Below are 265,096 nucleotides of genomic sequence, written 5' to 3' on the forward strand. Positions count from 1 at the left end.
TAAATAGAGAAATGTGAACAATGGATATGGATACGGCGACTAATTGTGTAATTGATAAAGTATTGATAATAGACTGTATATGTACAATATTATTTGCTTAAGATATATACAAGTAAATAGTTATAAAAAGGGATATATTTATTTAGTACAATATTAAAAGTTGTGAAAAGAGTTAAAACAGTTTTTCAAAAAGACATAAAAACATGAGGAAGTAAGAAGAGGACAAATATAGCTATATGCAAGGCATGCCCAAACTATGGCCCTCCAGCTGTTGTGAAACTACACATCCCAGCATGCTTTGCAATAGTTTTAGCATTCTATAATAGCAAAATTGTGGCAAGGCATGATGGGACTTGTAGTTTCACAACAGCTGGAGAGCCATAGTTTGGACATTCCTGCTATATGCTTATCTTTTGTGGTAGGCAGGAGGCAGTGTGTATATAAAGAGAAGGAAAACCCCAAACCGCACTATCACACTATCATGTAGTGAGAGCAGCACCTTAGGTGAGTATCCTCTGTTAGGCAGGAGATAGAGTTCAGAGCAAGGGGGGATCAGCGAGGGCGCTGATGTCATATGTCCTCAAATTGACAACCAAATAACATCTAAAAAGAAATCATTTAAAAAAGTTACAATCTTTTAAAAAATTTATTTGTTAAAATTCAACATACAGTATAACAGCTTCAGCGTCCTTGCATGTAGACAAAAGTCCGTCAGAACTCATATGAATGGACAGCCGTGAGTACATCATTAAGATGATGGGAGATGCGATGAAGACGAGGGAGGAGGAGACGGAGGGCGCCAGAGCGCCAGGTTCATCAGGGATGTGGCCCCCGGTATGGCAACGCAGAGCGCCTAGTGTCCCAGGCGCCACCACAGCTGCTCCTCCAATGCCGCTGTGACACCATCCCAGCCAGCAAAAACCCTGGCCCACTAAAACCCCGGCCGCTGCTACTATACTCAGACCCCAGAACCTCGGCCCGCACAGCAGAGGGCTCCTGACCTGTGGGCCTGGCCAAAAATGACCTCCAGTGGTGGAAGAGCCCAGTTGCCCCCAGCACCAGGGTGAACCTAACAGCACCTCCCCTCCCCCCCCAGAGAAGCCTCAAGCAGTAGGTATGGCTGCAGTACTGGGGAACAACAGAGGTGGACCTTGACCCATAGACAGCCTAACTACGGCCGTAGGCCTCACTGACTCTCCACCCCCCGCACACTGGCTCTCCCTCCAAACATGGCTTTAACCAGGGCCCCTGACATGCTGCCCCCCCACCCCACAGCAGGACCGCATCAGGATCCATATGTGCTGACTGACTCCGGTGGGTGCTGTAGGGGAGAACCATTTGGCCCATCTAGTCTGCCCCTTTTTTTATCCTGGGTTAAGGAGGGGAAGGATTGTCACAGGCTCTTTAATGAAAGTAATGTATCGGTTATTTTCAAAGAAACCAACATAGGACCTAATTAGGCACTAGTAAGGCTAGAGTGCTTGGTTGGTGGTGCTCCCAAAATAGTTCAGCAATGAAGCTAACAGATAAACAGGGGGATGTCCGGAGAGGACAAAAGGGCAAAACAGTAAGGGTTTTTGGGGCACACTTGTAAAGATATAAGTAATGGTTATATTGAGAGAATTTAAAATCTAACTTTTATTACACAATTCTAAAATAGAGAGACGTCACTCAAATTAAGTACATATGTGCATAGGTAAATTATCTGGACAATTTAAATAGTCTATTCATTAAATCACAGGCGAAAATGATTTATACACGGAATCCACCTTCAACGCTATATATTTACACCAATTTGGCTTTGACTACCCTGTGTCTTATAGATCAATAGGGACAAATCCCATGTGATTCGACAGGATATGTTCAAGCGTTGTTCTTGTATCCACTCATGAGTCTTAGGTCCTTATTCTGGTTGGTGCGGTAATATCCGCGTGCGTTCGTGCCGCCGATGTTTTGTGTCTGCGCATGTGCAGAGGCGTCTCTGCGCATGTACGATCGGAATGCACGGCCACATTCAGCATGAAATGTGAACACTACGAACAGGGGGTGGAGAGGGGTGTGAAGGGCTGTTTGGGCTCATTACCATATGTTTACACCCCGCGTTTCATGGGCGTTCCCATGCAAACGCTGGGCGTACGTATGGTAATGCGGTCGTGACGCACGTGTAGGGGGCGGACATATGACATTGCCGGATGTCAGCTGCCCGCCCAGATCTCTGCTTTTGCACGGAGAAATGCCCGTGTGGTGTGAGGTTGCGGGAGCTGCCTGGCCAGCCTGATGAGGTCCTTTATTGTTATTGAATCATTATTATTATTATTATTATTATTATCTTTATCATTATTTTTCAGTAAAAATGACAGTTCTTGTTAACACATGTCGTCATAACTCTCTCAGATGTATGATATGGCTGGTGTGAATGTGTTCCTAAAACACCGCCACTATCCACGCCAGCCCCAAGCGTGGCAAGCGGAAGTGGAATGCGTCCTCCGACCCCACTATACACGTCGGCGTGGAGTTGATTTTATATAGCCCGAAGCGTGGTGAGTGCAGCGAGAGGACGTGGATTACTTTACATGTATTCCGCGTGCCCTCGCGGGGCTCACTGCGCTCGCCACGCTTCGCGCTTGCCACATTATATAAAGTCAACTCCACGCCGACGTGGTTAGTGGGGGTATGAAAAGGACAGAGGACGCGTTCCGCTGCCGCTCGCCACGCTTCGCGCTTGCCACATTATATAAAGGTTGTGCAGCAGTGGCTGGGATTCAAAAGGCCACCTGTCCCCACTCGTTGGTGGTGTAGCGGTAGCCTGGAAGCTGCTAGCCGCAGCTCAGCCCTGCTGTAACGCTGCACTTCCGGGTTTGTGAGTTTTCACAGAGGGATCTCGCGAGAGTACATAGTATGCAGGATGTCACTGCTGTACACCTGACGACGGGGCGGTTATCTCCCCAAACGTTGTAATAAATCTCACTTGTTTATCTGAAATTCTGGAGTGCTGTGCATTGGGGTATCCTTCAATCTACAACCCCACACCTGTTGAGAGTATGTATATATATATATCAGAGTTGCCTACTCTCCCGCATTCTGCGGGAGTCTCCCGATTTTTAGCAGAGCCTCCCGGTGCCCCGCAAACCTTTAGCTTTCTCCCGTTTTTTGCGGGTCCCAGCGCGAAAACCAGGACTGCGCATGCGCGAGTGCCGGAAATTGTGATGTCGGGCTGGCCCTAGCACATTTACAGACAGCAGAACTCTATCCCACGTCACAGCCTGCTGCTGCTGCTGCCGCCCGGCCAGTGTATGACATGGCAGGGTGACAGCTGCCCCTGGACCTATCTGCTTTCAGCTTAGAGCGGGCAGCCAATTGCATCATGCTGCTTTCTCTATTCCCTTCACAAGTAGCCCAGGGAACCTCTGCACACGCCCTGCAGCTCCGGGAGTCCGTGACTGCACATGGAAGAGGAGAATGCTCAGCCCCCACCATCCTCGGCTTGTTTATCTGTCTGGCCAGCCCCACTCCCTGCCCATATACACTCACACACACACACACACACACACACACACACACAGTATACTGGATTTATATATATATCATACCTCCCAACTTTTGAAGTCCCGAAAAGGGGGCGTGGCCTCAATAAAAGGGGGTGTGGCCTCACGGGGTGACGCGGGCTCCGGCCACGCCCTCGTTTTCGCCACTCGTCGGCGCTGCCGTAATCAGTACCGGGACGGGGGACATCGGCCGTAAATCGGGAATGTCCCGCCGAATCCGGGACGGTTGGGAGGTATGTATATATATATATATATGTATATATATATATATATATATATATATAATGGATGGGGGTGATAATCATATATGTGTGTATAATGGATGTTGTAGGGGGGTGATAGGATTATACATATAATGGATGTGGGGGGGGGGGGTGATAGGCATATATGTGTATACAGATGGGGGTGATTTACATACAATATGAATGCTGCGCTCGAATGGTAAAAATACTACCATCGAAACAAAAACATTGATCATTGATGGTAGTGAAACATCGAAATGCAAAGTCCATCCATACTACAATCTCCCTGAAACTAGTTTTCAAAAGTAGGCATGTATGAGATATATATATATATGTATACACATTTTTCTTTATTAAAATCTCCTTGTGTCTGTAGAAGTATTATGTGTCACATTGCACTAGTTAGAATACTTTAGCTTTTGTCCTATCTGTAATCCTGCTACACTGGTTTATGGCTTGCTGTGCTCTGCCATGTTATTACAGGTTTGGAACATCTGGGCACCCGTAGTTGTAGTACAGAGAGGACTGCAGAACTACAGGATGACATCAAAGAGGCGGTGTCACGTGACCAGGAAGTCCCCCTGGTGTCTGCAGACGGAGCTGGCCGGACTCCATTCCGAATACACACATCACAGGCTGAGGTATATAATCTGTGTATTACTGTATTTCCTGTGTGACCTCTGCACCCTGCACTCACCAAGCACATTGCACTGTATGGGAACTGCCTTAGGTCCTGAGGGAAATGGCTGCTGCCCTGGTAACGTGACGCTGACCCCTCATGGTGTAACATTGTTATTGCCCTGATGACTACACTTGCTGGTTACACAGGTCCGTGCAGTGCGGCCTCTTCCTGTATTCAGGTCTCTGGGTGCCAGGTCTGTGGTGTATACACTGGAGGAAGGCAGCCCCGGCGGCTGGGTCATTTGTACAGAGTGCCAGTCCCCTATGGCAGCTATAGAGATACATTATATATACATATTTATATATAGTACAGAAGGGGCAGGTACCTGACCTGGTAGTGGTATACGGCCAATCCCCTATGACAGCTATAGAGATACATTATATATACATATTTATATATAGAACAGAAGGGGCAGGTACCTGACCTGGTAGTGGTATACGGCCAATCCCCTATGACAGCTATAGAGAGATACATCATATATACATATTTATATATAGTACAGAAGGGGCAGGTACCTGACCTGGTAGTGGTATACGACCAATCCCCTATGACAGCTATAGAGATACATTATATATACATATTTATATATAGAACAGAAGGGGCAGGTACCTGACCTGGTAGTGGTATACGACCAATCCCCTATGACAGCTATAGAGAGATACATTATATATACATATTTATATATAGAACAGAAGGGGCAGGTACCTGACCTGGTAGTGGTATACGGCCAGTCCCCTATGACAGCTATAGAGATACATTATATATACATATTTATATATAGAACAGAAGGGGCAGGTACCTGACCTGGTAGTGGTATACGGCCAGTCCCCTATGCCAGCTATAGAGATACATTATATATACATATTTATATATAGAACAGAAGGGGCAGGTACCTGACCTGGTAGCGGTATACGGCCAATCCCCTATGACAGCTATAGAGATACATTATATATACATATTTATATATAGAACAGAAGGGGCAGGTACCTGACCTGGTAGTGGTATACGGCCAATCCCCTATGACAGCTATAGAGAGATACATCATATATACATATTTATATATAGTACAGAAGGGGCAGGTACCTGACCTGGTAGTGGTATACGACCAATCCCCTATGACAGCTATAGAGATACATTATATATACATATTTATATATAGAACAGAAGGGGCAGGTACCTGACCTGGTAGTGGTATACGACCAATCCCCTATGACAGCTATAGAGAGATACATTATATATACATATTTATATATAGAACAGAAGGGGCAGGTACCTGACCTGGTAGTGGTATACGGCCAATCCCCTATGACAGCTATAGAGATACATTATATATACATATTTATATATAGAACAGAAGGGGCAGGTACCTGACCTGGTAGTGGTATACGGCCAGTCCCCTATGACAGCTATAGAGATACATTATATATACATATTTATATATAGAACAGAAGGGGCAGGTACCTGACCTGGTAGTGGTATACGGCCAATCCCCTATGACAGCTATAGAGATACATTATATATACATATTTATATATAGAACAGAAGGGGCAGGTACCTGACCTGGTAGCGGTATACGGCCAATCCCCTATGACAGCTATAGAGAGATACATCATATATACATATTTATATATAGTACAGAAGGGGCAGGTACCTGACCTGGTAGTGGTATACGACCAATCCCCTATGACAGCTATAGAGATACATTATATATACATATTTATATATAGAACAGAAGGGGCAGGTACCTGACCTGGTAGTGGTATACGACCAATCCCCTATGACAGCTATAGAGAGATACATTATATATACATATTTATATATAGAACAGAAGGGGCAGGTACCTGACCTGGTAGTGGTATACGGCCAATCCCCTATGACAGCTATAGAGATACATTATATATACATATTTATATATAGAACAGAAGGGGCAGGTACCTGACCTGGTAGTGGTATACGGCCAGTCCCCTATGACAGCTATAGAGATACATTATATATACATATTTATATATAGAACAGAAGGGGCAGGTACCTGACCTGGTAGTGGTATACGACCAATCCCCTATGACAGCTATAGAGATACATTATATATACATATTTATATATAGAACAGAAGGGGCAGGTACCTGACCTGGTAGCGGTATACGGCCAATCCCCTATGACAGCTATAGAGATACATTATATATACATATTTATATATAGAACAGAAGGGGCAGGTACCTGACCTGGTAGTGGTATACGGCCAATCCCCTATGACAGCTATAGAGAGATACATTATATATACATATTTATATATAGAACAGAAGGGGCAGGTACCTGACCTGGTAGCGGTATACGGCCAATCCCCTATGACAGCTATAGAGAGACATTATATATACATATTTATATATAGAACAGAAGGGGCAGGTACCTGACCTGGTAGTGGTATACGGCCAATCCCCTATGACAGCTATAGAGAGACATTATATATACATATTTATATATAGAACAGAAGGGGCAGGTACCTGACCTGGTAGTGGTGTACGGCCAATCCCCTATGACAGCTATAGAGATACATTATTTATACATATTTATATATAGAACAAAAGGGGCAGGTACCTGACCTGGTAGTGGTATACGGCCAGTCCCATTTGACAGCTATAGAGAGAGATACATTATATATACATATATATATATAGAACAGAAGGGGCAGGTACCTGACCTGGTAGTGGTATACGGCTAATCCCCTATGACAGCTATAGAGAGATACATTATATATACATATTTATATATAGTACAGAAGGAGCAGGTACCTGACCTGGTAGTGGTATACGACCAATCCCCTATGACAGCTATAGAGAGATACGTTATATATACATATTTATATATAGTACAGAAGGAGCAGGTACCTGACCTGGTAGTGGTATACGACCAATCCCCTATGACAGCTATAGAGAGATACGTTATATATACATAGTTATATATAGAACAGAAGGAGCAGGTACCTGACCTGGTAGTGGTATACGGCCAATCCCCTATGACAGCTATAGAGATACATTATATATACATATTTATATATAGAACAGAAGGGGCAGGTACCTGACCTGGTAGTGGTATACGGCCAATCCCCTATGACAGCTATAGAGATACATTATATATACATATTTATATATAGAACAGAAGGAACAGGTACCTGACCTGGTAGTGGTATACGGCCAATCCCCTATGACAGCTATAGAGATACATTATATATACATAGTTATATATAGAACAGAAGGGGCAGGTACCTGACCTGGTAGTGGTATACGGCCAATCCCCTATGACAGCTATAGAGATACATTATTTATACATATTTATATATAGAACAAAAGGGGCAGGTACCTGACCTAGTAGTGGTATACGGCCAGTCCCATATGACAGCTATAGAGAGAGATACATTATATATACATATTTATATATAGAACAGAAGGGGCAGGTACCTGACCTGGTAGTGGTATACGGCTAATCCCCTATGACAGCTATAGAGAGATACATTATATATACATATTTATATATAGAACAGAAGGGGCAGGTACCTGACCTGGTAGCGGTATACGGCCAATCCCCTATGACAGCTATAGAGATACATTATATATACATATTTATATATAGAACAGAAGAGGCAGGTACCTAACCTGGTAGTGGTATACGGCCAATCCCCTATGACAGCTATAGAGATACATTATATATACATATTTATATATAGAACAGAAGGAACAGGTACCTGACCTGGTAGTGGTATACGGCCAATCCCCTATGACAGCTATAGAGATACATTATTTATACATATTTATATATAGAACAAAAGGGGCAGGTACCTGACCTGGTAGTGGTATACGGCCAGTCCCCTATGACAGCTATAGAGAGAGATACATTATATATACATATTTATATATAGAACAGAAGGGGCAGGTACCTGACCTGGTAGTGGTATACGGCCAATCCCCTATGACAGCTATAGAGAGATAGATTATATATACATATTTATATATAGAACAGAAGGGGCAGGTACCTGACCTGGTAGTGGTATACGGCCAATCCCCTATGACAGCTATAGAGATACATTATATATACATATTTATATATAGAACAGAAGGGGCAGGTACCTGACCTGGTAGTGGTATACGGCCAATCTCCTATGACAGCTATAGAGATACATTATATATACCTATTTTTATATAGAACAGAAGGGGCAGGTACCTGACCTGGTAGTGGTATACGACCAATCCCCTATGACAGCTATAGAGAGATACATTATATATACATATTTATATATAGTACAGAAGGGGCAGGTACCTGACCTGGTAGTGGTATACGGCCAATCCCCTATGACAGCTATAGAGATACATTATATATACATATTTATATATAGAACAGAAGGTGCAGGTACCTGACCTGGTAGTGGTATACAGCCAATCCCCTATGACAGCTATAGAAATACATTATATATGCATTGTTATATATAGAACAGAAAGGGCAGGTATCTGACCTGGTAGTGGTATACGGCCAATCCCCTATGACAGCTATAGAGATACATTATATATACATATTTATATATAGAACAAAAGGGGCAGGTACCTGACCTGGTAGTGGTATACGGCCAGTCCCCTATGACAGCTATAGAGATACATTATATATACATATTTATATATAGAACAGAAGGGGCAGGTACCTGACCTGGTAGTGGTATAAGGCCAAACCCCTATGACAGCTATAGAGATACATTATATATACATATTTATATATAGAACAGAAGGGGCAGGTACCTGACCTGGTAGTGGTATACGGCCAATCCCCTATGACAGCTATAGAGATACATTATATATGCATTGTTATATATAGAACAGAAGGAGCAGGTACCTGGCCTGGTAGTGGTATATGGCCAGTCCCCTATGACCGCTATAGAGAGATACATTAAATATACATATTTGTATATAGAACAGAAGGGGCAGGTACCTGACCTGGTAGTGGTATAAGGCCAAACCCCTATGACAGCTATAGAGATACATTATATATACATATTTATATATAGAACAGAAGGGGCAGGTACCTGACCTGGTAGTGGTATACGGCCAATCCCCTATGACAGCTATAGAGATACATTATATATACATATTTATATATAGAACAGAAGGAACAGGTACCTGACCTGGTAGTGGTATATGGCCAATCCCCTATGACAGTATCCTAAAACAAGATCCCCTATTAGTCAATATCCTACCCGAGAAACCTGCTTTCATTTTTTGGAGGAACCGAACACTTAGAGACAGACTAGCCCCTCAAAACTGAAATTACCAAAAAAGAGACATGGGTGAAAACGCACCCCAGAAGTATTTCACAAATGTGGGGGTACAAGATGCATAACATGTACTCACATTACCCATAAGTCTAATACACAAAATAACCGACAAAGAAAACGCAACACACCAAATAACAGCCGTATAACATGTAAGACGGAAATCACTATTTGCAGGCTTACTTGCCCTTGTGGGCTGAGATACATTGGCAGAACTTCCAGAAAACAAAAAATTGATTTTTAGAACATCGCAGTAAAATCCTGAAACAGATGTTTACCCATAGTGTCTCTAGACACTGTTCGGAGAAACACGCAGGGAATCCAAAAGATCTAACTGTTATAGGATTAGAACATATACCAAAAACAGCCAGGGGCGGGGACGGTTTCAAAAAGTTGTGCAAACAAGAAGTACTAAGGATGTTTCTAATGCAATCAATACATCCTGATGGACTGAATTAAACATTATTATATAAATAGATAATGAGATAAGACCAATCCTTTCCTTCTCCTCCTCTTCCTCCTCCTCTCTTTTTTTCTCTTTTTTTTTTTTTTATATCCCCTACATTTCAAATAATTTTGTTTCTTACCCTTCTACAGCAATAGATGTTATATTTAAAGCTAGTGGTTATAGTGATCTATACATCTTTAGCATACTCCATACCATAGAATGCATCATTTACATGAAAAGATCAAATCAATATACTAAAGATGAAGATATATATATATTCTTGGGTAGCTCGGCACTGCTGCTGAATGAAATGAATGTCCGTGGTGCCTTCCCTCAATAAGATACAAATACGGGACCTTACTGAGCCGGGTCAGGGACTCCAATAAGGTGGAGTGCCGCCCACCTTATTGGAGTCCCTGACCCGGCTCAGTATGGTCCCATATTTGAATATATATATATATATATATATATAAAATGGTGTCTTGGTTGTTCTGTTGTTTACATGTAATGAATCTATACACGACAATTAGGTGAAAAAAGCGTAATTAGCGCCCCAGCAGCTAGATCGCATCCACTCCAACTGGAGGGTCCTCACAACCCTCCACCAACAAAACACCAAACAAAATGAGTGGGACTTATCCAGCGCTTGGGTATGTCAACTTCCAGGGGGTGTCCTCATTCCAACAGCAATGAGCATGGAATAAAAGAAGAGCTTAAATAGTGAAGCCCGTTAAAACATACATTTAATGACAATAAATAAAAATAAATAAAACACACACATGTGTGAATGAGATGAACAATACAAAGGTTAATTCAAGTATATAATCCACTCTGTGGCTAATATTCTGGCAGGACCCACAATCATAAAGACACTCTGTTCCAATCCGCAAAACAGCCGGGTATGCAATGCAATTACCTCTGGTATTGGAACTGACATGCAAGACAGTTCAAATGCGCATGAATTAAGAGCTGTCCAGATAACAGTGTCCAGTTAGTGTAGTCCTCCTCCCATCGCCACGCCAGCAGCAGACCTAGGTCTGCTGCTGGCGTGGCGATGGGAGGAGGACTACACTAACTGGACACTGTTATCTGGACAGCTCTTAATTCATGCGCATTTGAACTGTCTTGCATGTCAGTTCCAATACCAGAGGTAATTGCATTGCATACCCGGCTGTTTTGCGGATTGGAACAGAGTGTCTTTATGATTGTGGGTCCTGCCAGAATATTAGCCACAGAGTGGATTATATACTTGAATTAACCTTTGTATTGTTCATCTCATTCACACATGTGTGTGTTTTATTTATTTTTATTTATTGTCATTAAATGTATGTTTTAACGGGCTTCACTATTTAAGCTCTTCTTTTATTCCATGCTCATTGCTGTTGGAATGAGGACACCCCCTGGAAGTTGACATACCCAAGCGCTGGATAAGTCCCACTCATTTTGTTTGGTACATGTAATGAATATTTATAATTATGTGGCAGAAATATGTCGGACTATGTAAAACTATACATGAGTTTCATATACCAGAAAATAACAATTATGACGTTAGTGCGTTCCACGAACTATGAGGCTTGTCTAATTGCTTAAATAGAAATGTAAAGTTACCACAGATTAATTTCTGTACCACGTGTGCGAGATAATGCTAATTACAAAGGTATATAAACACCACCACTGACCAGATCAAATCACCTTTAGAATAGTAGCAAGCAGCTGCGAAACGCATAAGATGTCATTTGTGTGTGTGTGTGATCATATTGCAACCCGAAAATATTGGGTGTCCTGGGGGGTGTTTGGGGTCCTTGTGTATTTTCGGGAAAACATACAGTATATAAATGGAATTGATGGATTGGCAATATTAAGAAATTCATGTTTATGTCATCGATTTGTAAGTGCAAATGATTAATTAAAATGTCCTTTATTATAAGGTTATCTGCACTACATTCTCTTCTCGCTGTCTCCCTCTACATATATGGATTAAATCCGTGGGAAAAGGGAGATTTTTATATTTCCAGATTTGGCTTCATCAGCTGCTGTTTGCCAGTTGGAATTTACATTCATGCTTCATTATATGTCTACAGATTGTAAGTGCAATCTTTAAATAAAACTTATCTCTTTTAAAAAAGACCATTTGCACTATGGGTGACATTTAATAGGTGCGTTTTTGGCGATAATTAGGCAACAAAATGGCGTTATCGCATTTTTTTCTAAATCCCCAATTTAATAGGGTGCGCTAAGTCCCGGAAATCGCACATTTTGTGCGATATCTCGCACTTTCTCACTTGCCGGTAAAAAGTCACATTTTTATCGCATCCAGATGTTTTCCCATTCTAAAGTATACAAATCGCTTATTTAATGGCATGCGCAAACGGAATTCACATTTTTGAGGTGGTTAAAAATCATACTTTTTTCAGACCAGGTTCTGATGGGTGAATTGGCCCAGAAGCAACTTTGGTCAAGTGCAGAAATGGTTAATTTTCTCACAGGTGTCCTCATTTCTATTCATAAACTGACCCTACATATACCCCAACATCATTAAGGACACCTGTGAGGGTTTGAGATATGGAGATTGTGCTGAGTGATGTGGAGTTGGCTCTTTGTGATTTTGACCATTTGGATGAGCTGCGCAGGAGGAGGGAGGAAGCTGCGCACCAGATCCAGGTACCCCGAGTACTTTGTGCTTCACGTAAGTATCGTGCTAGGCTGTACCTGGACTCCCTCTCTGATCAACAGGTTGTGGGGATGTTTCGGCTGAACCGCAATAACCTGTTGGACTTATATGAGCAGGTGAGAGATGATTTGGACCCTTACGGGGGTGCCAACTATGCAGTGTCTGGGCTGCATAAATTAATGTGTGCCCTCTACTTCTTGGCCACCGGCTCCAATCAGTCTGTGACCTCATGGTCATTGGGGGTCTCACAAGCCACTTTCTCTAAGCATTTCACTCAAGTGTTAATTGCTTGCAAAAAGTTGTGGTGCACATACATCAGATTCCCACGTTGTGAGTCCGAGTGGCAGGACCTTAAGGGGGCTTTCTATTGAAAGAGTGATAACGACCTTCAACTTTATTCAGACACCACAGGACCAAATGCTGACATGTCAGGAGAACATTGGAAGTGTTCTAACTTTTTATTGGCATTTTTCATATTTATACCATACGATACAGGCATCCCCTCCCTTCAGAGGAGGGGATATTAGAAAAAAACATACATATTTAAATATAATAAACCCTTTAGGAGGGTTTAAAATCCAAATATTGGTTCATCGTGCTCGTGTGTCCCGTCTCTTTCGTCATAATAGGAGTAAACTTCTAAGAATGGGAGTAATTCTTCCAGGAATCTAAATTACGTTATATTCTCTTCAGTAACTGCCCAATAACATGGGTTCCATTAAAATCTATTCCCTTATACGGAAATGTATATTCTACTTCCAGATGTATATATGATCGCTCATTGCCATGGAATGTCCTTCAGCAGTTTTCTCGTGTCTGGCCCTAGTCACGAGACTACATCAACATCTGGTTATTATTTATGTTAATTGAGATTTCTAGCAAAATCTGAAACTTAGAATATACATTGGTTGTTAAGTGTTTCAGGTCTTGGAAGATGGGACCAACATATTGTTTAATGCCTTGTAACTTATAGTTCTTGTGATACCTTGTAAATGGCAGGAATCTTCTTATATAACTAATATAATCTTTACTAAGATAATCTCCATCACTATCGGCTCTCCTTATTTCCAAACGTGCTGGGAGCCATAGATTGCACCCACATTGGGCTTCGGGCACCGCACGTGATGGGACACATCTACGTCACTAGGCGTGGGTGGCACTCTCTGAACGTGCAGGTGGTATGTGATGCTACCCTGAAAATTCTCAGTGTGGTTGCAGGATACCCAGGGAACTGAAATGACGCCTATATTCTGCGGGCACTCAGCCCTCTGGGACCGATTCCAGGAACAACAAATGCCGGAGGGCTGTCTACTTGGTAAGTACATTTTCCTATATACAAATGTTTGTTCTTTATGTATAGTGTTATAATGTGTAAATTAAGGTACTAAGAAATGACTTCACTCCTGTGGAGTGTCCCAATAATGGCATGTATTCAATGCTTTTTGCGAGTCAGGCTCACTGTTCACTTGTGCATGTCACCGTGACCTCGCTGAAGCACTCACCACTTTTAATCATCTCCTCCTTTCTGTCTGTCTCCTTATTCAACGCTTCTGCAGCTCACCATCCCTTTTTGCGAACTCTGCATAATTATGCGAGGGGAAAAGGGTGAGCTGTAGCAGGAGAGATCAGGTTTCTCCTGCTCTCCACGTGAGGTGTGCAGACTTGACTTGTGTTTGAGCAGGGTGTTCGGGGGATCTGTGGATCTTGGCTTCTGAACAGGTTTAAGGTTAGTGTTTTGTGCAGTGTTTTTATTACAACACATGGCTGTGTGACAATTTTAATTGGGTTTGTGGCTGCAGACTGGTGCTGTGTATTTTGTCCTCATTTATTCTTATTATTGTGTTGTGCTTTGGCCGTGGTTTCAGTGCCCTGGGTTTTTATTTTATTTATTTTGTAATTGTTAGCGTTTTTAAATGCCTTTTTGGGGGCTTTGGTTTAGTTTTTTTTTTAATACACCCCTAAATTGTGGTTTTATGTTAGGGGGGGTGGTCTCCCTGAGCTTCCCTGCCTTGGTTTAACTAGGAGCATTACTGATTACTGATTACTAGGAGCATTACTAATAACTAGGAGCATTACTGATTTCTTATTGGATACCATTAAAATAACTTATTAAATTCCAAATAAATTAATATAGAAGTACAGCATTATGGCACTTGCAATAAATACATTAGAGTACATTTTTTTAAATTTATAAGCCATAAAAAACAAAATAAATAACTTTAACAAAGATAGTCCTACAGTTCACCTAAAAAAGATGCCGAGGGAAAAATGGAGAACTGCTGTAAAAAAAGAAACCAGCAGGGCTCGCAATTTGTGCATTGAATACACTTTTGGAGAGAGACACTAAAATCCCCATTAAACAGAAATGGGGAGAAGTGCAGGGTGAACTGAGTTAGCTTCGCAAAATATTTTTGGAGAAGCAACAGAGCTGAATACAGGGAAGCACAAAATAGGAGAGAAAAGTTCACCACTCTCCAAAAAACATGCACACTCACCGTTATTTACGGTGACATAGGAGCATTGAATACATGCCAGTGTGTAAACTATACCCACAACTACATTAAATCCTCATTACCATTACAATATGCAGTCAGTCTGGCTAAAATCTGCCTACGCCTGTTGTTACAACCACTAATTACCAGCAGTAAGTGTTCCCTGGACTAATGTGCCTGTTGTTTTACATCTGAAGTGGCACTGTAGTGTGTACTCCCCCCTGATATGTGCAATATATAGGTGGAAGCTGTCCCTCTCCTTTACCAGTTTTTTATGCATATTGCTGTTGTCCCACTTCCTCATGTAACACCAATGCACATATGTTACCATATACTGCACTGACCTTATCTTTTTTGTAAAGGTGATGCAGGATAACGGTGTCTTCCATGGCCCATGACACCTCTGCATTCCCCGGAAGGCCCTGCACAGCACCGCTATAATGAAGCACACGTTGCCACTCTCAATGTTGTGGAACGCACCTTTGGGGTGCTGAAAAGTCGTTTCAGGTGTTTGGACAGATCATCAGGAATACTGCTTTACCACCCTGCAAAAGTAGTGATGATCGTCCAGGCTTGCTGCATGTTACACAACATTGCCCTCTCCCACCCAACTTATGTGGAGGATGACAATGCAGCAGTCATGCAGGAAGCTAAAACTACCACACCTACGGTAGTGCGGGGTTCGCAGAGGGGGGATCTGATGCCTAGGGAGATCATCAGGCGCTACTTCTCAGGTAATTACATGTGTACACTATCCTACCATGTACCTTTGGTGTAAGTGTGCTCACATACCATAAACCATTTCCCATACATTATCACCAATATTTAGGGGAGTAGTCAGAGGCCTATGGCAGAAGCTGCTTAACCTGAGGGATCCCTTGCTGAATACATGGTAAGTACATTATTACAATGTTGTATACCAAATGAAGTTATTACCAAACCCACAACATCAATTTACACCCATACCTGCACAGTATCATATTGCATTACAGCATTTAAATGTAATCAAATGTACATTAGGATATAAGAAACCACAGACACATTTGTAACCTATAGTAAATACAATTTTTACTAATGTAATTGAAAAAATAGTCTCCTTTTACTGGACCAAACATTTTGCATGGCAAAAATGATTAAAGATACAAGTGCTCAATAACAACAATATACATCTTGAACATAATCACTGATGTTTTGGATGCCTGAGCACGTGCACAACCCCCCTTTGCCCCTGACCACCCCTGGTTCGCACACTCCTACGTGGGGGTGAAGTGGGTGAGCCGCTCACTGGTGTCCTGGAGACACTACTAACAGTAGATGTGGGTGAGCCACTCACTGGTGGACTGGAGACACTACTAACAGTAGATGCGGGTGAGCCACTCACTGGTGGACTGGAGACACTACTAACAGTAGATGTGGGTGAGCCACTCACTGGTGTCCTGGAGACACTACTAACAGTAGATGTGGGTGAGCCACTCACTGGTGGACTGGAGACACTACTAACAGTAGATGCGGGTGAGCCACTCACTGGTGGACTGGAATCACTACTAACAGTAGATGCGGGTGAGCCACTCACTGGTGTCCTGGAGACACTACTACCAGTAGATGCGGGTGAGCCACTCACTGGTGGACTGGAGACACTACTAACAGTAGATGTGGGTGAGCCACTCACTGGTGTCCTGGAGACACTACTAACAGTAGATGTGGGTGAGCCACTCACTGGTGTCCTGGAGACACTACTAACAGTAGATGTGGGTGAGCCACTCACTGGTGTCCTGGAGACACTACTAACAGTAGATGCGGGTGAGCCACTCACTGGTGTCCTGGAGACACTACTAACAGTAGATGCGGGTGAGCCACTCACTGGTGTCCTGGAGACTCTACTAACAGTAGATGTAGCTGCCCCTAATAAATTCAGCTCCATATTATTGATCTGTCCCCACATAGCAATTAATGCATTGGTCTGTGCAGCTAAAGCTTGTGTTTGCCCTTGGACACTTTCACTGATGCTGCCAATTTTACTATTATGTTCACGTAGGGCCTGATACGTGTGTCCAGGGTGGTAGCCATCCTGACTTGTGTGCCCACAGCAACACTGACACTGCTGGTCAATTTTTGAACTTGTTGAAATAAGTTTCTAATGTAGCCTTGATCATTGCCAATTTGATGGATTTGCATGGACATAAATTCAGTTTGCTTACTTTTAAATGTGTGCAGTGAATGAGCAATCTGTTCAGGGGTAGATGGTGTGTGGGGTGATTGGGTGGTTGGGTGTCACCACAGTTGTTGCCTTTTCAGTCCGTGATGTTGCGCTGGCTTCTTCATCGGGTGAAAATGACTCGACGGGCTGGAGTATTATCTCCATATCTTCTTCCATCATTTCCAATGATTTTGTGGGTTGCTGCCCTAGTTGTGATGATCCTGTGGAAATGGAAAAACCATAACAGTGCAGTATATGTGTCCTTATATGTTACTAAGGTGTATTGTTGGTTATGTCACATAACAATGGGTATTGTGTACTTACACATGTACCCCGTGACTTTATATAATGATAACATTGATAATAAGAGTGATGGCTGGTTCTCATTACATTCATTTCTGTGGGTATGTAGCAGCAGGAGATGAATGTAATGTAGGCTATTGTGCATGTAACATGGGTGTGTGTACTGTATGTGTAATGTTGTTACATTCTTTTTGATTACCTGCAGCCTCTGCATCAGGACCCATTTGCCTGGATCGCTTTGGTGTGGTAGCACTTCGGGATGGATGATCTGCAAAGGAAATGATGGATAGCCGTTAGATACCTTGCATGGTCAGCATTTATTACCGGCATGAATGTTTTTCATTAAAATAACCCCTGAGACACACATGGGTGATGGTGACCAATCATTTTTGAACATTAATTTGCTATTTCTCTTTGGTCCAGTCCGGTGACACCGCTAACCTTGGGATGTAGGAGGGTCCGCAGGAGCCAAGGCACCTATAGCTGAAGCTTTTCCTCTGGCTGCAGGCTCCTCCCCTTCTGCATCCCCAGCATGCGCCAGTTCGTTTTAGGTGCCCACAGGGAGTGGGTGCTTGGCTGACAGGCTGCTGCTGCTGCAGCCGTCTTTTTTATTCTGTTTTTTTTTTTTGCACTAGATCAGCGGTTCTCAAACTGTGGGTCCTGACCCCAAAGTGGGTCCCGACCTTCTCAGCATGGGGTCGCGACTCCATATTGCTGACCATCAGGCTGATGACTTTTCTAATCTCAGTCAGTGGTTCAAGGAGTCGGAAAAGTCTGTTGAATGGCCTGTTACTTCAGACTCCTCACCTCATTTTGTGGCTCCCCAATACTGCCATGCATGTGCTGTCTGCTGACTACACATTTGATGTGATGACCTTCTGCAGTAACTTGCTGGGGTCCTGTTATTATTTTCATCGTCTGATGGGGTCCCAGAGTGAAATAGTTTGAGGACCCCTGCACTAGATAGTTAGGATTTTATTAATAATAGTGTTAGTGCAGGTTTTTTACCAGTGTGTTGCTTCTATTAGAAGCAAAACACACTTAGAGCGCAGCAGAGGCTGACAGAAGCGTCAGCGCTTAACCCCAACATTTCTGGGGTTTGCCTGAGCCCCGGGAGCGCTCCGGATCCGGCTCCTTGCAGAAGGGGATCGTGGGGGAAAGACCTCCTGCGATGGCTGCCGCCATCTTGGAAGGGCTTACAGCCTGAAATCCCTCCGGGGAGGTGAAGGCTGTCACAGGTGTCTGGCGGTGCCGGACAACTCCAAGTGATCCCAGCAGAGGGGAGGCAGGAGGTGAGGAGACTTTATTGGGGGAGTGGCTAAAGGGGGTTTGGGCGCCAATTCAGGCTTCCCACCCTGCTGAAGCAGGGACTTGGTCCCTTCCAACTTCTGTGCGGGCGCCATTTTCTCTCTCCGCAGAGTGAGTGAAGCTGGCTTAGCCTGTTGCTGCACAAGAAGTTGAAGTCTCCTGGAAGCGCTATCCCCCGCTGACGCTGAGAAGTTGCTGACAGCACAGACAGCTAAGTGCAACAGGATATACTGTTTTTGTACATTGCCTGACATTTTGCACCGTGAGTTAACCCCTTGAGTGGTACGCCCGGAGATTTTCCGGGCTCAGCTGCGCTGCCGCAGCGGGCTGACCCAGAAAATCTCCGGGCATACCACTAATATACAATATGTGCGTGCCAGTGGTGTCCAAGTGTGCACCACTGGCGCAGCACCTCTAGAGCCCACCCCCCGCAACAAACCTGCAGTCCCCCAACTTTGCTCCGGTGATCCCCTGACCCGCCCGCCAGCTGCCCGTCACTCATTTTACACTGAAGTTGGCGGCAGGCTCGGGGGGGACTCGGGAGCGCTTAGGCACCCGAGTCCTCCCGAGCCGCCGTGAACATCCCCCAGCCTGCCGCCAACGTCACTGCTTAATGTGACAGGCAGCCGGCTAAGGCAGCGGGGGCAGCAGCGGGGGCAGCAGCGGCATACTAACGCCCGAGCAAAGGTGAGGGAGGGGGGCTTCCAAATTCCTGTGGTGGGTTTTGCTGGGGCAGGACAAACCTGCCCTGGTAGGTTTGTCCTGCCCCAGCAAAACCCACCACTCAAGGGGTTAATCATGACTGACACGGGTGATGAGGCTGTTGCTGTAAGGGGGGGGGGGGGGCGCAGGACATGTCTTTTAACTGCAATTTTTGCGGGGTGAAATTTTCATGTGAACAGATGGTCCAAGTGGAACCTTGCCCGGCCTGTGCCGGGCACTACACAGGCCCATGGGGCTGAGCAAGAGCCAGCGTGGGCTGCAGCCTTGGGGAGGTCTATGAAAGTCCCCTCCACTGGCGCCTAAATAAGAAAGGTACATCCCTCCTATTAGGATTATGATCCTCTTCTCCGAATAGGGGGATATGTCAGCATACACATGTATTAAATACCGTACGCCCCTCTTAGTGGGGTCACGGTCCTCTTCTCTGCCTCAATGACAAGATTCAGTGTCCACCACATAAACGAGTAGTCCCTCCTCTCTCTGTAATCTCACTCAAAGAGTATGGTGGTGGTTACCGGTTCCCAAAAGAAGAATATAGTGTAATACAGTTTTAATGCAATCAAACAAACATAAAACAGACAGTGAGCAAAAACGGATGAGATGGCCTGTTACCCATAATGGAGGAATATGGAGTCAATCCAGTCCTGAGACAGATAGTGGATCCGGATCTCACCACCTGGCACCAAAGATGATCAGGTACATGTCCAAAACGAGTCCACAGTGCACAGTCCAAGAGCGCTTTCGACCTCCACTGAGGTCTTTTTCAAGAAGGATATAACGAAGTCCTCTCCTAATGGGTATAAATACACGGGTGTGCCAATCATATTGTCCCATAATCATGACTGACATCACCCCGATCCAATACAAATAAACAGTAGGTGGGGCCTCCTAATTTCTAACATGGGCCTTTAGCAGGTGGTATCCACATTCTGCGCCAGGCATCAGCCCTGGAACCTGCAGTCCGGCGTCTGACGTCACTTCCGGTCCGCGGCTTGCATCACTTCCTGTCCGCGGCCCCAAAACTTCAGCGACAATGTGGTTCCCGAGGTAGATGGGTTCCGGTCTCCTCTTGTGTTGTCCTCAATATGCTCCAGGCACCGGAACACGCGGTCCGGCGTCTGACATCACTTCCGGTCCATGGATAGTGTCATTTCCGGTCCGCGGCACCCGACTCCCTGCGGCCATGTAGTTCCCGGCTAAACTGGTTCCGGTCCCCTCTTAAATACTTTATAGGATCATCGCTGCCATATTTGCTGCGGTCATAGCTGCCTTATTTACCGCAGTCATCATAGAAGTGGCTCCCGGACACATTATGCCATGGATGCCATGACGGTTCAGTGGCAGGTTCATCTGCTATATATCTTCCTTTCGTTTCCAATGATACCGAGGGTGTTGAAACGAGTGAGGTCTCAGCAGGTGAAAATCATTCTGATAGCACCGAACTGGCCCAAGAGGTCGTGGTTCTCGGACATTCTGAGGTTTTCAGCAGAGTCTTGGCCTCTGCCTCTAAGACCTGCTAAGACAAGGACCGTTTCTTCACCAGGACCTTGCTCGGCTCAGTTTGACGGCCTGGTGTATGAGACCGCCTTATTAAAAAAGAAAGGTCTCTCTGATGTGGTGATTCAGACTATGCTTAGGGCTGGGAAGCCAGTCTCCGCTGCAAATTATCACAGAGTTTGGAAGATTTACATCAGGTGGTGTGAGCGCCAGAAAGTACACACCTCCAGATTCAAGGTAACCAGGTTATTGGAGTTCTTACAGGATGGCTTTTCATCGGGACTGAGTTAACAGTCTTTGAAAGTACAGCTTTCTGCTTTATCTATCTTTTTCCAGAAAAGGATAGCTTTTCTGCCTGAGGGTCAGACCTTTTTACAGGGTGTTACCAGGCTAAAACCACCATAAAGACAACCAGTCCAGTGGACCCATGGGACTTATCTTTAGTTCTGTTTGTACTTCAGAGTCATCCTTTTGAACCTTTAAGGTCAGCTGACCTTAAGTATGTGTCTTAGAAACTGGCGTTTTTGTTAGCCATTGCTTCGGCAAGGCGTGTTTCGGAGTTAGGAGCATTGTCCTGTAAATCTCTGCATTTAGTTTTTCATGAGGATAGGGCTGTGCTTCGAACAGTACCTAAGTGTTTCCTCATTTCATTTGAACCAGGAGATTGTGCTCCCGGTATTTTCCCCTCCTTGAAGGGGCCAAACAAAGGGACAAATTAAGTAAGTTGGACGTAGTTCGCGCCTTGCGAATTTACGTGGACAGGGTGAAGGATTTCCGCAAAACAGATCTTTTGTTGGTTCTTTATGATATGCATAAGAGAAGTTGGCCTGCTTCTAAGCAGACCATTGCCAGGTGGCTTAGGTCAGTGATTGCCTTTGTTTATACCAAGGTGGGTAGACCTGTTCCTTCTCGGATTAATTCACATACCACCAGGTCAGTAGCTTCCCGTTTGGGCTGTGCATCATGGGGCTACAGCGGAGCAGTTGTGCAGGGCTGGCACTTGGTCCTCTGTTCACACCTTTACCAAATTTTAGTTCGCGTCGGAGGAGAGCTTCATTCCGACGGGCAGTAATGGGAACTGGCAGTCTGAGCGTACCCTCCCATAGTACCGGCTCGTGAACGTCCCAAGGTTAGCTGTGTCACCGGACTGGACGAATAAGAAAAGGGGATTTTTGTAAGAACTTTTCTCTGAGTCCAGACCGGTGACACAGCGATCCCTCCCCTACGCTCAGTAAGTCATGCCGTGCATGTGTGTCATGTTATGGTAAGATGATTGTGCATATAAGATGTTGGGCATTGTACTGAGTTGTGTATCCTAGTGTGTTTTTTAAGATTGAACTGGAGCATGCTGGGGATGCAGAAGGGGAGGAGCCTGCAGCCAGAGGAAAAGCTTCAGCTATAGGTGCCTTGGCTCCTGCGGACCCTCCTACATCCCAAGGTTAGCTGTGTCACCAGACTGGACTCAGAGAAAGGGGTTTGAACTGTAAGTTCTTCCAAAAATCCCCTTATTTTATTTCATATTATTTTCAAATATAATAAACATTGTTTATGACTGAAAAAAAATGCCAGGAATTCCGCTGTAGGCATTTCAGCTATGACAACATGGCACCTATGTTTGGGCCCACAGCCATGTAAACCTGTAGCAAAAAATGATATACATTTGTTCTAAACCAGCAGGTGTGAAACTAAATGGCCCAGCATCACCAACCATTTCAATCTGTGACCATGACTTTTACCTAGGTTACCCTTGCTGGGATATGTAGTTCCACAGCAGCACTATTGTTATGCTAACATCACAAGAGAGCATTACAGTTATAAAACATTGCAATGGATGATGTAAATTCAATGTGGGCACACTTACCAGCTCGGGGTGGCGTTGGTGGCCTATCTGTGCCTGCCACATGGAGCCCAGGAAGGACCTCTGGTGGGATGATATGAAGTGTGGGACACAGGTTTGGGGCTTCCTCCTCCAGTCCGGGCAACCTCTTTCACCTCAGTGTCCATTTTGGTCTTTAGTTGCCTTTTAATATCATTAAATCTTTTCTTCACATTTCTCACTGTGCGTTTGTGGCTGCTGACTGCATTCAAGGCCCCTGCAATGAAGTCCCACATGGCCCTCTTCCGCTGTGCAGTGGTTTGGTGGTTATGTTTGCCTAGCAGCCGGTCATATACAGGGATCATAGCCCGGACTAGTGTGACATTTTCCTCATATGAGAACCGCACCTTCTGGCCACTTTGGGTGCGTCCACTTTCTGCCTCCTCCTCCAGCTCCTCTGTGGCCATGTCCCCCTCCTCCTCCAGGGCAGTCTCACCTTCCTCCTCCTCACCTCCACCTTCCTCCACCTCACCTCCACCTTCCTCCACCTCACCTCCACCTTCCTCCACCTCAGCCCACTTGACCTCTGAGATGTGGCCCTGCAGGTCCTCCTCTGACTGTTTGGTGAACAGGTCCTGTGTTAGTGGATGGGATTGGGATGCAAGAGGGTCCTCCACCTCCTCCTGCTTTGGCATCTCCTCCGGTGTCCGGCCTGGCCCAGGCCTTGCTGTGGCCATGGTGCCTGCCACACTGCTGCCTCTCCCTCTCAATGTGCTGGTTTTCAGCATGCCTCCGCTGCCTCTCCCCCTGGCACTGCTGCTGCCTGTGAGTGGCCCACTGCTCCCTCTGCCACCTGCACTCACTGACTCTCCTCTCCCAGACATCTCTCCTCTCCATACTCCTTACTCCCTTTCAAAGGTCAAAATGGCGCCTGTGCCCTGTGTATAGGGGGTGTGATGCATAATGTAGGGGACTTAGGTGGGCCAATAGGTTAGGGGTTATTTGGCATGCGGAGGCAGTGTTCTAATTGCCACTCCGGTTGGCCCTAAACTTGCACATGACTGTCGGGTTAAAATGCACATTTATGTGTCATAAAATCACATCGCATCTCTTCACACTTTTGCCCGCATTTTCGCATCCCATTAAATATGCCGTTTACAAGGGAAAAATGTGATTTAAAAAAGTGCGATGTGATGCGATATGGTGTGATTTGTAAAAAGTGCAAAAAAATCACATTCCATTAAATGTCACCCACTGTCTTTTCCATCTCTCTCCATACACATGGTTAATTCCATGGGAGAAGGGAGTGTATTTTATTTTTTCAGGATTAAGGCCCAATCATCAGGATTGAAGTATTGAAGGACTTTTATTTGGTGATATCCATTTAATTTATTGTCACTGGGATTACACTTTTTTATTATTAATGAGCGCTTTGGGCGAAATGTAATAGGGTGTGATTTGTTAGACATGTGCGATTTTTGGTCAAAAACGGCCGAAATCGCACATTTTCCGAAAATCGCACATTTAATAGGTTGAAAATCGCGGTAAAAAATCGCACTTTTTACCGCGAAATCGCACTTTTCTAAGTGCGATTTTTAGTCACATTTCAATTCGCATCCAGATGTTTTCCCATTATAAAGTATACAACTCGCAAATGTAATAGGGTGCGATTTTTGGTCAATGTTACCAAAAATCGCAAAAAAAATAGACCAGGTTCTGACAGGCGATTTTGACAGAACCATGCACAGATCATTGAGATCTGTGCATGGTTCTGTTAATAAAAATGTGTAAAAGTGTTTTTCTAAAAAAAAAATGGCGTGGGGTCCCCCCTCCTAAGCATAACCAGCCCCGGGCTCATTGAGCCGGACCTGGTTCCAAAAATACGGGGGGACAAAAAGCATAGGGGTCCCCCGTATTTCTGAAACCAGCCCCGGACTCTTGGACCGGTCCTGGTTCCAAAAATACGGGGGACAAAAAATCTGGGGGTCCCCCGTATTTTGAAACCAGCACCGGGCTCCAACAGCCCGCGGTGTCATGCCACAGCCGGGGGACACTTTTTATACAAGGTCCCCCGGCCAAAACATGAGCACCGTGGCTGGTCAGCCTTGGACGGGGTACCTGGAGGAGTGGGGACCCCCCCAATAAAGGGGTCCCCCCCCCCCCAGGCTTCACCCGTCCAGGGCTGAAGCCCGGGGCTGTCACCGGCGTCCGTGGCCAGTGGACGCCGGCCTGATAGGGTTAAATTCATCATACATATCATTACATTGCTTTTTACCGGCGAACTACAAGTGCCAGCAGACCTCCCCCGCATGCTGGGACTTGGAGAACCACAAGTCCCAGCATGCAGGGCATTAATGGGCCCGCTGGGACTTGTAGTCCACCTGTAAAAAGAATGTTTATAAAAAACACACACACAGAGAAGTACAAGTTTATTACACACACACACACCTCAATTTTACACAGCGTTACTTACCATTCCTGGATCCAGCGCTGGTCTGGCTGCTTTACAGCCGGCTCCCCCCGAACTGACAGGCAGCGGGGAGAAGCGGCTGTCTCCGTCGCTTCTAACAGCCTCTGTAGCGCTGTCCGAGTGCTACAGAGGCTGAGAGCGTGATTGGCTGAGCTACAGTATGCGTCTCCATGGAGACGCATAGCTCAGCCAATCAGGACTGAGCTATGCGTCTCCATGGAGACGCATACTGTAGCTCAGCCAATCACGCTCTCAGCCTCTGTAGCACTCGGACAGCGCTACAGAGGCTGTTAGAAGCGACGGAGACAGCCGCTTCTCCCCGCTGCCTGTCAGTTCGGGGGGAGCCGGCTGTAAAGCAGCCAGACCAGCGCTGGATCCAGGAATGGTAAGTAACGCTGTGTAAAATTGAGGTGTGTGTGTGTGTAATAAACTTGTACTTCTCTGTGTGTGTGTTTTTTATAAACATTCTTTTTACAGGTGGACTACAAGTCCCAGCGGGCCCATTAATGCCCTGCATGCTGGGACTTGTGGTTCTCCAAGTCCCAGCATGCGGGGGAGGTCTGCTGGCACTTGTAGTTCGCCGGTAAAAAGCAATGTAATGATATGTATGATGAATTTAACCCTATCAGGCCGGCGTCCACTGGCCACGGACGCCGGTGACAGCCCCGGGCTTCAGCCCTGGACGGGTGAAGCCTGGGGGGGGGGGACCCCTTTATTGGGGGGGTCCCCACTCCTCCAGGTACCCCGTCCAAGGCTGACCAGCCACGGTGCTCATGTTTTGGCCGGGGGACCTTGTATAAAAAGTGTCCCCCGGCTGTGGCATGACACCGCGGGCTGTTGGAGCCCGGTGCTGGTTTCAAAATACGGGGGACCCCCAGATTTTTTGTCCCCCGTATTTTTGGAACCAGGACCGGTCCAAGAGTCCGGGGCTGGTTTCAGAAATACGGGGGACCCCTATGCTTTTTGTTCCCCCGTATTTTTGGAACCAGGTCCGGCTCAATGAGCCCGGGGCTGGTTATGCTTAGGAGGGGGGACCCCACGCCGTTTTTTTTTTTACTTTTTTTTTTTTTGCACAAAAGCGCATTTATAAAAATGCGCACATTTTCATGACTGAAAATGCGCACATTTTCATGACTAAAAATCGCGGCAAATCGCGGCAAATCGCATTTTTTTGCCGCTAATTCGCATCTCATTACATATGCGAATTCGCGGCAAAAAACGCGATTTTTAAAGGTGCGATTTGGTGCGATTTTTTTTTAGTCTAAAAAATCGCACCCTATTACATTTCGCCCTTTGTGTCTATTTTCACTATTTTTTTGTATATGTTCATATTGTGAGTATAATTGGATGTTTACTCTTTTGATTACACAAGACCTTTGCTGCACTTTCATTTAGTCTGATTTTTTTTTCAGAGTTGTGTAGGAGAGCAGTGTGTGCATGGCGAGTAGTGTAGGAGAGCAGTGTGTGCATGGCGAGTAGTGTAGGAGAGCAGTGTGTACTTGGGAGTAGTGTAGGAGAGCAGTGTGTACTTGGGAGTAGTGTAGGAGAGCTGTGTGTGCATTGCGAGTAGTGTAGGAGAGCAGTGTGTGCATGGCGAGTAGTGTAGGAGAGCAGTGTGTGCATGGCGAGTAGTGTAGGAGAGCAGTGTGTACTTGGGAGTAGTGTAGGAGAGCAGTGTGTGCATGGTGAGTAGTGTAGGAGAGCAGTGTGTGCAGGGGGAGTAGTGTAGGAGAGCAGTGTGTGCAGGGGGAGTAGTGTAGGAGAGCAGTGTGTACTTGGGAGTAGTGTAGGAGAGCAGTGTGTGCATGGTGAGTAGTGTAGGAGAGCAGTGTGTGCATGGTGAGTAGTGTAGGAGACCAGTGTGTACTTGGGAGTAGTGTAGGAGACCAGTGTGTACTTGGGAGTAGTGTAGGAGCGCAGTGTGTACTTGGGAGTAGTGTAGGAGCGCAGTGTGTACTTGGGAGTAGTGTAGGAGAACAGTGTGTGCATGGTGAGTAGTGTAGGAGACCAGTGTGTACTTGGGAGTAGTGTAGGAGCGCAGTGTGTACTTGGGAGTAGTGTAGGAGAGCAGTGAGAGCCGTGTGTAGTTAGGAGTAATGTAGGAGAGCAGTGTGTGCATGGCGAGTAGTGTAGGAGAGCAGTGTGTGCATGGCTAGTAGTGTAGGAGAGCAGTGTGGGAGAGCAGTGAGAGCAGTGTGTGCATGGTGAGTAGTGTAGGAAAGCAGTGTGTGCATGGTGAGTAGTGTAGGAGACCAGTGTGTACTTGGGAGTAGTGTAGGAGAGCAGTGCGTGCATGGTGAGTAGTGTAGGAGACCAGTGTGTACTTGGGAGTAGTGTAGGAGAGCAGTGTGTACTTGGGAGTAGTGTAGGAGAGCAGTGTGTACTTGGGAGTAGTGTAGGAGAGCAGTGAGAGCAGTGTGTGCTTGGGAGTAGTGTAGGAGTGCAGTGTGTGCATGGCTAGTAGTGTAGGAGAGCAGTGTATACTTGGGAGTAGAGTAGGAGAGCAGTGAGAGCAGTATGGGAGAGCAGTGTGTGCATGGTGAGTAGTGTAGGAAAGCAGTGTGTGCATGGTGAGTAGTGTAGGAGAGTAGTGTGTGCAGGGGGAGTAGTGCAGGAGACCAGTGTGTACTTGGGAGTAGTGTAGGAGAGCAGTGCGTGCATGGTGAGTAGTGTAGGAGACCAGTGTGTACTTGGGAGTAGTGTAGGAGAGCAGTGTGTACTTGGGAGTAGTGTAGGAGAACAGTGTGTGCATGGCGAGTAGTGAAGAGAGAGCAGTGTGTACTTGGGAGTAGTGTAGGAGAGCAGTGAGAGCAGTGTGTGCTTGGGAGTAGTGTAGGAGAAAACAAAATAGCATCACACTGAGCGATCCCACACAAATACTTTCACTACTCCTTACATCAATGTTTTCTGTATTAGGAGGGGTTCGTTGAAAGTCCTGGAGGTAATTCTGAAATAACTCAGAAAAAAAGAGACATAGTGCAGATAGTAGGATCACCATGAAGAATTATAATTTTGATATCCCACTCACATAATAGATAATTTTATATAGGCAGAATAGGGACACTACGGTCCTGCATAGATCACTCTGACCCGATAGTGATGTGAAGGTTCAAAAGGTACCTAAAACAGGAAGTATATATAGTGCAACACTGTATAGGTAAAATAACAGGTTAGTTACAGGTTTACACTCACATTAAGAAATTAAAAACAAGCATGTAACACCACAGCTGGTGTAATATTGGATAGGTGAATATCAGCCAAGGATAATACTTGCTGCAAGCTTAATCTTGGGGGTGCCGGCTCCTCCAAGACAGCAGATGGATTACACAGCACAGTGAACTTCTGAGGAAGGACCCCCATAGGCCCAAACACCCCCTTACTGGACACCGTGGAAGACACTCCGGATCCTACTGTGCTGCGGTGACAAATAGGGGGTAGTCAGCCCCCTACTAGACAAAGAAAATGGAGGGGGTACACTGTGCTAAACAATACATGTATCAACAAATTACTAATATTAGAAGTGCCAATTGGGTAAAAATATAACAGATTATTTATTAAAAAACATATAACATTCCATATTATAAAAAGGGGGCATTTGGTAAAAAAATTGAGGAATAGTTCAATTGTGTCCAGTTCATACGGTACCGTATTTGTAGAGTCCACAAATTAGTGGCTCCGTTCCTATAGCATCTCCTAGTTACCAATGGTAGTGTATTATCCAATATGTCCATACAGTCCCGCGGTAGGTATTTGGTGGAAGTAGCACTCTCCCATATGTGATTGCTTTGTGTGTACACCGTATAGCGATGGTGATGCATGCACTGTCTATCCTGCTTATCCTACATTAGCTGCACAGATTGCTCAGCAAACATCACAGGTGCATCGCTTGTGTGCCACCATGTGTGCTGAGCGATCTGTGCTTTAGCACCTCACTCAGCATGGAGGCAGCGTCGCCCCGTGTGTACACCATATGGTGATGCATGCACTGTCTATCCTGCTTATCCTACATTAGCTGCACAGATTGCTCAGCAAACATCACAGGTGCATCGCTTGTGTGCCGACGTGTGCTGAGCGATCTGTGCTTTAGCACCTCACTCAGCATGGAGGCAGCGTCACCCCGTGTCTACACCATATAGCGATGGTGATGCATGCACTGTCTATCCTGCTTATCCTACATTAGATGCACAGATTGCTCAGCACACATCACAGATGCATTGCTTGTGTGCCGCCATGTGTGCTGAGCGATCTGTGCTTTAGCACCTCACTCAGCATGGAGGCAGCGTCGCCCCGTGTGTACACCATATGGTGATGCATGCACTGTCTATCCTGCTTATCCTACATTAGCTGCACAGATTGCTCAGCAAACATCACAGGTGCATCGCTTGTGTGCCACCATGTGTGCTGAGCGATCTGTGCTTTAGCACCTCAGTTAGCATGGAGGCAGCGTCGCCCCGTGTGTACACCCTATAGCGATGGTGATGCATGCACTGTCTATCTGCTTATCCTACATTAGATGCACAGATTGCTCAGCACACATCATGGGTGCATCGCTTGTGTGCCACCATGTGTGCTGAGCGATCTGTGCTTTAGCACCTCAGTTAGCATGGAGGCAGCGTCGCCCCGTGTGTACACCCTATAGCGATGGTGATGCATGCACTGTCTATCCTGCAGATCCTACATTAGATGCACAGATTGCTCAGCACACATCACGGGTGCATCACTTGTGTGCTGAGCGATCTGTGCTTTAGCACCTCACTCAGCATGGAGGCAGCGTCACCCCGTGTGTCCTGGGCTTTTGTTGATCATCCAGCTACTTTGGTACAACATTGTGGCCTAAAAAGTAATGGTATGAGTTGTGAGGTGATCAGACTAGATGGGAAATGAGTGGAAATAAATGTCATTGTTGTAATAATACTGTAGGAACAAAAAACATTCTGTAATTTTTTATGGTTTCCATTATAAAAATAAAAAAAAGAACCAAAACACAAAACCTGGGAGAGTGGTTTTGGCAAAACCAATCCAGAGCCAAAGCACTAAACCCTTAAAATGTCCGGGTGCACACTCCTAACTGGTATCTGCTGTAGTAAGGTAGCGAGATCTGTGCTGTGCATCTGACAGCAAATAGTCCCAGCCATTTGGCAACATACAGAAATATAAAACAATGGACCACGATTGATATGTGATCTATATAGAAATGTTCCTTACACAATATAACCCTGACATCACACTTGTACTGCAGCATGTTAATCTTTTACATTTTACCTGTCTTACAGGACGATTGTACAACATCTTCTTATATTTTGAGTCCAAATCCTGCTCAAGGGGACGTTGTTCTCTGATCCAGCCAACTAAAGTCATCATTTCTTCTTACACCTGGAGGATTAAAGTGACTTTATTTTGCGGATAGAGGAAACATTCAACCATTAATTTTTCTTATCTTGTACATGATGAGCCTCACAGGAGAGAAACCACATGTGTGCTCTGAGTGTGACAAAGGCTTTACATATAAATCACATCTTCTCATACATCAGAGAAGTCACACAGGAGAAAAGCCATATAAATGTTCGGAATGCAGCAAATGTTTTTCCCATAAGTCAGTTCTTGTCCTACATCAGAGGAGTCACACAGGAGAGAAGCCATATAAATGTTCTGAATGCAGCAAATGTTTTTCCAATAAGTCACATCTTGTCCGACATCAGAGGAGTCACACAGGAGAGAAACCATATAAATGTTCTGAATGCAGCAAATGTTTTTCCCAGAAGTCACAGCTTGTCCGACATCAGAGGATTCACACAGGAGAGAAGCCATATACATGTTCTGAGTGCAGCAAATGTTTTTCAGAGAAGTCACAGCTTGTCGTACATCAGAGGAGTCACACAGGAGAGAAACCATATAAATGTTCTGAATGCAGTAAATTTTTTTCACAGGAGTCAAATCTTGTCCAACATCAGAGGAGACACACAGGGGAGAAACCATATAAATGCTCTGAATGCAGCAAATGTTTTTCCGATACGTCCCATCTTGTCGTACATCAGAGGAGTCACACAGGAGAGAAGCCATATAAATGTTCTGAATGCAGCAAATGTTTTTCCCAGAATTCAAATCTTGTAAAACATCAGTCGTCACACAGGAGAGAAACCATATAAATGTACTTAATGCAGCAAATATTTTCCCATAGGCTACAGCTTGTTGTACATCAAATGAGAGAAATGACAAGGCTGAGTCACATACCACACCACCTCCTACATATGACAGCACCGTGTACACCATGAAGTATACTACATAGCATGCACTGGCTTGGTGGGTATATAAGGTGTGTGAAAGGCCACTTGCAGACATCACTCATTGTATGATGTGTAAAATGTGATGTTTACCAACATTCAGGCCAAGGGTGTCAGTATTTGTGATCAGAGCAGATGGGGAATTGATCACGTGCTGCTGTGGTGACTGTTTATCATTACTGGACAAATGGGAGCGCTGTGCTTAACTGATGTGGAAACTGATAATCACCATGGCCCTTATTCTGATTGAGTCGGACGGCTGGTGTCGATGGTTGGTGTTTGTGCATATGCAGAGGTATTTCTGCGCATGTGCGAATGCCACGCACGTCCGAATATGACTTGAATTTTGTACAGAAAACAATCGGTCGGAACAATCCGAGCAGGGGGTGGAGAGGGGCGTGAGGGGCTGTTTGGGCTCATTACCATATGCATACGCCCCGTGTTTCATGGGCGTTCCCATGAAAACACTGGGCATACGTATGGTAATCTGGCCGTGACGCACGTGTTGGGGGAGGACAGCTGACATAGCCGGATGCCAGCTGCCCACCAATATCCCTGCTTTCACACGGAGAAATGTCCAAGTGGTCTACAGCACTCAGAGCTGTTTGACCGCTCTGTCCTTCATTCGCTGGTCGGCGACCATCGGAAGATGGGGGAGGTTTCCACAGATGGGGGAGTTCACATGTTAAATCCACTCGTCCGTTCGCTCGGCGTCTTAATGCATTCGTGTGTGCGATCCATACGGTAGGTGGGGCTGAGAACGCTCGCTGGCCGTCCGAAAATACGCATCCATTCGAGTCAACTAGAATAAGGGCCCATGTGTCATTGATGTATGAGGTGAATCTTGGTTACGAATGTGCTTCAAGGCCAACAGACACGCTACAGTGGAGCAGCTCACCCGCAAAATGAGCCATGGGGCTACCAGATGTAAAATAATAATTTAGTGAACACTTCTGCATTTCGGGCTCTAAAGCAAATAGATGGTCCCTGCACCTATGTAAGAAAAGATGCTTTGTTAAAAAAATAAATGTTTTATTTGCTGGATTCGGTATGGAATCCCGGGGTTCAAAATCCCGACGCTGGAATCCCGACCGCCGAAATCCTTACAAGGGGGAAACTTGGAGCGCCCCCTTGCGGGCTCGCTACGCTCGGCACGCTAATTTATTCTCCCTCTATGGGTGTCGTGGACACCCACGGAGGGAGAAAGTTTCAGGATTTCGGCGGTCGGGATTCTGAACGCCGGGATTCCGACCGCCAGGAAATTGACTACATCCCTTATTTGCTCAGCAGTATTAGAATTAGACCTCCGCTGATTGGGAAAGCGTTGCCTTCTATGGTCTGTCATGATTTCTGCCTCCGCCCACTCACCTTGACCCGATGTCTGTCCCTGCCTGCATCACTAAAAGAGACAGTCGGGCAGAGCATTGGGAAACCTGCCAGAGCAGTTACATCCCAGTCCTGCTTTTATCCCCATTATGCCCCTCATTCACCTTCTATTTTAAGCACAATTGCCGCTTTCCTTCCGCGTTTTTCAGCCAATCAGCCTTCCCGCTGCTGCCGCTCAGTCACTTCGCTCCTGCCTGTGTACAGATGCCGCTCAATCCTTGAGGTACGTGGTGATGTCACATGCGCAATGCATCCCTGGGACTGCTGATACCAGCAGAGGCTTCAGCGTTACCAGGGCTGCTAGGGGCCAGGGCTAAATCTTTAACAGCAGCATCCATTTCATGCAGGGGGGGGGGGCGGAGATGGAAGCATTGTAGTTTAGCACAGGGACTGAACAAAATGGGGATTTAGCCGGGGTTTATTTCCAGGTTAGGGATTATTTTGGACCGTTGTGCAGAAATAAGGGTAGGGATTATTATCGGGGTTGGTCTTCTTGTTGGGGAAACATGGTCGTACAAAACAGAGCTGTGTATCCAGTACAGAATTCCTGCAGCTCCTCTGAGTAAGGGGTTTCCTTCTGTGACTGGCTGATGTATGAGTTCTGGATATTTCTATAGTCACCCTGCACACTGCCCTGTATCACCCTACAGGGCCCTGCCAAGTCCTCAGTGACAGTAGGTGAGATCACACGTCTATAAACACCTCCGCAATCTACATTGTATTACACAGTGACACAGCATATTAATGTTTTCCTAAGGTGGAGATTGCCTTTTATTGTCAGCAAATACAAGACTGCAATCATTTATACTGCTGACAGCTATAGTGAACTTTTTATAAAACATGAGTTTCTGAGCACTGGACAAGGGGCACAAAAATCTTTTAAAGTGGACACACTACGTTATATTCCACATGTATTCTTAATGAATTATTCTTTGCTTGTAATATATTGATCTATTGTATTGTTGTTACTTGTTTTTTAGGTGGCCGCCTAGAATGTTTTTATAAAATTTTATTTGTTGCATTAAATATGATGATACATATTAATCATTATAAATAAGCATTTGTGTAAGTGTGTTTATCCGCGGTGCCTCGATTTTTTAAACAAACAAAATTAGCGCAGCTTTCCAATTCTTTGTGGTTTTGCAATCTTTTCTGTCCTCTGTCACCTGGGCATGTAATATGTATGTCCAGATACAGGCCAGTTGTTGTGTACATACACTTGTGCACTTACAGAGCTGCAGCTGAGTTTTATTTAATATTAATATAAAAAAACTATTTTTATTATTTATATATAATTTTGATATATTTGTATTCAGCGCCCAATTTTTGACACTATAATATAGTGTCTGTACCTTTTATATATATCTGTAATCAAGGTGAACACCCCGTGCATCTGACACCCGTCCTGCTCCCGCCGGTGCATCGAAGCACCCGGAGTGTACAGAGGGTGGAACCTTCAGATGTGTGCCAGCACTATAGTTAATGGGGAAAAAAAACAAGACCTATGAGGATCATCAGGGGAACCACATACAAACATAAATGAGCAGAGAGGTGAGCATACTGCACAGAGGTCATGCAGATAGAAGTAAAAACAAAAAACACAGACTAAAGCAGTTAGGTGCTGACAGCCAAGCGACTAGATGGAGAGTCACACCCGCTGATGTCTGTTCCCAGTACTAGAGCAGGAAGTGCCGGGCAGCTGGCGGCTTACATTGGCTGAACGGGCTGGGCGGCTGGCGGCTTCACGTAGTCCATCTGGGGGCAGCTTCTGCATTGATGTCAGATGTGTTTTATAGGCTAGAGGGGATTGCCTCCCCCTGTATCTGTGCCTAGTACCTGTCTTTTATTGTATACCTAAAATACATAAAGGCCCGTTTCACCCACTGGTAGACCTACAAACGGTGGATAATTGTCACCTACATATATTCAGAAATAACACTCTGTGTTTTATTCAATCTCACTGTTATAAACCTGGGCGCCCTGTGCCACTGCGCATATATACTTATAGATCAACAAACACTAACATAATAAAACTAGACTTATATTGTACCATCACCTCGGTGTGCACACACTATCCAACCTATAAATCTTTTGGTTGGTCTACACACTCATAAACAGTTTATTATGTTATGAAAACTACTGTTATCTCTCCTTATCTGTTACTTATTCAGAGTCCACTCATCGGTGGTAATCAAAGGGCAAAAGTGCCGACAGTAGTAACTAAGAGCTGTCAGGATTCTGAGACACGGAGCTTAGACACTGAACCTCCCTCTCTGCTGTATTTATACATGAGAGGAACCAGTAAGTGTTAGTGGCTCGTCTTGTACACTCTACTTTTTATTTTACTAAACAATATAGATCTTTTTGGTCAGCAGAAGAACAATTGATATAGTGTATCTAAAGCTGTGTACACATGCTTAGATTTTTCCCTGTTTTCGATTCGATTTTGCTTATAGAAGCAAAATCAAATCCACATCGAATGGTTTTTAGGACACTTTCGATCTGCATTCGATTCGATGCGCGCTCCCATTTTCTCACAATCGAATAGAAAAATTTACTGTGCAGCCAAGAAAATCTCGAATTCGATCCAGTAAATCAAATGAGTACATTGTGCCTACATTGTGAAATCGAAATCAAATCGAATGCTAAAGTACAGATCTAATGCCAATTCGAATAGGATGATCTAATGCCAGATCTAATAGAAAATCGAATCTAACATCGAATCTAAAGCAAATCTAAGTGTGTGTATAGGGCTTTACACCTAGCATACCAGACTGCATGGACATCTCAACTTGTCTGAACCCATATTGTTCAAATTTAAAATAAAAATTTTTTCGCCAACACGGTTATTTTACCAGATTTATGCCCCACACATTTCAGTAGAGCGTATGAAATGGTAGTGCAATAGTCTAAACACTGTATGTCTTTCTATGTTATATGTGATGTATGTATTTTTATCCAATTTGAATAAAATATTTTAAATTCATAATTGATTTAGAAAGCAGTGCCCCAGCAAAAAAAGAGTTTATTTTCTTCTACTTCTTCATATTTAACCTAAACTCTATGGGAGCACCACCAGATATGTTATATCACTTATGATAAATATATATAGCATGGATAGGGTTTCCATAGCAACATGGACACACCCTCTGTCTCTTAAGAATTCTGGTCAATTGTAATTGTTTTCGATTGCTTGTGCACAGTAACAATCCCCCTTTTTCTGTATAGACCTACAAATGGGCCAGACTCATGGTTTCCACCAAACCGCCACAGGACATAGACGTACAAGCGTCTCACAGGCTCACGTGAGTGTCTCCACGTGTGCACGTCCCCATTCTGATCCAGCATGGAGGATGACGCTGCAGCAATCCCTGCCTGTCATGTCTCCCTGTCAGCTCCAGTCTACTGTGGCTTCCACATCACCACCATTATCATAGGCTACAACCATGTACTGTACAAACACTGTTTCCCGCCTTCCTTGGACATAGGAGCAGCTATGTCCATTCCTGCCACCTGTTTGTTTCAGCCAATCCTGTTACCACTGTTAATGACATCACAGGCTCTAGCCTATCACTTTGCGGAAGGTTCTATAAGTATACTGTTGAGACCTGGGAAATTGCCAGTTCAATGATGTCTACAGCCCAGCTGCTACCAGTGCATCTGATGTGGAAAAGCTTGCTTGCATAGACTCTGTTTAATTACATCCAGCTACCAGTGCTGCTGGTATTAACCTGTCATCCACTTGTCAAGTCAAGCCTGAGAACATCTGAATCCATACCTTGGATTGCTAATCACCCTCCTTCCTGCCATCCAATCTTTGCAAGGCAGGAGGAATACATATCCTAGCAATGTCCAATCCAGGCGCCTGTTACCTGATGTTCCTGTTTACCTAGTTCCTGGCTCCTGTGTTAGCTTCCAGCTGGTATCCATCATCTGCCGCTGCCCGATATCTAAGCCGCATCCAGTAACCGGCTTTGTTCAGCTTTCTGGCTGCATCTGCTGATTTGATTCTGCCTAACATTCTTAGCGCTCACTTTGTTTTACACATATAGGTATGAATTTGCTTTTTCTATAATCTGTGTGCAGTAGCGATATAGGATACTATTGTTGCAACCACACGTTTAGTGATAAGCTGGTGCGGAGCTGCTATAGATTTACTGCTAGATAGCAACGGTATCAATACCTATGATTCTTTGTGTATCAGCATTCTGCTATAGCTCTGGCACAGCCACATACTAAATGTAAAACAGTTGCATAAAATACTGCAGATAGAAACTATTTGTGCATGAAAAGGTGTGGCGTAATTTTGTTATAAATCTGTTGCTAGACAGTGACGGTAACAAGACCTATAATTGGTCATCTATTAGTGTGCTGACGCTACTTTAGCTGTACAGCACATGTCCAAAAATGATTGAACATCACTGATACAGAAATTATATGTGCATGCTATCGTATAGTAGAAACCTGTTATAGACCTTTTTCCAGACAGTGACTGTATTAAATGCTTATAATTGCTTATTTACCATCACCCTGTTACTACTTTATTACAGCCACACAGCAAATATTCATTAAGTGCCGAACATCATTGGCATATTAATTATGTGTGTATTCCTTTGTGCATATATTCTCTGACTGTCTCATTGTTCATACATCTGTGAAGACAGTGCAACTAACTAATGTGTTAGTGGGCTGCAATAGATTGAACTTTATATCCTCAATTTGAGCGTTCATTTTTATAAATCTGCTGCCATATAGTTAGCCAGACATCCCCTCTCTTTTTTGTCTGCTGCCAGCTATTAAGTTCCATCAGCTTGTGTCATAAAATTTACCTTAGCCTCCTCTTTTCCAAACCTTCCCCCCCCCCCTCCTCATCCTAATTTTCCTTTTCCGTGCTAAGAGAGACTTTCTGGTGGCGAATTTCATCCCTGCAATGCTTTAGTATCAGGGATGACCTAACACCACTCACAGAAGTGTCCTCTTCACACCTGCTACATTTTCCATCAGTGTATCTAACTCTTCTCTCACCCCCCTTCCGCTCATGTTTATGAAGAAGGTGGGCAGCAGAAAGATTAGACTCTAATTCACTGTACATTGCTTTTCCCATCCCTGCAAGGATACCTGCGCTAGTTACCATATTGAGATGGTTTCTATAACACACGGCTAACTACCATCTGGGGATACTATATGTGACTTTTTATATTATACTTTCTAATTTAAATATATATAAAAAAAGTATTTACAGATAAATCACATATCCTGGGTCTGTCATCAGCCAACCTATTATAGGTTTAAAAAAAATTTTTTCTTAAAAATTAAAAAATTAGAACTTGCATAATTTATGCTAAATGTTTATGTAAAATAACACCACCAATTGCCACTGATCTTGATACGAATTTATTAAAGTGTATCAGTGGCTCTCTTTTTTGTTCACATGAAAATATGCAAAATATTTAAATTGTTGTCTAACTCTACATAGCTAATTTTGCTTCATATTATTTAATAGAGTTATCACTATTTTAGAATAATTGGAATTAAAAGTTAATTTTTAACTCATTCACTATACATTTTTTTCTCAATAAATTAAAAGTGTGCCTCCAAAAAGGAATCCCTGTCTGCAAACGGTTGTCCACTTCTTGTGGATTATCGTTTCTTTTCTTTTTAAGTATACTGGTACTTGATTCCTGGAGGCACCTCCAACGTCATAATTGTTGTATGTCATCAAATTTACAATCTCTCTAGTTGGTTCTTTATATACATTTGACCCCATTTTTTTGTCCTGTGCATGATACCACCCCTACTTGATTCTGCCTAACTTCCCAGCTGCTCATCAGACCCTGCTCGGTGTCCCAGCAGCTCACCGAAAGCTTCTTGGCTGCTAATCTGCAGCTGTTCGGCTTCCTTGCCACACCCAGTAGACAGATACTGCTCAGCTTCCTGGCTGCTCACCGGACACTGCCCAGCTCCTCAACCTCATCTGCTGCTGCACAGTGTCTGTCGGATCCGGACATTTAGTCACTATACATTACCACAAGCCCTGAGTAGGTTGCAATCAGCTATCCTGTCACTGACGGCTACTTCTCCATTGATCAGCTCCCAGTGACCTTGCCAACCAGTCATTTCCAGTTAACCAGACGCTATTCAGCTCCCAGAGTCTCCGCTGATCTGCCACCATCTTGTCACAGTACCTGCCTGCTAAGCAGCTATTATTTAGTTATTTGCCAAGAAGGCAATTCCAGTTTCTATTACTAGGTCCAAGGACTATTATTATTTAGTTGATTGATTCTCTCCTGGCACATATAAGTACCAGTTGAGCTTCGCCCTCCGCCCAGAAGGCATTCCTTGGTTGTTCAAGATATATTTATTTTGGCTTTCCTGGATTCTGCCACCGGCTGTATATTCCAGCATCCGGTCCTGGTCATCCAATCTCCAGGTATCCAGCTTCCGTGGCTGTTTGTCCAGAGCCTGCAAACAGTCTGTAATAATTTATGTTACCACCTCACTGCATACGTACAGGACTTTCCAGTAACCTCCACTGTCCACTACTGTCACAAATGGGTCCACAAAGCCCTCGGGCAAGACAGGTTACACTCAGTTCCAACTGAGTCCTATTGATATCTGCTAAGTCGTCTGTCCACTCTCACAAGATCGATTGGCAAACATTGATCTACAAACATCGCTCTACAAACATCGATCCCCAAACATCCACTACTGCACATCAGTACTATAGATATCTATCATCAATCACTAATTTTGATCCCCAACATAGATTGACAGCATCGATTACATCAATTTGTTTATTATTGATTGCATCATCTTACTGTATTCATCATTGCAGCAGTCTACACCAGTTTCTCATCAAGTTCCAGCTTCTATCTCAGACATCTTTCTGAGTGTCATCGCTGATACCAACCACCATCGATGTTCTACATTTCTGTCTCCTCAGATACTCACATTTATCCTCTCAGAGTATTTGAGTGGTCCGGCGCCATAAAAAAGCAGCTCTTGTCAACTTAGGCAATTTGTAGAATATAAAAGAGCGCTATATGAAGTTATATATGAATAAGATGAAAAGTGGTACCTGTAAAGAAAATAGTGGTTAAAAATAATGTTTACACCCTTTTTGGAGTGTGTATGGGACCGGTACTTCTTACCCTATATCTCCCTATGTTGCTTTGTTTGTGGAGAGCTGGGATTCGGTCTATACTTCTAGTGATGCCTTCATCTGTCTCGTTGGTAAAAACTCTGATTGCGGCACACCGGAAGGAATGCAAACCAGAAGTGAATAGAAGTTGTCAGCGGCCACCTGAACTTTTTGGTATAAATTCCACTCGCCATGCTTGGAGGGAGAAGAATGATGAGTGGCATCCCAAAAACACCAGGCCCACTGTAAAGCATGGGGGTGGAAACACCACACTTTTGGGCTGCTTTTCTGCAAAGAAGACAGGACAACTGATTCTAAGGAACTACGGAGTGGCTCTGTTAGAAGCATTGCAAGGCCCTGGAGTGGCCTAGCTAGTCTCCAGACCTCAACCCAATAGAAAATCTGTGTAGGGAGATGAAAGTCCATGTTGCCCAGAGACAGCCCCAAAACATCAAAGATCTAGAAAAGATCTGCATGGAAGAGTGGGCCAAAATACCTGCTACAGTGTGTGCAAACCTAAAAACTGCAGGAATCATTTGACTTCTTTAATTGCCAACTGAATTTATATTACAAAGTATTGAGTTTACCTTTTTTGATTGTCCAAATATTTTTTTCCTGCAAGAATATACAAATAAATTGTTTAAAAATCATACAATGTGTTTTTTTCCCCATATTCTGTCCCTCATAGTTGAAATGTACCTATGATGGAAATGACAGACCTCTCTTATCTTTTTAAATAGGTCAACTTGCACAATCGGTGGCTGTCCAAATACTTTTTCGCCCCACTGTATTAAGGTGGCCCTTAGCAATAGGTCATTTTACGAAAGTTCAAATTTTGCTGACAACTACTAGGCGACCCTCGAACACCTTGAAGTTGGAAGATAATATACTCAACGTTTAATTCCGTTCAAAAGCGGTATACTCTTCCCTATCTCAACCATTTTGCTTTTTCTACTTAGAAAATTATATGGACACATCTAGGTTACCCCAGCAATTGGTTAAAAGTGTTCTGAATCAAGTTAATTTGAAAAAGTACTGAAATAACATGAACAATGTAAGAATGTGAATTTTGTGAATGTGTGGTGTAAAATGGGTGTGGTGTAAAAAAGCTGTACTATTCTATGTGTGTCTATTTATTGCAACTTTTTTGTACAGGTGAACTACAAGTCTAAGGGGGCCTATTAATGCTATGCATGCTCCGCAGAAGGGGATGCCCACTGAAACTACAGGGATGAAGATTCAGGGGAAATTTGAGGAAGAATGACTTCACAGAAAGAGTAGTAGATAAGTGGAATAGCCTCCCATCAGAGGTGGTAGAGGCAAATACAGTAGTACAATTTAAACATGATTGAGATAGGCATAGTGATATCCTTATAAAAAAAAAATAAGAATTTAATATGGTTTGAGGTAACATGTTTAAAAAAGGGGCAGACTAGATGGGCCAAGTGGTTCTTATCTGCCGTCATATTCTATGTTTATTAGTTCTCCTGTTAAAAGCAATGTTTTTTTATTTCTAATTATCACACTTTAATTTTCAGCCCAGTCCCAACAGCCCAAGGGGGCCGGGGACAGCCCTGGGCTTCACGTCTGGATTGGTGAAGCCTGGGGGAACCCTTTAATGGGTGGCCCCCACTCCTCAGGTACCCCATCCAGGGCTGATCAGCCACGGTCATTATGTTTTGGCTGGGGGACTTTGTATAAAAGTTGTCCCTGGGCTGTGGAAAATTACATGCGTGATTTGATGTGATTTTGAACCTGTTCAAAAAATCACACCCCAATACATTTCACCCCATATTTGGTAACAAAATAAGTATACAAAGCACATAGTATTATAAAAATGGAGAGGTTATAAAAATGGTTTTCCAACATTGTCAGGGCTACCAACACAACAGTGAAAGATCTATATCATAATGCCACAACAAAATGAACGAGTAAGCTCAATTTATTACAAATACAATAACTTTTATCTCCAAATATGGATGAAAGTGAAAAATAGGTTTTTGCCCTATTCCTGCACAGTGGCATCACTAGGAGGGTGCAGGAGGTGCATCACCCTTCCGTGGGTTGACATTAAAAAGAGCTGCACCACAAACCCACCTACAGTGTTCACACACTCCTGCAGGCAGTGAACACTCACTGCCGCTACCCACATCTGCATTCTCTCGCCGGCATTGTCCACACCCGCTCACCCCTTACACCAACCAATGTTTAAACCCCTCCTCCAACTGCCAATGTCCACACTCGCCCCCTCCCCCTGCCACCGTTCGCACACGCATACTCACTCTGCCAACAGGAGGAGATGGACCTATCACCACATATGGGGAGGACCAGGAGATGGTGAGGACAAGCTCTTCTAGGCTGGGACCCTCAGACTGCTGCAGGTACTACGTGGGCAGGGGACACTTACTGTGTGTAATATAGGGGCAAGGGCAGTGACTTCAGTTGTGGGTTTCCCCCGCACCCGGATGTCCCACTTCAATTCGCATATCCCTGCCGGCAGCATCCACTCACTCCCACCGACTGCATTCACACAATCCTGCCAACAGTGTCCGCTCACCTCGGCCTGCCGTGTCTGCACCCTCCCTTGCTGTCCAATCCCCCATGCCCCCTCATCCACACACTCCCTACCACCTGCCAATGTCTACACCTGCACACCCGTAACCCCCTGCAGCCATCTGCTCCTGCACACCCCCACCTCCGCAGTCGCCCAGTGCTTCTGCGCACCGCTGCCAGGTATTAGTCGCCCCGCTCTTCTCTGAGACTACCAGCTCATGTGGAATCAGCCCAAGCAGTGAGTCCTACTGGGGACCTTAATGTATAAGCGGTACCACAGGGGTATTATATGTATAAGTGGCACCATGGGTGTATTATGTATATGCGGCTAAACTGGGGCATTATATGTATATATGCGGCACCACAGGGATATTAATACATAGGTAGCACCATGGGGCATTGTGTATAATAGGCACCATGGGGGCATTATATGTATAAGAAGCACCATAAGGCTTTATATGTATAAGAGGCAACATAGGGGCATTGTATGTACAGTATAAGTGGAACTACAGGGGGCATTATGTGTATAAGCTGGGCTACACAGGGGATGCAGTTGAAATCCCGACCGCCGAAATCCCGGCACTTTGTTCCTTTGTGGGTGTCCATGACACCTATAGAGGGAGAATAAATTAGTGTGCCGAGCGTAGCAAGGCACCGGGCCCGCTGCGTGGCGAGCCCGCAAGGGATTTCAGGATTCTGACCCCCGGGATTTCATATCAATCCCCTATAAGGTCTTTTCCTGCAAGACCAAGGGTGACATTCTATGTAGCGGTAAAAACCACATGATTTTTACCGCACCTAATCGCACTTTTGAAAATCGCAAGATTGGGCCGTTTTTCACATATTTAATGAGATGCGAAAAACGGCCCAAATAGTGCGAATAGGTGCGATTTGATGCGATTTCTTCAGTCCTGAAAATGTGCGATTTTCAAGTCTGAAAATCGCACATTTGCAGGAAATCGCAATTTAAAAAAGAAAAAAAAAACAACTGCGCGTGGTCCCCCGCCAGAGCATAACCAGCCCCGGGCTCATTGAGCCGGTGCTGGTGACATAAAATCACGGTCCCCGACAAATAGGGGTCCCCTTGATTTAATGAAACCAACACCAGGCTCAAGATCCGGCGCTGGTTCCCAAAATACTGGGGACAAAATGACTAGGGGTCCCCCGCATTTCAAGAACCAGCACCAGACCCAGCCAGCAGGGTAATGCCACAGCCGGGGGACACTTATTATATAAGGTCCCGCGGCCAAAGCATTATCCCCCTGGCTGGTCAGCATGGGCAGGGGTCCTGGGGAAGTGGGGACCCCCCCAAAGAAGGTGTCCCCCCTCCAGGACTTACCAGCCCATGCTGAAAGTCCGGGGCTGTCCCCGATGCCCCTGGGCGGTGGGCATTGGGCTGATGAAAAGTGTAAAAAAAGAATAAAAACTATTGTCTTATACTGTAGAACTATGAGTCCCAGCAAGCCTTCCCCGCATGCTGGGACTTGGAGAACCACAAGTCCCAGCATGCGGGGCATTAAAGGGCCCGCTGGCACTTGTAGTTGCACAGTACAAGAAATAGTTAAATAAAATACACACTGACACCCAGAAAAATAAACGTTTAATACATCCACAGCCCACACATACTGATACTTACCTACCTTGAGCCCGTGAGTCGGTCCCTGGATCCGGGGTCCTGGCTCCAGGGCTGAAGAGTCCGGTTCCGGGGCCTTGGTCCTGGTTCCGGGGCTGGTCCGTGGTCCAGGGCTCCTGGGCTGAAGAGTCCGGTTCCGGCGCCTTGGTCCTGGTTCCGGGGCTCCAGGGCTGAAGAGTCCGGTTCCGAGGCCTTGGTCCTGGTTCCGGGGCTCCTGGGCTGAAGAGTTCGGTTCCGGGGCCTTGGTCCTGGTTCGGGGTCCGGGGCTCCTGGGCTGAAGATTCCGGGGTCCTGGATCCGTAGTAATCCGAAGGGGTACCTGAGGAAGGAAATCCTACTCACCTGGTCCCCGGCGACGACCCCGGCATCTTCAGCTCCAGACACGCTGCTCCCGGCTGGTACCCGCTCACTGACTGGAGAGACGCAGAGATTTTCATCTTCCGTGCCTCTCCTCAGACTGATTCTATTGGCCGCCTAGTGGCCAATCAGGAGCCGACTTTCTTGGATGAAAATGTCAAACTTTTATGGTCAATGAGATTACAGTTGTCCGATTGAGCTAAAATTTGGCGTGGATGTTTTTGGGGAAATTAAAACAAAATCGGGGGTGGGTGCTAACATTTTAGAAACTCAAAAAATAAGGGCCACCCTAATATATATACATGGTACTTCCTCATCTTTGCGGCTACAGGTTACGCTAGGTAGGTTAGTCGCTACGTGAATAGTGATTGTCCCCTCGCGGCTCACCGTATGCAGCGTAAGTAAGTAAGCAGTGGCCACAAAGATGAGGACTTACCATATATATATATATATATATATATATATATATATATATATATATATACACACACACACACAAGGACCCCATGGTGGGGAGGGGGGAGAACGGCACTCAGCAGGACTTGATACTCAAATGAAGGTCACAACTACAGGAATGTAGATCAACGTTTCGGTCTCATCAAAACCTTTTTCAAGATCAACTGTAATACACAATAAACATACCTTATATCCCCTGGCTGCTGGCTGGGCGTCCCGGGCGCACCTCCGCCGTCCACCATCATCTGCGCCGCCCGCTTCCTCTCTGCATTCCAGCCTTATGGTGATGAGGTCATCTGACCTGTGACCTGCGGCTTCACCGCTCCATTGGACGAGCGGTGGGTTGCCTGGGTAACCGTAGCTGACCGCTGAAAACAAAAATAAAAACACCCACAGTGTAAATCGAAAAGCAGCACATGTCCAAAAAAGCATCAGCACTGGATGAATATAATAAATCAAAGCAATAAATCCTAAGGATGTGATATGAAACATGCTCAGTCACATTCGCATGCTTAATAACAGTAAGTGCATATGCGCAACAGGGTTACAACATGCGATGGGGGAAATGTGTGTCTCCCGGATGCCATGCTGTCTAGATCAATAAAAATACATGAACGTGAATCAGACACTGTAAAGAAAGAAGATCAATTGTTTTACAGAAAACATGTCCTGGGCAGATACTCATTAAGACCATCTGGGGATACTGTGGGCTATCTATAAATCCATGGCGCTTCATGTTGCAGCAAGATCTTTGATCTATCACCCCCTCTGAGTCCTTTATACCGAAGTGTGGCCAAACCATGACCAAATTCACGGAATAGATGGAGAATAGATGGGTGGCGCCACTTGTTTGTCCTTAGTAAATATCCCCAAATTACCAATATTCCCTCATCTTATATAGGGTGCAGTGGCATAACTATAGCTCTGCAGCCCCCACGGTCGCGGGGAGGCGCAGAGAAAGTGTGGGCACCGGGGGGTCTGCGGGGCTATAGTTACCCGCTGCTGTCTGACAGTACCTGGCCTGCCGTCATGGTCCCGTCTCTCCCGGCACCGGCTCCTGCTGCTATAAAGAAAAGTGGCACTTAGAAAATGGCTGCCCCCATACTGCAGACAGTTTTTGAGGATGCTAGAGGAGGCGGCAGGGGGGCGCACAGTAGGTAGTTATGCCACTGATGGTGTCAGCCAATCCTTAAGTGCAAAGTAGTGGTAAGGTACTTTGAATAGAGAAATGTGAACAATGGATATGGATACGGCGACTAATTGTGTAATTGATAAAGTATTGATAATAGACTGGATATGGAAAATATTATTTGCTTAAGATATATACAAGTAAATAGTTATAAAAAGGGATATATTTATTTAGTACAATATTAAAAGTTGTGAAAAGAGTTATTTTAAAAAAAACAGTTTTTCAAAAAGACATAAAAACATGAGGAAGTAAGAAGAGGACAAATATAGCTATATGCAAGGCATGTCCAAACTATGGCCCTCCAGCTGTTGTGAAACTACACATCCCAGCATGCTTTGCAATAGTTTTAGCATTCTATAATAGCAAAATAGTGGCAAGGCATGATGGGACTTGTAGTTTCACAACAGCTGGAGGTCCATAGTTTGGACATTCCTGCTATATGCTTATCTTTTGTGGTAGGCAGGAGGCAGTGTGTATATAAAGAGAAGGAAAACCCCAAACCGCACTATCACACTATCCTGTAGCGAGAGCAGCACCTTAGGTGAGTATCCTCTGTTAGGCAGGACCCAGAGAGATAGAGTTCAGAGCAAGGGGGGATCAGCGAGGGCGCTGATGTCATATGTCCTCAAATTGACAACCAAATAACATCTAAAAAGAAATCATTTAAAAAGTTACATTCTTTTAAAAAATGTATTTGTTAACCCCTTCATGACAGAGCCAGTTTGTGCCTTCATGACAGAGCCCTTTTTTTCAAATCTGACATGTCTCACTTAAGTGGGGATAACTTTTTTTTGCTTTTACTTATCCCAGTGATTTTGAGATTGTTTTCTCGTGACACATTGTACTTCAAGTTAGTGGTAAATTTGGGTCGATACAGTCTGTGTTTTTTTGTGAAAAATACCAAAATATCGTGAAAAAATGGAAAATTTAGCAATATGCAAAATGTCACATTTTCTGCTTGTGAGACAAATAATCATACCACTCAAAATAGTTAATAACTAACAAAGACCATATGTCTACTTTATGTTGCAATCATTATTTCAACTTCCTTTTAATTTTTTTGGACACTAGGAGGCTTCAAATATGACTAGCAAATTCTCAAATTTTCAAGAAAATTTCAAACACTGATTTTTTTAGGGACCAGTTCAGTTCTGATGTGACTTTGAGGGACTTGTATGTGAGACACCCCCATAAATGATGCCATTTCAAAAACTGCACCCCTCACAGTATTCAAAACAGCATTTTGGAAGTTTGTTAACCCTTTAGGTGTTTCACAGGAATTAAAACAAAGTGTAGGTGAAATTTCAAAATTTCATTTTTTTTTCGGATTTTCAATTTTAATACATTTTTCTAAGGAACACAGTACATTTTACTAGAGAAATATGACTAAAAATTGATTCCCCCAATTCTTTGGTTTTCATAAATATCCTATATGTGGCCCTAGTGTGCACGGTGACCAAACCACAGGCTTCATAATAGAAGGAGCACCTACTTGATTTTGGAGACTCCTTTTTATGAGATTATTTTTTAGGCACCATGTAGGTTTCTAGGCACCATAAGATGCTAAAAGTTAGGAACCCCCCCACAAGTGACCCCATTTTGCAAACTACACCCCTCAGGGAATTCATCTAGGGGTATAGTGTACATTTCAAACCCCCAGGGGTTTCACCAATTGTGGTACAACTGGGCAGTGAAAATGAAAAAAAATAATTTTTCATTTTCACAGCTCAGTTGTATCAAAATTGGTGAAACCCCGGGGGGTTTGAAATGTACTCTATACCCCTAGATGAATTCCCTGAGGGGTGTAGTTTGCAAAATGGGGTCACTTGTGGGGGGGTTCCACTGTATGGGTGTTTCGGGGGTCATTCAACCAGAATCTGTGCTGCAAAATCCAAAAATCACTCCTTCCCTTCTGAGTCCTGCCATGCACCCAACTGGTATTTTTTGGTCACATGTGAGGCATTGCCGTACCCGGGAGAAATTGGGGCACAGATTTTGGGGTGCTTTGTCTCCTTCATTCCTTGTGAAAATGAAAAATTTTGAGCCAGATCTGCATTTTTGTGTAAAAAAATTTAATTTTTTACACAAAAATGCAGTTCTGGCTCAAAATTTTTAATTTTCACAAGGAATGAAGGAGACAAAGCACCCCAAAATCTGTGCCCCAATTTCTCCCGGGTACGGCAATGCCTCACATGTGACCAAAAAATACCAGTTGGGTGCATGGCAGGACTCAGAAGGGAAGGAGTGATTTTTGGTGGTGGAATGAATGGCGGGTGCTATGTCGCATTAGCAAGACCCCCGAAGCACCAATACAGTGGAACCCCCCACAAGTGACCCCATTTTGGTCACCAGCTTTGGGAGGGGGGCTGGCGCTGCGGCTGGCGGGGGGGTGGGAGGGGTGCTGGCGCTGCGGCAGCCGGGTGGGTGGGAGGGAGGGGGGCTGCCGGGTGGGAGGGGGGGGGGCTGGCGATCGTTGGTGATCGGTGCGGTATACGCACACACACACACACATATATATATATATATATGTGTGTATATATATATATATATATATATATATACATATATATACACACACATATATATATATATATATATATATATATATATATATATGTGTGTGTATATATATATATATATATACACACATTTGCACATTATTTTTTATTTTATTTTATTTTTCACTTTTCCAGCAGCAGCATGATGCTGCTGCTGCTGCTGCTGCTGCGGGGGGGAGGGGGGAGGAGGGGAGCGCAGCGTGCGCTCCGGACGTAGCGGTGGAGCCGCTGGAGCTGCTGCTGCTGCCGGGTGAGTGCCCGGCGGGTGGGAGGGGGGTGCTGCCGCTCGGTGGTGATCGGTGCTGCACCGATCACCACCGTTTTCTGTGTTACCGAGCGGCTTAGCCGCCGGTAACACAGGAAACGCTGTGATTGACTGTTCAGATTTGAACAGCCAATCACAGCGATCGCCGACCGGGGGGGGCACCCCTGCCCCCCCTGGGCGACGAGGGGGGATGTCTGCTGTCAGGGACAGCAGACATCTCCTAACTGTCACCGCGTCTATAGACGCAGTGACAGTTAGAATCCATGACGTACATGTACGTCAAATGTCGGGAAGTACTTCCCGACCATGACGTACATGTACGTCAAATGTCGTGAAGGGGTTAAAATTCAACATACAGTATAACAGCTTCAGCGTCCTTGCATGTAGACAAAAGTCAGTCAGAACTCATATGAATGGACAGCCGTGGGTACATCATTAAGATGATGGGAGATGCGATGAAGACGAGGGAGGAGTAGACGGAGGGCGCCAGAGCGCCAGGTTCATCAGGGATGTGGCCCCTGGTATGGCAACGCAGAGCGCCTAGTGTCCCAGGCGCCACCACAGCTGCTCCTCCAATGCCGCTGTGACACCATCCCAGCCAGCAAAAACCCTGGCCCACTAAAACCCCGGCCGCTGCTACTATACTCAGACCCCAGAACCTCGGCCCGCACAGCAGAGGGCTCCTGACCTGTGGGCCTGGCCAAAAATGACCTCCAGTGGTGGAAGAGCCCAGTTGCCCCCAGCACCAGGGTGAACCTAACAGCACCTCCCCTCCCCCCCCCCAGAGAAGCCTCAAGCAGTAGGTACGGCTGCAGTACTGGGGAACAACAGAGGTGGACCTTGACCCATAGACGGCCTAACTACGGCCGTAGGCCTCACTTACTCTCCACCCCCCGCACACTGGCTCTACCTCCAAACATGGCTTTAACCAGGGCCCCTGACATGCTGCCCCCCCACCCCACAGCAGGACCGCATCAGGATCCATATGTGCTGACTGACTCCGGTGGGTGCTGTAGGGGAGAACCATTTGGCCCATCTAGTCTGCCCCTTTTTTTATCCTGGGTTAAGGAGGGGAAGGATTGTCACAGGCTCTTTAATGAAAGTAATGTATCGGTTATTTTCAAAGAAACCAACATAGGACCTAATTAGGCACTAGTACCGCTAGAGTGCTTGGTTGGTGGTGCTCCCAAAATAGTTCAGCAATGAAGCTAACAGATAAACAGGGGGATGTCCGGAGAGGACAAAAGGGCAAAACAGTAAGGGTTTTTGGGGCACACTTGTAAAGATATAAGTAATGGTTATATTGAGAGAATTTAAAATCTAACTTTTATTACACAATTCTAAAATAGAGAGACGTCACTCAAATTAAGTGCATATGTGCATAGGTAAATTATCTGGACAATTTAAATAGTCTATTCATTAAATCACAGGCGAAAATGATTTATACACGTAATCCACCTTCAATTATATATATTTACACCAATTTGGCTTTGACTACCCTGTGTCTTATAGATCAATAGGGACAAATCCCATGTGATTCGACAGGATATGTTCAAGCGTTGTTCTTGTATCCACTCATGAGTCTTAGGTCCTTATTCTGGTTGGTGCGGTAATATCCGCGTGCGTTCGTGCCGCCGATGTTTTGTGTCTGCGCATGTGCAGAGGCGTCTCTGCGCATGTGCGAACGGAACGCACGGCCACATTCCGCATGAAATGTGTACACTACGAACAGGGGGTGGAGAGGGGTGTGAAGGGCTGTTTGGGCTCATTACCATATGTTTATACCCCGCGTTTCATGGGCGTTCCCATGCAAACGCTGGGCGTACGTATGGTAATGCGGCCGTGACGCACGTGTAGGGGGCAGACATATGACATCGCCGGATGTCAGCTGCCCGCCCAGATCCCTGCTTTTGCACTGAGAAATGCCCGTGTGGTCTGAGGTTGCGGGAGCTGCCTGGCCACTCGGTCCTGCATTCGATGGTCTGCGACCATCGAATGATGGGGGAGGTTCCCTGAGATGGAGGAGGCGTATTCATGAGAAATACACGTGCGGTCCGTTCGGACAGCTTCTTACTGCGTACGGACGGAGTTGGCGATCCGTATGGAAGGCGGGGTTTAGGACGCACGGTGCTGGCCGCATATTCGGATCCGGCCGCACCGATCAGAATAAGGGCCTTAATTATGACTTAATAATAATTACACTTGTTTAAGATATAGGCCCTTATTCTGATCGGTGCGGCCGGATCCGAATATGCGGCCAGCACCGTGTGTCCTAAACCCCGCCTTCCATACGGATCGCCAACTCCGTCCGTACGTGGTAAGAAGCTGTCCGAACGGACCGCACGTGTATTTCTCATGAATACACCTCCTCCATCTCAGGGAACCTCCCCCATCATTCGATGGTCGCAGACCGAGTGGCCAGGCAGCTCCCGCAACCTCAGACCACACGGGCATTTCTCCGTGCAAAAGCAGGGATCTGGGCGGGCAGCTGACATCCGGCAATGTCATATGTCCGCCCCCTACACGTGCGTCACGACCGCATTACCATACGTACGCCCAGCGTTTGCATGGGAACGCCCATGAAACGTGGGGTGTAAACATATGGTAATGAGCCCAAACAGCCCTTCACACCCCTCTCCACCCCCTGTTCGTAGTGTACACATTTCATGCGGAATGTGGCCGTGCGTTCCGTTCGCACATGCGCAGAGACGCCTCTGCACATGCGCAGACACAAAACATCGGCGGCACGAACGCACGCGGATATTACCGCACCAACCAGAATAAGGACCATAGATAGTTCTAGAAATAAAGGGTAGAGCATGGGAAGACCCCTCATAAGGCACCCTGTGCTTCTGCTGTCTTGGTATGAATACGGCACCGAATATTCCCAGACCGTCTCCCAACTGGTACTGATCCGGCCCTTCACTGCTTAGCTGCTGAGTGCAGAAAGGGATTAGGCGGCACAGTGATGTATGGCCGTATAACCTGAAAGATGAGAGAGCACGGACTGGTTGATGAGGTCCAGTGTCACTTCTGCTTTCCACTGGAAGGATTCACATCAGACCCTGTTACCATTAGGCATTGCAGGGAAAGTGCGACCCTCCAGGGATGAGAGAGTGATAGGAAATATGATAGAATGGAGTTGGAAGGATATGGTTAATGCATGAATCAGGCCCTTCTGCTATCCAGCATCATATATACGATATTGGATGAGGGATGAGAGTGATAGGTACTTATGAGTTATCTGGGCGCCCGATTTTTTGATTGTATGCCTTAAGTTAAGGCATACAATCAGATGCGATGCGATGCGATATCGCATCGCATCGCATCGCATGCGACCATCGGATGCGATGACCCGATTTTTCCATGGGAATCAATGTTAAAATGGACTGAGTCCATTTTAACATGGAATTCAATGGGAAAAAGGGGTCCATTTCATACCCCTACTATCCAAGTGGGCATGGAGTTGGATATAAACCCGTGGCGAGCGTAGCGAGCCACCGCGCCCGAAGCGTGGCGAGCGAACGGTATTCTATGTCCCCTCGCGGGGCTCGCTACGCTCGCCACGCTTCGCGCTCGGTGGCTCGCTACGCTCGCCACGGGTTTATATCCAACTCCATGCCCACTTGGATAGTAGGGGTATGAAATGGACCCCTTTTCCCCATTGAATTCCATGTTAAAATGGACTCAGTCCATTTTAACATTGATTCCTATGGAAAAATCGGGGCATCGCATCGCATCGCATCCGATGGTCGCATGCGATGCGATGCGATGTGCCCGATCCGACCCGATTTAGAAATCGGGCGCCCGGATAACTCATAAGTACCGAGTGATAACCTGTTACCGCTCCCCATAGAAAAAAAGAGATATATGCATGAAAGAAGGGGGGGGGGGGGAGAAGAGTATGTGTACCCCCTATTTGCGATTAACCAAGTCACATTAACACCAGTAAGTTAGTACTGTGCATTATTGGAGACGTGGGGGTTAAAAGATGCTGAATTGCTCTCTTGATGGCAGAGTAATGAGATGCTCCTGGAGCAATATCCTTTAGAACCACAATAAGTGGATTTCAGACAGACAGTGTGTTTAAACATATACAGATTATTTCAACATAAAAGCTGTGATATGTTTCTGATGATATAATTTGTATCAAGGCATCCAATAAATTGTATCAAATCATCCAATAAATTGCATCAATGTACTGCTAAAGGAGCAGCCAATGGATTGTATCCAGATGAGCAGTGATTTTAGGCATAGGAGTACGAATAAACAGCTAAATAGGGTTTCTGGATAAACACTGCTATGAGAAGGCAAGGTGACTGCTATCTGAGGCAGCCAATAAATTGTATCCATATACTGCTAGGTGAACAGCCAGACATCGAAATCCAGATATCACAATTGCTTCCAAAATAAATAATTTGTTTTGAGGATTACACACTGGATTTTATAATTTGTGCCTGTCACACTAAGTTTTCACATGTGTGCCCATATATTGCAGCAGAGAATAATGGGTTTGTACAAGATATATACTAAAGAACAAGATGATATCAAAGGCAGCCAATGAATTGCATACATATATTGTTGACAAAATAGCCAATAGATTGAAATGTAGGTATTGCTGACACAGAAAATGAGGTAACACAATAAATCCTTGTAGGTAGTACAAAATTTACGACTGTGGATTGCAAAGGATAGGCAATAAATGTCAATAATAGTATCTGTCCTAACAGAGTGCAGCAGTAAATAGTTAGATTAAGAGATGGCATGTATATACCAAAGTGGAATTACTACGTGTGTGGGAGCAGGGTGACTGCTCCGTACCCGGCAAAAAATATCTGTACCCAACCGGGACTAGCCCGACGGCCACCTGATCTTTTTTTCAATATTTGCCGTTAATGGAGATAGGAAGCGGCTTCGTGGGGTGGTAGGTAGAGTGCCCGGAGCGGCGCGGGAAGCAAGGGAAAGAGGACCCCTTTGCTGGCCGTGATGTTCTAGCCGCGATGTTGCTGCCGCAAGTGGCAGTTTGAAGTCAGAGAGACCCGCCGGCGCAATCAGCTGGCCAGTGACGTGGTGGTCAACATGAGGAGGTGGACCCTGTCCTTGGACACGTGTTTCGCCGTAGAGAGGGTTGTTCACCGTGACGTCGCACTTTCCCTGCAATGCCTAATGGTAATATGGTCTGAATCCTTCCAGTGGAAAGCAGAAGTGACACTGGACCTCATCAACCAGTCTGTTCTCTCTCATATTTCAGGTTATACTGCCATACATCACTGTGCCGCCTAATCCCTTTCCACACTCAGCAGCTAAGCAGTGAAGGGCCGGATCAGTACCAGTTGGGAGACGGTCTGGGAATACTCTGTGCCGTATTCATACCAAGACAGCAGAAGCACAGGGTGCCTTATGAGGGGTCTTCCCATGCTCTACCCTTTATTTCTAAAACTATCTATATCTTAAACAAGTGGAATTATTATTAAGTCATAATTAAGACTCGTGAGTGGATACAAGAACAACGCTTGAACATATCCTGGAATCACATGGGATTTGTCCCTATTGATCTATAAGACACAGGGTAGTCAAAGCCAAATTGGTGTAAATACAGGTTGAGTATCCCCTATCCGAAATGCTCGGGACCACGAGCATTCCGGATAGGGGAATATTCCGGTTTTTGGAATAAATTGTTTTAGCCATACTTACCTGTCCCCTGATGGTGTCCGGTGGTCCCTCGGCGTCCACGCAGTCCCCGGGCGTCCACAGCAGGCCTCCAGCATCTTCTCTGGGTCTCCAGCGGTCCCAGGAATGCATTGCGCGAGTGTGCGCGCGCGCACCGGTGACGTCACCGGCGCGCGCACACTCGCGCAATGTATTCCTGGGACCGCTGGAGACCCTGGAGAAGATGCCGGAGGCCTGCTGTGGACGCCCTGGGACTTGGTAAGTATGAAAAGAGGGTTAGGGGGGGTAAAAAAAAAAAATTCCAATGATTCCAAAAACAACGGTTTTTGAAATAATTCGGATAAGAGATATACGGATACGGGATACTCAACCTGTATATAGCTTTGAAGGTGGATTCCGTGTATAAATCATTTTTGCCTGTGATTTAATGAATAGACTATTTAAATTGTCCAGATAATTTACCTATGCACATATGTACTTAATTTGAGTGACGTCTCTCTATTTTAGAATTGTGTAATAAAAGTTAGATTTTAAATTCTCTCAATATACCCATTACTTATATCTTTACAAGTGTGCCCCAAAAACCCTTACTGTTTTGCCCTTTTGTCCTCTCCGGACATCCCCCTGTTTACCTTTTTATCCTTCAGGTAATCTCAACCCTTTTTAATCCTTATTTCTTTGTAAGGATATTCATATTCTTGTAATCTGTATGGCTCCCCTTCCTACTAGATTGTAAGATCCTCGCAGCAGGGCCCTCTTCCCTCCTGTTGTCAAAGCCCTCTTCTCTTCACATTTCCCTCACAGCTCTCATATACTCATGTCATGATCCGGGTATTGAAGCAAGCTCTCTTACCGGCTAAGTGTCTGCGCAGGCTCAGCTTGCAGTTCAAGTCCCGATACAGCCGGCATCCTGGGTGCTGTGTGCCTTCCTCTCAGTCATTCTCCGATCCTCTCAGCACTGCTGAGTCTGCGCCTGCGCGGCGCACCACTTCCCTCACCTGCAGAGACAGTGTCCAGTACTCAGCAATCTCCCTGTCTGCCACCATTGCTCCCGGCCACAAGCATGGCAACTACAAACAGTCTTTCCTGTCTTAGCCTGACATGGGGGCTGCCATGTTTTCCCAGTCACATGTCTTTCTTGTCCAATCCTGCTTGAAGTGATCTCCCTGTCATACCTGCCCGGCCAATCCTGGCCAAGCAGTGGGTATAAGTATGCTGGTAGCGCTCACTCCAATGCTAGTGCTTCAGTTGTCATTTCCTTATGCAAGTGTTGCCAGTTGGTGTTTGTCTCTCCCTGCTGCAGCGTGACTCTCCAGGTGCCTCCAGTTCCTGAGCCTGTTCAGGTTTACTATCTCCTGTGACCATCCAGGTTTACCATCTCCTGTGATTCTGTGTCCACTGCCAGACTCACCTGCTGGTTCCAGCCTAGCTCCAGGATTCCAATCCTGATCCGATGTTCCGTCATCATCCGATGTTCCGCCATCGATCCTCATCCGATGTTCCATCATCATCCGATGTTCCGTCATCATCCGATGTTCCATCATCAATCCTAGTTCCTATATTCCGGATTCCTTCTCTTCATCCGTCATCCAACTCCATATATCTTTTCGAGTCATCTCAAGTCCGATGTTCCACCATCGAGTCATTATCTCACATATACAGTAACGTATTGCATTACCTGTTCCTGTGTAATATTGTTCAGAGACTTCCACCTTGCAAACGTTACTGCCTGTCATTTTACAACCTTCCTGCATTATAATAAACCGGTTGTCTTTTACCACTAACTCTCTCCTGCTTCACGCAAGGTATATGCGCAGGGGTCTTCCGCAGCCTCCCCGATTCCAGTATTGGTCCCGGCTCCCACCAGAGGTCTTCGTCTCTGCGACTCAGACCATTGGGACGAAATGTAATAGGGTGCGATTATTTTTCGGGGGGATTTTTTTCGCGAAAACTGCCATTTTCGGGCATTTCCCAAAAATCGCATATTTTATAGGGTGCGATTCGCACATTTTGAAGTGGCGATTTTTAGTCAAACTTCAATTCGCATCCAGATGTTTTCCCATTGGAAAGCATCTAACTCGCACATGTAATAGGGTGCGATTTTTGGTAAAGGTTACCAAAAATGGCCAAAAAATTAGACCAGGTTCTGACTGCCGAATTTGACAGAACCATGCACAGATCATTGTGAACTGTGCATGGTTCTGTCCCAAAAAAAAATGGTTAAAAAAAATGGTGTGGGGTCCCTCCTCCTGAGCATAACCAGCCCCGGGCTCAAAGAGCCAGTCCTGGTTTCATTAAATCACAGGAAGAAACAAATTGGGGTTCCCTGGATTTTATAAAACCAGCACAAGGCTCAAGGGCCGGTCCTGGTTCCCAAAATACGTTGGACAAAATGACTAGGGGTCCCCCGCATTTCAAGAACCATCACCGGGCCCAACCAGCCAGCAGGGTAATGCCACAGCCGGGGGGAGACTTTTGGTACTCTTTACCTAGAAGGGCGCCCACGATTTTGATCATGGGCATCGCAAGTAAAAAAATTGCGTCGGTCGCATCGCATGCGACCAAAAAATTGCATGCCGGGAGAGGCGGCGGTACACGTCCTCCGACCTTTTCATACTCCCACTATCCACGTCGCGTGGAGTTGAGAATACATAGTGTGGCGAGCGCAGCGAGCCACCGAGCTCGAAGCGTGGCGTTTTGACGCGGATACCTTCACATGTATACGCGTCCCTACATGGGCTTCACAGGTATCCGCGTCCGCTCGCCACACTATCTATTCTCAAGTCCACGCCGACGTGGATAGAGGGGGTATGAAAAGGTCGGAGGACGCGTACCGCTGTGCTCGCCACGCTTCGGGTTCACGTTGATCGTGGGGTGGCGTTAACAATTGGGGGGGGGCCCAGGGTGGCTATTTGGGGTCTGTGGGCCATTTAACATTGTTCCCTATGTAAAATCGCGGTAATCGCGTCGGTCGCATCGCATGCGATTTTTTGGCCGCATGCGATGCGACCGACGCCATTTACATTTTAATATGGTTTTCTATGTAAAATCGCGGGCATCGCATCGGTCGCATCGCATGCCATTATAATGGCATACGATGTACATGCGATGCCCACGATGGGCGCCCTTCTAGGTAAAGAGTACCAGACTTTTTATACAAGTCCCCCCGGGAAAGTATACAATTCCCCCCGGCCAAAGCATTCACCCCCTGACCGGTCAGCATGGGCAGGGGTCCTGGGGGAGCTAATTGTGAGAGTTAATTTATGCCTGGGCCCAGAAGCTGACCTCAATCCAGTTTTGCCAGGAGGAGCTGGATATGTCGAAAAAGACTGCCGTCTTATATAACAGATGGATGAGAGAGGCCTGCACGTTTGCCCTACTGTTGCAGCTGCAGCGGCAGATTGACGGGCCCAGGAAAATCGTGGAGGTCGACGATGCCCCCCTGCCAGGGGGGCCCGGGTCCGGACACGCACTAAAAAAAAATATATTTATTGGGGCTGCGGGTGCGTCGGGAGGACTAGGACCTGTCCGCCCATGTGTCCGGCCACCCACCCGTCAGCTGCGGCTGCCCCTGCCTGTCCTTCCCCTGCACACAGAGAGACAGACGCTAGAAGTCATAGTTCACCTCTAGCGTCTGACAGGAAGCACAGCTCTGCACTTCCTGGTAACGCTGCTGGGCTGTGCTTCCTGTCAGAGACGCTGGAAGTGAAAAATGACTTCTAGCGTCTGTCTCTCTGTGCGCAGGGGAAGGCAGGGTAAGGCAGGGGCAGCAGCAGCTGACGGGCGGGTGGCCGGGCACATATTAACCCCTTGGTAACGAGCTAGAACCCCTGGCAATGGAAATAAACCCCCCTTGCCCCTTGGCAACGAGCAAGAACCACTGGCAAAAAATATTAAACCCTGGGCAACATTTAATAACCCCTTGGCAATGAGCAAGTACCCCTGGCAATGGACATTAACCCCCCTTGGCAACGAGCAAGAACCCCTGGCAATGGACATTAACCCCCCCCCCCCCCCCTTGGCAATGAGCATTAACCCCTGGGAACAAATATAAACCTGTTGGCAACAAGCAATAACCCCTGGCAATGCATATTAATCCCTTGGCAACGAGCAAGAACCCCTGGCAACAGACATTTACCCCCCCCCCCCCCCCCCCCTTGGCAATGAGCAAGAACCCCTGGCAACGGACATGAACTCCCCTTGACAACAAGCAATAACCCCTGGCAATGCATATTAACCCCTTGGCAACGGACATTAACCACCTTGGCAACAAGCAGGTAATTTATAATTTATTAGAAGCCTTACTGTGGGGGGGCAACGTGGTGTGGCATAGTCAGTGTGTATCAATTTTTGTGTGACATCCCATTTTTTTGGGACGGTCCTGTGGGAAATAGACACTGCATGCGTCTAATCAGGCAGGGAGGCTGAGGGCATGGCCAGCAGTTCACACAGCACTGGCCATGCCCTCACAGAAACAAAACGGAGCCCAAAAATTTTTGACGCGTGCCTCTGGCACGCACATATTTTCCTTTCTCCACTGCCGTAGTTGGGAGGTATGCATTAGGTGTGAGGGGTATTGCAATGTGTGGCATAATGTGTCAGGGGCATTACAGTGTGCAGCATAGTATCAGGCATTGCGGTGTGCTGCATCATGTTTCAGAGAAATGGCGGTGTGCGGCATAATGTATCGGGCATTACAGTGTGCAGCATATTGCGCTGGGGCATTATGGTGTGCGGCATAGTATCAGGGGAATTGTTCAAATGTTAGTAGCTCTTGGGGACATTTTTTAAGGTTGGAGACCACTGGACTAGGAGAGCCGGCATGGGGTTAGCTGTGTCTGTGCAGCGGCGGCCACACACCAACTCACGCCTGCGCATGCGCAGTCTAATGCCGGTCAGCGTCTGAGCACTCGCTCAGACACTGCCCGGCTGTTCTTAACCCGGCTTGCGGCCTGCGCAGCGTGATTCGATCATAGGTCACGCTGCGCAGGCTACAGCGCTGACCACCAGCGCCGGAACCTGCTTGCCGCTGGGCCTCCCACATCATACCCGACGCCGGAACCTGCTCGCCGCCGGGCCTCCCACGTCCTCCCACATCATACCCTACGCCGGAACCTGCTCGCCGCCGGGCCTCCCACGTCGCACCTGTCTACTGACGCCTTCCCCCCTCCGCTGCTCAGAAAAAGTAAGTCAGTGTGGGGGCACAGGGGGCAATTTTCTTTTTGGGATGCCAATCCCAGGATCCTGGGATTGAGCATTTTTCAATCCCAGTGATATTGGTGCATAAGATTTCTGTTGCCATCCCTTACATAGAAATGACCTTCTAGACCTAATTTGTCTCCGTCTGGCCCTTCGACACCACCGTCTCTGTCCCTGCATCCCCACCATTCCTCTCACTGTCCCTGAATTTTGCCTCAATCTGTGTGGCATAATGTGAATTTTGTGTCATTCCATGTGACATAATGTGAATTTTAAGATATTCCATGTAAATTTTGGCTCATTCTGTGTAGCATAATGTGTAAGGGGCAAGTATAAGGAGTCTACCTTTGCGTTGCATAAAGGGTATATGCAGAGGCGTAACTAGAACTCTATGGGCCCCATAGCAAAATTCTAAAAGGGGCCCCCCACCCCCAGTGACAAAGTCGGGGAGAGAAAGGAGAGTGAGCATTGGGAAAAGAGGAATAGTGTTAAGGCAGAAAGGGGCAGATTTATTAAGCTTGGAGAAGAGATAAACTGGAGATAAAGCGGAGAAAAGGTAAAAGGAGATAAAGCACCAGCCAATCAACTGTGTTTGAAAAAGACAGTTGGGAGTTGATTGGCTGGTGCTTTATCTCCTTTTACATTTTCTCCACTTTATCTCCAGTTTATCTCTTCTCCAAGCTTAATAAATCTGCCCCAAAGAGAGGGAGGGCCAGCGATGGTGATAGAGAAAGAGGAGGGACAGCGTTGGGGAGAGAAAGAGAAGAAGGGACATCAAGAATGGGGAGAGAGAGGAGGGATAGCGAAGGGAGAGGGTGACAGCAATGGGGAGAGTAGATGACAGCGATGTGAAGAGAGAGGTGGAAGAGCAATGGGGCGACAGCGATGGGGAGAGAGACAGACAGCAAGGCATAGAGACATAAAATATATAATTGTGCAATACTATAATGACACATCTTTAAGCTGTTATGTGCCCCAAAATGGTGGACCATAACACCAGCAGAGCTTTATGTGACAAGCCGCTGTGGCGGTGTCACACATTAGTAGAGAAGTTCCCCAGCTGGCAACTTACTTTGAATTTTAAGCCATCCCCGGCGCCGCGGGTCAACTAGGGAGAGAAGTGTTGTGTCAGCAACAATAAATGCAGGGGCAGCCGCGGGTCCTAGCGATATCCCACGTGGTCTGCAGCAGTACATACAACTAAACTCCCAGGCTCTCCCGAACTAGACAGCAGCGGTGAGATCGCGGAGGCTGCAGCAGTCAGTGTGGCGGGCGGGTCCCATAGAGGAGCCTCACATGGTCAGCCGCATATTACCTCCCTGGCTACATTTGTTCTCTCTGGAGATTTACTGCAGCGGTGAGGTCCAGAAGGTTTCAGGTACCGATGCAATGGCTAGTGAGGCCGTGGACAGCGTCAGGATGTGCGCATGACCAGCAATCAATGTTAGAAGCCCCATCCACTGGCTGCAGGGACATGTCCTGCAGTCAGTGCAGTCAGAGAACGGGCTTGCCTCCTAGACTGACTGACTCTTCCACGGCGCCACTTTCTGCTGCTCTGGTGTGACACTGGTGCAGGGGGAGCAGCGGGCCCTTGGGGAAGCTCGGGCCCCATAGCAGCTGCACCCCCTGCACCTTCGGTAGTTACGCCACTGGGTATATGGTGTGGTACACACCCCTATATCCTTTAATGGCCACACTTCTTTTTTGTAGCTCGTCACTCCAGGGGGCCCCGTGACGCTGTTGTACCGGGGCCCAGGATTTCTCTTGGCAGCCCTGATTACCATGCACAAGTTAACCATAGGTACAATTTTGTAGATCTTACAACAGGCGTGCATACGCAAAATATCGAGCACATGTGGGGCGCGTGCAAGTGGCACAACAAGCGTCAGAGGGGTACGGCATGCCACATGTTGAAGTTGTACCTCCAATAATTTATTTGGAGGCAAACATTGGGTGCGGAGAACCCTTTTGAAAGAGCCCTGTTCGTACTGACCTTCCTTCCTAAAGAGGACTGATGTTTTAATTATTATCTTTTTATTGTTAATTATTATTCGTGATTTATTATATTATATTTTATCTTTCTTATCTTTATTGTTATTGAATCATTATTATTAATATTATCTTTTATCATTACTTTTCATATATTTCAGTAAAAATGACAGTTCTTGTTAACACTTGTCGTCATTACTCTCTCAGATGTATGATATGGCTGGTGTGAATGTATTCCTAAAACACCGCCACTATCCACGCCAACCCCAAGCGTGGCGAGCGGAAGTGGAATGCGTCCTCCGACCTTTTTCATACCCCCACTATCCCCGTCGGCGTGGAGTTGATTTTATATAGCCCGAAGCGTGGTGAGCGCAGTGAGGGGACGTGGGTTACTTTACATGTATTCCGCGTGCGCTCGCCACGCTTCGCGCTTGCCACATTATATAAAGTCAACTCCACGCCGACGTGGTTAGTGGGGGTATGAAAAGGTCAGAGGACGCGTTCCGCTGCCGCTCGCCACGCTTCGGGGTGGCGTGGATAGTTGGTGTGACGCAAAAAAATGCCAGAGGTGCATTACATGGCATAGTAAGCACCTATCACATCACATGGCATGTGTGCTTATACAATCAAATATCGCATCACGTTTGGTGCCATGCGATATTTAATTGTATAAGCACTCCTGTGCACTTAACATGGACATCGCATCGCACAACACTATGTATACGGTACGCGATGCGATTTTCCTACGCAGAATAGCCCACTAAGCTATGCGCCGTTCTAGGAAACGAGTACCATAAAAGAACAAAACAAGTACCATAAAAATTTGACAGGGTCTATTCAAATTCATGAGTAAACTATTAATCAAAGTGTGTCTATGATCTGCGGCGGACCGTTTGCATAAGTTTACCCTTCTTTTGTGATGCAGGCCATGGTTCCTTGTTGCCTCCCTGGGACCATAGATGGAATGAAGTCCATTGGTGATGCAGTGGTGTCAGGAAATACACGGCCTCCTGTCCCCGCTCATTGGTGGTGTAGCCGTGTCCGGGATGCTGGCAGCCGCAGCTAGTTCCTGCTGTGGCTCCGCACTTCTGGGTCTGAATTCAGTTGGTTGTGCAGCGGTGGCTGGGATTCAAAAGGCCACCTGTCCCCACTTGTTGGTGGTGTAGCGATAGCCTGGAAGCTGCTAGCCGCAGCTCGGCCCTGCTGTAACGCTGCACTTCCGGGTTTGTGAGTTTTCACAGAGGGATCTCGCGAGAGTACATAGTATGCAGGATATCACTGCTGTACACCTGACGACGGGGAGGTTATCTCCCCAAAACGTTGTAATAAATCTCACTTGTTTATCTGAAATTCTGGAGTGCTGTGCATTGGGGTATCCTTCAATCTACACCCCCACACCTGTTGAGAGTATGTATGTGTATATATATATATATATATATATATTTCCTCTACCTCCCCATGGCAGCCACATATGGGTTTTCCTCCAATTAGGTCGATATCTGGAAAGGGAACACAACAGCCAAAAAAACTCCCATAGACACGGCCCCCTATATAAGGCCCGCCCCTTCAGTGCTCTGTGTCTTTTTTTCCCTTTCCGGGTAGATGGAAGGTTTACCCTGTGAAGAGCCTTCTCTGCTGCCTAGTGCAGTTAGGAGTTGGGCAAGGAATATGGATCTCCCGCTACCTAGTGTAGTGGGGAGATGAAGCTAGGCGCCCGCTGCTGTGTGCAGTTAGGGATATGCGTGTACCTTGGTACGTTCCCCCTCCAGCAGCGTTGGTGTCAGGGATCAGCAGGAGCCGGGACCAGTTCGCGCGAGGGAGCCGGCGCGTACAAGCACTGTCGATGGTCGCGGCGTCTGACGTCTGTGGCGGCGGCGTGGGACGCACGTACGGCGGCGTCTGACGTCAGCAGAGAGTCGCGGTGCAGAGTGATGACGCGGGATACCCAGCGCGGGAAGCCGGCAACTGGTTGCTACTTAAGGAAGTCGCTGGTATGGAGACAGCGCCGGGTACATCGCTGCTATCAGGAGGGGGATTACGCAGGACCAGGTGACTGAAGCTTAGTCGGTCCGTGTTGCCAGCTGGCCAGGTAAGGCCCTAGGAGGCAGCAGCGCTGCTGGGGCACTGGCTTACCTCCTCCATTCTTACATGGAATGATAGTCCATTGTCTCTTTTCCTCTGTATTAGAGTGTGCAGTGATCACTATAGAGGAGGAGAAAAAACAAACTCCTAAGGCAGGGTAAGCCAGGGAATATTTTTTTCTTTGAATATTTTTCATATTTTTCATATTTTTTCTTGTTGTTCTCATACTGAATGTTATTGAGATTAGGATTCAGGTTTGTCTCCGTACTTTTCAGAGAGACAAGTAAAGAAAAAGTGGAGACAAAGATGAAGCATAAAAAACTGCATACAGCGAAATGTTCAGTTTGCGACAAAGTATTACATGACAAGACAATTGGATCAGTATGTGACAAATGTAAAGGGGTGCAGTTTCTAGCACCAGAACAAATGAATGACCTGGTGTCTATGCTTAGATCAGCATTAGCTGATACCTTTGTATCAAAGGGTGATTTAGAAAAAATGTCTAAGAAGAGACCCAGAGAACCCCCGTCAGAAGATTCAGATGGTTCTGAACAGGCGGAAGGCATAGCTGCAGGGGATGAAATAGAGGAAGGTGAACTTCCCTCCGACAAAGCCAAACTGGAATTTAACCCAGATTTATTGAATAATCTATTGGGACTGATCAATAAGTCCTTAGAGATAGAGGACCCTCAGGAAGAGGGGAAGTTACAAGATCTTCTGTTTAAAGATAAGAAGAAAAAATTTAAAACATTTCCTTTGTCCAAACCATTGAAAGACATTGTGGAGGAGGAATGGAATAGTCCGGATAAAAAGGTGGCTGTTCCCTTAAGGATTATGAAAATGTACCCATTTGAAGATCAGCAAGTTAAAAAATAGGAACTAGTACCTAAGGTTGACGCAGCTATTGCCTGTATTTCCAGAAAAACCACTCTTCCATTGGAAGACGTGAATGTGTTTAGAGACTCAATGGAAAGAAAACTAGAAATGTGCCTACGGAAACAATATATGACCTCTGGGGCGGCCATAAAAGCTTCTTCTGCGGTGGCAGTGACCTCCAGGGTCTTAAGGTCATGGTGTCAGGACCTAGAGTCTGACTTACTAGACGGGATTAAGAGATCAGAGCTACTTAAAGTAATCCAGAATATGCAGGTGGCTATAGAATTTATATGTGACGCTTCCCTGGACAATGTGCGCTTGGCAGCGAGGAGCAATGCAGCAACAATTGTCGCCAGGAGAGCTCTCTGGTTGAAACCATGGGTGGCAGATGCCCAATCCAAAAATAAGTTGGTGTCACTGCCCTTTCAGGGTGAATACTTATTTGGAAAGAATTTAGACGATATAATATCAAAAACTTCAGGAGGGAAATCAGCATGGCTCCCTCAGGAAAAGTCTGCAAAGAGGCCGTTTGTCAGACAACAGAAGTTTCAGACAACGGATTTCAAAGAGGCAAGGGCATACAGGCCAGGAAGGGGGTACAGAAGACCCTGGTTTAGTAATAGAGGTTCCTTTCGTGGCCAAAGAGGCAAGGAAGGAAGATTTGGATTTAGAAACATGTCACAATGACGTCAGGCTAAAGGTCGGGGGCAGACTAAGAGAATTTCATCATGTCTGGGACCGATCGGTAGAGGACAAGTGGGTGAGAGAAGTTATCTCATCCGGTTACAAAATAGAGTTTATAAAGACACCAGGATCCTGGAAGGAGGAGTCGCCAATTCCGAAAGATCCAGAAGAGAGGAAGGCACTGTTGGAAAGCCTCCAAAATATGATAGAACAAGGTGTCGTGGTGGTAGTACCACAAGACCAAGAGAACAAAGGATGGCAGTCCAGGTTTTTTGTGGTGAGGAAAGCCACGGGGGGCTTCAGAACAATACTGGATTTAAGAAGACTAAATACCTTTGTGAAAACGCAGAGATTCAAGATGGAGTCAGTGCGCACAATACTCCCAGACATAAAAGAGAATTCATTTCTGACAACTATAGATCTGAAGGATGCTTATTTGCACATTCCGATAAATCATCTGCATCAGAAGTATCTAAGGTTTCGCCTAAAAGGCGTAACTTATCAGTTCACAGCCTTACCCTTCGGCCTCTGTACTTCACCAAGAACTTTTACAAAGGTGCTAATAGTGCTGATAGCAAATCTAAGAAAGGAAGGTATTCCAGTTTGGGCATACCTAGACGACTTACTTGTCATGGCGAGGTCTGCAGAGCAGTCAAGAGAATATACAAACAGAGTGATGAGCTACCTACAGGAGCACGGCTGGATCGTGAATCAAAAGAAAAGCCAACTCGAACCAGACAACACAGTGAAGTATCTGGGGTTTATAATAGATTCGGTCAGTATGACAGTACGTCTAACTGAGAAACGAGATTGCAGGTTTTCTGAAGAGAAAAGTAGTACGCACAGGAGACTGTGTAAGGATACTGGGGCTTATGTCAGCCGCATTAGAAGCCATAAATTGGGCAAGGTTTCATATACGGGCCTTTCAGAATTGTCTGTTAGCACAATGGGACGGAGACGGGAAGAATCTGTCACAAAGAGTGCGAATATCAAAGAAGGCAAAAGAAGATCTGCGCTGGTGGATGAATCAAAGAAGAATATCAAAAGGAAGATCATTCGCAAGAAGCGAGCAGGTTACTGTCACAACCGATGCCAGCCAATCAGGTTGGGGAGCGATTTGCCAAGGACAAGCAACACAAGGACAATGGAACAAGATCTACAGCCAGTTACACTACAACCTAAGAGAAATGTACGCAGTTTATCTAGCATATCAAAGTTTCAGAGACAGGCTATACAAAAAGGAGGTAATAATCAGATCAGACAACAAATCAGTGGTAGCCTATATCTGCAAGCAAGGAGGAACAAGGAGTCGAAGTATGATGAAGGCTGTAGAAGAGCTGCTTCAATGGGCAGAACTACACGTAAAGAGCATCACGGCAGAGTTCATAGCAGGAGAACAAAATCAGGCAGCAGACGCATTGAGCAGAAGGGCAGTAAAAGCCGGAGAATGGGAGCTGTCACAGGAAGTCTTTCAACTCATAGTACAAAGATGGGGATGGCCAGTTATAGATCTCATGGCCACAAGAGCCAATGCCAAAGTACCCATCTTCATGTCGAGGCATTGGGAGCCAGGAGCAAGTCAGGTGGATGCTCTGACGGCACAGTGGGACACAGGCCTGGCGTACGTGTTCCCTCCATTCCCGATAATATCAAGATTGCTCAACAAGATACAAAGGGAGAAGACAACGGTGATAGCAGTATTACCTTTCTGGCCGAGGAGATCGTGGTTTCAGAAAAGAATAAGAATGTCGGTAGAGGTACCCTAAAGGATTCCGGACAGAGAAGACCTGTTACGACAGGGGAACTACACGAGGCCACAACCAGACAACTGGGGTCTGACGGCATGGCTACTGAGACCAGAACACTGGTAGAAAAAGGTTTCTCTCAGAAGGTAATAAACACGCTACTTAAGGCCCGGAAGATTAATACATCAACTACATACTATAAGATATGGAAAACTTATATTCAGTTCTGCGAGGCAGGGCATAGGAACCCTAGGTCTATACCCACAGTCCTGGACTTTTTGCAGGCTGGATTAGAGAAAAAGCTGTCAGCCAGCTCATTAAGAGTTCAGATCTCGGCACTAGGAGCGATGCTAGATACAAAAATATCTGAAGATAAGTATGTAAGGAGATTCGTTCAGGCATTAAGAAGGATCAGGCCACAGTTTCATAACCCTATGGCCCCATGGGACTTAAACTTAGTATTGAATGTGCTAACGGAAGAGCCATTTGAGCCGCTGCAGGAAATATCTATCAAGAAATTAACAATGAAAGCTGCTTTTCTAGTGGCAATTACATCTGCCAGAAGAGTATCGGAGCTGCAGGCGCTTTGGGCAGAGGAACCATTTCTTAAATTCTTCGAGGACAAGGTGGTGTTGAGGACTAACCCTAATTTCCTTCCGAAAGTAGTGTCCCAATTTCATATCAACCAAGAAATAGTGCTACCAGCATTCTGTGCTAATCCAGCAAATGAGAAGGAAAGGAGACTCCATACCCTTGATGTGAAGAGAGCATTAATAATTTATCTCCAAAGAGTGGAAGGCTGGAGGAAGTCAAAGAGACTTTTTTTAGTAACGGAAGGAAAAAATAAGGGCTTAGGTGCATCAAAGGCTACACTGGCAAGGTGGCTTAAAGAATGCATAGCAGAAGCTTATAAGATAAGAAAAATGGAGGTGCCAAAAGGTATTAAGGCCCATTCGACAAGAGCTGTGGCTGCATCGTGGGCAGAAAAAGGGGGCAGCTTCAATAGAGGAGCTTTGTAAAGCAGCATGTTGGGCCTCGGCTCATACGTTCTCAAAACAGAGTGGATGTAGGAGCCTCCAGTGATGCGAAACTGGGCAGGAAGATCCTTAGTGCAGTGATATAAAAAAAAAAAGGAAAGAAAGGAGAATAAGGGGGTGAAGATAACCTCGTATCCTTTTAAGTACTAATTATTATTTCTTTAAATTGTCCCTCCCTACTGTATTACTGCTATGGTATTACCCATATGTGGCTGCCATGGGGAGGTAGAGGAAAGTACGGATTATTACCTGTTAGTACGCTTTCCTCTACTCCACCATGGCAGCAGTTTCCCACCCTTAATATGATTTAGAAAATGTATTGGGAAGCTATATAATTGAGACACAGAGCACTGAAGGGGCGGGCCTTATATAGGGGGCCGTGTCTAGGGGAGTTTTTTTGGCTGTTGTGTTCCCTTTCCAGATATCTACCTAATTGGAGGAAAACCCATATGTGGCTGCTATGGTGGAGTAGAGGAAAGCGTACTAACAGGTAATAATCCGTACTAATTCAGAGTTGCCTACTCTCCCGCATTCTGCGGGAGTCTCCCGATTTTTAGCAGAGCCTCCCGGTGCCCCGCAAACCTTTAGCTTTCTCCCATTTTTTGCGGGTCCCAGCGCGAAAACCAGGACTGCGCATGCGCGAGTGCCGCAAATTGTGATGTTGGGCTGGCCCTAGCACATTTACAGACAGCAGAACTCTATCCCACGTCACAGCCTGCTGCTGCTGCTGCCGCCCGGCCAGTGTATGACATGGCAGGGTGACAGCTGCCCCTGGACCTATCTGCTTTCAGCTTAGAGCGGGCAGCCAATTGCAAGGCATCATGCTGCTTTCCCTATTCCCTTCACAAGTAGCCCGGGGAACCTCTGCACACGCCCTGCAGCTCCGTGAGTCCGTGACTGCACATGGAAGAGGAGAATGCTCAGCCCCCACCATCCTCGGCTTGTTTATCTGTCTGGCCAGCCCCACTCCCTGCCCATATACACACACCCACAGTATACTGGATATATATATATATATATATATATATATATATATAATGGATGGGGGTGATAATCATATATGTGTGTATAATGGATGTTGTAGGGGGGTGATAGGATTATACGTATAATGGATGGGGGGGGGGTGATACATATGTGTATACAGATGGGGGTGATTTACATACAATATGAATGCTGCGCTCGAATGGTAAAAATACTACCATCGAAACAAAAACATTGATCATTGATGGTAGTGAAACATCGGAATGCAAAGTCCATCCATACTACAATCTCCCTGAAACTAGTTTTCAAAAGTAGGCATGTATGAGATATATATATATACATACCCTCCAACATTTGAAGGGCAGAATTCGGTACACATCCAGAAAGGGGGCATGGCCAATGATAAAGTGGGCGTGGCCACTCCCTTTCCGAATGTGTACTGGCCATTTTTTAAATAAACACGTAGCAATCATATATATATATATATATATATATATATATATATATATACGCCCACTCACTGTGTGCCGCCGATACGCGCTCCCCACTTGCTGCAACCCGCAGCGTCCCGTCAGCTGCAGATAAAGTGGGAGCCGATGTATGGAGCCGGGGCAGGTGTATGGAGCTGCAAAGCCAGCACAAGGAGCAGCAGGCCCAGCAGTGTCTACCCTCTCCCCACAGACACTGGAAGGACCTCTCTCGCGGCCTAATAGTGTGACCGCATTGGTGCCTGGGAGATGTAGTCCAGTCAGTCACTCAAGCACAGCCGCTTGCTTAATGACATCGGTGAACTGGACTCAATTTCCCACAGTGCCGCGCAATGTGGCATGGCGGAAAGCAATAACTGATGTGCCTGAGAAGTTGGAACAATACCTGCCGGGGCATGGATCACTGAAAATCGGTACATTGGTACACTTTGTATTTTGCCGGTACAGACCGTTAAAAAACGGTACTGTACCGGCAAAATCGGTACAGTTGGAGGGTATGCATATATATATATATATATATATATATATATATATATATATATATATATACATACCCTCCAACATTTGAGGGGCAGAAATCGGTACACATTTAGGAAGGGGCGTGGCCACATGTAAAGTGGGCGTGACCATGGGCAAAAAGGGCGTGGCCACATCCCGTTTCTGAATGTGTAATGGACAGTTTCCCCACATTATTCTTGTGGTCCGAGACAGGGCGAAATAACAGTGGCCCTGGGGGGCATATGGCAGTGACCCTGCCCCCTGGCCGAGCACCTGATGAAGCTGATGGGCTGCTGGCATAAATAATGTATTAAATATACTGATTTAATATGCCAGCAGCCCACTACTAAGCCACCATGTCACATGAGCTGCAGACAAACGTCTGCAGCTCATGTGACATGGTGGCTTAGTAATGCATACCCTCCAATGTTTCAGTCTCAAAAAATGGTAATTGGGGAATTGGGGGAGATATGGTGCTGTGCTGGTGGCAGGCCTATAACAGGGGGTAGGACAGAGCACTGTATTGGCAGCAGGTGTGTGTCCCCCTCAGCATATGTGTGGCGGCAGGGTGCCTTCTCCCCAGCAGCAAAAGATCTCAGGCATCAAATAGAGACGTACTGTGTCTCTATATGATCCCACTGGCCGCCACCTGCTCCTACCTGGCACAGATAGGAGGTTGCACGCCGTCCTTCTGGTCAGGGTGTTCAGCTTCTCCAAGCTGCCGGATTGTGCGCAAGGAGTTTTAACTTCTGTGTTCTGACTGACTGCCCGGCCGCTGAGCGCTCCCCTCACCTCCCAGGAGATGCTGTTGCGCCAAGCGCATGCGCCAGCATCTCCAGGAGGCTTTACATTTATATATGCTGACAGCCCGAGTGCGAGGGTCCGCGGCTGCTGTGTGACGTCATGACGCGACGCACACAATGCAGCCCGCTAAGCACCCCTGGGAACGGGAGATAAACTGGTTTCTAATGGGCACAAATACATTTTCTATGTACCGCCAAGCTTCAACGATAATTAACGCCAGTCAAGCCAAAGCGGAGCCATCTGACCCTGAAAAACGGTACAATCGGTACACTTTCTTTTAGCCGGTACAGACCGTTAAAAAACGGTACTGTACCGGCTAAATCGGTACAGTTGGAGGGTATGTATATATATATATATATATATATATATATATATATATATATATGTATACACATTTTCTTTATTGAAAACTCCTTGTGTCTGTAGATGTATTACTTGTCACATTGCACTAGTTAGAATATTTTAGCTTTTGTCCTATCTGTAATGCTGCTACACTGGTTTATGGATTGCTGCGCTCTGCCATGTTATTACAGGTTTGGAACATCTGGGCACCCGTAGTTGTAGTACAGAGAGGACTCCAGAACTACAGGATGACGTCAGAGAGGCGGTGTCACGTGACCAGGAAGTCCCCCTGGTATCTGCAGACGGAGCTGGCCGGACTCTATTCCGAATACACACATCACAGGCTGAGGTATATAATCTGTGTATTATTGTATTTCCTGTGTGACCTCTGCACCCTGCACTCACCAAGCACATTGCACTGTATGGGAACTGCCTTAGGTCCTGCGGGAAATGGCTGCTGCCCTGGTAACGTGACGCTGACCCCTCATGGTGTAACATTGTTATTGCCCTGATGACTACACTTGCTGGTTACACAAATCCGTGCAGTGCGGCCTCTTCCTGTATTCAGGTCTCTGGGTGCCAGGTCTGTGGTGTATACACTGGAGGAAGGCAGCCCCGGCGGCTGGGTCATTTGTACAGAGTGCCAGTCCCCTATGCCAGCTATAGAGATACATCAGGGTTGCCGACTTTAAGATTCTCCTCTCCCGGAGAAGCCCGGAGTGGAGAGTTTTAGCAGCCGCTCAGGGGGCGGGGCTTACAAGTGACATCACTAAGCCCCGCCCCCATGCTGTTACAGCAGCACATTCATGGATCTCCGTGGAGGGGGCGGGGCTAAAATGACGCGATTTTGCCGTTTTAGCTCCGCCCCCTCCTCTGAGACCCGAGGATTGCGGCATTTTAATGCCGCGATGCGGGGGTCCCCCCCTGAATCCGGGAGGGTTGCCCACCCTTCCGGGGGCCGGGAGGGGGTACCCGATTTTCGGGAGACTCCCGGAAATTCCGGGAGGGTCGGCAACCCTGAGATACATTATATATATATACATATTTATATATAGAACAGAAGGGGCAGGTACCTGACCTGGTAGTGGTATACGGCCAATCCCCTATGACAGCTATAGTGATACATTATATATACATGTTTATATATAGTACAGAAGGGGCAGGTACCTGACCTGGTAGTGGTATACGGCCAATCCCCTATGACCGCTTTAGAGATACATTATATATACATGTTTATATATAGTACAGAAGGGGCAGGTACCTGACCTGGTAGTGGTATACGGCCAATCCCCTATGACAGCTATAGAGATATATTATATATACATATTTATATATAGAACAGAAGGGGCAGGTACCTGACCTGGTAGTGGTATACGGCCAATCCCCTATGACAGCTATAGAGAGATACATTATATATACATATTTATATATAGAACAGAAGGGGCAGGTACCTGACCTGGTAGTGGTATACGGCCAATCCCCTATGACAGCTATAGAGATACATTATATATACATATTTATATATAGAACAGAAGGGGCAGGTACCTGACCTGGTAGTGGTATACGGCCAATCCCCTATGACAGCTATAGAGAGACACATTATATATACATAGTTATATATAGAACAGAAGGGGCAGGTACCTGACCTGGTAGTGGTATACGGCCAATCCCCTATGACAGCTATAGAGATACATTATATATACATATTTATATATAGAACAGAAGGGGCAGGTACCTGACCTGGTAGTGGTATACGGCCAATCCCCTATGACAGCTATAGAGATACATTATATATACATATTTATATATAGAACAGAAGGAGCAGGTACCTGACCTGGTAGTGGTATAAGGCCAATCCCCTATGGCAGCTATAGAGATACATTATATATACATATTTATATATAGAACAGAAGGGGCAGGTACCTGACCTGGTAGTGGTATATGGCCAATCCCCTATGCCAGCTATAGAGAGACACATTATATATACATATTTATATATAGAACAGAAGGAGCAGGTACCTGACCTGGTAGTGGTATACGGCCAATCCCCTATGACAGCTATAGAGAGATACATTATATATACATATTTATATATAGAACAGAAGGAACAGGTACCTGACCTGGTATTGGTATACGGCCAATCCCCTATGACAGCTATAGATACATTATATATACATATTTATATATAGAACAGAAGGGGCAGGTACCTGACCTGGTAGTGGTATACGGCCAATGCCCTGTGACAGCTATAGAGATACATTATATATACATATTTATATATAGAACAGAAGGGGCAGGTACCTGATCTGGTAGTGGTATACGGCCACTCCCCTGTGACAGCTATAGAGAGATACATCATATATACATATTTATATATAGAACAGAAGGGGCAGGTACCTGACCTGGTAGTGGTATAGGGCCAATCCCCTATGACAGCTATAGAGATACATTATATATACATATTTATATATAGAACAGAAGAGGCAGGTACCTGACCTGGTAGTGGTATACGGCCAGTCCCCTATGACCGCTATAGAGAGATACATTATATATACATATTTATATATAGTACAGAAGGGGCAGGTACCTGACCTGGTAGTGGTATACGACCAATCCCCTATGACAGCTATAGAGATACATTATATATACATATTTATATATAGAACAGAAGGGGCGGGTACCTGACCTGGTAGTGATATACGGCCAATCCTCTATGACAGCTATAGAGAGATACATTATATATACATAGTTATATATAGAACAGAAGGGGCGGGTACCTGACCTGGTAGCGGTATACGACCAATCCCCTATGACAGCTATAGAGAGATACATTATATATACATATTTATATATAGTACAGAAGGGGCAGGTACCTGACCTGGTAGCGGTATACGGCCAGTCCCCTATGACAGCTATAGAGAGATACATTATATATACATATTTATATATAGAACAGAAGGAGCAGGTACCTGACCTGGTAGTGGTATACGGCCAATCCCCTATGACCGCTTTAGAGATACATTATATATACATAGTTATATATAGTACAGAAGGGGCAGGTACCTGACCTGGTAGTGGTATACGGCCAATCCCCTATGACAGCTATAGTGATACATTATATATACATATTTATATATAGTACAGAAGGGGCAGGTACCTGACCTGGTAGTGGTATAGGGCCAATCCCCTATGACAGCTATAGAGATACATTATATATACATATTTATATATAGAACAGAAGGGGCAGGTACCTGATCTGGTAGTGGTATACGGCCAATCCCCTGTGACAGCTATAGAGAGATACATTATATATACATATTTATATATAGTACAGAAGGAGCAGGTACCTGACCTGGTAGTGGTATACGGCCAATCCCCTATGACAGCTATAGAGATACATTATATATACATATTTATATATAGAACAGAAGGGGCAGGTACCTGACCTGGTAGTGGTATACGGCCAATGCCCTGTGACAGCTATAGAGATACATTATATATACATATTTATATATAGAACAGAAGGGGCAGGTACCTGACCTGGTAGTGGTATACGGCCAATCCCCTATGACAGCTATAGAGATACATTATATATACATATTTATATATAGAACAGAAGGGGCAGGTACCTGACCTGGTAGTGGTATACGGCCAATCCCCTATGACAGCTATAGAGAGATACATTATATATACATATTTATATATAGTACAGAAGGGGCAGGTACCTGACCTGGTAGTGGTATACGACCAATCCCCTATGACAGCTATAGAGATACATTATATATACATATTTATATATAGAACAGAAGGGGCGGGTACCTGACCTGGTAGTGGTATACGGCCAATCCTCTATGACAGCTATAGAGAGATACATTATATATACATAGTTATATATAGAACAGAAGGGGCGGATACCTGACCTGGTAGCGGTATACGACCAATCCCCTATGACAGCTATAGAGAGATACATTATATATACATATTTATATATAGTACAGAAGGGGCAGGTACCTGACCTGGTAGCGGTATACGGCCAGTCCCCTATGACAGCTATAGAGAGATACATTATATATACATATTTATATATAGAACAGAAGGAGCAGGTACCTGACCTGGTAGTGGTATACGGCCAATCCCCTATGACATCTATAGTGATACATTATATATACATATTTATATATAGTACAGAAGGGGCAGGTACCTGATCTGGTAGTGGTATACGGCCAATCCCCTGAGACAGCTATAGAGAGATACATTATATATACATATTTATATATAGAACAGAAGGGGCAGGTACCTGACCTGGTAGTGGTATACGGCCAATGCCCTGTGACAGCTATAGAGATACATTATATATACATATTTATATATAGAACAGAAGGGGCAGGTACCTGACCTGGTAGTGGTATACGGCCAATCCCCTATGACAGCTATAGAGATACATTATATATACATATTTATATATAGAACAGAAGGGGCAGGTACCTGACCTGGTAGTGGTATACGGCCAATCCCCTATGACAGCTATAGAGATACATTATATATATATATAGTTATATATAGAACAGAAGGGGCAGGTACCTGACCTGGTAGTGGTATACGGCCAATCCCCTATGACAGCTATAGAGATACATTATATATACATATTTATATATAGAACAGAAGGGGCAGGTACCTGACCTGGTAGTGATATACGGCCAATCCCCTATGACAGCTATAGAGATACATTATATATACATATTTATATATAGTACAGAAGGGGCAGGTACCTGACCTGGTAGTGGTATACGGCCAATCCCCTATGACAGCTATAGAGATACATTATATATACATATTTATATATAGAACAGAAGGGGCAGGTATCTGACCTGGTAGTGGTATACGGCCAATCCCCTATGACAGCTATAGAGAGATACATTATATATACATATTTATATATAGAACAGAAGGGGCAGGTACCTGACCTGGTAGTGGTAAACGGCCAATCCCCTATGACAGCTATAGAGATACATTATATATACATATTTATATATAGTACAGAAGGGGCAGGTACCTGACCTGGTAGTGGCATACGGCCAATCCCCTATGACAGCTATAGAGATGCATTATATATACATATTTATATATAGAACAGAAGGGGCAGGTACCTGACCTGGTAGTGGTATACGGCCAATCCCCTATGACAGCTATAGAGATGCATTATATATACATATTTATATATAGAACAGAAGGGGCAGATACCTGACCTGGTAGTGGTATACGGCCAATCCCCTATGACAGCTATAGAGATACATTATATATACATATTTATATATAGAACAGAAGGAACAGGTACCTGACCTGGTAGTGGTATACGGCCAATCCCCTATGACAGCTATAGAGATACATTATATATACATATTTATATATAGAACAGAAGGAACAGGTACCTGACCTGGTAGTGGTATACGGCCAATCCCCTATGACAGCTATAGAGATACATTATTTATACAAATTTATACATAGAACAAAAGGGGCCAGTCCCCTATGACAGCTATAGAGAGAGATACATTATATATACATATTTATACAGTATATAGAACAGAAGGGGCAGGTACCTGACCTGGTAGTGGTATACGGCCAATCCCCGATGACAGCTATAGAGAGATACATTATATATACATATTTATATATAGAACAGAAGGGGCAGGTACCTGACCTGGTAGCGGTATACGGCCAATCCCCTATGACAGCTATAGAGATACATTATATATACATATTTATATATAGAACAGAAGGTGCAGGTACCTGACCTGGTAGTGGTATATGGCCAATCCCCTATGACAGTATCCTAAAACAAGATCCCCTATTAGTCAATATCCTACCCGAGAAACCTGCTTTCATTTTTTGGAGGAACCGAACACTTAGAGACAGACTAGCCCCTCAAAACTGAAATTACCAAAAAAGAGACATGGGTGAAAACGCACCCCAGAAGTATTTCACAAATGTGGGGGTACAAGATGCATAACATGTACTCATATTACCCATAAGTCTAATACACAAAATAACCGACAATGAAAACGCAACACACCAAATAACAGCCGTATAACATGTAAGACGGAAATCACTATTTGCAGGCTTACTTGCCCTTGTGGGCTGAGATACATTGGCAGAACTTCCAGAAAACAAAAATTTGATTTTTAGAACATCGCAGTAAAATCCTGAAACAGATGTTTACCCATAGTGTCTCTAGACACTGTTCGGAGAAACACGCAGGGAATCCAAAAGATCTAACTGTTATAGGATTAGAACATATACCAAAACCAGCCAGGGGCGGGGACGGTTTCAAAAAGTTGTGCAAACAAGAAGTACTAAGGATGTTTCTAATGCAATCAATACATCCTGATGGACTGAATTAAACATTATTATATAAATAGATAATGAGATAAGACTAATCCTTTCCTTCTCCTCCTCTTCCTCCTCCTCTCTTTTTTTCTCTTTTTTTTTTATATCCCCTACATCTCAAATAATTTTGTTTCTTACCCTTCTACAGCAATAGATGTTATATATAAAGCTAGTGGTTATAGTGATCTATACATCTTTAGCATACTCCATACCATAAAATGCATCATTTACATGAAAAGATCAAATCAATATACTAAAAATGAAGATATATATATATATATATATATATATATATATATATACTGTGTGTGTATATATATATATATATATATATATATATATATAATGATGAATATTTATAATTATGTGGCAAAAAATATGTCGGACTATGTAAAACTATACATGGGTTTCATATACCAGAAAAAAACAATTATGACGTTAGTGCGTTCCACGAACTATGAGGCTTGTCTAATTGTTTAAATAGAAATGTAAGGTTACCACAGATTAATTTCTGTACCACGTGTGCGAGATAATGCTAATTACAAAGGTATATAAACACCACAACTGACTAGATCAAATCACCTTTAGAATAGTAGCAAGCAGCTGCGAAACGCATAAGTTGTCATTTGTGTGTGTGATCATATTGCAACCCGAAAATATCGGGCGTCCTGGGGGGTGTTTGGGGTCCTTGTGTATTTTCGGGAAAACATACAGTATATACATGGAATTGATGGATTGGCAATATTAAGAAATTCATGTTTTATGTCATCGATTTGTAAGTGCAAATGATTAATTAAAATGTCCTTTATTATAAGGTTATCTGCTCTACATTCTCTTCTCGCTGTCTCCCTCTACATATATGGATTAAATCCGTGGGAAAAGGGAGATTTTTATCTCTTATATATTTGGCTACATCTGTCACTCAAAGTGTGTCTGGAGCTGTAACGCTGGGTTGTGGACTTCCAACTTAATTTACGATTGTCATCACCTGTTTTAAACAGGGTAATTGATAAGAAAGGTGTTTAAGCACAGGTGATGGTAATCCATAAATTAAGAAGAAAGTCCAGAAACAGAGCAATGTGTCCCTCCTGGAGAGGGTCATGTTGGGAGGTATGCACCTCCCTCTCCCCCCCCCCCCCATTCACAGCATCCCCACGATTAAATGGCACATGCAAAACACTGGCACGGCTATGGTCGACAATGAAAAAGGTTGACAAGATTTATTTTTCACTTTTTCAATGTTTTCATATTCATTCTCATGTGTCAACATGGACACCAATGAAGTGCCACACTTATGTCAACAATTACATGTGTTGATTTTTTCTTGTGGCGATTCGCGGCACCCCCGCGCCCCCCCGTGATTTGCAGCACCCCCCCCCCCCCCCCGCAATTCGCGGCACCCCCGGTGACTCCCACAATTCGCTACACCCACACCCCCCCCGCGACCCCCCCTCCCGCAATTCACGGCATCCACCCACGAACCCTCCTCCCGTGATTCGCGGACACCCCTCACCTCCTCCCTCCCCCCCCCACCCCCGCACGCGATTCACGGCAACACCAGGATTAAATGGCACATGCAAAACACTGGCACGGCTATGGTCGACAATGAAAAAGGTTGACATGAGTTTTTGAAGATTTATTTTTCTTTTTTTTAATGTTTTCATATTCATTCTCATGTGTCGACATGGACACCGATGAAGTGCCACACTTATGTCAACATTCACATGTGTTGAACTTTCTGTGTTGATTTTTTCTTGTGGCGATTCGCGGCACCCCCCGCGACCCCCCTCCCGCGATTTGCAGCACCCCCCCCCGCAATTCGCGGCACCCCCGGTGACTCCCGCGATTCGCGACCCCACCCCGTGACACCCCCCCTCCTGCGATTCGCGGCACCCCGCGACCCCCCCTCCCACGATTCGCGCCAACCCCCCGGGCCCCCCCTCCCGCGATTCCCCACCCCTGACCCCCCTCCTGTCATTGCGGCAACCCCCCCGCCCCCCGCGACCCACCCTCTCGCGATTCACTGCAACCCCCCGCGCCCCCCCCCCCACAATTCGCGGCACCCACACCCCCCCCGCAACCCCCCCCCCCCGCAATTCACGGCATTCACCCACGACCCCTCCTCCCGTGATTCGCGGACACCCCTCACCTCCTCCCTCCCCACCCCCGCGCGCGATTCACGGCAACCCCAGGATTAAATGGCACATGCAAAACACTGGCACGGCTATGGTCGACAGTGAAAAAGGTTGACATGAGTTTTTGAAGATTTATTTTTCTTTTTTGGAATGTTTTCATATTCATTCTCATGTGTCGACATGGACACCGATGAAGTGCCACACTTATGTCAACATTTACATGTGTTGAACTTTCTGTGTTGATTTTTTCGTATAGCAATTTTTTTCCAGTGACAACTATGAACTATGTGCATGTCAACCTACACATCATCAAACAATTCTTTGTATAATATATAACACCTGTTCTGTTTTACTGTAGGTGTTTTAAGTCAGACCTTTTACTGCTACTATTACTGTTTATGTAAATGCATTCTGAATGACAGCAACATCCTACCATCCTTCTACAAGAATATAGAACCAACTAGGTGATTCATCGCGCCCCGTGCCCCCCCCTCCCACAATTCAAGGACCCCCCGCGCACCCCCCTCCCGCGATTTGCAACCCCCCTCGCACAATTCACGCCCCCTCCCACGCTTTGCGGACCCCACCCTCTCCCGCGATTCGCCGACAACTGCGCCCCCCCTCCCTTGATTTACGGCACCCCCCGCACCCCTCCCACAATTCACGGCACCCCTAAGCCCCTCTTTAGTCCCCCGTATACTCACACACCCCTATCACTACCCAGCTTCCTGCTCTCCTGAACCGTAACTTCCACCACTGGGGAGTCGCTGACGCTGTTTTGCCCACATGCCCCTATCATGCCTCATAGCCCAGCCTCCTGCTCTCATGCACCCAAACTCTCACCCAGTAGGAGGAGACACTGACTAAGGGCCACCATCCTGTACTGCCACGATGGACCCTCACCCACTGGCAGAAGCTGCACAGTATCTCCCACCTTCTTTAGTCCCCCTTATGCCCACACACCCCTATCACTACCCAGCCTCCTGTTTGCCTGTGTCGTGACCTCCGCCAGTGGGGAGCCGCTGACTCAGAAACACCCTACTACTGTATACTATTGCACACCCACATAAACAACACGCACACACCCCCCACACACACCCACAAATGTCACTGTACCCTCCACACTATCAATGTACATCTTACTCTGTAACTGCTTTTTAATTAAACAAAACAATACACACCCCCTTCCACATCATATGCTCTCTATTTAACACATTTCACCTATAACTCAAGTTGCAATACAGGCATCTTTCATACAATTCTAACCATATTTCTCATATACAAATGTTCACAAATTAAGGGGGCGCAGCCCCTTACGACGGTGTGAAGAGCGCCCGTAGGGCGCGATGAATCACCTAGTATTTCCAGATTTGGCTTCATCAGAAGCTGTTTGCCAGTTGGAATTTACATTCATGCTTCATTATATGTCTACAGATTGTAAGTGCAATCTTTAAATAAAACTTATCTCTTTTAAAAAAGACCATTTGCACTATGGGTGACATTTAATAGGTGCGTTTTTGGCGATAATTAGGCAACAAAATGGCGTTATCGCATTTTTTTCTAAATCGCCAATTTAATAGGGTGCGCTAAGTCCCGGAAATCGCACATTTTGTGCGATATCTCGCACTTTCTCACTTGCCGGTAAAAAGTCACATTTTTATCGCATCCAGATGTTTTCCCATTCTAAAGTATACAAATCGCTTATTTAATGGCATGCGCAAACGGAATTCACATTTTTGAGGTGTTTAAAAATCGTACTTTTTTCAGACCAGGTTCTGATGGGTGAATTGGCCCATAAGCAACTTTGGTCAAGTGCAGAAATGGTTAATTTTCTCACAGGTGTCCTCATTTCTATTCATAAACTGACCCTACATATACCACAACATCATTAAGGACACCTGTGAGGGTTTGAGAGATGGAGATTGTGCAGAGTGATGTGGAGTTGGCTCTTTGTGATTTTGACCATTTGGATGAGCTGCGCAGGAGGAGGGAGGAAGCTGCGCACCAGATCCAGGTACCCCGAGTACTTTGTGCTTCACGTAAGTATCGTGCTAGGCTGTACCTGGACTCCCTCTCTGATCAACAGGTTGTGGGGATGTTTCGGCTGAACCGCAATAACCTGTTGGACTTATATGAGCAGGTGAGAGATGATTTGGACCCTTACGGGGGTGCCAACTATGCAGTGTCTGGGCTGCAGAAATTAATGTGTACCCTCTACTTCTTGGCCACAGGCTCCAATCAGTCTGTGACCTCATGGTCATTGTGGGTCTCACAAGCCACTTTCTCTAAGCATTTCACTCAAGTGTTAATTGCTTTCAAAAAGTTGTGGTGCACATCAGATTCCCACGTTGTGAGTCCGAGTGGCAGGACCTTAAGGGGGCTTTCTATTGAAAGAGTGATAACGACCTTCAACTTTATTCAGACACCACAGGACCAAATGCTGACATGTCAGGAGAACATTGGAAGTGTTCTAACTTTTTATTGGCATTTTTCATATTTATACCATACGATACAGGCATCCCCTCCCTTCAGAGGAGGGGATATTAGAAAAAAACATACATATTTAAATATAATAAACCCTTTAGGAGGGTTTAAAATCCAAATATTGGTTCATCGTGCTCGTGTGTCCCGTCTCTTTCGTCATAATAGGAGTGAACTTCTAAGAATGGGAGTAATTCTTCCAGGAGTCTAAATTACGTTATATTCTCTTCAGTAACTGCCCAATAACATGGGTTCCATTAAAATCTATTCCCTTATACGGAAATGTATATTCTACTTCCAGATGTATATATGATCGCTCATTGCCATGGAATGTCCTTCAGCAGTTTTCTCGTGTCTGGCCCTAGTCACGAGACTACATCAACATCTGGTTTTTATTTATGTTAATTGAGATTTCTAGCAAAATCTGAAACTTAGAATATACATTGGTTCTTGTTAAGTGTTTCAGGTCTTGGAAGATGGGACCAACATATTGTTTAATGCCTTGTAACTTATAGTTCTTGTGATACCTTGTAAATGGCAGGAATCTTCTTATATAACTAATATAATCTTTACTAAGATAATCTCCATCACGATCGGCTCTCCTTATTTCCAAACGTGCTGGGAGCCATAGATTGCACCCACATTGGGCTTCGGGCACCGCACGTGAGGGGACACATCTACGTCACTAGGCGTGGGTGGCACTCTCTGAACGTGCAGGTGGTATGTGATGCTACCCTGAAAATTCTCAGTGTGGTTGCAGGATACCCAGGGAACTGAAATGACGCCTATATTCTGCGGGCACTCAGCCCTCTGGGACCGATTCCAGGAACAACAAATGCCGGAGGGCTGTCTACTTGGTAAGTACATTTTGCTATATACAAATGTTTGTTCTTTATGTATAGTGTTATAATGTGTAAATTAAGGTACTAAGAAATGACTTCACTCCTGTGAAGTGTCCCAATAGTGTGTAAACTATACCCACAACTACATTAAATCCTCATTACCATTACAATATGCAGTAAGTCTGGCTAAAATCTGCCTACGCCTGTTGTTACAACCACTAATTACCAGCAGTAAGTGTTCCCTGGACTAATGTGCCTGTTGTTTTACATCTGAAGTGGCACTGTAGTGTGTACTCCCCCCTGATATGTGCAATATATAGGTGGAAGCTGTCCCTCTCCTTTACCAGTTTTTTATGCATATTGCTGTTGTCCCACTTCCTCATGTAACACCAATGCACATATGTTACCATATACTGCACTGACCTCATCTTTTCTGTAAAGGTGATGCAGGATATGGGTGTCTTCCATGGCCCATGACACCTCTGCATTCCCCGGAAGGCCCTGCACAGCACCGCTATAATGAAGCACACGTTGCCACTCTCAATGTTGTGGAACGCACCTTCGGGGTGCTGAAAAGTCGTTTCAGGTGTTTGGACAGATCATCAGGAATACTGCTTTACCACCCTGCAAAAGTAGTGATGATCGTCCAGGCTTGCTGCATGTTACACAACATTGCCCTCTCCCATCCAACTTATGTGGAGGATGACAATGCAGCAGTCATGCAGGAAGCTGAAACTACCACACCTACGGTAGTGTGGGGTACGCAGAGGGGGGATCTGATGCGTAGGGAGATCATCAGGCGCTACTTCTCAGGTAATTACATGTGTACACTATCCTACCATGTACCTTTGGTGTAAGTGTGCTCACATACCATAAACCATTTCCCATACATTATCACCAATATTTAGGGGAGTAGTCAGAGGCCTATGGCAGAAGCTGCTTAACATGAGGGATCCCTTGCTGAATACATGGTAAGTACATTATTACAATGTTGTATACCAAATGAAGTTATTACCAAACCCACAACATCAATTTACACCCATACCTGCACAGTATCATATTGCATTACAGCATTTAAGTGTAATCAAATGTACATTAGGATATAAGAAACCACAGACACATTTGTAACCTATAGTAAATACAATTTTTACTAATGTAATTGAAAAAATAGGCTCCTTTTACTGGGCCAAACATTTTGCATGGCAAAAATGATTAAAGATACAAGTGCTCAATAACAACAATATACATCTTGAACATAATCACTGATGTTTTGGATGCCTGAGCACGTGCACAACCCCCCTTTGCCCCTGACCACCCCTGGTTCGCACACTCCTACGTGGGGGTGAAGTGGGTGAGCCGCTCACTGGTGTCCTGGAGACACTACTAACCGTAGATGTGGGTGAGCCACTCACTGGTGGACTGGAGACACTACTAACAGTAGATGCGGGTGAGCCACTCACTGGTGGACTGGAATCACTACTAACAGTAGATGCGGGTGAGCCACTCACTGGTGTCCTGGAGACACTACTACCAGTAGATGCGGGTGAGCCACTCACTGGTGGACTGGAGACACTACTAACAGTAGATGTGGGTGAGCCACTCACTGGTGTCCTGGAGACACTACTAACAGTAGATGTGGGTGAGCCACTCACTGGTGTCCTGGAGACACTACTAACAGTAGATGTGGGTGAGCCACTCACTGGTGTCCTGGAGACACTACTAACAGTAGATGCGGGTGAGCCACTCACTGGTGTCCTGGAGACACTACTAACAGTAGATGCGGGTGAGCCACACACTGGTGTCCTGGAGACTCTACTAACAGTAGATGTAGCTGCCCCTAATAAATTCAGCTCCATATTATTGATCTGTCCCCACATAGCAATTAATGCATTGGTCTGTGCAGCTATAGCTTGTGTTTGCCCTTGGACACTTTCACTGATGCTGCCAATTTTACTATTATGTTCACGTAGGGCCTGATACGTGTGTCCAGGGTGGTAGCCATCCTGACTTGTGTGCCCACAGCAACACTGACACTGCTGGTCAATTTTTGAACTTGTTGAAATAAGTTTCTAATGTAGCCTTGATCATTGCCAATTTGATGGCTTTGCATGGACATAAATTCAGTTTGCTTACTTTTAAATGTGTGCAGTGAATGAGCAATCTGTTCAGGGGTAGATGGTGTGTGGGGTGATTGGGTGGTTGGGTGTCACCACAGTTGTTGCCTTTTCAGTCCGTGATGTTGCGCTGGCTTCTTCATCGGGTGAAAATGACTCGACGGGCTGGAGTATTATCTCCATATCTTCTTCCATCATTTCCAATGATTTTGTGGGTTGCTGCCCTAGTTGTGATGATCCTGTGGAAATGGAAAAACCATAACAGTGCAGTATATGTGTCCTTATATGTTACTAAGGTGTATTGTTGGTTATGTCACATAACAATGGGTATTGTGTACTTACACATGTACCCCGTGACTTTATATAATGATAACATTGATAATAAGAGTGATGGCTGGTTCTCATTACATTCATTTCTGTGGGTATGTAGCAGCAGGAGATGAATGTAATGTAGGCTATTGTGCATGTAACATGGGTGTGTGTACTGTATGTGTAATGTTGTTACATTCTTTTTGATTACCTGCAGCCTCTGCTTCAGGACCCATTTGCCTGGATCGCTTTGGTGTGGTAGCACTTCGGGATGGATGATCTGCAAAGGAAATGATGGATAGCCGTTAGATACCTTGCATGGTCAGCATTTATTACCGGCATGAATGTTTTTGATTAAAATAACCCCTGAGACACACATGGGTGATGGTGACCAATCATTTTTGAACATTAATTTGCTATTTCTCTTTGGTCCAGTCCGGTGACACCGCTAACCTTGGGATGTAGGAGGGTCCGCAGGAGCCAAGGCACCTATAGCTGAAGCTTTTCCTCTGGCTGCAGGCTCCTCCCCTTCTGCATCCCCAGCATGCGCCAGTTCGTTTTAGGTGCCCACAGGGAGTGGGTGCTTGGCTGACAGGCTGCTGCTGCAGCCGGCTTTTTTATTCTGTTTTTTTTTTTGCACTAGATCAGCGGTTCTCAAACTGTGGGTCCTGACCCCAAAGTGGGTCCCGACCTTCTCAGCATGGGGTCGCGACTCCATATTGCTGACCATCAGGCTGATGACTTTTCTAATCTCAGTCAGTGGTTCAAGGAGTCGGAAAAGTCTGTTGAATGGCCTCTTACTTCAGACTCCTCACCTCATTTTGTGGCTCCCCAATACTGCCATGAATGTGCTGTCTGCTGACTACACATTTGATGTGATGACCTTCTGCAGTAACTTGCTGGGGTCCTGTTATTATTTTCATCGTCTGATGGGGTCCCAGAGTGAAATAGTTTGAGGACCCCTGCACTAGATAGTTAGGATTTTATTATTTTATTAATAATAGTGTTAGTGCAGGTTTTTTACCAGTGTGTTGCTTCTATTAGAAGCAAAACACACTTAGAGCGCAGCAGAGGCTGACAGAAGCGTCAGCGCTTAACCCCAACATTTCTGGGGTTTGCCTGGGCCCCGGGAGCGCTCCGGATCCGGCTCCTTGCAGAAGGGGATCGTGGGGGAAGGACCTCCTGCGATGGCTGCCGCCATCTTGGAAGGGCTTACAGCCTGAAATCCCTCCGGGGAGGTGAAGGCTGTCACAGGTGTCTGGCGGTGCCGGACAACTCCAAGTGATCCCGGCAGAGGGGAGGCACGAGGAGGTGAGGAGACTTTATTGGGGGAGTGGCTAAAGGGGGTTTGGGCGCCAATTCAGGCTTCCCACCCTGCTGAAGCAGGGACTTGGTCCCTTCCAGCTTCTGTGCGGGCGCCATTTTCTCTCTCCGCAGAGTGAGTGAAGCTGGCTTAGCCTGTTGCTGCACAAGAAGTTGAAGTCTCCTGGAAGCGCTATCCCCCGCTGACGCTGAGAAGTTGCTGACAGCACAGACAGCTAAGTGCAACAGGATATACTGTTTTTGTACATTGCCTGACATTTTGCACCGTGAGTTAACCCCTTGAGTGGTACGCCCGGAGATTTTCCGGGCTCAGCTGCGCTGCCGCAGCGGGCTGACCCAGAAAATCTCCGGGCATACCACTAATATACAATATGTGCGTGCCAGTGGTGTCCAAGTGTGCACCACTGGCGCAGCACCTCTAGAGCCCACCCCCCGCAACAAACCTGCAGTCCCCCACATCACCTTTGCTCCGGTGATCCCCTGACCCGCCCGCCAGCTGCCCGTCACTCATTTTACACTGAAGTTGGCGGCAGGCTCGGGGGGGACTCGGGAGCGCTTAGGCACCCGAGTCCTCCCGAGCCGCCGTGAACATCCCCCAGCCTGCCGCCAACGTCACTGCTTAATGTGACAGGCAGCCGGCTAAGGCAGCGGGGGCAGCAGCGGCATACTAACGCCCGAGCAAAGGTGAGGGAGGGGGGCTTCCAAATTCCTGTGGTGGGTTTTGCTGGGGCAGGACAAACCTGCCCTGGTAGGTTTGTCCTGCCCCAGCAAAACCCACCACTCAAGGGGTTAATCATGACTGACACGGGTGATGAGGCTGTTGCTGTAAGGGGGGGGGGGGCGCAGGACATGTCTTTTAACTGCAATTTTTGCGGGGTGAAATTTTCATGTGAACAGATGGTCCAAGTGGAACCTTGCCCGGCCTGTGCCGGGCACTACACAGGCCCATGGGGCTGAGCAAGAGCCAGCGTGGGCTGCAGCCTTGGGGAGGTCTATGAAAGTCCCCTCCACTGGCGCCTAAATAAGAAAGGTACATCCCTCCTATTAGGATTATGATCCTCTTCTCCGAATAGGGGAATATGTCAGCATACACATGTATTCAATACCGTACGCCCCTCTTAGTGGGGTCACGGTCCTCTTCTCTGCCTCAATGACAAGATTCAGTGTCCACCACATAAACGAGTAGTCCCTCCTCTCTCTGTAATCTCACTCAAAGAGTATGGTGGTGGTTACCGGTTCCCAAAAGAAGAATATAGTGTAATACAGTTTTAATGCAATCAAACAAACATAAAACAGACAGTGAGCAAAAACGGATGAGATGGCCTGTTACCCATAATGGAGGAATATGGAGTCAATCCAGTCCTGAGACAGATAGTGGATCCGGATCTCACCACCTGGCACCAAAGATGATCAGGTACATGTCCAAAACGAGTCCACAGTGCACAGTCCAAGAGCGCTTTCGACCTCCACTGAGGTCTTTTTCAAGAAGGATATAACGAAGTCCTCTCCTAATGGGTATAAATACACGGGTGTGCCAATCATATTGTCCCATAATCATGACTGACATCACCCCGATCCAATACAAATAAACAGTAGGTGGGGCCTCCTAATTTCTAACATGGGCCTTTAGCAGGTGGTATCCACATTCTGCGCCAGGCATCAGCCCTGGAACCTGCAGTCCGGCGTCTGACGTCACTTCCGGTCCGCGGCTTGCATCACTTCCTGTCCGCGGCCCCAAAACTTCAGCGACAATGTGGTTCCCGAGGTAGATGGGTTCCGGTCTCCTCTTGTGTTGTCCTCAATATGCTCCAGGCACCGGAACACGCGGTCCGGCGTCTGACATCACTTCCGGTCCATGGATAGTGTCATTTCCGGTCCGCGGCACCCGACTCCCTGCGGCCATGTAGTTCCGGCTAAACTGGTTCCGGTCCCCTCTTAAATACTTTATAGGATCATCGCTGCCATATTTGCTGCGGTCATAGCTGCCTTATTTACCGCAGTCATCATAGAAGTGGCTCCCGGACACATTATGCCATGGATGCCATGACGGTTCAGTGGCAGGTTCATCTGCTATATATCTTCCTTTCGTTTCCAATGATACCGAGGGTGTTGAAACGAGTGAGGTCTCAGCAGGTGAAAATCATTCTGATAGCACCGAACTGGCCCAAGAGGTCGTGGTTCTCGGACATTCTGAGGTTTTCAGCAGAGTCTTGGCCTCTGCCTCTAAGACCTGCTAAGACAAGGACCGTTTCTTCACCAGGACCTTGCTCGGCTCAGTTTGACGGCCTGGCGTATGAGACCGCCTTATTAAAAAAGAAAGGTCTCTCTGATGTGGTGATTCAGACTATGCTTAGGGCTGGGAAGCCAGTCTCCGCTGCAAATTATCACAGAGTTTGGAAGATTTACATCAGGTGGTGTGAGCGCCAGAAAGTACACACCTCCAGATTCAAGGTAACCAGGTTATTGGAGTTCTTACAGGATGGCTTTTCATCGGGACTGAGTTAACAGTCTTTGAAAGTACAGCTTTCTGCTTTATCTATCTTTTTCCAGAAAAGGATAGCTTTTCTGCCTGAGGGTCAGACCTTTTTACAGGGTGTTACCAGGCTAAAACCACCATAAAGACAACCAGTGGACCCATGGGACTTATCTTTAGTTCTGTCTGTACTTCAGAGTCCTCCTTTTGAACCTTTAAGGTCAGCTGACCTTAAGTATGTGTCTTAGAAACTGGCGTTTTTGTTAGCCATTGCTTCGGCAAGGCGTGTTTCGGAGTTAGGAGCATTGTCCTGTAAATCTCTGCATTTAGTTTTTCATGAGGATAGGGCTGTGCTTCGAACAGTACCTAAGTGTTTCCTCATTTCATTTGAACCAGGAGATTGTGCTCCCGGTATTTTCCCCTCCTTGAAGGGGCCAAACAAAGGGACAAATTAAGTAAGTTGGACGTAGTTCGCGCCTTGCGAATTTACGTGGACAGGGTGAAGGATTTCCGCAAAACAGATCTTTTGTTGGTTCTTTATGATATGCATAAGAGAAGTTGGCCTGCTTCTAAGCAGACCATTGCCAGGTGGCTTAGGTCAGTGATTGCCTTTGTTTATACCAAGGTGGGTAGACCTGTTCCTTCTCGGATTAATTCACATACCACCAGGTCAGTAGCTTCCCGTTTGGGCTGTGCGTCATGGGGCTACAGCGGAGCAGTTGTGCAGGGCTGGCACTTGGTCCTCTGTTCACACCTTTACCAAATTTTAGTTCGCTTTGGAGGAGAGCTTCATTCCGACGGGCAGTAATGGGAACTGGCAGTCTGAGCGTACCCTCCCATAGTACCGGCTCGTGAACGTCCCAAGGTTAGCTGTGTCACCGGACTGGACGAATAAGAAAAGGGGATTTTTGTAAGAACTTTTCTCTGAGTCCAGACCGGTGACACAGCGATCCCTCCCCTACGCTCAGTAAGTCATGCCGTGCATGTGTGTCATGTTATGGTAAGATGATTGTGCATATAAGATGTTGGGCATTGTACTGAGTTGTGTATCCTAGTGTGTTTTTTAAGATTGAACTGGAGCATGCTGGGGATGCAGAAGGGGAGGAGCCTGCAGCCTGAGGAAAAGCTTCAGCTATAGGTGCCTTGGCTCCTGCGGACCCTCCTACATCCCAAGGTTAGCTGTGTCACCAGACTGGACTCAGAGAAAGGGGTTTGAACTGTAAGTTCTTCCAAAAATCCCCTTATTTTATTTCATATTATTTTCAAATATAATAAACATTGTTTATGACTGAAAAAAAATGCCAGGAATTCTGCTGTATGGAGGCGCTTCAGCTATGACAACATGGCACCTATGTTTGGGCCCACAGCCATGTAAACCTGTAGCAAAAAATGATATACATTTGTCCTAAACCAGCAGGTGTGGAACTACATGGCCCAGCATCACCAACCATTTCAATCTGTGACCATGACTTTTACCTAGGTTACCCTTGCTGGGATATGTAGTTCCACAGCAGCACTATTGTTATGCTAACATCACAAGAGAGCATTACAGTTATAAAACATTGCAATGGATGATGTACATTCAATGTGGGCACACTTATCAGCTCTGGGTGGCGTTGGTGGCCTATCTGTGCCTGCCACATGGAGCCCAGGAAGGACCTCTGGTGGGATGATATGAAGTGTGGGACACAGGTGTGGGGCTTCCTCCTCCAGTCCGGGCAGCCTCTTTCACCTCAGTGTCCATTTTGGTCTTTAGTTGCCTTTTAATATGATTACATCTTTTCTTCACATTTCTCACTGTGCGTTTGTGGCTGCTGACTGCATTCAAGGCCCCTGCAATGGAGTCCCACATGGCCCTCTTCCACTGTGCAGTGGTTTGGTGGTTATGTTTGCCTAGCAGCCGGTCATATACAGGGATCATAGCCCGGACTAGTGTGGCATTTTCCTCATATGAGAACCGCACCTTCTGGCCACTTTGGGTGCGTCCACTTTCTGCTTCCTCCTCCAGCTCCTCTGTGGCCATGTCCCCCTCCTCCTCCAGGGCAGTCTCACCCTCCTCCTCACCTCCATCTTCCTCCACCTCAGGCCAGTCGACCTCAGATGTGGCCCTGCAGCTCCTCCTCTGACTGTGTGGTGAACAGGTCCTGTGTTAGTGGATGGGATTGGGATGCAAGAGGGTCCTCCACCTCCTCCTGCTGTGGCATCTCCTCCGGTGTCTGGCCTGGCCCAGGCCTTGCTGTGGCCATGGTGCCTGCCAATATGGCCAATTTCTCATTGTATATGGGCCCATAATGTGTAAAAATTAATGCCCCCCCATTGTGAGCGTCACCCCACGATTGACGCCAACCCAAAGTGTGGCGAGCGTAGCGTGCCTGCGAGGGGCGGCGGTGCGCGTCCTCCGATCTTTTCATACCCTTACTATCCATGTCGGCGTGGATCTGAGAATATAAAGTGTGGCGAGCGCAGCGAGCCACCGAGCCCGAAGTGTGGCGAGCGCACGCGTATACCTGTGAAGTTATACGCGTCCCCTCGCGGGGCTCGCTGCGCTCGCCACACTTTATATTCTCAACTCCATGCCGACGTGGATAGCAGGGGTATGAAAAGGTCGGAGGACGCGTACCGCCGCCCCTCGCGGGCTCGCTGTGCTTGCCTTGCTTCTGGTTGGTGTCAATCGTGGGGTGCCGTTGAGGGGGAAAAAATTGGGGTCTGGGGACTATTTTACATTGAATCCAATGTAAAATAGGGACCCTATTCACATTTGAATCAATGTAAAAATCGGAAAAATCGCGTTGGTCGCATCGCATGCGATTTGGTCGCATGCGATGCGACCGACGCGATTTTTCCGACACAATCAACCCCGATCAAGATCGGGGTGGCCGTGCTAGGAAACAAGTACCTACACTTTTTTATTATTAATGAGCGCTTTGTGTCTATATTGTCACTATATTTTTGTATATGTTCATATTGTGAGTATAATTGGATGTTTACTCTTTTGATTACAGAAGATCTTTGCTGCACTTTCATTTAGTCTTAATTTTTTTTCAGAGTTGTGTAGGAGAGCAGTGTGTGCATGGTGAGTAGTGTAGGAGAGCAGTGTGTGCAGGGGGAGTAGTGTAGGAGAGCAGTGTGTGCAAAGCCAGTAGTGTAGGAGAGCAGTGTGTGCAAAGCTAGTAGTGTAGGGGAGCAATGTGTGCAAAGCCAGTAGTGTAGGGGAGCAGTGTGTGCATGGCAAGTAGTGTAGGGGAGCAGTGTGTGTGTGCTTAGGTGTAGTGTAGGAGAGCAGTGTGTGCATGGTGAGTAGTGTAGGAGAGCAGTGTATAGTTGGGAGTAGTGTAGGATAGCAGTGTGTGCAGGGTGAGTAGTGTAGAGGAGCAGTGTGTTATAAAGCCAGTAGTGTAGGGGAGCAGTGTGTGCATGGTGAGAAGTGTAGGGGAGCAGTGTGTGCATGGCAAGTAGTGTAGGGGAGCAGTGTGTGCTTGGGTGTAGTGTAGGAGAGCAGGGTGAGTAGTGTAGAGGAGCAGTGTGTGCATGGTGAGTATTGTAGGAGAGCAGTGTGTGCAGGACAAGTAGTTTAAGGGCTAGTTCACACTGTCCGGCACCTGCCGGACGGTGAAATCCCGCACGGCTTAACAGCCGTGCCGTCCCTGCAGTATGTAATGGACAGCTATGTGTCCATTCACACGGGACGGTCACGGCACGGCTGCCGGGTAGCAGCCGGATCTTACCACTGCTGTGTCCGGCTGCCATGCCATGGCCATCCCGTCCTCACAGGTCAGTGTGTGCTGAGGGCGATGGGGGCCTTTCACACACACTGGTCATTTGGTGTCCGGTTTTAGCTCTCCACCACCACCAAACTGACGTCACTTCAATTTCTACCCTCAAATTTACACAGCACTGGCTCACAGAGCCGGTGCATGTGAAATAGACAACTGTCAGGCAAAAAGCCGGACAAAGTGGGTGACATTCTATGCTATGCGCTAAATGCGCATGTTTAATTCGCACACCATATCGCCGCAAATCGCCTATTTTCAAATCAGCGCATCCAGAGCAGAGATGTTACTCCGTCGGCGTCTATATTCAGAATGATTTCTGGCAAATCAGGAGCCGACTTTCTCGGCTCCTGATTGACCGAGAAATCATTCTGTGCAGAGACGCCGAGGGAGTAACATCTCAGCGCCGGACCAAGTCCTTGAAGCCGGGTACCAGTCGGGAGCAGCGCTGTCACCGGAGGTCGCCGCCGGGGAGCAGGTGAGTTGGATTTTCCTCCTTAGGTACCCCTCTGGACTACCACGGATCCCGGATTCTTCACGCCAGGAGCCCCGGAACCCCAGGACCAGCCCCGGAACCAGGACCAAGGCCCCGGAACCGGACTCTTCTGCCCTGGAGCCCCGGAGGACGAATCCAGGATCCAGGGACCGACCTACGGGCTCAAGGTAGGTAAGTATCAGTGTGTTTTGTGTGTATTAAAGTTTTATTTCACAGGGTGTCAGTGTGATTTTGTGCACTATTTTTTACACTGCAGAACTACAAGTGCCAGCGGGCACTTTAATGCCCCGCATGCTGGGACTTGTGGTTCCCCAAGTCCCAGCATGCGGGGTAGGCTTGCTGGGACTGATAGTTCGCCAGTGTAAAACAATAGTTTACATTCTTTTTTTTACACAAAGCATCAGCTCCATGTCCACAGCCCAGGGGCATGGAGGACAGCCCCGGACTATCAGCATGGGCTGGTAAGTCCTGGAGGGGGGGGTCCCCACTTCCCCAGGACCCCTGCCCATGCTGACCAGCCAGGGGGTTAATGCTTTGGCCGGGGGGACTTGTATAAAAAGTCTCCCCCCGGCTGTGGCATTACCCTGCTGGCTGGTTGTGTCCGGTGCTGGTTCTTAAAATACGGGGGACCCCTAGTCACTTTGTCCCCCGTATTTTGGGAACCAGCGCCGGACCTTGAGTCTGGTGCTGGTTTCATAAAATCAAGGGGACCCCTATTTGTCGGGGACCCTGATTTTATGTCACCAGCACCGGCTCAGTGAGCCCGGGGCTGGTTACACTCGGGCGGGGGACCCCGCGCTCTTTTTTTTTATTATTTAACCATTTATTTTATTTTTTACAGCAGAACCCTGCACGGAACATTGCGATCTGTGCAGGGTTCTGCCTAATTCGCCTAACAGACCCAGGTCTGAAATAAGTGCGATAATTAGTCACTTAAATAATGCGATGTGCAAATGCGCATAGCATTAAATAAGCGACTTGTATACTTTTCTGTGCGCAAACATCTGGATGCGATAAAAATGCGAATTAATCTCGCATTTTTATTCACCAGACCTTTACGCACAAAATATGCGATTTCAGCCCCTGTGCGCATCCCATTAAATCGGCGATTTAATGGGAAAATGCGATAGCGCCATTTTGTGGTCTAATTACCGCAAAATCGCGCTAATCGCAGAGCATAGAATGTCACCCAGTGTGTCCGGCTTTTTGCCGTCCGGTCAAAACCGTAGTGTGTGAAACTAGCCTAAGGGAGCAGTGTGTCCTGGATGAGAAGTGTAGGATAGCAGGATGAGTAGTGTAGGAGAGCAGTGTGTGCAGGCCATGTAGTTTAAGATAACAGTTTGTGCCTGGTGAGTAGTGTAGGAGAGCAGTATGTGCATTGCAAGTAGTGTAGGAGAGCAGTGAGAGCGGTGTGTACTTGGGAGTAGTTTAGGAGAGCAGTGTGTGCTTGGGAGAAGTGTAAAAGAGCAGTGTGTGCAGAGAGAGCAGTATAGTAGAACAGTTTGTGCAGGGGGAGTAGTGTAGAGGAGCAGTGTGTGCTTGGGAGTAGTGTAGGAGAACAGTTTGTGCAGGGCGATTAGTGTAGGAGAGCAGTGTGCCCTTAGGAGTAGTGTAGGACAGCAGTGAGTTCAAGGCAAGTAGTGTAAGAGAGCAGTATGTGCATGGTGAGTAGCGTAGGAGAGCAGTATGTGCATGGTGAGTAGTGTAGGAGAGCAGTGTGTGCAGGGGGAGTAGTGTAGGAGAGCAGTTTGTGCATGGCATGTAGTATAGGAGAGCAGTGTTGGAGAACAGTGTGTGCACGGTGAGTGGTATAGGAGAGCAGTGTGTACAGAGAGAGTAGCGTAGGAGAACAGTTTGTGCAGGGGGAGTAGTGTAGGGGAGCTCTTTGTGCATGGTGAGTAGTGTAGGAGAGCAGTGAGTGCAGGGCGATTAGTGTAAGAGAGCAGTGAGTGCAGGGGGAGTAGTGAAGGAGAGCAGTGAGTGCAGGGGGAGTAGTGAAGGAGAGCAGTGTGTGCAGAGAGAGTAGTGTAGGAGAACAGTGTTTGCATGGCGAGTTGTGTAGGAGAGCAGTGTGTACATGGTGAGTAGTGTAGGAGAGCAGTGTGTGCATGGCGAGTAGTGTAAGAGCAGTGTTTACTTGCGAGTAGTGTAGGAGAGCAGTGAGTGCAGGGCTAGTTGTATAGGAGAGCAGTGAGTGCTTTGGAGTAGTGTAGGAGAGCAGTGAGTGCAGGGCGAGTAGTGTAGCAGAGCAGTGTGTGCAGGAGGAGTAGTGTAGGAGAGCAGTTTGTGCATGGCATGTAGTATAGGAGAGCAGTGTTGGAGACCAGTGTGTGCACGGTGAGTGGTATAGGAGAGCAGTGTGTACAGAGAGAGTAGCGTAGTGTGCCCTTAGGAGTAGTGTAGGACAGCAGTGAGTTCAAGGCAAGTAGTGTAAGAGAGCAGTATGTGCATGGTGAGTAGTGTAGAAGAGCAATATGTGCATGGTGAGTAGTGTAGGAGAGCAGTGTGTGCAGGGGAAGTAGTGTAGGAGAGCAGTTTGTGCATGGCATGTAGTATAGGAGAGCAGTGTTGGAGAACAGTGTGTGCACAGTGAGTGGTATAGGAGAGCAGTGTGTACAGAGAGAGTAGCGTAGGAGAACAGTTTGTGCAGGGGGAGTAGTGTAGGGGAGCTCTTTGTGCATGGTGAGTAGTGTAGGAGAGCAGTGAGTGCAGGGCGATTAGTGTAAGAGAGCAGTGAGTGCAGGGGGAGTAGTGAAGGAGAGCAGTGAGTGCAGGGGGAGTAGTGAAGGAGAGCAGTGTGTGCAGAGAGAGTAGTGTAGGAGAACAGTGTTAGCATGGCGAGTTGTGTAGGAGAGCAGTGCGTACATGGTGAGTAGTGTAGGAGAGCAGTGAGTGCAGGGCTAGTTGTATAGGAGAGCAGTGAGTGCTTTGTAGTAGTGTAGGAGAGCAGTGAGTGCAGGGCGAGTAGTGTAGCAGAGCAGTGTGTGCAGGAGGAGTAGAGTAGGAGAGCAGTGTGTGCATGGCGAGTAGTGTAATAGAGCAGTGTGTGCATGGCATGTAGTGTAGGAGAGCAGTATGTGCATGGTGAGTAGTGTAGGAGAGCAGTGTGTGCATGACGAGTAGTGTAGTAGAGCAATGTGTGCTAGGAAGTAGTGTAAGAGAGCATTGTTTGCCGAGAAGGTTGTTCAAATATAAATATGTGGACATATATGTTCATTCAGCAACTCTTAACTATATCCATGCTTATGTTACCTTATTCTCTGCAATGTCATTCAGGACATATCATTAATCATTGAAAAGTTATTAATATATTATATAGCTGTGCAAACTGCAGAATGCTACACTTGCTGAATGACTTATCATACAGAGTATAAGACCTTCCCTTTGCCTCTAACATAGGCAGGTGTGTGTCTCATGCAGCAGCCATTTTGTCTCATGATGGGTATTCAGAGTTGATGACTTTTGTGCAAATTCTTAATCCTATTGTTTACCAAACGACCGCGGACACGCAAGGCAACAAAGTGAGGAAAATAGCGAATGGGTCTAATTTGATTGACAGACCGCCACCATTTGTCAGTGGTACCTGTCCGGTTTCTTGTAGTGTCATGAATAATGCAGGCATGCCCAAATGTTTTCAGGGAGCGTCTGTGATATTAGCTCTGGCCTCCATCAGCCGGATTCTGTTGCTCAGATGTGGTAGAATCAGACTTGATGGTGAGTGAATGAGAGGAAAGACTCCCAGATACAGTCTCTCTCTCTCTCCTGATGTACAGGGCTAGCCCCGTATGTGTCCTGCACCAGACTCATGGCTCCCTGCTAGTTACACATGTCCTGCAGCAGTCAGCCCTCATCTGAGGTAAGACACTAGCGCTGCAGCCCCTGTCACTCCTCACAGATACAGTCTCTCTCCTGAAGTACAGGGCTAGCCCAGTATGTGTCCTGCTCTAGACTCATGGCTCCCTGCTAGTTACACATGTCCTGCAGCAGTCAGCCCTCATCTGAGGTAAGACACTAGTGCTGCAGCCCCTGTCACTCCTCACAGATACAGTCTCTCTCCCTCCTGATGTACAGGGCTAGCCCCGTATGTGATTGCTTTGTGTGTACACCATATAGCGATGGTGATACATGCACTGTCCATCCTGCTTATCCTACATTAGATGCACAGATTGCTCAGCACACATCACATGTGCATCGCTTGTGTGCCGCCATGTGTGCTGAGCGATCCATGCTTTATTGTTATGTAATTATTTATATAATTTTTTATGTTTCTATTATTTAAAAAAGAAATAGAGATCCAAAACACAAAACCTGGGAGGGTGGTTTTGGCAAAACCAATCCAGAGCCAAAGCACTAAACCCATAAAATGTCCGGGTGCACACTCCTAACTGGCATCTGCTGTAGTAAGGTAGCGAGATCTGTGCTGTGCATCTGACAGCAAATAGTCCCAGCCATTTGGCAGCATACACAAATATAAAACAATGGTCCACGACTGATATGTGTTCTATATAGAAATGTTCCTTACACAATATAACCCTGACATCACACTTGTACTACAGTATGTTGACCTTTTACATTTTAACTGTCTTACAGGACGATTGTACAACATCTTATATTTTGGGTCCAAATCCTGCTCAAGGGGACATTGTTCTCTGATCCAGCCAACTAAAGTCATCATTTCTTCTTACACCTGGACGATTAAAGTGACTTTATTTTGCGGATAGAAGAAACATTCAACAATTAATTTTTTTTATCTCGTACATAATGAACCTCACAGGAGAGAAACCACATGTGTGCTCTGAGTGTGACAAAGGCTTTACATGTAAATCACTGCTTCTCAGACATCAGAGGAGTCACACAGGAGAGAAACCATATGTGTGCTCTGAGTGTGACAAAGGCTTTACATATAAATCAGAGCTTGTCAGACATCACAGGAGTCACACAGGAGAGAAGCCATATAAATGTTCTGAATGCAGCAAATGTTTTTCCCTGAAGTCAGAGCTTGTCAGTCATCAGAGGAGTCACACAGGGGAGAAGCCATATAAATGTTCTGAGTGCAGCAAATGTTTTCCAAAGAAGTCAACGCTTGTCCGACATCAGAGGAGTCACACAGGGGAGAAGCCATATAAATGTTCTGAGTGCAGCAAATGTTTTCCCCAGAAGTCACAGCTTGTCCGACATCAGAGGATTCACACAGGAGAGAAACCATATAAATGTTCTGAATGCAGCAAATGTTTTCCCCAGAAGTCACAGCTTGTCATACATCTGAGGAGTCACACAGGAGAGAGGCCATATAAATGTCCTGAATGCAGCAAATGTTTTCCCCAGAAGTCACAGCTTGTCCTACATCTGAGGAGTCACACAGGAGAGAGGCCATATAAATGTCCTGAATGCAGCAAATGTTTTCCCCAGAAGTCACATCTTGTTCAACATCAGAGGAGTCACACAGGAGAGAAACCATATAAATGTTCTGAATGCAGGAAATGTTTTCTCCAGAAGTCACATCTTGTTCAACATCAGAGGAGTCACACAGGAGAGAAACCATATAAATGTTCTGAATGCAGCAAATGTTTTCCCCTGCAGTCACATCTTGTTCGACATCAGAGGAGTCACACAGGAGAGAAACCATATAAATGTTCTGAATGCAGCAAATGTTTTCCCTATAAGTCAAATCTTGTCCTACATCAGAGGAGTCACACAGGAGAGAAGCCATATAAATGTTCTGAATGCAGCAAATGTTTTCCCCAGAAGTCACAGCTTGTCCTACATCAGAAGAGTCACACAGGAGAGAAACCATATAAATGTTCAGAGTGTAGCAAATGTTTTTCCCATAATGCACATCTTGTTGTACATCAGAGGAGTCACACAGGAGAGAAGCCATATAAATGTTCTGAATGCAGCAAATGTTTTTCCATGAAGTCACATCTTGTCCAACATCAGAGGAATCACACAGGAGAGAAACCATATAAATGTTCTGAATGCAGCAAATGTTTTTCCATGAAGTCACATCTTGTCCGACATCAGAGGAGTCACACAGGAGAGAAACCATTTACATGTTCCGAGTGCAGCAAATGTTTTTCCCATAAGTCAGAGCTTGTCCTACATCAGAGGAGTCACACAGGAGAGAAACCATATAAATGTTCTGAATGCAGCAAATGTTTTTCCATGAAGTCACATCTTGTCCGACATCAGGTGAATCACACAGGAGAGAGACCATATAAATGTTCCGAGTGCAGCAAATGTTTTCCCCAGAAGTCAGAGCTTGTTGTACATCAGAGGAGTCACACAGGAGAGAAGCCATATAAATGTTCTGAATGCAGCAAATGTTTTCCCCAGAAGTCACAGCTTGTCCAACATCAGAGGATTCACACAGGAGAGAAACCATATAAATGTTCTGAATGCAGCAAATGTTTTCCCCAGAAGTCACAGCTTGTCCGACATCAGAGGAATCACACAGGAGAGAAACCATATAAATTTACTTAATGCACCAAATATTTTCCCATAGGCTACATCTTGTTATACATCAAATGAGAGAAATGACAAGGCTGAGTCACATAATTATGGCCACCTCCTACATGTGACAGCACCGTGTACACCGTGAAGTATACTACATAGCATGCACTGGCTTGGTGGGTATATAAGGTGTGTGAAAGGCCACTTGCAGACATCACTCATTGTATGATGTGCAAAATGTGATGTTTACCAACATTCAGGCCAAGGGTGTCAGTATTTGTGAACAGAGCAGATGGTGAATTGATCACGTGCTGCTGTGGTGACTGTTTATCATTACTGGACAAATGGGACCGCTGTGCTTAACTCATGTGGAAACTGATAATCACCATGTGCCATTGATGTATGAGGTGAATCTTGGTTACGAAGGTGCTTCAGGGCCTACAGACGCGCTACAGTGGAGCAGCTCACCCGCAAAATGAGCCATGTGGCTACCAGATGTAAAATGACAATTTAGTGAACACTTCTGCATTTCGGGCTCTGAAGCAAATGGATGGTCCCTGCACCTATGCAAGCAAAGATGCATTGTTAAAAAAATAATTATTTGCTCAGCAGTATTAGAATTAGACCCACGCTGATTGGGAAAGGGTTGCCTTCTATGGTCAGTCATGATTTCTGCCTCCACCCACTCACTTTGACCCGATGTCTGTCGCTTCCCGCATCACTAAAAGAGACAGTCGGGCAGAGCATTGGGAAACCTGGCAGAGTCAGAGCAGTTACATCCATCCGCGCTGTGGCTATTTCAAATGATGCGCCGGTTAAGGACTAGAAAGCCAAATGGAGCTTGCGGCCTGGCAACCTAACAGGAGACACCACTGCCTGATTGGCTGCCAGGCCACGGACTCCAATTTGTTCAAGCAAGAAACACCTGGCATTGAGCAAGTAAACCCTACCAATGAGCAAGTAGGTAAGCTGCACTTATGTGGTATAATATGTAATGAGCATTACTGTGTGTGGCATATTGTGTTATGGGCATTATGATGTGTGGAATAATGTGTAATGGGCATTACGGTCTGCATAATCCCCTGTCCCACAAATCCATGCCCTAAATGTTTGCTGCGAGTCTTTGGTGTGCACTGTTCCATTTTTTTAGAGGTGTTGGATTGTTTTGCAATGTGGGGCATAAGTTGAATTAGGGATGGTATTATGTGGCCCACATTATTCTATTTATAGGTGTGTGGGATAGGCCATAAAATTATAGCTTTCAGGGAGACGCCAAACACTTCAGCACCCACCGTGGCTTTGACATATGGGGGGGGGGGGGGGTGGAGAGAGGTGAGGGATAGAGGTGGGTGAAGAAAGTTCCACCACCTCTGCAGGACCTCTTCAAGGACTGGGTTTATATAAATTAGTCCTGTTAGAGTCAGGAGTGGTCTTAGGGGCACTTTCTTCCTGGGACAGGTTCTCTATTAGGAACTAGAGCTGCAGTAAAACTACAAACAGTGGTGATGGGGCTGCTGGTAGTGAGCTCTGTAATATACAGCTGTCCTGCTGGTGCCGGTACTGAGCTCTGTAATATACAGCTGTTCTGCTGGTGCCGGTACTGAGCTCTGCAATATACACAATGGGCAATATTAGGCGCTGTATCTTCCTGTTTCTTTCTTTTCGCAGTATATTAAATCTCTGCGTCCTGATGTTCAGGATAGGACACTGTCAACTGACCTGTAATCAGTGCCCTATATGCACATCAGGGTTTCTTTGATTTTCACAAGATATCTGCAGGCCATCAATTCCACACTCCCACACTCTGACTACTAATAGGATAGAACTCACCAAGGGTCAAAGCCCTATGTTCATCAAAAGGTTTCTTGAAAAAGGGCTAGTAATAGCCTGAAGCGCGTTGGTGGGAGGAGGTGGATCACCTGGAGTGCTTCTGCAAAGTTTTGCTGTTTGTCATCTTCGGCTGTGGGAAACTCTCTATCCGGATAGGAGAGCAACCCATTTAAACTTGCAAAGAGCCAGGCGTATCCCCCCATTTTTGGACTTTTTAGCGTATTTTATTGGAGTGTTGGTGCATGCAATAAAGTGTATAACTTTACCAACTGGATTGGACATCGGTGATTCCTGGGGTGCACGGAACCTGTTCCAAAAGAAACCTTTTGATGAACATAGGGCTTTGACCCTTGGTGAGTTCTATCCTATTAGTAGTCAGAGTGTGGGAGTGTGGAATTGATGGCCTGCAGATATCTTGTGAAAATCAAAGAAACCCTGATGTGCATATAGGGCACTGATTACAGGTCAGTTGACAGTGTCCTATCCTGAACATCAGGACGCAGAGATTGAATATACTGCGAAAAGAAAGAAACCGGAAGATACAGCGCCTAAGATTGCCCATTGTGTTTGCTATATTTTGTTCAAGATCTCAGGAGTCTTGGGGTGAATCTGGGGCTGCAGTATCTGGAGCGCGGTCATTATTCTATAATTTTGTTACTCTGCAATATACATCTGTTCTGCTGCTGCTGGTACTGGGCTCTGTAATATACAGCTGTACTGCTGGTGCCAGTACTGAGCTATGTAATATACAGCTGTCGGTACTTGTTTCCTATCTGGGCGCCCAGGTTTTCTACGTACGGCACCGTAATGAAATCTGATCGCATCGCATCGTACACATACACGATATTGAACGATGCGATGCGATGCGATTTGATTTCCCATAGGAAACAATGTGAAATGGCTCAATTTAGCCAAATTATCATAGGAACAATAGTAAATGGGCCAAAAACACCCCTGAACATTGAAATGTCCCCCCAAAAGTAGTTGACGCCACCCCGCCATCAACGTGAACCCGAAGCGTGGCGAGCGCCGGCGGTACGCGTCCTCCGAACTTTTCATGCCCTACTATCCACTAGGGCGTGGAGTGAGAATAGAATAGTGTGGCGAGCGCAGCGAGCCCCGCGAGGGGACGCGGATACCTTCACAGTTATACGCGTCCCCTCGCGGGCTTCCCAGGTGTCCATGGCGACGCGGACACCTGGGAAGCCCGCGAAGGGACGCGTTTACCTGTGAAGGTATCCGCGTCCCCTCGCGGGGCTCGCTGCGCTCGCCACGCTTCGGGCTCGGTGGCTCGCTGCGCTCGCCACACTATTCTATTCTCACTCCACGCCCTAGTGGATAGTAGGGCATGAAAAGGTCGGAGGACGCGTACCGCCGCCCCTCGCGGGCTCGCTGCGCTCGCCACGCTTCGGGTTCACGTTGATGGCGGGGTGGCGTCAACTACTTTTGGGGGGACATTCCACTGCTCTGTGGGTTTTTTGGGGGTTTCTGGCCCATTTACCATTCTTCCCTATGCTGATTTGGGTAAATTGATCCATTTAACATTGTTTCCTAGTGGAAATCAAATCGGATCGCATCGCATCGTTCAATATCGTGTATGTGTACGATGAGATGCGATCAGATTTCTCTACGGAGAATAGCATGGTGCGCAATTAACTTAGCAGGCGCCCAGATAGGAAACAAGTACCCAGCTGTCCTGCTGGTGCCGGTACTGAGCTCTATAATATACAGCTGTACTGCTGGTGCCAGTACTGAGCTCTGTAATATACAGCTGTCCTGCTGGTGCCGGTACTGAGCTCTATAATATACAGCTGTACTGCTGGTGCCGGTACTGGTAGCGGTATTGAGCTCTGTAATATACAGCTCTTCTGCTGGTGATGGTACTGAGCCCTGTAATATACAGCTGTTCTGCTTGTGCCAGTACTGAGCTTGGTAATATACAGCTGTTCTGCTGCTGGAACTGGTGCCAGTATGAAGCTCCATATTATACAGCTGTTCTGCTCGTACCTGTACTGAGCTCTGTAATATACAGCTGTTCTGCTGGTGCCTCTACTGAGCTCTGTAATATATATAGCTGTACTGCTGGTTCCGGTACTGAGCTCTGTAATGTACAGCTGTTCTGCGGGTGCGGTACTGAGCTCTGTAATATACAGCTGTTCTGCTGGTGGGTGCCGGTACTGAGCTCTTATAATATACAGCTGTTCTGCTCACGCTGGTACTAATCTGTGTAATATACATCTGTTCTGGTGATGTCGGTACTGAGCTGTGTAATATACAGCTGTTCTGCTGGTGCCGGTACTTAGCTCTATAATATACAGCTGGTCTGCTGGTGGCAGTACTGAGCTCTGTAATATACAGCTGTTCTGCTGGTGCCGGTACTAAACTCTCTAATATACAGCTGTTCTGCTGGTGCTGGTGCTGGTACTGAGCGCTGTAATATACAGCTGTTCTGCTGGTGCCGGTTCTGAGCTCTGTAATATACAGCTGTACTGATGATGCTGGTACTGAGCTCTGTAATATACAGCTGTTATGCTGGTGCTGGTACTGAGCTCTGTAATATACAGCTGTTCTACTGATGCCGGTACTGAGCTCTGTAATATACAGCTGTACTGCTGGTGCCAGTACTGAGCTCTTTAATATACAGCTGTTCTACTGGTGCCGGTACTGAGCTGTGTAATATACAGCTGTTCTGTTGGTGCCAGTAATGAGCCCTGTGATATACAGCTGTTCTGCTGGTGCCAGTACTGAGCTCTGTAATATACAGCTGTTCTGCTGGTGCCAATACAATGCTCTGTAATATACAGCTGTTCTGCTGGTGCCGGTACTGAGCTCTGTAATATACAGCTGTTCTGCTGGTGCCGGTACTGAGCTCTGTAATATTCAGCTGTTCTGCTGGTGCCAGTACTGAGCTCTGTAATATACAGCTGTTCTGCTGGTACTGAGCTCTGCAATATACAGCTGGTCTGCTTGTGCCAGTACTGAGCTCTGCAATATACATCTGTTCTGCTGGTGCCGGTACTGAGCTCTGTAATATACAGCTGTTGCTTTACTGAGCTCTGTAACATACTGCAGAGGCGGGTTGTGGGTACTGTTGTCCAGGGCCCTGGGCTTTGGAAGGTCCAGCAAACACCCCCCCACCCTCCTCAACTCTCTCTGCTGTGCTGCCTATTTTTTCAATGCAGAATGCCAGCCGCCAGTTAAAATGCTACACTGGCTTTTGAGCGACTCAGAGCTTGTTTACCATTAGCCCAGTAATGGGGAACCTTTGGCCCTCCAGCTGTTGTTGAACTACACATCCCAGCATGCCCTTCTACTCTTTTGCTATTTGGTAATGCTAAAACTGTTACAGGGCATGCTGGGTTCAACAACATCTGGAGTGCCGAAGGTTCCCCATCTCTGCGTTAGCCAATCAGAGCAGCTGCCGGTACACAAGCTCTTTTCTCTTTCAATGGTCCTGGTGACACAGCTCAACACTGGGATGTAGGAGGGTCCGAAGGAGCCATGCACCTATCCTAAAGCTTTAGAGGGTAGGCTCCTCCCCTACTGCATCCCGGACTCTTCAGTTCGTGTTAGGTGCCCACTGGAGTGGGTGCTATTCTAAAGGGCTGCGGGAGCAGCCGAAGAATTAGAGTAGTTAGGGTTTTTTATTATTTTATTAACTTTTCACTCTAGCTAGGTAGGCACAGTGTGAGGATTCTCATTAGTGAATCCCCACACTGCTAGCGCAGCAGGAGCTGACAGAAGCGCGTCCTGTCAGCTCGCTGTGCACAGGGGAGACGCTGTCTGGCCTCCCTGTGCAGCGCTTACAGCTTCTTTTAAGAAGCTGCCTGGGCTCCGGAGCGCTCTGAAACCGGCTTCACGCTAAGTGGGGATCATGGGGGACAGGCGCTCCATGATGGCGGCGGCCATTTTCTGCGGAGCTTACACACTGAGCTCCTATTATGAGAGGACAGCAGTGTGTTACAGGCATGTTCCAAGTGGTCCCCAGCCGAGGGGGAGATACTGGAACTAGGAGATCCTACTAAGGGAGCGGCTGTCTGGGGGTGGTTGGCGCCAAAAGTCACGGACCCCGCAGCAGCAGGGACTTGGTCTCTTCCCTCACTCTGTTTTGGCGCCATTCGGAACGCTTGCAGCGGAGCTGAGCTGGCTGACAGATCCTGACAGAGTGTTTGGATTTCCTGGGCATCATTTCCCCGCATCTGAAACCGACAGACAGATAAGTGGCTGGGTGCATTGACTCTGTATAAACGCTGTTGTACATTGAATGCACTGTGTGGTTACTTTACATCATGTCTGAGCAACAAGCTGTGGTTTTGGGGGAGGGAGCCCTTAATGCATTGAGCGCTTGTAATGTATGTACACAAAAATTTGTACTTAAGCAGATGGCCAAGGGGGGTTTGTGTATTGCTTGCGCTGCTGTGAGACCCATGGGGAGTGAACCCCAGAGGGTAGAGCAAATTGAACCCGCGTGGGCTAGTGCCCTGGGCAGGTCTGTTAACGCTTTAGTGCAATTGCTGGACAGAGTGATGTCTTGGTAGATTCTAAGAGACCTATGCCATCATCTCAGCAGTCCTCTGGCTCCTTGCCTCTGACCCAGGCAGACCCTGCTTTCCTACAGGTGATGCAGGATACTGCAAAGGGGATCAACAGGTTTAGTGACTTGCTAGACAAGATTGATGTTGATGCTGTGGGGACCCCTAAAAGGTCTTACTCGGTGCCTTTAATGGTGGATGAAGAGGAGGGAGCATATGCAGACATTCCCTGGGAGCAGGGTGATGATTCTGAAGATTCCTCAGCCGCAGGGGTGGAGGATTTGATTACTGCTGTTAAACAGGCTTTAAAATTGTCTGTGGAGGATAAGACTCCTGCTAAAGGTGTATTTAAACGGCAGCGTAAGGAAGCTGTTACCTTCCCTTCAGATGAAGGTTTACAGGATTTGTTGGAAGGGGCTTGGAAAGCGCCCGATAAAAGGCTGCAGATGCCTAAGAGATTCTTAAGTCTGTACCTGAGTCTCATGCGGAGCTTTGGGAAAAAGTTCCAGTGGTTGATGCTTCTGTGGCACGTACTGTATTACCAGTGCAAGGGGGGGGCAGCTTTTAAGGATCCTGTGGACAAAAAGCTGGAGGGTAACCTCAAAGCTATATTTGAAGGGGTGGGATACACCCTACGTCCCCTGATTGCTTCAGCCTGGGTCTCTAAGGCCATGATTGAGTGGGCAAATGATTTGTGCACGATTTTACATGCTGACCCTTGTGTGTTGCTGCTGGCGGAGAAGCTTAAAGCAGCCACAGAGTATGTGCTAGAAGCTGAGGAGGAGGCTCTCAAAATAGCTACTAGAGTTTCCACAGTGTCTATCAATGCCAGGAGAGTGCTCTGGCTTAAGGCTTGGGAGGCAGATAATGAGTCTAAGAAGGCCTTAGAAGCATTAGCTTTTAAAGGAAAGCTGTTATTTGGCTCTGAGCTGGAAGAGATTATTAAGCAGTCCACAGGTGGCAAGAGTACGTTCCTGCCTGCCCCCGCAGCCAAGCAGACGTCAAGATTTTCTGCTTTTAGGCCGTCCTTTCAGCCCTCCCCTAGAGGAGGTGCGTCCTTTCGAGGACAGTCATTTAGGGGAAAGTTTCAGTCCTCCAGGGGTAAAGCCCCAAAGTCAAAATTTGGTTCCTTTCATAAGAAACCTAACACCAAAGGAGAGGACAAACCCTCCGCATGACTGCCAGGGGATTTGCCCGGCGGTGGTCAGGGTGGAGGGGCGTCTGTCACAGTTCAGGGACGCATGGACATTGCTAGACCAGGATTCCTGGGTATTAGACATTATAGCCCAGGGTGGGGGGGGTGGTGCAAATATGAGTGGGCAGGGCCAACCCGTATTGCACAGTTATTCTGGCGCTGTTGAAAAAAGTATTAAATATGGTACATACAAGCTAATGTGTATTCACCATATATATATGGTTTAATGTTACTAATCCACTGCTGCTGCAGATGGTTTTATATGAGTTCACTAGAGCTCATATGAAGATGCAAGACAGAAAAAATGGGGTTTTAAAACCACTTTGCGCTGCTAGTGGATATATTGTGTAGAAATACCACCGGACAGAATGATACTGGACACACTGTTCAATATATGAATTGTTTATAGAAAAAATATATCAGAAATACATAAAATACACCAACAATTTGTACAATAATATACAGTAATAAAAATACCTATATGGCCATATATGGGTCACGTTTGCAAACTTTAAAAATGAAAACTCCAGAAAAAAGTCTCCGCCCCTTGAGACGAAACGCGCCAACGTCACTGGTCACGTCACGTCTGCAAACCTCCGTGATTCCCTTCCCCATCGCCTACTACACGAGCTGGTCTGCCGCGGTCTGTGAAAACATCTGATCCACCGTCATCTGGCAGCAGCGAGTGACTTCAAGTTAGCGGTCGAGGTCTTCCTCCCGCCATTCGGCTCCTACTCCAGCCGCTCACACCGTGATACCTCCGTCAGTCATTGGACTCCGGGTAGAGCTCCACCAACCTTATAGCTCCCCACTCCATCTCGACATTGTGGCCGGGTTGAGCCTGCAACCATCGGAAGCTCCCCGCCATATACACCCCCTTAATTCCATCTACGGAGGGTGAGATATTCATTACCTGCTATCAGTGTCATTTATGACATCATACTTATTCATACTAACCCGCTATTTGAGCTTTATCTGACTGAGCTACATCTGACTGTGCTGCTGGCTTATTTGCCTCAATCCCTTTCCACCCCTCTCCCTCCCCCTCCTGCTTATGCATTCAACTGCCACCAATGACTGCAACTAATCCTTAATATCAATGTACTCCGGAGTTTTCATTTTTAAAGTTTGCAAACGTGACCCATATATGGCCATATAGGTATTTTTATTACTGTATATTATTGTACAAATTGTTGGTGTATTTTATGTATTTCTGATATATTTTTTTCTATAAACAATTCATATATTGAACAGTGTGTCCAGTATCATTCTGTCCGGTGGTATTTCTACACAATATATCCACTAGCAGCGCAAAGTGGTTTTAAAACCCCATTTTTTCCATTATAGCCCAGGGTTACAGAATTCCCTTCAAAGGTCTTCCTCCGAGAAGATGTATTCCCACAACACTACCAAAGGAGGCTCGGCTCCGTATAGCCCTCTTGGGAGCGGCTCACTCTCTGTTAGAGAAGGGGGTGGTTATCCCGGTTCCCAGAGCGGAGTGGAAAAGAGGCTTTTATTCCACTCTTGTGCCCAAACCAGACGGGTCTTTCAGACCAATTCTGAATTTAAAGTCTCTGAATGTCCATTTGTGGGTAGACCATTTCAAAATGGAGTCTCAACGGTCAGTGCTACTAAGCCTGGACCAGGGAGAATTTTTGGCGTCCATGGATGTCCAGGACGCGTTCCTTCATGTCCCTATACACCCAGAACATCAGGCTCTGTTGAGGTTTGCGATAGGAGACCTGCACTTGCAATTCCAGGCGTTGCCCTTTGGACTGGCCACAGCACCAAGGGTATTCACCAAAATAATGTCTGTAATGGTGGCTGTGCTTCGGCTGAGGGGAATCATGGTGATACCATATTTGGACGACCTGCTGTTCAAAGCGGAGTCAGCAGACATGTTGCAGAGTCATTTGGCAGAAGCCATCAGTTTTTTGCAGGCTCACGGCTGGCTTTTAAACTTGCAAATGTCTCAGTTGGTGCCGTCACAGAGACTCCAATTCCTGGCAGTGGTTCTGGATACCCACTTACATCGGGTATTTTTACCAGAGGCAAAGGCCAGGGATCTGGCTGCCTTGGTCCAGGAGATTCTCGGCTCTCGGAGCACATCAGTATGAAGGTGCCTCAAGTTGCTGGGGAAGATGGTGGCGTCTTTCGAGACGTTGCAGTTTGCCAGGTTCCACTCTCGGGTGTTCCAGTGGAACATTTTGACGACTTGGTCAGGAAACACGCAGACCATGAAGTCAGAACAGATAGTGCTGTCTTCGGAAACTCGATCCTCCCTGAAATGGTGGACAGAGGTGGATTCCCTTCAGTGGGGTCGGTCCCTGCAGTCCTGGAGCTGACTGGTAGTCACTACCAACGCCAGTCTCAGGGGCTGGGGGGCAGTAGTCTTGGACTTGCGTCTGCAGGGCTTGTGGACTCCAGAGGAGTCTGCCTTACCGATCAGCATCTTGGAACTGAGAGCTGTGTGGAAAGTGATTTCTCTGGCGGGAGACAGGTTACAGAGGCTCCCTTTAAGGATTTAGGATGACAACCCCACAGCTGTGGCGTATCTGAATCACCAGGGAGGCACACGCAGCAAACTGGTTATGTGGGAGGGGTCCAGAATCCTCTTGTGGGCGGAACAGAATGTTCCAGCATTATCAGCTATATTCATACCAGGAGTGGAGAATATAGAGGCCGACTTCCTGAGCAGGGAGGAGCTGATGGAAGGGGAATGGAGCCTGAACTCACAGGTGTTTCACCAGATTACACGGAGGTGGGGAACCCCGGATGTGGACCTGATGGCATCCAGGTTCAACCATCAGGTACCCAGGTTTTATGCCAGAACGAGGGACCCACTGGCAGAAGCAGTGGATGCCATGACTATCTCCTGGGAGGGGAATCTCCTTTATGTCTTTCCACCATTTCCAATGCTGGCAAGGGTGTTGAAAAAGATACAGGCCCAGGCAAGCCCAGTGATCTTAGTGGCCCCAGATTGGCCAAGGAGGTCCTGGTACTCGAGGCTTCAGAGATTGTCTGTGGACTCGTGGCGTCTACCTCTGAGGTCAGACCTGCTAAAACAAGGACCGTTCAACCATCTGGATTCAGCTCGATTAATTTTGACGGCCTGGCTGTTGAAACCGCCATTTTGAGGAATAAAGGATTCTCAGAGGCGGTGGTTAACACAATGATAAAAGCCAGAAAGTCAGTGTCTTCAGCGAATTATTATAGGGTCTGGAAGACCTATATTCGATGGTGTGAAAGACAGAAGTCACACACATCACGCTTTAGATTGGCAAAAATGTTGGAATTTTTGCAGGATGGCTTTTCCTCCGGGTTAAGCCTTCAATCACTAAAAGTACAGATCTCGGCCTTGTCTATTTACTTCCAAAGAAGGATTGCATTATTACCGGAAAAACAGACCTTCCTGCAGGGGGTGTCTCGGTTGAAACCTCCCTACAAACAACCAGTAGCACCATGGGATTTATCTCTGGTGTTGGAGTGCCTTCAAAAGGCGCCTTTTGAACCATTAAGGTCGGCTGACCTTAAATTCCTTACGTGGAAACTGGTATTTTTGTTGGCAGTGGCGTCAGCAAAGAGAGTATCGGAGTTGGGAGCATTATCATGCAAGTCTCCCTTCCTTATATTTCACGATGATAGGGCTGTCCTTCGGACGGTACCCCAATTTTTACCGAAAGTAGTCTCTGCTTTCCATCTAAATCAGGAGATAGTTCTGCCTGTGTTCCAACCCCCAGAGGGTTCGAGGAAAAGGGACAGATTGAGAAATTTGGATGTTGTGCGCGCCTTGCGCATTTATGTGGACAGAGTTAAGAGTGTCAGAAAGACTGATACTTTGCTAGTTTTGTATGACATACACAAAATTGGTTGGCCTGCTTCTAAGCAGACCATTGCTAGGTGGTTGCGCTCTGTTATAGCGTTTGCATATACTAAAGTTGGTAGGCCTGTACCGGCCAGGATTAATGCGCATACCACCAGGTTGGTTGCCACCTCTTGGGCGGTTCGACATGGGGCAACAGCTGAGCAGGTTTGCAGGGCTGCAACTTGGTCATCTGTTCATACCTTTGCCAAATTCTATAGGTTTCATGAGTTCGCGTCGGAGGACGCATCATTCGGGCGAGCAGTAATGAGAGCTGCAGACCTGAGCGTACTCACCCAAAGGACCGGCTCTGGAACGTCCCAGTGTTGAGCTGTGTCACCAGGACCATTGAAAGAGAAAAAGGGATTTTTGTAAGAACTTACCGTTCGAATCCCTTTCTCTGATAATGGTCCTGGTGACACAGCGATCCCTCCCTTACGCTCAGTAAGTATGCCAGGTTCATGATGTTTCATGTTATATGGTTAAAAGTTATTTTTGGAAAATGTGCATATAATATGTGCAGGCGTTTGTATTGAGTTAATGTATTCCAGTGGCTTTGAAAGATTGAACTGAAGTCCGGGATGCAGTAGGGGAGGAGCCTAACCTCTAAAGCTTTAGGATAGGTGCCTGGCTCCTTCGGACCCTCCTACATCCCAGTGTTGAGCTGTGTCACCAGGACCATATCAGAGAAAGGGATTCGAACGGTAAGTTCTTACAAAAATCCCTTTATTGGCTCACCAGCCGGTGCGGCATTTTAATTGGCCATGGCATCAGCCAACCGGTAACAAACACCTGTGGTGGAGGGAAGGTGCAGCATGGCCCTCCTGGGCTCCTGGGATATGATAGTAATAGACTGTGCTGGACACTCTGGTCCTCATTCTGATACTTTCGGTCCCATATGCATTTGCACGGGGGACAGATGGTTGTGCTCTGTGCAGGGCTTCTGTACCGTGATGCTCACACAGAGGCGGGTGTGGTGGCAGCACTCCGACATGAGAAGGCCCAGTGTTCGTTCCCTTACAAATGCTGGGCATTCCCACTGACTTATATTTGTGAGTCCTGGAGAAATCATTCAATGGTCAGGTCCATCAAAGGATTTCTCCAGCAGTGGGCACATGTGAGGGGAGGTGTGTTCATAACACATCCCCTTGCATAGTTGTGAGGGGATACGGCGGTGCGGCACAGCAACTGCTCGGTAAGCTGTGAGCTTCGTATCTTACCGAGCAGATCAGAATGAGGCCTCTGTTTTTTAGTTGCAATACCGAACGCACATCGGAATCGCAAGCCTTCGTAACACTGGGTGATTTTGGCTAACCTTCCTTACAATTTTGGCTATGGCCCTTATTCAGATCTGATCGCAGTACAAATTTGTTCTCAAAATGGGCAAAACCACATGCACTGCTGGTGGGGCAGATGTAACATGTGCAGAGAGAGTTCAATTTGGGTAGGGTGTGTTGAAACTGAAATCTAAATTGCAGTGTAAAAATAATGGAGCCTGCACAGAAACAAAATAACTCACATAAATCTAACTCTCTGCCATGTTACATCTGCCCCACCTGCAGTGCACATGGCTTTGCCCATATTGAGAACAAATTTGTACTGCGATCAGATCTGAATAAGGGAGTGAAGAAAGTATATGTGACTGAAGGTTTGCGCTTTAGCAGCTTTGAATGATCAGGGGACTCAACGGACACCTGCAGCCCCAAGCGAAATGGAAAAAAGGGGTTATGAGTCACCCGAAAGTTCAAAGCGCCATAATAAACAAAATGGTGAAAATATGAAAAAATGTGCTCAAAATGGAGGAAAAGTACTTCCCCTTCTAGATATCCATATCCTCCAGGGTATAAATGAGTCCAGAACACAGATTTTTAAGGAAGATGGACCCAATTTTGGGACCAGCACTCCCTGAGAAACCAATACACATTTAGAGCAAAATATGTTTATTGAAAGTTAATTAAGCATAGTAAACAAAGTTGCGGTACAGCAAGATGATACCATCAACAACATCATGTAATGTAACAGAGTGTCGCAGGAGAGGGGACATATAGAAACGAAGGGGGAGAAAGGGAATTAGTGAGTGAAGGTAAGGGTTAGATAGGAGGGGGGGGGGGGGGCAGATCCGATACATATCAGCAAGTACAATTAAATCACATACAGAGAAGATAATATACATATATTTTGTTTTGGGTGTAGATGTGCCAGAACCTGGGGACATAGTAACTTAAACAGAGTATAGCTAAGGCAGTGTGGAGGGGATAGACTCTAGTGCCGTCCCGTATGAGGGAGAGTCTTTAAAGGTTAGCCACATAGCCCTGGTATCTCTGAAGGAGTCGTATTCATCTGCAGCAGAAGACACGATAATCTCCATATACATATCTATTCTATGGAACCACTCTTTGGTTGTTGGGGGAGAGGAGGATCTCCAACGTACCGGAATAACTGCCTTTGCTGCGTTGTTTAAACGGCATAAAAGGGATTTTTTATATCTTGGGATAGAACCAGACGAATAGTGGAACAGCCAGAACAGGGGGCTTGAAGGAACCGCTTCACCCAGTATCTTTGTGGACATAGAGATTACACTGTTCCAGTACGGTTGTATTGAGGGACAGTCCCACCAAATATGGAGGGGGTTTCCGGGGCCCAAGGAACAGCGCCAACAAATATTGGGTATACCTAGTCCCATCTTAGATATAGTATCTGGACATCTGTACCACCGCGACAGTAATTTATATTGTGTTTCTACTACCAGTATGCTGGGGGAACAAGCGTGGGAAAGTTGGAGGATTTTTTCCCATTTGGCATCTGTTAGGTCAGTCTTCAGGTCCTCATTCCACCTTTTAGAGTAGCAGGGGAGATCATGACTAGCGTCTTCTAAGAGGAGGTTATAGATCTTGGATATAGGGCGGGAAGGTGTCTCTGCAGACGAGCACAAGTGTTCAAAGGGAGTTAAAGTGGGGGACCGAGAGGCAATGGGATCTAATGACGACATAAAATGGCGGGCTTGTAGGTAACGCCAAAAATCACTTGCCGGTAAATTCCATTTTCTGCGCAAGTCCTCAAAAGAAATCACCCCCCCTCCACTCACCAGCTGTCCCATGCGGAAAAGACCTGCTCTAAACCACGGCCTAAATGTATTAGGCTCTAAACTCGGGGGGAAGAGTTTATCATATAGGAAAGCCATGTAAGGGGATGAGAGTGAGGAGATAGACGGAGAATTACGAACTGCCTTCCAGCATGTCAGGGTTGGGCCTATAGTGGGGTGAGATGAGCTGGGGAGGTGAAGGAGCCATGGGATAACATTAATGGGGAAGGGTAATGAGTGGTTTTCTATTTGAACCCATTGTTTAACGGTGTGCAATCTGGACCAATCTAGTATTCTACTCAGCATGCAGGCCTGGTAGTACCCACGGACATTTGGAAGACGGACACCGCCTGCCTTTTTCTGTCTCTGTAATAGGGATAATTTCAATCGGGGTCTCTTACCACCCCATATAAAGTCTCTAATCGAGGTCTGAACATCTCTGAACCATTTGGGGGGATTTTAATTGGCAGGGTCTGGAGAAGATAGAGAATTTTAGGGAGGGAGTTCATTTTAATTATGCCTATTCTGCCGAACCAGGAAAACGGTTTTGATTTCCAGGCCTGAAGATCTGATCGTAGTTTGATAAGGAGGGGCGTGAAATTGAGGTCAAATATTCTCGAGAGGTCGCTGGAGAGAGTAACCCCTAAATATTTAAGATGAGAAGTATGCCAGGCAAAGGGGAATGCGGACTTGAGTCCTAGCATAACAGCAGGTGGGGCAGAGATGTTCAAGGCCACCGATTTACTAAAGTTTATTTTGAAGTTGGATAGGTCGCTAAAGGATCTAAACTCTTCCATCAGGCTGGGGAGGGAGATTACAGGGTTCGTAATTGTGGCAAGAAGATCGTCCGCGAACAATGCAAGTTTATATTCGTGCCCAGAGAGAGAGATCCCACTTATATTCGTGTTCAACCTAATTGCCCTGGCCAGAGCCTCTATACATAAAATAAAAATTAAGGGGGACAGTGGGCATCCTTGTCGAGTACCATTATTAATAGTAAATGAGTCTGATAGCGAGCCGTTAATCCTTACTCTAGCAGAAGGGGAGGTGTATAGTGCTAAGATGCACTGTAGGCATATTGGACCTAGTCCCAGGTGCTTAAGTACACTCTTCATAAAACCCCAGTCAACTCTGTCAAACGCCTTCTCGGCATCTGTAGATAGGAGAATTCCGGAGGTATCAGTAGAGGAGAGATGGTGTATCAGACTAATTATCTTCGAGGTGTTATCTTTGGCCTCACGACCGGGAACGAATCCCACCTGGTCACTGTGAATAATGGATGGCAAGAAGTGCTTTAGTCTATTTGCTAGAAGTTTTGCATAAAGCTTCACATCGATATTAAGAAGGGAGATAGGGCGATAACTAGGGCATAATGAAGGATCCTTATCACCCTTCGGGATGACCGTGATGTGTGCCTCTAGGGATTGGGATGAGAAAGGGTGGTCGTTTGAGACTGTGTTGCAGGCCCGTAAGAGTATAGGGGGATTAATTTGTCTTTAAAAGCTTTGTAATATGAGATGGAAAACCCATCTGGGCCTGGACTTTTTCCAGAGGGGGAAGTTTTAATCGCCTCTTCCAACTCTGTGGCAGAGAATGGCCTCTCGAGATTATCTCTGATCTCATCTGTCAATACAGGGAACCCAATTTTTGTTAGGTATGATTCTATATGGCTTTGTTTTTCCTTAACGTTCTCGAAGGCTGTTGATGCAGGCAAGTTATATAAGGAGGAGTAATAAGCGCAGAATGTCGATGCAATTGACTCTGTGTCATGTACTGTTCGCCCTTGAGTATCCTTAATGGATGAGATGAAGGAAAGGGCTCTCTGGGTGCGTAGTGCTCTTGCAAGCATTTTACCTGGCTTGTTCCCCCAGCGATAAAATCGATTGCGACATTTTCTGTACGTCAGTTTTACTTTGACCAATAGTAATTTATTAAGAGCTGATCTGGCGGCAGTGAGTTCCATAAATGCAGCGGAGGAAAGGGAGGCTTTATGTGTGGATTCTAAGAGTTTAATTTTTTGGAGGAGGTCATCAATCTGGCCCTGCCTTTGTTTTATCAGGAACGATCCCAGTTGGATACATTTCCCACGTATAACGCACTTATGGGTCTCCCAGATCGTCAAAGCAGAGACGTCAGGGGTTACATTGTGATCTATATACAGATCTAGCGTGTCTTCCAATTGAGATTTGCAATAGGAATCAGAGAGGAAAGACTCGTTGAATCGCCAAGTGTGGTGTTTTGGAGTCGTGGTCCCTAAAGAGATATCTAGGAGAACGGGGGCATGGTCGGACCAGGTGATGGGGCCGATGGAAGTGTCTTGGACCATATGTAGATGGCTATGGCCTAGAAGGAAGTAATCTAATCTGGAGTAAGATTTATGTGTAACCGAGTAATATGTATAGTCTCGGTCGGTGGGGTGGCCTATTCGCCAAACATTGGACAGCTGGTGAGTGTGGAGCAAGCGTCTTATCCCCTTAGATCGGGAACCCAAAGTGGTGGTTGGGGGCGGGGTAACATCCTGGAGGGGGTCTAAGGCCCAGTTGAAGTCACCTCCTATCACTAAGATCCCCTGCTTAAGCGAACTAATTGTGTCTAAGACCCTCCCAAGAAAGGCCGCCTGACCCTGGTTCGGGGCATATACATTGACAATCGTAAACATTGTATTATAGACAGAGCAAAGAAGTAACAGGCATCTTCCCTCCTCCAATATATGTACTTGTACATCAGAAACTGGTACGTGTTTAGCAAATAAAATTGCAACACCTTTGGATTTAGAGTGTGGGTAGTTGCAATAGTACGTAGTGGGGAAGTAGTGATTACTGAGACGGGGGGTTGATTCGGCCTGGCGAAAGTGGGTCTCCTGAACTAGGACTATGTCTGCTCTTTCCCTATGAAAGGAATGAAGAGCCTGGGTTCTTTTTTCAGGGATATTGAGGCCCCTTGCATTAATAGATATAATACGTAAATTTACTGCCATCTGGTCGCATAAAAGAGAGTCGGATCAGAAAGATAGACGTGGAAGGGTAAGAGGGAAGGGAGATAGAGCGGGATGGGAGTGGGGGGAGAGAGAAGGGGAAAGAGGAGGAAGGACAAGACATCAGAATAGGAGAGAGAAGTATAGCTTAACCATAAACATCTGGTAAAAACTACAAACACATAACCGCATCCGGACATAAGGAGGGCCATAATGGCTTCCATGTCACGGAAGGAAAACATTTAGCGGTAGGGGGAAACTAGGGGGCCGTGACTCCGCCAAGCCACCTGGAGGGTCTCAGATGATGGTGGAAAAGAGGACAATCAACTGGTTCCTACCTAAGCAAAAAAAAGGAAGGGAAAAGGAACAGATCCTAGCAAGAAAAAAAAGAAAGAAATGTATATACATATACGCATATACACGTACACACAGATATATAACAGTCACATTTAAGTAGGATGAGTGCACTATAAAAATAACAAGTAGTATCTAAATGGGTAGTAGAGGCAAATAGTTATGTGCGCACAGGAAGTGCCAATTTTTAGCAATAATAATTACCACCCACTGTCCCGTCAAGTAGGATCTTGTGTTTGAGGAGATGATGATGATCCTCTGGATTTTTTCGAGTAGTTGACTTGATGCCATCTCCCTCTTTTGGAAGTGTTGGAAGGAAGAGCATTCGGCAGGTGGAAGGCTTGCCAATCAGGGAGAGAGATGTTGTCTAGGCCCAGACTGGAGCAGAAGTTTGGCAGGTCAGCAGGAGAGCGCAGAGACAGTAGGTTGCCGGCATTTGTGACTTGAAGAGAAAACGGAAAGCCCCACCTATATTTGATATTTGATTTTCGTAGAGCATCTGTTAGAGGTTTTAGCAATCTTCTTTGTTGAAGTGTACGCCACGAGAGATCTTGATAAATCTGCACTCGAGTTCCATTGAACTCGACCGCCTCCAGTTGGCGTACTTTTTGAAGTAGTTCTTCTTTTTGGGAAAAATAGTGAAAACGGCATATCACATCCCTTGGGGAGTCAGATGCTGGGCCCTTAGGTTTGAGGGCTCTGTGGGCTCGGTCAAATTCAATAGGTGTTTCGGGGTCTAGACCCAGTATTTCTCCAAATATCTTGTTGAGGGCATCTATGATTCCAGATGGAGGAACAGATTCCGGAAGACCTCTCACTCTGACATTATTTCTACGCCCTCGATTGTCCAAATCTTCCAGTCTCTCTTGCATCGTTTTCAGGTCAGCGGCCTGTTGTGAAAGTGCCTCCTTAATAGAAGTGAGTTGGTCGGAATCATTTTCTCTTTCCTTCTCCAAAGAAGCAATTCTTGTCCCCATAAGGGTGACATCGGCTTGTACTGTAGCAATCTGAGATTGGAACGAATCTTGGAGGTGGGATTCAAGCGCTTGTAGGTCTTGTTTGGAAGGGAGCGTTCGAACATGTGATAATACTTCTCCAATTTCGCTTCTTAGTTGCGACATTTGAGCTTGGAGATCTTTAGCGGGAGGAGCTTGGGCCATCTCGGGAGGATCAGCCAAGGTTGTTTCAGTGGGGGAAGCAGATAGCCGGTCTGTGACTTGAGAGGTGGAAAGATAGGACCGAAGATTGGTTTGTGAGGCGTTAGGTGTCGAGCGGGAGTCTTTACCCTGTGTACTCTTCCTGCCTCTGCCCATTAGATGTGTGTGAAATTTCCAGACTGGGTCATCTCGTTAGGTAGGACCATTAGGCGGTGTGTAGACGGAGGTCACATTCCCCTATATCATGGGCCTGGCATTAGGGATAGGTCATGATTACATAGTGGTGCCACTAGTAGGGGTCTTTTATATGAGGTTATGTTGCTAGAGGCGTTTCAGAGAATCTTTGGATCGGAGGGAAAGGTCCCAGTAAAATGCACAGTAGGGTTGGGTACCGGAGAGGTAGGATTGGTGTACTGTGATGGAATGTCTGGGGGACAGACAATAGAGCAGGTATATTACATACACTGTGTGTACGCCTTTATTGGTAGAAAAGTACCGTCCCAGGGCAACCCCAGGTAGCAGGGGACAGGATGGGAGTAATAGTTAGTGTTGCTAGGGTTAGGGAGCCTGGGGGATGCTTCTGTGTAGCACAATCAGATTTTGCTGGGATTGCCTCTACCAAGATGGCCGCCGCGGCCTGTCAGGCCTGGTTAATGCGCTGTGAAGTGGCTGAATAAACTCCCCTGGGCAGGTCCCCTAGCAAGGGGAAGGTCACCTGGAGGTCTGGGCAGCGTTGGCAACACCAGATGATCCGTCTGTGGCCCTTGGGATGGCTGTCCGGTGGTCCGGGAACGGGTGCCCCACGCCCGGGCTCCAGCAGAAATCGAGGTCCCGGCTTGGTGCCGGCAGTAGGCCGCAACCTGCAGGGACGTGGATCTCCGTCCCCCGGCTCCGCAGCTGCTACCCCAGGCGCTGGAGGAGGTCAGCGGGTTGTTAAGACAGGGTAGGGGCTGTTTGGCGGGTGTTGAGGGTGATTTTGGGGTGGCAGAGGGTTGATTTTGTGGGAGCGCTGTGAGGTGAGCATCTTCCCTCGGTCCCGGCCAGGCCACGCCCCCCCAATACACATTTATAGGAAGGCCCCAAATTTAAAGTCAAAGTTAGTGTCCAGTGCGTACATGACAGGTGAAAAAAACGACAGGGTTTCCACAGGTGTGGGTGCTGCCTGAGTTGTAGAAGCATTAAATCCAATGGAATAACAAAATATAATAATATTAATATAAATGGACAAGAGGTCGTGATAAAAGACATCATAACGTGCCACACAAAAAATGTAATTTATGCCATACAATGCAGTTGTGAAAAATATTACATAGGAAGGACTTCACGACCACTGAAGGTACGAGTCAGTGAACACTTGAAAAACATTTAAAACGGTTTCGAAACGCATGCATTATCCTCTCACTTTAAATTAATACATAATTGCTCCAGCTGTTTTATAAGATTATTCCTGGGATTGAAGGTTATAAAGGAAAATGGGAGACATGGTAATACGGCAAAAATGCTGGCAAAGGAGGAGATGAAATTTATACATGGACTCAAAACCCTTGTCCCTTCGGGATTAAACAAGGATTTCGAGCTCAAGTGGTTCCTGTGAGGATTTTTGTTTGTTCTGTTTTTCTGTCACTAATTATATTTTTCCGTCTTTTAGAATAAAACAATCAAGCAAGAAGTTTTTCTTAAAATATATGCATGCCATCTCATTGTGAGTGATGTCACCTACATCTGGTCCCGGATGGGTGAACGTCTCCGTTGGAACGTGTTAATATCTGTATATATATGATTTGTGATTGTAAAAATATTGTAAAGCTGATTTGGAGTGTTTATTTAACAACTTTTAATATGCAAATTAGTGTAATACTGAAGGATATTACAAACTGTATATACTGTAGTAAATGTATTATTAATTATGTACAATTATTTGCATTCCCCTTTTTTGTGAAGCGATTTGTTTGCTTCAAGGAATACATGCTGCTGCTGACACGCAGCATGCGTTCCAATTCAGTCCCACCATAACATCATGCACAGTGCGTTTCATTCTCCAGGCTTTGTACAAGAAACCATTAAGTTGCTCTATCACAGAGGATCTAGGCACCACAGCATCACGCTCTGTGCACCTGTGCGCCATATAGAAAGGGCGGTGACACGCATAATGCGTTCCATTCCCCGGGATTTGCACCGGACATCAAGAAGTCTTACATTTTCAGAGGATCTGGACATTTCAAAAGGTGCGCCTCACTGTTCGCCAGTAGATAATGCACTGCGTGTGATCTGCGCATTCTATCCCTTTTTTTTACACTCATATTCAACCCGTTATTATCACTTCCGGGTATCGGTGGAACGCAAGGCGTTCCACTGCGGCGCCATCCTTTCCCCCAAACACTGACAGCATGATTTTAGCGTGTCAGTACTCACAAAAATTCACCTTTTTATATGTTGATCCCTTTAGTTCGATTACTAGTAGCAAACATCCCGCTATTGTTAGTAATATGTGTAATTTTGAATGTTGTATTATGTAATGAATATTCAGGATGTGATGTCACTTCCGGTATTTTTGATTGGAGCACCACCACATAAATATCGAGAAGCCTGCTACAGTCCCCATGTCTTGAAAAAGGCTCCAAGTGAGCCGAAACGCGTTGACCAGGGGACTGTTTTTTTCTTGCATCCTGAAGCCCACCAGAACCACGGAGGTAACTTTTGGATTCCAACACCATTCACTCTGTCCGGACTTTACCATCTACTGCTGTGAGTGTGTTGTGGTTTCTTTCCGTTTCATCCTGGTTTCTGGGGCTCAGTTTTCCTCTGTTTTAAATTTTATGTTTTTAGAAAGTTTTTTACAGTGGTCTTTATTGTAAATGTCTGTTGAAAAAAAATGTTTTAGCCCAACTATGGGTTTTGTGTAATAAATAACCTTTTTATACACCTACTCTCCAATTTTTTTTGGACTACCAAATGTACCCCATATTTGAGGACTAAAGGACTAAAGAATCCTTAAAGTAAAAGATACCCAGATGTGCATGGTTCCTGCTTCTGACACCGTGAGTGTGGTACGCCATCTATGTGTGTTGTTGATCCTTAAAGATACCTTTATGAGTGTTTCCACATTCATTTGGATGTGAGTAAAGGGTACGCCATAGACCTTTTTCTGGTCCCACATTCTTTCGGTCAAGTAAAGATACCTTTATAAGAGTTATCCCCTCCTATCGAGAGTGAGTAGGGGTACGCTCTCTCCACATAAATATTCAATATAAAGATACCTTTATGATCTTGTAACACCATACATGCATGTGAGTAGAGGTACGCCCCTGTAGGATCTTTACTACCATACGGAAAAGAAACCTTTATATGTTTTAGTTGCACCTTTTTCGTGTGAGTGGGGTACGCCATTTGATGTACAGATAAAGAACAAGAAAGAATAATAACAGGATTACTAGTGTGACTTTATTATTTATATTTTTGTTATTTCTTATATCTCCCTCCATCGGGAAACACAACTGGATACGGAACTCTTTCAAACATCTCTCTCTGAGACATTCCTTAAAAACCTGTGTTCTGGACTCATTTATACCCTGGAGGATGTGGATATCTAGAAGGGGAAGTACTTTTCCTCCATTTTGAGCAAATTTTTTCCACATTTTCACCGTTTTGTTTATTATAGTGCTTTGAACTTTCAGATCTGAATAAGGGCCCATATGTCAAAAAAGTAGGGTGTGGCTTCGGGGGAAGTGGCATTGCCACGTATTAGTACCAAGTCACATTACAACACACACACTACACCAGGTAAAGCCCCTTAGACACACTACACCAGGATTACACATTATGCCACGCACTGTAATGGCTATTACACCGAAATGCTTATTACACATTATACCACACACCATAATACCTTTAAATTTTATGCCACATAACTGCTGCTTTCCTACATGCTCTTTGACAGGAGTTACAGGCTCATTGCCAGACATTGCATGCTTATTGCCAGGGGTTTCTTTCTAGATGCCAGGAGTTACATGCTCATTGCCAAGGGTTACATGGGGTATGGGTCATAGGTTTCACAAGAGGAAGTTCGACCACTGAAGGTTGACATGCATCAAAGTTGACATGGGATAGATCGACACAGGCATTAGGTCGACATGCACAAGGTCCACAGTCAAAAGGTTGACATGGGGTTTTTCACTATTTTGTCCCGTAAGTTGACACAGTCGACATGGACATTAAAAAGTGCATCACATTGCCTCGCTTTGCTCGGCACAATATTTGGTACTTGTGTATTTTGACGGCGCCCACGAAATTCGGCCGCAAATCGCATGGAAAAATCGGATGGGATTTTGCGGCCGATTTTCGACCGATTTCTCACTTTTTCCGGCCGATTTGCATGCTGTTCCATCATTGCACACCCCCGATTTCCATCGTAGTGCATTGCATTCAATATAGTGGCATGTGAAGCGATTCGATTTGTAATTGTACAATCACCCTGATGGGTACTTACAATGTTAAATGCACCATCATTGTTAACGCTACCCCCACTATCAACGCCAACCCGAAGTGTGGCAAGCGGTGGCGGTACGCGTCCTCCGACCTTTTCATACCCCCACTATCCACATCGGCGTGGAGTTGATTTTAGATAGTGTGGCGAGCGCACGCGTAATACATGTAAAGTAATCCGCGTCCCCTCGCGGGGCTCGCTACGCTCACCACGCTTCGGGCTCGGTGGCTCGCTGCGCTCGCCACTCTATCTAAAATCAAGTCCACGCCGACGTGGATAGTGGGGGTATGAAAAGGTCGGAGGACGCGTACCGCTGCCCCTCGCGGGATCGCTGCGCTCGCCACGCTTCGGGTTGGCGTTGATAGTGGGGGTGGCGTTAACAATGGGAATGCATTTAACATTGCAAATCGCATGCCACTTGCTGGCATGCGTTGCTATGCGATATTTAATTGTACAATCAGGGGCATTTTCCCGAAAATCACATCGCATACCATCGCATAGTACCTGGGGGTGTGCAAGGATTGAATAACATGCAAATCAGCAGGAAATGGCTGAAAATCGGACGCAAAATCGCATCGCAGATCAAATCGGCCAAAAATCGGACGCAAATCGGCCAATAAATCGGATGCGATATCGGATGCGATTTACATGAAATCGGGCGCTGTTGTAATACACAAGTACCCAATATTTAATTTTCCCACCATGCCCTCGTGGATGGTAGGACATGTAATACCGCCTGTCGGCTCAAAAAAAGTGAAAAACCCCATGTCGACCTAATGACCTTGTCGACCTAATCCGATGCTGACCTTGTTGACAGTCATGTCAACCTTCATGCAGTGGTTGAACTAATGACTCTACCTTCTTCTTGTCGACCTAGTTGACCGTATACCATTACATGCTCATTGCCACAAGGAAAGTTACAGGCTGGTTGGCAGGTGGAGTTACATGCTCGTTGCCCAGGGAGAATATATGCATATTGCCAGGGGAGCTCGTTGCCCAGGGACTGTCACATGCTCATTGTCTGGGGGTGTGCACTGTGTGAAAGAGCTCAAAGAATCTGCATTTCCAAGTAGCACTGGTCGCTCCCCTGTCAGATGTTAGAGGTTCTGGAGCACCTCTAGCATCTGTCTCCAACCAGACGGCAGCCATCTTTGGAGGGGTGCAGGGCCTCTGTATGCGGACAGTGACCCTGAGCTGCTGCTGCCCACTGGTCCCACTCGGCAGCTCCTGTTCTGCTGATGCTGTGGCTACACCGTGTTTCCCCGATAATAAGACAATGTAGTAATTTTTTTTTGTTCCAAAAAACAACATAGGGCTTATTTTAATTAACATTGATAGAGTGAATCTTACTAAATACTATATTGTCTATATAAGCTGAAGATTCCTTGGTACTTGTGTATTATAGCGGCGCCCCCGATGTGCATCGTACGATGAACGCATCGCATCGCATGCCATGTACCGGATGGCATGCGATGTGATGCGACGCGATTTTTACCCCCTATTCGATGAAAAATCGTATAAGCACCCTAAAGGGTGCTTTTGAGCACCTTAATGGGTGCTTACAATGTTAAATGCACCCCCACAACACCCCCCCCCACTATAAACGTGAACCCGAAGCGTGGCGAGCGCAGCGTGCCCGCGAGGGGCGGCGGTACGCGTCCTGTGACCTTTTAATACCCCCACTATCCACGTCGGCGTGGAGTTGAGAATAGAATAGTGTGGCGAGCGCACGCGGATACCTTCACAGGTAATCGCGTCCCTTCGCGGGCTTCACAGGTATCCACGTCCCCTCGCGGGGCTCGCTGCGCTCGCCACGCTTCGGGCTCGATGGCTCGCTGCGCTCGCCACACTATTCTATTCTCAACTCCACGCCGACGTGGATAGTGGGGGTATTAAAAGGTCGCAGGACGCGTACCGCCGCCCCTCGCGGGCACGCTGCGCTCGCCACGCTTTGGATTCACGTTTATAGTGGGGGGGTGGCGTGGGGGTGCATTTAACATTGTAAGCACCCATTAGGGTGCTTATACAATGTTTAATCGCATTGCATCGCATCGTATGGCATTGTATGCCATGTACAATGGCATACAATTTGAAAATTGTATGCCATCGCACACTATCGAACGAAATCGCGTCACATCGCATACCATCGCATGCGTTATGGTATGCGATGCGATGGGCGCCGCCAAAATACACAAGTACCGATTCCTTTAAGTACAAAGTATTAAGGATTATGTGTTATAAGAATTAGAACAAATGTATGGTTCTATCCTCAAGGAGTTGAAACAGTTAATATGAATGTATGTTCTCTATAAGTCTCTATATTTGCTAAGAACACCAATTAATATAGATTCAAACCAGATGTGGAGTACAAGCCACGACTACAGAACCACATTCCAATAGATACATTGGGGGAGAAGAATATACATTCCCTTATAAGGCAAGGTTTCTAGAAGGATCCATACATTCTATGGGAGTTGACTGCAATAGTTAGCGTAATATAGAAACTACTCCCAGTCTATAGAGGTTCACTCCTATTATGATGTAAGAGATACCACGTTTTCCTACGGTTCCTCCGTTTCCCTACGTTGAACCAAAGTTTTAATTGTTAACCCCACCTTAGGGGTGTGTTGTATATGAATATGTATGTTTTTTGTAATAAGCCCTCCTTTATGGGAGTGGGGGAACAGTATTTTATAGCATAAATATGAGGACTGTAAGCACAATAAAGAACACATTTTTTACTTCTTCTCGGCGGTCAGCGTAACTTCTGGTCTGGTGATGTTTGAGTACTGAAAACTGCTGGGGCTCAAATTACCATCCATCAACATTGATGACCATTATGCTCCCCCAGTCCTGCTTTTATCCCCATCATGCCCCTCAGTCCTGCTTTTATCCTCATCATGCCCCTCAGTCCTGCTTTTATCCCTATCAGGCCCTCAGTCCTGCTTTTATCCCCATCATGCCCATCAGTCCAGATTTTATCCCCATCATGCCCATCAGTCCAGCTTTTAACCCCATCATGCCCATCAGTCCTGCTTTTATCCCCATCATGCCCATCAGTCCTGCTTTTATCCCTATCATGCCCCTCAGTCCTGCTTTTATCCCTATCATGCCCCTCAGTCCTGCTTTTCCCTATCATGCCCATCAGTCCTGCTTTTATCACCATCATGCCCATCAGTCCTGCTTTTATCCCCATCATGCCCCTCAGTCCTGCTTTTATCCCCATCATGCCCATCAGTCCTGCTTTTATCCCTATCATGCCCCTCAGTCCTGCTTTTATCCCCATCATGGCCATCAGTCCTTCTTTTATCGCTATCATGCCCCTCAGTCCTGCTTTTATCCCCATCATGCCCATCAGTCCTTCTTTTATCGCTGTCATGCCCCTCAGTCCTGCTTTTTTCCCCATCATGCCCATCAGTCCTTCTTTTATCGCTATCATGCCACTCAGTCCTGCTTTTATCCCTATCATGCCCATCAGTCCTGCTTTTATCCCCATCATGCCCCTCAGTCCTGCTTTTATTCCCATCATGCCCCTCAGTCCTGCTTTTATCCCCATTATGCCCCTCAATCACCTTACATTTTAAGCACAACTGCCGCTTTCCTTCCGCATTTTTCAACCAATCAGCCTTCCCGCCGCTGCCGCTCAGTCACTTCGCTCCCGCCTGTGTACGGATGCCGCTCAATCCTTGAGGTATGAGGTGATGTCACATGCGCAATGCATCCCTGGGACCGCTGATGCCAGCAGAGGCTTCAGCGGTACCAGGGCTGCTAGGGGCCAGGGCTAAATCTTTAACAGCAGGGGGGGGGGGCGGAGATGGAAGCATTGTAGTTTAGCACAGGAACTGGGCAAAATGGGGATTTAGCTGGGGCTTATTTCCAGGGTAGGGCTTATTTTGGACCGTTGTGCAGAAATAAGGGTGGGGATTATTATCGGGGTTGGTCTTCTTGTTGGGGAAACATGGTCGTACAAAAAAGAGCTGTGTATCCAGTACAGAATTCGTGCAGCTCCTCTGATTAAGGGTTTTCCTTCTGTGACTGGCTGATGTATGAGTTCTGGATATTTCTATAGTCACCCTGCACACTGCACTGTATCACCCTACAGGGCCCTGCCAAGTCCTCAATGACAGTAGGTGAGATCACACGTCTATAAACACCTCCGCAATCTACATTGTATTAAATCGTGACACAGCATATATATATGTTTTTCTAAGGTGGAGATTGCCTTTTATTGTCAGCAAACACAAGACTGCAATCATTTATACTGCTGACAGCTATAGTGAACTTTTTATAAAACATATGAGTTTCTGAGCACTGGACAAGGTGCACAAAAATATTTTAAAGTGGACACACTACGTCATATCCCACATGTATTCTTAATGAATTATTCTTTGCTTATAATATATTGATTTATTGTATTGTTGTTACTTGTTTTTTAGGTGGCCGCCTAGAATGTTTTTATAACATTTTATTAGTTACTTTTGTAACGCTGTCTTCTGCACTGAGTATGTGTAGGTGCTATCAAGTGCCTCCACCCCAAGATTTGGTGTTATAGGGTACGACTATCTGAATATTTAGATGATGATATTAGGGCGAACTTGGGGAATCACCCTCAGACAGATTAAGTAACCCCTAAAGTTACAACTCTTTTACATAACAATAATATCATTGACATAAATAAATACACACATCAGACATAGGGCGGTATTCAATGAGGCTGATTCGCCAGGTTTTTATGGCGATTTTGTGCTGTAAGGCGAATTTTTTACAAAAACGGTGAATCACCCTATTCAATGACCAGATGGCGAATACATTTCAAGGTTTTTTTTGCCATGATTCACCGAGTAGCAATCGCTATCTTTTTGGGCAGTATTCAATGAGAAAGTTCTGCGTGCATGGAGAGCGTTTTATTTCGCTCTCCATGCACTCTCCGTGTTTTAGCGGAGATTCTTCCTGTTCCGGAGCCTCCTGCTCCCACTATTCAATGTATTTAAGACTCGCCGCCACTCGCGGCGAGTCTTAACCCCTGCAGCGGGCGAGTGTCCGCGGCAGGAAGCTTTCAGGGAGCCGGGGGACGGAAGCAGCCAGAGAGATTAAAGTCTCCCTGGCTGCTCCAGAGGAATGTGGAGGGGGGGGTGGGCTCCCCTGGACCCAGGCAGCACAGGCTGCCCCCCCCTATAGCCAGCGGGGGACCCAGTATTCACTGCACCCGATCGTGCATATTAACGATCGGGTGCAGTGAATATATGAATATCTAATGAGCGGCTCGAGCGCTCCGGCCCCCTGCTGGCTGCACTGTGTAAAAAAAAAAAAAAATTAAAAAAAATATTTTTTTTACAAATAAATATATATTCATGTGCTATAAGCACATGAATAAAAATAACATGCCCCTTCACAGAAAAAAAAAACTGATTTTTTTAACCAAAATTAAAAAAAAAAACCTTTTAGTTTAAAAGTTCACATTCCAGATCTCCATCAAAAGATGGAGAATTTCTACACGGAGAGAGACGGAGAAAATCACTTAGAAAGACGGAGAACATTTCACATTGAATAGGGTTGCTCGCTTTTGGAGAGCAAAATGCTCCGTCCAAGGCGAACAAAGCACAAATTCTCCATAAAACACGGAGAACTTTTCTCATTGAATACTGCCCTTTATGGTGAAGTGGAAGGTGAACTTTTAAAATAAAGTGTTTTCTTTTTTACATTTGGTGTCAAAAAATCAGGAATTTTATTTTGAGGAGGGGCATGCTATTTTTGTAAGCACATGAATATATATTTAATAAAAAAAAAATATATATATTTTTTTTTTTTACACTGACCAGCCAGCAGGGGGCGCCGGAGTCGAGCCGCTCATTAGATATTCATATATTCACTGCACCCGATCGTTACATATGCAAGATCGGATGTAGTGAATATACCCGGTCCCCTGCTGGCACCCCCGGGGGGCAGCCTGTGCTGCCTGGCACCCGGGGAGCCCACCTCCCCCCCACATACGCTCTGGGGCAGGCAGGGAGACTTTTATCTCCCTGCCTGCCACCGTCCTCAGGCTCCCTGTGGCGTTCGCCGCAGGAGCTCATATTCGCCGGTCAGGGGCAGTGAGCCGGCGAGGCTCCGGAACGCGGCGACCAGTGGCGAATGTGCAGCGAATCCTCAACAGGATTCGCTGCACGTCGCCGGTATTCACATTGAATACCGCCCATAGCTGAGACAAGGGCATCAACCTCCACCAATGTTTTATTTGGCTGGAACGTTTGCAGAGTATTCTAGCTTAGTATACTTCAGAGATGCCTCCTTGTAATAAAAATATTATATATTCCTAAGGTAGTATGCTAAAACATATAACACATTTCACTTCAGACACAATGGAAATAGAACAGTTTCCAACTCCAATAAATAAATAGATATTAATTAACCTTGAATTATTATTGCGCAATAATATAAGTATTTGCAAGTGTACACTAGTTCAAAAAATATAAGCGCTTTGATTATTTTGTAGCATTCCACATATTTGTTGCTGGATTTCCTAAGTCACTACTGTGCCCACCTGAGTCCTGTAAGGGGAGTACGGGAATAATAGGAGTATAACTTCTAGGAAGTATTTGTAATCCACCACAGGGTCTCTAATACCAAAGGCAATATTGTATCCTACATGTAGGCTTGTAATATCATTGACGCTGTCACTCTCTCTTGGGATCAGAATAGTGTTTAGCATGTTAGTAGCTAGAAAGAACTACTTAGTTCTTTCCCTCAGTACTGTTATAGTTGTGAAGAAATAATGTCACTATCTCAGTGTAATAAGCAGACTTTTCTGAGGTAACTTGTGTTCGAAATTGAGCCAAATCCACTTTCTTCCTTGAGTACAATCAGTACAATATAATACTTTACTGCTCAAATCTGTCTCTCTCCCGGGGCCTTATTTTGGTTCATTCTTTCTGACAAAATCCTTCTTAGATGGACAAAACCATGTGCACTGCAGGGGGGGCAGATGTAACATGTGCAGAGAGAATTAGATTTGGGTGAGTAATTTTGTTTCTGTGCAGGGAAAATACTGACTGCTTTATTTTTACACTGCAATATAGATCTCACTTTGAAGTAAAACCCCACCCAAATCTAATTCTCTCTGCATAAGTAACACCTGCCCCACCTGCAGTGCACATGGTTTTACCCATCTAAGAAGGATTTTGTCAGAAAGAATGAACCAAAATAAGGCCCCCTGTGACTGTAATTATCCTCCCTTAGTTACGTGTCCCATGCAGATAGCTGGTAACAAATGTATTCTCCCAAATGCGCTGTAGACAGATTAGCCCTGAGGTCTGTCAGCCAAGAGTCTCTACTGCTGCAGTGTAACTTAGGCCCTTATTCTGATTGACGCGGACTTTACCGCGTACTTACGGATCGCGTCTTTATGGCGTCTGCGCATGCGTGGAGAACGCTACGCGCATGTGCCACGCCTTGACTCGGTACCAGTTCGGCCAAATCCCGTCCAAAACTGTTCACCGCTATCAGTCGGGAAATAGGGGCGTATTATGGGCGTCATGCGGAATGACACATGGGCGTAGTTTCAAAGTGGGCAAAACGGGGCGGAAACATGGGCGGACACGGGGGAGTACACTTATGTTGGGGGGCGTACATTCGGAAACCACTCCGAATGCACGCGATCAAAAAGGGCAGAAATGTGCGGTGTCCACAAGTGTACTATTGCTTTGCGGACACCACTCGTTCATGCGGTAGGCGAACGTACGCCTAATGACTACAACCATTAACACCTGAACCCAATAGAATCTACTCCTTTACTCATTACTCACTAATAGGACGCTTGTCAGTGCTTTAATTGAAACCATTGCTGCTTCAAGGAACCCGTACTAAACACCCACATATGCTGTACTTGTCAGACACTTTCAAACTGCTAACAATGGACATGACAGAATATTAATACTAGCAATACACATGTGTATTCGACATGTTCCAAATAAGCAGTTTTTTATGAGGATAGGTAATTGAATAAGTGGGTCATGTGATGTATTGCAGAAGATACTTCATAGTGGGTTGTTTGGCGTAAATACTCCGCTTACGTGCGGTAGCACCGCTTGGCTCCCGTTCGGATGCGGTATTCCCGAGCATACTCTGTAATACTCTGTAATACCGTGCCGAATCGGAGTGTTTCTCCCGCACACGCATGCTTTGTATGTCGTCCGTAAACACGCCCTGTTCTTAAAGAGTGAGTCCGTCCGAATGCGGAGGACACGTGGGCGTTTCTACGGACGATGGCCGCATGCGGCAAAACGCCGTGCCGTGCGGACCGCTCCGTAAGAATGCGGGAATTTCCGCACAGATCAGAATAAGGGCCTTAGAGTGTGTACACACGGTTCGATGTTCTGTGCGATCCAATGTACGATTCGATGTTTTGTCCGATTTTTACTTTTCCCTTTTTTTTTTCTCTTCTCCTTAAGATATGCCTTAAGATATGCTTAAGATTTTGACTTTTTACCATACAATTTGCTATGCGATTTCCTATTTGATTTACTATGCGATTTCCTATGTGCCTTAAGATTTGCTTAAGATTTTGACTAAGCGATTTTGACTTAACAACAGGATAACTGACAGGGCCCTGGAAATCGTATAGCACATCGCATCTTAAGCATATCGCAAGGCACATACGATGCATGCGATATGCTTGCGATTTGTGCTAGATAGAGTGTGCTGCCCACTCTATCTCCCCTCCGATCTCTCCTTAAACGGGAGCGCGCATCGGGCTAGGAAGCCCTTACAATGCATACAATCAGTATGCGATATGTATGCGATATGGCTTCCGATGTTGATGATATCGTCAACATCGGAAGCCATATCGAACCATGTGTACACACTATTACTCCTCTCTCTGTGCGCAGCTACAACGCTCTGTCACTGTACATTACCTCTCTCTGTGCGCAGCTATAACGCTTTGTCACTGTACATTACCTCTCTCTGTGCGCAGCTACAATGCTCTGTCACTGTACATTACCTCTCTCTGTGCGCAGCTACAACGTTCTGTCACTGTACATTACCTCTCTCTGTGCGCAGCTATAATGCTCTGTCACTGTACATTACCTCTCTCTGTGCGCAGCTATAACGTTTCTGTCACTGTACATTACCTCTCTCTGTGCGCAGCTATAACGTCTCTGTCACTGTACATTACCTCTCTCTGTGCGCAGCTATAACGTCTCTGTCACTGTACATTACCTCTCTCTGTGCGCAGCTACAACGCTCTGTCACTGTACATTACCTCTCTCTGTGCGCAGCTACAACGCTCTGTCACTGTACATTACCTCTCTCTGTGCGCAGCTATAGCGTCACTGTCACTGTACATTACCTCTCTCTGTGCGCAGCTACAACGCTCTGTCACTGTACATTACCTCTCTCTGTGCGCAGCTACAACGCTCTGTCACTCTACATTACCTCTCTCTGTGCGCAGCTACAACGCTCTGTCACTGTACATTACCTCTCTCTGTGCGCAGCTACAACGTTCTGTCACTGTACATTACCTCTCTCTGTGCGCAGCTATAATGCTCTGTCACTGTACATTACCTCTCTCTGTGCGCAGCTATAACGTTTCTGTCACTGTACATTACCTCTCTCTGTGCGCAGCTATAATGTCTCTGTCACTGTACATTACCTCTCTCTGTGCGCAGCTATAACGTCTCTGTCACTGTACATTACCTCTCTCTGTGCGCAGCTACAACGCTCTGTCACTGTACATTACCTCTCTGTGCGCAGCTACAACGCTCTGTCACTGTACATTACCTCTCTCTGTGTGCAGCTATAACGTTTCTGTCAGTGTACATTACCTCTCTCTGTGCGCAGCTATAATGCTCTGTCACTGTACATTACCTCTCTCTGTGCGCAGCTACAACGTTCTGTCACTGTACATTACCTCTCTCTGTGCGCAGCTATAACGTTTCTGTCACTGTACATTACCTCTCTCTGTGCGCAGCTATAACGTCTCTGTCACTGTACATTACCTCTCTCTGTGCGCAGCTATAACGTCTCTGTCACTGTACATTACCTCTCTCTGTGCGCAGCTACAACGCTCTGTCACTGTACATTACCTCTCTGTGCGCAGCTACAACGCTCTGTCACTGTACATTACCTCTCTCTGTGTGCAGCTATAACGTTTCTGTCACTGTACATTACCTCTCTCTGTGTGCAGCTATAACGTTTCTGTCACTGTACATTACCCCTCTCTGTGCGCAGCTACAACGCTTTGTCACTGTACATTACCTCTCTCTGTGCGCAGCTATAACGTCTCTGTCACTGTACATTACCTCTCTCTGTGCGCAGCTACAACGCTCTGTCACTGTACATTACCTCTCTCTGTGTGCAGCTATAACGTTTCTGTCAGTGTGTCACAGTCACTGTAAATGAGCTTTCTGTAGTTGTGCACAACTTGGTGCATGAATAACCATCTTTATCTCTGGCAAAGGCTTGGGAAACATTACTGTAGTAGGCTGTCACTCCCCTTGTACTATCCCCTTCTGTAATGTATCTGTTATGTGACTCCAGTGTCACTTGTCACTCAACGTCAAGCCGCACCTTTTCGGCCTAATATGGGACTCTGAGGGTGGTATAACTCACCACTCTCCCTCCTCTGTCCCTCTGTCCAGCATCCTCCAATGAGTTCTTATATTAAGGGCTGGCTCCTCCATCTTCTACTCTGAGCAAACTGACATGCCAGGTTTAGCTCCATCTGCAGGCACACAGGATGCCTCACCTTTCTCCTAGTGAGAGTACAGGTCTCTGTCCCTCACTTACAGGGACCTCACAGCTCTCCCTCTGAGGCACAGGGCAGTCTTTCCATAGAGTCCTCCCAGGTACCTCATCCTGTACTCCTCTCTTTTCTCTTTCCCTCTGCCCCTTCTCCTCTGACAGGGCAAATCACTCCCTGCTGTATATCACTACGCCCTCTCTTCAACTGTCAGCAACATCTGTGAACTGTGTATATAGCATCCAACAATTAAGTCCACTGCCATCGATGAAATCTGACATATACAGTGTCACCAACACACCAAAATATATATAAACATTTAAAATAAACATAGCCATACAGAACACTACATTCCTTAGTTAGTTCATATGTTTACTGGTATTTAACATAGGGTATGAGTTTTGAATACAGGCATTTTACCCAGGGGTTACACATTAAATATGAGGATACATATTGATCATTATAAATAAGCATTTGTGTAAGTGTAATTATCCGCGGTGCCTCGGTTTTTTTTAAACAAACAAAATTAGCGCAGCTTTCCAATTCTTTGTGGTTTTGCAATCTTTTCTGTCCTCTGTCACCTGGGCATGTAATATGTATGGCCAGATACAGGCCAGTTGTTGTGTACATACACTTGTGCACTTACAGAGCTGCAGCAGAGTTTTATTTAATATTAATATAAAAAAACTCTTTATAATTTATATATAATTTTGATATATTTGTATTTAGCGCCAAATTTTTGACACTATAATATAGTGTCTGTCCCTTTTATATATATATCTGTAATCAAGGTGAACACCCCGTGCATCTGACACCCGTCCTGCTCCCGCCGGTGCATCGACGCACCCGGTGTGTGCAGAGGGTGGAACCTTCAGATGTGTGCCATCACCATAGTTAATGGGGAAAAAACAAAAGACATATGAGGATCATCAGGGGAACCACATACAAACATAGTTCCCAGTGCTAGAGCAGGAAGTGCCAGGCAGCTGGCGGCTCATATCAGCTGTACAGGGCTGGACAGCTGGCGGCTTCACGTAGTCCATCTGGGGGCAGCTTCTGCATTGATGGCAGATGTGTTTTATAGGCTAGAGCATGGGTCCTCAAACTGCGGCCCTCCAGATGTGGTGAAACTACAAATCCCAGCATGCCTTGCCACAGTTTTCCTATAAGGAAGTGTTAAAACTGTGGCAAGGCATGCTGGGAATTGTAGTTTCACAACATCTGGAGGGCCGCAGTTTGAGGACCCATGGGCTAGAGGGTATTGCCCCCTTCGCCTCCCCCTGTATTTGTGCCTAGTACCTGTCTTTTATTGTATACCTAAAATACATAAAGGCCCATTGCACCCGCTGGTAGACCTACAGATGGGCCAGACTCATTGTTTCCACCAAACCTCCACAGGACATGGACGTGCAAGCGTCTCAGGCTCACGTGTCCATTACCAAGAATGGGGCGCGTGAGTGTCTCCACGTGTGCACACCCCCCATTCTTATGGAGGATGATTTCACCCAACATCCTGTCAGATCCAGGTAACAATACATCTGTTCTTACCACTAAAGTGTCTCTCCAGAATGTCAGTGTGCTCCAGGTCTGGATATCTTCAGTACTTCTTGCATACAGTCTACAGCACAGTTTCCCCACAGTCTCTCCATATGTCACCTGACGCTGCAGCAATCCCTGCCTGTCATGTCTCCCTGTTAGCTCCAGTCTACTGTGGCTTCCACGTCACCACCATTATCATAGGCTTCAACCATGTACTGTACAAACACTGTTTCCCGCCTTCCTTGGACATGGGAGCAGCCATGTCCATTCCTGTCACATGTTATTTTTTAGCCAATCCTGTTACCACTGTTACTGACATCACAGACTCTAGCCTATCACTTTGCGGAAGGTTCTATAAGTATTCTATGTTGAGACCTGGGAAATTGCCAGTTCAATGATGTCTACAGCCCAGCTGCTACCAGTGCATCTGATGTGGAAAAGCTTGCTTGCATAGACTCTGTTTATTTACATCCAGCTACCAGTGCTGCTGGTATTAACCTGTCATCCACTTGTCAAGTCAAGCTTGAGAACATCTGAATCCATACCTTGGATTGCTAATCACCCTCATTCCTGCCATCCAATCCTTGCAAGGCAGGAGGAGTACATATCCTGCATTCAAGACCAGACATTGCTTTTTTTTAGCAACGTCGAATCTAGGTGCCTGTTACCTGATGCTCCTGTTTACCTGGCTCCTGTGTTAGCTTCCAGCTGGTATCCATCATCTGCCGCTGCCCGAAACCTAAGCCGCATTTAGTAACCGGCTTTGTTTAGCTTTCTGGCTGCATCTGCTGATCTGATCCTGCCTAACTTCCCAGCTGCTCATCAGACCCTGCCCGGTGTCCCAGCAGCTCACCGAATCCTGAATGGTGAATAATACTTTGGTGGCTTCATCCTCGGAGAAGCGCAGACGTTCGCCAGTAGGATAGGAAGTGAAATTGTAACCTTCACCATCTGTCGACATGATGTGTCGACCTTGTTCCCCGTCTGTGCCAATAAAGCTGCACCGGTGCCAGACACCACACTGCACCCAGTGTTGTTTTAAAATGCTGCCGTTACACCTTGTGTCCCCTGGATGGGGTAAGTAACAGTGGTTCCCACTTGGAGGTTTGGTGGGACCACGGTGTCCCAGGTGATGAATACACCGGCGGGTGCACAGGTACAGGTGGTTCCTGAATGGAGGGTGTCCGACCTGGAAATGGATAGGTGAAGAAACCGGCACTCCAGCAATGAGATGGGGTATCTGACCGGGGTGCTGCAGGAAAAGGAAATGTAGAGGGGATGGCGTAGCAGCACTCCACGGATTCCTGCAGTCCAGTTATGCTGCCTCAATAATTTTTTATTTGAGGTACATTGATGATGTCCTGCTGTTTTGGACGGGTACCCAGATTGCGTTTGAAGATATGGTGAATGAAATCAACCTCATGGACTGTCCGATCAAATTCACTTACGAGTTGAGTCAGACGATTATCCACTACCTTGACGTTGAAATATCTATACTCAATGGGAAATTGGAGACATCCCCCTTCTCCAAACCCACCGATCGAAACACCCTATTGAGTGCCCAGAGCCATCATCCCCCGGCACTCAAAAAAGGCTTACCCTTTTCTCAATTAATCCGGGTGAAAAGAATCACCAGCAGAAACGACCAACTCTCCTCCAATCTTGACAGCATGGTCAAGAGATTCTCAGATAGAGGATATTCTGCACAGACTTTGACACATGCTAGAGACAAAGTCAATAATCTGTCCCGGAGCCAATTGCTACAGAAATCAGGGCCTAAGAAAAGCCTTGATGACAGGTTCGGATGGGTGCGAGAATATAACCACGCCGATGATGTCATCTCTAAGAACACCAAGCTACTGTGGCCGGTCATACAGACTGACAAGGATCTTCGAGTACTGAAGAACAAGACCCCCTGGGCATGCTACAAACGCGGCCGTAATCTTCGCGACTGGATCGTGAGGTCGGACATTTCCCTCAGACTACCACCCAACACACAACGCAAACCCGGGGGGTGTACAAGATGTGTGGGATGCACCACTTGTAGTGGGATGCGCACCACCAAATCTTTTCCTCACCCACATTTGGGACATCAGATACCCATCAAGCATGCTGTCACCTGCTTAAGTACCCACGTAGTATATATGATCACATGTACCTGTGGTCTATGCTACGTGGGGAAAACAATCCGAACCTTTAGGGAACGGATAGCGGCTCACCGATCCGCTATAAAGGCTGCACTTAATAACAAAGAGAACGATCAGCCGGTAGCACGGCATTTTGTGGCTGCTAAACATTCTTTGGCCAATCTGAAATATGTGATCATTGATCACGTGCCACTGGACATTAGGGGCGGTGATAGGGCTCTTAAGTTACTTAAATTAGAAACTTATTGGATCTTTCGGCTTCAAACCTTAAGCCCCAAGGGACTGAACGAACACATGCCATTTAATATTTTTCTCTAAATCCCCTGATTTTGTCCTCTAGATCTGTAACGTCATGTCAGCTCCCTACACTGATACTGTTATCTGTTGGTTTTATGCACTTATATGTATTTCTTTCACTTATTTGTTGTTGTGTCTCCTTTCCATTCCAGACAGCTTCGAGTTGGTTGCCTAGCAACCGGATGCCATCTACGTGTGCCCTGTGACCAGTGTGCTTGTGAAGTGCACATAGTTTAGAAGCAGGCGGAGGGATTGGATGAGCTTCACACAGTGCACGGTATTTATGTTGTTTATTGTTCATTATGCATTTGGTTTGTCTTGAGAACGGAAGTAAATTCCGAAATGTTGACTGTTACCAGTGTCTGGAGTCTTCTTATCAAAATCCGTGGAGTGCTGCTACGCCATCCCCTCTACATTTCCTTTTCCTGCAGCACCCCGGTCAGATACCCCATCTCATTGCTGGAGTGCCGGTTTCTTCATATATATATATATATATATATATATATATATATATATATATATATAGTAGAGAAGTGGCACTCACGTTCTTTGTAGAAAAGAAGACAACGCTTACTGCAGCTTCATATCAACGACCGTTTCGGTTCTTTTATTAACCGTCATCAGGATACAACTTGCACATACAAGCAAACACCTTAAGTAGAGAATCACCCAGTGAATCCAATCTGACGCACCTGCCGCTCTGATACACAGGCGGAGCAACCCTACGGGATCCCATAGTAGACACATATACACAATAGGCGCAGCATTTCCCAATGGAGAAACACGGCGTCCAAAGCGCCACTGTTAAACAGACAGACATCTGGTCAATGTACTGTATTAATCAAAAGTTACTGAGGTGTGGCAGCGGTTAAGTCAGATAGGGACATAGCAAATATATATACAAAAGATATAAAAGTGTAACTAGCAAATATATAAACATATAATAAGAAAATAAAAATAAAGTGTAAAGAAAACAGAAAAGAATACTTTCATGTTGCCATGCCGGGTTATACATCAGCTGTCACATTAATGCACACATAGTTATACTGCATATAAACAAATTCATCAATAATTAGCAGACTTTTTACATCTAATAATGGCAATATATATCATGAACTGACTTTATAAATGGCAAAACAATGATAAATATTCATTTAGCCCTTTAGGGCTAATCGTATCCAACCTGGCAATCCAGAAACACTCCAATTTCAGCAAATCAAGATTGCGGTCTCCACCGCGTCTCATAGGAGGTACACAATCAATCATACGATATTTTAAGCTACTAAGTGGATGTTTGTGGGTAGCAAAATGGCGAGCAACAGGTTGCTCACTGTTGCTGCTAATAAGAGCAGCTTTAATAGCGGAGCGATGTGCCGCCATGCGATCTTTAAACTTACACTGGGTTTTCCCAATATAAGATAGCCCGCATGGGCACAAAATTTGATAGACTGTATACATGCTATTACAGTCGAACCTAAATTTGATCTTGTACATTTTTCCAGAATGAGGATGGCAAAATTGATCACCCACAATCAAATGTTTGCAAGTGACACGTGTACATCTGAAACAACCTAGTTTCACCTTAAAAAATGATGTCTCTTTACTTATACCTAAGTCTGTGATATCAGATTTAACTAGTACATCACGTAAGTTCTTATTGCGTTTATAACAGGGCATAATTCTATGTTCATGCAGACCAATCGTCTCAATAATCGGCCAAGACTTTTTTTAAACTTTAGAAATAGCCTCTGAGTGGTTATCATAGCGAGAGACAAAAGGTACACGTGTATCGAGAGTTTTTTTTCTCACATTTGCTTAGTAATTTCTCTCTGGAGATAGATAGCGCTTTATACTTGTTTTTAATCAACTCATTTTTATCATACCCTCTTCTACAGCAATCATCGATAAAAACATCGATTTGTGTTTCTGCCTTCTTAGGATCACTGTTTATTCTACACATTCTTATCATTTGTGAATAGGGCAGGCCAGCCTTAAGTTTCACAGGATGACAACTAGTTTTGTGTAAGAATGTGTTCCTACAGTATCTGTATCTTTTGAATAAACAGAGGTCAATATGTCACCATCCTTACAGTCAATCAGTACATCCCAAAAACTAATTTGATGCTGATCCATTTTAACTGAGAGTTTAACACTGCTTTCAGACGCATTATGTTGATTAATGATTGTCATAAGTGCCTCTTTTGAATCGTTCCAAATCATGAGACGCGGTGGAGACCACAATCTTGCTTTGCTGAAATTAGAGTGTTTCTGGATTGCCAGGTTGGATACGATTAGCCCTAAAGGGCTAAATGAATATTTATCATTGTCTTGCCATTTATAAAGTCAGTTCATGATATATATTGCCGTTATTAGATGTAAAAAGTCTGCTAATTATTGATGAATTTGTTTATATGCAGTATAACTATGTGTGCATTAATGTGACAGCTGATGTATAACCCGGCATGGCAACATGAAAGTATTCTTTTCTGTTTTCTTTACACTTTATTTTTATTTTCTTATTATATGTTTATATATTTGCTAGTTACACTTTTATATCTTTTGTATATATATTTGCTATGTCCCTATCTGACTTAACCGCTGCCACACCTCAGTAACTTTTGATTAATATATTGACCAGATGTCTGTCTGTTTAACAGTGGCGCTTTGGACGCCGTGTTTCTCCATTGGGAAATGCTGCGCCTATTGTGTATATGTGTCTACTATGGGATCCCGTAGGGTTGCTCCGCCTGTGTATCAGAGCGGCAGGTGCGTCAGATTGGATTCACTGGGTGATTCTCTACTTAAGGTGTTTGCTTGTATGTGCAAGTTGTATCCTGATGACGGTTAATAAAAGAACCGAAACGGTCGTTGATATGAAGCTGCAGTAAGCGTTGTCTTCTTTTCTACAAAGAACGTGAGTGCCACTTCTCTACTCTATATATGTGATTACTGGGCATATTGCTGAGGAATCTTTGGGGGCACCCGTTCAAGTAAACTTACTATCGACAGAGTGCCGGATGTGTAGACATATATATATATATATATATATATATATATATATATATATATATATATATATAGTAAAAGCAATCCAGAGCACTCACCACTTTCGTAAATTCAAAGGTTCTTTATTTTTCCATCAGTGCCAATGCCGACGTTTCGGACCTATGGAGGCCCTTACTCATGGCTCTGCTTACACTTCCTGCAACAGACCGCATCTGACTACTGGTCTCCACCATACCATTCTTATACCCCCAGTGATAATTAATCCATGTCACCTGTGTCACGCTAATCAAACTGCAAAGACGCTATCAACTTACTGTAACAAGATTCTAAGAACATCAATCTACTCACCGCCAATACCTGTATGCATCTCTCCATGTATGCAAGTCCAGCGTTAGTTACTCTGTCCAAACAGCGCTAATTGCCGCCCTGCGTTCCACCGCTGTGGAACGCATCATGGCGTCACTACTTCCGCTTCCTGACTGTTTCTCTTCAGGAACCTAGCGGAAGCAGAGCCATGAGTAATGATAAACCAGATATTTATCTGATAAGATTAGATATGATAAATAACCCAAACCAAATTTATTTACTTTATTACCTTTAAATATAACGGCAACGCTGAAATGATTGCACACCCACACAACCTTGTTATAAAAGGTATGACAATGCTTTACTTAAAGAATAGCTTCATTACAGATATTTGCAAATGCAGACTAACACAAGAAACATAAAACTGACTAGCTAATACTTAAACAGTAATTCTAAATCAAATCAAAATGGACACCTTTCAAGGACAGTGATCAGCCATGATTAAACCTCCTTCATAGTTACCTCCAGCCCCCCATGCTTGCGTGTTCTTCCTCAAATGCCTTTTTTCCTCCTTCTATCACTCTGATATTTAAACCTTTATCACATTAATTAATTAATTACTCATAAGCATTGAGTCTTATTGGAAAGCTCTGCTTTCAATCATGATGTCATAATTTACCCAACACCCAACTTCAGTGGCCTTGTGGGTCTACGCATGTGTGGCCTTGTTCCCATATAGTTGAGGATTGTGGAGTCTAGGTGTCTGTCCTTGTTCTATTATACTGTCAACATCACATTCTTAAGCTTCTAAAACCAAAAACAATATTCTATAAGAAATCACTTTTACAGCACTGTTCTGAATGATCAGCCATTTTAATAATATTATTATGCAAGTCATGCCTAACAAAATGGCTGCTGCTTCTAACAAACACCTGCTGCTTAGCGCAAAGGGTAGGCCTCATACGGCGTGGCTAGTACCTTGTGCAACAAGCTAACGCCACCTGCAGCAATAAATAACAATATTTGAGAAAACAGAGTATAACAAAAGTATATAATTATTGATGCGTTATTTCAGTTTTAACAGTCCATCCTCTGAACTTCTCCAAAGAAAGTTCATATCTCTTGCAAAACGCATCATTTGTTTCTCTCTTAATACATCGGAAAACCTTCTTGAAGCATTTCACTAGTATACAGAAAAATCAATAATATTATCTTGGCAAAAACATTAAACTTCTTAAAGCATATATAACATTGACTTATGCGAACCAGTTATTGGGGTTCAACCAAATAAACCAACTGTAGGGAATCACATCACTCACACCTGTTCAATAAACTAATTTTTAACCCAAATAATTTCATTCAACTTTCCTTTTAATGTCACCATCAGTTTAGTATTTGTGATGCTTGTACCATATTTTAATTATATTCACAAATTCAAATACAATTTTATAAACTTGGGATCATGTAAATAAGTGTGTTTCTTTAATATACCAAGTGTTACTTTCAAATCTTCATATTGAATCACCACTGTATTAATTAGTAAAAGTAAAATTTTATTACAATAGATCTTGTTTGTAACCATTTAGAAACCTTATGTTTGTAAATATAGTATAATCCTTGTGGTAATATCCATGGCTTATGAGACAGTATGTTTGAGAAAACATCATAAGAAACAATTCAATGAGTACCCTTTTTTATTAAGATTTTCCACTAGCTCACCCAACTCTGTCACATAACTACATGTTTTGTTGTACTCCAAAATATCTCCTGTTATTACACTCTTTACCAATTTTAAACCTAGGGAGAGTCAGTAACCTTATAAGATTCACTTGTGTAAATCCTACATAGAAAATTAAGTGTTGTTTGATTTGACTGCAAATATAAGTAGCCATTAACCCAACATTACCGGAGTGATACCGTAGATGACAATATAACCAACAATCAGTTTACCTTATTGTTCTTTTTATCAGCTCATGATGAGCGTCTTAAAGAAGAAATGTCAGTTTGCATATAGATATTATGTTTGCACCATTGTTACCATCCTTACTTAGAATGCCTCTTCTTTACTGATACCTTACTAGATGTATTCTATCAATGGTTCTGGTGTGGATGTTCTCAGTTACTTTTATGTTATTACTCATATATTTATTTTAAACCTTTTAATTAGTTTAACATATTGGCTATCAGTATTTTATTACCATCCTCTGATGCATACCGAAACCTGGGAGCATCAGTAGTATGACGTATATGTGTGTCTGTTATGATTATTACTATACTTGTGGGATTAAAATTAAAAGCAGAAGTAGAATACACCACCATGACTCTAGTAATACCTCTTTGATAACTATACACACTGTCCTTGCCAGCAACCAATCCCTGGTAACCCTCATTCACTATAAAAATATGAAAACTTAAAAAAAACAAAAATGACTTCTTCAGTTAGTTAATGTATGGGAAACTTGGTCACTCATGGGGATCATCGTTTTACACCTTGTCCACAACCCGCAGGGACACCACTAAGGGTATCCCCCGATTCTGTGGACCTCTTCTTGCCCACAACCCGCAGGGACACCACTAAGGATGCCCCCCGATTCCGTGGATCTTGTCTTGGTCTGTGTGCGGGCCCTGGACAGGCCCATCATCAAATAAGTTTATTAAGTTAGAATCAAAGTCACAATATTTATCTGCATCAGTTTATTTCTTTCAACTGATATCACCACCAGGTCGGAAACCTTCTTGCAGTGAGACGCATTAATTCAATCGGTTTGTTTCACAGGGACGGGTCTTGCCTTTGATCTACGAGACCTTTAATTGTAAGAATTTTCTCACCATTGCATAGTCTCCAGGCTGGACCTTATAACAACATCCCTTCATAAACTTGTTTGCTTTTCTGGCAAAATATTTAGATGATATGAGAATTAGAGTGACAAGTCTGCTGCTGGATGTTGAATAGGGTTTGCTGGTCTCCCAAAAAATAAAAAATGTATATATCAATTAAAATAGTGATCTTATAAGAGGACAGGTTAAGTGGCTGCTGAGGAGTAGTGTGAATGTCATACAAAACCGAAGACAAAACTTCAAGTCAACTCATGGTAATTTCCACACCCACCCTAAATAATGTGTTCTCAATGTGCATTTGTTAACATGTTCAATTTTGACTAAAACCTTTTAGTGAATGGTGAGTGCAACCAACCTTCAATAACCATACATTGATTTATTCCTTAGAATACCTTTCCTGTGAAATATGTACCTCTATAATTTTTTTTTTTTTTACTACCATATACCTTATGGGATAAAATATCTGAACACAAATTTCTCAATAAATTTCTTTGCTGTAAAGGATGCTGTACATGGGACAGCTGGGATGTTCCTTATAATCAAGATAACATATCAGATACCATTTAAATATAATGACAATTTTAAATGCATGTAAATTCAATAAATTTATTTTTAACCTTAGGAATGGACCAGTGGTAGGAGAAATGTTTGATGGTTCTATAGGAATAATTTTCCTGAGTTCATTCTCTTGCAGATGAGTTTGGGACTTTTCTGCATAAGATTAAATCAACATACATGCCCTCTCTCTCCTTACATGGGTCATCCCATGGGCAGCTTCCGCATATGCCAGGAGGAGGGGTTTGGGGAGCTACTGGTCTGCCCCCACCATCTTTCCATAGGCCATTAGCCTTTTGACTGCATCCATTTATCATCCATTGGCACATTCCTTTTAAATACACAACTCTTGATATTTTATGATCTTCTGCTAAAAAAACATTAAATTGTATAGTGGTGTGATTCACAACAGTGGCCATCTTATTTTTGTTACCAAGTGCAACAAGATCACTTTATAACATGTGAGCTTGACACTTAACAACTACTGCCTTTGCAGGGAGTTGCACAGCCTCAATGAACTCATTTACTTGCTGTGATATTAGCGTATTATATCATAGCAAAATCACGATGGAAGATGAGGATCTCTAAATCCAATACTACCGCATATCCCGTATATGGCCATCCTGAGTCTCCTTGTTGGTGACAACTACAATCTTTGTAGATGGTAGTGGCGTGTCAGAGATATCAGGTCTAATTGGAGAAATTTTGCTTTAAATATTCCTCACAATCATGTTCTAAATCCTGCATCTCATCCATCCTCTGGGACTCCCGGGTCCCACCAGGTAGCAGAGTAGCAGGATTTAGCGTACCACACCTGACAATAGTCAGGTCATGTGGCGCTGGGAGCAAAAGTTCCCAACGAGAGAACCATGCACTGGAAACGTGTCTTGTCCGTGAGGAGTTAATTAGAAAAGATGTAGCATTAGAGACACATAGTGTGCGGTGTTCTGTAATTTCTATACAAAGGCTGCAGCAGCCGCCACAGTCCTTAAACATGTTGGTAAAGCAGATGCCACTCGGTCAAATGTGCAACTGTAGTACCTGATGGGTCTATGTGAACCCCCATGTATATGTGTTCAAACTCCCAAGGCCTCTGCTTGTTGTTCATTACAGTAAAGACAGGTATATGATAAATCTGATATATCCAGTGCTGTGGCTTCTGTCAGTGCCTCAAATGAAGCAATGATGTCTGTATATTATACTTTGTCAGCTCTGTGTCAGTTAGATTTAGTAGTAGTAATAGAAAAGGTGTCAGTAAGAGAATCCTGTAAAGAATTTAAACACATCATTAGATCATAAACATATTGAATCAGCATTGTGGTAGCAATCATGCAACTCATTGTGGGACATAGTGGGGCTGTCCATAAAACTTTGGCTTAATTAAGTCCACGTATATTGGACTGTGCTGTAAATAAATGTAGTAAGTACTGACTATCTGCTATTTGATAGTAAAAGATATGCAGATCATAAACCAATGACTAGATGACTGTAATACTTCCATAACTGTAAAATTAATTGATTTACACTAAAAAAATAATAAGAATAATCGCATTGGGTATATAACCTGCAATAACAGAGTGTTGCAAATACTATGGGTATTAAATAGTATGCGTTGTTGTAAAATCTGGAAGAAAACTATTTCTTGTGGTCCATAGATGTTTAGAACAGATGAAACAGATGTTTAGAAACTTGTGACATGATTAGTAATGAAAAACTCATCAAAATACTCTAACCCCGTGAGGGTCCTCATATCGGTTAGTGCCTTCTGACAGCAGTCTCTCATGGATTCCTGTTAATAATACACAATTTCTTCCAAACCACTCTGAGAAAAAAATAATCATTAAATCATTACAAATATTTGAGAGAATATCATGATTAGTTGTGCAGCAAATGCGATTTACTAGTAGCAGTACCCAGTAGTGCTGCGCCTAATTGTGACCTCCATTCCTTATTTGTGGGCTCATATGCATGACCAATGGATCTAGTAAAGTGGCAACATGCAATCAGATAAATCAGTAAGCATAAAAATGCAACTCAATATACATCTTATAATAATCACTATAAAATCTGTATTTTTCAATAAGGGCTTTGATAAGGATTCTGCAGAGGTACCTGCAGACTCAATATTTTTTCTAAATAATTTCTAGTGGCTCAGTAGTAATAATAATAATAATAATAATAATATTATTTTTTTTTCTCTGGAATAGTCACACCTCTATTGGCTGGGATTTTTATTTAAATAAAACAAGCAAAAGCAATAGCATTATTAAGCTCAGACATCATATTAGCATTTGTTATTTGGGGGAAAAAAATGGCAGTTTTTAAACAGATACAAAACAACATTATCACATGAGGGAAGCAGAGGGGAGGGGGCTGGAGGTCATCCTTGGGTATGGCTGATCACTGTCCCATACAGAACATTGCAATAACTTTAATCTATTCATTGTGCTTTTTCAAAAGGGTAAACAATATCTTCAATTCTAAGAACCTTCAACACATAATTGTTTAAATGTCCTTGTTATGGAAAACAGTTCTGTAACACTCCTTGGATATTTCACATTATTTAGGAATAAAACTTTACTCTCTTATCAATCTCATTAACCATTTCCTGCCTTTAATCTCCAACAGAGTTATTTCTGATGTTACTCTCACCTCATCACTGAAAAAAAACTTCTTCCCTTCTGCTTTTTCAAAAATAAACAAAAAATTTTTCAAAATTATTCTTTTTTTTCCCCATTTTTTTTTCTTTTTCTCCCTAAGGCTCTAAAAGACATATCACCTCTCCTCACTTCTCACTGAACAGAATTAACCCCTCAGTGGGACAGTACAATCATTCCAAACATATGTGGGTTAGTGGGATATACTATCTCAATTCTTGAAGCTTTCACCACCTGTCACCAGACCATTGCGCGTTCACTCTCATCAAATAATCATTACCTCACAGGTGCATCATCATCGCCAATTCCAACTAACTATGACCAGCATAGTATTTTCTATACCTTCTCACTTGCTCACACTAGTCACATACTCAGAGCTTTCTGTGATCCCATACAAATGCTTAAAACGGTGTTACCTCTTTCAAAGACAAAAAATGTAAATAAAATAAATGAAAAATTTCCCCAAAAAACCTAACCATGCGTTATGTGTCTGTCACTGTTATCACACCTACGCCTTCCACATACTGTCCTCTGTTATCAGTATAGTGGGCCACCTACTGTCCATCTCTGTTATCAGTATGGTGTTTCATCTACTGTCCTCTGTTATCAGTAGTCACGTGTCCCACCCCCACCCTGTCTTCTTTTATTATTTTTCCCCATATATTCTACCTTGTACGTAGGTGGCAGATACCCCCTGTGAATCTCGCTACCGGTCAGCACTCTTCACAGGAAAAAATCAACTCATCAAATCAGAAAAAAATTATATGCAATATGTCATTCTTTGTTACCATATCTGCACATTGTCTAAGTGATCATTACACGATTAGATCACTATCTCCCCTGGTTATTTAGCTAACTGTGGCCACAGTATTAACCCCTTAAGATATTCTATCAATTTAGTACCCTCCCCTTTCAAAACAAACAAAATTAAATTAACACAAATCAAAAACAAAACAAAAATTGGCTTAAAGAAAACCCCACAGCCTCGAGTCAGTTATCACTGATTACCTTCCATTCATAAGAATAAAAATAAACCCAGGATTTATCTGCGCATTACTCAAGGTATATCTGATTCAATATATGTATCCAGATCAAACAAATAGGCAACAGAAATTGCAAACAGAAAACATGGTCTAATATATCAATATGAACCTTTAAGAATAGATGTTATATTGGACTTATATCTCATCGATATATATCACTTTTCTTATCCAAAGTGTATTACTCATTAAATGGAAAAAAACATTGAATTCACATGATCATTTCCTGTTTCTTCACCTAACATGGACAACTCCTTATCTCGCATTACATCAACTGAATCCATCACTTTAGAGTTTCCAACTCACAGCTGCTTTGTTTAATAAACCAAAAAAAATTAAATCAAAAACCCATAGCAGAAAAACATCAGTCCTACATTACGTACTTCATCTCCACAAGACAAGAGAAAAAACTTTACAATGAGATAAACTCGATCTTACATTCTTTGTTATAAACAATATTCCAATTAACTTTATTTATTCTGGTGGTAAAAATGAACTGTTACTTGGCTTACAATATTAGCGTCTACTCCTTTAAACTCTGTATTTTAATGGACCTCTGTCTATGGATATAAAGAAACTATCTCAAATTGTTATTGTAATCAGACTGCTTGCTAGCTCTAACAATGCAACGTATACTTAATTATTTATTAACATTTTCTTATATAAACCATATACAGTAGACAATCCGGAGGTTTCCAAACAATACAGATTATGGATAAATCATGCATTCCATTTCTTCCACATGTTGCTGGCCAGACAACCAGAAAGAAACGTAAATGCACAATCTCCTCTACCTATCTCTAATCACCAAATTATAAGCACGGGAAAACCTACAACAAATATATGCAACTTCTTTAAAATTTATAGATTGGACAAACAAAGAACTCTAATTATCAAAACAACCGCTACAGATTAGTTACTTCAGCAATATCCTCAGCAGACAATATACATCAAACAATCCAACCGCGGTCAAAAAATAAAAACAAACAAAAAAATACTGTCATTTAAAGAATTTTTTTTTTTTTTTTAAAAGTAGAAAATTTATTGTCAGCATAACCTTTATACCAATATGCTTGCTATAGTCTGCATGCTTTGCAAATAAACCAAAGAAATACCCTTCCTGACCCAAGCAATGTTGTTTACAACTTCTTGCCAAGTTTCTCGCTGCTCTCCTTATCTATTCTCTGACACAGAGAAGAAATGGGCGATGCGGGGGGGTTTAGCAAGCTGACAGTCTGCAAAATGCAGCATTGTCTTTCCATGCCTTAAATCACGATCTATTTGTTTTATAATTAAAGATCGAAGTTGCTTCAAGTAATATTGGATTATCACACTTTAACAGATGTTGAGAAAGATAAGAGTACCAAAAAAATGCACCGACTTTACAATTTTTTCTACACTTTTTTTTTATTTATTTTTTTAAATAGCTAATTTTTTTTTTTTTTTCAAACTTTGATTTTCTCAACTGATAAAATGTGAAAACCAACATCATTGAATCTCGCTGGGGCCTCCAACTAACACAAGAAACATAAAACTGACTAGCTAATACTTAAACAGTAATTCTAAATCAAATCAAAATGGACACCTTTCAAGGACAGTGATCAGCCATGATTAAACCTCCTTCATAGTTACCTCCAGCCCCCCATGCTTGCGTGTTCTTCCTCAAATGCCTTTTTTCCTCCTTCTATCACTCTGATATTTAAACCTTTATCACATTAATTAATTAATTACTCATAAGCATTGAGTCTTATTGGAAAGCTCTGCTTTCAATCATGATGTCATAATTTACCCAACACCCAACTTCAGTGGCCTTGTGGGTCTACGCATGTGTGGCCTTGTTCCCATATAGTTGAGGATTGTGGAGTCTAGGTGTCTGTCCTTGTTCTATTATACTGTCAACATCACATTCTTAAGCTTCTAAAACCAAAAACAATATTCTATAAGAAATCACTTTTACAGCACTGTTCTGAATGATCAGCCATTTTAATAATATTATTATGCAAGTCATGCCTAACAAAATGGCTGCTGCTTCTAACAAACACCTGCTGCTTAGCGCAAAGGGTAGGCCTCATACGGCGTGGCTAGTACCTTGTGCAACAAGCTAACGCCACCTGCAGCAATAAATAACAATATTTGAGAAAACAGAGTATAACAAAAGTATATAATTATTGATGCGTTATTTCAGTTTTAACAGTAAGGGCCTCCATAGGTCCGAACCGTCGGCATTGGCACTGATGGAAAAATAAAGAACCTTTGAATTTACAAAAGTGGTGAGTGCTCTGGATTGCTTTTACTTGGATTATGTACCACGGAAGTTTTTCTATGGGAGAGTGGAGCACCCCATGATATAAATTGGATGAACTGTGAGTGCAATATAACTGGTTGTGGATATATATATATATATATATATATATACATACTAGGTGATTCATCGCGCCCTACGGGCGCTCTTCACACCATCTTAAGGGGCTGCACCCCCTTAATTTGTGAATGTTTGTACTGTGAGAAATATGGTTAGAATTGAATGAAAGATGCCTGTATTGCAACTTAAGTTATAGGTGAAATGTGTTAAATAGAGAGCATATGATTTGGAAGGGGGTGTGTATTGTTTTGTTTAATTAAAAAGCGGTTACAGAGTAAGATGTACTTTAATAGTGCGGAGGGTACAGTGACATTTGTGGGTGTGTGGGGGGGGATGCGTGTTGTTTAGGTGTGTGTGTGCAATAGTATAGTAGGGTTTGTATGTATAAAGAGGATTCCCGCACCAGTTATTATTACATTCTAGGTATTTGTAGGACTCTCTCACTCAGTAATACCCTATATAATCAGGGGTATGAGGCCCTTTATGTTGGGATGAGGAGGTGCTACCCACTACTTGGAATAGGTTACACTAACACACAAGAAAAATAAGTATTGTTAGGGTGCACTTATGGTCCTAATGAGTTATTACAGTTTTAAAATATAACCTTTATTTAATTTAGATACAAATATGGTGAAATATTAAAACATAGTATCAGTGAAAAAGAAAGGAAAAATTGTGAGTTAAAAGGTTTGGGGTCACTGTCAGTATAAACCTGTATTCGCAGGGTTAATATTCCCTGTGTGTTTAATTGTCCTTATAGTTTTTGCTTATGACTGTGAAACTTGATACATATATTTCAATGTCTGTGTTAGGGTACAAGGTTTCTAGTATCGGTTTCCAGGCATATTTTTATAGGGTTAGTTAGAGGGAGGGAGAGTGTCGTACTAAAGGCGAACTTTCGTTTTGGACAACCTTGAGACTTTTTTAGTGGCAGAAAATTATTTGTAACTTTGGTTTAGCGCAGGTACCACCACGATTTCTACATTTGGTTCTATAGTTCTACTAGGGTACCTTTAGCAGCTTTTCCACAAAAATAATAATTGCCAACAGTGTGTGAACTAACCATGAGTTTTTTCCAAACAAGATCAGGAACGTCAAGAAGATTAGACCTCTGCCAAAAAATCTTTAGTGATGATGTGGGACAACAACCACTAGAGAAATAAAAACTTGGTGGGATATAGCAGGGCTGGAACAATATATAAAAAGTAATCGAATCTCAAGAGGTCTAAGAATCCAGAAGGAACCAGCATTTGCTAGCTCTAACATAGAATTTACTAAACAGTGGGATGTAATTCTACATGATTGCTCATTGAAACTGATGAAATTGATTATTGAAGAAAAAAGTAGAGATCTTAAGACAAAGGAAACGGAAATGGAAGCCCACAAAACTAGTGAGGATTTCAAAATTAATGAAACAGTTCTAGTTAAGAAACTAGAGAGGATAGAGGAAGATGTAATTCGACAGAAAGAAAAGAAACATATTAGAGATAAGAACGACTATGCTAATGATAAAATCAAGAAATGGAATGGGAACACCAATTTTATGAAAAGGGATAGATCAAACCAAAGACAGTATAAAGAATGGAAAACGGTTTCTGTCAAATCCAACAAAAAGAGACAAGAAACTGTACCGAGAAGAACTAACTTTGAATCCCAGAACAGATACACAGTGCTAAATGGGAATGATCCAGAGGTTTTTTTTATCACCAGTAGCCTCAAACAGATTACAACGACTAATACCGTTAGCCTAAGAAGTGGTAACCAGGGCCTCACCCCTAAAAAGAAGACTAGTAGAAGAAGGGGAAAACGAGGGGGCACTAAAAGAGTATCGAAAGAAAAGGAACATCCAGTACTAGAGACAAACTATCAAATGGGGGATCAAGGCATTTTTAACTTGTCCGACTATAAATTGTCGAATATAGAAATGTCCCTTTTAAGCAAAGGTTTTTCGTTTGCGCCAAGCTCTGACCTTGATCAATTCCAAGTTTTTATTGATCTTAATAAATTTGTAAGGAAACTTACTTTAAAAAGACATTTTTTGAAAAAAGATGAACAGATTAGAGATGTTATCCCTACAACATCAAAATCGGGCCTTAAACCGGTATCAAAGTTTTTTCCTTTAGAGTCCAAAAGTAGCCAGATCGAGATGTTCTATGAGCTGGTCAGGAAGGAACTGTGTGTAAATGATAATAAGAAACAGCAAAAGAAAGAAACTTCAACTTTCAATAATCTCACCAACTTTGAGAAGAACGCACTAAAGAATCTTAAAAATAACAGATATTGTGTTGAAAAGTGCGGACAAAGGAGGTGGCTTAGTACTCCTTAATAGATTGGATTATGAGAAAGAGGCGATAAGATTACTGAGCGATGATAAGTCATACAAGAAATTATTGAAAGACCCTACAGCTGATTTTTTGGAGATTTTAAGACCAATTTTGGTAACAGCCTTACATAATGGATGTATTTTAAAAGATGAATATCAATTTTTAATCAAGAACCATCCGATAATTCCCATCTTTTATTATATGCCAAAGATTCATAAGACTTTGAACAACCCGCCAGGAAGACCTATTGTGGCGGGTATTGATTCTTTAACCTCGACCCTTTCTGAATATGTAGAATTATTTCTACAAAAATATGTTCCTGGTTTAAAATCATTTATAAAAGATACTACCGCCATATTGCAAAATTAGATAAGGTGACATGGGAAGAGGGTTTCATATGGGCAACAGTTGACGTACAGTTACTCTACACGTACAGTTACTCTACACCTCAATTGACCATGAAAACTCCTCTTGCAAAGAGTTTCTAGATACGGATTCCATTCCGGTCTGGAATTGCGTGCAGAGCGGTCACCGACCAATCTGTCGTGATATACATACCTGATCCTTGCCTGATACTTACCTGATCACCGCTGGTAGCGTGCTGCCAGCAGCTGGATGCTTCCTGGATCTTGTGACTTCCTGTGTGCTGCTGCTGCTGCAGTGTCATAGAGTCACAGATCGTGAGTGATAGTGACAGAGAGTGACAGAGTGATAGAGTGATAGAAGGGCTATATTTTGTGTCTGCTGCACCCCTTTTGTGCTGATCAGTATATCTGTGCTGATCAGCAACTTTTTTTTTTTTTTATATATATACCTGTCAGTTGCACCAAAGGTTGTGCTGCCTGTGCAACTGACTGCTGCCCCCCCTTTTGTGCTGATCAGTTTAAATTAATTAACTGATCAGCAACTTTTTGGGGGTCCAGGTTTTTTTTTTTATATATATATACCCTGTCAGGTTGCACCCACAGTTGTGTGCTGCTGCCCCTCACTGCTAATCAGTGTTGCATCACTGCATCACTGATCTGCAGTTTTTTTTTTTTGGAGAGTGCAGTGGGGTTTTGTTTTTACACCCACGTTGCTTTTGTGGGTGTCCTGTGGCCGCTGATCAGTGACGTACATCACTGAACAGCATTTTTGGCACAGGGTTGATATCATTTTTTTTCTGCAGTTTTTTTAAATTGTTTTGTTTTTTTGGAGAGTGCTGTGGTTTATTACACCCACGTTGCTTTTGTGGGTGTCCTGTGGCCGCTGATCAGTGACGTACATCACTGAACAGCATTTTTGGCACAGGGTTGATATAATTTTTTTTCTGCAGTTTTTTTAAATTGTTTTTTTTTTTTGGAGAGTGCTGTGGTTTATTACACCCACGTTGCTTTTGTGGGTGTCCTGTGGCCGCTGATCAGTGACGTACATCACTGAACAGCATTTTTGGCACAGGGTTGATATAATTTTTTTTCTGCAGTTTTTTTAAATTGTTTTTTTTTTGGAGAGTGCTGTGGTTTATTTTTTTTTTTTATTGTTTTTACACCCACGTTGCTTTTGTTGGTGTCCTGTTGCCTTTGAGCGCTGTTCAGTGACGGACGTTACTGACCAACATCTGTGCTCAATTTTTGGCGCAGGACCTTTTTTTTGTTTTTTTAACCCCTTCATTTTTTTTTTTTTTTATTGGGATCAAATTCCTGTATAAAGTATTTTTTTTTCTGCACTACATACACACTACACACTACATACCCCCCGTGTTGAAATAAAGTTTGTACCCCCCCTACACTATACACGTGTTGAAACATTACACTTACAGAAACACAAAAATAAAAATGTCATCCCAAATGTCATCCCAAATGTCATCCCAGTCATCCAGAAGAATGTATTCAGCGGAGGAGGCATATGCCATGCTTGCCTCTGACTCTGACACAGCCAGTGATGCAAGCGGGGAATTTGAAGGATTCGTCTTAAGCTCCTCTTCCTCCTCTAGTGATGAGGGACCCCCTCAAAGACGCCCCCGTAGAGCAGCTGAGACCCCCCCAAATGATTGATCCCGTATGGACCCCACCACCAGACAATTTTGAGCCCCAGGTTCCTGAGTTTTTGGCCATCCCAGGAATCCAATTTGATTCAACAGGTCTCAGAGAAATTGACTTTTTCAAATTATTTTTCTCTGTTGATTTTATAAATTTAATGGTGGACCAAAGTAATTTATATGCCCAGCAGTTTATTGCTCAAAACCCCACGTCATCATTTGCTAGGTGGACCCCTGTAGATGCAGTAGAGATGATGACGTTTTGGGGTCTGGTGTTACATATGGGCATAGTAAAAAAGCCAGAAATTAGGCAATATTGGAGTACAGATGTTCTGTACAGCACCCCATTTTACCGTATGGCCATGACTCAGACTCGTTTTGAGACAATCCTTAAATTTTTACATTACACCGATAATGCACAGTGCCCACCCAGAGATGATCCCACCTTTGACCGGCTATTCAAAGTCAGGCCGGTCATTGATCATTTCAGTGCCAAATTTGCAGAGATGTACATCCCTGAAAAATTTATTTGTATCGACGAGTCCCTTATACATTTTAAAGGAAGGGTTAAATTCCGCCAGTACCTTCCCAGTAAGAGGGCAAGGTATGGCATAAAAATGTATAAACTGTGTGAAAGCACCTCAGGGTACACCCACAGGTTTAGGGTATATGAAGGGAAGGATTCAAGAATTGAACCGCCAGAATTCCCCCCCTCCCTCGTAGGTGTTAGTGGAAAAATTGTCTGGGATTTAGTGCACCCCTTCCTGGATAAAGGTTATCACCTCTATGTGGATAACTTTTACACTAGCATCCCCCTGTTTAAGGCCCTTGGTTCAAGAGGTACAGCAGCTTGCGGTACTGTGCGCAAGAACCAAAGAGGCCTCCCAAAAACGCACATTGCCCAAGTACTGAGAAGGGGTGAAAGCAGGGCACAATCCACCGAAAATATGTTGTTGGTCAAATATAAGGACAAGAGGGATGTCCTTATACTGACAACAATTCATGGAGACAGTACCACCTCCATCCCTGTACGAGGTACCAGTACCCACACCTCAAAACCTAATTGTATCCTAGATTACAATAGGTACATGGGCGGAGTGGATCTTTCAGATCAGGTACTGAAGCCGTACAGTCCCCTGCGGAAAACAAAAATCTGGTACAAGAAGCTGGCCGTGTATATCATCCAGATGGCACTGTATAACGCTTACGTGCTATTCCGTTCTACCAGCCAGAGGGGGACATTTATGCACTTTCAAGAGGAAGTCATAAAAGGCCTAATATTTGGGAACCAGCAGGCAGAGGGCCCCAGTACTTCTAGTACTGGCTCCCGTATTGTACCAGGGCAGCATTTTCCTAACGAAATCCCCTCCACTGCAAGAAAGGGCAGGACACAAAAAAGGTGCAAAGTTTGCTATAAAAAGGGAATAAGAAAGGATACTATTTTCCACTGTGAAACTTGCCCCGACAAACCCGGCCTATGTATAAAGGAGTGTTTTAAAATATACCACACATCTATGGATTATTAGGTTCATCATTTCACCGTGCTTCGGGGGTCTTGCTAATGCCACATAGCACCCACCATTCATTCCACCAGAATCTGAGCTGCAAAATCCAAAAATCACTCCTTCCCTTCTGAGTCCTGCCATGCACCCAACTGGTATTTTTTGGTCACATATGAGGCATTGCCATACTCGGGAGAAATTGGGGCACAGATTTTGGGGTGCTTTGTCTCCTTCATTCCTTGTGAAAATGAAAAATTTTGAGCCAGAACTGCATTTTTGTGTAAAAAATGTAATTTTTCATTTGCACAGCCCAGTTGTATCAAAATTGGTGAAACCCCTGGGGGTTTGAAATGTACACTATACCCCTAGATGAATTCCCTGAGGGGTGTAGTTTGCAAAATGGGGTCACTTGTGGGGGGGTTCCACTGTATTGGTGCTTCGGGGGTCTTGCTAATGCGACATAGCACCCACCAACATTCCACCAGAATCTGTGCTGCAAAATCCAAATATCACTCCTTCCCTTCTGAGTCCTGCCATTTTTTGGTCACATATGAGGCATTGCCGTACTCGGGAGAAATTGGGGCACAGATTTTGGGGTGCTTTGTCTCCTTCATTCCTTGTGAAAATGAAAAATTTTGAGCCAGAACTGCATTTTTGTGTAAAAAATTTAATTTTTCATTTGCACAGCCCAGTTGTATCAAAATTGGTGAAACCCCTGGGGGTTTGAAATGTACACTATACCCCTAGATGAATTCCCTGAGGGGTGTAGTTTGCAAAATGGGGTCACTTGTGGGGGGGTTCCACTGTATTGGTGCTTCGGGGGTCTTGCTAATGCGACATAGCACCCACCAACATTCCACCAGAATCTGAGCTGCAAAATCCAAAAATCACTCCTTCCCTTCTGAGTCCTGCCATGCACCCAAATGGTATTTTTTGGTCACATGTGAGGCATTGCCGTACTCGGGAGAAATTGGGGCACAGATTTTGGGGTGCTTTGTCTCCTTCATTCCTTGTGAAAATGAAAAATTTTGAGCCAGAACTGCATTTTTGTGTAAAAAATGTAATTTTTCATTTGCACAGCCCAGTTGTATCAAAATTGGTGAAACCCCTGGGGGTTTGAAATGTACACTATACCCCTAGATGAATTCCCTCAGGGGTGTAGTTTGCAAAATGGGGTCACTTGTGGGGGGGTTCCACTGTATTGGTGCTTCGGGGGTCTTGCTAATGCGACATAGCACCCACCAACATTCCACCAGAATCTGAGCTGCAAAATCCAAAAATCACTCCTTCCCTTCTGAGTCCTGCCATGCACCCAAATGGTATTTTTTGGTCACATGTGAGGCATTGCCGTACTTGGGAGAAATTGGGGCACAGATTTTGGGGTGCTTTGTCTCCTTCATTCCTTGTGAAAATGAAAAATTTTGAGCCAGAACTGCATTTTTGTGTAAAAAATGTAATTTTTCATTTGCACAGCCCAGTTGTATCAAAATTGGTGAAACCCCTGGGGGTTTGAAATGTACACTATACCCCTAGATGAATTCCCTCAGGGGTGTAGTTTGCAAAATGGGGTCACTTGTGGGGGGGTTCCACTGTATTGGTGCTTCGGGGGTCTTGCTAATGCGACATAGCACCCACCAACATTCCACCAGAATCTGAGCTGCAAAATCCAAAAATCACTCCTTCCCTTCTGAGTCCTGCCATGCACCCAAATGGTATTTTTTGGTCACATGTGAGGCATTGCCGTACTTGGGAGAAATTGGGGCACAGATTTTGGGGTGCTTTGTCTCCTTCATTACTTGTGAAAATGAAAAATTTGGAGCCAGAACTGCATTTTTGTGTAAAAAAAATAATTTTTCATTTTCACTGCCCAGTTGTACCACAATTGGTGAAACCCCTGGGGGTTTGAAATGTACACTATACCCCTAGATGAATTCCCTGAGGGGTGTAGTTTGCAAAATGGGGTCACTTGTGGGGGGTTCCTAACTTTTAGCATCTTATGGTGCCTAGAAACCTACATGGTGCCTAAAAAATAATCTCATAAAAAGGAGGCTCCAAAATCAAGTAGGTGCTCATTCTATTATGAAGCCTGTGGTTTGGTCAACGTGCACACTAGGGCCACATATAGGATATTTATGAAAACAAAAGAATTGGGGGAATCAATTTTTAGTCACATTTCTCTAGTAAAATCTACTGTGTTCCTTAGAACAATGTATTAAAATTGCAAATCTGCAAAAAAAATGAAATTTTGAAATTTCACCTACACTTTGTTTTAATTCCTGTGAAACACCTAAAGGGTTAACAAACTTCCAAAATGCTGTTTTGAATACTGTGAGGGGTGCAGTTTTTGAAATGGCATCATTTATGGGGGTGTCTCACATACAAGTCCCTCAAAGTCACATCAGAACTGAACTGGTCCCTAAAAAAATCAGTGTTTGAAATTTTCTTGAAAATTTGAGAATTTGCTATTCATATTTTAAGCCTCCTAGTGTCCAAAAAAATTAAAAGGAGGCTGAAATAATGATGGAAACATAAAGTAGACATATGGTCTATGTTAGTTATTAACTATTTTGAGTGGTATGATTATTTGTCTCACAAGCAGAAAATTTAACATTTTGAAAATTGCTAAATTTTCCAATTTTTAACGACATTTTGGTATTTTTCACAAAAAAACACAGACTGTATCGACCCAAATTTACCACTAACTTGAAGTACAATGTGTCACAAGAAAACAATCTCAAAATCACTGGGATAAGTAAAAGCAAAAAAAAGTTATCCCCACTTAAGTGATACATGTCAGATTTGAAAAAAAGGGCTCTGTCAGGAAGGCAAAAACATGCTGCGTCAGGAAGGGGTTAAAGAGATCCGTAAGGCTCTAGAAAAACATTGGGACATTTTGAAGATGGATCCGCTCTTGGATCAGATTTTACCTCAGAAACCTAATATTATATACAAAAACGCGAAAAACCTTAAAGACTTGTTAGCCCCTAGTATGCTACCAGTAAAAGAAATAAAACCAAATGGCATGTGGAGGCAATCAAAAGGCTTTTTTAAATGTAATAAATGTAACATTTGTAAGTTTGCCCATCCAGAGTCTAGAAGTTTTAAAAATTGGGATGGATCAACAAGCTATCAGTCTAAACATTTGACCAATTGCAATTCAAGCTGGGTTATATATATGTTAGAGTGTCCGTGTAATAAAAAATATGTAGGGAAGACTAAGCGTCAGTTAAAAATAAGAATGCAAGAACACGTGAGAAGCATTAAAAATAAACTAGAGACACACACGATACCCCGACACTTTGGTAAATTTCATAATCATAGAGTAGAGGATTTCAAATTCAAAGTTCTGGAACAAGTGAATCTGGGCCCCAGAGGAGGGGACAGAGAGAATCTTCTATCTAGAAGAGAAATGTACTGGATTTATGCACTGGACACTTTAACTCCGAAAGGCCTGAATGATAATTATGAAATTGCTCCATTTCTTTAGAGAAAAATTATTTTTAAAACCCTTTTTTAACGTATTTATATGTATATTTTTAATATGTCTCATCTATATTCTGTCTTTGTTGTCGAGCAGTAGTCGTTCTTCTTTTTATTATGTTTTTAAGTGATCTATTGAAATGCATGAGACACTTTATAATACAAGCACTTTATATGTGAAACACTCCTAGAAGTAAGGGCAGGTCCTCCAGTAACAAAAATGGAGGATTTGCGGTCTTTTCACTTTGCTCTTTCTGTCTATGGTGCGGAGTGTGGGAGGGTCAGCACTGTGTCTGGACATTAAATCCCTCTCCAGTACCGTGGATAGCATTTGCATGTGGAGAGGATTGCAAATAAACCCATACTTTGTGTGGTGCAAACATCGGAGCTACACAGCAGTAATGGCTGTGCGCTCCACATAAATAACTGTGCGTTCCACAGCTGTTATAGTGGTGGTATGGTAATATGTCAAAGATGTCTGTGCGTGTCATGGACCAGGAAGTAGTAGCGGTACGTCTCACAGCCGTCCTGCTGATTCTACGAAGTGACCTAAGATGTCCGTGCGCGTCACGGACAAGGAAGTTTAGGCGGAAGTGATCACGATGTGCCGAACCCGGAAGTAGAGCTCCCGGAACCGTATTTTCGGCACAGGGGGCCCTTCTTAGCGTAATTAAGAGTACTATAAATATAGGAATAGGACATGGTATAATTTATGCTCCTGAGGAAGTCCAGGTGAAATACTGAAGGACGAAACGCGTTGAGCAGAGGGTGGGATGCAGCAGACACCCTGTTGATATATGCTTTGGTCGGAAGCATTCCAGATAAGCCTCATTTGTTTATTACATTGTACGGGCATTTGTGTTTTATTTTTCAATTTAAATCTGTATATTACAATATTATGCAAGGATCTCTATTTCTGTATTTATCTCCTTCCTTTGGTATACACCGTTTGACTGGAGAGAAGGAGACTTGCTGACGAACTCTGGGGATTACTCACACAAGCTTAATACGAAGTGGTTGGAAACCACTATACATGGTACACCTTTTGAATTTGAGTGATAAATACAGATGGTGGAGGTGTAGTGTATACACCACTCTAAATACTACACTAGGAGGCGCTTTTTTCACCCTATATTTTACACATATATATATATATATATATATATATATATATATATATATAGTAACCTTCGGATGTGCGGCACTCGGAAATAACGTGATGAACACAGGATAATCAGCAACGTTTCAGTTTAATTAAAAACTGTTTTCAAGCCAATTTGTAAATGAAAAATCTTACCTAAATACCAAAGTATGCCGCCTCGCCCGACGAAGGAGCCCGCCTCTGGAGCGCGTTGTACGTCGGCGTCGCAGCCGCCACTGCCGATGACGTCACCCCGGCTTCCCTGTCTAGCGCGGTGATCCAGTTGCTAAGCAACTGGACGCTGCAAGTGAAAGAAAAACATATGAAAAAGAGAACATATAACCATACAAAAACCATAATAGTGCTTAAAACAAAATACAAGCACTCACAAATTGAGCAATCAAAAAATTGACAGTAGCAAAGAATTTTCAATCCAAATATTACTAAATAGCAGCAATAAAGTATAGAATATTATTATAAGAAGCAACCATACGAGATCTGTTCATTTAGGCCCCTCGGCTGGATAGTATCAAGTCGTGCAATCCAGCGACTCTCACACTGAATAAGTTTGAGGGATCTGTTCCCTCCTCTAATTGAATATGGGATAGTGTCTATGATACGATATCTCAAACTGTTCAGAGGGTGATTGAATGCGGCAAAGTGGCGAGCCACCGGTTTGTCACTTGTCCCAGTTAATAACGCTTGGCGGATATCAGATCGGTGTGCCGCCATTCGTCCTTTGAACTTCTGTTCCGTTTTACCGATATAAACCAAGCCACAAGGGCACAATATCTGATATACCACGTAGGAGGAGTCACAATTGAATTGATGTCGGATTTTGTAAGTGTATCCGGAATGTGGATGTTGAAAGGTGTCGCCTGTCAACATGAATTGACAGGCCACACAACCACATTTACTGCACCCCAGACGTGGTGGAGGAAGGAAAGACTTGAATTCTTTTGGGCTTCTGAGTTTAGCCACATCAGTTTTAACAAGCCATGATCTGAGATTGCGGCCTCGCGAATAGCAGGGCATAACCCTGCTGTTGGATAATCCTAAACTAGGGTCGGAGGTGACGATTGGCCAATGTTTTTTTACTGCAGATTGAACTTTATTAGATTCATTATTGTATTTATTGACCCAAGGAATAACGTTGTTAGGTTGTTTGTCTTTATTTGAGGATGTCAATAGTTTGTGACGGTCTAATTCCAGGACCTTCTTTTTGGCTTCTTGTAGCAGTCTTGGTGAATAGCCCCGCGATGACAGTCTGTCAATCAAAGCGTCTATCTGTGAGACAGCCATTGATTTATCGCTATTAATACGTCGAATGCGTACCATCTGTGAGAACGGCAGTCCTCGGATTAACGATGGGGGGTGGCAGCTAGAAGCTTGCAACAATAAGTTGCGGTCCGTTGGTTTTGTGAAGACTGTGGTGTTTAACACTCCATTTTGAATACTAACTTTGACATCCAAAAAGTTCATTGCAGATTGGTCCATAGAATAGGTGAACTCTATGGGACCTCCTTGGTCGTGGTACTCCTTGAGGAGTTGTTCAAACGCAATTTTTGGGCCTTGCCAGATCATGAAGAGATCATCAATAAATCTGCTAAACAATACTGTGTATTGTGCTGCAATAGAGTTATTGTACAGTAACTCCTCTTCAATCATATACATCACGATATTTGCATAGCACGGAGCTGCGCTGGAACCCATAGCACAGCCCCGTGCCTGCAGGAAGAACTTGTCATCGTATACGAAAAAATTGTTAAACAGTATCAATCTAAACAACTTGATGATTATATTAATTTGACCTCCTGTAAATTTACTTTTGGTCAGCAAGAACTTCTTTACAGCCTCCAACCCAAATTCATGGGGAATGAAGGTGTATAGACTGACCACATCAATTCCAATGAGCCAGCTTTCTTGTGGTATGGTATCCACATCAATTAATCTTTGTAGAAACTGTCCAGTGTCTCTCAGGTAGCTCGGTTCTGCAGAGATGAGTGGTTGAAGGAGGGAGTCCAACAGGGTGGCAACAGGTTGAAATAAGGATCCTGTAGCCGCAATTATAGGCCTACCAGGCGGGTTAGAACTGTCCTTATGTATTTTCGGAATGGTGTAATATAAGGGAACAACTGGAAATGCTGGTACCAGTGCAGATGGTGGAGGTGTAGTGTATACACCACTCTAAATACTACACTAGGAGGCGCTTTTTTCACCCTATATTTTACACATATATATATATATATATATATATATATATATACACATACTAGGTGATTCATCGCGCCCTACGGGCGCTCTTCACACCGTCGTAAAAATTGTGATTGTGAAAAAATAAAAAAATATATAAGGGTGATAGATGTGATATAGTATAATACAATACAATGCAATAATTATATTCTAATGTGATGTGACTTTATTATTATGATGAGTTCTATGAACTTATTGTTTCTTATAAAAATCTAACAGACAATAAACAAATAAATAAATACTAATGTGTTCCTGTGACTTATAGTGGTGTTGTGATTTCTTATTTTCGTGTCATTTGTGGTGAAATACAGTGCTGTCAGTGTTAATTGTGGTTGTGTGTGTTTTAGAATTATCATGAAATAAAAATGATTAGTTTTTCTATTGTACTATATTATCATGGTGACAAGCTGTTATTATGGTGATTATATATGAGTCATTATGCCCATAAGATCATAGATCGTGTGTTATTGTTATTCTATGTATTTTTGTACATGTCATTTATGTGATCCCTAAGTTTAATATCTCTCAATAGGATGGCCAATATATGTTCTTGTATTGTTCTGTGTTTTAATACACCCAAACTTTTTGCTGTATATCTTGATGCAGCCCTGTTGGGTTTCATAGTGTGGGAGTAGTTCTCTAAAAGTAAAAATTAGGACAATAACAGATGTTAAGAGGGTTATGTGAGTCCTATATTTATTCCTGATTGAGGCTTGGAGGGAAAAATTTGAATTTTTAAACTGAAGAAGGAGGAGAGAGGCACACAAAATTTTTATATTGATTATCTGACTGCTATATTAGGATAAATCTGGGAGATGTAGGGGGGAGGATAGGTCCCCTGATGTATAGTATAGTATTATGATCGTTATTTTGTAACAAACATATTCTATGTTGTTGTTGGAACAGTCAAAGGGCAGTATTCAATGTAAAATGCTGCACACTCGCTGTGTTCCGGAGGGCTGGCTGACACTCGCTCTCCCAGTATTCAATGTCGGAGGGGCTCGTTGCCCCTCGCGGCGAATCTTAACCCCTGCAGCGGACAAGCGTCTGCTGCAGGGAGCCGTGGCATGGTGGCAGGCAGGAAGATTGAAGTCTCCCTGCCTGCCCCAGAACGTATGTGGAGGGGAGGAGGGCTCCCCGGGACCCAGGCAGCACAAGCTGCCCCCCCAGAGCCAGCAGGGGACCGGGTATATTCACTACACCCGATCGTGCATATGTAATGATCGGGTGCAGTGAATATATGAATATCTAATGAGCGTCTCTCGGCTCCGGCCCCCTGCTGGCTGTAATGTGTAAAAAAAATATATATATATATTTTTTAAATTAAATATATATTCATGAATAAAAATAGCATGCCCCTTCACAGAATAAAATTCCTGATTTTTTGACACCAAAATTTATTTTAAAAGTTCACATTCCACTTCTCCATGAAAAGATGGAGAATTGCTACATGGAGAGACACGGCGAGACACGGCGAAAATCACTTAGAAAGACGGCGAAAATATCACATTGAATAGGGTGGTTCACTTTTTGAGACCAAAATTCTCCGTCCAACGCGAAAAAAGCACAAATTCGCCATAAAACACTGCAAATTTTTATCATTGAATACTGCCCTTAGACTCATAGAAAGGAAGAGAATTGGTTGTATTCATTCATCCCAAAAGGTTCTGTACTGTTCATCAAAAAGATCCATCTTGATTCCCTTTTGAGTAGTTCGTTCATTAGGTATCCTCCTCTGATACCCAACTGGACCCTTTCCAGTCCATGGATTTGAAGTCCTTTGGGGTCGCTGTTATGCTACATTTACCTGCCACTATTAGGGGAGTACCAAAGGGGGAATTTCTACGAACTAGAAGGAATTGCTCAGAAACGGCATTCTTTCAAAAAAGATCAGAAGAACTCACAGACAGACTAAAAGCAAGAGGCTATAGTCAAAAACTTATCAAAAAAGGATACAGAACAGCTTACCAACAAAATAGGGAGACCCTCATATCTCCTAAAAAAAAGTAAGAAAAACTATGATAAAGTGAGATTCGTGGGCACATTCTGTCAAGAATGGAAAGAAATTCAAAATATTTTACAGAAACACTGGGATGTCCTGACTACAGATTACAATCTAAAGGAGATATTAGGCAATCAAGTGCAGACAAGTTGGAGAAAATCTCCCAGCCTGAAAGACATTCTGTTGCACAGTCACTTCGCACAAGCACAAAGAAAAGAAACATCAGGGATGCTATAAATGTGATGATTGCAACACGTGCAAATATGTCACACAAACGAAAGAGGTGAAAGACAGATTTGGGAATATACACAAAATATTTGACTTCATAAACTGCAAAACCACAGGGGTGATATATTGCATTTAATGCCCGTGTGGAATGAAATATGTAGGACTTACCAGCCGACAAATGAGAACGAGACTGATGGAGCACATCAGGGGCATTAAAAATGCAGAGAAGGATCGTAACAACTTCAAAACCCTAACTAGTGTCTCTAGACACTTTTATAGAATGCATAACAGCGACCCCAAAGGACTTCAAATCCATGGTCTGGAAAGGGTCCAGTTGGGTATCAGAGGAGGAGACCTAATGAACGAACTACTCAAAAGGGAATCAAGATGGATCTTTTTGATGAACAGTACAGAACCTTTTGGGATGAATGAATACAACCAATTCTCTTTCTTTCTATGAGTCTAAGACTGTTCCAACAACAACATAGAATATGTTTGTTACAAAATAATGATCATAATACTATACTATACATTAGGGGACCTATCCTCTCCCCTACATCTCCCAGATTTATCCTAATATAACAGTCAGATAATCAATATAAAAATGTTGTGTGCCTCTCTCCTCCTTCTTCAGTTTAAAAATTCACATTTTTCCCTCCAAGCCTCAATCAGGAATAAATATAGGACTCACATAACCCTCTTAAAATGTGTTATTGTCCTACTTTTTACTTTTAGAGAACCACTCCCACACTATGAAACCCAACAGTATAGTAGGGTGTTTTGAGTCAGCGGCTCCCCACTGGCGGAGGTTACGACACAGGAAAACAGGAGGCTGGGTAGTGATAGGGGTGTGTGGGCATAAGGGGGACTAAAGAGGAGGGTGGGGGACTGTGCAGCTTCTGCCAGTGGGTGAGGGTCCAGCATGGCAGCACAGGAGTATAGAACCATGTCCCTGAGTCAGAGTCTCCTCCTACTGGGTGGGAGTTAGGGTGCATGAGAGCAGGAGGCTGGGCTATGAGGCATGATAGGGGTATGTGGGCAACACAGCGTCAGTGACTCGCCAGTGGTGGAAGTTACGGTTCAGGAGAGCAGGAAGCTGGGTAGTGATAGGGGTGTGTTAGCGGGGGGTGCTGCAAATCGTGGGAGGGGGGCCGGGGGGGGGATGTGTGGTGTGAATTGCGGGAGGGGGGGTCGCGGGGCGGATGGTCCACGAATCGCGGGAGGGGTGTGTCGCAGGGGAAGTGCCGCGAATCGCGGGAAGGGGGGGTGCGGGGGGTGGTGGTGCCGCAAATAGCGGGAGGGGGAGTCGCAGGGGGGGGGATTGGCGCGAATCGCGCGGGGGGGGTGACGCGAATCGTGGAAGGGACGCCGCGAATCGCAAGTTTTTTCCTCAAACGCGGGGGGGGGGTCGCGGGGGGTGCCGCGAATCGTGAGAGGTCGCGGAGGGTGCCGCGAATCGCGGGGGGGGCGCTCACCTGGTGGCTGTGGAGTAGCAGTGTCTCTGCTGGGCAGCATGGGGAGTCAGAGGGTGTCTGGCACTGTGGACTCACTGGGCTGGTTCTCAGTCACTATGTGAGTGTGTATGGGCGGAGTCAGAGGCTCCACCCAGCGTTATAGACACACTCACACATTTTGAGTGACAGATGTTGCCAAATATATAAGATATATATATATAATCTATATCTTTATCTCTATATATCTATATCTATATATACACCCCCCACCCCGACATTCTATAGACCCCCCACTCCCACATTATATACACCCCCACTCCCCCACATTATATACACACCCCACTCCCCCACATTATATACACACCGCACTCCCACATTATATACACCCCCACCCCCACATTATATAAAACCCCACTCCCCCAGTATACACAGCACTCACCTGGCTGTGTTTCTCCAAGCTGGAAGGTGCAGGGACCCAGTAGTGTGGTGGGGGAGGCAGCTCACCACAGGCCCAGAGTCAGAACTTCAGTAGCAGGAAGAGCAGGGAGTGCTGGCCTCACGGAGCTCAGACAGTGTGGTGGGCGGGGCCAGCCTCCGGGAAGCAGCAGAGCTCTGGCTGTCAGCTCTGCTCCTTCCGATGCCTTGGCAGCAGTGGTGTAGCTAGGTGCCACGGTGCCCGGAGCAAAGGCATGTTTTATGCCCCCCCCCCCCCGATTTGTAGTAGGCGGGGCTCTTGGGGGGGCGCAGCCTAACAATATACCACACACCATAATGCCCATTGCACAATTTAGCAAACTTTATTATACCCGTTACACATAAAGCCACAGATGGGGTGGGGGTTGGTGAGTGAGGGTTGAGAGAAAGAGAGGTGGCAGGTCGGAGAGAGTAAGGAGAGAGGAGACAGCTGTGTAGGGGGGGCAGCAGGGAAGAGAGAGGGTGACTGAGTGGGTGGGAGAACAGGAGAGAGAAAAGGGGATGGGAAGAGAGCGAAAAAGAGGAAAGATGGTGTGGGGGAGAGGTGAGAACAGGGTGAGGTGCCAGGGGGCGAATAAGTAAGGTGATGAAGAAGAGGTGAAAGGGGGTTAGGTGAGAGGGGGTGAGGCAACAGGGGAGTGATAGGGAGGGTGAGATGCTTGGTTGGGTGAAGGGGTGAGGTGATGGGGGGGGGGGGTGAGGTGACCAGGGGTTACTTGAGAGGGGGTGAGACAACAGGGGGCAATAGAGAGGGTGAGGTGATGGAGGGGCTGTGATAAGGGGCAAGAGGGAGTGAGATAATTGGGATGAAGTGACAGGGGAACAGAGTATGGGAGGCAAGTCTTCTCACCAGCATCTGTGGGTCTCCTGGTCCTCAGCACCAGCCACTGCTCAGCTACTGGTCTGTCCACTTGCCTCATTATCCCCTGCTCCCCAGTGCCAGCCCGCCGCTTGACTGGGGGGATCCGCTGCTCTGTTCAGGACGGGGGGGGGGGTGTCAGGCAGCGCTGCCCGCACTGTGGATGCGCTGCGGCTGCACTCTTAGCAGAGCTGCCCACGCTGTGGCTTCACTGAGTGGGGTCGGGCAGCGCTGCCGCTGCACTCCTAGGAGCAGGGGCAAACGCAGGGTTTTCATGGGTGGGTTTCTGTACATGCAAATAACTATAGATACACAAATACCCACAAACAAACACATACCATAGATACACACATCATGTACACACACACATAGCATACACACATTATGTACACATACATACATAATACATACATACACACACACACCATGTACATACACATACATAACCTACATACACACACATGATACATACCTACACACATACCATCCATTATTTACACACACAAACACACATATAGCATACATACATCATGTACACACATACCTTACATACACATAATGTACACACATACATTATGTACACACATAGCATACATACACACACATGTACACAAAAGACACATGCATGCATATAGTACATACATCAGGAAAACACACACATCATGTACACACACATACCATACATACACACATACTGTACCATACATACACATGCACAATATGTAAACATAGCATACACCCTCCACCCTCAAACAAACATCAGGACCAACCCCTGGCTCCCCCCAGCATAAACCATCCTGGCCTTGGTCAGATAAAAGTACAGGCAGCTGTTTCTCCCCTCTCCTGGCTTGCTTGCTCTCTCACAGAGCACAGCCACGGATCAGTGAGCAGTGAGCACTGCCTGGGAGGAACTATACAGTAAATACAGGCTGCCTCTGTAAACAGCACCCCCTACCTCCAGCCAGCCCAGCAGCAACCTGTCACTCAATCAATGCAACAAGACGCAGCTCCCGGGGCTGTGTTTTCTGCCCGCGCGAGTGAGAAGGGGGGTGATGGGCGGCTATGTGGCTTCACTGAATGGCGTCGGGCAGCGGTGCCGCTGCACTCATAGGTGAGGGGGGGTGGAGAGTCGGCCAGCGCTGCCCGCGCTGTGGCTTTAGTGAGTGGTGTCGGGAAGTGCAGGGAGGGAGCGGGCTGCACGGCTCCGGCACCATTTGATGTCTCTGCGCCTGGAGCTCGTGCTCCGCCGGCTCCACCCTCCCTACGCCTCTGCTTGGCAGTCACACAGCACATGATTTCCTATCAGCGGCAGCACTACAGCAGCTCAGCCATTGCAGAACAGCGCGGCGCGGTGGCTGGCTGTGAACCCCAACCCCTCCATTTCCCAGAGGAGCACATGCGCACTCTAAAATTCTGTGGAGGGGTCCCAAAAACAGGGGAGAAAGGGGGGTTTGTGGGGCAGCAGAAGGCTCCTGCAAAGCCGGGAGGGTAGGCAAGCCCGTGTATATTTTATATATATATATATATATATATATATATATATATATATATATATAGCGGGCGTCTGGCTGAGGTGGCACAACCAAACCAGCATAATAAAACAACAATAAATCGGTGCCCTCCAAAATGAGGATCCACTGGCGTGGACTGACGATGGTGGATGGCGGCACTCTACAAGAGATGAATGAATACCCAGCCCTCAGGCTATGGTAACCAACGTTTCAAAGCCTCATCTGCTTTTTTTATCAAGGCAAAAAATACAGAGAACAATACAAACATGTAACAAGCTTACCTACATAGTATCCCTCTAGGTTCCGTTCATGCTTCCCGGCCTGGGGCGCCTGCTGATGACCCCATCCCGCTCGGCGCATGTCGGGCAGCTTGGAGGGAGCCGTGACACCTGACCACCACAGCCAATCCAGGAAATCCTGGTTGCTGTGGTAACCTACAACAAAATATGCAATAATGACACAGTGAACATTGAAAACGTAATAGTGCGGGAAACTTTCTGTGATAAAATCATCTCTTGTCGAGTAGTATTTGGGGGGTTTTGTCAGCGCTCAAGGTACTGCTGTGTGAAGGGGCTGCAGTGTATTGAGCTGTCCTAGCTCACAGGGTATCTTTAGTAGGATGTGGTTAACACTGCGCTCTCCTTCCGAACCAAATTGAGTAGCAACCCAGTGATTCGTTTGTGTGCTATACAATGTGAGAAAAAGGTATTATGACAATGAAATGTGTGCAAAAAAAACTTCAGTGCGTTTATTGTTACACTGTACAAAATGATGACAACTGTGACACATTGTGTCACAGTTGTCATCATTTTGTACAGTGTAACAATAAACGCACTGAAGTTTTTTTTGCACACATTTCATTGTCATAATACCTTTTTCTCACATTGTATAGCACACAAACGAATCACTGGGTTGCTACTCAATTTGGTTCGGAAGGAGAGCGCAGTGTTAACCACATCCTACTAAAGATCTCTTGTCGAGTGCCGCCATCCCCCATCATCAGTATATATATACCATGCCTCCCAACTGTCACTATTACAGCGGGACAGTCCCGATTTCGGGTCCTGTCCCGCTGTCCCACCCGCGGCAGGCATTGTCCCGCTGCGGGGGGTGGCAGTTGGGAGAACCCCCAATCTAATAGAAAAGACGCTGTGCGCATGCGCACAGCGTCTATTCTCGTATGAAAATGAGGTCGCGGCTAATTAGCATAAGCCGCGCCCTCATTTGCATACGCACCGCCCCCTTTTCGGGCGGCGAGTGTCCCTATTTCGTTTAATCAGAAGTTGGGAGGTATGATATACACTAACTAGTGCAGTATGACACAACACATTTACAGACACAAGGAGATTTAAATAAAGAAAATTTTATATATTATATATATTAATATATATATATTTTTTATATATAAAATTGTCTTTATTGAAATCTCATTGTGTCAGTAAATGTAATATTTGTCACATTGCACTAGTTAGAATACTTTAGCTTTTGTCCTATCTGTAATGCTGCTACACTGGTTTATGGCTTGCTGTGCTCTGTGATGTTATTACAGTTTTGGAACATCTGGGCACCCGTAGTTGTAGTACAAAGATGACTACAGGATGACGTCAGAGAGGTGGTGTCACGTGACCAGGAAGTCCCCCTGGTGTCTGCAGACAGAGCTGGCCGGACTCCATTCCGAATACACACATCACAGGCTGAGGTATATAATCTGTGTATTATTGTATTTCCTGTGTGATCTCTGCACCCTGCACTCACCAAGCACATTGCACTGTATGGGAACTGCCTTAGGTCCTGAGGGAAATGGCATGGTGTAGTAGTGTCTGTACTGGGCTGTGTGTGTATATATGGCATGGTGTAGTAGTGTATGTACTGGGATGTGTGTATATATGGCATGGTGTAGTAGTGTCTATACTGGGCTGTGTATATATATATATATGGCATGGTGTAGTAGTGTCTGTACTGGGCTGTGTGTATATATATGGCATGGTTTAGTAGTGTATGTATTGGGCTGTGTGTATATATGGCATGGTGTAGTAGTGTATGTACTGGGCTGTCTCTGTATAAGTCTTGGTGTAGTAGTGTATGTACTGGGCTGTGTGTGTATATATGGCATGGTGTAGTAGTGTCTGTACTGGGCTGTGTGTGTATATATGGCATGGTGTATTAGTGTCTGTACTGGGCTGTGTGTATATATGGCATGGTGTAGTAGTGTCTGTACTGGGCTGTGTGTGTATATATGGCATGGTGTAGTAGTGTCTGTACTGGGCTGTGTGTGTATATATGGCATGGTGTAGTAGTGTCTGTACTGGGCTGTGTGTGTATATATGGCATGGTGTAATAGTGCATGTACTGGGCTGTGTGTGTGTATATGGCATGGTGTAGTAGTGTATGTACTGGGCTGTGTGTGTATATATGGCATGGTGTAGTAGTGTCTGCACTGGGCTGTGTGTATATATTGCATGGTGTAATAGTGTCTGTACTGGGCTGTGTGTGTATATATATGGCATGGTGTAGTAGTGTCTGTACTGGGCTGTGTGTATATATGGCATGGTGTAGTAGTGTCTATACTGGGCTGTGTGTATATATGGCATGGTGTAGTAGTGTCTGTACTGGGCTGTGTGTGTATATATGGCATGGTGTAGTAGTGTCTGTACTGGGCTGTGTGTGTATATATGGCATGGTGTAATAGTGTCTGTACTGGGCTGTGTGTGTATATATGGCATGGTGTAATAGTGCATGTACTGGGCTGTGTGTGTGTATATGGCATGGTGTAGTAGTGTCTGCACTGGGCTGTGTGTATATATGGCATGGTGTAGTAGTGTCTGCACTGGGCTGTGTGTATATATGGCATGGTGTAATAGTGTCTGTACTGGGCTGTGTGTGTATATATGGCATGGTGTAATAGTGCATGTACTGGGCTGTGTGTGTATATGGCATGGTGTAATAGTGCATGTACTGGGCTGTGTGTGTATATGGCATGGTGTAGTAGTGCATGTACTGGGCTGTGTGTATATATGGCATGGTGTAGTAGTGTCTGTACTGGGCTGTGTGTGTATATATGGCATGGTGTAGTAGTATATGTACTGGGCTATGTGTGTATATGGCATGGTGTAGTGGTGTCTGTCCTGGGCTGTGTGTGTATATGGCATGGTGTAGTAGTGTATGTACTGGGCTGTGTGTGTATATATATGGCATGATGTAGTAGTGTCTGTACTGGGCTGTGTGTATATATGGCATGGTGTGTACTGGGCTGTGTGTATATATGGCATGGTGTAGTAGTGTCTGTACTGGGCTGTGTGTATATATGACATGGTGTAGTAATGTCTGTACTGGGCTGTGTGTGTATATACAGTAGCATGGTGTAGTAGTGTCTGTACTGGGCTGTGTGTATATATGGCATGGTGTAGTAGTGTCTGTACTGGGCTGTGTGTGTATATATGGCATGGTGTAGTAGTATATGTACTGGGCTATGTGTGTATATGGCATGGTGTAGTGGTGTCTGTCCTGGGCTGTGTGTGTATATGGCATGGTGTAGTAGTGTCTGTACTGGGCTGTGTGTATATATGGCATGGTGTAGTAGTGTCTGTACTGGGCTGTGTGTATATATGGCATGGTGTAGTAGTGTCTGTACTGGGCTGTGTGTATATATGGCATGGTGTAGTAGTGTCTGTCCTGGGCTGTGTGTATATATGGCATGGTGTAGTAGTGTCTGTACTGGGCTGTGTGTATATATGGCATGGTGTAGTAGTGTATGTACTGGACTGTGTACATATATGGCATGGTGTAGTAATGTATGGCCTGGCTGTGTGTATATATATGGCATGGTGTAGTAGTGTATGTACTGGCTGTGTATATATATGGCATGGTGTAGTAGTGTCTGTACTGGGCTGTGTGTATATATGGCATGGTGTAGTAGTATATGTACTGGGCTATGTGTGTATATGGCATGGTGTAGTGGTGTCTGTCCTGGGCTGTGTGTGTATATATATGGCATGGTGTAGTAGTGTCTGTACTGGGCTGTGTGTGTATATGGCATGGTGTAGTAGTGTATGTACTGGGCTGTGTGTGTATATATGGCATGGTGTAGTAGTGTCTGTACTGGGCTGTGTGTATATATGGCATGGTGTAGTAGTGTCTGTACTGGGCTGTGTGTGTATATATGGCATGGTGTAGTAGTGTATGTACTGGGATGTGTGTGTATATGGCATGGTGTAGTAGTGTCTGTACTGGGCTGTGTGTGTATATATGGCATGGTGTAGTAGTGTCTGTACTGGGCTGTGTGTGTATATGGCATGGTGTAGTAGTGTCTGTACTGGGCTGTGTGTATATATGGCATGGTGTAGTAGTGTCTGTACTGGGCTGTGTGTATATATGGCATGGTGTAGTAGTGTCTGTACTGGGCTGTGTGTATATATGGCATGGTGTAGTAGTGTCTGTACTGGGCTGTGTGTATATATGGCATGGTGTAGTAGTGTCTGTACTGGGCTGTGTGTGTATATATGGCATGGTGTAGTAGTGTCTGTACTGGGCTGTGTGTATATATGGCATGGTGTAGTAGTGTCTGTACTGGGCTGTGTGTATATATGGCATGGTGTAGTAGTGTATGTACTGGACTGTGTACATATATGGCATGGTGTAGTAATGTATGGCCTGGCTGTGTGTATATATATGGCATGGTGTAGTAGTGTATGTACTGGCTGTGTATATATATGGCATGGTGTAGTAGTGTCTGTACTGGGCTGTGTGTATATATGGCATGGTGTAGTAGTATATGTACTGGCTGTGTATATATATGGCATGGTGTAGTAGTGTCTGTACTGGGCTGTGTGTATATATGGCATGGTGTAGTAGTATATGTACTGGGCTGTGTGTATATATGGCATAGTGTAGTAGTGTCTGTACTGGGCTGTGTGTGTATATATGGCATGGTGTAGTAGTGTATGTACTGGGATGTGTGTGTATATGGCATGGTGTAGTAGTGTCTGTACTGGGCTGTGTGTGTATATATGGCATGGTGTAGTAGTGTCTGTACTGGGCTGTGTGTGTATATATGGCATGGTGTAGTAGTGTCTGTACTGGGCTGTGTGTGTATATATGGCATGGTGTAGTAGTGTCTGTACTGGGCTGTGTGTATATATGGCATGGTGTAGTAGTGTATGTACTGGACTGTGTACATATATGGCATGGTGTAGTAATGTATGGCCTGGCTGTGTGTATATATATGGCATGGTGTAGTAGTGTATGTACTGGCTGTGTATATATATGGCATGGTGTAGTAGTGTCTGTACTGGGCTGTGTGTATATATGGCATGGTGTAGTAGTATATGTACTGGGCTATGTGTGTATATGGCATGGTGTAGTGGTGTCTGTCCTGGGCTGTGTGTGTATATATATGGCATGGTGTAGTAGTGTCTGTACTGGGCTGTGTGTGTATATGGCATGGTGTAGTAGTGTATGTACTGGGCTGTGTGTGTATATATGGCATGGTGTAGTAGTGTCTGTACTGGGCTGTGTGTATATATGGCATGGTGTAGTAGTGTCTGTACTGGGCTGTGTGTGTATATATGGCATGGTGTAGTAGTGTATGTACTGGGATGTGTGTGTATATGGCATGGTGTAGTAGTGTCTGTACTGGGCTGTGTGTGTATATATGGCATGGTGTAGTAGTGTCTGTACTGGGCTGTGTGTGTATATATGGCATGGTGTAGTAGTGTCTGTACTGGGCTGTGTGTGTATATATGGCATGGTGTAGTAGTGTCTGTACTGGGCTGTGTGTGTATATATGGCATGGTGTAGTAGTGTATGTACTGGGCTGTGTGTGTATATGGCATGGTGTAGTAGTGTATGTACTGGGATGTGTGTGTATATGGCATGGTGTAGTAGTGTCTGTACTGGGCTGTGTGTGTATATATGGCATGGTGTAGTAATGTCTGTACTGGGCTGTGTGTGTATATATGGCATGGTGTAGTAATGTCTGTACTGGGCTTTGTGTGTATATATGGCATTGTGTAGTAGTGTCTGTACTGGGCTTTGTGTGTATATATGACATGGTGTAGTAGTGTATGTACTGGGCTGTGTGTATATATGGCATGGTGTAGTAGTGTCTGTACTGGGCTGTGTGTGTGTGTATTTGGCATGGTGTAGTAGTGTATGTACTGGGCTGTGTGTGTGTATATATGGCATGGTGTAGTAGTGTCTGTACTGGGCTGTGTGTATATATATGGCATGGTGTAGTAGTGTATGTACTGGGCTGTGTGTGTATATATGGCATGGTGTAGTAGTGTCTGTACTGGGCTGTGTGTGTATATATGGCATGGTGTAGTAGTGTATGTACTGGGCTGTGTGTGTATATATGGCATGGTGTAGTAGTGTCTGTACTGGGCTGTGTGTATATGGCATGGTGTAGTAGTGTATGTACTGGGCTGTGTGTGTATATATGACATGGTGTAGTAGTGTCTGTACTGGGCTGTGTGTATATATGGCATGGTGTAGTAGTGTCTGTACTGGGCTGTGTGTGTGTGTATTTGGCATGGTGTAGTAGTGTATGTACTGGGCTGTGTGTGTGTATATATGGCATGGTGTAGTAGTGTCTGTACTGGGCTGTGTGTATATATATGGCATGGTGTAGTAGTGTATGTACTGGGCTGTGTGTGTATATATGGCATGGTGTAGTAGTGTCTGTACTGGGCTGTGTGTGTATATATGGCATGGTGTAGTAGTGTATGTACTGGGCTGTGTGTGTATATATGGCATGGTGTAGTAGTGTCTGTACTGGGCTGTGTGTGTATATATGGCATGGTGTAGTAGTGTCTGTACTGGGCTGTGTGTGTATATATGGCATGGTGTAGTAGTGTCTGTACTGGGCTGTGTGTATATGGCATGGTGTAGTAGTGTCTGTACTGGGCTGTGTGTGTATATGGCATGGTGTAGTAGTATATGTACTGGGCTGTGTGTGTATATGGCATAGCATATGGTAACAGCATAGCATGTCTTACATAATCATGCATCCCATTGCCACAAATGGAGTACGCAAGCATGTCACACTCAGGCGTGTCCCATTCTCTGCACATGTCGCGCCGAGACAGAAAGCTATGGAGCCCCATCCAGATGAATAACCGCTGCTCCATCTGTATATACAACATGTGAGGTGTGTATTTATTTACCTTTAACAACTGGTTCTGCAGCACATCTACTATAGCTTTGCACATCTCTGGGATGATACGCCCCAGTGCCTGTGCAGAGATGAAGACCCGAACTTCAGATCCTCCAGTGACCACCCTGTAGCCAGGAAACTTAGTGTAGCCTCAAGCCTCTCCTCAGCAGGGATGGCCCTCTGCAGGCTGGTATCTAGTCTCTCAATGTAGGGAGTCACCAGGCCCAGCAATGCCTGGAAGGTAGCGTCATCCATGTGCAAGTAATTGCGATAGTCCTCTGGGTTGTTCTCCCTTATCTGGGTCAGTAGTGACATGTGAGAGAGCGAGTCCCTCTTCAGCAGCCACTCCTAGTTCCAGCAGGACCTCACCCTCTTCCATTGCTGATTCCTCTCACATCTCAACGCCAGAAAGCCGTAGGCTTGCAGAAGGTGATAGTGATAAGAAGCCATCACAGAATAGGATAAAGCAGTTTGTTCATGAAAAACAGCCTCAGTAATCACAGAGCAGACTGTGCAGAGGTTTTAAAATGTCTCCTTGTTTTTATTTCACTGTTTTGGCCACCCCCCTCCTAGCACTCATGCCATCCCCTAGGACCATTCCATCAGATAAATCTATGTACATGCAATATGGTCAGATATACAGTATCTCATGCGATCAATGGCACATCAAGTGCCAAATCACATGTAGCACTCCAGGGAAGCTGCCGGGGGAAGTTCTGGGTAAATCGCGTCTGACTTGTCCCTCAGGCATTCTTTTACAGGGATGGCTTTCATCTTCATTATGAGCGACACAGAAGCACCAGTCATATACAGGCCAAGGCCTTAGTCTTTCCTTTCCACTTTGTGTCATTGGCAGCTTGTTTTGTGGGGGCCCAAACAAACCAATCATTGTAGCCACAGTTGAATAAAATATAAATAAACAAGACACAAAGGTTTGATCACATGCGTGTAACTTATTAATATAAGGCATCTGACACAAAATATGTCAATAAAAGTGTAATAAAAAAAAGAGAGATTTTCACAAAATAAGTCTCCAGACTCCGTGGAGGGGAAAATATCCAATTTTGAGCCATTATTTATTTATATAAATCCAAGATTATCATAATCCCTATAAATGGAGAATGGGGTACAAAGTTGGAGGGTTTGGACCCCAGTTTTTCAGTTTGTCCAGTAATGTAGTAATTATACATTTGCTTGTGTAAAGTCCTTTTTGTTTCCCATACCAAGATAGGAGTGGAGGTGACGCCCTGTGTGTTGTCTCTGACTGCATGTGCCTCTCTCATTTTTACTCAACTTCTTGACACTTTCGTCTACCTCTTGCCTCTTCTCATAGGGCCTTATTCTGGTTGAATCGGATGGATGCGTATTTCGGACGGGCACCAAGTGTTCTTAGCCCCACCTGTGAAAGCCGGGATATGGGCGGGCAGCTGACAACCGGCTATGTCAGCTGTCCACCCCCCACACGTGCATCACAGCCAGATTAACATACATACGCCCAGCGTTTTCATGGGAATGCCTATGAAACGCGGGGCGTACGCATATGGTAATGACCCCAAACAGCCCTTCATGCCCCTCTCCACCCCCTGCTCGGATGGTTCCATACAATCGTTTTCTGCATGGATTTCTCGCCGTGTTCGGACGTCCGCGGCTTCGCACATGCGCAGAAATGCCTCTGCGCAAACACAAAACATCAGCCGTCCGTCCGCACATGCAGCTGTCCGACTCAATCAGAATAAGGGCCATAATGTGAAAAGTCATCAAATATGGAAATGAGATGATTGTAGATTGCTATGATTCGGAGAACTTGATGAGCTTTTCCTGGGAGACCACCTGTTGCTGAAATGATTGGTTTGTTAAAGGGGGCGTGTCCTGTTTATACAACATAAGGGCTGGTGGGAGGGACCAAGGACAGCTCCATCTTGCACCTCTTTTCTTTGCATTATATGCTACTTGGAGCATTTTTTGGCAGTTTATAAAACTGCCACCCTGTCTGCCACGGCAGTGCCACTCCTGGATGTTGCAAGTGCCAGATCGCCTAGAAATAAAGCACGGATTGCTTTGTGTGTACACCCTATAGCGATGGTGATGCATAGTCCCGTTGGTGCTAAGCGATCTGTGCTTTAGCACCTCACCCAGCATGGAGGAAGCGTCACCCCGTGTGTACACCCTATAGTGATGGTGATGCATGCACTGTCTATCCTGCTTATCCTACATTAGATGCACAGATTGCTCATCATACATCACGGGTGCATCGCTTGTGTGCCGCTATGTTGGCTGAGCGATCTGTGCGTTAGCACCTCACTCAGCATGGAGGCAGCGTCGCCCTGTGTGTACACCCTATAGCGATGGTGATGCATGCACTGTCTATCCTGCTTATCCTACATTAGATGCACAGATTGTTCAGCACACATCACAGGTGCATCGCTTGTGTGCCACCATGTGTGCTGAGCGATCTGTGCTTTAGCACCTCACTCAGCATGGAGGCAGCGTCGCCCCGTGTGTACACCGTATAGCGACGGTGATGCATGCACTGTCTATCCTGCTTATCCTACATTAGATGCACAGATTGCTCAGCACACATCACGGGTGCATCGCTTGTGTGCCACCATGTGTGCTGACGATCTGTGCTTTAGCACCTCACTCAGCATGGAGGCAGCGTCGCCCCGTGTGTACAACGTATAGCGATGGTGATGCATGCACTGTCTATCCTGCTTATCCTACATTAGATGCACAGATTGCTCAGCACACATCACGGGTGCATCGCTTGTGTGCCGACGTGTGCTGAGCGATCTGTGCTTTAGCACCTCACTTAGCATGGAGTCAGCGTCGCCCCGTGTGTACACCGTATAGCGATGGTGATGCATGCACTGTCTGTCCTGCCTATCCTACATTAGATATACAGATTGCTCAGCATACATCGCGGGTGAATCGGTTGTGTGTCGCCATGTGTGCTGAGTGATCTGTGCTTTAGCACCTCACTCAGCATGGAGGCAGCGTCGCCCTGTGTGTACACCGTATAGCGATGGTGATGCATGCACTGTCTATCCTGCTTATCCTACAGTAGATGCACGGATTGCTCAGCACACATCACGGGTGCATTGCTTGTGTGCCGCCATGTGTGCTGAGCGATCTGTGCTTTAGCACCTCACTCAGCATGGAGGCAGCGTCGCCCTGTGTGTACACCGTATAGCGATGGTGATGCATGCACTGTCTATCCTGCTTATCCTACAGTAGATGCACAGATTGCTCAGCACACATCACGGGTGCATCGCTTGTGTGCCGCCATGTGTGCTGAGCGATCTGTGCTTTAGCACCTCACTCAGCATGGAGGCAGTGTCGCCCCGTGTGTACACCCTATAGCGATGGTGATGCATGCACTGTCTATCCTGCTTATCCTACATTAGATGCACAGATTGCTCAGCACACATCGCAGGTGCATCCCATGTGTGCCACCATGTGTGCTGAGCGATCTAAGCTTTAGCACCTCACTCAGCATGGAGGCAGCGTCGCCCCGTGTGTACACCCTATAGCGATGGTGATGCATGCACTGTCTATCCTGCTTATCCTACATTAGATATACAGATTGCTCAGCACACATCATGGGTGCATCGCTTGTGTGCCGCCATGTGTGCTGAGCGATCTGTGCTTTAGCACCTCACTCAGCATGGAGGCAGCGTCGCCCCATGTGTACACCCTATAGCGATGGTGATACATGCACTGTCTATCCTGCCTATCCTACAGTAGATGCACAGATTGCTCAGCACACATCACGGGTGCATCGCTTGTGTGCCGCCATGTGTGCTGAGCGATCTGTGCTTTAGCACCTCACTCAGCATGGAGGCAGCGTCGCCCCGTGTGTACACCCTATAGCGATGGTGATGCATGCACTGTCTATCCTGCTTATCCTACATTACATGCACAGATTGCTCAGCACACATCACGGGTGCATCGCTTGTGTGTCGCCATGTGTGCTGAGCGATCTGTGCTTTAGCACCTCACGCAGCATGGAGGCACATTCGCCCCATGTATACACCCTATAGAGATGGTGATGCATGCACTGTCTATCCTGCTTATCCTACATTAGATGCACAGATTGCTCAGCACACATCACAGCTGCATCGCTTGTGTGCCGACGTGTGCTGAGTGATCTGTGCTTTAGCACCTCACTCAGCATGGAGGCAGCGTCGCCCCATGTGTACACCCTATAGCGATGGTGATGCATGCACTGTCTATCCTGCTTATCCTACATTAGATACACAGATTGCTCAGCACACATGACAGGTGCATCACTTGTGTGCTGCCATGTGTGCTGATGATCTGTGCTTTAGCTCCTCACTCAGCATGGAGGCAGCATCGCCCCGTGTGTACACCGTATGGTGATGCATGCACTGTCTATCCTGCTTATCCTACATTAGATGCACAGATTGCTCAGCACACATCACGGGTGCATCGCTTGTGTGCCACCATGTGTGCTGACGATCTGTGCTTTAGCACCTCACTCAGCATGGAGGCAGCGTCGCCCCGTGTGTACAACGTATAGCGATGGTGATGCATGCACTGTCTATCCTGCTTATCCTACATTAGATGCACAGATTGCTCAGCACACATCACGGGTGCATCGCTTGTGTGCCGACGTGTGCTGAGCGATCTGTGCTTTAGCACCTCACTTAGCATGGAGTCAGCGTCGCCCCGTGTGTACACCGTATAGCGATGGTGATGCATGCACTGTCTGTCCTGCCTATCCTACATTAGATATACAGATTGCTCAGCATACATCGCGGGTGAATCGGTTGTGTGTCGCCATGTGTGCTGAGTGATCTGTGCTTTAGCACCTCACTCAGCATGGAGGCAGCGTCGCCCTGTGTGTACACCGTATAGCGATGGTGATGCATGCACTGTCTATCCTGCTTATCCTACAGTAGATGCACAGATTGCTCAGCACACATCACGGGTGCATTGCTTGTGTGCCGCCATGTGTGCTGAGCGATCTGTGCTTTAGCACCTCACTCAGCATGGAGGCAGCGTCGCCCTGTGTGTACACCGTATAGCGATGGTGATGCATGCACTGTCTATCCTGCTTATCCTACATTAGATGCACAGATTGCTCAGCACACATCGCAGGTGCATCGCTTGTGTGTCGCCATGTGTGCTGAGCGATCTGTGCTTTAGCACCTAACTCAGCATGGAGGCAGTGTCGCCCCGTGTGTACACCCTATAGCGATGGTGATGCATGCACTGTCTATCCTGTTTATCCTACATTAGATGCACAGATTGCTCAGCACACATCGCAGGTGCATCCCATGTGTGCCACCATGTGTGCTGAGCGATCTAAGCTTTAGCACCTCACTCAGCATGGAGGCAGCGTCGCCCCGTGTGTACACCCTATAGCGATGGTGATGCATGCACTGTCTATCCTGCTTATCCTACATTAGATATACAGATTGCTCAGCACACATCATGGGTGCATCGCTTGTGTGCCGCCATGTGTGCTGAGCGATCTGTGCTTTAGCACCTCACTCAGCATGGAGGCAGCGTCGCCCCATGTGTACACCCTATAGCGATGGTGATACATGCACTGTCTATCCTGCCTATCCTACAGTAGATGCACAGATTGCTCAGCACACATCACGGGTGCATCGCTTGTGTGCCGCCATGTGTGCTGAGCGATCTGTGCTTTAGCACCTCACTCAGCATGGAGGCAGCGTCGCCCCGTGTGTACACCCTATAGCGATGGTGATGCATGCACTGTCTATCCTGCTTATCCTACATTACATGCACAGATTGCTCAGCACACATCACGGGTGCATCGCTTGTGTGCCGCCATGTGTGCTGAGCGATCTGTGCTTTAGCACCTCACGCAGCATGGAGGCAGCATCGCCCCATGTATACACCCTATAGAGATGGTGATGCATGCACTGTCTATCCTGCTTATCCTACATTAGATGCACAGATTGCTCAGCACACATCACAGCTGCATCGCTTGTGTGCCGACGTGTGCTGAGTTATCTGTGCTTTAGCACCTCACTCAGCATGGAGGCAGCGTCGCCCCATGTGTACACCCTATAGCGATGGTGATGCATGCACTGTCTATCCTGCTTATCCTACATTAGATACACAGATTGCTCAGCACACATGACAGGTGCATCACTTGTGTGCCGCCATGTGTGCTGATGATCTGTGCTTTAGCTCCTCACTCAGCATGGAGGCAGCATCGCCCCGTGTGTAGACCGTATAGTGATGGTGATGCATGCACTGTCTATCCTGCTTATCCTACATTAGATGCACAGATTGCTCAGCACACATCACGGGTGCATCGCTTGTGTGCCGCCATGTGTGCTGAGCGATCTGTGCTTTACCACCTCACTTAGCATGGAGGCAGCGTCGCCCTGTGTGTACACCGTATAGCGATGGTGATGCATGCACTGTCTATCCTGCTTATCCTACATTAGATGCACAGATTGCTCACCACGCATCACGGGTGCATCGCTTGTGTGTCGCCATGTGTGCTGAGCGATCTGTGCTTTACCACCTCACTTAGCATGGAGGCAGCGTCGCCCCGTGTGTCCTGGGCTTTTGTTGGTCATCCAGCTACTTTGATACATTTTGGCCTAAAAAGCAATGGTGTGAGTTGAGAGGTGTTCAGAATAGACGGGAAATGAGTGGAAATGAATGTCATTGTTGTAGTAATACTGTAGGAACAAAAAACATTCTGTCAATTTTATGTTTCTATTATTAAAAAAAAAAAAGATCCAAAACAAAAACAAAAAACCTGGGAGGGTGGTTTTGGCAAAACCAATCCAGAAACAGAGAAAAATGGTTACACCCACTGGCGAAGAATTACATAACATGAATAAACTTACACTATACAATACAATATCAATTTTCATATATTTGGGTCTCTAAATTCGATTGATATATCCCTCTAAAAATAGAGCTCAAAGAAAAGATACATAGTGCAACATTGTAACCATAAATGGATAATTATTTAATTTCAATGATCCACTCACAAAGTTGAAAGAAATTTGCGCATATCAAAGTAGGGATTCCTCCCACCAATCAATGGAACTTCCTCCTTTAGTCCTAGGGCTCAATAGAAGTGGATACAGTGCAAATAAGTTTGGTTAAAAACGAATGTACATTTATTCAAACAACTCACATGATACAGGAATTCTCAGCCCTTCAATAAGGGTACTGGACACAAACTGGTACAGATAACACCGCTCCCAACATTCAAGGGGCTCCCGGTTCCTCCGTCCAAGGGTCCGATCGATAGTGGCAATATGCTTAAGCCAAAGATATGCCCTTCCTCAGAAGCGTATTCGTCACCACCGAGCGGGGCCTTTTTAAACCCCCTTCAATTACATTTCACACGTGTTCTGGCTGGTGTTTTCACCGCCGGAAGTGACGCATCGCAAAGATATACTTTGCGTGTCACAAAGTCTTTTATGCTGTGTTCCGGCTTTGTGTGTTCCCCGCCGGAAGTAGGAAATCATCGGTGAACCGCATCAAGTTATCCATCTGGAACGCACATCCATTTTGGAGCCCTTATCCTTTTATGATGGGTCCATTGATAAAAATACTCCATATATATGTATTTCATGAGTCCACATATTAAGCGTCCAATTAGGGTACCCAAAATACAATAAGAAGTATATTAAAACGCTGAATAAATAAAATAATTATATATAAAAAATCATTGCTCACATAAGGAAGAGAGGAATAAAGTGACAGTGCTTTAAATAATTTAAATGGATCTATAATAAAATATCACTTTATTCCTCTCTTCCTTATTGTCACATCCACCATGGCTCTCACCCAAATCCCCTGTGCTGTGCCCAGCCCTAGGTTATCGAACCGCATGTCTAATGCTATGGCGCTCACCTCCGCTTGTGTCCCTGGTCCTGGTGGGGTACATGTGCCCGCGCTGTCACCTCATGGTGACAGTGGTGCTGTGTGCTTGGGTGCCATGCTAGGGCATGAGCGGCATGAGACCTGACCGCCATGTGTGTTTGTGCCTGGTTAGGCCTGTGTCTGAATGCCGGCTATTGCGCAGCTGTGTACACTCATTGCCGGCTGAAACCTGTCTCCCCTCTGGCGCCATCTTTCCGGTTACCTTAGCCTGTCCTGTGCGGCTCCGCCTCTCCTGTCAATAGACTGACCAATAGCCGCACAGTTCACCTGTTAAGTACTGACTGGCCGGGTTAGACCGGCAGTCAGTACAATGAAGTCTATGCCTAAGCATCATTGCTCCGGTCTGGCTCTGTAGTTTCCTGCTACAATCCTTGTGTGTTCAAGTGAAGTATTCTCCTGCTGATCGTCTCACTGCTTCTTGTGCACCATGGACTCCACTGCCGCCAATGCGGACCAAGTAAGGTTAGCCCCCCAAAGGGGTAATATCTTACTTATCTATCCCGACGGTTATTATCCACGGTCACCTCTGATTGCAGCCACGATCCAATCCAGCAAGGACAAACTTCTTCATTGTTATTCTTTATTCATCCAATCATCCAACCTTCCATCCAATCTTCCAGTTAATTCTTCAATCTTCAATCAAACATCCAATCCTTCAACCAATTATTCAATTACCTAATCAAACCTCCAATTCTTCAGTTATTTTTCAATTCTTCAAACACTCCAATATTCTTTCAAGTACCAAGCATCATCTTATTCTACAATAACGTATTGGACTATTGACTTTTTACTATTGCATAACCTACAGTATATATTTGTGCCACCAGTATCAACTTGTATTACAGTATATTTATTTAACCGGTTTTCATTTTATCCTATTGCTTCACTCCTTCTGTCGTTGATGCAACAACCTTACATTAAAGCACCCAGCCTCCATTACACTCCAGCTGGTGCTTCAAAGAACGTGACACTTATGTGTGCAATGATTTTTTATATATAATTATTTTATTTATTCAGCATTTTAATATACTTCTAATTGTATTTTGGGTTCCCTAATTGGACGCTTAATATGTGGACTTATGAAATACATATATTTGGAGTATTTTTATCAATGGACCCGTCTGTCATAAAAGGATAAGGACTCCAAAATGGATGTGCGTTCCAGATGGATAACTTGATGCGGTTCACCGATGATTTCCTACTTCCGGCGGGGAACACACAAAGCCGGAACACAGCATAATACGATACGTCACTTCCGGCGGTGAAAACACCAGCCGGAACACCTGTGAAATGTAATTGAAGGGGGTTTAAAAAGGCCCCGCTCGGTGGAGACGAATACGCTTCTGATGAAGGGTATATCTTTGCCCGAAAGCGCGCTTAAGCATATCGCCACTATCGATCGGACCCTTGGACGGAGGAACCGGGAGCTGCTTGAATGTTGGGAGCGGTGTTATCTGTACCAGTTTGTGTCCAGTACCCTTATTGAAGGGGTTGTTTGAATAAATGTACATTCGTTTTTAAACCAAACTTATTTGCACTTTACTACTATTGAGCCCTAGGACTAAAGGAGGAAGTTCCATTGATTGGTGGGAGGAATCCCTACTTTGATATGCGCAAATTTCTTTCAACTTTGTGAGTGGATCATTGAAATTAAATAATTATCCATTTATGGTTACAATGTTGCCCTATGTGTCTTTCTTTGAGCTCTATTTTTAGAGGGATATATCAATCAAATTTAGAGACCAAAATATCTGAAAATTGATATTGTGTAAGTTTATTCATGTTATGTAATTCTTCGCCAGTGGGTATCACCATTTTTCTCTGTTTCACATTTCAAATTGAGCTTTTTTGGTTAAGGCTTATTTTTGTGTTACCCTGGGCTGAGTTATTGCAATAACACTGAGGGATCAGTATTTTTTCTATCTCTGTTAAAACCAATCCAGAGCCAAAGCACTAAACCCATAAAATGTCCGGGTGCACACTCCTAACTGGTATCTGCTGTAGTAAGGTAGCGAGATCTGTGCTGTGCATCTGACAGCAAATAGTCCCAGCCATTTGGCAACATACAGAAATATAAAACAATGGCCCACGACTGATATGTGTTCTATATAGAAATGTTCCTTACACAATATAACCCTGACATCACACTTGTACTACAGTATGTTAACCTTTTACATTTTACCTGTCTTACAGGACGATTGTACAACATCTTCTTATATTTTGAGTCCAAATCCTGCTCAAGGGGACGTTGTTCTCTGATCCAGCCAACCAAAGTCATAATTTCTTCTTACACCTGGAGGATTAAAGTGACTTTATTTTGTGGATAGAAGAAACATTCAACAATTAATTTTTCTTATCTCGTACATGATGAGTCTCACAGGGGAGAGACCACATGTGTGCTCTGAGTGTGACAAAGGCTTTACATATAAATCACAGCTTCTCATACATCTGAGGAGTCACACAGGAGAGAAACCATATAAATGTTCTGAATGCAGCAAATGTTTTTCCCATAAGTCAAATATTGTCCTACATCAGAGGAGTCACACAGGAGAGAAGCCATATAAATGTTCTGAATGCAGCAAATGTTTTCCCCAGAAGTCATATCTTGTCCGACATCTGAGGAGTCACACAGGAGAGAAACCATTTACATGTTCTGAATGCAGCAAATGTTTTTCCCAGAAGTCACATCTTGTCCTACATCAGAGCAATCACACAGGAGAGAAACCATATAAATGTTCGGAATGCAGCAAATGTTTTTTCCAGAAGTCAGAGCTTGTCCGACATCAGAGGAATCACACAGGAGAGAAACCATATAAATGTTCTGAATGTAGCAAATGTTTTCCCCGGCAGTCACATCTTGTCCAACATCAGAGGAGTCACACAGGAGAGAAACCATATAAATGTTCTGAATGCAGCAAATGTTTTTCCCAGAAGTCAGATCTTGTCCAACATCAGAGGAGTCACACAGGAGAGAAACCATATAAATGTTCTGAATGTAGCAAATGTTTTCCCCGGCAGTCACAGCTTGTCCAACATCAGAGGAGTCACACAGGAGAGAAACCATATAAATGTTCTGAATGCAGCAAATGTTTTCCCCGGAAGTCACATCTTGTCCGACATCAGAGGAGTCACACAGGAGAGAAGCCATATAAATGTTCTGAATGCAGCAAATGTTTTTCCCAGCAGTCACATCTTGTCCTACATCAGAGGAGTCACACAGGGGAGAGACCATATGAATGTTCTGAATGCAGCAAATGTTATTCCGACAAGTCAAAGCTTGTCCAACATCAGAGGAGTCACACAGGAGAGAAACCATATAAATGTTCTGACTGCAGCAAATGTTTTTCCCATAAGTCCGAGCTTGTCCAACATCAGAGGAGTCTTCTCAGAGGTACCTTCTGAGGAAACTGCTGCTTACCCACATAGCGGAGAAACGCGTCAAGGGATTTTACCAGCTGGCACTCCGTGTAGCCGACTCAGAGCAACCGCTTAACAATCTACCTCAACCTGCCTTAAAAATCTCCAAGCCGTTCCAGAGTGACCACCCCAGTGTGTTGCTATCTTCAACAAGCAGCCGGCGTCTGACCGGTAATTCAAGCCACCGCAACCTGGGTGAGTGTTTGCACTGTGTTCTGACTTCTGTGATTCCCGGCAGTACAGCAAACTTCCATCCGCGCTGTTTGCCGGAGACGGACGGCTCGCCCCCTGTGAAACATCTCATCAGCGGGTTGTCAACAGGCGGCGACCGCTGACAGGGGTGCTGGAGCTGTCTGTTGAATATACACAGCACAACTGAATATTTCTCTCGGCTGTTCAAATCTCAAAGGATCTGAGGTCGGTTAATCATTTATAAATACTCTGAGTAAGCCACTGACATTTATAATTCCCCAAATCCATTTAAGGATCAATTTAAAGGACAATCAGCTGTCTATTACAGCCCTTGAAATCGTCAATAGGAGTGTGTGCGAATATATCGATTCTACTGGTAGTGGTATTGAGCTCTGTAATATACAGCTCTTCTGCTGGTGATGGTACTGAGCCCTGTAATATACAGCTCTTCTGCTGGTGCCGGAACTAAGCTCTGTAATATACAGATGTTCTGTTGGTGCCGGTACTGAGCTCTGTAATATACAGCTGTTCTGCTGGTGCCGGTACTGAGCTCTGTAATATACAGCTGGTCTGCTGGCACCGGTACTGAGCTCTGTAATATACAGCTGTTCTGCTGGTGCCGGTACTGAGCTCTGTAATATACAGCTGGTCTGCTGGCACCGGTACTGAGTTCTGTAATATACAGCTGTTCTGCTGGTGCCGGTGAGCTCTGTAATATACAGCTGGTCTGCATGTACCGGTACTGAGCTCTGTAATATACAGATGTTCTGCTGGTGGCAGTACTGAGCTCTGTAATATACAGCTGTACTGCTGGTGCCAATACTATGCTCTGTAATATACAGCTGTTCTGCTGGTGCCGGTACTGAGCTCTGTAATATACAGCTGTTCTGCTGGTGCCGGTACTGAGCTCTGTAATATACAGCTTTTCTGCTGGTGCTGGTACTGAGCTCTGTAATATACAGCTGGTCTGCTTGTGCCGGTACTGAGCTCTGTAATATACAGCTGTTCTGCTGGTACCGGTACTGAGCTCTGTAATATAAAGCTGTTTTGCTGATGCCGGTACTGAGCTCTGTAATATACAGCTGTTCTGCTGGTGCCGCTACTGAGCTCTGTAATAATAAGCTGGTCTGCTGGCACCGGTACTGAGCTCTGTAATATACAGCTGTTCTGCTGATGCCGGTACTGGGCTCTGTAATATACAGCTGTTCTGCTGATGCCGGTACTGAGCTCTGTAATATACAGCTGTTCTGCTGGTGCCGGTACTGAGCTCTGTAATATACAGCTGGTTCTGCTGGTGCCGGTCCTGAGCTCTGTAATATACAGCTGTTCTGTTGATGCTGGTACTGAGCTCTGTAATATACAACTGTTTTGCTGATGCTGGTACTGAGCTCTGTAATATACAGCTGGTCTGCTGGTGGCAGTGCTGAGCTCTGTAATATACAGCTGTTCTGCTGGTGCCGGTACTGAGCTCTGTAATATAAAGCTGTTCTGCTGATGCCGGTACTGAGCTCTGTAATATATTGCAGGGCTGCCAACAGACGCGGGCTGTGGGTACTGTTGTCCAGGGCCCTGGGCTCTGGAAGGGCCAGCAACCCCCCCCCCCCCCCCTCCTCGACTCTCTCTGCTGTGCTGCCTGTTTTTTCAATGCAGAATGCCAGCCGCCAGTTAAAATGCTACACTGGCTTTTGAGCCACTCAGAGCTTGTTTACCATTAGCCCAGGGATGGGAAACCTTTTGCCCTCCAGCTGTTGTCCTTCTACTCTATTTGGTCATGCTAAAACTGTTACAGGGCATGCTGGAATGTATAATTCAACAACATCTGGAGTACCGAAGGTTCCCCATCTCTTCGTTAGCCAATCAGAGCAGCTGCCGGTACACAAGCTCTTATTGGCTCACCAGCCGGTGCGGCATTTTAATTGGACGCGGCATCAGCCAACCGGTGACAAACACCCGTGGCGGAGGGAAGGTGCAGCATGGCCCTCCTGGGCTCCTGGGATATAATAGAAATACATTGTGCTGCATAATATGGTCCTCATTCTTATTCTTATACTTTCGGTCCCCCATGCATTTGCACGGGGGACAGCAGATGGTTGTGCTCTGTGCAGGGCTTCTGTGCCGTGATGCTCACACAGGGGCGGGGGGAGGACGGGTGTGGTGGCAGCACTCCGACATGAGAAGGACCAGTGTTCCTTTACAAATGCTGGGCATTCCCACTGACATATTTGCGAGTCCTGGAGAAATCATTCAATGGTCAGGTCCATCAAATGATTTCTCCAGCAGTGGGCACATGTGAGGGGAGGTGTGTTCATAACACATTGCCTTGCATAGTTGTGAGGGGATACGGCGGTGCGGCACAACAACTGCTCGGTAAGCTGTGAGCTTCGTATCTTACTGAGCAGATCAGAATGAAGCCTCTATTTCTCCCTCCGCCAGCAGGGGACACTGCAGTCTTCACGTGTGGGATAGAGTTGGTGTACTGGAGGAGTCGGCACTTTAAGAAAGTTTAATTGTGGCTGGCTCCTCCCCCCTCTATCCCCACCAGACCTCAGTCTTAGAAAAAGTGCCTGGAGGAGTCGGTCTCCTGGGCAGGGTCATCCTAGGGAGACCCAAGTTTACTTTTTTATTATTAATTTTTTTTTTATTTTACTACAAAACGACACAGGCACGAATGCCTGCTACGTGGGATCCTGGAGGGGTCCGGTCGACACTGCACGCAGTGCTTCCTCCGGTACCCAAGCCACCTGAGCAGCCGCTCAGGGGACCCGCCGCATCTGCACGCGGCTTAGCATTACGGGTCCAGGGCTCTCCCCCGCACTCCAGGAAGGCTACCTTTGGGTAAGCGGCGCTGTGCGCCATTCAAGGGGGCGGCCAGTCGGAGCGTGCTGGCCGAGAGAGAGAGTGTGTCACTCTGCAGCACGCAGTGCTCGCAGCGTTGACAAGGAGGGCTGAGGCTTTTCAAAATGTACCGCCCGGGAGCGGCGTGAAAAAGCACACGCGTGTGGGGGGCGGAGCTTATCTCTCCTCACGGTGGGCGCCATTGCTCACACCGCTACTCAGCTCCAGCATCTCTCCAATACTACGCCTGCAGACCTGTTTCACCAGTCCCTGCTTGCACCGCTCAGCGCTCTCCCCGGAGATCACAGGGATACTGTGAGTCATAAGGGGGTTATTACTGTTTGTTATTTCAGTTATCTGAAATATCAATTGGGAGGGAAGTGGCTCCTCTCTCTCTGTTGAAGCCAGGCCTCAGACTTCTTCATCCTGTCCTGTGGGTGATAGTTTGTCTGCCGGTGTGTTTGGGTGTCTACAGTATATCTGCATTACTGTCTGTTTAATACTACAGTGTACTATGGCAGGAAAGGCTACCTCTTCCAAGGCAGCTCAAAAGGTATACACCTGCAAAAACTGCAGGGATCAGTATACCCAACACAAAAAGGGAGTATCCCTTTGTGAGACATGCTACGCTGTTACACAGGTGCCTGTGCTCATACAATCACCTGGGTCTCAGCCCCCTGTGCTCATAAAGCCACCAAATCAGATACCTGATACATTGCAGACTGTTCTAACTAACCTCACAGCTGAATTAGCAGCATCTAAGAGGGGAAGAGAGGTTTTTCAATCTCAATTGACACAACTCTCTTCTACTGTTGATTCTATACAGCAGGCTATATTACCCTCCACACAGGCAAGGCCCTCTTCACCGGGACCGGTAAAAAGAAAGGTTGCCTCTGTTTTATTTGTCTCTGACGATGCACAGGCACATTTAGATGATATTGATGTTAATGCTGACGATCCTTATCAGGACCCTGTAGCAGATGATCAGGACGCCCAGGGCGTGGAGGGGCTTATAAGGGAGATTCGTTCTACCCTTAACATTGCAGAGGCAAACTATAACTTTTCCAGACTCAGAGGAATTGGACAATCCTCTTTTTAAAGTCTGGAAAACCCCTGACAAAAAATTTCAGATGTCAAAAAGATTCAACTCTTTATACCCCTTTTCGGCGGAATCCAGGGCAAAATGGGAGACTCCTCCCACCCCTGATCTTTGTCCCGCCTCTCATAGAAGACTACTCTTCCCATTCCGGGGGCTGTATCTCTGAAAGAAGCGCCAGACAGGCGCCTGGATTGTTCTTTAAAGAACATTTACACTACAGTAGGGGTGATTTTGCGCCCAGCCCTCGCCTCCTCTTGGGTGGCCAGAGCGATGGAAAATTGGGCGGGCGATCTAATTAGGGGTCTGGAACAAAATACACCTAGAGATGAGCTATTAGTTTTAGCAAAGTGCATCAGAGACGCTTCCACGTATGTAGGGGAAGCAGCATCTGATGTGTCTATCCTAGCGGCAAAGGCCTCAGCTTCAGCCGTCCTGGCTAGACGCACTGTTTGGCTTAGATCCTGGCAGGCGGAGCCAGAGATCAAAAAAGCTGTAGAGGCGCTCCCATACTTGGGAGATACCCTGTTTGGCCCGGAACTTGACAAGCTTATTTCTCAGGCCACTGGGGGGAAATCTGCATTCCTCCCCTCCTCGGCTCCTGCGCCAAAAAGGCAGTTTGTTAACCCTACTTTTCGTTCCTTTCGAGGTAGTTCAGGATTCAGGGGCCGTTCAAGAGGTGGTTTCTCCTCCTTCAGGGGCCGCAGAGGTCGAGGCAGACCTGCACAGGCCACTGCCACCACCTCTCATAGAGACACCAAGCCCACTGACAAGTCAGTGGCATGACTGGCTTCCCGCTCACTTGGGGGACCCCAAGGTGGGCGCCAGACTGTTACTTTTTGCAGAGACGTGGAAAACACATTGCAAGGATGCATGGGTACTTCAGATAGTCTCGCAGGGTTACAAGCTGGAGTTTACCACTCCGCCTCCAAAAACGTTCTTCCCAATAGGACTCCCATCTTCCGCAGAGGCAAGATTGGCTCTATGTGGAGCCATCCAGACCCTTCTCTCGTCAGGAGTAATAATCCCTGTTCCACCTCAACAGCAAGGCACGGGGTATTACTCAAGCATTTTTGTAGTGCCAAAACCGGACGGTTCTGTCCGCCCAATCCTAAATTTAAAACACTTTAAACAAATTTGTGTATTACCACAAATTCAAAATGGAGTCAATCCGTTCTGTAGTGGCGTCTTTGGAAAAAGGAGAATTTCTCCTTTCCTTAGACATAAAGGACGCGTACCTTCATATCCCAGTTTGGGAACCACATCAGAGGTTCCTCAGATTTGCGATACAAGACCGCCATTTCCAATTCAGAGGAATCCCCTTCGGCCTTTCTTCCGCCCCTCGGGTGTTTACAAAAGTAATGGCATGCATGATAACAGAAAATGGAAAAAAACTGCGCAAGGGGAAACACTAATAGTTAATAATCAAATAAATTTATTATACAATATTAAATGTACATATGGTATGTGGCCACAACCTGTAAAAACTTAGGATATAAAATACATCCACATAAAAATAAAAAAATATATATAAACAAAAATAAAAATATATAAAGATATACAGTGTAAATACTACATCGCACAAATCACACACAATAACAGCTCTTCGTCTCCAGGGTATAACCATCATCCCATACCTGGACGATCTTCTCCTGAAATCGCAAAGTCAAGAACAGTTGGTAGCGGATGCTATCCAAACTTGCAGTTTTCTGGTAAAAAATGGGTGGATAGTGAACTTAAAAAAATCACAACTCAATCCGTCGCAGAGGCTGCAATTTCTCGGTCTTATCCTAGACACAGTCGAGGAAAGAGTCTTTTTACCAATGGACAAAATAAGGACGTTACAAACAAGAGTGAGACAGGTCTTACAGGCCTGGAGGGTCTCGGCCCACCTGTGTACCCGGCTGTTAGGACTAATGGTGGCTTCGTTCGAAGCTCTGCCCTACGGCCGATTCCACTCTCAAACTTTTCAAGAGAATCTGTTATTACAATGGTCGGGATCACACCTTCAGATTCACAAGAGAATTACTCTCTCGCAGAAGGCTCGCTTGTCTCTTCTGTGGTGGCTCCACACACCTCATCTGCTTCAAGGGCGCAGCTTCAGTCCTTGTGCATGGACCATAGTTACAACAGATGCCAGTCTCTGGGGCTGGGGGGTGGTAACTTTAGACCACACCTTCCAGGGAAGGTGGTCGCCGCAAGAGGCAAGACTCCCCATCAACATCTTAGAATTGAGAGCCATCAGACTGGCTCTGTTACAGGCCCACAGCATTCTGCGGGGGCGTCAAATCAGGATTCAGTCGGACAATGCGACGGCAGTCGCTTATATAAATCGCCAGGGAGGCACCAGGAGCAGAGCTGCCATGCGGGAGGTCCGCCCAATTCTGGAATGGGCGGAAGCTCATGCCTCAAACTTCTCGGCAATCTTCATACCGGGGGTAGAGAATTGGCAAGCAAACTACCTCAGTCGCCAAGACTTTCACCCGGAGGAGTGGGCTCTCCATCCGGAGGTCTTCCACCAGCTGACCCTGCGATGGGGGAGTCCCCAAATAGACTTAATGGCCTCCAGACTGAATCATCAGATTCCGGTTTACTGTGCCAGGTCCCTGGACCCAGCAGCAGTGGCAGTAGACGCCATGTCGATACCGTGGAACTACAGCCTGGTGTACGTATTTCCACCATTCCCGCTTCTTCCATGAGTTCTAAAAAAGATAAAGAGGGAAAACACATCTGTAATCTTAATAGCCCCGGACTGGCCAAGGAGGTCGTGGTACTCCGACCTCAGGCGCCTGCTGGTAGAACCACCTTGGCCACTACCACAACGACCAGACCTACTCCAGCAGGGACCATTCGTCTACCCAAGCTTACGTCATCTACATTTAACGGCTTGGCTGTTGAAGCCGAATTGCTAAAAAGGAGGGGCATTCCTTCAAAGGTTATACCAACGATGCTCCATGCTCGGAAAAGTGTAACTGCAGCCCATTATCACAGAATTTGGAAGAGTTACATATGGTTTTCCTAAAGCAGTTTTTAAGTTGTCCAGATTGTTAGAATTCCTCCAAGTAGGTCTGGAGAAAGGATTGCGTTTGGCCTCGCTAAAGGTACAATTATCAGCACTATCGGTTTTCTTCCACCGCCGGTTAGCTGTCATACCGGAAGTACAAACCTTCCTAAAAGGGGCGTTGAGACTTCAACCTCCTTTTGTATCGCCCACTGAACCTTGGGACTTGTCTTTGGTTCTCAGTTTTCTGCAGTCAGACATTTTTGAACCTCTGGATTTAGTAGATCTAAAACACATCACATGGAAAACACTTATGCTTCTAGCATTGGCCTCTGCTCGAAGGGTTTCAGAATTAGGGGCCTTATCCTGTCGTTCCCCTTTTCTTATCATTCATAACGACAGAGCTGAATTGAGGACCAATCGGTCTTTTCTCCCCAAGGTGGTTTCCGCCTTTCATCTAAACCAGCCTATTGTTATCCCGGTTTTCAAAGAAGACTCTGCATCTTTGGATGCAGTGAGGGCTCTGCGTATTTACCTAGCCAAGACTGCACCTTTTAGGAAAACAGACAGTCTTTTCATCCTCTATGCTGCTGATCGCAAGGGGTGGCCTGCGTCCAAGCAGACTTTGGCGCGCTGGAATTGTCTGACCATTAAAGCAGCCTACCTTAATTCAAATCGAGGTGTTCCAGCGGGAATTACCACACACTCTACCAGATCAGTAAGCACTTCTTGGGCCTTAGCAAGAGGGGCCTCCCTATCTCAAGTATGCAGGGCGGTCACCTGGTCGGGTTCTGACACCTTTGCCAGGTCAGAGGCGTCCTTTGGCAGAGCAGTTCTGCAGGAATCCCAGCGCTCTCCCACCCAGGAGTAGTGCTTTGGTATTATTCCCATACGTGAAGACTGCAGTGTCCCCTGCTGGCCGAGGGAGAAATAAGGAATTTGGTACTCACCGATAATTCCCTTTCTCCAAGGCAGCAGGGGACACTGCACGCCCTCCCAGCGCTAGTCTTCCTGCCATGTTACACTTTACGTTAGTTTTGACTGAACGTTATCATATTAAGGCATGTAAGGTTTTGGGTCATGTCAGTTATACACAATAATAGTGTTGAATTGTATATCTATATTAATATTGTTTTTGTTTCTTTGTCTGTTTGATGGATAACTTGTGTTACCTGTCTATAGCTTTTAGCATTCTCCTCCTCCTATCGGTCTTTCTGCCCTATTACCTCGTCCTCACGGTCACAGTTTTTCTAAGACTGAGGTCTGGTGGGGATAGAGGGGGGAGGAGCCAGCCACAATTAAACTTTCTTAAAGTGCCGACTCCTCCAGTACACCAACTCTATCCCATACATGAAGACTGCAGTGTCCCCTGCTGCCTTGGAGAAAGGGAATTATCGGTGAGTACCAAATTCCTTATTTTTTAGTTGCAATACCGAACGCACATCGGTATCGCAAGCCCTCGTAACACTGGGCGATTTTGGCTAACCTTCCTTACCATTTTGACTATTGTCCTTATTTAGATCTGATCGCAGTACAAATTTATTCTCAAAATGGGCAAAACCATGTGCACTGCTGGTGGGGCAGATGTAACATGTGCAGAGACAGTTCAATTTGTCTAGGGCAGGGGTGGGGAACCTCAGGCCCGGGGGCCGTATGCGGCCCCCGTAGCCAGTCTGAGTGGCCTTCCCCCCCGCCTGGCAGCTTTGCCGGGAGTCAAGTACAGGGGAATTCTCGCGAGAGGTCGGTAGTTCTCGCGAGATTCCTCTTAATCAACAGCAGCCGGAGACTGTCAGTCCTATTCAGTGGCAGCCGCTGGAGTGTGGGACGGCTGCAGCAGGACAATTTGTAAGAGACATTTTTACATACGGCCCCCGAAGGATTTTTTCCCCATACAAACGGCCCTTGGCACAAAAAAGGTTCCCCACCCCTGGTCTAGGGTGTGTTGAAACTGAAATCTAAATTGCAGTGTAAAAATAATGTAGCCAGTATTTACCCTGCACAGATACAAAATAACTCACATAAATCTAACTCTCTGCCATGTTACATCTGCCCCACCTGCAGTGTACATGTCTTTGCCCATTTTGAGAACAAATTTGTACTGCGATCGGATCTGAATAAGGGCCCATATGTAGGCAAAAACGTAGGGTGTGGCTTCCGGGGAAGTGGCATTGCCACTTATTAGTACCAAGTCACATTACAACACACACACTACACCAGGTAAAGCTCCTTAGACACACTACACCAGGATTACACATTATGCCACACACTGTAATGCCTATTACACCAAAATGCTTATTGCACTTACATTTTATGCCACATAACTGCTGCTTTCCTACATGCTCTTTGACGGGAGTTACAGGCTCGTTGCCAGACATTGCATGCTTATTGCCAGGGGTTTATTTTTAGATGCCAGGAGTTACATGCTCATTGCCAAGGGTTACATGGGGTATGGGTCATAGGTTTCACAAGAGGAAGTTCGACCACTGAAGGTTGACATGCATCAAGGTCGACATGGGTTACATCGACACAGGCATTAGGTCGACATGCACAAGGTCCACAGTCAAAAGGTTGACATGGGGTTTTTCACTATTTTGTCCCGTATGTTGACACAGTCAACATGGACATAAAAAAGTGCATCACATCCCCTCGCATGAATCGCTTTGCTCGGCACAATATTTTATTTTCCAACCTTGCCCTAGTGGATGGTAGGACATGAAATACCGCCTGTCAGCTCAAAAAAAGTGAAAAACCCCATGTCGACCTACTGACCTTGTCGACCTAATGACTATTTTGACCTAATCCTATGCTGACCTTCAGTCATGTCAACCTTCATGCATGTTGACATGCAGTGGTTGAACTAATGACTGTCTACCTTCCTCTTGTCAGCCTAGTGACCATATACCATTACATGCTCAGGGGAAGTTACAGGCTGGTTGGCAGGTGGTTACATGCTCATTGACCAGGGAGAATACATGCATATTGCCAGGGGAGCTCGTTGCCCAGGGACTGTCACATGCTCGTTGTCTGGGGATGTGCACTGTGTGAAAGAGCTCGAGGAATCTGCATTTCCAAGTACCACTGGTCACTCCCCTGTCAGAAGTTAGAGGTTCTGGAGCACCTCTAGCATCTGTCTCCAACCAGACGGCAGCCATCTTTGGAGGGGTGCAGTGCCTCTGTATGAGGACAGTGACCCTGAGCTGCTGCTGCCCACTGGTCCCACTCAGCAGCTCCTGTTCTGCTGATGCTGTGGCTACACCGTGTTTCCCCGATAAGACAATGTAGTAATTTGTTTTTGTTCCAAAACACAACATAGGGCTTATTTTAATTAACATTGATAGAGTGAATCTTACTAAATACTATATTGTCTATATAAGCTGAAGTTTCCTTTAAGTACAAAGTATTAAGGATTATGTGTTATAAGAATTAGAACAAATGTATGGTTCTATCCTCAAGTAGTTAAAACAGTTAATATGAATGTATGTTCTCTATATGTCTCTATATTTGCTAAGAACACCAATTAATATAGATTCAAACCAGATGTGGAGTACAAGCCACGACTACAGAATCACATTCCAATAGACACGTTGGGGGAGAAGAATATACATTCCCTTATAAGGCAAGGTTTCTAGAAGGATCCATACATTCTATGGGAGTTGACTGCAATAGTTAGCGTAATATAGAAACTACTCCCAGTCTATAGAGGTTCACTCCTATTATGATGTAAGAGATACCACGTTTTCCTACGTTTCCCTACGTTGAACCAAAGTTTTAATTGTTAACCCCACCTTAGGGGTGTGTTGTATATGAATATGTATGTTTTTGTAATAAGCCCTCCTTTATGGGAGTGGGGGAACAGTATTTTATAGCATAAATATGAGGACTGTAAGCACAATAAAGAACATATTTTTAACTTCTTCTCGATGGTCAGCGTAACTTCTGGTCTGGTGATGTCTGAGTACTGAAAACTGCTGGGGCTCAAATTACCATCCATCAACGCTCCCCCAGTCCTGCTTTTATCCCCATCATGCCCCTCAGTCCTGCTTTTATCCTCATCATGCCCCTCAGTCCTGCTTTTATCCCTATCAGGCCCCTCAGTCCTGCTTTTATCCCCATCATGCCCCTCAATCCCCTTACATTTTGAGCACAATTGCCGCTTTCCTTTTCTTCCACATTTTTCAGCCAATCAGCTTTCCCTCCGCTGCCGCTCAGTCACTTCGCTCCCGCCTGTGTACAGATGCCGCTCAATCCTTGAGGTGCGCGGTGATGTCACATGCGCAATGCATCCCTGGGACCGCTGATACCAGCAGAGGCTTCAGCGGTACCAGGGCTGCCAGGGGCCAGGGCTAAATCTTTAACAGCAGCATCCATTTCATGCAGGGGGGGGGGGGGGTGGAAGCATTGTAGTTTAGCACAGGGACTGGGCAAAATGGGGATTTAGCTGGGGCTTATTTCCAGGGTAGGGATTATCTTGGACCGTTGTGCAGAAATAAGGGTAGGGATTATTATCGGGGTTGGTCTTCTTGTTGGGGAAACATGGTCGTACAAAACAGAGCTGTGTATCCAGTACAGAATTCCTGCAGCTCCTCTGAGTACGGGGTTTCCTTCTGTGACTGGCTGATGTATGAGTTCTGGATATTTCTATAGTCACCCTGCACACTGTCCTGTATCACCCTACAGGGCCCTGCGAAGTCCTCAGTGACAGTAGGTGAGATCGCACGTCTATAAACACCTCCGCAATCTACATTGTATTAAACAGTGACACAGCATATATATATATGTTTTCCTAAGGTGGAGATTGCCTTTTATTGTCAGCAAACACAAGACTGCAATCATTTATACTGCTGACAGCTATAGTGAACTTTTTATAAAACATATGAGTTTCTGAGCACTGGACAAGGGGCACAAAAATCTTTTAAAGTGGAACACACTACGCCATATCCCACATGTATTCTTAATGAATTATTCTTTGCTTATAATAGATTGATTTATTGTATTGTTGTTACTTGTTTTTTAGGTGGCCGCCTAGAATGTTTTTATAAAATGTATTTGTTACATTAAATATGATGATACATATTGATCATTATAAATAAGCATTTGTGTAAGTGTGTTTATCCGCGGTGCCCCAATTTTTTAAACAAACAAACATACTTCCTCCTTTGATGACAGGTCATCAAAGGAGGAAGTATGCGCTCCAGCCGTATGCGCTCCGGCAGTATGCGGGTCAAACACCGGAAGCGGCTTCTGAACCACGTTGTGAGAGTCAGAACGTCAATACTCTGAAACCGGAAGTCGGGGGTCCGGGATACGAGCGACCTATACGTGTATAAACTACCTAATATGCGTGTCACTGGGAGGAAGTGACTTGAACGGACTCACCTATTGGACAATGGGGAGCGGGAATTGTAAATGGGAAACCACTAATACCAGGAATGAAATAGGTCATAAGTATGCGGAATCAACTGATAAAATGCTTATTGTTTTCTTGTAATATGTAACCAGTGGACGTTGTTTATTGGGACAGGGACTTATGGAATGTATTTGATGAATAGGAATATGCGATGTATATGTTGTTGTTTCCGGGTTTTATATGTAACCACAGTGAAGGGAGGGTTAACCCCTCCTCTTGAATAAACCCCTTTGGGTATATATACCCCAAAGGGACATGTGTCTAGTACACCCTGAGGAAGGACGGTGACGTCAGAAACGCGTTGGTGTACAGGGACACTGGACACAGGAGAGGCCGATATCCACCCTACCATCAGGGCATCACAGATTGTTCCAACTCATTCCGGGTGAGGAGGAATAATATAGTGTTATTGGTCTATACCTGTGAATAGCTCCCATTTTTTACTACATTTTATTGTATGTTTTTTATCTACTTGGAAATTAAAACTTGTCTTGGAGAAAATCCGATTATCGTGTATACTTTGGTCTAAAGAAAGGAGTGAGCGACTAAAGAACACGCAACGTGAACATAGGGACCTATATACAGGTCAGTTTGTTTCTTTATGCCAATGATGTGCATTGCTGGTTGACTCTGGAGTTTTTTGAAGAACACACTTTGTCCAAAGATACCTTTATGTGAATATAGGGACCATTTCCCAGGTCAGTTTTTTGGAATCAATTGTGATGTGTGGATTGGTGATTAAGGAAATTTGGACAAAGAAAACGCTATGTGTACATAGGGACCCACACTCAGGTCAGTGTGGTCCAATAGTGAAACCCACTGGGATTCCAGTAGGACTTGTGGAGAATAAAGAGGAAACCTACTCACAAGTCACCATTCATAATCAGCGCCGGATTATTGTTCTTTTTTATTTGTGATTACGTATGCTAAGGAGTGGTGCTCCTTGAACAAATAACCAGGCAGCGATTATAGAGAGCGCTGTGGAGCTGAAAAAGACCCTTTGTTTGATATTTTCCTAAATACATACAGTAGTTGCCCCCAGGTTTCTATAAAGTTAACTCCAACTATGAACCCAAAACGTATAATTCCACATTAAGAAAGCCTAGAAAAATTAGAAAGCTGGATCAGTGAATTAGATTCAACCACTCATTCAGACATTTACAAACATTGGAATAATACTTGATTTTACTTTATCTTCAAGGGTATCAATATACAATGACCATTTTGCAAAGAATTTATCAGCTGCTCCTTTTAGATCCAATTTTGCGTATTTCCTGTCAAAGAATAGGATTTGGGTGAGTTTCTGTTGGAGTTGTGACAACAGAGGAGATGACTTTTTAGTCCAGTGAACCAGGATGCACTTTTTTGCAACTGCTAGGATGATAATAAGCAATGAAGATTTATTTGTATCTATAGTTTCCATCGGCCAGTCTTTCAATGCTAAGGGTTCCATTGGGAATTTGACTCGAAATATGTTGTAAAGGAAGTCCAGAACTTTCCACCAGAAACGCCTGATCTTGAAACATGACCACATACAATGCGCAAAGTCTGCCTTCCTATATCCACATTTAATACAGTTTCCTTGTTCTTCCTGAACCATAAATTTACGTCTACTAGGTGTAATATAAGCTCTATGCAGAGTTCGAACAAATACCTCTTGGAGATATGCGGAATTGAGAACCTTTAAGGATCGAGTTTGCAATGCAGTTATGTCTTCTATTTTTGATATACTCGGAATGTCAGAGGACCATTTATTAAGCAATACCTGCCATTGTCCAACGTTTCTGGTAGATTTGCTAACAATGATTTTATATAAATATTTGACCTTGTATGGCTTATTAACCAAGTATCTTAGTAATGGGTCAATAGTGGTGATTTGAGAGAGTATTGGGATAGTATTATCAATCATTTGGTGGGCTTTTATGTTTTTAAGAAAATGCCGCAGCTGGTAGTATGTGAATAAGTGGGACTGCGGTAGATTATAAACTTGCGCCAAATACGAAAATGTGTATAAGGCGCCTCCTGGATCAAACGCCTTGCTGGACAGGTCCAAACCCCTATCCCGCCACTCAGTGTAAACCGAGCTCAGCATAGAAGGGGTAAAGGAGGGGTTGCCCCACAAATGTATATATTGAGAAAGGTAAGGATTTCTGGAAGTCTTTCTATTGATCGACATCCACACGGCGTAGGTGTCTTTAAATAATATATTCATTCTTATTTTCGAGGGGATTGCTCCAATTTTGGTTTGGATGAGGGCTCCTGGAGCGTACGGATAAAAAGCAGCTCTATCCAGTTCTATACTTGTATACGTAGATTTGTTCAGCATCCAGTCCGATACGTATCTAAAAAATATAGCCATAGAGTAACTATGTAAATCAGGAAGACCAAAGCCTCCATTTTCTCTGGGGGTAATCAGTTTGATCTTGGCTATTCTAGGTCTTTTACCCTGCCAAATAAATCTAGAGAACATGGTTTCTAAGCGTGAAATATCCGAGTCTAGTAATTTTATGGGTAACATTTGCATGGCGTAGAAGATTTTTGGAAATACAATAGATTTTATAATTGCTATGCGGCCCAGCAGAGAAACAGGAAGGTCTTTCCAAGCAGTTAATTTTGTTGCGATGTTATTTATAATCTGTGAGAAGTTTAGATGATATAACTTGGATAAATCTGCACAAATCTGTATGCCCAAATATTTAAAGTGAGATTTGGTAAAAACAAAAGGAATGTGGAGATGACTCAAAGACGACGGCTCTGCCCCTCCCAGCAGCATCACTTCGGATTTTGACAAATTCACCTTGTATCGAGAGATCCTCCCGAACGACTCAACCATATGCAGAAGGGCTGGGACAGAATGGGATGGTTTTGATAGAAAAATCAAAGTGTCGTCAGCAAATAACGCGACCTTCAATTCCTCGGATTTAATTTTTATTCCATGAATGAGGGGTGACAATCTTATTGCTATTGCTAATGGTTCTATTGCCACTGCAAAAAGCAGTGGCGACAATGGGCAGCCTTGACGAGTACCTCTGCCGAGCTGAAAATAGTCAGATAGCAAACAATTACAAGCTATAGCGGTACTTATGTAGTATCTGGGCTGCCGATTTCTAAATCGGGTCGGATCGGGAGATCGCATCGCATCGCATGCGACCATGCGATTCGATGCGATGCGATGCGATGCGATGACCCGATTTTTCCATAGGAATCAATGTTAAAATGGACTGAGTCCATTTTAACATGGAATTCAATGGGAAAAATGGGTCCTTTTCATACCCCTACTATCCAAGTGGGCATGGAGTTGGATATAAACCTGTGGCGAGCGTAGCGAGCCACCGAGCCCGAAGCGTGGCGAGCGAAGCGAGCCCCGCGAGGGGACGAATACCGTCCCCTCGCGGGGCTCGCTTCGCTCGCCACGCTTCGGGCTCGGTGGCTCGCTACGCTCGCCACAGGTTTATATCCAACTCCATGCCCACTTGGATAGTAGGGGTATGAAAAGGACCCATTTTTCCATAGGAATCATTTTAACATTGATTCCTATGGAAAAATCGGGTCATCGCATCCGATATCGGATGCGATGCGATGCGATGCGATATCGCATCGCATCGCATCTGATTGTATGCCTTAACTTAAGGCATACAATCAAAAAATCGGCAGCCCAGATACTACATAAGTACCGCTATAGCTGATTTTGGGGAGGAATTAATTGCTTTTTTTTCTGAGATGAATTGATGGGGGAAGCCAAAATGTTCCAGAGTCTTATTTATATGATTCCATAGCACTAAATCGAATGCCTTTTCTGCATCGACTGTCAACACCATATGGGGGTAGTCTATATCTTTGGCTAATTTATTGGAGTGGTAAATAGCAGCCAAGACCCTGCGGACATTGGTGGTAGAATGACGGCCTGTTATGAATCCCGTCTGGTCTTTGTGTACAATAGTGGGGATTATCGGCTTCAATCTCTCTGCCAAAATTTTTGTAAATATTTTATAATCCGCATTTAGCAGAGAGATCGGCCGATAAGACCCGGCCAGTGTCAAATCTCTGCCAGCCTTCGGTAATATTTTTATGATGGCATCACGTGTACGCCCAGTTTTGCTCATTATACTGGACGCGCCCATACAAACGCCCACATCATGCCTACTGGCTAAACCTTCGCTCGGACGACAGAAACCACTTGGAAGATTGCTTGCGAATAGGAATTTTGCAGTTTGCACATGCGCATTGCGTACACTGCACATGCGCAATGGGAGCAGTTGGGTGATACATGCGAATTCGCATGCGAACGTGTCAATGTGAATAAGGGCCTATATGATGTTATAAACATAGCTTGGAATTCCAGTATAATTTCTAAGATATAATCTACCAGTTATATCTCTAGATAAAGAACTAATTCTAAACTAAATAATTAGCCTAACTTAAGGCAAAAGAAGAACTACGGCTAGGCAGTGGCCCCAGCCAGCTCTACAATATTGTAAATCTGAAATATATTAAACCATCTGTCGACAAGATAATATTCAAACATTTATCTGAACATTTCCACAAAAAAAAATCGTCAAACTAGAGAGCGCAAGCAACACAGGTTTAAATTATTTTGGATTAATGTAAATTATCACATACAACAAACATCAATAGCAGTTAATACACAAATACAGATGTATTCCAATTTAATATAATTATAAATATAAAATATAAGATAGGGAGGGGAAGAGAGGGGCAGGGGGACAGGGACAGATGTTACAAGCCAATTTTGCCAAATGGTCAGTTTCCGAAAAACCTGAAAGATGTTATACTCCAATATTGGCTGCTTAAGCCTTCACAGTCTCAAATCCATAGAGATGTTTTTGCTTCCAATTTATAACTGATACAACAGTGATCCAAATCGGCCGATTTTTATCTGGAGGAGTAGATTTTGGTTATAATTGGAGGGCTACACATGGAGCAATCACTGTGGGCAAACAGTCACATATATTAATTGGAGGTTGTATTGGAGGGATACACACGGAGCAATATCTGTGGGCAAACGGTCATAGGTTAGATGCCAATTAGCACCTGTGTTTTTATATTCTCACTTGTATAGAAATAACCTCCAATGAGTTTAGATGGTGAGGGAGCTGTCCTGACAGGATGAGGTAGCAGATAACCTTTTGTGTAATGACCGGCTTCAGCAAGGTGGGCTGACTGCGTCAGGGAGCCGACTGCTCAGACTCAGTTTAAGGCAGACGCTACACGGATTACAGGTGCACAGTTCGTTTGTATAGCTACCTCCTTTTCTGTCGGTCGATTCACGGCATCCACCGCGCTCCACTTATTAGGTGAGAGTTCCGTCTCCACAGATCTGTTTGGGGGGCTCCTTTGATATATTCAGGGTATCCCAGGATTGGCAAGGTCCAATTTAGCGGCAGGTGACAGTCAGGTGGGGAAAGGAGCACTCTTAACGCGTTTCTCCGTCCTTCAGGTATGACGGTTTCATCAGAAGATAATGCCCCTAGTATTCTGCTGGTATTTAAAAGACTGCACACCAATCAAAATCACAGAGGTGTGTCAGTCACCTGTATTCAGTCATTTCATTAGTACAACAAGCATGTGCAATCACTAACAAACATATAGCATAGTATAGTATATGCTTTCAATGGCAAGTAAACCACAGCAAGTTTAAAAATGAATAAATTCATACCCAAGAGGGAGATAGGATTCCTAAAACAATCTACAGTGAGCTACTACAAAGAGAGCTCATCTTATAGATACAGAGGATGGTATATAAACATAATTTTAAATATATATGTAGGTAAAGATAAGTATTAGTTTTTTTGGATATTTCAAAAGTGAAGCTCCTGTGGCGCATCTGTTAAGGTGGCCTCCATGTAGTCCAGGAGACCAGTGTTCAAACCCAACCAGCAGCACTTCTAAATTCTGTTTTCTACTATAATTGTTTTTATATTGTTTATTGTTGATAACAGCATATCTTATTTTCCCAAGTATTATCAAATCATAAAAAGAGAGACAAGGCACTAAAAGAATATATATATATATATATATATATATATATATATATATATATATATATATATATATATATATACACATACACATGAACAAAACAGCCCAAGCCACTATACTTTTCATATATAACCTTAGGATGTTTTAAATTATTGGGAACAGATTTTCAATTGACATGAATGTCATGCATAATACACAGTGTCAGCTTTATTGGGCCTCTTTATACACATATATATATATATATATATATATATATATATATATACACATATATATATATATATATATATACACATATATATATATATATATATATAAAAACATATATACATACACACATACATATACACAAAGGAAAAAAAAGGAACTATATTAGTTCTTAAATCTAACCCAAAAGACAGAGTCAAAATATTTTAATAGTCAAGTACATAGAGAGGTAAGAGGACCAAATTAGCTCTTGAGACTTAGATTTGGACCCTGCATACAGGAGGGAGGGGTCCATACATATATACACACACATAAGTACACACATATTTTTAGAGACTTCCACATGTACATTATCCCCAACCAAATATACCCAGGACCAACCAGACTAGCATAGATGTTTTTCCAATGAGCTCGATCTATTGCTCTTAGATCTAATAACCACCAGTGGATAGGGTATATCGGGGGTGGGGGCAATACCAATAATGATACTCCTACTTATAAGAGCAAGACAACCTACACAGAGACATAATTAATAAGCATCCATGTTCAAATGGACCTAACTCATGTATAGCTGTACCCATGTAATATTTATTTATTTTTCCCCCTTCCCGCCACCCCAATGTAGAAGGGAAACCGGTACTTCTTTACTTTCACGGCGCCAGCATGGCGCCGCGCGTCAGAGTCCCCTTGCGGGGCTCGCTTCGCTCGCCCACGCTGCGGGCTCGGTGGCTCGCTACGCTCGCCACGCTAATTAAAATCAACTCCATGCCAACATGGATAGTGGAGGTATGAACTATCCATGTTGGCATGGCGTTAACTTAGTTTATTTTACTTAATTAGTGGCGAGCGTAACCCGGAAGTACGCGCGGCGCCATGCTGGCGCCGTGAAAGTAAAGAAGTACCGGGAAACCCAATATAACCTCACGGGGAACCAACTATTTATCTGAACATAATATTCCTTTAGCAGCACCTGCACAAGTTACTTAGGGAGAACAACAAGTGAAACATCACACATATGCATGAAACCTTTGTGGCACAAAAATCCAGAGCCATCCTATTTCTGAATTTATAAGTCATCTTGGTTTTTTCCCTGTATGATCAGGGAAATCCTCCTGGCGTTTAATGAGCTTTTGCTTCAGCAGGAAGGTTTTAGCATTTGCAGCATCAAGAAAGTCCTGCGGGCCTGATTCAGTTATTATACGCAGTCTAGCTGGGAAGAGCATGTAGAACCGTACGTTGGCATTAATCATTGCTGAGCACACCGGGGTGAATAGCCTTCTCGCCTTGGCTACATCACTTGAGAAATCCTGGAAAAGTCTGATTGTATTTCCTTCCCATTTTATAGGATTAACTTTTCTGGATGCAGTCCATACTGCTTGTTTATGGAGATAATTTAGTATTTTCAGGATTACTACCCTTGGTCTTGTGGGAGTTTTGGATGATATACTTCCCATCCTGTGGATTCTTCCTACCACTATGTCAGAAGACAATGATTCAAGCTTTAAAAGAGGAAGAAGTGTGGCGCGGAAAAATTGCTCTAATTGGCGGCCCTTGACCTCTTCAGGGATCCCAGAGATCCTGAGATTTTTCCTTCTCATACGGTTCTCTATATTTTCCAATCTCTCCTCTATCTGGGAATTTGTCTTTGTCAATGATTTGGCCGGGGTACCTTGGGCGTTGTCCGCGTCTGCCGCCATGTTACTGTCCGCCCGCCGCTTGTCTTGGCGTTGTGGCTGTGGCGCAGGGGGTTGTTTGGGCGATGGCTGTGGTTCCAGGGAGTGCTCCATGCTCACCTCTGTTCTCCGTGGGGAGCGGGAGCGTGATCTCGGGACCGTCGACAGTTTTAAAGTGAAGTAGAGCTGGGCTGGCGACGGAGCTGCAAGGAGACGCTGCTCACTCCTTCATGCCGCACCCGGAAGTCCTCTTCAATTTATATATAATTTTAATACATTTGTATTTAGCGCCCAATTTTTGACACTATAATATAGTGTCTGTCCCTTTTATATATATATCTGTAATCAAGGTGAACACCCCGTGTATCTGACACCCGTCCTGCTCCCGCCGGTGCATCGACGCACCGGGTGTGTACAGAGGGTGGAACCTTCAGATGTGTGCCATCACTATAGTTAATGGGGGAAAAAACAAAAGACATATGAGGATCATCAGGGGAACCACATACAAACATAAATGAGCAGAGGGGTGAGCATACTACACAGAAGTCATGCAGATAGAAGTAAAAACAAAAAACACAGACTAAAGCAGTGAGGTGCTGACAGCCAAGCGACTAGATGGAGAGTCACACCCGCTGATGTCCGTTCCCAGTGCTAAAGCAAGAAGTGGCAGGCAGCTGGCGGTTTACATTGTCTGAACGGGGCTGGACGGCTGGCAGCTTCACGTAGTCCATCTGGGGGCAGCTTCTGCATTGATGTCAGATGTGTTTTATAGGCTAGAGGGGATTGCCCCCTTCGCCTCCCCCCTGTATCTGTGCCTAGTACCTGTCTTTTATTGTATACCTAAAATACATCAAGGCCCATTGCACCCGCTGGTAGACCTACAAATGGTGGATAAGTGTCACCTACGTACATATATTCAGAAATAACACTCTGTGTTTTATTCAATCTCACTGTTGTAAACCTGGGCGCCCCGTGCCACTGTATGTATATATATATATATATATATATATATATATATATATATATATATATATATATACTTATAGATCAACGAACACTAACATAATAAAACTAGACTTACAGTATATTGTACCAACACCTCGGTGTGCACACACTATACAACCTATAAATCTTTTGGTTGGTCTACACCTGGGGTAGCCAACCCTAGTCGTCGAGAGCTACCAATAGTGCATGTTTTGCAGGTCTCCTCACAGAATCACAAGTGAGCTAATTAGCTCCATCTGTGGATCTTTTAAAATGTGTCAGTGATTAATGAGTGCAGCTGTGCAGCAGCTAGTTTGTCTGGAAAATGTGAACTGTTGGTAGCTCTAGAGGGCTAGGGTTGGCTACCACTGGTCTACACACTCATAAACAGTTTATTATGTTATGAAAACTACTGTTATCTCTCCTTATCTGTTATTTATTCAGAGTCCACTCATCAGCGGTTATCAAAGGGCAAAAGTGCCGACAGTAGTAACTCACTAGGAGCGGTCAGGATTCTGAGACACGGAGCTTAGACACTGAACCTCCCTCTCCGCTGTATTTATACATGTGAGGAACCAGTAAGTGTTAGTGGCTAGTCTTGTACACGCTCTACTTTATCTTTTTCCCTATCTCAACCATTTTGCTTTTTCTACTTAGAAAATTATATGGACACATCTAGGTTACCCCAGCAATTGTTTAAAAGTGTTCTGAATCAAGTTAATTTGAAAAAGTACTGAAATAACATGAACAATGTAAGAATGTGAATTTTGTGAATGTGTGGTGTAAAAAAGCTGTACTATTCTATGTGTGTCTATTTATCACAACTTTGTTGTACAGGTAAACTACAAGTCTAAGTCTAATACCCCGTTCTCACTGCAGCCAAATTCCCGGGTCTAACATGTAGACCCGGGAATTTTCCTTTTAACACGGGATTTTTGGCAGTGTGTACGGGTCCCATACCCGGATCTCAGACACGGGTAAAACCCTTCTTTTTACCCGTGTCTGAGATCCGGGTATGCAGACACGGGTTGACCCGTTCACACTGCCGAAAAGCCCGTGTTAAAAGGCAAATTCACGGGTAGAACTTCTTCACCGGGGAATTTGCCTTGCAGTGAGAACGGGGGTCCAGCGCGGCAGTCCCCGGCATTTCAATGCCGGGGAAAAGCCGTGTATTTCTCACTCGCAGTGAGAACACAGTATTAGTCTTTCCGCAGCAGGGGATGCCCACTGAAACTACAGGGAGGAAGATTCAGGGGAAATTTGAGGAAGAATGACTTCACAGAAAGAGTAGTAGATAAATGGAATAGCCTCCCATCAGAGGTGGTAGAGGCAAATACAGTAGTACAATTTAAACATGCTTGGAATAGGCATATTGATATCCTTATAAAAAAAAATAAGGATCAAATATGGTTTGAGGTAACATGTTTAAAAAAGGGACAGACTAGATGGGCCAAGTGGTTCTTATCTGCCATCAAATTCTATGTTTATTAGTTCGGTACTTATGTATTATCTGGGCTCCCATGTTAAATGCACCTCATTTTTTCATACCCCTACTATCCAATTATGCATGGAGTTGATTTTATATAGTGTGGCGAGCGCAGCGAGCCACCGGGCCCGAAGCGTGGCGAGCGGACGCGGTCTCATAAGAGAAACGGGAGCCCAGATATTACATAAGTACCATTAGTTCTCCAGTTAAAAGCAATATTTTTTATTTCTAATTTTCACACTTTAATTTTCAGCCCAGACCCAACAGCCCAAGGGGGCCGGGGACAGCCCTGGGCTTCAGCTCTGGACAGGTGAAGCCTGGGGGAACCCTTTATTGGATGACCCCCACTCCTCAGGTACCCCATCCAGGGCTGATCAGCCACGGTCATCATGTTTTGGCTGGGGGATTTTGTATAAAAATTGTCCCTGGGCTGTGAAAAATTACATGCGTGATTTGATGTGATTTTGAACCTGTTAAAAAAATCACACCCCAATACATTTCACCCCATATTTGGTAACAAAATAAGTATACAAAGCACATAATATTATAAAAATGGAGAGGTTATAAAAATGGTTTTCCAACATTGTCAGGGCTACCAACACAACAGTGAAAGATCTATATCATAATGCCACAACAAAATGAATGAGTAAGCTCAATTTATTACAAATACAATAACTTTTATCTCCAAATATGGATGAAGGTGAAAAATAGGTTTTTGCCCTATTCCTGCACAGTGGCATCAATAGGAGGGTGCAGGCGGTGCAGCACCCTTCCGTGGGTTGACATTAAAAAGAGCTGCACCACACACCCACCTACAGTGTTCACACACTCCTGCAGGCAGTGACCACTCACTGCCGCTACCCACATCTGCATCCTCTCCCCGGCATTGTCCACTCCCACTCACCCCTTACACCCACCAATGTTTAAACCCCTCCTCCAACTGCCAATGTCCACACTCGCCCCCTCCCCCTGCCGCCATTCACGCACACATACTCACTCTGCCAACAGGAGGAGGAGATGGACCCATCGCCACATATGGGGAGGACCAGGAGATGGTGAGGACAAGCTCTTCTAGGCTGGGACCCTCAGACTGCTGCAGGTACTACGTGGGCAGGGGATACTTACTGTGTGTAATATAGGGGCAAGGGCAGTGACTTTAGTTGTGGGTTTCCCCCGCACCCAGATGGCCCACTTCAATTCGCATATCCCTGCCGGCAGCATCCACTCACTCCCACCGACTGCATTCACACAATCCTGCCAACAGTGTCCGCTCACCTCGGCCTGCCGTGTCTGCACCCTCCCTTGCTGTCCAATTCCCCATGCCCCCTCATCCACACACTCCCTACCACCTGCCAATGTCTACACCTGCACACCCGTAACCCCCTGCAGCCATCTGCTCCTGCACACCCCCACCTCTGCAGCCGCCCAGTGCTTCTGCGCACCGCTGCCAGGTATTAGTCGCCCCGCTCTTCTCTGAGACTACCAGCTCATGTGGAATCAGCCCAAGCAGTGAGTCCTACTGGGGACCTTAATGTATAAGCGGCACCACAGGGGTATTATATGTATAAGTGGCACCATGGGTGCATTATGTATATGCGGCTAAACTGGGGCATTATATGTATATGCGGCACCACAGGGATATTATATGTATAAGTGGCACCATGGGTGCATTATGTATATACGGCTAAACTGGGGCATTATATGTATATGCGGCACCACAGGGATATTATATGTATAAGTGGCACCATGGGTGCATTATGTATATGCGGCTAAACTGGGGCATTATATGTATATATGCGGCCCCACAGGGATATTAATACATAGGTAGCACCATGGGGCATTGTGTGTATTATATGTATAAGAAGCACCATAAGGCTTTATATGTATAAGAGGCAACATAGGGGCATTGTATGTACAGTATAAGTGGAACTACAGGGGGCATTATGTGTATAAGCTGGGCTACACAGGGGATGCAGTTGAAATCCCGACCGCCGAAATCCCGGCACTTTGTTCCTTTGTGGGTGTCCATGACACCTATAGAGGGAGAATAAATTAGTGTGCCGAGCGTAGCAAGGCACCGGGCCTGCTGCGTGGCGAGCCCGCAAGGGATTTCAGGATTCCGGCATCAGGATTCTGACCCCCGGGATTTCATATCAATCCCCTATAAGGTCTTTTCCTGCAAGACCAAGGGTGACATTCTATGTGTAGCGGTAAAAACCACATGATTTTTACCGCACCTAATCGCACTTTTGAAAATCGCAAGATTGGGCCGTTTTTCGCATATTTAATGAGATGCGAAAAACGGCCCGAATAGGTGCGATTGGATGCGATTTCTTTAGTCCTGAAAATGTGCGATTTTCAGGTCTGAAAATCGCACATTTGCAGGAGATCGCCATTTAAAAAAAAAAACAACTGCGCGGGGTCCCCCGCCAGAGCATAACCAGCCCCGGGCTCATTGAGCCGGTGCTGGTGACATAAAATCATGGTCCCCGACAAATAGGGGTCCCCTTGATTTAATGAAACCAACACCGGCTCAAGATCTGGCGCTGGTTCCCAAAATACGGGGGACAAAATGACTAGGGGTCCCCCGCATTTCAAGAACCAGCACCAGACCCAACCAGCCAGCAGGGTAATGCCACAGCCGGGGGACACTTATTATATAAGGTCCGGCGGCCAAAGCATTATCCCCCTGGCTGGTCAGCATGGGCAGGGGTCCTGGGGAAGTGAGGACCCCCCCATGCTGAAAGTCCGGGGCTGTCCCCGATGCCCCTGGGCGGTGGGCATTGGGCTGATGAAAAGTGTAAAAAAGAATAAAAACTATTGTCTTATACTGTAGAACTATGAGTCCCAGCAAGCCTACCCCGCATGCTGGGACTTGGAGAACCACAAGTCCCAGCATGCGGGGCATTAAAGGGCCCGCTGGCACTTGTAGTTCCACAGTACAAGAAATAGTTAAATAAAACACACACTGACACCCAGAAAAATAAACGTTTAATACATCCACAGCCCACACATACTGATACTTACCTACCTTGAGCCCGTGGGTCGGTCCCTGGATCCGGGGTCCTGGCTCCAGGGATGAAGAGTCCGGTTCCGGGGCCTTGGTCCTGGTTCCGGGCTGGTCCGGGGCTCCTGGGCTGAAGAGTCTGGTTCCGGGGCCTTGGTCCTGGTCCGGGGCTCCTGGGCTGAAGAGTCCGGTTCCGGCGCCTTGGTCCTGGTTCTGGGGCTCCAGGCAGGCCCGCGTTACCATTAGGCAGCTTCAGGCAGCTGCCTAGGGCGGCGGCCACTAGAGGGCACACTTTGTTTAACCCAAGTAGGTCCGATTTTTGCAGTTTCCACTGGGCCTTAACTATAAGCAGACGTCCGACCTCCTACCTCCTGCCCCTCAACAGCAGCTGACGCCCACCTGCCCGACCTCATGCCCGTTACTAGCACAAAGCAGGATTACCTGTCTGTGTCCACTGTCTATTAAAACTCATTTATACGCTGCGTCCGCACAGTGCAGCTACTGGTGATGAGTGGTGGTGACTGACGAGCTGCCCAGTCCCTCCCACCTTCCCAGAATACCACTGAATGTGCAACGAAATCATCCTGCACAACTCAGGGAGAGCACCCACGTGGGAGAGAAGCTGGAAGAGCAGAGCAGAAGCAGCACGGTGCTGAGTGACTACTGTGTCACCCGCCCACCAGAAGAATGTGTGCAGTGCATACTGGCTGCATCCTCCTGAGTTCTGCAGGTACATACTCCGTTTCACACTGCTGGAGACTGACACAGCCTGCACCAGCATTGAGATAGTCACAGCTGAGCAGGGCCGGCGCTACCCGCTCAGCTCAGCCTGCAATGCAGGTAGGCGCCGGCCCTGAGAGGCGCTCTGAGTCCTGCCCGCTTTCTCTAACAGCGCTGCTGCTGCCGGGTGCCGCAGTCGGCAGTGCACGCAGCTGTCAAAATATATGACAGCCTTGGCGCCGGCAGCAGGCTCTGAGAGGCGCTCCGAGTACTGCCCGGCCCCGCCAGCTTCCTTTAACAGCGCTGCTGCTGCCGGGTGCCGCAGTCGGCAGTGCACCTGTCAATATATATGACAGCCTCGGCGCCGGCAGCAGGTTCAGCGCGCCGGGCAGGGAGCACATCGGAGCCCTGAGCCCTGTACCACTGTCTGAGCCGTCGCTGCTGTCAGCGTCAGAGAGTGGTCAGCCAGGAGAAAGCTGGTGCCAGGAAGCCACTCCTATTAAAGGAGACTGGAGGTGCTGCTGAGTGCCAGGAATAAGGTAATAACCACAGACCATATAATTTTGGTGCCCCCCCCCCCCAACTATATATGTATAGTTCACACCGTCGTAAGGGGCTGCGCCCCCTTAATTTGTGAACATTTGCATATGAGAAAGATGGTTAGAATTGTATGAAAGATGGCCTGTATTGCAACTTGAGTTATAGGTGAAATGTGTTAATGGGGGTTGGCGCGAATCATGGGAGGGGGGGTCGCGGGTGCCGCAGTCGCAGGAGGGGGGGTGTCACAGGGTGGGGCCGCGAATTGCGGGAGTCACCGGGGGTGCTGTGAATTGCGGGGGGTGTGCTGCAAATCGCGGGAGGGGGGTCGCGGGGGGTGCCGCGAATCGCCACAAGAAAAAATCAACACAGAAAGTTCAACACATGTAAATGTTGACATAAGTGTGGCACTTCATCGGTGTCCATGTCGACACATGAGAATGAATATGAAAACATTGAAAAAGTGAAAAATAAATCTTGTCAACCTTTTTCAGTGTCGACCATAGCCATGTCAGTGTTTTGCATGTGCCATTTAATCGTGGGGATGCCGTGAATGGGGGGGGGGGAGGGAGGGAGGGAGGGAGGTGCATACCTCCCAACATGACCCTCTCCAGGAGGGACACATTGCTCTGTTTCTGGACTTTCTTCTTAATTTATGGATTACCATCACCTGTGCTTAAACACCTTTCTTATCAATTACCCTGTTTAAAACAGGTGATGACAATCATAAATTAAGATGGAAGTCCACAACCCAGCGTTACAGCTCCAGACACACTTTGAGTGACAGATGTAGCCAAATATATAAGAGATATCAGGGTTGCCTACTTTTGAAAAATCATTTCAGGGAGAAATATAAAACCCAGGGGGCGGCCTTGCGTCACTAGGGGGCGTGCCTTGCAGTGCTAGGGGTGGGCCTTGCGTTTCTAGGGGCGGGCCTTGCATCGCTAGGGGCGGGCCTTGCGTTGCCAGGGGTACCTAAAGTATTTTGATAAGCATATAGCCAGATTGCTAGTGGGGCTGGGAGACCAGGCAGAGGGGAGTCAGGGAAGGAGTAGTGGGGGCAGTGCTGGGAGAACAGGCAGAGGGGGAGGGCAAGGTATGAGTAGTGTAGTGGGGACAGTGCTGGGAGACCAGGCAGAGGGGAGTCATGGGGAGGATAAGGAATTAGTGGGGACAGTCTAGTGCTGGGAGATCAGGCAGAGGCATGAGCTTGCTAGTAACTTTCAGTGCAGGTGGCAGCACAAAGAATCAGCCCACCGCCACCATTAACCCCCCCCCCCCTCACACACACATACACACACGCACACACAAACGCACACCCCTATAGTGATTTGTAAAAGCAATGTTCAAGGCTGTTCACCCTTTTCCTTGCACCACCGGTAGTAGCCCTCTAGCTGTCCCCTTCTACCTGTTATAGCTGCAGGGGTCCAAAAAGCACAGTAATCAGCCTGGCTGCATAGATCTCATAGGTCTCCCAGCAGCAAGATGCAGAAGAAGTCAGCCCTAGTGACATCGTAGCGGGCGGAATGGCATGCGGTACAATGCCCCCCCCCCCCCCCGAGGAGAGTCAGGGGAGAGAGGCCGAGGAATGCAGTAGTCGCAGGTACAGTGGGCTTGTGAGTACACCGCACGCGTGAGCGCGAAGAGCAGTGAATACACTTACCCCGCCCCTTACACACGCTGTTCTTCTCTCCTTAGATGAAGATGCAGCGTCATCGCGTCTGCGGCGTCGGCATCTATGATCTAGCGCATGCGCAGTTCATATCGCGCAAGCGAGGCGGCAGCTGCGGGGTTAAGGGGCCCTCTTCCGGGAGTCCGTGAGATGTCCCAGGATTCCGGGAGTCTCACGGACATTCCGGGAGAGTCGGCAACCCTGATATATATATATATATATATATATATATATATATATATATAGTCCAGTCAGATAGCACAGCAGTTCTGGATGTATTATAATATGTGTCCCTGCACTCTTAAAAAAAAAAAAAACTTTTGTGCTCTACAGAAAGTGGTACCCCTGCTACCTTCCAGAACACTGACAAGTAGCAGCATCAGCTCCCACCCAGATACTTCTCATCAGCAACTGTTACATGGTGCTACTACTGTCAGCAATTGGTGTGGGCGTTACACGGTGCTACTACTGTCAGCAATTGGTGTGGGCGTTACACGGTGCTACTACTGTCAGCAATTGGTGTGGGCGTTACACGGTGCTAGTTCTGTCGGCAGCTCCTGTGGGCTTTACATGGTGCTACTACTGTCGGCAACTGGTGCTGGCGCTACACGGTGCTACTACTGTCGGCAACTGGTGTGGGCGTTACACGGTGCTACTTCTGTCGGCAGCTGGTGTGGGCGTTACACGGTGCTACTTCTGTCGGCAACTGGTGTGGGCGTTACACGGTGCTACTACTGTCAGCAATTGGTGTGGGCGTTACACGGTGCTACTACTGTCGGCAATTGGTGTGGGCGTTACACGGTGCTACTACTGTCAGCAATTGGTGTGGGCGTTACACGGTGCTACTACTGTCGGCAACTGGTGTGGGCGTTACACGTGCTACTTCTGTCGGCAGCTGGTGTGGGCGTTACATGGTGCTACTACTGTCCGCAATTGGTGTCGGCGTTACACGGTGCTACTACTGTCGGCAACTGGTGTGGGCGTTACACGGTGCTACTACTGTCGGCAGCTGGTGTGGGCGTTACACGGTACTACTACTGTCGGCAACTGGTGCTGGCGTTACACGGTGCAACTACTGTCGGCAACTGGTGTGAGTGTTACACGGTGCTACTATTGTTGGCAACCGGTGTGGGCGTTACACAGTGCTACTTCTGTCGGCAGCTGGTGTGGGCGTTACACGGTGCTACTACTGTCGGCAGCTGGTGTGGGCGTTACATATAATCAGCGCTTCTAATGAGGGCAACAGTGAGCTTTATGTATAAGCAATGCTACTACTGTAGGATACATTGGGCATTATGTATAAGCAATGCGACTACTATCAGAGCTTGTTGTCCGGCAGCTGCAGTTATTGATTGGCTGTCGGGCCGAGAGCTCTAATTGGCTCATGAGCTGGCGCCATATTTGAAAATCAATTCCATGCCTATGTAGGCTCTGCTGGTCTCAGGGCTAGACTGGACTTGATTACACAGCAGTACTGGGGCATTGTTTAAGGAGCACTACTCGTGGCATTATGTGTATAAGCAGAAGTACTTGGGGCATTATGCATAGCATAATGTGTAAGGTGCATCACGATGTGTGGCATAATTTGTAATTGACATTACTGTGAAGCATAATGAGAAATGGCCATTATGGCATGTGGCATAATGTGCAATAACTGTGTTATTGGTACTGTTATGTGGCCATGCCCCTACATTTTTTTGTACGCGCCTTCAGCGCGCACTCTCCCTGTTTTCTCTGTAATGGTGGTGGTGGGGTCACAATTCCTTTTCTGCCACAGTTACAGCTCTGGTGCTGTGTAATGAGAATAAGATTGTGCTACTGTGTCATGATTTGAACTGGGAGTACTATTGTGTGCCCATGCCCCTTCCTTGTGAGACCACACATCTTTTTGTCGGTGTGCGCTGTCTCTTTGTAAAGTATGAGGGGGCGCAAATGTAAAGTTTGCAGGAGGGCGCCAAACACCCTAGCACCGGCCCTGCAGCTGAGCTTGTTGTAGATATCCCGTTATTGTCGGCGCCCCCCTCCTCCTCCTTCTCTCCCTTTAGCTTCACTCACAGACATGTCCCAGTCAGCCCAAGCACCCTCACCTTGACCCTTTTGTCCTTATAACCTAGCAGAGTGTCATTAAGATTTAGTGCAGCTGGGCTTCTAGCGTGCCCCCCCTGAGGAATGTAGTTTACAGCCAGAGACCATGCTGACTTCCTAACATGTTTATAATTAGTACTGGTTAAAAAGTATTAATCTGTAATACCTTTCAAACACTTAATATAAGCTTCTCTATAGAACATGCACCATAGAGAGGTCTGTTAACAGATACACAATGCAATTGCCACGGGGTCCAAACTAAAACCCAAAAATGTAAGCTGCACACCTGTGACTGCATCTATTACCTTCACTGCAACATGCTGCACCACCAGTTACATCTATTGTGTCTTCTGTCACAGCCCAATAAAAAGAGTCCAGAGGGTACAGTTGTCTACCCTCCTAAATCCTCCAGGGCGAGAGGTGCGGTGGTTGGAGAGGAGAAGGGGATTGATATGGATGCATTGTATGGATGTATGTAGGAGAGAGGCAGTATGCACATGAGGGTGGTTGACTGACGTTTTGCCTAGGGTGTCAAGAAGCCTTGCACCGGCCCTGGCTCCAGGGCTGAAGAGTCCGGTTCCGGGGCCTTGGTCCTGGTTCCGGGGCTGGTCCGTGGTCCGGGGCTCCTGGGCTGAAGAGTCTGGTTCCGGGGCCTTGGTCCTGGTTCCGGGGCTCCAGGGTTGAAGAGTCCGGTTCCGGGGCCTTGGTCCTGGTTCCGGGGCTCCAGGCCTGAAGAGTCCGGTTCCGGGGCCTTGGTCCTGGTTCCGGGGCGGGTCCGGGGCTCCTGGGCTGAAGATTCCGGGGTCCTGGATCCGTAGTAATCCAAAGGGGTACCTGAGGAAGGAAATCCTACTCACCTGGTCCCCGGCGACGACCCCGGCATCTTCAGCTCCAGACACGCTGCTCCCGGCTGGTACCCGCTCACTGACTGGAGAGACGCAGAGATTTTCATCTTCCGTGCCTCTCCTCAGACTGATTCTATTGGCCGCCTAGCGGCCAATCAGGAGCCGACTTTCTCGGATGAAAATGTCAAAATTTTAGGGTCAATGAGATAACAGTTGTCCGATTGAGCTAAAATTTAGCGTGGATGTTTTTGGGGAAATTAAAACAAAATCAGGGGTGGGTGCTAACATTTTAGAAACTCAAAAAATAAGGGCCACCCTAATATATATACATGGTACTTCCTCATCTTTGCGGCTACAGGTTACACTAGGTAGGTTAGTCGCTACGTGAATCGCGATTGTCCCCTCGCGGCTCACCGTATGCAGCATAAGTAAGTAAGCAGTGGCCACAAAGATGAGGACTTACTATATATATATATATATATATATATATATATATATATATATATATATATATATATATATATATATATATATATATAACACACACAAGGATCCCATGGCGGGAAGGGGGGAGAGCGTCACTCGGCAGGACTTGATACTCAAATGAAGGTCACAACTACAGGAATGTAGATCAACGTTTCGGTTTCATCAAAACCTTTTTCAAGATCAACTGTAATACACAATAAACATACCTTATATCCCCTGGCTGCTGGCTGGGCGTCCCGGGCGCACCTCCGCCGTCCACCATCATCTGCTCCGCCCGCTTCCTCTCTGCATTCCAGCCGCATGGTGATGAGGTCATCTGACCTGTGACCTGCGGCTTCACCGCTCCATTGGACGAGCGGTGGGTTGCCCGGGTAACCGTAGCTGTCCGCTGAAAACAAAAATAAAAACACCCACAGTGTAAATCGAAAAGCAGCACATGTCCAAAAAAGCATCAGCACTGTATGAAAATAATAAATCAAAGCAATAAATCCTAAGGATGTGATATGAAACATGCTCAGTCACATTCGCATGCTTAATAACGGTAAGTGCATATGCGCAACAGGGTTACAACATGCGATGGGGGAAATGTGTGTCTCCCGGATGCCATGCTGTCTAGATCAATAAAAATACATGAACGTGAATCAGACACTGTAAAGAAAGAAGATCAATTGTTTTACAGAAAACATGTCCTGGGCAGATACTCATTAAGACCATCTGGGGATACTGTGGGCTATCTATAAATCCATGGCGCTTCATGTTGCAGCAAGATCTTTGATCTATCGCCCCCTCTGAGTCCTTTATACCGAAATGTGGCCAAACCATGACCAAATTCACGGAATAGATGGAGAATAGATGGGTGGCGCCACTTGTTTGTCCTTAGTAAATATCCCCAATACCAATATTCCCTCATCTTATATAAGGTGCAGTGGCAAAACTATAGCTCTGCAGCCCCCACGGTCGCGGGGAGGCGCAGAGAAAGTGTGGGCACCGGGGGGTCTGCGGGGCTATAGTTACCCGCTGCTGTCTGACAGTACCTGGCCTGCCGTCACGGTCCCGTCTCTCCCGGCACCGGCACCGGCTCCTGCTGCTATAAAGAAAAGTGGCACTTAGAAAATGGCTGCCCCCATACTGCAGACAGTTTTTGAGGATGCTAGAGGAGGCGGCAGGGGGGCGCACAGTAGGTAGTTACGCCACTGATGGTGTCAGCCAATCCTTAAGTGCAAAGAAGGGGTAAGGTACTTTAAATAGAGAAATGTGAACAATGGATATGGATACGGCGACTAATTGTGTAATTGATAAAGTATTGATAATAGACTGGATATGTACAATATTATTTGCTTAAGATATATACAAGTAAATAGTTATAAAAAGGGATATATTTATTTAGTACAATATTAAAAGTTGTGAAAAGAGTTATTTAAAAAAAAACAGTTTTTCAAAAAGACATAAAAACATGAGGAAGTAAGAAGAGGACAAATATAGCTATATGCAAGGCATGTCCAAACTATGGCCCTCCAGCTGTTGTGAAACTACACATCCCAGCATGCTTTGCAATAGTTTTAGCATTCTATAATAGCAAAATTGTGGCAAGGCATGATGGGACTTGTAGTTTCACAACAGCTGGAGGTCCATAGTTTGGACATTCCTGCTATATGCTTATCTTTTGTGGTAGGCAGGAGGCAGTGTGTATATAAAGAGAAAGAAAACCCCAAACCGCACTATCACACTATCATGTAGCGAGAGCAGCACCTTAGGTGAGTGTCCTCTGTTAGGCAGGACCCAGAGAGATAGAGTTCAGAGCAAGGGGGGATCAGCGAGGGCGCTGATGTCATATGTCCTCAAATTGACAACCAAATAACATCTAAAAAGAAATCATTTAAAAAGTTACATTCTTTTAAAAAATGTATTTGTTAACCCCTTCATGACAGAGCCAGTTCAGACATGATCTTATAGAGCACATGCCCGGGATCCTGGGGGAAACACATTTGATCGTATTCCCTGCGTCTTTGACGGTAATTGATATCCATATATGTGTGTTTATTGTTGTGTGTTAGCTGTACCTGCATTTGTTTAAATCATAATGTAATACTTATCTATGTATATGTTGTATTGAATAATTGTTTAAATCTGTATTGTTGATTACCTTCTAATCACCTTTGTCCAATAAGGACAATATATTAGGACACAGGGTTAGATCCGTGATCCCAACATAGCTGATTATCTGTGCGTATCATTTCTTTATAAGCATACAGCACATTAGACACTTTAAAAGGTTCTCTTATTACAGTGTGAAGAAGAGTTAATACGAAATATTAATTGTCAGTAATCAGAAGGTTGTAATGTATGGTATTTATAATATATCCTTATCCGTCTCAGACGCACTAGCATCTGAGTCACACACTTAACCCCTTCCTGACAGAGCCAGTTTTTGCCTTCATGACAGAGCCCTTTTTTTCAAATCTGACATGTCTCACTTAAGTGGGGATAACTTTTTTTTGCTTTTACTTATCCCAGTGATTTTGAGATTGTTTTCTCGTGACACATTGTACTTCAAGTTAGTGGTAAATTTGGGTCGATACAGTCTGTGTTTTTTTGTGAAAAATACCAAAATATCGTGAAAAAATGGAAAATTTAGCAATATGCAAAATGTCACATTTTCTGCTTGTGAGACAAATAATCATACCACTCAAAATAGTTAATAACTAACAAAGACCATATGTCTACTTTATGTTGCAATCATTATTTCAACTTCCTTTTAATTTTTTTGGACACTAGGAGGCTTACAATATGAATAGCAAATTCTCAAATTTTCAAGAAAATTTCAAACACTGATTTTTTTAGGGACCAGTTCAGTTCTGATGTGACTTTGAGGGACTTGTATGTGAGACACCCCCATAAATGATGCCATTTCAAAAACTGCACCCCTCACAGTATTCAAAACAGCATTTTGGAAGTTTGTTAACCCTTTAGGTGTTTCACAGGAATTAAAACAAAGTGTAGGTGAAATTTAAAAATTTCATTTTTTTTTCGGATTTTCAATTTTAATACATTTTTCTAAGGAACACAGTACATTTTACTAGAGAAATGTGACTAAAAATTGATTCCCCCAATTCTTTGGTTTTCATAAATATCCTATATGTGGCCCTAGTGTGCACGGTGACCAAACCACAGGCTTCATAATAGAAGGAGCACCTACTTGATTTTGGAGACTCCTTTTTATGAGATTATTTTTTAGGCACCATGTAGGTTTCTAGGCACCATAAGATGCTAAAAGTTAGGAACCCCCCCACAAGTGACCCCATTTTGCAAACTACACCCCTCAGGGAATTCATCTAGGGGTATAGTGTACATTTCAAACCCCCAGGGGTTTCACCAATTGTGGTACAACTGGGCAGTGAAAATGAAAAAAAATAATTTTTCATTTTCACAGCTCAGTTGTATCAAAATTGGTGAAACCCCGGGGGGTTTGAAATGTACTCTATACCCCTAGATGAATTCCCTGAGGGGTGTAGTTTGCAAAATGGGGTCACTTGTGGGGGGGTTCCACTGTATGGGTGTTTCGGGGGTCATTCAACCAGAATCTGTGCTGCAAAATCCAAAAATCACTCCTTCCCTTCTGAGTCCTGCCATGCACCCAACTGGTATTTTTTGGTCACATGTGAGGCATTGCCGTACCCGGGAGAAATTGGGGCACAGATTTTGGGGTGCTTTGTCTCCTTCATTCCTTGTGAAAATGAAAAATTTTGAGCCAGATCTGCATTTTTGTGTAAAAAAATTTAATTTTTTACACAAAAATGCAGTTCTGGCTCAAAATTTTTAATTTTCACAAGGAATGAAGGAGACAAAGCACCCCAAAATCTGTGCCCCAATTTCTCCCGGGTACGGCAATGCCTCACATGTGACCAAAAAATACCAGTTGGGTGCATGGCAGGACTCAGAAGGGAAGGAGTGATTTTTGGTGGTGGAATGAATGGCGGGTGCTATGTCGCATTAGCAAGACCCCCGAAGCACCAATACAGTGGAACCCCCCACAAGTGACCCCATTTTGGTCACCAGCTTTGGGAGGGGGGCTGGCGCTGCGGCTGGCGGGGGGGTGGGAGGGGTGCTGGCGCTGCGGCAGCCGGGTGGGTGGGAGGGAGGGGGGCTGCCGGGTGGGAGGGGGGGGGGGCTGGCGATCGTTGGTGATCGGTGCGGTATACGCACACACACACACACATATATATATATATATATATATATATGTGTGTATATATATATATATATATATATATATATATACATATATATACACACACATATATATATATATATATATATATATATGTGTGTGTATATATATATATACACACATTTGCACATTATTTTTTATTTTATTTTATTTTTCACTTTTCCAGCAGCAGCATGATGCTGCTGCTGCTGCTGCTGCTGCTGCGGGGGGGAGGGGGGAGGAGGGGAGCGCAGCGTGCGCTCCGGACGTAGCGGTGGAGCCGCTGGAGCTGCTGCTGCTGCCGGGTGAGTGCCCGGCGGGTGGGAGGGGGGTGCTGCCGCTCGGTGGTGATCGGTGCTGCACCGATCACCACCGTTTTCTGTGTTACCGAGCGGCTTAGCCGCCGGTAACACAGGAAACGCTGTGATTGACTGTTCAGATTTGAACAGCCAATCACAGCGATCGCCGACCGGGGGGGGGCACCCCTGCCCCCCCTGGGCGACGAGGGGGGATGTCTGCTGTCAGGGACAGCAGACATCTCCTAACTGTCACCGCGTCTATAGACGCAGTGACAGTTAGAATCCATGACGTACATGTACGTCAAATGTCGGGAAGTACTTCCCGACCATGACGTACATGTACGTCAAATGTCGTGAAGGGGTTAAAATTCAACATACAGTATAACAGCTTCAGCGTCCTTGCATGTAGACAAAAGTCAGTCAGAACTCATATGAATGGACAGCCGTGGGTACATCATTAAGATGATGGGAGATGCGATGAAGACGAGGGAGGAGTAGACGGAGGGCGCCAGAGCGCCAGGTTCATCAGGGATGTGGCCCCTGGTATGGCAACGCAGAGTGCCTAGTGTCCCAGGCGCCACCACAGCTGCTCCTCCAATGCCGCTGTGACACCATCCCAGCCAGCAAAAACCCTGGCCCACTAAAACCCCGGCCGCTGCTACTATACTCAGACCCCAGAACCTCGGCCCGCACAGCAGAGGGCTCCTGACCTGTGGGCCTGGCCAAAAATGACCTCCAGTGGTGGAAGAGCCCAGTTGCCCCCAGCACCAGGGTGAACCTAACAGCACCTCCCCTCCCCCCCCCCAGAGAAGCCTCAAGCAGTAGGTACGGCTGCAGTACTGGGGAACAACAGAGGTGGACCTTGACCCATAGACGGCCTAACTACGGCCGTAGGCCTCACTTACTCTCCACCCCCCGCACACTGGCTCTACCTCCAAACATGGCTTTAACCAGGGCCCCTGACATGCTGCCCCCCCACCCCACAGCAGGACCGCATCAGGATCCATATGTGCTGACTGACTCCGGTGGGTGCTGTAGGGGAGAACCATTTGGCCCATCTAGTCTGCCCCTTTTTTTATCCTGGGTTAAGGAGGGGAAGGATTGTCACAGGCTCTTTAATGAAAGTAATGTATCGGTTATTTTCAAAGAAACCAACATAGGACCTAATTAGGCACTAGTACCGCTAGAGTGCTTGGTTGGTGGTGCTCCCAAAATAGTTCAGCAATGAAGCTAACAGATAAACAGGGGGATGTCCGGAGAGGACAAAAGGGCAAAACAGTAAGGGTTTTTGGGGCACACTTGTAAAGATATAAGTAATGGTTATATTGAGAGAATTTAAAATCTAACTTTTATTACACAATTCTAAAATAGAGAGACGTCACTCAAATTAAGTGCATATGTGCATAGGTAAATTATCTGGACAATTTAAATAGTCTATTCATTAAATCACAGGCGAAAATGATTTATACACGTAATCCACCTTCAATTATATATATTTACACCAATTTGGCTTTGACTACCCTGTGTCTTATAGATCAATAGGGACAAATCCCATGTGATTCGACAGGATATGTTCAAGCGTTGTTCTTGTATCCACTCATGAGTCTTAGGTCCTTATTCTGGTTGGTGCGGTAATATCCGCGTGCGTTCGTGCCGCCGATGTTTTGTGTCTGCGCATGTGCAGAGGCGTCTCTGCGCATGTGCGAACGGAACGCACGGCCACATTCCGCATGAAATGTGTACACTACGAACAGGGGGTGGAGAGGGGTGTGAAGGGCTGTTTGGGCTCATTACCATATGTTTATACCCCGCGTTTCATGGGCGTTCCCATGCAAACGCTGGGCGTACGTATGGTAATGCGGCCGTGACGCACGTGTAGGGGGCAGACATATGACATCGCCGGATGTCAGCTGCCCGCCCAGATCCCTGCTTTTGCACTGAGAAATGCCCGTGTGGTCTGAGGTTGCGGGAGCTGCCTGGCCACTCGGTCCTGCATTCGATGGTCTGCGACCATCGAATGATGGGGGAGGTTCCCTGAGATGGAGGAGGCGTATTCATGAGAAATACACGTGCGGTCCGTTCGGACAGCTTCTTACTGCGTACGGACGGAGTTGGCGATCCGTATGGAAGGCGGGGTTTAGGACGCACGGTGCTGGCCGCATATTCGGATCCGGCCGCACCGATCAGAATAAGGGCCTTAATTATGACTTAATAATAATTACACTTGTTTAAGATATAGGCCCTTATTCTGATCGGTGCGGCCGGATCCGAATATGCGGCCAGCACCGTGTGTCCTAAACCCCGCCTTCCATACGGATCGCCAACTCCGTCCGTACGTGGTAAGAAGCTGTCCGAACGGACCGCACGTGTATTTCTCATGAATACACCTCCTCCATCTCAGGGAACCTCCCCCATCATTCGATGGTCGCAGACCGAGTGGCCAGGCAGCTCCCGCAACCTCAGACCACACGGGCATTTCTCCGTGCAAAAGCAGGGATCTGGGCGGGCAGCTGACATCCGGCAATGTCATATGTCCGCCCCCTACACATGCGTCACGACCGCATTACCATACGTACGCCCAGCGTTTGCATGGGAACGCCCATGAAACGCGGGGTGTAAACATATGGTAATGAGCCCAAACAGCCCTTCACACCCCTCTCCACCCCCTGTTCGTAGTGTACACATTTCATGCGGAATGTGGCCGTGCGTTCCGTTCGCACATGCGCAGAGACGCCTCTGCACATGCGCAGACACAAAACATCGGCGGCACGAACGCACGCGGATATTACCGCACCAACCAGAATAAGGACCATAGATAGTTCTAGAAATAAAGGGTAGAGCATGGGAAGACCCCTCATAAGGCACCCTGTGCTTCTGCTGTCTTGGTATGAATACGGCACCGAATATTCCCAGACCGTCTCCCAACTGGTACTGATCCGGCCCTTCACTGCTTAGCTGCTGAGTGCAGAAAGGGATCAGGTGGCACAGTGATGTATGGCCGTATAACCTGAAAGATGAGAGAGCACGGACTGGTTGATGAGGTCCAGTGTCACTTCTGCTTTCCACTGGAAGGATTCACATCAGACCCTGTTACCATTAGGCATTGCAGGGAAAGTGCGACCCTCCAGGGATGAGAGAGTGATAGGAAATATGATAGAATGGAGTTGGAAGGATATGGTTAATGCATGAATCAGGCCCTTCTGCTATCCAGCATCATATATACGATATTGGATGAGGGATGAGAGTGATAGGTACTTATGAGTTATCTGGGCGCCCGATTTTTTGATTGTATGCCTTAAGTCAAGGCATACAATCAGATGCGATGCGATATCGCATCGCATCGCATCGCATGCGACCATCGGATGCGATGACCCGATTTTTCCATAGGAATCAATGTTAAAATGGACTGAGTCCATTTTAACATGGAATTCAATGGGAAAAAGGGGTCCATTTCATACCCCTACTATCCAAGTGGGCATGGAGTTGGATATAAACCTGTGGCGAGCGTAGCGAGCCACCGAGCCCGAAGCGTGGCGAGCGAAGCGAGCCCCGCGAGGGGACGGTATTCTATGTCCCCTCGCGGGGCTCGCTACGCTCGCCACGCTTCGCGCTCGGTGGCTCGCTACGCTCGCCACAGGTTTATATCCAACTCCATGCCCACTTGGATAGTAGGGGTATGAAATGGACCCCTTTTCCCCATTGAATTCCATGTTAAAATGGACTCAGTCCATTTTAACATTGATTCCTATGGAAAAATCGGGTCATCGCATCGCATCGCATCGCATCCGATGGTCGCATGCGATGCGATGTGCCCGATCCGACCCGATTTAGAAATCGGGCGCCCGGATAACTCATAAGTACCGAGTGATAACCTGTTACCGCTCCCCATAGAAAAAAAGAGATATATGCATGAAAGAAGGGGGGGGGGGGAGAAGAGTATGTGTACCCCCTATTTGCGATTAACCAAGTCACATTAACACCAGTAAGTTAGTACTGTGCATTATTGGAGACGTGGGGGTTAAAAGATGCTGAATTGCTCTCTTGATGGCAGAGTAATGAGATGCTCCTGGAGCAATATCCTTTAGAACCACAATAAGTGGATTTCAGACAGACAGTGTGTTTAAACATATACAGATTATTTCAACATAAAAGCTGTGATATGTTTCTGATGATATAATTTGTATCAAGGCATCCAATAAATTGTATCAAATCATCCAATAAATTGCATCAATGTACTGCTAAAGGAGCAGCCAATGGATTGTATCCAGATGAGCAGTGATTTTAGGCATAGGAGTACGAATAAACAGCTAAATAGGGTTTCTGGATAAACACTACTATGAGAAGGCAAGGTGACTGCTATCTGAGGCAGCCAATAAATTGTATCCATATACTGCTAGGTGAACAGCCAGACATCGAAATCCAGATATCACAATTGCTTACAAAATAAATAATTTGTTTTGAGGATTACACACTGGATTTTATAATTTGTGCCTGTCACACTAAGTTTTCACATGTGTGCCCATATATTGCAGCAGAGAATAATGGGTTTGTACAAGATATATACTAAAGAACAAGATGATTGCTATCAAAGGCAGCCAATGAATTGCATACATATATTGTTGACAAAATAGCCAATAGATTGAAATGTAGGTATTGCTGACCCAGAAAATGAGGCAACACAATAAATCCTTGTAGGTAGTACAAAATTTACGACTGTGGATTGCAAAGGATAGGCAATAAATGTCAATAATAGTATCTGTCCTAACAGAGTGCAGCAGTAAACAGTTAGATTAAGAGATGGCATGTATATACCAAAGTGGAATTACTACGTGTGTGGGAGCAGGGTGACTGCTCCGTACCCGGCAAAAAATATCTGTACCCAACCGGGACTAGCCCGGCGGCCACCTGATCTTTTTTTCAATATTTGCCGTTAATGGAGATAGGAAGCGGCTTCGTGGGGTGGTAGGTAGAGTGCCCGGAGCAGCGCGGGAAGCAAGGGAAAGAGGACCCCTTTGCTGGCCGTGATGTTCTAGCCGCAAGTGGCAGTTTGAAGTCAGAGAGATCCGCCGGCGCAATCAGCTGGCGTGGTGGTCAACATGAGGAGGTGGACCCGGTCCTTGGACACGTGTTTCGCCGTAGAGAGGGTTGTTCACCGTGACGTCGCACTTTCCCTGCAATGCCTAATGGTAACAGGGTCTGAATCCTGGAAAGCAGAAGTGACACTGGACCTCATCAACCAGTCTGTTCTCTCTCATATTTCAGGTTATACTGCCATACATCACTGTGCCGCCTAATCCCTTTCCGCACTCAGCAGCTAAGCAGTGAAGGGCCGGATAAGTACCAGTTGGGAGACGGTCTGGGAATACTCTGTGCCGTATTCATACCAAGACAGCAGAAGCACAGGGTGCCTTATGAGGGGTCTTCCCATGCTCTACCCTTTATTTCTAAAACTATCTATATCTTAAACAAGTGGAATTATTATTAAGTCATAATTAAGACTCATGAGTGGATACAAGAACAACGCTTGAACATATCCTGGAATCACATGGGATTTGTCCCTATTGATCTATAAGACACAGGGTAGTCAAAGCCAAATTGGTGTAAATACAGGTTGAGTATCCCCTATCCGAAATGCTCGGGACCACGAGCATTCCGTATAGGGGAATATTCCGGTTTTTGGAATAAATTGTTTTAGCCATACTCACCTGTCCCCTGATGGTGTCCGGTGGTCCCTCGGCGTCCACGCAGTCCCCGGGCGTCCACAGCAGGCCTCCGGCATCTTCTCCGGGTCTCCAGCGGTCCCAGGAATGCATTGCGCGAGTGTGCGCGCGCACCGGTGACGTCACCAGCGCGTGCGCACACTCCCGCAATGCATTCCTGGGACCGCTGGAGACCCTGGAGAAGATGCCGGAGGCCTGCTGTGGACGCCCTGGGACTTGGTAAGTATGAAAAGAGGGTTAGGGGGGGTAAAAAAAAAAAAAAAATTCGAATGATTCCAAAAACCACGGTTTTTGGAATAATTCGGATAAGAGATATACGGATACGGGATACTCAACCTGTATATAGCGTTGAAGGTGGATTCCGTGTATAAATCATTTTTGCCTGTGATTTAATAATTAGACTATTTAAATTGTCCAGATAATTTACCTATGCACATATGTATTTAATTTGAGTGACGTCTCTCTATTTTAGATTTGTGTAATAAAAGTTAGATTTTAAATTCTCTCAATATACCCATTACTTATATCTTTACAAGTGTGCCCCAAAAACCCTTACTGTTTTGCCCTTTTGTCCTCTCCGGACATCCCCCTGTTTACCTTTTTTTATCCTTCAGGTAATCTCAACCCTTTTTAATCCTTTTTTTTTGTAATGATATTCATATTCTTGTAATCTGTATGGCTCCCCTTCCTACTAGATTGTAAACTCCTCGCAGCAGGGTCCTCTACCCTCCTGTTGTCAAAGCCCTCTTCTCTTCACATTTCCCTCACAGCTCTCATATACTCATGTCATGATCCGGGTATTGAAGCAAGCTCTCTTACCGGCTAAGTGTCTGCGCAGGCTCAGCTTGCGGTTCAAGTCCCGATACAGCCGGCATCCTGGGTGCTGTGTGCCTTCCTTTCAGTCATCCTCCAATCCTCTCAGCACTGCTAAGTCTGCGGCTGCGCGGCGCACCGCTTCCCTCACCTGCAGAGACAGTGTCCAGTACTCAGCAATCTCCCTGTCTGCCGCCATTGCTCCCGGCCACAAGCATGGCAACTACAAACAGTCTTTCCCGCCTTAACCTGACATGGGGGCTGCCATGTTTTCCTAGTCACATGTCTTTCTTGTCCAATCCTGCTTGGAGTGATCTCCCTGTCATACCTGCCCGGCCAATCCTGGCCAAGCAGTGGGTATAAGTATGCTGGTAGCACTCACTCCAATGCTAGTGCTTCAGTTGTCATTTCTTTATGCAAGTGTTGCCAGTTGGTTTTTGTCTCTCCCTGCTGCAGCGTGACTCTCCAGGTGCCTCCAGTTTCTGAGCCTGTCCAGGTTTACTATCTCCTGTGACCATCCAGGTTTACCATCTCCTGTGATCATCCAGGTTACCATCTCCTGTGATTCCGTGTCCGCTGCCAGACTCACCTGATTCCAATCCTGATCCGATGTTCCGTCATCATCCGATGTTCCGCCATCGATACTGATCCGATGTTTTGTCATCATCCGATGTTCCGTCATCATCCGATGTTCCATCATCAATCCTAGTTCCGATATTTCGGATTCCTTCTCTTCATCCGTCATCCAACTCCATATATCTTTTCGAGTCATCTCAAGTCCGATGTTCCACCATCGAGTCATTATCTCACATATACAGTAACATATTGCATTACCTGTTCCTATGTACAGTAATATTGTTCAGAGACTTCCACCTTGCAAACGTTACTGCCTGTCATTATACAACCTTCCTGCATTACAATAAACCGGTTGTATTTTACCACTAACTCTTTCCTGCTTCTGGGTGCACTGTCACGCAAGGTATATGCGCAGGGGTCTTCTGCAGCCTCCCCGATTCCAGTATCGGTCCCGGTTCCCACCAGAGGTCTTAGTCTCTGCGACTCAGACCCTTGGGGCGAAATGTAATAGGGTGTGATAATTTTTTTTGCGTTTTTTTTTTTGTTGCAAAAACTGCAATTTTCGGGCATTTCCTGAAAATCAAATATTTTATAGGGTGTGATTCGCGGCAAAAAAAATCACACTTTGTGCCGCGAAATCACACGTTTTGAAGTGGCGATTTTTAGTCAAACTTCAATTCGCATCCAGATGTTTTCCCATTGGAAAGCATCTAACTCGCACATGTAATAGGGTGCGATTTTTGGTAAAGGTTACCAAAAATGGCTAAAAAATTAGACCAGGTTCTGACTGGCGAATTTGACAGAACCATGCACAGATCATTGTGATCTGTGCATGGTTCTGTCCAAAAAAAAAGGGTTACAAAAAATGGAAAAAAAATGGTGTGGGGTCCCCCCTCCTAAGCATAACCAGCCCCGGGCTCAAAGAGCCGGTCCTGATTTCATAAAATCACAGGAACAAACAAGTTGGGGTTCCCTGGATTTTATAAAACCAGCACCAGGCTCAAGGGCCGGCCCTGGTTCCCAAAATACGGGAGACAAAATGACTAGGGGTCCCCCACATTTCAAGAACCATCACCGGGCCCAACCAGCCACCAGGGTAATGCCACAGCCAGGGGGAGACTTTTTATACAAGTCCCCCCGGCCAAAGCATTCACCCCCTGACCAGTCAGCATGGGCAGGGGTCCTGGGGGAGTGGGGACCCCCCCAGGACCCCTGTCACAGTAGCGTCCCACTCTCAAACAGGGGCAGCACGGATGGTGTAATGGTTAGCATTCCCCACCATGGCTCTAACTGTGTGGAGTTTGTATATTCTCCCCGTGTTTGCGTGGGTTTACTCCGGGTACTCCGGTTTCCTCCCACAATCCAAAAATATACTGATAGGCTAATTGGCTTCCAACAAAAATTAACCCTAGAATGTCTGTGTGTGAGTGATGTGGTAGGGAATATAGATTGTAAGCTCCACTAGGGTAAGGGACTGATGTGAATGTTCAAATATTCTCTGTAAAGCGCTGCGGAATTTGTATGCGCTATATAAGAAACTGTTAATAAATAAAATAAATAAATAAACAGCAGCTGTACTCAGAAATAGCGTCTACTTCACCTCAGTCACAATTTTGCAGGTTTGAATGTGTTCCTGAAACAGCTCCACTATCCACGCCTCCCTGAAGCGTGGCGAGCGGACGCGGTACGCGTTCAACCGACCTTTTCATACCCCCCACTATCCACGTCGGCGTGGAGTTGATTTTATACAGTGTGGTGAGCGCAGCGAGGATAGGATGCATGCACAAGTTAACCATAGGTACAATTTTGTAGATCCTACAACAGGCGTGCATACGCAAAATATCGAGCGCATGTGGGGCGCGTGCAAGTGGCACAACAAGCGTCAGAGGGGTTCGGCATGCCACATGTTGAAGTTGTACCTCCAAGAATTTATTTGGAGGCAAACATTGGGTGCGGAGAACCTTTTTGAAAGAGCCCTGTTCGCACTGACCCTCCTTCCTAAAGAGGACTGATGTTTTAATTTTTATCTTTTTATTGTAAATTATTATTCGTGATTTATTATAGTATATTTTATCTTTCTTATCTTTATTGTTGTTGAATCATTATTATTATTATCTTTATCATTATTTTTCATATATTTCAGTAAAAATGACAGTTCTTGTTAACACATGTCGTCATAACTCTCTCAGATGTATGATATGGCTGGTGTGAATGTGTTCCTAAAACACCGCCACTATCCACGCCAGCCCGAAGCGTGGCGAGCAGAAGTGGAATGCGTCCTCCGACCCCACTATCCACGTCGGCGTGGAGTTGATTTTATATAGCCCGAAGCGTGGTGAGCGCAGCGAAGGGACGTGGATTACTTTACATGTATTCCGCGTGCGCTCGCCACGCTTCGCGCTTGCCACATTATATAAAGTCAACTCCATGCCGACGTGGTTAGTGGGGGTATGAAAAGGTCAGAGGACGCGTTCCGCTGCCGCTCGCCACGCTTCGGGGTGGCGTGGATAGTGGGTGTGACGCAAAAAAATGCCAGAGGTGCATTACATGGCATAGTAAGCACCTATCACATCTCATGGCATGGGTGCTTATACAATCAAATATCGCATCGCGTTTGGTGCCATGCGATCCTATGCGATATTTAATTGTATAAGCACTCCTGTGCACTTAACATGGACATCGCATCGCACGCATCGCACAACACTACGTGTACGGTACGCGATGCGATTTTCCTACGCAGAATAGCCCACTAAGCTATGCGCCGTTCTAGGAAACAAGTGCCATAAAAGAACAAAACAAGTACCATAAAAATTTGACGGGATATTCAAATTCATGAGTAAACAATTAATCAAAGTGTGTCTATGATCTGCGGCGGACCGTTTGCATAAGTTTACCCTTCTTTTGTGATGCAGGCCATGGTTCTTTGTTGCCTCCCTGGGACTATAGATGGAATTAAGTCCATTGGTGATGCAGTGGTGTCAGGAAATACACGGCCTCCTGTCCCCGCTCATTGGTGGTGTAGCCGTGTCCGGGATGCTGGCAGCCGCAGCTAGTTCCTGCTGTGGCTCCGCACTTCTGGGTCTGAATTCAGTTGGTTGTGCAGCGGTGGCTGGGATTCAAAAGGCCACCTGTCCCTACTCGTTGGTGGTGTAGCGGTAGCCTGGAAGCTGCTAGCCGCAGCTCGGCCCTGCTGTAACGCTGCACTTCCGGGTTTGTGAGTTTTCACAGAGGGATCTCGCGAGAGTACATAGTATGCAGGATGTCACTGCTGTACACCTGACGACGGGGAGGTTATCTCCCCAAAACGTTGTAATAAATCTCACTTGTTTATCTGAAATTCTGGAGTGCTGTGCATTGGGGTATCCTTCAATCTACACCCCCACACCTGTTGAGAGTATGTATATATATATCAGAGTTGCCTACTCTCCCGCATTCTGCGGGAGTCTCCCGATTTTTAGCAGAGCCTCCCGGTGCCCCGCAAACTTTAGCTTTCTCCCGTTTTTTGCGGGTCCCAGCGCGAAAACCAGGACTGTGCATGCGCCCTAGCACATTTACAGACAGCGGAAATCTATCCCACGTCACAGCCTGCTGCTGCTGCTGCTGCCGCCCGGCCAGTGTATGACATGGCAGGGTGACAGCTGCCCCTGGACCTATCTGCTTTCAGCTTAGAACGGGCAGCCAATTGCAAGGCATCATGCTGCTTTCCCTATTCCCTTCACAAGTAGCCCGGGGAACCTCTGCACACGCCCTGCAGCTCCGTGAGTCCGTGACTACACATGGAAGAAGAGAATGCTCAGCCCCCACCATCCTCGGCTTGTTTATCTGTCTGGCCAGCCCCACTCCCTGCCCATATACACACACACACACACACACACACACAGTATACTGGATTTATATATATATATATATATATATAATGGATGGGGGTGATAATCATATATGTGTGTATAATGGATGTTGTAGGGGGGTGATAGGATTATACGTATAATGGATGTGGGGGGGGGGGGGTGATAGACATATATGTGTATACAGATGGGGTGATTTACATACAATATGAATGCTGCCCTCGAATGGTAAAAATACTACCATTGAAACAAAAACATTGATCATTGATGGTAGTGAAACATCGAAATGCAAAGTCCATCCCTACTACAATCTCCCTGAAACTAGTTTTCAATAGTAGGCATGTATGAGATATTTATATATATATATATATATATATATATATATATACATACCTCCCAACAGTCCTGATTTTATTGGGACAGTCCCGATTGTCAGGGCCTGTCCCGCTGTCCCACCCGCGGGCGGCAGTGTCCCGCGGTGTGGGGGGGGCTGTTGGGAGTCCCCCCTGTCAGCTGCTAAGCAGCGGGGAAAAACGCTGTGGGCATGGCTGGGGGCATGGCTAGAGGCTCACAGAGCCTCTGGGTCATGCCCCCATAGCGGCAAAATGGGGGCGTGGCCTCGCGGTAGAGCCGTGAGTATAGGCCACGCCCCCAAACTAGGCCACGCCCCCGAAAATTTCGACGCGCCTCCGGCGTGCAGCAGCAGAGTCCCGCCTGCCGAACTGCCAAAGTTGAGAGGTATGTACAGCATGGACAGCCCAGGGATCCCATCCAGCACACCAGTGCCAGAGGACCAACCAGGGTGCAGCTCTATGCAATTACAGAGAGGTAGCATCTTCACCTACACTGATGAAGAGGTGGAGAGAGTGCTCTTTAAGGACAACATATCGCTCATGGAAGGGCATCTGGGCCCTGAGGACATCTACAAACAGCTTTAGAAACTCAAGCGCAGGGAAACAGACTTTCTCCTACACGGAGTAACCCTGTCTGCTAGTACTTGTTATAGAGGAGTCCGGGAAAGAACTTAAAAAAACCAGGGACAGTATCATACAGTACGAGGCAGAACACCTCGTCTCACTATCCTCTGATACCTCCCAGGACTGGCTATCCAAGCTTAAACAACAATGTGACAGCTACCGCAATGACCTCATAAAGTTTAAACGCAATAAATTACAAACTGTAAAGGAAGACTACGAGCACAATCAAGTGTATCGATGGTTAAACGGGGGAGAGAGACAACATCCACAACGCTCCAAACCAGCACAAGGGTGGCGGAGACGCAGGGAGGCACGAGTGGGGGCACACGCATCGTCCAATAGTGACACAGATCCAGCCAATCTGGACTCAGAAGGAGCGGCCATTATGAGAGACATCCCTTTGGGGAACCCCAATACACAGTCCAAAAAGTCAAAAAACGCAGGTCGGCCACCCGTAGGGGAGGCCAGAACCAGAGGATTCACAAAAAGGAATCCCCCACAAGATCTTTAGTGTATAATTTATCCCAAAGGCACCTAACGGACACAGAATCCAGCGTCCTGGAAAAGGGCTGTCCTTCGTGCCTACCACCAGCCACGACGAACTTAATTGGAAGATCGAACTGCACCGGTTCTCCAGAAAGCTTCGGCTTGGAGAATACTTCCAGGATAAACCCGATCTCCGCACACCACTGGAGCATCAAGATTTTATAAATAAAAAATTTACCTCTCAATTCGACCCCCCCTCTCAAAATTCTTCCATAAAATCCTTTGTGCGTCTAATGGATGAGTCCATGGAGAAATATTCCAAGGGGCCACATCTAAACATTACAACATGTCCAGATCAGAGTGGGCAGCACTAAAGAAACTTGGTGGGTACCAGGATATCGTTATACGCCCCACCGATAAGGGCAGGGGCATCGTGGTACCCGTTCTAGAATACTATAGGGCCGAGATCGGGCAGCAATTGGCCGACAGTAACACGTATGCCAAACTAGACTGTGACCCAACAGTTCCGTATAAGAAAGAACTGGACGAGATCTTGGAGATGGCAGTGAATGAGGGTACCATCACTGACCAGCTGAGGAAAGCCCTTTCTCAACAACACCCAAGGGTCCCGCTATTCTTTACAGTACCAAAAATACATAAAAGTTTAACATCGCCCCCGGGGAGACCCATAATTTCGGCCCAAGACAGCATTTACCAGCCCATCTCCCAGTTCCTGGATTCCATCCTACAACCACTTATCCTTAAGCAAAAGGGTTACATTAAGGACACGACCTGTTTCCTCTTAAAATGGAGAGAAGTAGACGCAATACCTCAAGACACGATTCGATGTGTCATAGATATTTGCAGTCTATATACAAGCATCCCCCAAGACAGCGGCCTTCAGGTGATGCGGGAGTTCCTCACTTAAGAAAACTACAGAGGGTTCGACATAGACCTATTCTTACAACTACTGTCTTTAACTCTAAAGAGGAACTACTTTCTTTTCGACAACAAGCATTACCAGCAACTGAACGGCTGCTCAATGGGGAGTAACGTGTCGCCCTCCTTCGCCAACATCTTCATGTTTTACGAAGAGAGGGCCATGTTTTTTGAAGATCCTAGCACAGCGGCGAACATCCTACTGTATACGCGGTACATTGACGACCTCTTCCTCCTGTGGACAGGGGGGGAGGAGGCTCTCAAATCCTTGCTTGCCTCGATCAACGCCAGAGAATCACCCATTAGAATTACACATCAGTATTCCACCCATACAATTAATTACCTGGATGTGCAAGTCTCCATCAACAATGGGAAGCTAGAAACCATCATCTTCAACAAACCTACAGATAAGAACACCCTGCTTAAAGCTAACAGCCACCATCCAAGGTCCCTCATTAGAGGCCTCCCGAGATCACAAATGATCCGGGCAGCTAGGATAACCAGTAATCCATCATTACTTCCAGCCGAATTAGACCGTATGGTGGACAAGTTTGTAGCCAGGGGATACAGCATCAGAGATCTGGAGCAACAAAAACAAGAAGTGCTGCAGATTCCAAGAGAAGAATTGATGACATCTAAGACCAAAGCAAAAAAGGCAGTCATCCCATGGGTCTCCAGGTACAACACCAGCAGCCCAGTTATACCACGGGCGACAAGAGCCCTTTGGCCCATCATAGCCACAGATAAAGAGCTCCCGTGCTATAGGAACACACGACCGATGGTCTGTTACAGCAGAGGGAAGAACTTGAAAGACCACCTGGTACATTCAGACATCTCCGACTTTAACAAAGCCGAGGTACTACGCAACTTCATGACCCGCCAACCAGGTTGCTACCGATGCATTAAATGCACGACATGTGAAAAGATGACAATTGGGAGCACGTTCTCGAATAGGGACGGCAGCAAAACCTACTCCATCAGGCATGTGCTGCATTGCAGATCCTCCTTCATCGTTTATCTCATAACATGTCCGTGCCATTTACAATATGTGGGAAAAACGGTGAGGACGGTGAGGGAGCGCATGGCACTACATCGGTCTGCGATCAAGAATGCTCTCCAATCCAAAGCATCAGACCAACCGGTGGCTAGACACTTCTTCGAGTCAAAACACACCCTGAAGGACATGAAGTTTATAGTAATAGATCATGTACCAGCTTCTAATAGAGGAGGGGACAGAGAAGGCGCACTTCTGCGCTGTGAGTCCAAATGGATCCACCTACTGGATTGCTGCAAGCCCAAGGGCCTTAATGACAGACTGTCGTTCGGTGTGTTCAAATAACACAGTGGAACCTAAGGGCAGAAGAGCCCTTTAGCGGGTCAGGTCGGACCCCCATCTGGACCCTATCCCCCATAACAGCCCCTACCAGGGACACCGAGATGCTCCTTTCCTGTACCCACACCGGGGTTGGTGCAAAGAATAGCTCCTTCCCGAACCCTGATCCGTGATGCCCCAATTCTCAGCTTTGCCCAGCTTTTCCCTTCCCTCTTCCTCCTTCTTCCCTCCCCCTCTCTCTCTTCTCTCCCCTCCTCCTTCCCCCGTCCTCTTTCCCCTTCCATATTGCGTATGTATTATGTCTGCTATTTTAGGGACAACTCCCGGTTCCGTGGCATTCTGCCCATCCTGCCCCTCCGGCACTCTCAGTTTGTTCATAGAACGAAAGAATATGTACGTCCACTCATGGTAGTCCATACAACTGTTTTTAAACTTTTCTTTATTGTTTAATATTCACTATGTCACAGCAAATATTTACAGCCTGGCGGATTAGTGCACGCTCTTATTACAGCACTTACAATGTGGTTTTCTGTATTCACAGCATGGTCCCGCCTACGGGAACGGAGAGGCTCCTGACAGCGGTATCCGGGCAACAGGGACGCTCTTACGTCACACTCACCCGACCGCTACACTGGTATCCTAGCAACTGAACAGCCGCCGCGCGCCTGTACAGCGCGTATGGCCGGAAGCTACGTCAGACGCCGTCTCCAGCCCCGTACACGGAACCTCATCAACACACTGGCGGTGGGGTATTTAAGGTAAGAAGTTTTCACTTTTAAATTGTACACCTTGAAAAAGGAGCACGTTTGCTCCGAAACGTTGGAGTTTTCTATATAAAGTTTTTCACAAAGCCCGCTGAGTGCCGCCTCTGTCTCCAGTCGACATCTATCCATCCCTCCAGGAAGGCACCAACGGCAGATGCTTTTAGAGGGACGAGTGCCAGGCAGACTTCGCTAGCTATATATATATATCTATATCTATATCTATATATATGTATGATATATATATATATATATATATATATATATATATATATATTTTTCTTTTTTAAAATCTCCTTGTGTCTGTAGAATTATTATTTGTCACACTGCACTAGTTAGAATACTTTAGCTTTTGTCCTATCTGTAATCCTGCTACACTGGTTTATGGCTTGCTGCGCTTTGTAATGTTATTACAGGTTTGGAACATCTGGGCACCCGTAGTTGTAGTACAGAGAGGACTCCAGGACTACAGGATGACGTCAGAGAGAGCGGTGTCACGTGACCTGGCAGGAAGTCCCCCTGGTGTCTGCAATGCACACGGAGCTGGCCGGATTCCATTCCGAATACACACATCACAGGCTGAGGTATATAATCTGTGTATTATTGTATTTCCTGTGTGACCTCTGCACCCTGCACTCACCAAGCACATTGCCCTGTATGGGAACTGCCTTAGGTCCTGAGGGAAATGGCTGCTGCCCTGGTAACGTGACGCTGACCCCTCATGGTGTAACATTGTTATTGCCCTGATGACTACACTTGCTGGTTACACAGGTCCGTGCAGTGCGGCCTATTCCTGTATTCAGGTCTCTGGGTGCCAGGTCTGTGGTGTATACAGTGTAGGAAGGCAGCCCCGGCGGCTGGGTCATTTGTACAGAGTGCCAGTCCCCTATGGCAGCTATAGAGATATATTATATATATATATATATTTATACACAACGATGAGGCCGGCACTCAGGTCTGCAGGTGGATGCCTGTTGCTTGCTCCGGTGCCCTCTTTCAAAAGGGGTGTCCTTAGGAAATATGCTGCAACAAATAAGTGGCACTCGGAGGCTTGTTTAAATGGTGAAAAAACAGGAATATTTATTTCCCTGCACTAGGAATAAATATTCCTGTTTTTTTCACCATTTAAACAAGCCTCCGAGTGCCACTTATTTGTTGCAGTATATATATTTATATATAGAACAGAAGGGGCAGGTACCTGACCTGGTAGTGGTATACGGCCAGTCCCCTATGACAGCTATAGAGAGATACATTATATATACATATTTATATATAGAACAGAAGGGGCAGGTACCTGACCTGGTAATGGTATACGGCCAGTCCCCTATGACAGCTATAGAGATACATTATATATACATATTTATATATAGAACAGAAGGGGCAGGTACCTGACCTGGTAGCGGTATACGGCCAATCCCCTATGACAGCTATAGAGATACATTATATATACATATTTATATATAGAACAGAAGGGGCAGGTACCTGACCTGGTAGTGGTATACGGCCAATCCCCTATGACAGCTATAGAGATACATTATATATACATATTTATATATAGAACAGAAGGGGCAGATGCCTGACCTGGTAGTGGTATACGGCCAATCCCCTATGACAGCTATAGAGAGATACATTATATATACATATTTATATATAGAACAGAAGGGGTAGGTACCTGACCTGGTAGTGGTATACGGCCAATCCCCTATGACAGCTATAGAGAGAAACATTATATATACATATTTATATATAGTACAGAAGGGGCAGGTACCTGACCTGGTAGTGGTATACGGCCAGTCCCCTATGACAGCTATAGAGACACATTATATATACATATTTATATATAGAACAGAAGGGGCAGGTACCTGACCTGGTAGCGGTATACGGCCAATCCCCTATGACAGCTATAGAGATACATTATATATACATATTTATATATAGAACAGAAGGGGCAGGTGCCTGACCTGGTAGTGGTATACGGCCAATCCCCTATGACAGCTATAGAGATACATTATATATACATATTTATATATAGAACAGAAGGGGCAGATGCCTGACCTGGTAGTGGTATACGGCCAATCCCCTATGACAGCTATAGAGATACATTATATATACATATTTATATATAGAACAGAAGGGGCAGGTGCCTGACCTGGTAGTGGTATACGGCCAATCCCCTATGACAGCTATAGAGAGATACATTATATATACATATTTATATATTTATTTATTATTTATTTATTTATTTGCAGTTTCTTATATAGCGCAGCAGATTCCGTTGCGCTTTACAATAGTAAACAGTGATAAAACAAACTGGGTAACAACAGACAGACATGGAGGTAGGAGGGCCCTGCTGCAAGCTTACAATCTATAGGGATATAGGAGGGAAACACAAGGACAGGCACCAGTAATAGCATAGCAGTCCCAACAAGTTACAAGTCCAGAAGGGAAGCTATATAATACATAAGTGCCTCAGAGGGTTATGCGTGTAGAACTTAAATATGATAGGCTTGCCTGAAGAGGTGAGTTTTCAGGGAACGCTTGAAAGTTTGGAGGCTAGCGGAGAGTCTAATTGTGCATGGAAGGGCATTCCATAGGATGGGAGCAGCCCGATGAAAGTCCTGTAATAGTGAATGGGAGCTAGTGATCCGCTCAGATGAGAGACGCAAATCTTGTGCAGAGCGGAGTGGTCGAGATGGGAGATATTGTGTGATAAGTGCAGAGATATATGCTGGTGCAGTATGGTTAATAGCTTTATATGCAAGTAGAAGTGTTTTATATTGAATACGGTAATATACAGGCAACCAATGGAGGGACTGGCAGAGCGGATCAGCAGACGATGAGCGTCTTGTTAGGAAGATCAGCCGAGCAGCAGCATTTAAAATGGATTGCAGTGGTGAGAGTCTGTTCTTGGGAAGTCCAGTTAGGAGACTATTGCAATAATCAATGCGGGATATAATGAGTGCATGGATAAGAGATTTAGTAGTGTCTTGTGTGAGATACGGTCGTATTTTGGATATGTTTTTTAGATGCATGTAACATGATTTGGAGACAGATTGAATGTGGGGAACAAAGGACAGGTCAGAGTCGAGGGTGACCCCTAAGCAACGAGCTTGTTGGGTAGGGTAGATTGTCGAGTTGTCAACAGTGATGGAGATATCAGGGTGGTAACTGTTCTTAGTTGGCGGGAATATAAGTAATTCAGTTTTGGAAATATTGAGTTTGAGTTGGCGAGAAGACATCCAAAGTGAGATGGCAGAGAGACATTCAGAGACTCGGCCCAAAACCACTGGTGACAACTCTGGGGTTGATAGATAGATTTGAGTATCATCCGCATATAAGTGATACTGAAATCCGAAGGAGCTGATTAGTTTGCCAAGCGAGGAGGTATAGATTGAGAAAAGCAGAGGACCTAAGACTGAGCCTTGCGGAACTCCGACTGACAGAGGTAGTGAAGAGGAAGTAGAGTCAGAGAAGCGAACAGTGAAAGAGCGATCAGATAGGTAAGATGTGAACCAGGAAAGGGCTGTATCATTAAGACCTAGGGAGTGTAGTGTTTGTAAAAGGAGAGTGTGATCCACAGTGTCAAACGCAGCAGAAAGATCTAGAAGAATAAGCAGTGAGTAATGGCCTTTAAACTTAGCTGTTACCAGATCATTAACCACTTTAGTCAGTGCTGTCTCAGTGGAGTGTTGAGAGCGAAAGCCTGACTGAAGCGGGTCTAATAGGGTGTTGGAGTTTAGAAAGTTTGTTAGGCGAGAGTAGACAAGTCTCTCAAGTAGCTTGGAGAGGCATGGGAGCTGAGAGATAGGACGATAGTTAGAGAGAGAGTTAGGGTCAGAATTGTGTTTTTTCAGAATGGGAGTAATCGCTGCATGTTTGAGCAGAGACGGAAAAGTACCAGTAGCAAGAGAGAGATTGCAGATTTTAGTTAAGGTTGGAATAAGCACAGGAGATAGATTTTTAATGACTTGTGCAGGTATAGGATCAAGAGGAGAGGTAGTAGAGTAGGAGGATAAGAAGAGTGCGGATACTTCCTTTTCATTTGTGGGCTCAAACGAAGAGAAAGTGCCAGAGGGTTCAGGTGTGGCAGAAAGAGGGTTAGAGATTGTGGAGCATACCATTTCATCTCGGATGTTATCAATCTTGTCCTTAAAGTAGGAGGCAAGTTCTTGTGCACTGATGGTAGCCGGTGGGGGAGGAGGGGGAGGGTACAGAAGAGACTTAAATGTGTTAAAAAGTCGCCTAGGGTTGGTGGCATGAGAAGAGATGAGAGATTGGTAGTATGTTTGTTTGGCCGTGTCCAAAGCATTGCAGTAGGAGTGGTAGCTAGTCTTATATGTGAGGAAATCAGTAATATTACGAGATTTACGCCATTGGCGTTCAACTTTACGTGACTGATTTCGTAGTTGTCTTGTTGTGTTGGAGTGCCACGGTTGGCATCTAAGCCTACGTGGGGTATAATGGGTAGCTGGAGCCACTTCATCAAGGGCTGTTTCAAGAGTCTCGTAGAGGTGGGAAACAGCAGAGTCAGGAGAGGTAAATGTAGAAATTAGTGAGAGCTGTTGTTGCAGGGAGGTGGAAAGTTGTGGAAAATTAATAGCATTAGTATTTCTGCGGGTTAGAGTAGGCTTGCATGATTTCTGTGTCAGTGAGCTTGAGGTAATGGAGGAGAGTGAGAGAGTAATGAGATTGTGATCAGAGAGAGGGAAGGGAGTGTTAGTAAAATCAGAGACTGAACACAGCCTGGTGAAAACGAGGTCAAGGCAGTGGCCTTCCTCATGAGTAGCAGCGTCAGACCACTGGGAGAGGCCAAGAGAGGAGGTTAGAGAGAGGAGTTTGGAGGCATGCAGAGATGGTGGACTGTCAATAGCAATGTTGAAGTCACCCAGGATGATAGTGGAGATGTCAGAGGATAAGAAATGGGGGAGCCAGGCAGAGAATTCTTCCAGAAATTTAGATTTGGGAAGCCCAGGTGGGCGATAGATAGCAGCAACACGCAGAGAGAAAGGGGAAAAAACCCTAATGGAGTGTACTTCAAATGATGTAAATGTGAGTGAAGGAACTGGTGGGAGAACTGAGTATGTGAAGTCTTGTGACAGTAATATACCAACTCCACCTCCTTTACAGTTACCAGGCCTAGAGGTGTGAGTGAAGTGGAAACCACCATGTGACAGTGCTGCAGGCGAGACCGTGTCTGATTGTGTGAGCCAGGTTTCTGTAATTGCCATCAGATTGAAGTTGTGGGAGATGAAGAGGTCATGGATGGATGTTAATTTATTGCAAACAGAGCGTGCATTCAATAGGGCACATGTAAGTTGTTTGGTGTGTGGTGGGAGGCATGTGATATTTATGAGGTTAGCTGAATTTCTAGGCTTAGAAGCCATTAAATCTGGGTGGGTCAGGTGGTTGGGGCCTGGATTAGGTGATATGTCCCCAGCTAATAAGATTAGAAAGGAGAGATAGAGATAGGTGGATGTTTGCAGTTTTTTGTATTGGTGATGGGAAGTGGATGGGGAAGTGGATGTGAAAGTACACGTAGAGAAGTAATTAAAGAGCTCATGAGTGTTTAGAAGAGGGGAGTGAATAATGGAAGAGGCAATGTGTACAGAGTGGTGAGTGTCAGGGAGATTATAGGATGGTTGAAGTTTGGTAAGTATGCCATGTAATGAAATGAGAAGTAGCATTGTGGTGAGCATGATGTGATAGTTTGTCTGTTGGTGACCAGGTAAAGGGGAGATTGTTTGAGAAAGTGTGGAATAAGTATAGTATTTACCTTGGTTGATGTTGTTCAATGTTTTTCAACTGTTTTATAACTGTTCTTTATAAGTAAATCCACTTTGTATATTTCCCACTTAGTAGATTTCTCAGTTAGAGAACTGCCCAGGCAGAGGACTGCCTTCTATATGACCAGATATAGCAGGTCTAATTAAGATAGACTACAGCTGAGGTCACATGACCAGCTAATCAAGGCCTGTGTAACATAAACACTAGCCAAAACATTTACTACAATAAAGTATGCCTCACTGACCACAGCTTCAAACAGGTACAATAAAGACTAGAAACACATTAATAATACAGCATTTGTTATGCAAAGGGCAAAAATACAGATTAGCAGTTATAGTGTTTTATAGACCAGTTTAAATCACATACATGTAATACTGCTGCAATGGGCTCATAGGGATTTTTGCAGAGCAGAATGCTGCGACTTGTAGAGAAATGGACCAGTTTAAATCACATACCTGTGAGAAGAGAAATAAACAGAAGATCAGTCCATATTCAGGGAAATTCATGCAGGATAACTGTTTTATAACTGTTCTTTATAAGTAAATCCACTTTGTATATTTCCCACTTAGTAGATTTCTCAGTTAGAGAACTGCCCAGGCAGAGGACTGCCTTCTATATGACCAGATATAGCAGGTCTAATTAAGATAGACTACAGCTGAGGTCACATGACCAGCTAATCAAGGCCTGTGTAACATAAACACTAGCCAAAACATTTACTACAATAAAGTATGCCTCACTGACCACAGCTTCAAACAGGTACAATAAAGACTAGAAACACATTAATAATACAGCATTTGTTATGCAAAGGGCAAAAATACAGATTAGCAGTTATAGTGTTTTATAGACCAGTTTAAATCACATACATGTAATACTGCTGCAATGGGCTCATAGGGATTTTTGCAGAGCAGAATGCTGCGACTTGTAGAGAAATGGACCAGTTTAAATCACATACCTGTGAGAAGAGAAATAAACAGAAGATCAGTCCATATTCAGGGAAATTCATGCAGGATAACTGTTTTATAACTGTTCTTTATAAGTAAATCCACTTTGTATATTTCCCACTTAGTAGATTTCTCAGTTAGAGAACTGCCCAGGCAGAGGACTGCCTTCTATATGACCAGATATAGCAGGTCTAATTAAGATAGACTACAGCTGAGGTCACATGACCAGCTAATCAAGGCCTGTGTAACATAAACACTAGCCAAAACATTTACTACAATAAAGTATGCCTCACTGACCACAGCTTCAAACAGGTACAATAAAGACTAGAAACACATTAATAATACAGCATTTGTTATGCAAAGGGCAAAAATACAGATTAGCAGTTATAGTGTTTTATAGACCAGTTTAAATCACATACATGTAATACTGCTGCAATGGGCTCATAGGGATTTTTGCAGAGCAGAATGCTGCGACTTGTAGAGAAATGGACCAGTTTAAATCACATACCTGTGAGAAGAGAAATAAACAGAAGATCAGTCCATATTCAGGGAAATTCATGCAGGATAACTGTTTTATAACTGTTCTTTATAAGTAAATCCACTTTGTATATTTCCCACTTAGTAGATTTCTCAGTTAGAGAACTGCCCAGGCAGAGGACTGCCTTCTATATGACCAGATATAGCAGGTCTAATTAAGATAGACTACAGCTGAGGTCACATGACCAGCTAATCAAGGCCTGTGTAACATAAACACTAGCCAAAACATTTACTACAATAAAGTATGCCTCACTGACCACAGCTTCAAACAGGTACAATAAAGACTAGAAACACATTAATAATACAGCATTTGTTATGCAAAGGGCAAAAATACAGATTAGCAGTTATAGTGTTTTATAGACCAGTTTAAATCACATACATGTAATACTGCTGCAATGGGCTCATAGGGATTTTTGCAGAGCAGAATGCTGCGACTTGTAGAGAAATGGACCAGTTTAAATCACATACCTGTGAGAAGAGAAATAAACAGAAGATCAGTCCATATTCAGGGAAATTCATGCAGGATAACTGTTTTATAACTGTTCTTTATAAGTAAATCCACTTTGTATATTTCCCACTTAGTAGATTTCTCAGTTAGAGAACTGCCCAGGCAGAGGACTGCCTTCTATATGACCAGATATAGCAGGTCTAATTAAGATAGACTACAGCTGAGGTCACATGACCAGCTAATCAAGGCCTGTGTAACATAAACACTAGCCAAAACATTTACTACAATAAAGTATGCCTCACTGACCACAGCTTCAAACAGGTACAATAAAGACTAGAAACACATTAATAATACAGCATTTGTTATGCAAAGGGCAAAAATACAGATTAGCAGTTATAGTGTTTTATAGACCAGTTTAAATCACATACATGTAATACTGCTGCAATGGGCTCATAGGGATTTTTGCAGAGCAGAATGCTGCGACTTGTAGAGAAATGGACCAGTTTAAATCACATACCTGTGAGAAGAGAAATAAACAGAAGATCAGTCCATATTCAGGGAAATTCATGCAGGATAACTGTTTTATAACTGTTCTTTATAAGTAAATCCACTTTGTATATTTCCCACTTAGTAGATTTCTCAGTTAGAGAACTGCCCAGGCAGAGGACTGCCTTCTATATGACCAGATATAGCAGGTCTAATTAAGATAGACTACAGCTGAGGTCACATGACCAGCTAATCAAGGCCTGTGTAACATAAACACTAGCCAAAACATTTACTACAATAAAGTATGCCTCACTGACCACAGCTTCAAACAGGTACAATAAAGACTAGAAACACATTAATAATACAGCATTTGTTATGCAAAGGGCAAAAATACAGATTAGCAGTTATAGTGTTTTATAGACCAGTTTAAATCACATACATGTAATACTGCTGCAATGGGCTCATAGGGATTTTTGCAGAGCAGAATGCTGCGACTTGTAGAGAAATGGACCAGTTTAAATCACATACCTGTGAGAAGAGAAATAAACAGAAGATCAGTCCATATTCAGGGAAATTCATGCAGGATAACTGTTTTATAACTGTTCTTTATAAGTAAATCCACTTTGTATATTTCCCACTTAGTAGATTTCTCAGTTAGAGAACTGCCCAGGCAGAGGACTGCCTTCTATATGACCAGATATAGCAGGTCTAATTAAGATAGACTACAGCTGAGGTCACATGACCAGCTAATCAAGGCCTGTGTAACATAAACACTAGCCAAAACATTTACTACAATAAAGTATGCCTCACTGACCACAGCTTCAAACAGGTACAATAAAGACTAGAAACACATTAATAATACAGCATTTGTTATGCAAAGGGCAAAAATACAGATTAGCAGTTATAGTGTTTTATAGACCAGTTTAAATCACATACATGTAATACTGCTGCAATGGGCTCATAGGGATTTTTGCAGAGCAGAATGCTGCGACTTGTAGAGAAATGGACCAGTTTAAATCACATACCTGTGAGAAGAGAAATAAACAGAAGATCAGTCCATATTCAGGGAAATTCATGCAGGATAACTGTTTTATAACTGTTCTTTATAAGTAAATCCACTTTGTATATTTCCCACTTAGTAGATTTCTCAGTTAGAGAACTGCCCAGGCAGAGGACTGCCTTCTATATGACCAGATATAGCAGGTCTAATTAAGATAGACTACAGCTGAGGTCACATGACCAGCTAATCAAGGCCTGTGTAACATAAACACTAGCCAAAACATTTACTACAATAAAGTATGCCTCACTGACCACAGCTTCAAACAGGTACAATAAAGACTAGAAACACATTAATAATACAGCATTTGTTATGCAAAGGGCAAAAATACAGATTAGCAGTTATAGTGTTTTATAGACCAGTTTAAATCACATACATGTAATACTGCTGCAATGGGCTCATAGGGATTTTTGCAGAGCAGAATGCTGCGACTTGTAGAGAAATGGACCAGTTTAAATCACATACCTGTGAGAAGAGAAATAAACAGAAGATCAGTCCATATTCAGGGAAATTCATGCAGGATAACTGTTTTATAACTGTTCTTTATAAGTAAATCCACTTTGTATATTTCCCACTTAGTAGATTTCTCAGTTAGAGAACTGCCCAGGCAGAGGACTGCCTTCTATATGACCAGATATAGCAGGTCTAATTAAGATAGACTACAGCTGAGGTCACATGACCAGCTAATCAAGGCCTGTGTAACATAAACACTAGCCAAAACATTTACTACAATAAAGTATGCCTCACTGACCACAGCTTCAAACAGGTACAATAAAGACTAGAAACACATTAATAATACAGCATTTGTTATGCAAAGGGCAAAAATACAGATTAGCAGTTATAGTGTTTTATAGACCAGTTTAAATCACATACATGTAATACTGCTGCAATGGGCTCATAGGGATTTTTGCAGAGCAGAATGCTGCGACTTGTAGAGAAATGGACCAGTTTAAATCACATACCTGTGAGAAGAGAAATAAACAGAAGATCAGTCCATATTCAGGGAAATTCATGCAGGATAACTGTTTTATAACTGTTCTTTATAAGTAAATCCACTTTGTATATTTCCCACTTAGTAGATTTCTCAGTTAGAGAACTGCCCAGGCAGAGGACTGCCTTCTATATGACCAGATATAGCAGGTCTAATTAAGATAGACTACAGCTGAGGTCACATGACCAGCTAATCAAGGCCTGTGTAACATAAACACTAGCCAAAACATTTACTACAATAAAGTATGCCTCACTGACCACAGCTTCAAACAGGTACAATAAAGACTAGAAACACATTAATAATACAGCATTTGTTATGCAAAGGGCAAAAATACAGATTAGCAGTTATAGTGTTTTATAGACCAGTTTAAATCACATACATGTAATACTGCTGCAATGGGCTCATAGGGATTTTTGCAGAGCAGAATGCTGCGACTTGTAGAGAAATGGACCAGTTTAAATCACATACCTGTGAGAAGAGAAATAAACAGAAGATCAGTCCATATTCAGGGAAATTCATGCAGGATAACTGTTTTATAACTGTTCTTTATAAGTAAATCCACTTTGTATATTTCCCACTTAGTAGATTTCTCAGTTAGAGAACTGCCCAGGCAGAGGACTGCCTTCTATATGACCAGATATAGCAGGTCTAATTAAGATAGACTACAGCTGAGGTCACATGACCAGCTAATCAAGGCCTGTGTAACATAAACACTAGCCAAAACATTTACTACAATAAAGTATGCCTCACTGACCACAGCTTCAAACAGGTACAATAAAGACTAGAAACACATTAATAATACAGCATTTGTTATGCAAAGGGCAAAAATACAGATTAGCAGTTATAGTGTTTTATAGACCAGTTTAAATCACATACATGTAATACTGCTGCAATGGGCTCATAGGGATTTTTGCAGAGCAGAATGCTGCGACTTGTAGAGAAATGGACCAGTTTAAATCACATACCTGTGAGAAGAGAAATAAACAGAAGATCAGTCCATATTCAGGGAAATTCATGCAGGATAACTGTTTTATAACTGTTCTTTATAAGTAAATCCACTTTGTATATTTCCCACTTAGTAGATTTCTCAGTTAGAGAACTGCCCAGGCAGAGGACTGCCTTCTATATGACCAGATATAGCAGGTCTAATTAAGATAGACTACAGCTGAGGTCACATGACCAGCTAATCAAGGCCTGTGTAACATAAACACTAGCCAAAACATTTACTACAATAAAGTATGCCTCACTGACCACAGCTTCAAACAGGTACAATAAAGACTAGAAACACATTAATAATACAGCATTTGTTATGCAAAGGGCAAAAATACAGATTAGCAGTTATAGTGTTTTATAGACCAGTTTAAATCACATACATGTAATACTGCTGCAATGGGCTCATAGGGATTTTTGCAGAGCAGAATGCTGCGACTTGTAGAGAAATGGACCAGTTTAAATCACATACCTGTGAGAAGAGAAATAAACAGAAGATCAGTCCATATTCAGGGAAATTCATGCAGGATAACTGTTTTATAACTGTTCTTTATAAGTAAATCCACTTTGTATATTTCCCACTTAGTAGATTTCTCAGTTAGAGAACTGCCCAGGCAGAGGACTGCCTTCTATATGACCAGATATAGCAGGTCTAATTAAGATAGACTACAGCTGAGGTCACATGACCAGCTAATCAAGGCCTGTGTAACATAAACACTAGCCAAAACATTTACTACAATAAAGTATGCCTCACTGACCACAGCTTCAAACAGGTACAATAAAGACTAGAAACACATTAATAATACAGCATTTGTTATGCAAAGGGCAAAAATACAGATTAGCAGTTATAGTGTTTTATAGACCAGTTTAAATCACATACATGTAATACTGCTGCAATGGGCTCATAGGGATTTTTGCAGAGCAGAATGCTGCGACTTGTAGAGAAATGGACCAGTTTAAATCACATACCTGTGAGAAGAGAAATAAACAGAAGATCAGTCCATATTCAGGGAAATTCATGCAGGATAACTGTTTTATAACTGTTCTTTATAAGTAAATCCACTTTGTATATTTCCCACTTAGTAGATTTCTCAGTTAGAGAACTGCCCAGGCAGAGGACTGCCTTCTATATGACCAGATATAGCAGGTCTAATTAAGATAGACTACAGCTGAGGTCACATGACCAGCTAATCAAGGCCTGTGTAACATAAACACTAGCCAAAACATTTACTACAATAAAGTATGCCTCACTGACCACAGCTTCAAACAGGTACAATAAAGACTAGAAACACATTAATAATACAGCATTTGTTATGCAAAGGGCAAAAATACAGATTAGCAGTTATAGTGTTTTATAGACCAGTTTAAATCACATACATGTAATACTGCTGCAATGGGCTCATAGGGATTTTTGCAGAGCAGAATGCTGCGACTTGTAGAGAAATGGACCAGTTTAAATCACATACCTGTGAGAAGAGAAATAAACAGAAGATCAGTCCATATTCAGGGAAATTCATGCAGGATAACTGTTTTATAACTGTTCTTTATAAGTAAATCCACTTTGTATATTTCCCACTTAGTAGATTTCTCAGTTAGAGAACTGCCCAGGCAGAGGACTGCCTTCTATATGACCAGATATAGCAGGTCTAATTAAGATAGACTACAGCTGAGGTCACATGACCAGCTAATCAAGGCCTGTGTAACATAAACACTAGCCAAAACATTTACTACAATAAAGTATGCCTCACTGACCACAGCTTCAAACAGGTACAATAAAGACTAGAAACACATTAATAATACAGCATTTGTTATGCAAAGGGCAAAAATACAGATTAGCAGTTATAGTGTTTTATAGACCAGTTTAAATCACATACATGTAATACTGCTGCAATGGGCTCATAGGGATTTTTGCAGAGCAGAATGCTGCGACTTGTAGAGAAATGGACCAGTTTAAATCACATACCTGTGAGAAGAGAAATAAACAGAAGATCAGTCCATATTCAGGGAAATTCATGCAGGATAACTGTTTTATAACTGTTCTTTATAAGTAAATCCACTTTGTATATTTCCCACTTAGTAGATTTCTCAGTTAGAGAACTGCCCAGGCAGAGGACTGCCTTCTATATGACCAGATATAGCAGGTCTAATTAAGATAGACTACAGCTGAGGTCACATGACCAGCTAATCAAGGCCTGTGTAACATAAACACTAGCCAAAACATTTACTACAATAAAGTATGCCTCACTGACCACAGCTTCAAACAGGTACAATAAAGACTAGAAACACATTAATAATACAGCATTTGTTATGCAAAGGGCAAAAATACAGATTAGCAGTTATAGTGTTTTATAGACCAGTTTAAATCACATACATGTAATACTGCTGCAATGGGCTCATAGGGATTTTTGCAGAGCAGAATGCTGCGACTTGTAGAGAAATGGACCAGTTTAAATCACATACCTGTGAGAAGAGAAATAAACAGAAGATCAGTCCATATTCAGGGAAATTCATGCAGGATAACTGTTTTATAACTGTTCTTTATAAGTAAATCCACTTTGTATATTTCCCACTTAGTAGATTTCTCAGTTAGAGAACTGCCCAGGCAGAGGACTGCCTTCTATATGACCAGATATAGCAGGTCTAATTAAGATAGACTACAGCTGAGGTCACATGACCAGCTAATCAAGGCCTGTGTAACATAAACACTAGCCAAAACATTTACTACAATAAAGTATGCCTCACTGACCACAGCTTCAAACAGGTACAATAAAGACTAGAAACACATTAATAATACAGCATTTGTTATGCAAAGGGCAAAAATACAGATTAGCAGTTATAGTGTTTTATAGACCAGTTTAAATCACATACATGTAATACTGCTGCAATGGGCTCATAGGGATTTTTGCAGAGCAGAATGCTGCGACTTGTAGAGAAATGGACCAGTTTAAATCACATACCTGTGAGAAGAGAAATAAACAGAAGATCAGTCCATATTCAGGGAAATTCATGCAGGATAACTGTTTTATAACTGTTCTTTATAAGTAAATCCACTTTGTATATTTCCCACTTAGTAGATTTCTCAGTTAGAGAACTGCCCAGGCAGAGGACTGCCTTCTATATGACCAGATATAGCAGGTCTAATTAAGATAGACTACAGCTGAGGTCACATGACCAGCTAATCAAGGCCTGTGTAACATAAACACTAGCCAAAACATTTACTACAATAAAGTATGCCTCACTGACCACAGCTTCAAACAGGTACAATAAAGACTAGAAACACATTAATAATACAGCATTTGTTATGCAAAGGGCAAAAATACAGATTAGCAGTTATAGTGTTTTATAGACCAGTTTAAATCACATACATGTAATACTGCTGCAATGGGCTCATAGGGATTTTTGCAGAGCAGAATGCTGCGACTTGTAGAGAAATGGACCAGTTTAAATCACATACCTGTGAGAAGAGAAATAAACAGAAGATCAGTCCATATTCAGGGAAATTCATGCAGGATAACTGTTTTATAACTGTTCTTTATAAGTAAATCCACTTTGTATATTTCCCACTTAGTAGATTTCTCAGTTAGAGAACTGCCCAGGCAGAGGACTGCCTTCTATATGACCAGATATAGCAGGTCTAATTAAGATAGACTACAGCTGAGGTCACATGACCAGCTAATCAAGGCCTGTGTAACATAAACACTAGCCAAAACATTTACTACAATAAAGTATGCCTCACTGACCACAGCTTCAAACAGGTACAATAAAGACTAGAAACACATTAATAATACAGCATTTGTTATGCAAAGGGCAAAAATACAGATTAGCAGTTATAGTGTTTTATAGACCAGTTTAAATCACATACATGTAATACTGCTGCAATGGGCTCATAGGGATTTTTGCAGAGCAGAATGCTGCGACTTGTAGAGAAATGGACCAGTTTAAATCACATACCTGTGAGAAGAGAAATAAACAGAAGATCAGTCCATATTCAGGGAAATTCATGCAGGATAACTGTTTTATAACTGTTCTTTATAAGTAAATCCACTTTGTATATTTCCCACTTAGTAGATTTCTCAGTTAGAGAACTGCCCAGGCAGAGGACTGCCTTCTATATGACCAGATATAGCAGGTCTAATTAAGATAGACTACAGCTGAGGTCACATGACCAGCTAATCAAGGCCTGTGTAACATAAACACTAGCCAAAACATTTACTACAATAAAGTATGCCTCACTGACCACAGCTTCAAACAGGTACAATAAAGACTAGAAACACATTAATAATACAGCATTTGTTATGCAAAGGGCAAAAATACAGATTAGCAGTTATAGTGTTTTATAGACCAGTTTAAATCACATACATGTAATACTGCTGCAATGGGCTCATAGGGATTTTTGCAGAGCAGAATGCTGCGACTTGTAGAGAAATGGACCAGTTTAAATCACATACCTGTGAGAAGAGAAATAAACAGAAGATCAGTCCATATTCAGGGAAATTCATGCAGGATAACTGTTTTATAACTGTTCTTTATAAGTAAATCCACTTTGTATATTTCCCACTTAGTAGATTTCTCAGTTAGAGAACTGCCCAGGCAGAGGACTGCCTTCTATATGACCAGATATAGCAGGTCTAATTAAGATAGACTACAGCTGAGGTCACATGACCAGCTAATCAAGGCCTGTGTAACATAAACACTAGCCAAAACATTTACTACAATAAAGTATGCCTCACTGACCACAGCTTCAAACAGGTACAATAAAGACTAGAAACACATTAATAATACAGCATTTGTTATGCAAAGGGCAAAAATACAGATTAGCAGTTATAGTGTTTTATAGACCAGTTTAAATCACATACATGTAATACTGCTGCAATGGGCTCATAGGGATTTTTGCAGAGCAGAATGCTGCGACTTGTAGAGAAATGGACCAGTTTAAATCACATACCTGTGAGAAGAGAAATAAACAGAAGATCAGTCCATATTCAGGGAAATTCATGCAGGATAACTGTTTTATAACTGTTCTTTATAAGTAAATCCACTTTGTATATTTCCCACTTAGTAGATTTCTCAGTTAGAGAACTGCCCAGGCAGAGGACTGCCTTCTATATGACCAGATATAGCAGGTCTAATTAAGATAGACTACAGCTGAGGTCACATGACCAGCTAATCAAGGCCTGTGTAACATAAACACTAGCCAAAACATTTACTACAATAAAGTATGCCTCACTGACCACAGCTTCAAACAGGTACAATAAAGACTAGAAACACATTAATAATACAGCATTTGTTATGCAAAGGGCAAAAATACAGATTAGCAGTTATAGTGTTTTATAGACCAGTTTAAATCACATACATGTAATACTGCTGCAATGGGCTCATAGGGATTTTTGCAGAGCAGAATGCTGCGACTTGTAGAGAAATGGACCAGTTTAAATCACATACCTGTGAGAAGAGAAATAAACAGAAGATCAGTCCATATTCAGGGAAATTCATGCAGGATAACTGTTTTATAACTGTTCTTTATAAGTAAATCCACTTTGTATATTTCCCACTTAGTAGATTTCTCAGTTAGAGAACTGCCCAGGCAGAGGACTGCCTTCTATATGACCAGATATAGCAGGTCTAATTAAGATAGACTACAGCTGAGGTCACATGACCAGCTAATCAAGGCCTGTGTAACATAAACACTAGCCAAAACATTTACTACAATAAAGTATGCCTCACTGACCACAGCTTCAAACAGGTACAATAAAGACTAGAAACACATTAATAATACAGCATTTGTTATGCAAAGGGCAAAAATACAGATTAGCAGTTATAGTGTTTTATAGACCAGTTTAAATCACATACATGTAATACTGCTGCAATGGGCTCATAGGGATTTTTGCAGAGCAGAATGCTGCGACTTGTAGAGAAATGGACCAGTTTAAATCACATACCTGTGAGAAGAGAAATAAACAGAAGATCAGTCCATATTCAGGGAAATTCATGCAGGATAACTGTTTTATAACTGTTCTTTATAAGTAAATCCACTTTGTATATTTCCCACTTAGTAGATTTCTCAGTTAGAGAACTGCCCAGGCAGAGGACTGCCTTCTATATGACCAGATATAGCAGGTCTAATTAAGATAGACTACAGCTGAGGTCACATGACCAGCTAATCAAGGCCTGTGTAACATAAACACTAGCCAAAACATTTACTACAATAAAGTATGCCTCACTGACCACAGCTTCAAACAGGTACAATAAAGACTAGAAACACATTAATAATACAGCATTTGTTATGCAAAGGGCAAAAATACAGATTAGCAGTTATAGTGTTTTATAGACCAGTTTAAATCACATACATGTAATACTGCTGCAATGGGCTCATAGGGATTTTTGCAGAGCAGAATGCTGCGACTTGTAGAGAAATGGACCAGTTTAAATCACATACCTGTGAGAAGAGAAATAAACAGAAGATCAGTCCATATTCAGGGAAATTCATGCAGGATAACTGTTTTATAACTGTTCTTTATAAGTAAATCCACTTTGTATATTTCCCACTTAGTAGATTTCTCAGTTAGAGAACTGCCCAGGCAGAGGACTGCCTTCTATATGACCAGATATAGCAGGTCTAATTAAGATAGACTACAGCTGAGGTCACATGACCAGCTAATCAAGGCCTGTGTAACATAAACACTAGCCAAAACATTTACTACAATAAAGTATGCCTCACTGACCACAGCTTCAAACAGGTACAATAAAGACTAGAAACACATTAATAATACAGCATTTGTTATGCAAAGGGCAAAAATACAGATTAGCAGTTATAGTGTTTTATAGACCAGTTTAAATCACATACATGTAATACTGCTGCAATGGGCTCATAGGGATTTTTGCAGAGCAGAATGCTGCGACTTGTAGAGAAATGGACCAGTTTAAATCACATACCTGTGAGAAGAGAAATAAACAGAAGATCAGTCCATATTCAGGGAAATTCATGCAGGATAACTGTTTTATAACTGTTCTTTATAAGTAAATCCACTTTGTATATTTCCCACTTAGTAGATTTCTCAGTTAGAGAACTGCCCAGGCAGAGGACTGCCTTCTATATGACCAGATATAGCAGGTCTAATTAAGATAGACTACAGCTGAGGTCACATGACCAGCTAATCAAGGCCTGTGTAACATAAACACTAGCCAAAACATTTACTACAATAAAGTATGCCTCACTGACCACAGCTTCAAACAGGTACAATAAAGACTAGAAACACATTAATAATACAGCATTTGTTATGCAAAGGGCAAAAATACAGATTAGCAGTTATAGTGTTTTATAGACCAGTTTAAATCACATACATGTAATACTGCTGCAATGGGCTCATAGGGATTTTTGCAGAGCAGAATGCTGCGACTTGTAGAGAAATGGACCAGTTTAAATCACATACCTGTGAGAAGAGAAATAAACAGAAGATCAGTCCATATTCAGGGAAATTCATGCAGGATAACTGTTTTATAACTGTTCTTTATAAGTAAATCCACTTTGTATATTTCCCACTTAGTAGATTTCTCAGTTAGAGAACTGCCCAGGCAGAGGACTGCCTTCTATATGACCAGATATAGCAGGTCTAATTAAGATAGACTACAGCTGAGGTCACATGACCAGCTAATCAAGGCCTGTGTAACATAAACACTAGCCAAAACATTTACTACAATAAAGTATGCCTCACTGACCACAGCTTCAAACAGGTACAATAAAGACTAGAAACACATTAATAATACAGCATTTGTTATGCAAAGGGCAAAAATACAGATTAGCAGTTATAGTGTTTTATAGACCAGTTTAAATCACATACATGTAATACTGCTGCAATGGGCTCATAGGGATTTTTGCAGAGCAGAATGCTGCGACTTGTAGAGAAATGGACCAGTTTAAATCACATACCTGTGAGAAGAGAAATAAACAGAAGATCAGTCCATATTCAGGGAAATTCATGCAGGATAACTGTTTTATAACTGTTCTTTATAAGTAAATCCACTTTGTATATTTCCCACTTAGTAGATTTCTCAGTTAGAGAACTGCCCAGGCAGAGGACTGCCTTCTATATGACCAGATATAGCAGGTCTAATTAAGATAGACTACAGCTGAGGTCACATGACCAGCTAATCAAGGCCTGTGTAACATAAACACTAGCCAAAACATTTACTACAATAAAGTATGCCTCACTGACCACAGCTTCAAACAGGTACAATAAAGACTAGAAACACATTAATAATACAGCATTTGTTATGCAAAGGGCAAAAATACAGATTAGCAGTTATAGTGTTTTATAGACCAGTTTAAATCACATACATGTAATACTGCTGCAATGGGCTCATAGGGATTTTTGCAGAGCAGAATGCTGCGACTTGTAGAGAAATGGACCAGTTTAAATCACATACCTGTGAGAAGAGAAATAAACAGAAGATCAGTCCATATTCAGGGAAATTCATGCAGGATAACTGTTTTATAACTGTTCTTTATAAGTAAATCCACTTTGTATATTTCCCACTTAGTAGATTTCTCAGTTAGAGAACTGCCCAGGCAGAGGACTGCCTTCTATATGACCAGATATAGCAGGTCTAATTAAGATAGACTACAGCTGAGGTCACATGACCAGCTAATCAAGGCCTGTGTAACATAAACACTAGCCAAAACATTTACTACAATAAAGTATGCCTCACTGACCACAGCTTCAAACAGGTACAATAAAGACTAGAAACACATTAATAATACAGCATTTGTTATGCAAAGGGCAAAAATACAGATTAGCAGTTATAGTGTTTTATAGACCAGTTTAAATCACATACATGTAATACTGCTGCAATGGGCTCATAGGGATTTTTGCAGAGCAGAATGCTGCGACTTGTAGAGAAATGGACCAGTTTAAATCACATACCTGTGAGAAGAGAAATAAACAGAAGATCAGTCCATATTCAGGGAAATTCATGCAGGATAACTGTTTTATAACTGTTCTTTATAAGTAAATCCACTTTGTATATTTCCCACTTAGTAGATTTCTCAGTTAGAGAACTGCCCAGGCAGAGGACTGCCTTCTATATGACCAGATATAGCAGGTCTAATTAAGATAGACTACAGCTGAGGTCACATGACCAGCTAATCAAGGCCTGTGTAACATAAACACTAGCCAAAACATTTACTACAATAAAGTATGCCTCACTGACCACAGCTTCAAACAGGTACAATAAAGACTAGAAACACATTAATAATACAGCATTTGTTATGCAAAGGGCAAAAATACAGATTAGCAGTTATAGTGTTTTATAGACCAGTTTAAATCACATACATGTAATACTGCTGCAATGGGCTCATAGGGATTTTTGCAGAGCAGAATGCTGCGACTTGTAGAGAAATGGACCAGTTTAAATCACATACCTGTGAGAAGAGAAATAAACAGAAGATCAGTCCATATTCAGGGAAATTCATGCAGGATAACTGTTTTATAACTGTTCTTTATAAGTAAATCCACTTTGTATATTTCCCACTTAGTAGATTTCTCAGTTAGAGAACTGCCCAGGCAGAGGACTGCCTTCTATATGACCAGATATAGCAGGTCTAATTAAGATAGACTACAGCTGAGGTCACATGACCAGCTAATCAAGGCCTGTGTAACATAAACACTAGCCAAAACATTTACTACAATAAAGTATGCCTCACTGACCACAGCTTCAAACAGGTACAATAAAGACTAGAAACACATTAATAATACAGCATTTGTTATGCAAAGGGCAAAAATACAGATTAGCAGTTATAGTGTTTTATAGACCAGTTTAAATCACATACATGTAATACTGCTGCAATGGGCTCATAGGGATTTTTGCAGAGCAGAATGCTGCGACTTGTAGAGAAATGGACCAGTTTAAATCACATACCTGTGAGAAGAGAAATAAACAGAAGATCAGTCCATATTCAGGGAAATTCATGCAGGATAACTGTTTTATAACTGTTCTTTATAAGTAAATCCACTTTGTATATTTCCCACTTAGTAGATTTCTCAGTTAGAGAACTGCCCAGGCAGAGGACTGCCTTCTATATGACCAGATATAGCAGGTCTAATTAAGATAGACTACAGCTGAGGTCACATGACCAGCTAATCAAGGCCTGTGTAACATAAACACTAGCCAAAACATTTACTACAATAAAGTATGCCTCACTGACCACAGCTTCAAACAGGTACAATAAAGACTAGAAACACATTAATAATACAGCATTTGTTATGCAAAGGGCAAAAATACAGATTAGCAGTTATAGTGTTTTATAGACCAGTTTAAATCACATACATGTAATACTGCTGCAATGGGCTCATAGGGATTTTTGCAGAGCAGAATGCTGCGACTTGTAGAGAAATGGACCAGTTTAAATCACATACCTGTGAGAAGAGAAATAAACAGAAGATCAGTCCATATTCAGGGAAATTCATGCAGGATAACTGTTTTATAACTGTTCTTTATAAGTAAATCCACTTTGTATATTTCCCACTTAGTAGATTTCTCAGTTAGAGAACTGCCCAGGCAGAGGACTGCCTTCTATATGACCAGATATAGCAGGTCTAATTAAGATAGACTACAGCTGAGGTCACATGACCAGCTAATCAAGGCCTGTGTAACATAAACACTAGCCAAAACATTTACTACAATAAAGTATGCCTCACTGACCACAGCTTCAAACAGGTACAATAAAGACTAGAAACACATTAATAATACAGCATTTGTTATGCAAAGGGCAAAAATACAGATTAGCAGTTATAGTGTTTTATAGACCAGTTTAAATCACATACATGTAATACTGCTGCAATGGGCTCATAGGGATTTTTGCAGAGCAGAATGCTGCGACTTGTAGAGAAATGGACCAGTTTAAATCACATACCTGTGAGAAGAGAAATAAACAGAAGATCAGTCCATATTCAGGGAAATTCATGCAGGATAACTGTTTTATAACTGTTCTTTATAAGTAAATCCACTTTGTATATTTCCCACTTAGTAGATTTCTCAGTTAGAGAACTGCCCAGGCAGAGGACTGCCTTCTATATGACCAGATATAGCAGGTCTAATTAAGATAGACTACAGCTGAGGTCACATGACCAGCTAATCAAGGCCTGTGTAACATAAACACTAGCCAAAACATTTACTACAATAAAGTATGCCTCACTGACCACAGCTTCAAACAGGTACAATAAAGACTAGAAACACATTAATAATACAGCATTTGTTATGCAAAGGGCAAAAATACAGATTAGCAGTTATAGTGTTTTATAGACCAGTTTAAATCACATACATGTAATACTGCTGCAATGGGCTCATAGGGATTTTTGCAGAGCAGAATGCTGCGACTTGTAGAGAAATGGACCAGTTTAAATCACATACCTGTGAGAAGAGAAATAAACAGAAGATCAGTCCATATTCAGGGAAATTCATGCAGGATAACTGTTTTATAACTGTTCTTTATAAGTAAATCCACTTTGTATATTTCCCACTTAGTAGATTTCTCAGTTAGAGAACTGCCCAGGCAGAGGACTGCCTTCTATATGACCAGATATAGCAGGTCTAATTAAGATAGACTACAGCTGAGGTCACATGACCAGCTAATCAAGGCCTGTGTAACATAAACACTAGCCAAAACATTTACTACAATAAAGTATGCCTCACTGACCACAGCTTCAAACAGGTACAATAAAGACTAGAAACACATTAATAATACAGCATTTGTTATGCAAAGGGCAAAAATACAGATTAGCAGTTATAGTGTTTTATAGACCAGTTTAAATCACATACATGTAATACTGCTGCAATGGGCTCATAGGGATTTTTGCAGAGCAGAATGCTGCGACTTGTAGAGAAATGGACCAGTTTAAATCACATACCTGTGAGAAGAGAAATAAACAGAAGATCAGTCCATATTCAGGGAAAATTCATGCAGGATAACTGTTTATAACTGTTCTTTATAAGTAAATCCACTTTGTATATTTCCCACTTAGTAGATTTCTCAGTTAGAGAACTGCCCAGGCAGAGGACTGCCTTCTATATGACCAGATATAGCAGGTCTAATTAAGATAGACTACAGCTGAGGTCACATGACCAGCTAATCAAGGCCTGTGTAACATAAACACTAGCCAAAACATTTACTACAATAAAGTATGCCTCACTGACCACAGCTTCAAACAGGTACAATAAAGACTAGAAACACATTAATAATACAGCATTTGTTATGCAAAGGGCAAAAATACAGATTAGCAGTTATAGTGTTTTATAGACCAA

At 44.9% G+C, this 265,096-nt stretch overlaps 3 protein-coding genes across 9 annotated transcripts; all 3 read left to right on the top strand.

Annotated features, from left to right (window-relative positions):
• Positions 1–4,351: 4,351 nt before the first annotated feature.
• Positions 4,352–122,604, top strand: LOC146075909 (uncharacterized). Of its 4 annotated transcripts, none has more exons than XM_083185597.1 (3): positions 4,352–4,428; positions 98,837–101,660; positions 121,331–122,604. In XM_083185597.1, exon 2 carries the CDS (start codon positions 99,008–99,010, stop codon positions 100,724–100,726), a length of 1,719 nt encoding a protein of 572 aa, XP_083041723.1. In that variant the 5' UTR covers positions 4,352–4,428; positions 98,837–99,007; the 3' UTR covers positions 100,727–101,660; positions 121,331–122,604. The 4 variants fall into 4 exon arrangements, with proteins under 4 accessions (XP_083041723.1, XP_083041722.1, XP_083041721.1 ...); XM_083185596.1 differs by lacking the exon at positions 4,352–4,428 and adding an exon at positions 72,205–72,268; XM_083185595.1 differs by lacking the exon at positions 4,352–4,428 and adding an exon at positions 86,396–86,505.
• LOC146075912 (uncharacterized) lies at positions 13,755–37,404 on the top strand. The gene is made up of 3 exons (XM_083185601.1): positions 13,755–16,283; positions 18,097–18,200; positions 30,979–37,404. The coding sequence occupies exon 3, from the start codon at positions 31,150–31,152 to the stop codon at positions 31,849–31,851; it is 702 nt and encodes a 233-aa protein (XP_083041727.1). The 5' UTR covers positions 13,755–16,283; positions 18,097–18,200; positions 30,979–31,149; the 3' UTR covers positions 31,852–37,404.
• A 13,497-nt stretch (positions 122,605–136,101) lies between the features above and the next one.
• LOC146075911 (uncharacterized) lies at positions 136,102–242,115 on the top strand. 4 transcript variants are annotated; one of them, XR_014473660.1, is made up of 4 exons: positions 136,103–139,163; positions 172,445–172,594; positions 188,153–189,571; positions 241,982–242,115. XR_014473660.1 is itself a non-coding variant. In XM_083185600.1 (3 exons), exon 3 carries the CDS (start codon positions 188,324–188,326, stop codon positions 189,359–189,361), a length of 1,038 nt encoding a protein of 345 aa, XP_083041726.1. In that variant the 5' UTR covers positions 136,103–139,163; positions 172,445–172,594; positions 188,153–188,323; the 3' UTR covers positions 189,362–200,410. The 4 variants fall into 4 exon arrangements, 1 of the variants encoding a protein (XP_083041726.1); XR_014473658.1 differs by lacking the exon at positions 241,982–242,115 and having other exon boundaries at positions 136,102–139,163; positions 188,153–188,317; XR_014473659.1 differs by lacking the exons at positions 188,153–189,571; positions 241,982–242,115 and adding an exon at positions 179,382–179,628 and having other exon boundaries at positions 136,102–139,163.
• Positions 242,116–265,096: the final 22,981 nt, after the last annotated feature.

The sequence above is a fragment of the Crinia signifera genome, chromosome 4 (genome assembly GCF_055691185.1).
Source record: "Crinia signifera chromosome 4, ASM5569118v1, whole genome shotgun sequence".
NCBI lineage: Eukaryota > Metazoa > Chordata > Amphibia > Anura > Myobatrachidae > Crinia > Crinia signifera.

Coding starts and splice junctions, on each gene's coding strand:
- LOC146075912 (XM_083185601.1), top strand. CDS start 31,150: ATGATGAGCCTCACAGGAGAGAAACCACATGTGTGCTCTGAGTGTGAC.
- LOC146075911 (XM_083185600.1), top strand. CDS start 188,324: ATGATGAGTCTCACAGGGGAGAGACCACATGTGTGCTCTGAGTGTGAC.
- LOC146075909 (XM_083185597.1), top strand. CDS start 99,008: ATGAACCTCACAGGAGAGAAACCACATGTGTGCTCTGAGTGTGACAAA.